General features: G+C 42.7%; 2 protein-coding genes, 1 long non-coding RNA gene, 1 other non-coding gene and 2 pseudogenes across 13 annotated transcripts; 4 read left to right on the forward strand and 2 right to left on the reverse strand.

The window, feature by feature from the left end:
- Window positions 1–24,394: 24,394 nt before the first annotated feature.
- Mta3 (metastasis associated 1 family member 3) lies at window positions 24,395–189,802 on the forward strand. 6 transcript variants are annotated; one of them, XM_071601527.1, is made up of 20 exons: window positions 24,395–24,456; window positions 26,033–26,100; window positions 30,349–30,442; window positions 56,085–56,211; window positions 80,172–80,235; window positions 84,313–84,430; window positions 97,068–97,170; window positions 100,834–100,933; window positions 116,627–116,815; window positions 127,277–127,351; window positions 129,736–129,794; window positions 135,739–135,863; window positions 140,030–140,181; window positions 141,457–141,679; window positions 149,585–149,671; window positions 152,800–152,946; window positions 177,567–177,700; window positions 187,127–188,306; window positions 188,463–188,690; window positions 189,490–189,802. In XM_071601527.1, the coding sequence occupies exons 1-18, from the start codon at window positions 24,429–24,431 to the stop codon at window positions 187,175–187,177; spliced, it is 1,944 nt and encodes a 647-aa protein (XP_071457628.1). In that variant the 5' UTR covers window positions 24,395–24,428; the 3' UTR covers window positions 187,178–188,306; window positions 188,463–188,690; window positions 189,490–189,802. The 6 variants fall into 6 exon arrangements, with proteins under 6 accessions (XP_071457628.1, XP_071457630.1, XP_071457629.1 ...); XM_071601529.1 differs by having other exon boundaries at window positions 189,503–189,802; XM_071601528.1 differs by having other exon boundaries at window positions 189,509–189,802.
- Haao (3-hydroxyanthranilate 3,4-dioxygenase) lies at window positions 170,884–206,211 on the reverse strand. Of its 4 annotated transcripts, none has more exons than XM_071601532.1 (11): window positions 206,027–206,211; window positions 196,886–196,956; window positions 182,017–182,095; window positions 177,330–177,413; window positions 176,894–177,000; window positions 174,093–174,182; window positions 173,768–173,811; window positions 173,351–173,496; window positions 171,660–171,732; window positions 171,399–171,477; window positions 170,884–171,298 (listed from the first exon to the last, which is right to left on the reverse strand). In XM_071601532.1, the coding sequence occupies exons 1-11, from the start codon at window positions 206,120–206,122 to the stop codon at window positions 171,220–171,222; spliced, it is 948 nt and encodes a 315-aa protein (XP_071457633.1). In that variant the 5' UTR covers window positions 206,123–206,211; the 3' UTR covers window positions 170,884–171,219. The 4 variants fall into 4 exon arrangements, with proteins under 4 accessions (XP_071457633.1, XP_027790279.1, XP_027790281.1 ...); XM_027934478.2 differs by having other exon boundaries at window positions 171,399–171,481; window positions 171,664–171,732; window positions 206,027–206,208; XM_027934480.2 differs by lacking the exon at window positions 176,894–177,000 and having other exon boundaries at window positions 171,399–171,481; window positions 171,664–171,732; window positions 206,027–206,094.
- On the forward strand, window positions 190,175–216,904 carry LOC117794716 (uncharacterized). 2 transcript variants are annotated; one of them, XR_004618574.2, is made up of 2 exons: window positions 190,175–190,412; window positions 214,423–216,904. It is a non-coding gene; the product is annotated as an uncharacterized lncRNA (long non-coding RNA). The 2 variants fall into 2 exon arrangements; XR_011704334.1 differs by lacking the exon at window positions 190,175–190,412 and adding an exon at window positions 210,417–210,484.
- On the forward strand, window positions 205,795–205,887 carry Trnai-uau (transfer RNA isoleucine (anticodon UAU)). The gene is given in 2 exon segments: window positions 205,795–205,832; window positions 205,852–205,887. It is a non-coding gene; the product is annotated as a tRNA-Ile (tRNA).
- A 1,287-nt stretch (window positions 216,905–218,191) lies between the features above and the next one.
- LOC114092007 (large ribosomal subunit protein eL31-like) lies at window positions 218,192–218,616 on the forward strand (annotated as a pseudogene).
- A 24,433-nt stretch (window positions 218,617–243,049) lies between these two features.
- Window positions 243,050–248,346, reverse strand: LOC114092006 (transcription factor Dp-2-like; annotated as a pseudogene).
- Between the last annotated feature and the right edge of the window lie 40,012 nt (window positions 248,347–288,358).

Below are 288,358 nucleotides of genomic sequence, written 5' to 3' on the forward strand. Positions count from 1 at the left end.
AATGACAGACTCATCAGGACCTGTTCAGAACCCGGATTCTTTTATTTTGTATTTTTATTTTTTGGTACTGGAGAGTGAACCCAGCACAATAAGCATGTGCTCTACTACTGAGCTACACCTGCTTTCCCAGAATGGAAATTTTTTTTTTTTAAATTTGTACTGGGGTTTGTACTGGGGTTGAACCCAGAGGCACTCAACCACTGACCTACATTCCCACCCTATCCTCTATTTTTTTTTTTTTTAAGACACTAAATTGCCCAGGCTGGCCTTGAACTTGCAGTCCTCTTGACTCAGCCTCTTAAATCACTGGGACTGCACAGGCAAGCATCACCAACCACATCCAGCTCCAAACCAAGATTTTTTGGTAACCTACTTGACTCAGGTCTTCCCCTACTCTAGTCAGCTGTGGTCAGAGGAGCAGTGTCCTAAATAATAAATATGACCCAGGGCTCAACTCTGTGCAAGGGGTGAGAGTGTGGATGAGTTAGTTCTCCCACAGTGCAGGTCGTCAATTTATGTTGCATTAGAATCATCCAGAGGTCCAGAGATGGGGGCTGGGATTGTAGCTCTGTGGTAGTGCCTCACCTCGCATGTGTGAGGCACGGGGTTAGATCCTCAGCACGGGGTTAGATCCTCAGCACGAAAGAGAGAGAGAGAGAGAGAGAGAGAGAGAGAGAGAGGAAGAAGGAAGGAAGGAATTGTTTCCATCTACAACTAAAAATAAAATAAAAAATGAAAAAAAAAATCATCCAGAGATGCAAAGAATAGAGTTATACTGAGTACCAAGGAGTACTCTGCTCTTTTACTGCCTGGAAAACTAGGCAACAGCTGTCAGTTAATATCTCACCTTGAACAGTGCCTTCTTTGGTCAACATAATGGTTTGTTTAGGACTCCCAGAGAAGTAGGGCAGAAAACAGCTTGATCATGAGACCATCAAGATTTTGAACCCCGAAGAATCTTGTCCTCAAAGTGAAATCTCAAGTGGATGAACAAATGTCACTTGATGTGTGGATTTGTGACATTATAACAAGAAAGACAAACATGAAAAAAAAAAATGCAGGGCTAGGGTTGTGGCTTAGAGGTAGAGCACTTGCCTAGCATGTGTGAGGCACTGGGTTAGATCCCCAGCACCACATAAAAAGAAAATAAAAAGATAGTGTCCACTAAAAAACAAATATTAAAAAAAAAAAAAAAAAACTAAGTTCTTACCCCGCTCTACATGTTTTCCCTCAGTGATCCTCACCATGCCTGTGATTTAAACTGTCATCTCCATGGACAAGACTCATAAATTACATCACAGGCCTCCCCTCTCCATGCAGCCTCAGATATGTATTTCCAACCACACTGGGTACAGCCATGAACGTGCCAAACGCAGTAGAACCAAAACAAAAGTTACTATCTTCCCCTACAAATTTGCTCTTTCCACCTCACTAAGCAAGCCCTCCGTGACCTTTCCCTGCAATGACTGCCAAACACGCCAAAGCCTCCCTGCATCCTGGCTTCTTCCTTTCCATCTGTCCCCTTTCTCCAATCCCCAAACTGCTCTTTGGTTAAACATTCATATCCTGTGTGGATAGTTGCAATAGCCTCCTCACTAACTTCCCCACTTTTTATTTCCCTGTCTTCTGTTCATCTCCTGCACCAGGGCCAAATTATTTCATTAAAAACAGAAGCCCAGGCAGGGCTGGAATTGTGGCTCGGTGATAGAGTGCTTGCCTAGCATGTGTGAGGCATTGGGTTTAATCCTCAGCACTGCATATAAATAAATGAATAAAATAAAAGTTCATCAAGCTCTAAAAAAAATAAAATTAAAAAAAAAACAAAACAGAAGACTGTAGGCATATGCTCTGGAACACACCTGTAATCCCAGCAACACAGAAGGTTAAGACAGGAAGTTAGAAAATCGGAGGCCAGCCTCAGCAATTTAGCAAGACCCTAAACAACTTAGTGAGGTGTTGAGAGCCACAGTTTAGTCGGAATGACGCCTGGCATTTTGCTAGAGGGAATGGTTGAAAGGTGACCCTGCTCGGGAATAGGGCTGCTCTGGGATTAGGGCGGATCCGTCCGGTGCCCACTACTTTGGAGTTCCCATTGAGTTCTGGGAGAATTGGCGCGTGGAGCCTGGTGGAGGGAGTGTGTTCCCAGGAAGTGTGTGTAGAGTGCCGGTGAGAGTTCGGGAATAAAGAGTTGCTGTTTGAACCTACAAGGCTTTGTGGCGGCTCGATTATTTGTGCCCAGACAGACTGTGGCAGTGAGGCCCTGTCTCAAAACCAAACATAAAATTAAAATAAAAATGAAAGCAGAAGCCCAAGGTTGTACACAGTAGTGTACATCTGTAATCCCAGCAAGTTGGGAGGCTGAGGCAGGAGGATGTCAAAGTTAGAGCCCAGGGTCAGCAATTTAGTGAGATGCTGTCTCAAAATTAAAAATAAGGGCTCAGGATATAGGTCAGTTGGTAGAGTACTTGCCTTGCATGCACAAGGCCCTGGGTTCGATCCCCAGCAATCAATCAATGAATCAATCAATGGACTGGGGATTTTGCTCAGTGGTAAAGCACCCTGGATTCAATCCCTAGTACCAAAAAGGAAAACAAGGACAAACATAAAACGGAAGCCCAGGGGGTGGGGGTGTAGCTCAGTGGTAGAACACTTGCCTAGCATGTTCCAGGCCATGTATTGGACCCCTAGCATCAGAAAAAAATTAATAAATTAAATAAAGACCAGAAGCCCAGTGTTGCCCAGTGTTGCTCCCTGTTTAAAAGCCAGCTAATCACCTACAGAGTAAAATGCAAAGCTTCTGAGCCATTAAGGCTCTTAAGATTTTCCAGTGTTTGCTTGTCTGGCCTCATTTCCCATTATTTGCCAATCAGTGTGCCTCCCCTCCTTCTTACACCCTATTAATGTCAATTTCTCAAAGCATTTTCCTACCTAGGTGCCAGAATTTATATTCCAAGGCAAGCAACAAAAATGTAATGTGCTGTAATGTAGGAGTGCAGAAAGGCTATCGGCATCCAGCGGAGGGGAACCCATAGGTACCTCTAAGCCTTAGTAGGAATTGCCAGGAGAAGTAAAAGGGAGGGGACCTGCAGGCACAAGGGCTGGGAGAGACCAAAGGAGCATCCTTCAGTGGTTTGGTATCACTGTGTGCTTTAGCTGAGCCTGGGAGGAGGGAGGCTAAGGCGAGCCAGGCCAAGCAGTTGTTCCTGCCCAGATAAGCTACGGAGGAGGAGGAGGCAGGAGGAGGCCTTGGAGCAATTTAGAGGAATTGCCTCATAAGATTTGCAGGACAAAGAGTTCCTCAAGTGCAAAAAAAGAAGGAAGAAAGTTCAGGGTTGGGCCAAAAACTCAGAAGAGAGTTTTGGGCTAGAAGTGGGAAGGTGATCGCTATGCTTCAAGGGTGAAGGGCAGAGTTGGAGGTTCCCAGAGGGAATCCAAGAGTGGCAACAAGGAAAAAGTCCATCCATGTGTGTGTGTGTGTGTGTGTGTGTGTGTTTGTGTGTGTGTGTGTGTGAGAGAGAGAGAGAGAGAGAGAGGGAGAAGAGAGAAAGGAGTGAGGATGTATCACAGAGGATATCGGGTTTTTTACCTGTAAAATACAGGTATAATGCTTACCTCTTTAGATAAATGTGCAAGGCTTCCAGTTTAGCCTGGTGCATGGCACATTTTAAATTGACATGTATGTTCAGTAGATGGCACGGCATGATCCTCAGGAGGTTTCTTACGGATATCAACACCAAGACCCATGAGTTTCTGATTGAGAGTCCAGCTGAAAGTCAAAACAAGGCTTCCTTCTGCAGGTTATTTGTTGTTTGTTTTTCTTTTCCTCTCCCACCCCCCAGGCTTAGGAGGGAACCCAGGTCCTCAGGCATGCTAGGCAAATGCTCTATCACTGCTCTACCACTGAACAGCACCCTTTGCCCCAGACCAGGACTTCCCTCCTGAAACCTCCTTGCCTTCCACTGCACCATGCTGCAGCTGGGAGAAAGTGTAACTGGAAATTCTTAGCTGGGCGCAGTGGGTCAGGAGCTGTAATCCCAGCGGCTCAGGGGGCTGAGAAAGGAGTTCAAACCAGCCTCAGCAAAAGCCATGCATTAAGTAACTCAGTGAGACCCTGTCTCTAAATAAAATACAAAATAGGGCTGGGGATATGTCTCAATGACCTAGTACCCCTGAGTTCAATCCCCAGCACTCCCACCTCCAAAAAAAAAAAAAAAAAGCTGGAAATTCTCATTATGGATTTAGGTGGGAGGGTGCTGGGGATTGAACCCAGGGCCTGGGACACGCTAAGCACCAGCTGAATTGAGATTTGGATTTAGGATAAAGAGAGAGAAATACTGAATCTTAAAGGAAACACCCAGAAGCCATTGAGATGTAGAAAGCATAGTTGTAAATCTTGAGCAACACGCCCTTGGCCTGTGCCCTTGTAAAATGAGTGAAATACACCAGTGCCAGAAATAGTGGGCTCAAAATTGTGCAACTCCACCCTGGATCCACCTCCAACCTGGCCCCTGATATAGCCCTTCTATAAAAATTGGATCCGGATCCCCACCACCAGCCCAAGTCAGGGCTGCTTCTCACTCTCAAGACGGCCTGCATTCTCCCTTGAATGTGTATCTGCCTTCCTAAATAAACCTATGTCTTTGTCTGTCTCATGCTGAAATTCTTTTCCATCCCCTGTGCCAAGAACCTCACTAGTCCTGAGTGGAGATCCCTCTCTCCTCTGGGAATTCCTCGGACCCTTCTCTGGAGACATCTCTTCTTTCATGATAGAACCACTGAATTACACCCCCAACCTTGCTTGTTGAGAGCCACAGCCAAGTTGGGATGGTGCCTGGCATTTTGCCAAAAGTAGTGGTTGAGAGGTGATGCCAGCAGTTAAGTTATGTATAACTGCTGTGACTGGATGATGCTGGATTGTAACAGGCTGTGTATTCAGTTGTATATAGACCCCTGCTGTCCAGCAATAGGGCGGCTCCTGCTGCCTCAGGTGCCCGCTACTTTTGAGTTCTCACGGAGTTCCCTGTTGAGTTCCCCTTGAGTTCTGAGTTCTCTTGGAGCCCAGTAGAGAGCTGGGAGAGTTCCTGGGGAGTGCGGGTGGAGTGCCGGTGGAGTTCAGGCAATAAAGGAGTTCCTGTTTGAACCTACAAGTGGCTCGTGACCTCCCGATTTGGTGCCCAGCCAGACTGCGGCATTTGGTGGCCCGTTCGGGGAACACCTGAAGCTTGCGGGGAGAACAGCAGCCGATTTGGATTCCAGAGAGACTAACTAAAGCGATTTCTACAGACCAAAAAGAAGATGACTTGGCTCAAATCCATAACAGCTGATATTCAGAACTTCAATTTAGCTATCCTTACATCTGTGACAGTAGTTCTCCCACATCTGGAGGCTAATGAATAATGAACACCATTAAGGCCTATTTCAAATGTAAAAAACCTTGGGGCTTGCTTGTGGGAATGCCTTCAGACCCATATGTAAGTTACAGGAAGAAGGATGGGATATCAAAAGAAGAGTCAAACCCAGGTGGTAACCAGGATGCTTTTTTCAATATCTATTTTATTATTGCCCTTTCCCACATCATAAAGTTGTATTTTATTTTTTGAGCTCATACACACCTAGGTTAATATTTTTCTGATTAGTTCTATTTTTTTCTTTTTTTTAAAGAGAGAGAGAGAGAGAGAGAGAGAGTTTTAATATTTATTTTTTAGTTTTCAGCAGACACAGCATGTTTGTATGTGGTGCTGAGGATTGAACCCGGGCCGCACGCATGCCAGGCGAGCGCGTTACCACTTGAGCCACATCCCCAGCCCTGATTAGTTCTATTTTTTGACTGTGGAATTTTTAAACATTGCAATGGAGATTTCACCTGTGAAAAGCTACAAGGCCTTTACTATTATGTTATGTGTTGTATGTATTGTGTTATGTGTGCACACTTGTGTTTTGTGTTGTATGTCTGATGTGCATATGTCCATATATCACATATGAGGAGCGCTCATGAAAACATGGATCCAAATATTTTTTTTTATTATTCACATGATTTTAATGGTTTAATTTAAATTGGGTAAACAGCCGTTGAGGATTGTTTTAATATGTGAACAAAAAAAGAGGTTAACAGATCTGTTTGTTTACTTTCACCTTTCCTTTTCATTATATTTAATAATTCTGTTCAGGATAATGTAAATTGTTCAGAAAATTGTTTTCTTAGTGCCTGCTGGAATGCTACATAATTTTTTTTTTTAGCCATCATTGCCAGAATTCCTATCTTCATCCCAGTGCCAGTGAAGACAAAGATAAAACTAAACTACAGCTTCTGCGATAGCTATCACAACAAACTGTATAAACTGATGCATCAATGAATAATGTAACTCAACAAGTGATGCTCAATCAAGAAGTCGATTTGCTTTGGGAGGAAATGGACATATTGATGGATTCCTCTGCTTTGAACTGCTTGCAGAACTTGCCTGGACTATGTATCATTTGTATGCATTGTGAACTATCTGTTGGTGCAGTGACTTGTGGTAGTGCCGAGGTATTTTTGCTGATGGTGTCATCGGTGGTACAATTTTTCTAAAAGGAGCCGTCAATTGGCTTGGTGTCGTGGCATTTTGTATCCTCCTCCCTTCTGCTTGTGATGGTTGTTCAGCTAAAATTTGGGGGCCAACAGAGGTGAGGCAAAGAACCTCACCCCCCGACTGGTGCAAAGGCCTATCCACAAGTATGGCTGTATGCTGGGCCGGTAGTCAATGACGGGTAAGATCCAATTGCAGTGGTACCAACCTAAGACAGGAGTCTGACGCCTTGAGGTCAGCTCATCCAATGACAGGTAAGGACCATATGTAGTATTGGACAATCTAAGACAGGCACGGTCCCTAAGCCACATGCTTGTTGTTTAATTAAACAGAAGGGGGGAGATGTTGAGAGCCACAGCAGAGTTGGGATGGCACCTGGCATTTTGCCAGAAGGAGTGGTTGAGAGGTGACGCCAGGGAGCCATTAAGATGATGATAATTATGTTAAGCTGTGTATAATTGCTGTGACTGGATGGTGCTGGATTGTAACAGGCTGTGTATTCAGTTGTATATAGATCTCTGCTGTCTGGCAATAGGGAGGCTCCTGCTGCCTTGGCACCTGCTACTTTTGAGGTCTTGTGGAGTACCCATTGAGTTCTCGCCTCGTGGAGCCCAGTAGAGAGCTGGGAGAATTCTCGGGGAGTGCGCGTGGAGTTCGGGCAATAAAGGAGTTCCTGTTTGAACCTACAAGTGGCTCGTGACCTCCTGATTTGGTGCCCAGCCAGACTGCGGCACTTGCTTATTTATTTTTCTTCCCAGCCCTGGTTATTAAATTATTATTTTTTTTTTTGGTGCTGGGAATTGAACCTGGTTCTTAGAAAGCCAGCCCTTTACAAATGAGCTCCTTGAATTCCTTTTAAGAGTATTTGAACTTGCCTTCCCAGAAAAATACCAACAAGTGAAAGGATTCAGAATAATGCTAATCACCATGATAATGGTACTATTTAAAAGAAGCATCTCTCAGCCACTTTTGAAAGGGCCATTGGCTGATCCGGAAATTCACTTTTTAGATAACCTAGTGGGGGAGGTAAGGGCAGAAGGAAGCCCTCAGAGTTTTAATAAAAAGGCCATTAATTTCAGCTAAAAGCAAAAAGAAAGGAGACGCCTGGTGATTGCAGGCTCTTAAATTGTAAATGGAAAAACAGGAGGGTACCTTGGATTTCTCCATTGTCACATGCTAATGAAGTGGCCATTGGGGAAATTAGCCAAAGGTGTGGCCAGGCCCCAGGGTAAGAAAGAAGTCTGTGTGGGGAGTTGGCAGTTTGGGGTCCAGAATTAGGATGTCCTCTTCTGTCCTATCTGGCTTCATGACCCTGCTAATCCTTGGACTTGTTTCTTTCAGTAAAATGTGTATTAAGCAAATCCTGGCATGGCTATTATCCCGGGCCATCCAACCTAGCAACCAGATAACTGGTCATCTTTTTTCTTTTTAGTTGTTGATGGACCTTTATTTTATTTATTTGTATGTGGTGCTGAGAATCGAACCCAGTGCCTCATGCATTCTAGGCAAGCACGCTACCACTGAGCCACAACCCTAGCCCTGGTCATCTTTTTTCTTAGTCATGCCAAAAAAGAATGGGGGGGAAAAATTGCGTGTCTTTTCTGAAATGCACTCTATTTAGAGGTTTTTGCTGGTTGTCTTCCTTAGGCACTTACTTGCAAGTCTCCTCAAGGGTCCATGTTCACGGGGTCTGTGGTAGAACTGATAGGGTCTCTGCTCTTAACGCCTGGCATTGGGTCAGAGATAGGACATGTGGGCGGACAGGAGGCAGAGTGTGATTAGGGTGGGACAAATAACTTTACAGTGAAGCAAAATGAAATGCATGTCACAGGATCCCACAGAAAGTGTCCCTGTGCAGGGGTGGAAACAAAGGGACAGACCAGCACAGCCTCACAAAGATGTGGTCTTGGAGCTGCTGAAGTCCCCCCACCCCAACCCTCACTACTACCATAGTAATAGAGGAATTTTAGAAAATACAGATTCCCTGGTTTCTCCCCCCAGAGACAGATTCTGTAGGTGGGCCTGGGATTCTAGAAAAACAGCCAACCATGCTGCAGTTCTGTTGGTCAGCCAGGTTTGGAGCCGACCATTGGAACAAGCCCAGATAACCTGTGGTCATACAATAGAGTAGTGTGAAGGGGTGTCAGTGGTCTGGGAAGGAAGTGTTGTGTAAGCTGAGGGGTTTGCACACTGGAGTGGCAGGAGGCAGACCAGGTTGTAGAAATGTGGATGCCAAGGCCCAGAACCAGGAGAGCCCATGCCTTGATCAAGGGTGGCTCAGATTTGGTGAAGGATATTGGAGAGAAGGGTTGGGACATGAGACTGGGAAAGGGAACTCAGGGACAGGTTGAGAAGTGCTATTTTGTTGTTGTTGTTGTTTAATTTATTTTACTGTAGAATGCATTGGAATACAATGGAATACAACTTCTCATTCCTCTGGCTGCACATGGTCTAGCTTTGAATATTGTGCTTAGAATTTGGATTTGATGGCAGAAGTATTGGCTAACCAGCAAAGAGTTTTATTTTGTTTTGTTTTGCAGTGCTAGGCATGGAACCCAAGACCTTTGGGGTGCTAAGCATGTGAGCTACCACTGAGCTACATACCCAACAATGTAAGGATCCCGCGAAATGTCGGAGATAGAGACCACCAAGTGACCACTCATGCAATTGGCAGAAGGGAGATTTATTGAACCAGCATGCTGGGGCTCCGTGCCCACTCAAGAAGGGAAAGCAGCCCAGAGCCCCGAGCAGAGGCTGAGCACTGCTTAAGTACACTTTTTGGGGAGGGCGGAGGGCTTTGTATACATCAGAACAAATCATCATGAGGCGCGGGAAAATTGAATAACAACTCCTAAACATGATTGGTTCATTCATTGGCGGGAACAGGTCAGGCTGGAGTGATAGGTCATTCCTAAGGAGGGGGTTACATTTAAACTGATTGGTCCAGGCCCTGCAATGCCTACGTGCGACCACACAGAGCCCTTATTAAACAACCAATAGTCAGGGGAAATATTTACTGGGCAGTTCCAAGCATTGTCTCAACAGCTACAGAAATTTCAGGTTTTGCAGGTAGCATAGATACCTAACAATACCTAATCCTTTACATTTTAACTCAGACCTTGCAGCTTAGAAACTTTACAACACCCAGTCTTTTACCCTTTAACTTTTACGCTTTAACTTCAATTTCTTTTACCCTTACAACACTTTTTATTTTTTATTTGGAGACAGTGTCTTGCTAAGTTACTTAGAACCTCTTCAAGTTACCAAGGCTGTCCTTGAACTTGTGATCCTCCAGGCTCAGCCTCCTGAGTTGCTTGGGTTATAGGCAAGCACTGCTACGCCTGGCTCAGCCCTGTGTATTTCTTAAGTATCTTCTATCTGCCAGGTGTTATTTTGGGCTGTGAGAAGACAATAGAAAATAAAACAGATAGACATACCTATCTTCAAAAAAAAAATTACATTTTAGTGGAAGGAAAAGATAGAAAGTAAGTGAAATTTTATGTGCGTGTTAGATGGTGCTGTTATGGACAACAGTAAAACAGAGAGGCTGATATGGAGTTGAGAAGAAGTTATAATTTTTAATCAATCAAAGGGGCAGGGCTGGGCATGGTTGTATCTGCCTGTAATCTCACCTACTCTGGAGGCAGAGGCAGGAGGATCTCAAGTTCAAAGGCAGCCTGGGAAGCTTAGTGAAACCCTGTCTCAAAATAAAAAAGGAGCTGGGCACTGTGGTGCACATCTCTAATCCCAGTTGCTTGGAAGTCTGAGGCAGGAGGATTGTGAGTTCAAAGCCAGCCTCAGCAATTTAGCAAGGCCCTAAGCAACTTAGTGAGACCCTGTCTTTAATAAAAAATAAAAAGGGTTGGGGATGTGGCTCAGTGGCTAAGTATCCCTGGGGTCAATTCAATCCCCAGTACCAAAAAAAAAAAAAAAAAAAAAAAAAGAAAGAAAGAAAGGAAAGAGGGACTAAGGAAAAAAAAAAAAAGAATCAGGGGTGTAGCTCAATGGTAAAACATTGCTGGATTCAATCCCCAATGACACAAAACAAACCAACAAATAAATAGATAGATAGAAGGGGCAGGGAGGGCCACACTGAGGAGGTGATAATTGACTTATTAAGCAGGTAAGAGAGGGAATTTGGAATCTGTGCAGAATTGCAAAGACCCCTTGGGTTTGGAAATCCCAGCTATCTGTGAGGCCAAAGAAGGAGGATCCAAGTTCTAGGCCAGCCTGGACAATTTAGCAAGACCCTGTCTCAAAATTTAAAAAACAAAAACAAACAGGGGCTGGGGATGTGGCTCAAGCGGTAGCGTGCTCGCCTGGCATGCGTGCGGCCCGGGTTCGATCCTCAGCACCACATACCAACAAAGATGTTGTGTCCGCCGAGAATTGAAAAATAAATATTAAAAAAAAAAAAACAAACAAACAAAAAGAAAGGGCGGGTGATGTAGCACATCGGTAGTGTCTCTGGTTCATCCATAGTATAGCAAAAATAAATAAATAAAATTTAATAAAAAAAATGTCCAAAGTCCCTGAAGCTAGTGTGTATCTCTGTAAGCTCAGGGAATCACCTGAGCTGTAGTTAACTGGAGGGACAGAGATAGAAGACCATAGCTGAGAAGTGGGAATCAGATATGTCGGGTCTATACCCACTGAAGGAATCACTTATTTCTTCCTTTCTCATATAAATTGATGAATAAATAAGAATACTAGTGAATCTGACCAAATTTAGGACCCGATATGGAGGTGTTTTCCCAAGGCTTCTCTCACCTGGGTATCTGGGCTCCTTGCACCAGTCTAGCCTTGCCCTGGTTTGTCCTTGTTCTTGCTGCTTCTGTGTGATGTTTCTAAAATGCTGGTCACATACTTGCTTCAAACCCTTCAGTGACTCCCTGTTTCACTTTAGCATGCACAGGGTTCCTGATCTGGCATCTTAGCTACATTAGTTAGGAGCCTTGTTTGTGTATGTAAACGAAGTGAAGTTAATTTGAGGAAAAACAAAAAGGACACTTGTTATTAAGGAGAGAGGAGTGTTTCATGAACCCAGGGGCAGAATCAAGGGCACAGTGGAAAGCTGGAGAAGCTCTCTGCCTTCCCCTCTGCCTCAGAGTCCTCCTCCCTTTCTTCTTTCTGCTCAGGAGCAGACTTGTTGGCTCCTGGCAGACAGGGTTATGCAATAGGAAAGGAGGTGCAGGCGCCCAAGCGACGTGGCAATCTCTGGACTGACTAACTTAGCCTCAGAAAGTCCCACAAATTTCACATCTACATCTTTGGATTTTAAATTTTTCCTTAATTTAGAAAATGGAGGCGGGGTGGGGGGGTGCAGGCCGGGAGCAGCTGGGGATGGAGCTCAGTGGTAGAGCGCTTGCCTAGTATCTGCAAGGCCCTGGGTTCTAGGGGTTGGGGGGCAGTGGTATACATGTATAGTATTGCCCAGGGACTTGGCAGAATGAGGCAGGAGGATTCCAAGTTTGAGGCCAGCCTCAGCAACTTGTCAAGACCCTGTCTCAAAATAAAAATTTTTAAAAAGATTAGATTATACACCTGTAATCTCAGCAACTAGGGAGGCTGAGACAGGAGGACAATGAGTTAGGAGCCACCCAGTAATTCAGTGAGTCCCTAAGAACTCAGTGAGAGGCTGTCTCAAAATTAAAAATAAAGGGATTGGGGTTGTGGTTCAGGGATAGAGTGCTTGCCTCGCATGTGGGAGACACTGGGTTAGATTCTCAGCACCACATAAAAAAAATTTTAAAAATAAAGGCATTGTGTCCATCTACAACTAAAAAATAAAATAAGTAAGTAAGTAAGTAAATAGATAAATAAAAAAGTTCTGAGGATGTGGCTCAGTGATTAAGTACCCTGGTTTCAATAGGCAGTACGGAGGTGGGAGTGGAAGGGGAGGGGATTGAGGGTATAACTAAATGCTAAATGGGTAAATGCCCCTGGGTTCATTCATTTTGTACCACACACACACACAAAAAAAAAAAAAAGGGGGGGCGGCGCAGGAGGGTGGTGTTTTGCTGGGTGGGGTAGAGCACCTGTAATCCCAGCCACTTAGGAGTCTGAGGCAAGAGGATCACAAATTCCAGGCCAGGCTCAGCCATTTAGTGAGACCCTGTCTTAAAAATTTAAAAAATTTTTTTTTCCATACCAGGGATTGACTCAGGACCACTCTACCCCTGAGCTACATTCCTATCCCTTTTTATTTTTTGATACAAGGTCTTCCTAAATTACCCAGGCTAGCCTTATATTTGCAACTTGGCAACTTAGTGAGACCCTGTGTCTTGATAAATAAACAAATAAATAAATGTCTGGGGAAATAGGTCAGTGGTAGGGTGTCTCTGGGTTTTATCCTCAGTACCACATAAAGAAAATATACAATCAAGTACTTTTTTGTTTTTTTCTTTTAAAGAAAAGAAAAATAGACATTTGGTGGGCTTGGGCAGGTAGTTTAGTGCAATAGTGCTTGAATAGAATGCTTGAGGTCCTGGGTTCAATCTTTATCATTGGGGGGGAAATTTATTATTATTACTATTATTTTGATCAGTGCTTACCCAGCATTTCTTTAGTTACTTAAATATTGTGCATTTGATTGATTAGTTAATCTCTCCTCTGACACTTCAGTGGCCAGAATATTGAGTATGAAAAAGCCAAGGGCTGGGAGTGTAGCTCAGTGGTAGAGTGCTTTCCCAGCATGCAGGAGGTCCTGGGTTCAATCTCTGGTACTGCAAAAACAGTAACAACAAAAATCTCCTAAGCTTGGCTCTAGGAAAAGCCCCGTTTTCTCCTACCATCCTCTTAAGACACAGACCATCACCTTCTCTCACAGCATTTTCTGACTAGTGCTGCTATCCCTACTGTAGACCATATTAATTGCTCCCAATTCTGGGCTACAATATCCCTTATTTTATTAGATTATAATCAGTCATGCCTTTGTATCTGCTTCCTCATTGGACGGTGAGCATTACAAGTTTCAGAACTCTATACCATCTATCAAGGTATCCCCAGAGGACGGCACTGAACACAAGAATCTCCATTAATGTTGAACTGAAATGAACTTATGCACTTGTATTTTCTGCAATTATTTCCTTTTCTTTCCTAAGTTCTTATAAAAGTTAATTTAGAAAATGTCAGCCTGTCTCGGCTGTCCTTAGAGGAAAGGAGGAAAAGGGCATTTACTCCTACAGGGACTGAGGAAAAAGCACATCCCTGGGGGCCAGGAGAGTGACTGCTGTGGAAATGTGAGAGACCACACAGGGAGGGAAAAACCCAGACCAAATGAAAATGATTTCTTTCCACCTGGAAATTTCCTCTTCCGATCTGGTATTTCCTTGAATCTGGGGAATCTTTAAATTTTCTCAGTAGAAGGTTGGTTCCCTTGCATCCATCCTGGGTGAAGGGTCTACTCTTTTTTTTTTTTTTTTCCTCTCATTTTTTTTTCATTGGTGCATTATAGTTGTACACATCAATGGGATTTGTTGTTAGGTATTCGCACACGCACAGAGTATGACATAATTTGGCCCAAACCACTCCCCAGCTTCTCCTCCCTCCCTTCCCACCTCTCAGCTCTTGATCCCTTTCCTCTACTGATCTCTCTTCGATTTTTTAGGAGATTCACCTCAACCTTTGCTTTCCTTTTCCCGTCTCTAGCTTCAGCACATGAGAGAAAACATATGAGGATCCTTGACCTTCTAAGTGTGACTATTTGGCTTAACATGATGGTCTCTAGTTCCATCCATTTTCCTGAAAATGCCATAATTTCATTTTTCTTTATGGGTAAATAAAACTCCATTGGGTATATATATCTTTTTCTTTTGGTACCAGGGATAGAACCCAGGGGTGCCTAACCACTGAGCTCCATTCCTAGCCCTTTTTATTGTTTTATTTTGAGACAGGGTCTCGCTGAGTTGCTTAGTCCCTCACCCAGTTGCTGAGGCTGGCTTTGAACTTGTGATCCTTCTGCCTTAGCCTCCTGAATTGCGGGGATTATAGGTTTGTTCCATCTTACCCGATCCAAATCTGAAGTTCTACTTTTCTTTGTGTGCAGCGGGTAGAAGTCAGCTTCCTGATTGGGACCAAGCATCTTAGGTGGGATAGGAAGAATTAAGAGAAGAGGGTTTATGGGCTAGGGATATAGCTCAGTTGGTAGAGTGCTTCCCTTGCACGCACAAGGCCATGGGTTCAATCTCCAGTACCAAAAATAAACAAATAAATAAAAGAGAAGAGGATTTGTGAGTGGTGCCCAACATAAAATAAAATGCATTGTGTTTTTTTAATTCATTGGTACTGGGGATTGAACCCAGGAGTGCTATAACACTGAATTACATCCCCAGTCCTTTTTATTTTTATTTTGAGACAGGGTCTCACAAAGTTGCTTAGGGTCTTGCTTAGTTGCTGAGGCTGGCCTCAAACTTGAGATCTCCTGCCTCAGCCTCCTGAGTTGCTGTGATTACAGGTGTGCGCCACCATGCCTGACTTTTATTTTTTGAGACAGGATCTCACTAAATTGCTCAGGCTGGCCTGGAACTTGCAATCTTTCTGCTTCAGCCTCCTGAGTTGCTGGGATAACAGAACATGTTTTTGAGTCTCGAAGATGACTGATGGTCCTTGGAGAAAGAAAAAATAGCCAGAGACACCAATTCAGCCTGACTTTATTTTGGTATCTCCCAGTCTCAAACTCTCTAATTTTGAGGCTCTCAAACCTCTCCTCTGTTTCTGTTTTCCTCTTCCTTTCTCATCCTCCCCAGTCCCCTGAAAATCCCCTACTTCTCTTCTGCACAGGAGTCTGGGAACTGACAATTGCAGGACAGCCATGGACCAGGGGCCCCCAGCCTTCCCTTCTGATCTGGATGGTGTTTACCAAGTCTCCAGCCCCGGAGCCATTGTGGTGCTCTCTGCCTTACTGAAGAAAAATGGATTTTTCCTCAATTCCTGATTCCTGTTTAAATATTTAGTTTAATCAGCTCAGACCCAAGTGCCTTTTCCATTTCCCCTGGTGCCTGGGAGCCACGCTGACACCAGTGTCATAAATAATGCATCCGGTACCAGCAACATGCCACTGGCTGGGAGTTACTCAAGTCCCTGGGCCTGCTCTCTGCTGCAGATGCTTCAGGGAAGCTGGGCCATGATGCAGAAGTCAGCCATGAGCCTGAAGATCTGGGCCTCAGAGCTACTCCTGGAAGGAATTATTGTGACAAGCAAGCAAGCAGTCCCCACCCCAGCCCGGACCTGAGTGGCCTTTGAGGGAGGAGGAGGTGAGGGAGGAGTTCTTGGTGGGGGAAATGGGAATAGGGAGGAACTTGACCAAGGTCTTAATGTTCAAACCTGATGGGGAGATTCAGGGTCACTTAGAAAAGGCCTGATTTAGTCTCCTCGGGTGGGTGTGGGGCAGAGGAAGAGGACAGATTCAAGGACAGATTCAAGGAGGTTGCTGAGTTCAAAGGCAGAGGAAGCCAGGACTCTGTGAAATTTCTGGAATTTTCTCTCCATACCACCAGAATTGTAGACCCTAATATGGGCTCTACCCTTCATACTAAGAACACAGTCCAGATTTCACCCTGTTATCCTAACAGCTTTAGTGGGGAGAAAGTCAGGGCTTCCAGAGGAGGACGTGTTGTCTCTTACAGAAAGGAACAATGCTGGCATTTGGCTGGACAGGTCCTGGGCATCCTTTGCCAAAACCTCAGAAAGGTTAGGCTGCCTCCAGGCTCTTTGTCTTTGGAGCTGGCTCCTGGTTGCTCTGATCTGGGCAATTAAATGTGAAACATCACGTTAGTTACCACTAATGATATGGTCCTCCCCTGGCTTTGTAAAAACAGCCTCTTGGGGCAGCTCTGGAATCCCCCCCCCCTCCAAAACTTTGCAGAGATAAAAGGAAACAAACAATGATTTATTTATCTAGGAGTTCAAAGTTTAGCTTTGAGCTCTTCAACATTTTCGGTTCTTTTTGAAATCAAGAGTGCGAGTAAACTTTCCTCTTTCTCTTGTAGAAAGGGCAGCTGCTACAAACCTATAGATAAAGATAAAAAGAGCTGATGAAAGGAACAAATTTAGTCTCCATCCCTCAGTCTCGTGGAGGGCAGTGGGGTTACGGAGGATACATGAATCCCCTTCCTTGTCCTTAAGTCAGGGGACTCTACCAATTCATGTTAAACTGCCCAGGATCTGGAGAATTAAGAACCACAGAAATCCTTCTGTGGATGGCATTGCATCCCTATAATCCCCGCTACTCAGGAGGCTGAGGCAGAAAGATCATAAGTTTGAGGCCAACCTGGGCAAATTAGGGAGGCTCTGTCTCAAAAAGCAAAAAAGGGCTGGGGGTCACAGGGCAGACAGCTGGGGACACCAAAGAAAAGATGACAGGGGAATTGGTCTCTGGTAATACCACCTTAACAAATCCAGGGGTCCATTTTTCTTGTTTGTCACAGTAGGACCCCCTTCCCCTTTTTTCACTTGGCTCCTGGGACCTGGTCCTCTCTGGCTTTTTTCTCTACCCCTCCTTTTGGGCTCTCCTCTTCCTGATCATGACACGTAGAGTTCTTGGTCTTAGCTGCACATTAGAATCACCTGAGGATTTTTATTTTTCACCTAAAACTGAGGGCCACTCCACACTCATGAAATCAGGACGCTGGGGGGCAGAGCTTGGCATTGTCATATCAGTTCCCCTGCTGTAGCCAGGATACAGAATCAGCCTCTGCTCTCAGCGTTTGCTCACCGCAGAGCCCAGGCCTCTGCACTCCTTCCCACCTACACCCTCTCCAAGGAGCTCTCCCCAGGCCCTGGCTTCCTGCACCCGGTATGTAGCAATGGCTCCCAGATTATTGTCTCTACCTTAGGCCTCTCCGATGAGCTTCAGAGCCCAGATCCAGTGCCCATTGGCTGTATCTATTTAATACCCCCAAACAGATGTCTATGGCACCTGGAAGTGCTAACATGCATTTGTTTTGCCCTCTCATCCAATATATCCAGTCCTTTAGGAAAGGCCATTGGCTCTGCTTTAAAAATACATCTTGGAGCGGGGCATGGTGGCATACGCCTGTAATCCCAGCGGCTCAGGAGGCTGAGGCAGGAGGATCCTAGAGTTCAGAGCCAGCCTCAGTAAAGGCGAGGCACTAAGCAACTCAGTGAGACCCTGTCTCTAAATAAAATACACAATAGTGCTGGGGATGTGGCGTAGTGGTCAAGTGCCCCTGAGTTCAATCCCCATATATATATCACGGTGAAGCACAGTGGCACACACCTCAGGAGGCTGAGCCAGTCTGGGTAACTTAGCAAGACTCTGTCTTACAATAAAAGAAGAAAAAGGGTTAGGGATAGAGTGCCCCTGGGTTCAACCCACAAAAACAAAAGGAGAAAAAAAAATACACAAATCCTGAGCAACATCCCCAGCCTTTCATTTGGTTTTGATGTCCCTTAGTCTCTGTGGATAGTGCTCTCACTGTTTTCTGGATAAATCTGTTTACTTAAAATTGAGTGGTAGATACCATCTGTATTAGTTCCCCATAGCTGCTGTAACAAATTACCACAAACTGGGTAGCTTTAAACAACAGAAATGTATCCCCTCACAGTTCCACAGGCCAGAAGCCCGAAATCAAGGTGTGAGCAAGGTTGGGTCCCCCGGATCCCGTAGTTGCTGGCAATCCTTGTCATTCCCTGGTTCAGGTCGCGTAACTCCTGTGTCTACCCCTTCCTTCACAAGGCTTTCTCTTACTGGTGTCTATTTTTCTTCTGTGTTCTTGATAACATTTGCCATTGGATTTAGGACCCACCCTAACCCAAGATGAACTTATCTTGAGATCTTTAACTTAATTACATCAGCAAACACCCTTTTTCCAAATAAGGTCAAACTTAGTTTCCTGGCAGTGTAGCATTATGGGGGAAGGGCGTGACACCATTGGGCCCACTCTACCATCTCAGAGGGGAGAGCATGAGACAGAAATGAGTCACATTTGCATTTTAGGCCTTGTCCCCCTCCCTCCTTTCCCCTCCATAGCTACTTTTCAGGACTGGGGGGGAAGGATTCAGGGTTGAGGCAGAACTTAGTCAACACTTTCTAGAGTTTTCTTTGCTGGCCCCAGTGAGGTGGGTGGTCAGCCCTAGTGAGAGGGCATTCCTCTTTGGCCTCTCCCTCTCTCTGCCTTGGGCAGTGCTGTGTGGATCTGCCCTTGCCCTGCCTGATTGCACATTTGGACCTGGACTGAGATCCCCAACCTGTTAAACCTGTTTCTGTTCAAACCTAAGGACTCCGGAAACCTGCTTCTTGCCCTAGAGCAAGGGTTTGGCTCGATCTTCTGACCAGACAGGCTGGGCTGAGGGCTGAGGGTGACACAGAAGACAGTGTTTCGGGCTCAGACCTCTCTCCTGAGTTCCAGTCTTGTTCATCCAACTTTTTAAGAGAGCAAACATCTATGTGGATGTTTCCAAAGGCGCCTGAAACACCGTCTGTCCGACTATGAGCCTCATCTCTACCCACCTCCCGCAACTCACCACTCTCCAGTCTCTGCCTGGGTCTGTCCATCCAGTCGCACACCAGCCTATACACCGTGCTTCAGCTCCATGCTCTCCAAAGTCACCAATCCCAGACCTATTTATTTTTCTCACAGCCCATGGCCGCCACTCTTCTCCCCTCTCTCTGATTCATTCTCTGTTCTACACCCTGATTCATCTTTGGGATCATTCCCTGTGATTGCTCCTTAGGATTCGTTTTCTTGAACCCCCGCATCCTATACTGCACAGCCATCTTTCATTCAAAGCCACAATAGGCAAAAATAATTTTTAAAAATCTTTTAAAAAACCCCAACAAGTAGAGTGCTTGCTTTGCATGCACAAGGCCTTGGGTTCAATCCCCAGCACCACAAACAAACAAACATAAAACTCAACAAAATAAAATAATAAAAAGGAAACCCTCGCTGGGGGCAACGGCACATGCCTATAATGCCAGCAACTTGGAAGGCTGAGGCAGGAGGATCCCAAGTTCAAGGCCAGCCCAAACAACATAGTGAGAACCTGTCTCAAAATAAAAAGGGCTGGGGATGTGGCTCAGTGGTAAAGGACCTCAATACAAAAAGAAAACAAAACAAACAAAAAATGGGGGTGGGGTGAACACTAGGGTCAATTAGGCTGGCCATCAGGGGCTCTTCCTGGTCTCCATTGTAACTTGCAGTCCTTTTCCTGCTACATGGAAGGGGAAATAGCATTGTCATTAGAGAATGAATCTCCTTATGGATGTCATCAAATGGCTGAGTGAGTTCCTCTTTGAGGGCATGAGAACTAAGGTGTCCTAAAATATATACTTCCCCAAACCAAGACTTCCTGGGGTTAGTCCTGGATTTCATGTCTTTAGCCCAGGAGATCCAAGAAAGCAGAAGCTCCTCAACTAGAAAAGCTAGACAACACCCTACTCTGGGTTTTCTTTCCCTCTGGGGCTCTTTTGTTTGCTTCTTGCTGTCACATGCCTTCCTTTCTGCTAGGATTCATTTGTCTACCTTTAAAACCCAGGGCCTCCCTAGAATATCTGAGCAGACTGGCCTTCTCCAAAAAAAGTTTGCTAAGACATCAGTTAATGAGAGGGAGAAGAGAAACAAACTGCCCAGAAAACACAAACAACAAGATACAGTCCTGCATCCAAATATGGCCTCTGGCTTCAGATTAATTGCTTTCTAGTCTCCCAGGCTCCATTCTTAGGTTCAGGGTTACGAAACTCTCAGACTGTGGCCAGCACCCTCTTATTTATTTTGCATGTCTAAAAATCTTCATTGCTAAATGGAGAAGAAAACCAACTCTGTCTCCCCTATGACTTTCCTCAGCACCCACTGTTTACAGTTAAATGGTAGGATACTACAGACTGACAGAGGGGCTGTTTGGGGCCTTCAAATAATCTCTTCCACATGCTTCTCCCCACCCCTTGGAACTGGGGATCAGAACCAGGGATGCCCACTACTGAGCTACATCCAAGCCCGCCCCCCCCCTCATTTTTTTGTGGTGCTAGGGATTGAACCATGGGATTTGAGCATGCTAGACAAGTACTCTGCCACTGAAATCTCTAGCCCTAACTTTTTTATTTTTAATTTTTTTTAAGTTCTATATGACAGTGGAATGTATTTTGACATATTATACATAGATGGAGTATACTTTCCCATTTTTTGTGATTGTATGTGATGTGAAGTTACACTGGCCATTTATTCATACTTGAACCTAGGAAAGTAATCTCTGATTCATCTACTGTCTTTCCCATTCCCTCCCTTCCCTTCATTCCCCTTTGTCTAATCCAAAGTACTTGAATCCACCACCCACCCCCTGCTATTTTATGCTAGCATTCACAAATCAGAGAGAACATTTGGCTTTTGGATTTGGGGGACTGGCTTAGTTCACTTAGCACAATAGTCTCCAATTCCATTCATTTGCCGGCATATAACATAATTTCATTCTTCTTTATGGCTGTGTAATATTCCATTGCGTATATATACCACATTTTCTTTATCCATTCATCCTTTGAAGGACACCTAGGCTGGTTCCATAGTTTAGCTATTGTGAACTGAGCTGCTTTAAACATTGATGAGGATGCCTCAGTTATGCTGATTTTAAGTCCTTTGGGTATATATGGAAGAGTGGGATAACTGGGTCAAATGCTAGCCTTTTTGAGACAGGGTCTCACTGAATTACTCAGGCTGGCTTCAAACTTGTGATACTCCTACCCTAGTCTCTTGAATCTAGTCCCTGGGATTATAGGTGTGGGGCGCGGCTCCTGGCTCTCATGCTTATTTAATCCTAAGAGCACTTCAGGGAAATTTTACCCATAGGAGGGTTAGATTTTCCCTGAGACTTCTGGCATGGTCGGAGTGACAACTCTTCCTTGGTGGTGAATACGGATGGCTGGAATAGAGAGGAGGGACCTAACAAATATGAAGTTGTCAATATGTGACAAACACTTTAAGATTCACAAGCTTTTGAGGCAGCTATTCCTTACTAGTCATAATGTGCAGAGTTTAAGGCTCAGAGGGATTTAGTCATTTACATTTATTCTTTAAGATATTGAGCCTTACCGGCACAGTGGCACACACCTGTAAACCCAGGCAGAGGCAGGAGGACAGCAAATTCAAGGCCAGTTTGGCAATTTAGTGAAACCTTGTCTCAAGGTGTTAAAAAAGGGCTGGGAACACAGCTCAGTGGTAGTGTCCTTGGGGTTCAATCCCTAGTATTGTAATAAACAAAACCCTACAGAATCTAGGGGAAGAAGCAAAAGTATGTCCAGTCATGCCACCCACCATCATTCCCTTCTGTTCTCCCTGCAAGTTTCTGAAGCCTTTAATGGAGTATTTCTGGTATTTCTTTAACAGGGTATTAGGCTGTTCCTAAGGAAAAGGGTTGAATGTGGATGTGAGGAGTTTTCTTGGCACCTTTGACACATTTATTGTGGTTAGTATAGTGATCACAAACACCTGGCAAGGATTGCAAAGATGGGAAATTAGACAGGCAGGTGAAGAGCTAAGAAAAACAAAATATTTTGAGGACAAACTGCTTGTTTATTTAAAAAATAATGGGAAAGTTCCTATAGCTTTTTTGTTGTTGTTGTTGTATTTTATAGTTTCCAGGTAGCTTTTTCACTAGGGGAAAGACTTTGTGGTTGAGAGTATTCTAGGTCAGAGGGAAGGGCTGGACTATAAACTTAGGACTGCTTCGAGTTTAGTGTATAACTTCAGGTGAATCATTCAGCCTATGTGTGTGGCAACTCAGAAATGGAGTGATGTCAGATATGTCACAATATGTTTTTGCTGGGATCTCCAGTCAAAGAAGTATGGTGGCTGGGTGTGGCGGCATAGGCCTGCAATCCCAGTGACTCAGGAGGCCAGCCAGCCTCAGCAATTCAGTGAGACCCTGTACCCTGTCTCAAAATAAAAAATCAAACAGGTTGGGGGGTAAAGCTCAGTGGTAGAGTTTCCCTGGGTTCAATCTCCTGTACTTAAAAAAAAAAAAAAAAATGTATATATATATATATATATAATGATGAACAACAGCTATACAGTGTGCATAAGAGAATATTTCTTCTCTGGGTCAGAAGAGCTGACACAGGCTCTTGGACACATTGCATAAAACCCTTAGGAATCTGAGGCTTTCTGGGGTTAAAAAGAAAGCTACAAACACCTGCTATTTGCATAGTACTTTATGCTTTCTGACTTACAAAACATTTTCAGATATCATCACAACGGATTCCTAGCACACCTGTGAAGTGGAGTGAGTGTCCCAATTACAGATGAGGAAACAGGTCACAGTCCATGTAATTCAAGCAAAGGTGCTGCACTTTTTCTTATTTTCTTCACCTCAATACTTGTGGTAAGGGACCATCACGAGAGGCAACCAAAACACAATCTTCTCTTTTGGCCAAGTCTCTTACCCTGCTGTTTCAAACCCAGAGTCAGAAGCACAAGGCTATGTCACCAGACAATCCAAACAAATCACAACAGCCAGCCATCATCTTCATGTTTACTATGCATCCATGTCTGGGAATAGCCCCCCCTCCCCGCCTCCCTCCCCCCTACTGGGGATTGAACCCAGGGGTGCTTTACCACTGAGCTACATGTCAGTCAGCCCTTCTTTATTTTAAGAGAGGGTCTTGGCTAAATTGCTGAGGCTGGAGTCTACTTTGCATCCTCCTGCCTCAGCCTTCCTGGTTGCTGGGATTACAGGCATGTGCCACCACATCCAGGGGGGAATAACCAGGCAGAAAATAACCAGTTAAAAGCTTTAGGCATGGGGGCTGGGGATGTGGCTCAAGCGGTAGCGCGCTCGCCTGGCATGCGGCCCGGGTTGGATCCTCAGCACCACATACAAACAAAGATGTTGGGCCCGCCTATAACTAAAAATAAAAAAAAAAAAAAAAAAGCTTTAGGCACTTAACCAGCTAATTGTCCATCTAATAGCAAAATGATTGACAATATCTTCTCCTTTCGGGTGTGTGTGAAGGTGCACTGTAGGGCCAAGTTTCCCAGTAGACAAAGGAACCCCCCCCCCCCCCCCCCCCTTGCTACTGGAGGCCTAATTTCCCATCCAAGCACGTGCTGGCCTTGTTTGGAGGCAGGGCCTCAGGGTGTGGGGGAGTTGGTTCAGTGCAGCCCAGCATGGGGGGAACCCTGCAGTGCTCTGTTCAGCCCAGTGCACTCAGGGGTGTCCTTAGAAGGGAGTCGTTTTTTCTAGCCCTGTCCCCGTGTGGGTCTGACAGCGGAAAGCTGCAAGCACAGGGGTCTTCCTGGCCCAAAGCCTGCGGGCTGTAAGTCATCACAGAAACCTCACCACGAGGTAGGCGCCCTGCTGCTGCACTTATTTGCATCCAAGTGTTTGCACCTAGACTGGCGCTCAGGCGCTTGAGGTCTCACACAGTGGGGTTCCCCAGGGTCAGAGAAGGAGAACCTGTCTCGGGGTGGGCAGGTGGCCGAGTACTCAAAGTGGGCCAGAAGGCGCCCGGAGAGGCCGAGCTCAGGTCCCGTCGCCTTTCTCCAACAGCCCCCGGCCCGCGTCTGCGAGCGAGGCTTCTGCTTTGGCCAGCACCCCGGCCCGGGGGTCCTCCGCTTCCAGCCAGACCCCCAGCCTCCGCTGCCTCTCCCCACCCCAATTCCCGCGGGCCCCGCGGCGCTCGGGCCTCTCCGGCCTCCCCCGGCGCGGCCCACTAGGCTTCTGCGGCCCGGCGCTGGGGGCGGGCACCAGCCCCCACCCCTCGGCGTCCCCTCCCCTCACTTCCCCTCCCTCCCCTCCCCCCGCGGCGAGGCGGCGAGGAGGCGGCGGCGGCGGCGGTCGAGGCTGAGGCGGCGGCGGCGGCGGCGGCGGCGGCGGGCGGGGCTCTGCTCGGGCTCCGCGGGCGGGCGGGCGGACATGGCGGCCAACATGTACCGGGTCGGAGGTAGGAAGGCTCGGCCCGACCCGGCCCGTCTGGGAGCGGGCTGAGGGAGTGGGGGGTCCGGGCGAGCGCAGCTAACCTCCGGGAGCCTCGGGCGCCGGAGCGCGGGGCGCAGGGGCGGGGGGCGCCGGGGCCCTCAGGGGTCGGGGCTCCCCGCCCCCACCTCCCCTCCCCCCGGGGGCCGCACGGGCCGGGGCCCACCGGCCGCCCCAGCGCTGCCCGGGCCCCAAGGGCCGGGCCTCCACTTGGAGGCATGAATCGGACATCCCCCACCTCGGTGAAACCCCATGGGAGCAGGGCCCGTCGAGCCCCCTACCCAGGTGGCCTTTTCCCCGCCTGGCTTCTAGGCACTGGGGGCTGGGGAGCACGGGGACATCCCCTCCCCCACTACCCCCTTCTGTGGGAGTGGGGCTGGGCGCGAGGGGGGCCTTGCTAGGGCTTAGCTGGACAGGCCTGTCTGCAGGGCCAGGGCCCTGCACATCTGCCCCCCCACCTCGTTTCTTGACCAGACCCCCCAAGAGTGGGGTGTAGGGGGGCCAGGAAGCCTCAGGCAGAGAGGGGAGTTGAGCGCAGCCTGGACTTTTCCTCTGCTGCCTGCCTTCCCAGCCTTCTGCAGAAGAGAGAAATAAGGTCAAACAAACTTTCTCCCTGCTCACGACGCCCTCCTCCCTCTTTCCTGGTAAAATAATAATTCAGATAAGTGGCGTGCTTGTGTGTGAGACTTGCTCTTCTGTGCTCATTAGCCGAGCTCCTGATGGATGGTGGTGGGAATGGCCTGGCTAAATGAGGCCACTTTGCAGAGGAGAGACGGTAAGAGCCACTAAGGTAGACAGTAATAGTTCATTCCAGCCTCGAATAAACACACAGTGGGAAGTTTTCTGTGAGCCTACTAGATGAGAGGAGAAGCCACACTAGAAAATTTTTGTCCTCTTTGTTGAAAACCTGCAACGACTTCTTTATAATCCACAGTCTAAATGGATCTGAATTAAATATGGTAAAAGGATGAAAAGATTCCAATAGCATCCCCAAAAGGCTCTGCCTCTGCAAATGACCCTCTCCTCTCCTTGGTAATCTTCCCAAGTAGAGCTTTAGAAAAGTTTGTCAATGTGTTTCTTACCTGCTTCAGCTCAAGTGATTTTTTTTTTTTTTTCTTTCAAAGTTAGTGATTGAAATGTAGGTTGGGCTGTTAAGCTTTTTTTCCTTGCTCTGAATTTGTCTGAGGTCAACAATTTTATATGAGGAGCATACTCCAGAGCAAATTGGATTGGAGGGAAAAGATGTGGAAGCTGTGTACACAGGACATATTTGGCAAGCCCTCACTACTCAGTGATGAGGAGAGGTGTCTTAGTTTATTGGAGAAATGACACTGTAGGACAAAAGTCAGGAAGAACTTGCTGAAACATGAATTGAAATGAAAATGCCAGGAAAATAAGATATGTAGAGTGCACACAAGAGAGACTCTATTAAGGTTGCATTACCAGTGAATGGATTAAGTTCTTACTAACTTAATAAGTGGTACATTGCCAAATGTGAGCTTTATATTGAAAAGATTAAATTCTGTAACTTCTTTTAATTACAGATTATGTCTACTTTGAGAATTCTTCCAGCAACCCATACCTAATCAGAAGAATAGAAGAACTTAACAAGGTACAGACTGAATGTTCTTGATTCTAATATTAAAAACTATGTGTTTTCCACTGAATGGTAATTGGATAAAGGGCATAAGAGGTCCTAGACTCTCTTGAAGTAGAGATTTCAGATTAGAGAGTTATGCAGGATTCTTCTGTGATGCACGCCTGTAATCCCAGGTACTCTGCAGGCTGAGGCAGGAGGATCAAAAGTTCTGAGCTAGCCTGGGTAATTCTAGCCTGACCCTTGTCTCAAAATTAAAAAAAAAAAAAAGGATTAGGGATGTAGGTCAGTGGATCCAATCCCCAATACCACACAGACACAAAGTTGGCAGATTTCTTCCAATTGCTTAGAGCCTTGAAAAGCAAGTTGCTTCCATAACTCAGTCCCTTTTTATATTTAGAGTCATTTATTTCTCCCTTTTTAGTTAATTCATATTTCTCTCTTCCAACTTTAGAATGAGCAAGTTGGAAAATAGTGAAGGGAATGTGTAAAATCCTAGACTAGATTAGCAAGAATACAGTTTTGAAAATACGAAGTAGCTTTTACACTATGGCCCATGTAAAATAAAATTTTAAGGTTTGTCCCTGATTCCAGATGTTAAGAAGCATTGTGATTGTTTCAGTAGATGAGCTTTTGCAGTGGAGGCACTGGAAAGCAGTTCTAACTATGCAGAGAACAGATTTTCTATTGATTCTCTGGTTTTCTCCAGACTGTTTTGAGGCCCATTTGTGTGGCTTATGAGAATTCATAGTGTTAGAATCTTTTGGATTATTTGGCTAATACCTTTCTTCAAAAATGCCATCTGGAGGCTGGGAATGTAGCTCAGTGGTAAAGCACTTGCCCAGCCTGCACAAGGCCCTTGGGTTAGTCCCTAGTACTGAAAGACCAGGAGGGAAAAAGAAAAAAAAAAACCATCTGGAGACTGGTTTGGTTCTAAGTCCCAGGAAGACAGGTTTGGCCTAGTAGGTTATTACTTGTTTAAAGAACTTTAAGACCCCAGTTTGCTTCTGGGATATCCAAAGACTTTGTATTAAAAAAAAAAAAAAAAATTGTGTGATTTGGGACCACTATCAAATAAAGAGGATGACCTCAAGTTTAGACCAGTCTTTGAGAATTATTGGATGTGGTTGTGATGCGATTCCTTTTTATGGTATTGGTGTAAGAACTGAGGCAATTCTAAACTATTCACCAGCTGGGTATGGTGGTGCACACCTGTAATCTAGTGACTGAGGAAGTTGAGGATCTCAAGTTCAAGGCCAGCCTCAGCAATTCAGTAAGGCCTTGTCTCAAACTAGAAAGTACTGGGGATGTAGCTCAGTGGAAAAGCACCCCCTGGGTTCAAACCCTAGCACACATACACAGAAAAAAGATTCAGAGTTCAAGTAGGTGTCATTTACCATCTTCAAATATACTTAATTCAGGGCTAGGGATGTTCAGTGGAAGAGTGCTTATTTAGCTTGCCTGAGGCACTGGTTCAGTTTCTGGTAAACTTCCTCACCCCTAAATGTGTACACATACATGTCTATACACACTTGTCTTTATTTCCATTGCTTATCTTCCCAAACTAGAGTGTGTAGTGAATTTTAAGTGCCTTAGAATAATGGTTGGCACATACTTGAAGTCATTCACTAAATATTTGTTGAATTAGTGAATTTCTCAAATGTGTGATGTTAATACTTGTACATAGCTTTACTATTTGCAGAATACTTTGATTTCTTTGTATTTGTATGTGTGTACACGTGCATTAGGAATTGAACCCAGGGGACTTTACCACTGAGCCACATCCCAGCCCTTTTTATATTTATTTATTTATCCTTTTTTTTTTTTTTTTTTTAAATGGTGCTGGGGATTGAACCCAGGGCCTTGTGCATGCAATGCAAGCGTTCTTAACAACTGAGCTATATACCCATCCCTATATTTTTTATTTTTGAGACAGTATCCCACTACATTGCTGAGGGCCTTGCTAGGTTTCTGAGGCTGGCCTTGAACTCACAATCCTCCTGCCTCAGCCTCCTGAGTTGCATGCTCCACCGCTTCCCACCCCCTGTAATAGTTTTATTATACCCCCGTAACAGTTGTGGACTGACACTGGGCTGTGGTCCAGTATTCTAAATACTGAAGCTTCAGAAGAGAGCTCTAGGGGGTGTGTGTGTGTGTATGTGTATGTGTTTTGTAGAGGGGTAGAGGAGTATTATATTGTGTGTGCATGGTTCAGAAAAGAATTATTTATTTACCTTTTTTGGTGATTGAGCCTGGGGTCTCACACATGCTAAGCATGTATTCTGTCTACATCTTTAGTTCTGAGAATATTTATTGAACTATATCCCATCTTTCAAGCAGGTTTAGATAAAATTATCATTTTAGAATATCCCTGTTGGATGAAGTCACTAATGAGGAAAAAACTGATAAAAAGCTTATAGCCGAAGTCACAGATAGATTTTATTTACACGGCAATATTTGCTTGCTCATTTAGCAGATTGCTGGATCATTATTTCTGGAGGATGCATTTGATCACAATACTGTGAAATATAGAAACATTTTGGTTAGGAATTTAATACAATTTCAGTTTTAAGGGGCAGTATTTCTGCAGTACTATTTCTCTAAAACACTGCTGCTGAACTTCATAAAATTGGGACATTTACTGTGGCGCATAGATATTCTTATTTCTTTATATTTGAGTATGTATCTGTAAGCCCAGAGAAATTCAGAAAGCATGTTCTCAAATTTGTTAGAAATTGGAAATTACAATGGCAGTTTATTGTAATCTATGTATTTTTCCATGGAACTTTGTAATGAAGGATTAACCTTCTTTAAAGCTCTCAGAATTCATAGAGAATAAGAGTATAGGAGTCTGGGCCTCAGCTGCAGTAAATTACAGCCTAACCAAATATCGATTGTATCTTAGACTGTAGTCAAAAAGAAATAAGAGCTTCAGTGCTCATAATTCAAGGTTTTTATACTTTCATGTGTGAAGATAAACTAAGTAGTGCTGAGAATATTGACTGTGATGTACTTGTAGACTCCCTGGGGCTGGAAGGATGCATTTCCACGTCATGTAGTCCACTGTGATGATGATTACTCCCTCTTACAGAGCTTCACCACCAGTTCAGCATGAGCTTTTAGGGGAGGGCTTTTTGATTTTAGACTTGGCCTGTACTTTCTGGGAATCGGTTTGGAGAAGATAGGTTTACATGTTACAAATAAATTATGTGGTTTTAAAGTTTGGCGGGGATTAACTTCTTAAGGCTATTCAGAGTTAACAATGTCTTGCTTTAATCATTGAAGTAATTTAATCATATTAGTGGAATTGTTGCCGGTGAGGTATTTTATATTTGACATCATGGTTACATGGAGAACCTGAATGAGTATTATATTCCTCATCCTCATTTGATCACCCTCCCACACACACAGGGAGTTGAACCCTGGGCCTTGCACGTGGGAGACAAGCGCTCTACCACTGAGGCATCCCCTCTTGCCTTTTTATATTTTTATTTTGAGACAGGGTCTAGTTAATTTTCCTAGACTGGCCTTGAACTTGTGATCCTCCTGCTAGGCCTCCTGAGTAGCTGGGATTATAGGCATGTACCACCACATCTGACCTTTCTTTAAACTTTTTAGCTCCTTGGTTATCCTGTAGTTGTGTTTGGCATAGTGTTGATGAGAATGATCTTACAATTGTGCTGAATCTAGTTTAGTTTTATAAACTATTTGACAGTTTGGTAACTTTTTTGTTTTTTCAATCCTGGGAAACAAATCCAGGACCTTGTGAATTCTAAGCACATGGTTTTTTAAATTCTTTTTTTCCTGCTACTGGGGATTGAACCTGAGGCACTTACTACTAAGCTACATCCCCAACCCATTTTTCTAAAACAATTTTTGGTACCCAGGATTGAACACAGAGGCACTTAGCCACTGAGCTAATCCCCAGTGCTTAGAGTCTCACTGAGTTGCTTAGGGCCTCAGTAAGTTGCTGAAGCTGGCTTTGAACTTGTGATCATCTTGCCTCAGCTTCCCAAGCTGCTGGGATTACAGGCATGTGCCACTGTGCCCTGTTTATTCTGTATTTTGAGATATAGTCTTGCTAAATTGCTTAGAGCCTTGATAAATTGCTGAGGCTGGCCTTGAAATTGTGATCCTCCTGCCTGAGTCTCCTTAGTTGCTGGTATTGCATGTGTATACCACCACATCTGGCTGAGCACATGCCATATCACTGAAGTGTACCATCAACCCCCAGGTAACTTTTTAATTTTTCTTATTTCTTAGACTGCAAGTGGCAACGTGGAAGCAAAGGTAGTGTGCTTTTATAGACGACGAGATATATCCAACACTCTCATAATGCTTGCGGACAAGCATGCTAGTAAGTTAATTATCTTTTCTTAGGCTAAAAAACTGTTTAAGTCTTATGTGTTTTCGTGATATGCTTTCTGTTATCTGAAGCTTTTTACTTCTTTTGTTTTCCTCGTAGTTTCAACGGAAGTAATTTTTTGGGTGGCAGTGGTTTTAGTTTTTCTTTCCCTTTTTTTTTAGTTTTCAGTACTGGGGATGGAACTTGGGGCTTCTTAAATGCTGGGCAAGTTCTCTACCACTGAACTGTACTCCCAGTCTTTTTTCTTTTGAGACTGAATCTCGCTAAGTTGCTCAGGATGGCCTTAAACTTGAAATCCTCCTGTGTCATTCTCCCCAGTAGCCGAGATTACAGGTAGGGTCTTGTTACATTGCCCAGGCTGCCTTAAACTTGGCATATTCCTGTATTATCCTCCCGAGTTGCTGGGATTAATCATGGGCACCCTACACCTAGCCAATTTATTTTTGTTTTGTATACAAAATGTTGTGATATGAATTGTTCTTTATTTTCTCTCTCTCTTGCTATCTTGCCCAGGCTGATCTTGAATTCCTGGGTTCAAGTGATCCTCCCACCTCAGCCTTCTGAGTAACTGGTAGTACATGCTCACCTTACAATATTTGAAAACACAAACAAGGGGCTGGGGATGTGGCTCAAGCGGTAGCGCGCTCGCCTGGCATGCGTGCGGCCCGGGTTCGATCCTCAGCACCACATACAGACAAAGATGTTGTGTCCGCCAAATACTAAAAAATAAATATTAAAAAAAAAAAAAAATTCTTAAAAAAAAAAAAGAAAACACAAACAAAAAACATATACACACATATAAAACATATATGTGTTGATATCTATATGCTACTGGGGTTGGAACCCAGTAATTTGCTCATGCTAGGCAAGTACACTACCCCTGAGCTACATCCCAGTCTTCAAATTATTTATTGAACAATTTAGGTCATTCATATATAAGACCCAGATACTTTCTTTTCTTTTCTTTTTTTCAATACAGATTGAACTGAAGGGTGCTCTACTCTCTACTACTGAGCTCTATTCATAGCCCCTTTTTTTTTTTTTTAAATATTTATTTATTTTTAGTTATTGGCGGACACAACATCTTTGTTTGTATGTGGTGCTGAGGATCGAACCCAGGCCGCACGCATGCCAGGCAAGCGCGCTACTGCTTGAGCCACATCCCCAGCCCTCATAGCCCTTTTTTTAAAAAAAAATTTTTGTTGTTGTTGTTGATAGATCTTTTTTTTTTTTTTAATTTATTTATATCCGTGCTGAGAATTGAACCCAGTGGCTCACACATGCCAGGCAAGTGCACTACCACTGAGCCACAGCTCTAGCCCCTATTCCTAGCCCGTTTTGTTTTTTAATTTTTGAGACAGGGTCTTGCTAAATTGCTCATGCTGGCCTCCTTCCTCAGTCTTCCAGATAGCTTGTATTATAGGTGTGTTACCATGTCCTACTGGGAATTTATTTTGAGGTTCATGTCTGTGATTGAGAATTACTAGCTGGGCCAGGTGTGATGGTGTATTCTGTAATGCCAACTGCTCAGGAGGCTGAGGTAGGGTGACCACAAATTTGAAGCCAGCTTGGGCAACTGCAAAAAGTAAAATGCTGCATGGAGAGGCTGTGTGTCTGTGCCAGGGTTGATAGTCTTTACTGAGTCCAGGGCCAGAGGTGACTGAAGGAGTCACCAAGTAATTTGGCCCCAGCCTTGTGAGTCTTCCTCTTTAGGCCCCAGTCATTGTGGAACAAAGATAAGACTTGGGTGCTGTGCGCTGCCTGAATTCCTCACCCTGAACCTGTGAACCAAAAAAATTAGCTGTTGTTTTGTGCCACTGTGTTTTGGGGTAATTTGTAACTCAGCCATAATTAGCTGAAATAAGATCATAATAGTTTTCTTGTTTCTATTATTTTGGTGCTGGGGATAGAATCTAGGGGCACTTTAACATTGAGCTACATCCCCAGCCCTTTTTTATTCTTTATTTGAGACAGGGTCTTGGTAAGTTGCTGAGGCTGGTTTCAAACTTGTGATCCTCCTACCTCAGTCTCCCAGGTCACTGGAATTATAGGTGGGCACCCCTTGCCTAACTGTGTTTACATTTTTTCAATATCAGTTTTTTAAAAAATTTAAGCTTTTGACTGCCTATTAAAGTATTTAATAAGATATTACTAATTTTTTAAACTCATCTTTATTTTGACAGTAACTAAACTGATGAAATCTTGTGCTGTTGCTTCACTGAATATTTTCCTTATAAATGATTTTTGGCCACAGTGAGCCCATGTCAGGAAAAATACTCTCTTTAATAATGTGGAGTAAATTTCATTGGTAGTGTTCCACCTCCTTCCCCAGCACCACCAAAAAAACAAAAACAAAATTAAAAATCATTGATAGTAAAACTTTTATATGTAATATTATAAAGTCCTCAGATCTCAGTGTTATTCTCTAATAGAAATGCAAAAAAGCAAACAAAAATAGTAAAAGAATAGAATACTGTGTCCTACATTTCAATGTGTAAATTCAGGGGCATGACTAGTGGCGCATGTAATGAACTTATGCTTACATGTTTCATAAAATCACTAGCAGTACCGCAGTTCCGCAGTAGTGACCTCCCTTATCTGCAGGGAATGTGTTCTACAACTGTCACTGAATGCCTGAAACTACAGGTCCTATTGAATCCTATATATGCTGTTTTTTTCATGTGCATCCATACCCATGATAAAGTTTAATATATAAATTAGGCACAATAGGAGATTAATAACAATAATTAAAAATAACTTTAACAATATAATAAAAGTTATGTGGATGTGGTCTCAAGATATTTTATTATTTATTTTCTGAGACAAGAGTCTTTTTTCTTTAAAGATATTTATTTTTTAGCTGTAGTTGGACACAATACCTTGTTTTATTTATTTATTTTTATGTGGTGCTGAGGATTGAACCCAGGGCCTCGAACGTGCTAGGCAAGCACTTTACTGCACAGCCACAACCCCAGCCCCTATTTTCTGAGACAAGAGTCTTACTGTGTTGCCTAAGCTGGCCTTGAACTCTTGAGCTCAAGTGATCCTCCTGCCTTGACCTCCAAATGGCTGTGACTATAGGAACATGTCAGGACACCTAGCTATTAAAAATATTTTATTGTATCTTAGATCTTAGCAAATTTAGCATATGATTTTTTCCCCCCTACTCTTATGTCAAGAACTTAGACCTTTTCACTTGAAGGAAGCACTGTTGGTTTCTGGGGAAAACAAAACCTAAAATAAAATGGCCAGAAAGAATTCCAATATATCACCAATAAAAAATGTGATTGAATAAATTCTTATCCGTAACACTATTAATAGTTACTGGTAACGTTTGTTCATAAATGAAGCCCAAAGAAAACCTTAATAAACATCAAAAAGTAAGAACTGAACCAGGCATAGTGGCACAGTCCTGTAATCCTAGTGACTTGGGAGGCTGAGGCAGGAGCATCATAATTTCAAAGCCAAGCCTCAGCAACTTAGTGAGACCCCGTCTCAAAATAAAAAATAAAAAGGTCTGGCTCATTAGTTAAGCACCCCTAGGTTCAAGTTGTGGTTCAAAAAATAATAATAATAATAATAATATTGGGTGTGGGGATATACCTCAGTAGTAGAGAGCTTACCTAGCATACCCAAGGCCTTGGGTAAAATCCTAGTCTTGTAAAACAAAATCAGAAACCGGTTCTTGAAAAGATTGCTCAATATTATAAATTTCTGTGGCCAATAATGTCCACATTTGAGTTATCACCAAATCTATAAATTTTAACAAAGTCTTAATAGAAATTTATATGGGACTTGACAACTAGATTCTCTTATTCATAGGGAGATAACTTCCCCCACAAAAAAGGTCAGATTCATTTGTATCTTGTGTTTTCCAGTAAATACTTTTAAGGTTGCACATATTTGAGAGCCTTTGATCATCTACTTTAGGTTTTGCAATGTAATGCTTTGTCATTCATCAAAGAAAATGAAAAAAAAAATCACAATATTGTACATTATTTATCTTATACAAATGGTTTTATTTATTTATTTTTGATACTGAGGATTCAGCCCAGGGGCAATTTATCACTGAGGTAAATTCTAAGCTGTTTTTATTTTTATTTATTTATTTATTTTGATCCCAGGGATTGAACCTAGGGTTGCTTAACCACCAAGCTACATTTCTAGTCCTTTTTATATTTTATTTAGAGACAGTTTCTCTCCAAGTTGCTTTAAAGCCTCACTAAGTTGCTGAGGCTGGCTTTGCCTTTTATTTTTTATCTTAAGACGGGTCTCATTAAGTTGCTGAGAGCCTTGCTAAGTTGCTAAGGCTGGTCTCAAACTTGCAATCCTCCTGCTTCATCCTCCTGAGTTGCTAGGAATACAGGTGTGAGCCACTGCATCTGGTCAACATGTTTTGAAGTAACATGTTGTGTGGTATGGCTAAACGTAGTTTATTAAAAGTCAAACAGGGGCTGGGGTTGTGACTCAGCGGTAAAGCGCTTGCCTAGCACGTGTGAAGCACTGGGTTCAATATTGTGTCCAATTTCAAGTACAAAAAAAAAAAAAAGAGCCAAACAGGGTGGTGCAGGCCTATAATCTTAGCTACTGGAGAATTACAAATGGAGGCCAGCCTCAGTCACTTGGTGAGATTCTTTTTAATAAGTGAATGCTGATGCACAATGGGGATGGGGTGGGGTAGGACATGGGAAAAATGGAGGAGCCTTTGCTCATCTTTTAACCCTGAAACTGACATCCCTTCTTGGTCCTGTCTGGGCTGCTACTACTATGCAGTTGGTGTTGGCATAAAATCTATTTTCTATCACACTATTAACATAAAAAACTTTCTTTTGCTGGGCTAGGGTTGTGGCTCAGTGGTAGAGTGCTTGCCTATCATGCATGAAGCACTGGGTTCAATCCCTGGCACCACATAAAAATAATAAATAAAATAAAGTTATTGTGTCCATCTACAACACCTACAACTTATATATACCTTTCTTTTGTAAGTCCTTTTTTTCTTTTTTGGCACTGGGGATTGAACCCAGGGGCGCTTAACTACTGAGCCACATACTCAGCCCTATTTTGTATTTTATTTAGAGATAGAGTCTCACTGAGTTGCTTAACACCTCACTTTTGCTGAGTGTGGCTTTGAACTCGTGATCCTCCTGCCTCAACCTCCTGAGATGCTGGGATTATAGGTGTGCACCACCATGCTCAGTAGTTATTTCTTTCTTGGTACTTGGGGCTGGGGTTTCAAGCCTAGGCTATGTACATGCTAAGCTCATGTTCTGCCACTCAGCCCCAGCTGAGTCCTTGGCCCAGAGTTACCTGTGGGACTAGTGTCCTATCTTTTGATTTTTGCTTTGTATTTTTTTTTTTTTAATATTTTAGTTGTTGATAGATCTTTTTTAATTTATTTATACGTGGTGCTGAGAATTGAGCCCAGTGTCTCACACATGCCAGACAAGTGTGCTGCCACTGAGCCCCAGCCCCAGCCCCAGCTTTGTATGTTTTAATTTATCTCTTTAAAATTTATTTTGGAAGCTGATTAGCATACCTGTAATTGCAGCAATTCGGGAGGTCAAGGTAGGAGAATTGTACGTTTGAGGGCAGACTCAGGAATTTAATGAGACCCTGTCTCAAAAAATAAAAAGGGGCTGAGGATGCAACTCAGTGGTAGAGTGGCTCTGGGTTCAGTCCCTGATAACTCCCCAATAAATACATAAATGAATGAATGAACAATAAAAATTTATTTTGGAGAAGAGAAATGTTCCTGTACCTTCGTTTGTGTTTGTACAGTTTGGCACTGTGGGACAGATTTTTGGGCCTTAGTTTCTTTATGCTTACAAGGCACCCGCTAGTACTTTTTGCCTTATTACCCTCTCATCTTGAGAGTTGTCACAGGGATTAAATGATTAAAGGGCCTTTGGCAAATCCTAAGATATATAGAAAATGGTAGCTAATTTTAAATCAGTCAGAGTCAGTGAATGACATGGAAACCAATCGATTTAATTTATTACTAGAAATTAAGTGCTTATCAGATGATAGAAAGGTTGAAGGAATGGATCTAAATAGACTCCTAGAGGATTAGGAGAACCAACCCATACCCAAAGCCTGTTGCTCTGAAGCCCTACTCTGGACCTTCATTAAGGTCATGCTTTTTCAATAGTTTCTCACACCGAGGAAGTTGGAAAATGGTCACCTGGAATCTTGGTTCAAGGTTTTAGAAGTTAATCAGAATGATGCCACCCCTTGCCCATTCTTGACTCCTAGGAGCTTGGAGAATGAATGTCTCTGCACATTAGCCACACTTTTCCACTTTGCTTGGTTAGTGATAAGAATGAAGAGCCTCTGGAAGGTGGGCTCAGCCTCAGCCTCTCAGTACCCCTCATGCCAGGTGCTCTCCACAGCTCAGGGAGCATGGGAGGCTGGGAGCTAGTGTTAAGCTTCCCTGTCCCTCCAAATGGAAGGAAAATCCAGACATCCAGTGTGGTGGGAATATGCTTGGTGATGGTATGGTGCCACACAAGGATTATTATTGGTGTGTTTAACCTTGTTTATAATGGTATTTCAGGTGATTGACATTCTAGAACTGGAGCCTGGAAATCTCAAATCCAATTTTTTTATGGGTTGTATTCATCTCAACATCTTATTCCTTATTCTATTCAGTTTGCAATTTACTGAGCATCTCACCGTGTATGGCATGTGCCTGTACTGGATGCTGGGGATGTTAGCAGTGACCAAAATGCTGTCCCTGCCCTCAGAAAAACTGTGGGCATGGTACAGGCTGTGTTACTACAGTGTATGGTAAGTGCTGTGGTGGAGGTGAATAGTTGAAGTATACAGGAAGAGATGGGCTTGGTGTTGCCCACCTGTAACCCTAGCAGCTCAGAAGGCTGAGGCAGGAGGATAGCAAGTTCAAGGCCAGCCTTTGCAACTTGGTAAGCCCCTGTCTCAAAATAAAAAATATAAAAGACAAGGCATGTTGCTCATTGGTAGAGCACACTTCCTTGGGTTAAATTCCTAATACTAGGAAAAATCAAAACAAAAAACCCACACAGAAAGCATACCTGACTCTTGTCAGACTTGAAAATTAATAATAGGAAATGGTCATTCACAAGTATGACTGCCCAAATTGCTTGTGCATTTTATAAAAGTGAAAAGAATTGTTTCACGATAAATTTTGGTAAGAATAGGAATATGATAGCATAGATGGAAGATTTTTGTTTTGCTTTGTGGCTGTCTTGGGGATTGAATCCAGGGCTTCATACATGGTAAGTATGAGCTCTACCTCTGAGCGCTACCTCCAACCCCTATGAGAGACTCTTCTTACAGATAGAAATACAGAAAGTACTTTAAAAGGAGGAAAGGCCAGTCTTGTTGCCGAGGTGAGGTGAGACCTCAGGCATCTGTGGCATAAGCACAAATTCTGGGCCTTAGGGTTCAGGTGTCCTTTCCTTTTTTCTGGTTACTGTCCTTTTATGTGTCCAAGATGTAAAAGGGACATTCTTTCATTTTTTTCATGTGCAATGAACAAAATTTTGCTTTGTCCAAGAGGGCCTTGCTTGTTTGTTCATTTTTCCTGGCAGCCATTTAGAGGTCTTCAGTTGTATAGAATCATAGCTGTTCTGTGCTAGAGAATAGTTACAAATCTTTATTTTATAAAAGTTACTTACAAGTAGTATTCTGGAATGATTAATAAATGTGCATTTTGTAACAATACACCAACATTTCCTTTGGTTTTAGTTTTGTGCTATTAATTGAAATTCAATGTTTGCTGTGTATACTCTGGTCTTTCTTTTTTTTTTTTTTTTTTTTGAAACCTGTAGCTGACCCTTTAGGTTGGGGGATCAGATGCCAGTCAGCTGCAAGTTTTTTTTTTTTTATTTTATTTTTTAGAGAGAATTTCAATATTTATTTTTCAATTTTCAGCAGACACAACATCTTTGTATGTGGTGCTGAGGATCGAACCTGGGCCGCACACATGCCAGGCGAGCGCGCCATGGCTTGAGCCACATCCCCAGCCCTACTCTGGTCTTTCATTCATAGATTTTGCATTATGGTTCCTTGGGAATAGCTTATGTTGTATATCAAGATAGATTTTACTCTTGTTAGTCACCAATAGAATACCTTTTTTTTTTTTTACACAATTTTTTAAAAACTTTATTTATTTATTTATTTATTATTTGTATGTGGTGCTGAGGATTGAACCCAGGGCCTTGCACATGTGAGGCGAGTGCTCTACCGCTGAACCACAACCCTGGCCCCAATAGAATATCTCGAAGACGGAAAACTAACACTTAAACTCTTAGTGTTTTCCATGCACTCCATCAGCCACTCACACATTCTTCATTTTGTACTTTTAAATAATCTTTTTTTTTTTCGTACTGGGGATTGAACCCAGGAGTGCTTAACCACTGAGCCACATCCCCAGCCTTTTAAAATATTTTTATTTAGAGACAAAGTCTCACTAAGGTGTCTCGCTAAGTTGCTGAGGCTGGCTTTGAACTCACAGTCCTCTTGCCTCAGCCTCCTGAGCCACTGGGATCACAATCGTGCACCATTGCACCCGGCTATATTGGAAATCTTTAAACCTAGTACCCAGAACTGATGCTTAGAATGATCTTTCAAGAGCTCTGTGCCACACTCTTTTGAGGCTCTTTGTTGTTCTTGTGCATAACCTTATTTTTAATATTTTGTTGTTTTCTTTTTCATTTTTGTGGTACTGGGGATTGAATCCAGGGCTATTTCTCACCTGTTTTTAGTGAAAAGACTTTATTTTCCCCCTTCTGCTTTTGCCTTTTTCTTTGGGTATTGGGATTGAACCCACAGATGTTATGACTGAGCTATATCCCCAGCCCTTTTTCTACTTTATTTTTGAGACTGGGTCTCCCTTAAGTTGCTTAGGGCTGGCTTTTATGTGGTGCTAAAGATCGAACCCAGTGCCTCACACATTCTAGCAAGTGCTCTACCACTAAGCTACAGCCCCAGTTCCAACACCAGTCCATGTTTTATTTTGAGAAAAGATCTTGCTAAGTTGCCTGGGCTGCCCTTGACCTTGTGGTCCTCCTGCCTCAGCTTCCTTAGTCATTGGAATTCAGGCATGCGCCACCATGCCCAGCTTTCATGATTATATTTTGGAAATTTGTGAGTCTTTGTAGCAAAATTATAAAAATAGCTGACCAGCCAAAGTTGCTTTACATTTGAGAGTAGTGATGATTTGCTGGGTGTGATGGCATGCACCAGAGGCAGGAAGATCCCAGGGCTAGGCCAGCCTGGCTGGGCAGCTTATTTAAATCTCATCTCAAAAACAAAACAAAAACAAAAACAAAACAAAACAACAATGGTGATAATTCATGTGGTTGTAACTTTCTGATTCCTGACAGAAATTAATTTCATCCTGGTAGAAAAATTATTCAAGGTAACGTATTGGAAAGACAAACTTAGAGATAACAGAAAGTAAAAGATTTTATTTCCTGTTTTTGTATATTTTTTTGTCACTAAGGTTTAGTATGGTGACTGTTGGGTTTTCATAGTTTCAGCAGCAAATTCATATCTTCTTTTGTTTACGTGGTTTTCAGGTTACTTACTGCTCTGCACACAGTTGGGGATTTTTTTTTTTCTTCATGTTTTTCCTTATTTGAAAAGTTTTTTTTTTTTTTTTTTTTTTTTGGTAGAGTGGGGATGGGCAGGGGCTTGTTCTGGGGATCTAACCCAGGGCCTCATATCTGCTAATAAGCAAATGCTCTACCCATGAACTATACCTCCAGCCCTGAAAAGTTTCTTTTAAAAAAACTTGATAATTATTAAATTTCTTGTCATGTAAGTAACTCTAATCAGGACAGGAAAAGATGACAGGATTATGAGAAAATTTTTTTTTTTTTTTTTTTTTTGAGATTAAACCTAGGGCCTTGTGCATGCAAGGTGACACTACACCCACTGAGCTATGTCCTCAGCCTGTGGGAAGTTTTTAGAATGATGAAGCTTGTTAGTAAGAGATTCCCAGAAGGAAAGATACTGCAGCAAATGGCCGTAGGAAATGTAATGGTAATTCTGTACCCCACAGCTGACTCTTGTTTTCAGTGTTGTCCATGATAGACTTTAAATTTTTTGACCTTTGGTTTTCCAACTGGATAAAACTTGGAAAAAAGTTATATCCTATAATATGATGTTCTGTGTTTCTTATATTGATAATTTATTAAAACATTATTTACAAGTTTAAATAGAGTTTATCATTATAGAATTATTTTCGATTACTTAGTATTTGGACATAGGAAAAATATAAAATATTTATATTAAAATATATGTACTGCCATGTACCACCACACTGGCTGGCATGTAGAATTTTTAAAGATTTTTAATATGTGTTCCCAAAGAGCTTTCCAGAAACTATGTCAGTTTTACTTTCACATTCAGTTGTACTGGGGATTGAACCTAGGGGTGCTTAACCACTAAACCACATCCCAGACCTATTTTTTTATTAATTTTGAGACAGGGTCTTGCTAAGTTGCTTAGGACCTTGTTGGCTTTGATCCTTCTGTAATAGACTTCTTATTTGCTGGGATTATGGGTATATGCTACAGCAACTGGCAGCATTTAGTCTTTTCCTATAGTTTCTTGTAGAAGTTTTATAACTTAGATATAAGTTATTCATTTTTTAGTCAATTTTTATATGTGGTGTGTGCTACAAATCCATGTTCTGTTTTTGATTGCTTTTGTCTTTGTTAAATCAGCCGATCATATATGTGTTGGTTTATTCTGAATTTACTATTCTGTTCTAATGATCAAGTTGTCTTCCTTTGTCAACAACATGCTTTTGATTATTCTACCATTCTTTTTTTGTTTTTTATTTTTTGGTACTGGGATTGAACCTAGGGCCTTGGTGCGTGGTAGTCGTGCACTCTACCAGAGTTACACCCCCAGCCTAGATTACTGTAGTTTTAAAATTCTTCTTGAAATTAAATAACATCAGCTCTCCAACTTCTTCTTCTTCTCCTTCTTTTCTTTTGAGGTAAGGTCTTGCTATGTTGTCTGTGATGGCCTCAAACCCCTGGGCTTAAGCGATTCTCTTGCACCAGCCTCTCCAGTATCTGGGACTACCAGGGTATGCCACTGCTCCTGGCTGTGGATATTTTTGTATTCCTGTAAATCATCTTGAACTTTGTTCTGAGATGCAGTTAAATTACTTGGAAACCGCTTGATCTTTTGGTTGTTGCCTTTATGATTTGGTAAGTAGGTATGGAGCATTGCTCTGTCAAGGGCTTAATTATTATTCCCCATTACTAAGGCAAGGTCTTTCTGTGCACTGTACCCAGTATACCCTGAATGCACTGGGGTGTGACTGGGAACAAACAAACTCTATCGCCCTGTCTGAACAATGGGTACAGTTCCCTGGAACTCTTTCTAGTGATTCTTCCTGGCCTCTGATTGTTCACATGAGTGCACCCATGGGCACTGTGCTCCAGGAACCCTCTGCAGCTCTCCAGGTTTCTGCTCTGTTCAGCCTCTTCTCTGATACTTTGTCCTCTGAGCTCTAGTTGCTTTCATCTTCCAGGTCTCTCTCAACTCTGAGAGTAGTTTCTCTTCCCTGTGCTGTTGCTCGGAAACTCTCAAGAGTCAGCAGGGCCAGTTTTAGGGCATTTCTCATTTGTTTCCTGTCTTTCAAGGATTATTTTCCTTCATTGCTTAATACCTTAGTGGTCCATTGTTGAGAAAACTTATGTTTTATGTATTTTGTGTGCTCAGTAATTAATAATTTTGTTACCAATAGTAGGATAGATCTGGTCCCTGTTTAAAAGTTTTAAATACAGGCATAAAATACAGTGAATGGTTAAAGTGAGTAGATCAATAAATTTTCATGTATGTATACTCTTATATCACTACCACTCAGATCAAGATAGAGAAACTTAGCCAGGTGTTGTGGTGCACACCATAATTGCAGCAACTTGGGAGGTTGAAGCAGGAGGATTGCAAGTTCAAGGCCAGTCTTAGGAATTCAGTGAGGTCCTAAGCAACTTAGTGAGACCCTGTCTCAAAATAAAAAGGGCTTAAGTTGTGGCTCAGTGGTTAAGTGCCCCTGGGTTCAATCCCTGGTCGCCCTCCCATCCCTCCTCACTCCCCAACCAAAAAATAAACTTTCCAATACTCCCTTGGATTTCCTTGTGCCTCCTCCTGGTTGTTATCATCCTCACCTTCTGCAGGGTGGCTATGCCATTCACCTATTGATGAATAATTGGGTTATTTCCAGTTTTTGAATAAAGCTGCAAGGTTTTTGGTGTGCTTAGCTCTCATTTCTCTTGGGTAATACCTAGAGGTAAAATTGTTGGGTCAAATTGTGGGTAAAACTTTCTTTTATAGGTATTACCAAATTTTCCAAAGTACTTGAACTGATTTTTATTTCCTCTGTTCATGTATGAGAATTTCTAGGTGAGTTGTGTTTTTTAAGGAGACTTGGTGTTTTCAGTCTTTTGAATTTTAGCCATAATGGTACCACATAATAGGCCAAACTTGAGTAATATGAGGGCTGAGATGCCCAGCTGAACAGTTGCTTGAAACCACGGAGTTCTCTGGATAGGGACTTTCAGTTTTAAAACAAAAGATAGTCACCCTAAGGAAACTTTCAGCTGACGTGGTAGGCAGGATGTGGTGGTGGAAATAGGACATTCACACATGGGCCCAAGTTTGAGCTCTCCTCACTTGGAGATTTTCTTCTCCAGTTACAAAAAATAGGGACCCACACACCCCCTTTCCCTGCTAGATGTTGGCATAAATATGTGTCTTCAGAGAAGCTTCTGCTGGCTCCTCAAGCTCTGTCAGCCCTTGTTTTGGAGCACCCTTCCTCTCTTTATGGTATTTACTATGTTCAGAAGTGTATACCATCTTCTTACCTGGAACCCAGAGTGAACTGTAATCTTAATCAGGGAGGACTATTTATTTATTTAGGTACTAGAGATTGAACCCAGTTGTGCTTAGCCACTGAGCCACATCCCAAGTTGCCGCAGTCTGCCTGGGCACAAAATAACCGAGCTGCCACAAAGCCTTGTAGATTCAAACAGCAACTCTTTATTCCCAAACTCTCACCGGCACTCTATGCACACTTCCCTGGAACACACTCCCTCCACCGGCTCTACAGGACAATTCTCCTGGAACCCCGGGAGAACTCACTGGGAAAGTAGCAGGCACCCAAGGCAGCAGGATCCACCCTAATCCAGGAGCTGCCCTATTCCTAGCAGGATCCGCCCTAATCCCGGGAGCCGCCCTATTCCAGGGTTACCTTTCAACCATTCCCTCTAGCAAAATGCCAGGCATCATTCCAACTAAACTGTGGCTCTCAACACCAAGCCCTTTTTATTTATTTACTTATTATTTAGAGACAGGGTCTCCCTAAGTTGCTTAGGGCCTCAATAAGTTGCTGAGGCTGATTTTGAACTTGCAATCCTCTTGCCTCAGCCTCTTGAATTGCTGGGATTTCAGGTGGGCACCACTGTACCTGGCTCAGGGCAGGACTTTTATATCTTTCTGAAAAATGTCCTCAAACACATGGGGAGGCATATCAGTAAATTTTGTTTCTTTTTTTTAAAAAAAGTTTTTTTTTTTTTCAGTTGTTATGGACCTTTATTTATTAATTTATATGTGGTGGTGAGAATCGAACCTAGTGGCTCACCCATGCTAGGCAAGCACTATACCACTGAGCCACAACCTCAGCCCCAATTTTTCTTTTTGTTGTTTCCTGGGCATTGGGTAGGGAGACGATAGGATAGGAGTTCAGATAAAATGTATATGGCAGGGCAGATCCATAGGAGATTTATAACCAGGAAAATTTTTGTACGAGTGATGGTTGGAAGTTAGAGAAATGGGGAAGAAACTTGCAAGTTGTATGTTGGGAAGATGCTGGAGGCTGTGTTGTGATAAATTAGAGAGAATTATTTTCTGATGGTGGTGGATAATTTGGTTACTCCTAATTCTTTTATTTTGTTTCTTTGGTTTTACAACTTAGCAAGTGGAAAATTGCATGGTGGCATGTTAAGGCTGTATAACGTTCCAGATGGACTTTGAATTTATTATAAGATTTGACAGCCTTTGCCAGATGAGTTGTCTTATAATAAATGTAAAGCAGAAATAGCCTAAATTTCTTGTGGGATCCTGACTTGCTGTAGAACAATTTATGAGTCATTATATCTCACAATGTGAAGATAAAATTTCTGTGACAGGTTTCTTAAAGGCAGTACAGTAAAAAACTCCTGGTTTAGCCAGTTTTTTCTTTTCCGCTTAGTCTGTTAATGCTCCTGACCTCCTCCTCAAGGAGCCTGTGAGGTCAAAATTAAGATGACACTAAGCTGGCATTTAACTGTTTTGCCACTTCTATGTAAGTACATTCCAGAGACTGTGATGCTGATGACATCATCCCTCTCCCTGCTAATGGAATGTGCGCTTGGGATTTCTTGTATGTTAAAATTTCTACATTGATTTCTGAAACAGTAAATATTGGTAGATGTAACCCACACAAATGAAACTGAGGTCCTCAATAGGACTTAAGAGTGTAAGTGGTTCCTTAGACTAAAAAGCTTGAGAACTGCTGCTGGCGTAGGTGTTCTGCCAGAAAAAAAAGTGTTAAAAATTGTGTTATAAAACATTTAATAAGGACTCTTTATATTTGTTTTTGTTTATTATTATTATTATTTTGTGGATGGACATCAAACACAGCAGTGCTCTACCACTGAGCTACATCCGCAGACCTCTTATTCATTTTTAGCTGTTGAATAGCACTGTATTATGACTATTCTGAAATTCATCTTTTGTTGACCTTTTCCCCTTCATTTGCCTCTTTTGGATGGGTTTAACTTTTTTTAAAAATTGAGATATAATTCATCCCTTAAAAAATATGTACAATTCAGCTGGATGCAGTGGTGCATGCCTGTAATCCCAGTGGATTGGGAGACTGAGGCAGGAGAATCACAAGTTCAAAGCCAGCCTGAGCAACTGGGTGAGGCTTTAAGCAACTTAGCAAAACTCTGTCTCAAAATAAAAAATAAAAAGGGGTTGGGGATGTGGCTCAGTGGTTAAATGGCTGTGGATTCAATCCCTGATACCAAAAGAAGAAAAGAAAAAAGGTATAATTCAGTGCTTTTTAGAATATTCACAAGTTCATGTAGTCGTTACTGTTATTTAATTTCAGGACATTTTAATTAGCTCTAAAAGAAACTCTATCCATTAATAGTCCCCATTTCACCTTCCACTGGCAACTACTAATCTACTTTTTCTCTCTGGATTTGTATATTCTGAATATTTCATATAATGGGATCATTTTTGGTTTTAGTTGTATAGTATTATTTTGATTATAGCACTTCTGTTTTGTGTGAAATATAGTCAATTGTAGCATCGTGATGTTTCAGTCACAATGAACCAGACATAATAAATGTGATCCCATCAGACTGTAAGGGAGCTGAAAACTCCCTATTACTTAGTATTTTTTAATCTACTCCATGTTTAGATATGTCTAGACATACATACATATTGTTATAATTGCCTGTAGTATTTACTACTGTTTGGGACGTGCCATACAGTTTTATAGCCTGGGAGCAACAAATAGGCTTACCATATAGCCTCAGTGTGTAGTAGGTTACGTACACCACATGGTTTATGTGAGTACCCTCTCAAGTGACTCATGATTTTAATCTCGTTGTGGCTTTGATTTGTCTTTCCCTAGTGCTGTGACGAATAGAATTGAATAATTGGGGGGGAATATTGGGGATTGAACCCAGGGGTGCTCTATCACTGAGCTATATCCCCAGCCATTTTTTTTTTTTTAGTTGTAGATGGACACAATACCTTTATTTTATTTTATTTAATTTATTTTTATGTGGTGCTGAAGATTGAATCCAGTGCCTTCCACATGCTAGGCAAGCAGTCTACCACTGAGCCACAACACCAGCCCCACCCCAGCCATTTTTTATTTTGAGATGACATCTTGCAAAATTATTTAGGATATCACTAAGCTTCCCAGGTTGGCCTTAAAGTTGCTAACCTCCTGCTTCAGCCATCCAATCCCATCATTGGGATTACAGGCATATGCCACCATGCCCAGTTGGAATGTATTTTCACATGCTTTGCCCACTACTTAATTGGGTTGTCTTTTTTTGTTTGTTTGTTTTTTGAGATGGGGTCTCACTTTGTTGCCCAGGCTAGACTCAAACTTGAGATTAGCATCAGTTACCTCAGTAGCTGGGATTACATGTATGCACCTTTCACCCACTTGAGTTTTTAAAATTTTTGAATTGTAAGCATTGTTTATGTATTCTGGATACCAGACCCTTGATTTGCAGATGGCTTTTCCTCTGGTTGTCTTTTTGCACTTTTTTTTTTTTAAATTGAACAAACCCTTGTATGAAGGACTGACTTTCAGCCTATCACTGAAAGGATGAGGGAGCTGCTTTGCTGTATTCAAAACCTTGACTATCTAGAAGCAGGTCTTCTGTGACTGATTTAGGGCCTCATTTCCTATGAATATGTAATGATAGAGGATAGATCCTTTTCTGGCCACACCCTGTTTTCCAGTAAGAAAGAAGTCTGCTCCAGTTGTTGGTCCACTTGTCCTCATCCATGTGCACATGGAGGATGGGGTATGGGATTATGATGGTGGAACTGACTGAGGAGGCTTCTTTGGTACTGCTGTATCCTTTCAGTCTCCTTGCTGTTTTCTTTCTTTTTATCTCCTCTTTTTTTTTTTTTTCCTTCCTGAACCAGGGATTGAATGTGCGTGCCATCCAAGTGTACTACCATTTAACCACATCCCCTACTTTTTGTGTGTGTGTGGTGCTGGAGATTGAACTCAGGATGTTAGGCATGTTAAGCATGCGCTGCCACTGACCTATCTCACAGTACTGCCTTCTTAGAAATTTTTATTTTGAGACAGGATCTCACTAAGTTGCTCAGGCTGGCCCCAAATTTGTGATCCTCCTACCTCAGCCTCCTGAGTAATTTTTATTACAGGTGTGTTCCACCACACTTGGTTTCCTTGCTTTCTTGATCGTGTCTTTTTATGCACAAACATTTCAGTATTAAGTCCAACATACCTATTTTTTCTTAAGTTGTTTATGCATTTCAGTATTATAGCAAAGAAGCCTTTGCTTAGTGTGAGGTCTTGAAGATTTGTAACTACATTTTATTATAAGAATTTTAGCTCTTACATTTAGTTCTTTGATCAATTTGGAATTAATTTTTGTATATGGTGTGAAGTGTGGGAGTCTAGCTTTGTTCTTTTGCTTGTGGATATCCAATTGACTCAGCACCATTTGCTGAAAAGACTATTCACTATTCTTTCCCCCAGTGACGTGTCTTGGCATTTTAGTTTAAAATCAACTGACCATGCATGTGTGGGCTGATTTCTGTATTCAGTTATACTACATTGATCTGCATGTCTGTCCTCAAAGCCAGTACCATATAGATTCATTGTTATAATTTTGAAGTAAGTGTGGGTTGTCTTAGTTTGTTCTTATTTAAGATTATTTTGTGCCCCTTAGATGTCCATTTGAATTTTCAGATGAATGTCAATTTTTGTGAAAAGGGCAGTTGGAATTTTGTTAGAGGTGGCATTGAATCTGTTCATCAATTTGAGAAGTATTGTCATTTTTAACCATATAGCTGTTCCAAACTCTGAACATGGGTTGTCTTTCCATTTATTTGGGTCTTTAAAGATCTTTGGGCAGTGTTTTGCAACTTTTAGCATGCAAGTTTTATCTTTTGTTAAGTGTATTTGTAGGTATTTTATTCATGTTGGTGCCACTTTAAGTGGAATTTTTCCTTAATTTCAGTTTTAAATTGTTCACTGCTAGTGATAGGAGAGTAATTGCCTTTTATATATTATTTGCTTTTAAGCTGTGAAATTGTTTCTTTTATTTATTCATACAGTTCAAAATCTAATTTGTCAAAATCCTATAGCTAAATTTAATTTAAGAATATATAAAAAAGCCTTTTTGGATACTAGGCATCAAGCCCATGGGACACTTTACTACTGAGTTACATCCCCAGTCCTTTTAAATTTTTTTTAATTTTTATTTTGAGGCAGGGTCTCACTTAGTTGCTCAGCCTGGCCTTGAGCAGTTCTCTCGCCTCAGCCTCCCAATTTGGGATTTCAGGCATGTGCCACCATGCCTGGTTTACCAGACATTTTTCTTTTCTTTTTTTTTAATTTATTTTTTAGTTGTAGTTGAACACAATACCTTTATTATATTCATTTATTTTTATGTAGTGCTGAGCATCAAACCCAGGGTCTTGCACGTGCGAGGCGAGTGCTCTACCGCTGAGCCACAACCCCAGCCCAACCAGCCACTTTTCTATGTGGTTTATAATAGCTGTTATTTTATCGTTATGGGTACTCTCTTATTAAAATAGACATAAGGGTGCTTGAGAATAACTGTGGAAGACTGCTTTTCCCTGCTACCTGTACCCCCACCCCCCATCTCCCAAACTAATGTGTAGAAATTATAATTCTGACCTAACTAAAAATCACAGTTTCAGTTAAGTACCTAGAAATGGTAATGGCTTTCCTTCCCTGGGTTCTGTTCCCTTTTCCTCAGTTCCTCTGTGTCATAAGGCCAATCTCTAAAAGTTTGTCTGAGGCTCTGATTGTAGTCTGCTGCAGAGACTGATCTCTGAATCCCACAGCTCTGGTCCTCCAGAGCAGTTGGCTAGTAACATTTCTTTGAACCTTGCTTCCTGGACTTTGTGTTGCCCTCATCCCATCCCCTCTCAGTTTAGGGATGTAACTAGGCTTGCAGAGCTTTTGTGATGGTGGCTTCTTTCTCATCTTGCAGCCTAAAATTTTAAAATGTATAGGAACCTTGTTGAGTCTCGCGTTATATGGCCCATACAGCTAAAATAGAAGCTCTAAGTGTAGCAATGGCTACTGCTCTTTAAAAATCCAAGAAGCAGGGCCTGTACTCTGGTATGAAGGTGGTACACACCTATACTCCCAGCGGCTTAGGATCTGAAGCTGGAGGATCAAAAGTTCAAGGCCAGCCTGAGCAATGTAAGGAGGCCTTGTCCCAAAATACAATAGGCCTAGGGATTTGGTTAGTGGTAGAGTGCCCATGTATGGCAAAACAAAACAAAACAAAAACCCCAAGAAATACTTTTGTACAGTTTCCTTCTGTCTTCTTTCTCTTCTCCCTTTCCCCAGTGCCATATTACTAATAAGCCGTGTGCTGACACTTTTTCACCTACAAAGAAAATATAGTAAATAATAAGGTATTCAGTGCCTTCTGTTGCTTTGTAGTGGTTGTCTTCTACTTTAATAACTTTAATAAGATAACAAATATGGAATTCCATGAAACCTGGTAAAATGGTTTTAAAAATTACATAGATATTAGCATGTACATATGTATGTCTATGAATATATACATATATATATATATATATATATATATATATATATATATATACACACACACGTACACATTTGCCATGCTGGAAATCAGGCCCAGGATCTAATGCATGCCAGGCAAGCTCTCTACCACTAAGCCCCCCAGCCCACTGTACATAATTTTAGTTAGGGTAGTTGTATTTGCTCTTTCAAAATTTTTGTTGTCTAAATGCTAAATTTTGTCAGTGTTTTTAGGATGTTGGTGGCGTGAGAGTCATTCGTTCATTCCTACTTAAAAGTGGTGCAAATTTATAGAAATATATATAATATAAATGGAATTTCACTAGTAAATTTTTCTTTTTTTTTAGAGAGAGAGAGAATTTTTTAATATTTATTCTTTAGTTTTCGGTGGACACAACATCTTTATTTTTTATGTGGTGCTGAGGATCGAACCCAGCGTCCCGTGTATGCCAGGCGAGCGCACTACCGCTTGAGCCACATCCCCAGCCCCTCACTAGTAAAATTTTAAAAAGGGTTTCTTTAGTGAACTTCACAATGGAAAGATATTTTTGTGGTGATTTCTATTTTCAGTTAGATTGGACTTGAGAGCTTTTAGTTCTTTTTTTTCTTTCTAAAAATATTTTTAGTTATAAATGGACACAATACCTTGATTTTATTTATTTTTTATGTGGTGCTGAGGATTAAACCCAGTGCCTCATATGTAGGTAGGCACAGTGCTACCACTGAGCCCCAGCCCCAGCCCCACTTTCAGTTCTTGTTGTCTGTACTTCTGGGGTTGTATAAGAAAGTAAGATTTGATGCTGGAGGTGTAGCTCAGTGGTTGAGCACTTACTTAGCATGCTGAGGTCCTGGGTTCAATTCTTAGCACCATAGAAAAGAAGGAGGAAAAACAAAACAAAACAAAACTGCTGTTATTATTTGAGGTGCTTGTTGATGTTTTAGCTCTATTCGATATACATTTGTCACATCCTAATTAGGTAAAGTATAATTTTGTATGTGGTATTTGCTGGTGCTAATAGTGCCAATGTAGCAATAATGTTATTGATCTCCACTGGTGAAATGTTATTAGACCCGCAAGTAAATGGCTCCTTTAGTGCTGTATTTCTCTTTGAGTAGTTCATTAAAAAGAACATTTAAAGACTCTTCAATTGTCATGTTCTTTCTTTGAGCCTGGTGAGTCAAACCCTCCTGTCCCCCTTCCTCTCTCTCACCTTTCTTTCCTTTTTCTTTTTGGTGGTGCTAGGGATTGAACCCAGGGCTTTGTACCTGCTAGGCAAGAGCTCTACCACTGAGCTACTTCCCCATTCCCAGCCCTAGGTGAGTTTTGTTTGTTTGTTTGTTTGTTTTTTGATACTGGAGATAGGACCCAGGGGTACTTTGCCACTGAGCTACATCCCCAACTCTTTTTATTTTTTATCTTGAGACAGGATCTCAAGTTACTTTGGGCCTCCCTAAGTTACTTTGGGCCTCCCTAATTTGTTGAGGCTGGCTTTGAACTTGTGATCCTCATGCCTCAGCCGCCCGAGTTGCTGGGATTACAGGTGTGCACCACTGTGCTCAGCTAGGTGAGTCTTTTAAATCAAATTTTCAGATTCATTTTCAATTAATAGTTTTAAAAGTTTGAAAGTAGGACCAAGTGCCACAGTGCACACATGTAATCTTAGCTACTTGGGATACTGAGGTAGGAGGATCAGAAGTTCAAGGTCAGCCTCAGCAAATTTGTAAGGCCCTAAGCAACTTAGTGAGATCGTGTCTCAAAAAATAGAAGCCGGGTGCAGTGGTGCATGCCTGTAATCTCAGCGATTTGGGAGGCTGAGGTAGGAGGATCACAAGTTCAAAGCCAGCCTCAGGAACTTAGCGAGGCCCTAAGCAACTCAGTGAGACCCTGTCTCTAAATAAAATACAAAAAAATGGGGGGGGGGGTCCTGGGGATGTGGCTCAGCAGTTAAGTGTCCTTGGGTTCAATCTCTGGTACCAAAAACATAATAAACAAACAGACAAAAAGGCAGGGATGTAGCTTAGAGGTAGATTGCCTCTGGGTTCTATGCAGAGTACCTAGGGTGGTGGTAGGTGGGGTGGGAATAAAATTTTGGAAGCAGGAAAGATCTGACAGCCCACTACTTGCCTTTATGTAATTAAAAAAGAACTGCTACAATTTGGGGGATTCTATTTGACAAAAATCCCTTTTGTGGACTTGGTTCCTGAAATAATTGTAAGAAACAGAAATATCTTGCTGTGTGCATAGAATCCATTCTTGTCTGAACATCAAGGCTTCCAAAGGATATCCAGATGTTCTAGGTTGACCCTTGTGCTCTTCTTGCTGGTGAGGATCCAGCCCACCTACTTCCACTCTTGAGTTCTCTGTGCTTTTACTGTTTTTCCATACACAATCTGCTCCACGAGGGGTTGCAAAGACCTGTGAGGTATTCTGTTTTTAAAAAGTATGTAACTCGGGGCTGGAGTTTTGGCTCAGCTGTAGAGCGCTCGCCTAGCATGTGCGAGGCGCTGGGTTTGATCCTCAGCACCACATAAAAATAAAGAAATAAAATTTATTTATTTATTTGTGCTGAGGATCAAACCCAAGGCCTCACACCTGCCAGGCAAGTGCTCTACCACTTAGATACAGCCCCATTCCACTTTTTCTTTTCTTTTTAAACATCTACTTTCCATGTTCTTCCTTCCTTTTTTCATACCAGTGATTGAACCTAGGGTTGCTTACCCTTAAGCTACATCCCCAGACCTTTTTTATTTTTTATTTTGAGACAGCGGCACGCTAAATTACTGAGGTTGGCCTCAAACTTTTGATCCTTTTGCCTCAGCCTCCTGAGTTCCTGGAATTACAGGCATGTGCTACCACACCTGGCTCTCCATTTTTTTTTTCTTTTTCTTTTAGTCTAGGGATTGAACCTCTGAGCACTTTACCACTGCTACATTCCTATTGCTTAAATTTTATTTTGAAACAGGGTCATACTAAATTACTGAGCTGGCCTCAAACTTGTACTCCTCTTGCCTCAGCCTCCCAAGGGTCCATCTTCTTGTTTGGTCAAAATTCCTTTTTTTTTTTTTTCCCCTTGTATTGGAAATTGGACCCAAGGGCCATTTTTTTTTTACAACATTATTTTTATGCCTTTATATTACTTATTTTTATGTAGTGCCGAGGATTGAACCCAGTGCTTCGCACATGCTAGTGGTAGCACTTGCTCTACCACTGAGCCACAACCCCAGCCCACTAAGGGTGATTTTATCATTAAGCTACATCCCCAGTTATTTTTGTTTTTTCCACATTTTTAATTTGTATATTATAGTTGTACATATTGGTGGGATTTATTAGTACATAATTGTACATGCACACAATATAACAACATAATTTGGCCAATATTACTCTCTAGCATTTGTCTCCTCCCTCTCTACCTTCCATCCCTTGTTCCCTTTCCTTTACTTATCACCCTTTTGATTCCCCCCATTTCCTTTTTCTCTTTCATATATGACCCTTGATCTTCGTGTTTGACTTATTTTGCTTAACATAATGTTCTCAAGTTCCATATATTTTCCTGCAAATGACATAATTTCATTTTTCTTTAAAGCTGAATAAAACTCCATTGTGTGTATATACCATGTTTTCTTTATCTATTCATTCATTGATGGATGCCTAGGCTGGTTCCATAGTTTGGCTGTTGTGAACTGTGCTACTATAAACATGGGTATACATGTATCACTGTAGTATGATGACTTTAATTCTTTAGAATAAATACTGAGGAGTGTTATAGCTGGGTCATATGGTGGTTCCCTGTCTACTCTTTTGAGGAACCTCCATGCTGATTTCCACAGTGGTTGTACTAATTTATAATCGCACCAACAGTGTAAAAATGTTCATTTTCCTCCACATACTTGCCAACATTTATTATTTTTTCGACTTTTTTATTGATGCATTATAGTTGTACATAATGATGACATTTGTTGTTACCTGTTCATACATGCACACAGTATAACAGTATAATTTGATCAGTATCACATTCCTCAGCACTTCCCTCCTCCCTCTCTGCCTCCCACCCCCTGGTCACTTCCAGCATTTATTATTGATTGTATTCTTGAGAACTATTCTGACTGGAGTGCAGTGAAATCTCAGTGTAGTTTTGATTTGCATTTCCCTAATTGCTAATGATGTTGAACCTTTTTAAAATATATTTGTTGGCCATTTGTGTTTATTCTTTTGAAAAGTGTCTGTTTAATTCATTCACCCATTTATTAAAATTGGGTTTTTTTGTCATTAAGTTTTTTGAGTTTTTTTAATATATTCTAGATGTTACTCCTCAGTCAAAAGAGTAGCTAGCAAAATTTTTCTCTCATTCTGTAGGTTCTTTACATTCTTAATTGTTTCCTTTGCTATGTGGAAGCTTTTTAATTTGATGCTGTCCCATTTATTAGCTCTTGGTATTATTTCCTGAGCTTTAGGGGTCCTATCGGGAAAGTCATTGCCTAAAACCAATTTGTTGGAGTGTTGATCCTACATTTTCAACTAGGAGTTGCATAGTTTCTGGTCTAATTCTGAGGTCTTAGATCCATTTTGAGTTGATTTTTGTGCAGGGTGAGAGATAACGGTCTAGTCTCATTCTTCTACATATGGATAACCAGTTTTCCCAGCACTATTTGTTTAAAAGGCTGTCATTTCTCATATATATATATATATATATATTTGACACTGTTGTTAATGATCAGATGACCATATATGTGTGGGTTTGTCTCTATGTCTTCTATTTTATACCATCAGTGTATATGTCTGTTTTTCTGCCAATACCATGACATTTTTGTTACTAAGCTCTGTAGTATAATTTGAAGTCAGGCATTGGGATGCCTCTAGCATTGCTCTTTTGGCTTAGAATTGCTTGGTCTATTCTGGGTTTTCTATTCTTCCAAATGAATTTTAGGACTTCTTTTTTTTTTTTTTAAATATTTTTAGTTGTAGATGGACACAATACCTTTATTTTATTTATTTATTTTTATTGGTGCTGAGGATCGAATCCAGTGCCTCCCACGTGCTAGGCAAGTGCTCTACAACTGAGCTATAACCCCAGCCCAGGACTATTGTTTTCCTAGTTCTGTGAAGAATGTCATTGGTATTCTGACGACTGCATCAGATCTGTATACTGCTTTTGTTAGTATGGCCACTTTAACAATATTAATTCTGCCTATCCATGAACATGGGAGGTCTTTGCATCTTCTGAGGTTTTTAAAAATATTCTATAATTTTCATTGTAGAGGTCTTTCATCTCCTTGGTCAAAATTATTCCTCGGCATTTTATTTTTTTGAAGCTATTGTGAATGCAGTTGTCTCCCTGATTTCTTTCTCAGCACATTTATTACTGCTATATAGGAAAGCTATTGATTTTTGTATGTTGATTTTGATTTTGTAATCTGTTACTTTGCTGAATTTGTTTATTAGTTCTAAAAGTCTTTTGGTGTAGTTTTTTGGATCTTCTAAGTATAGGATCATGTCATCATATTCTTATCAGGCAAGAGAAAGATTGCGTTAGGGATATTGGTCTGTATTTTTCTTTTTTAAAAAATAATACCTTATTTTCATTTTTATTTTTTCTATATATTTATTTATTTTTATGTGGTGCAAGGCAGGCGCTCTACCACTGAGCTGTAGCCCTAGCCCCCTCCTTATCTGGTTTTGAGTGTGATACTGACTTCATAGGATGGATTTGGAAGTGTTCTATCCCTTTGTGTTTCATAGTTTTTAAAACATTTTTATTTGAGGCAAAATTTTTATTTTGACTGAAGGCCTTGCTAAATCTGTGGTTGCTGGGATTACAGGTTGTGGGCCATTGTTCCTGGCTTGGTCAAAATTTTTTTCTCTACTCAGTGTTTATTTTCATAGAAATATTAATACATTTTGTCACCTTGGTGTAGTTTTATTGGATGAAGAGAATATGAATGCTTGTGTTCCTTCTGCCATTTTACACTTTTATTTATTTAATTATTTTTTATTGTGCTAAAAATTGAACCCCACGGCTCATGTATGCTAGACACCCACTCTACCACTGAGCTGCACCCCAGTCTGGCTGTTGTTTTTAAATTGGATTTTCTCTTCTTCCTTTGAGGCCCAAAGAAAATATATTGTTATAATTGAAGTGACAAATTTAATATATAAATTTAAAATTGATTAGTTTGAAGAGAATATTGAATAAATGTTGATTCAACCTATCTTTTTAATTCTATGTTAATACTCAAAAAGGTGATAGTAATCAATTCTTCAAATTTTATTTGTAGAAGAAATTGAAGAAGAATCTGAAACAACAGTTGAGGCAGACTTGACTGATAAACAGAAACATCAGTTGAAACATAGGGAACTCTTTTTGTCACGCCAATATGAATCTCTCCCTGCAACACATATCAGGTAAGAACTTTTTAGAAGTTAATCTAATGTACCCAGTAACATTATGACCAAAATCAAAGACTTCTTTGAAGCATTTTCCAGACTCTCCTCAGGATCTTGCTTAACTTAGTTTACTAAAGGCTTCATAATGGAATTTTATCTTGAAATTAAAAGGGTATGTTGGCATATTAAAGTTCTGCAGTAATGTAACCATTTTAACTTTATTTCATTTCTGACTTTGACAGTTTACTTAAGCATCTGTGACTCTCAGGCATAGTAGTGTCCAGCACACATCATTTTGGGAAATGCAGATCTTCTCTAGAGTCCCAACAAAGTATATGTGTAGTAATTAGAACCCAAAGGCTGGAACCCAAGATTGAGTTGTAGCAGGTGACTCTTGGCCTTTAGGATATATGGCTTTTTACTTTCTTTTGAGGATCTCTGAAGTGAAAATGTTATTATTATTTTTTATTAACTCATTTTTTGGCATTTGCTCTGTGCATTGATAGGCTACAAAAGTGATGAAAATCTCAGTCTGTAGTTTATAGTTTAAAGATTGTGCTGGAATAGTGATGGACTTTCATGATCTACTTCTGGTGACAAAATTTAAGCATAGAGAGTTATTTTTCAATGCAATCTGGAATAAGTGCATCTTGGAGATATAACAAAATGTTTGAACTCAAAAGGCAGGAAGATTTGACCCTCAGGGTCAGGAAAGCTTCAGGTAGAGTGTTTACTCACCTTTCATGAGAATGTGGGATGCACATCAGGTAGAGGGAAGAGGTGAGCGTGGGATGTGTGTGTAGGGAACAGCCAGGTTCAGGGTGAAACATGGGAGGGAATGTCATGTTTCAAGTAGGTTAAAAAAATTCCTTCAGGGGCTGGAGTTGTGGCTCAGTGGTAGAGTGCTCACCTAGCACATGTGAGGCACTGAGTTCGGTCCTCAACGCCACATAAAAATGAAATAAAGATATTGTGTGTCCACCTACAACTAAGAAAATAAATATTAAAAAAGATAAAAATGTTCCTGCAAAAACATATATTTAAAAATAAATTCCTTCAGGCAGTCATGGTGGCACATGCTGTAATCCCAGTAATTCTGGAGGCTGAGGCAGGAGGATCACAACTTTGATGCCGGCCTCAGCAACTTAGTGAAGTCCTCAGCATCTTAGACCCTGTGTCAAAAGAAAAAAGAAAAAAGGGCTAGGAATTTACCTAGGTTGTAAAATACTCCTGGGTTTAATCCTCAGTACTAGGGAGAAAAAAAATTCCTTCCAATTTAGTTTATAGTTTCTTATCCTTTTTTCCAGCTATAGCTGGTCATGATGATCATAAAAAGTGTTTATAAATGAAAAGAAAATGTACCAGTTATTTTAATAATTGTTCCTCCTTCTTTACTCCTATTGTTGGAATTTAACCTAAGTCTGCATTTTGGTTTCAGACAGGTTTGCAGTCTTTTTTTTTTTTTTTAATATCTTTTTAGTTGTAGATGGATACAATATCTTTATTTGTTCATTTTTATGTGGTGCTGAGGATGGAACCCAGTGCCTCACACACGCTTGAGGCAGGTGTTCTACCACTGAGCTATGGCCCCAGCCCAGGTTTGCAGTCTTCTAAAGCCATAATTTGGTTTTGTACCTACACACACACACACACACACACCCCCCAACCAAACTCCAAACACCTTCGTGTATAACTTTCTTTAGAAGTGGACACGTATCTTTCATAATAGGAAGGGTAGGACAAAGATTGTTCTTCCTTTTTCTTAAATTTTTAAAAAATATTTTTGTAGTTGTTGATAGATCTTTATTTTATTTATTTACATGCAGTGCTGAGAATCGAACCCAGTACCTCACATGTGCCACGCAAGTGCCCTACTGCTGAGCCCCAGCCCCCTTTTTTCTGAAATCTTTTTGGAAATAACTCGATTGCCCTCTTATCATGAACATCATGTCATGGCTTTATTTAGATTTTTTAAAAGGGGCCACTGTGGTTGGATTGGCTAGAGTTAGTATTTTCTGTGTCATTTATATCCTTTCCTGGAAAATATAATCATACCAGGTAATGTGAGGAGTCTTTTTGCTTTTCACTAGTAAGGCTATTTTTTATTTTTTGGTACGGGGGATTGAACTCTGGGGCACTCTATCACTGAGTCACACCCCCAGCTCTATTTTGTATTTTATTTAGAAACAGGGTCTTACTGAGTTGCTTAGCCCCTAGCTGTTGCTGAGGCTGGCTCTGAACTTGTGATCCTCCTATCTCATTCTCCCTAGCCACTAGGATTAATTGTAGACATGCACCACTGTGATCGGCTTGAGATTTTTCTTAAAAATGTGTATAAGTAATATGCTAAAGATCCACATATATTTGTTACTTAATTGGAATGAGCTATTTGAACATAAAGATTCATTTTAATCTTGAAATTATGTGGCTAATTGTAAGAATCTTGCTAGAACAACAATCTGACAAATGGTTTAAAGAATGTATCCCAAACACACAAGTATATTTTTAATTTACCCTTCTGATAGCTTGGAATCTGTTTACAAGTAATGTTGGTTTCCTTTAACAGATTGCCTGGAATGGAAAAACTAGTGATGTGTTTTTTATCTTCCATAAGGGCTGGGAGAATATATTGAAATATAATTATCCAGACATTCCGGTGTGGAATATATAATTTACCTGGTATACATGATCCTTCGGTCAGTTCTTTTTATTTCTTCTTCTTTTGTGGTGCTGGGGATCAACCCAGGACCTTACTCATGCTAGGCAAGTGCTATACCACTGAGATATATCCCTAGTCCTCTTCAGTCGCTATTGAACACATTTCCTGAGAATCTTTTAGGTTGAGGAGCTTCTAAATGCTTAAAAGGTAAGGACCCGAGGCTGTAGATTCATGGAGTTTTCCAAGTGATAATTCCTTTGAATTATAGAGAGACATAGACATTTACAGCATTTTCCCTACAGCTGAGTGGAGAGGGAGTGGTGCAGAGCTGCACCTTTTCATCTGTTGCTCTCATTTTCTTTCTTTCTTTTTTTTCAGTCAAGCACTCATTTATTTTACGAAAGAATATTGTTTTCTGCATAATTCTTTTTTGTGTGTGTGGTGCTGGGGATTGAACGCAGGCAGGGCCTTGTGCATGTGAGGCAAGCACTCTACCATCTGCATAATAAAAAAAAACTTAAAGGTGAAAGTATGTTTTTAAGTTTGTTTTGTTATAAATTTGTTATACATGACAGTAGAATGCACTTTGATGCCTCATACATAGATGAAGTATAATTTCTCATTCTTCTGGTTGTACCTGATGTGGAATTCCACTGGTCGCATAGTTATATATGTACATAGGGTAATGTCTGATTCATTCTCTTGTCCTTCATACCCCTATACCTCTCCCTTCCCTTCACTCCCCTCTACCTATCTAAAGTAACTCTATTATTCCCTAGCCACACCCCCAGCCTTGTGACTTAGCATATGCATATCCAGAGACAACTGTGGCTCTCATTTTCAAACAACAGAATGGAGTAGGGGCAGGCTCTGGCCAAGGCATTGGGCTGTACTAGCCAGCCCACATGCAGATGCAGAACAAGTGTACATTGGAGTGGTCTTGATAATTTGCTAATGTTGAAGTCATGCCCTATTTCGGTTTTAAAAGGAGAAAATTACTGAAGTCCCATTGTTCTTTGGCAGCAAAGAGGGGTAATTTGGTGAATACTGATTTTTTGTTCTCAGGGACATTATCAAGTGCCTAGAATTTTCTTGGTGCCACATGGAACGTAGGAGAAAACCTGACAGGCATGCTTGAGGTCTTTTGTACTCCATGAACTATAATACTCAGTGGATGCTGCACCCTTCCTAATATGGCAGAAAGCAAGCTTTGTTCCTTCTGATTCCACTGGAAATTCGAGAGAATGAATAAGACCTAGGTCTCTTCTGGGTAGAGTTAGTGATTCATTTCATTCCTGTCTGTGAGATTGTGCTTGAGCTGTGAGAATTCCTTTAAGGGCATTTTTTGGGGTTGGGGAGTACACTTCATTCATGCAAGTGCTTTAGGTCACGTAGTAATAGATTATATGCTGTACATTTTGTAAAGCTCTGTAAAATGTATTGTTATGCCAGCTGCTAGACCTGTTGTCAGTCTCTTTTTCTGTGTTTAGTCTTTGTGTTTGGGGGTGTACGACTAATACTTTACTATTAGACTTTCTTACACAGAGCAACAATTCTTTCAGTTACCATCTGATTTACAAATATACCTGCTTTCTTTATTCTTCCATAAGTAGGTGAATATTTGTAAATTTGAGGAAGGCTGCTTACAGTCGGAGAAAGTTGATGTGCTGATTATTTAGCAGCTGCCTCCTTTCCTGTTTCTCAACATTGTCTGCTTTGTGATTTTGAGGCTCCTATATTTAGTCTTGTATATAGCCCAAGCTTTATATAGCTCATATATATTGAATTTGGCCTTAAATAATTGTAGCATTTATTGAACATTTATTTTTCTTTTTTGTGGTACCAGAGATTGAACCCAGGGTCTTGCATGTGCTAGGTGAGCCTGAGCTACATCTTCAGTCCTTTTTGTTTTTTTATTTTGGACAGGGCCTTGCTAAATTCCTAGGTAATTTACCCTGCCTCCTGCCTCAGCCTCTGGATTAGCCAAAAATACAGCTGTGTGCCACCATGCCTGGCTCAGGCTCATCTATGGAATTTTTTATGATAAAATGGTGCTGCTTGCTTTGAGGTCCCCCCCCCCAAGTTTTTTTTTTTGGTGGTATTGTAGGTTGAACACAGGACATTCTAACTACTGAGTTATATTCCTATCCCTTTTAAAAAGTTTTTTATTTTGAGACTGGATCTCACTAAGTTATCCAGGTTGGCCTTGAATTTAGAATTCTCTTGCCTTCAGCATTCCAGTTTACTGGGATTATAGGTGTGTGCCACTGTTCCCAGCAGCAATTCTTTTTTTTTTTTTTTTTTAAATATTGGGGTTTGAATCCGGGGCACTTAACCACTGAGAAACATCCCTAGCCCTTTTTATTTTTTATTTTGTGACAAGGTCTTGCTAAGTTGCTGAGGCTGGCCTTGAACCTGCAATCCTTCTGCCTCAGCTTCCTGAATCACTGGGCTCACTGGGTATGTACTACCACATCTGGCTTTTTGTTTTTTTTTGAATGGGGTTACTATTTATTTAGAGAGAAGTCTGGGTCATGTCCAAGTCCAAGGAGAATGTCAGGACTTTCAGATTGGGTCTTATTTTTTATCTGTTTACCAAGGCATTCAAGTAAGAATATCTTCTAGACAGTTTTAAATATGATTCTTTGTGGAGGTAAAATCTGAAGTAGATCCCATTGTTAAGAATGAAGGTCAGAGTGGGGCTGGGGATGTGTTTCAAGTGGTAGCACGCTCTCCTGACATGCTCGGGGAACTGGGTTCGATCCTCAGCACCATATAAAAATAAAAAATAAAAGATGTTGTGTCCATCGAAAACTGAAAAATAAATATTAAAAAATTTTCTCTCTCTCTCTTAAAAAAAAAATGAAGGTCACAGTTTAACTGGGCACAGTGGTGCACACCTGTAATCCCAGCTTCCTAGGAGGAAGAGGCAGGAGGATCACTAGTTTGAGGTCAGCCTCGGCAAGTTAGCAAGGCCCTCAGCAACTTAGTGAGATCTTGTCTCAAAGTAAAAAATAAATTAAAACGACTGAGGATGTGGCTCAGGGGTAAAGTGCCGCTGGATTCAATCCCTAGTACCTCCCTCGACTAAAAAATTAAGGTCTTACAAGTGAATCAAATCATGTAGAGTTTACAGAAAGAAAAGAGGAGGGGAGGGAGAGAGCCCCAGCAATTTTTTGAATTTCTGTTTCATATAATTAATTCTTCTATATAGATCCTCAGTTCAAATAGAACTAAATTTAAAACCTATGTAAGCATGAAAACTTTACTGTTATACTCCAAGATAATGTTATAATGATAATTGTATAGTCGAAACTAGGAAATACATTTTTTTAAAAATTTTGAAACAGGATCTCAGTAAGCTGTTTAGGGACTCACTAATTTACTGAGGCTGGCTTTGAACTTTCGATCCTCCTGCCTCAGCCTTCCAAGCTGCTGGGATTACAGGCATGTGCCCAGCCTTTTTAGTTTATTTTCATTAGAGCATTATAGTTATACATAGTAGTTTGGTTTATTATTACAAAATTGTACATGCATGGAGTTTGACTTCAGTCCCCATTACCCCTGCCTTTCCATTTCCTTCTCCCTTTCCCTATTTTTCTTTCTCTACTGGTCTTTTTTTTCACTTGTTTATTTCATTATTATTATTGTTCTTATTATTATTGGGATGTAGGTCAGTGGTGAAGCACCCTTGGATTATATCCCTAGTGCCAATAATAATAATAATAATAATAATAATAATAATAATAATAGTTTTTAAAAAATTTGTTCTTTTTAGTATAATTATTATTTTTAAAAACATAAACATTGGACCAGGGCTGGGGATGTGGCTCAAGTGGTAGCGCGCTCGCCTGGCATGCGTGCGGCCCGGGTTCGATCCTCAGCACCACATACAAAACAAACATGTTGTATCCGCCGATAACTAAAAAATAAATATTAAAATATTCTCTCTCTCTCTCTCTCTCTCTCTCTCTCTCTCTCTCTCTCTCCCCCCACTCTCTCTTTAAAAAAAAAAAAAAAAACATTGGACCATGCAAAGCGTACATTCATGAGCTCTGAAAGCAATCACCTAATCAAGAAGATTTTTACCATGTTGGGGCTGTAGCTCAGTGGGAAAGCACTGGTATTATTTTGGTACTGTAGATTGATCCAGGGGGTTTACCACTGAGCTACATTATCAGTTCTTTAAAAAACTTTTTTTTTTTTTTTTTTTTTTTGAGTCAGCTAGGGTCTAAGTTACTGAGATTGGCCTTGAACTTTCAATCCTCCTGCCTTGTGGCTGGCTGGTTTATTTATTTAAATTTTTTTTTTTTTTAGATGTTGATTGACCTTTATTTTATACATTTATTTATATGTGGTGCTGAGAATCGAATCCAGTGCCTCACATATGCTAGGCAAGTACTCTATCACTGAGCCACAACTCCAGCCCTTTGTTTATTTATTTATGGCTTTATTTTATTTTATGTGGTACTGAGAATCGATCCTAGTGCCTCATGCATTCTAGGTGAGCACTGTAACCTCTGAACCACAACTCCAGCCCTATTTATTTATTTTTGATTGGCGCTTTCTACAGATACATAAAGGTGAAATTTCCTATGGTATATTCATATATGCATATAATGTGCTTTTGTTAAGTTCATTCCATATTTCCTCCCCTTTCTTGTCCCTCTTCCCTCCCTCTCGATCTCCTTCCACTCCAGTAATCTTCCCTGTATTTTTGTGATATCTGGCTTATTTTATTGAGCATGATGTACTCCACTTCCATTCATTTATCAGCAAATGCCATAATTTCATTGTCTTTTATGGCTGAGTAAAATCCCATTGTGTATATATACCACATTTTTTGGATCCATTTATTTATTGATGGGCATCTGGACTGATTCCATAATTTGGCTTTTGTGAATTGTGCTGCGGTAAACATTGAAATGACTGTATTGCTATAGTATGCTGGTTTTAGTTTTTTTGAAAAATACCAAGGAGTGGGAAAGCCAGATGGTGGCTCCACTCCTGGTCTTTTGAGGAATCTCCATACTGCTTTCCAATGTGATAGTATTAATTTGCAGTCCCATTGACAGTGTATGAATGGACCTTTTCCCCCACATCCTCTCCAGCATTCATTATTATTTGTGTTCCTGATAATTACCATTCTGACTGGAGTGAGATGGAATCTTACTGTTTTTTTGATATGCATTTCCCTGATTGCTAGAGATGTTAAACATTTGTTATATATGTATTGGCCATTTGTTTCTTCTTTTGAGAAATGGCTGATCAGCTTTTTGCTCATTTATTGATTAGGTTATTTGTTTTTTTGGTGTTAAGTTTTTTGAGTTCTATATATATTCTGGATATTCATCCCCTGTCAGAGCACCTGACAAAGATTTTCTCCTGTTCTGTAGGCTCTCTCTTCATGCTTTTAATCATTTTCTTTGCTGCGCAGCAGCTTTTTAATTTGATGGCATCCCACTGATTGATTCTTGGTTTTATTTCTTGGATTTTAGGGGTCTTGTTGAAGGTTGGTGCATGCACCTATTTGATGGAGTGTTGTCACTGTGTTTTCTTGTAGCAGTTGCAAGATTTTCTGGTCTAATTTTCTAAGTCTTTGATCATTTTGACTTTTGTGCAAGGTGAGACAGATCTAATTTCATTTTTCCATATATGGATATCCTGTTGGTAAATATCTTATTTAAAAAAATTTGTTTGGGCAGTTGTAGATGGACAGAATACCTTTATTTTATTTGTTTATTTTTATGTGGTGCTAAGGATTGAACCCAGTGCCTCACACATGTGAGGCAAACATTTTGCCACGGAGCTACAGTCCCAGCTTGGTAAATATTTCTTGATTAGGTGGTTACTTCCTGAGTTTATGGATGTAATCTTTGTAAGGTCCAATGTTTATGTTTTTAAAAATAGCAATTATACTTAAAAGAACAAATTAAAAACAGAACACAATAATTATTATTATTGGCACTGGGGCTTTAACCCAGGGGTACTTTACCACTAAGCTACATACCAAGTATTTTTTATTTATTTTTTTACTTTGAGATAGGGCCTTGCTAAATTGCTGAGGTTCGCTTCAAACTTCTCTTACCTCACCCTCAAAAGTTGCAGGGATTACAGGAGTGTGTCACTACTCCCAGCCTAATGTTATTTTTTATGTATCTTGAATGCACAAAACTTGACTTTTTAATAGCTGCTAATTACAGCATAGGTACCTGCAATGATCAATGCCTCTCTTCAGCCTCTGGTACAACAGTTAGTCATATTTAAAATGAGCCAATTCTTTCCTACTTGCAAACCTTGGAGATCTGGCCCACAACCTTTGAAGTTAGTCTTTAGTGTATTTTAAAAACATTTCCTTAGGTACCTGATGGTTATTGATCTCAGTTTGTACTACAATAAGGGGTTTTGGACCTCATTATTTGTTCTTCAAGTTTATCTTGTTTCAAGAAGTGAGTGGTGGAGAAACCCATTATATCCAGGTTGGTGGACCTGGCCTTTGTTCAGAACATCACTGTGGGGACCCTGTCTATCTCATTATTTAACCTTCAAAATACTGTTAAAATTTTATTTTTTTAATTAGTTTTTTTTTTTTGTTGTTGTTGTTGTTTTTGGCACTGGGGATTGAACCTCTGGGCTACATTCCTAGCCCTTAATTTTCAGGGTCTTGCTAAGTTGCTTAGGGTCTTGCTAAGTTGCTGAGGCTGTCCTTGAATTTATAGTTCTTCTGCCTCAGCCTCCTGAGTCACTGGGATTACTAGCCACTGGGCCCAGCTTGGCAGTATTTTTTTTGGTAAGTGCTAAGGATAGAATCCAGGGCCTTGGCACATGCTAGGCCAGAGTATCCAGCCTGAGTATTGTTTTTGAAAAAAGGTCTGAGAAGCTCTTCCAGAACCAGCATTTGGTGTCAGTGGTAGGGTAGATCTTAAAGACATAGGTATGTGCTGGGGTTGTGGCTCAGAGGTAGAGCGCTCTCCTAGCATGCATGAAGCACTGGGGTTCAATCCTCAGCACCGCATAAAAATAAAATGAAGATATAATGTTCACCTATAACTAAAAAATAAATATTATAAAAAAAACATAGGTACATAGTCTCTTAATGACAGGGTTGTGCAGAGAAATCCTTACATTCTTTCCTTTTAAACAATTGTTTTATTAGGATCCTAGAATACAGACCTAACCAGCATCATCTTCACTATCACTACTGCTGTGTAGAAAAACAGCTATAGCCACAACTTGTAGTGATTTTTTTCTTAATTTAAAGGTTGCCATATTGCTTGTACATAGTGTTCTTGCCTTTAAAATGAGAAGCTCCCTTAATTTAGGCTTTTTTTTTTTTTTTTAATATGTATTGGAAGTTGAACATGGGACCTCACACATACTAGGCAAACACTGGGCTACATCCTCAGCTTCTTTTGTTTTATTTTGAGATAGGAATTTTTAAAGTTGCCAAGACTTACCTCAAATTTGTGATCCTCCTACTTCCGCCTCCTGAGTAGCTAGAATTACAGGTGTGCACCAGCAAACCCTGTCTTAATTTAGTTTTGAAAATCTCTAAAGCATCTGGTGAGAATGTGAAATTTACATAAATTGTTCCATTCAAACTTCATCTTAGATTGTAAAATTCTTGAGAGTCACTAACTTAGTTCATCTTTTTCCTATCTTCTATGGAACACTATACACAATAGTCATTCAGAATTTGAAAATTACAGAGTTTTCACTTAATTTAATTTTTGTTCTTTAAGGAAGTTAAAATTTTTACAAGAACAGTTTCTTCTTAAATGAAATTTTAGATTGTAATTTAAAATTGTAATTAAATTTCATTTAATTCTCATTAGAATTAGAATGAAAGTTTAGCTATATGGAATACAAGTTGCTGTGTAGGAAATCTGGTTTGTATACATACTATTTGTCACCAAACAAAAATCAATTGATGGGGCTGGATCGTGACTCAGTGGTAGAGCACTTGCCTGGCATGCATGAGGCACTGGATTCAATCCTTAGCACCACATAAAATAAATAAATACGGGTATTGTGTCTACCTACAACTAAAAAAAAATATTTAAAAATCAGTTGATGAAAGTTTTATAATATCTATGAGAAAAGAAAAGGAGAAATGGAAATGTTTTCAGCCAACATGAGTTATTTAGGAGAGAAAATATTATTGACCAGAGTAGGGACATAACCTGTTCTTCTGTGTTTTTAGAGTGTTAATATAATCAGAAAAATCAGTCAAATTGTAAAATATATGTCCTTGATTCTGTAGTTCTCCTTTTAGGACTTTATTGTTCAGAAGTTCTCATACAAGTTTGTAGAAATTTGTGTGTGTGTGTGTGGGGGGGTGTGTGTGTGTGTATCTGAGAGCTCAAAATCTTGGACTGTTGCGGTATTGCTTAAAAGTCCAAGTCCGAAGTTTTCTCTGAGTTTCAAGGCAAACCCATTGTGAGCCCCTGTTTAAGTCAGTAAGAAATTATATACATCCAATATGAAATGACCCAGGGTAAATATACCTATTTCAAAAGAGAGGGAAAGGAAAACAGCAAGGAGGGGCCAGACCAAAGTAAGACTGAAATCTGTAGGGTAAACATCAAGCTTTCGCTTTTGGAATGTAGGCTCCCAAGGGTTTGGGCAGCCTTACTCTAATCTTTGCTGGTCACAGCCCACATGGCCACTTACTTCCTTGGGCTGGCTTACATGCTGCCTACAGCTTCCTCTGGTAGATGTTTCACATTCCTGGTATCTCTTTCCTCTTCTAGTCTTCACTGCAATTGTTTTTGGTTTGTTTGTTTGGGTACTAGGGTTTGATCTTAATAGGGTTCTTAAATTTTCACTATGTTGCTTAGGCCCTCGCTAAATTGCTGAGACTGGCTTTGAACTTGTGATCTTCTGCCTCACTGGGATTATAGGCGTGTGCAGGCTCCTTTGCAGTTTTGACTTTACTCTCACATAACTCTGTCAGGGGTTCCTTGTAGGGACTCTGATACTGCCGCACACTGCCTGGTCTCTCAAGGTTTCCTTTGAAATCTTCAGTGGTCACTTATATGGCCCCATTAAATCTTATATTTTGCATGCCTGCAAAACCAGCATCATGTGGAAGACACCAGGGTGTGCCACAGGTTTGGGCTGTACTTGGTCCATTTGAATCACTGCTGCAGTGGCTTCTGAGTGCCTTTCTGGCCTAAGGCAGTCTTGGGCAAGCTGAGAGTCTGGGGGCTTTCTCTGCTCTGCACATTTTTTAAACTAATTTACATTTCTACTACCCTGATCCTGTGATCAGTGAGGTCTTGCTACTTTCTAAGTTGCCTTTGAGGTTTATTTTTTATCCTGGTGCAAAACCCTTGTCTTCTTTTTTAACATTTCTGAGGGAGCGGGAATGTATACTGTACCCAGGACTTCATGCATGCTGACCAAACTAGTATACCATTGAGGTATACTCCTATTCCCCTTGGCTTCTTTTTAACATTTCTGAACTCTTAGGCAATTACACTTTTCTTAGCTGTGCCTTTAGACACACTCCTTTTCTGGCCAAATAGAATTTTCCAAATCTTTCAGTACTATACCTTTTTGCTCATGATCTCACAGTAAATTTGGCTAAAAGCAGCCAATAACAAACTTTGCTGCTTTAAAATTTTCTCAGCTAAACTGGTCCATCACTTTTAAACTCAGGCTCCCACAGCATATCATGGCATGGGCAAATCATAGCCATATTATTTGCCATAGTATAATACCAGTCGCTTCTAGTCCAGTTCCTTGGTAGATATTTTCTGAAACTTCACAGTCTGGCCTTCACTGTCTAGATTCCTGTCAACCTCTGGTCTCCTGAGCCCCCACCAGACTCATCCATTAAACTTCGTGTTTGGGGGCTGGGGATGTGGCTCAAGCGGTAGCGCGCTCACCTGGCACGCGTGCGGCCCGGGTTCGATCCTCAGCACCACATACAAACAAAGATGTTGTGTCCGCCGAGAACTAATAAATAAAATATTAAAAAATTCTTTCTCTCTCTCTCTCTCTCTCTCTCCCCCACTCTCTCTTTAAAAAAAAAAAAACTTCGTGTTTGGTATTCTAGGGTTTCTGTATTCCAAAGTCCTCCTGTGAACCAATTCCAAAGGCTTCGGAACCACACTGTTTTAGTCATGTTTTCACTGCTGTGCTCAAAAGAACTGACAAGAACAATTTTGGGGGAGGAAAAGTTTATTTATCGCTCACAGTTTCAGGGGCCTCAGTCCATAGCCAGCTGACTCCATTGCTCTAGCACAAGATGAGGCAGGACATCAAGGCAGAAGAATGTGGCAGAAAAAAGCAGCTCAGTACATGACAATCAAAGAGTAGAAAGACATTAAGCTCAGCTCACCAGGTACAAAATGTAAACCCCAAAGGCACACCCCTCACGACATCCCTCCTCTAGCCATAAACTACTTCCCTTCAGCCACCACTCAGTTAATCCCATCAGGGGACCAATCTACTGATTGGGTTAAGGTTCTCATAATCTAGTCATTTCACCTCTAAACCTTCTTGAATTGTCTTACATATGAGCTTTGGGGGGACACCTAATATCTTAACCATAACACACACTGTCAAGAATGCTCATAGGAGTAGCCCTATTTCTTTTCTTTCTTTTTTTAAAAAATATTTATTCTTAAGTTTTAGATGGACACAATATCTTTATTTTACATTTATGTGGTGCTAAGGATCGAACCCAGTGCCTCGTGCATACTAGGTGAGCGCTCTACCACTAAGCCGCAACCCCGGCCCCCCCATTTCTTGATACTAGTTTTCTTTGTTAGCTTTCCATTACTGAGATAAATACCTGAGATGAGCTTTGTAAGAGACAAGGTTTATTTTGGCTTGGGGTTTAAGAGTGTCACTGTCTGATCAGTTGGCCCTACTGCTTTGGGGCTTATATCTAAGCAGCATGTCTTGGCAGGGAGCATGGGGTAGGGCAAAGCCTGTTCACCTCATGGCTGGGACATGAAGAGAGTGTGAGACAGGGTACCATAGTCCCCTTTGTGGGCATGCCTCTAACCATCTAAAACCTCCCTCTGGGCCTCCCCTTAACAGTTCCACCACTTTCCAGTGGCGCCAAGCTGGGGATTAAGCATTCAACACAGGAGCCTTTGGTGGGTGGGGTGTTCAAGATCCATACTGTAGGAGTATCCGAGGATGTTCACTGTAGGATTGTGTTAATATCAGAAAGTACAAGCAACTTTCATCTGTACACTTTTTAGAGTTCCAATTTTCGTGAAACAAAAGCACAGATATATAATTAGAAAGGTATTATTTTAAAATCTGTGCACTTGGAAAAATGTCATTTTACATTCATTTCTGTCCCCTTCTTTGCCTGACAACATGGCTGATTCTGAGGAAGAGAGAATTTACTGAAAAGAAATTTACTGGTAAGTCTTCCCCACAACCCCCAAGTGGGAATTCAACCCAAGATTGATCTATCACTGAGCTATATCCCCAGCCCTTTTGTTTGTTTGTTTATTTTGTTTTGAGACAGGGTTAAGTTGCCCAGGCTGGCCTCAAACTTGCAATTATCCTGCCTCAGCCTCCTGAGTGGCTAGCGTTGTAGTGGCAAGATCTGTGCCACCTCACTCAGCTAAAAAGACCGCTTAATGCTTTCTTCTTCAGTATTAGTAGTGACATTAATTAACAATACGGTTTGATAGCAGACACTTTTCTAACTAACTCAAGGGTATATTTCAAACATTTTTGGTACAAAATGCTAAATTTCTTTGAAGAATTATTTTGTCACTTTATATTCCCAATATAGTATGTTATGAATATGTCCATTTTACTATTCCCTTAGCATTATAGAATATTAAAATTTTAATAATAAACTTAATATTTTTCTTATAAAAGCAATATAATTGTTGAAATGTGGAAAATACAGAAAAAAATATTCCCATACGTATCCATATGTTCCCTATCAAGAAGTAACTGGGTGCAGTGGTGAATGCCTGTAATCCCAGCTACTCTGGAGGCTAAGGCAGGAGGGGATCAGAAGTTTGAGGCCAGCTTCACCAATTTAGTGAGATCTTCAGCAACTTAGCAAGACCCTGTCTCAAAATGAAAAATAGAAAGGGCTAGGGATATAGTTTAGTTGTAATAGGCCCCTGGGTTTGATCCCAAGTACCAAAAAATAAAAGGAAGTACTACTAAAATTTTTGTTATTAATGCATTTATTCTTTTTGAATCCTAAGTATGCTTACTGCTGGGTATTGGCCATGGTGTTGCTGCAATTTAATTGAAGTGGCTGAGGGGCCACACCACAGTGTGTACCCACCTCTTGTTAAGTAGTGCTTGACTTCAATGTGCTGTTTTTATCTTTGCTTGTTCCAAGATTGGTTAATCTCTTTGTTTTTAACTTGTATTTTTTGCTGCTAGGGATTAAACCAGGGCCTCATGCACACTAGGCAAATTCTCTACCAGTGAGCTGTATCCTCAGCCCTGGTGAGTAGGGGAGATAGATGCTTGCAGAATGAATGAAGTGAAAGCAGGAAGAAAGAAAAGTTAAATGAAATCTGGGAAAATTCCATTCCTTAGAAGTTAACAAACCTGCCTCTGTTAAGTTTGATATAGTTGAAGGACCAAGTGAAACTTGAATAAGAATAGTTTGTTACTCAGAAGGAGCACTTAGTCAAAAACTAATCCAAGTGGCACTGTCTTGGAGTAGACAGATTGAAGATTGTAAATATACTCGCGTTTTCTTCTAGAATTCTTACTGTTCCATCTTCTGTATCTGTTTATACACATGTGAAGAGGGGTCTATTCGGAAACTAAATTAAAATTAAATTATAGCATCATCAAAAAACATCAAATGCCTAGGGATGAGTTTAAAGAAAATGTATAAAACTTCTACATAGAAGCTCCGCAGTGTTGCTGAAGGAATTAAAGAATAACTTCAATAAATGCAGGCTATATCACGACAGTATGTGTTTTCCCCAGATTGATATGAAGATTTAATGTAATTCCAAATAAAACCTTAGCAGGGTTTTGAGTGTGTGTGAATTTGTAAAAATTGAGACTTTTTAGAATTTTTACATCAAATTAAAGTTTTATGGAAATGGAAAGGACTAAGAACAATGAAGACAAGGAGTTTTCAGAGTATGGTTTGTTTAGCCCTGGCTGTCCCCAGAGACCTGTAAAGAAGTTTGAGAAATCAAGACACTTTCAAAACAACAGGAAGATGTTCCTCAGCTCTTCCCTTGTGTGGATTTTGCACTTATAGCACAAAATAATGGTGGGTAAAACTGCTGGTACCATGGCACAGGTCAGGCCTATGCACCAATCTCTGCTAGTGGTCGTGCATTCTGTAATTCCACATGTTGAGGTCCCCCCCGCCTTAAAGCAAGTTCCATTTAAGAATGGTCTTAGCAAGGTAATACAATTTATTAATTTTAATACATTTTGAATCTTTTAAAAAATTTAGGCAAAATTTACATAATATCAGGTTAACCCTTAACCACTGTATGGTGTCCATCGTGTAGCAGCATTCAGTGCATTGACAGTGTTGTTTGACTATCACTTCCACCTTTTTTTTTGGCGAGATCACTTATGTTTTGCATAATGAAATGGGAAATTACCATAAATTCACTTCTACTGCTTCTGGAGCTGTGATGGTTGTCTTGAAGTAAAGTCATAGGCTTGTTTGAATTATGAGCTGAAGTAACTGCCTTCTTCATGAAACACCATTTTTGAAACAACTTTTGAAAGGTAAACCAGGGTTGTTTAGTAGACTTTTTGAAAGTGAAGAATTTTTTTTACATAAAACTATAATTATTAGTCATTTCACAATGTATATGTATTTAGTCCGCGCCCAGCGCAGACCATGTCAAGGTTCGGCTATGTGGGAAATCCTAAGGGAGTTTAAATTAAAGACACAGACTCTAGTTACCTTTAAAACCAGCTCCAGGACAGCTCCTCGAACCCCCAGCCTCAAGCTACCCAAGAAGTAGCGAGGTTTACTGAAGAGGTGTGTGAGAGAGAGATAGATAGAGATAGATATATATATAGAGAGAGATAGATAGATAGATAGATAGATAGATGTGTGTGTGTGTGTGTGTGTGTGTGTGTGTGTGCTGGGGGGGGGGGAGAACACGCCAGGGAAAGGACTTTTATTGGGGAACAAAAATTCTGGGGAAAATCTCATCCAATGAATGTTAAGTGGGGCAGTGTTCGAAGGTCAGATGAGACGATTGGATCTTCGAGGGCTGTGGTCAGGCACGCCTTCACATGGACAAGCCCTAGGACCCAAGAAGGGTCGGGAAAGCTCTAACACAAAGAAAAGTGTCTGAGCGCCTTTCACCCAGCCAGGGAGGTAACTCAATCACGTGCAGGGATGGCCTCCCACATGTGTATATCAAAAGACTATATTATACACCATTAATATACAATTTTTGCCTTATATGCCTCAATAAAAGTGAGGGGAACTCTAGTTGTCCATTAAGATAGAAGTTGGATACTGGGTGTGGTGGAGCACGCTTATAATTCTAGCAGCTCAGGAAACTTAGGCAGGAGGATCACAAGTTCAAAGCCAGCCTCAGCAACTCAGTGAGACTCTGTCTCTAAATAAAATATAAAAAGGGCTTGGGATATGGCTCAATGGTGAAGCACCCCTGGATTCAATCTCTGGTACCAAAAAAAAAAAAAAAAAAAAAAGAGAGAGAGAAATTGATTGAAGAGATTTGCAAAAACATGAAATACTACCTCTCACTGTTCATTAAAATTTTTTTTTTCAAAAATATATTAAGGGATTGGGGCTGTGCCTCACTAAGTTGCTGAGGCTGGCTTTGAATTTACAGTCCTGCCTCTGGGATTACAGGTATATGCCACTGAGCCTCTGGGATTACAGGTATATGCCACTGTGTCTGGCTAGAGCAATTAATTTTTGAAGGTAGACTTTTTCCATAGATGATCAAAATGTTTATCTGTAAACAGAACGTTTTCTGTGTAAACAAAGAATGTTCCAAATACTCTGCAAAGCTATTTGTAGTAGATGGGAGTAGATTGTCAGAAGTTTATTTATTGATTGGTACTGGGGATTGAGCCCCAGAGGTTCTCTACAACTGAGCTACTTTCCAAGTCCTACCTCAACTCCTTTTTTTTTGGTGGTTTGAGACAGGGTCATTCTATGTTGCTGAGGGCCTCACTAAATTACTGAGGCTGGTCTCAAATTTGCCATCCTCCTGCCTTAGCCTCTTGTGTTGCTGGGATTACAGGCATGTTGCCACTGTCCCAGCTGCCAGAGTTTATATATTAAATTAATTTAAACTAGGTAGTTTCTACCTAGTTTGGATGAATGCTTAGTGTACCCTGGAACCAAAAGCAATGGATGGTAGTTGGGGACATTGCTCAGTGGGAGAGCTCTTGTCTGATATGCACAAGGCTCTGGGTTTGGGCACAGGCAACCCTCCCCAACCAAAAGCAGTGAATGATGGAGCAGTCCTTTCATTTTCAGGATCACGGAAAACTGTTCAGAATCCCGTCCTTTTAGAAATTGAAACTTTTTTTTAAAAAGCATTCCATGTATATATGAGCAATGAGGCCTGTGTCTATAAGTAAATTATGATGCTGCTGCTATGTTGCTTTTTTTTTTTTTTTGGTGGGGGTGTACTAGGGATTGAACTCACTGAGCCACATCCCTAGCCCTGTTTTTATTTTATTTAGAGACAGGGTCTCACTGAGTTGCTTAGAGCCTCACTTTTGCTGAGGCTGACTTTGAACTTGGCAATTTTCCTGCTTCAGCCTCCTGAGCTGCTGGGATTATAGGTGTGCACCACCGCATCCCGCTATGTTGTGGGTTTTAAGTAAAGTTTGGGGATAGCTCCTTATTGGATCTTGGATCATGAATATCTTGCCTCATTCTTTTTTTTTTTTTTGGCTCAATGCTGGGGGATCAAAACAGCGTTTCATACCTCAAACATGCTAAACAGGTGTTCTACCACTGAGCTCTGTCCTCAGTCTTGCCTTATTCTTACTTATGACTGTTGTATATTGCTCATTAATTTAATCCCAGCTAATGGATATTTGGTCTTTTGCTGCTAAAAATGATATTGCAAAGAATAAATTTTTGTATGGGTGATTTGACATTTTTGATTGTGAGTATACCTGTCAAAGTAAAATTGCTGACAGTGTCTTAATACAGTGTTCTGTATTTGGTGTATGTATTTTCATATAAGTAATAACATAGTACTCCCCTGTGGATTAGCATCTGTCTTCGGTTTATCTATTAATGTTTTAGAAGCTTATTTGAAATCTTTTAAAAAATATTTTTAGTTGTTGATGGACCTTTGTTTTATTCATTTATTTATATGCGGTACTGAGAATTGAACCAGTGCCTCACACATGCTAGGCAAACACTCTACATTGAGCCACAACCCCAGCTCCTGGAATCTTTTTTTTAAAAGGCGCTAATGAAGGTAGTTTTCTTTTTTCACATTTTATTATGCTGATATTTTTATTTTAAGAAGCTAGATTTTGCCAGCCATGGTGGCACATACCTGTAATCCCAGAAACTCAGGAGGCTGAGGCAGGAAGATTGCAAGTTCAAGGATAGCCTCAGCAACTTAGCAAGACCCTATTTTAAAATAAAAAGGGTGGGGATATAGATCAGTGGTGGAGTTAAATTCCCAGTAACAACAACAAAAAAGTTAAAAAGTTAAATTTTGTAATTTATTTTTTGTAATCTGTAAACAAAATTCGAATTAGCCAATCTGGTACCCATTGGTGAATATACATAGTGCTACTCAAGAAATGAATTCAACATGAGGAAGTTATTTAGTATGCCTATTAGGATCTTAGGATTGTTAGTAGAAGGAAGAGTGAAGGGAAAATATAGTAAGTAAAGAAAACTCATGTCACAGTTCAAAAAAGAAAAGAAAAGAAAATTAAAGTCTACTAGTTTACTAGTTAAGCACACACACATTTTTTTTTTAAGCAGCAGTACCAAAGATCCAACCTAGGGCCTTGTGCATGCTAGGCAAGATCTCTACTGGCTGAGCTTTGTCCCCAGCTCTTAGCATGCTTTTTTTTGAATATTGTGTTTTTCTACATAATCTTTCGTTTGACATCTTAGTGGCTTGTGGATTGAAGTGTTTCTTATTCGCATCACAGTGCAGAGGAGGACTGGGTTGCATGCAAAGCGTATCCAATATATTGTCATCAGTATTGGTGTTCCACGTGTTGTGGGACTAAGATTTTTCCCCTGTCAGAACAATATCTTGGGCTGGGGATATAGCTCAGTAGAGTGCTTGTTTCTCATGCACAAGGACCTGGGGTTTAATCCCCAGCACCACAAAAACAAAAAACAAACAAAACAAAGAACAGTGTCTTTGTTACTCTGTTCTGGAGATGAGAATTTATCTTCCTACTTCTATTGGTATCTCTGGAACATTCCACTTCTTCTTATAAGATGGTTCTTCTTCTTTTGAATTTTTTTTTTTTTTTTTGTAGTTATAGATGGACAGAATGCCTTTATTTTATTTGTTCATTTTTTTTTATGTGATGCTAAGGTTGGAACCCAGTGCCTCACATGAGCTAGGCAAGCGCTCTGCCACTTAGCTACAGCTCCAGCCCCAGGATAGTCTTATTGAAAGGGAAGGGTAGCATCAAGAGAAGGTCTTTATCCTCTTGTTTCCTCTTTGACAGTTTCTTTCATATTTGTTATCAAGTCAGTATTTTCCATGTTACGGACAGAATGGGCTTCCTAAAACACTGCTTATTATTCCTTTTTCTTCAGAAAACCACAGACCTGTTATATTAATTGAGACTTCTCTTTTTTGGCTTTTCATTCTCCACTTTACCTATTTACAAGAGCCAGTTGCCTCATTTTCGTTTCTATTCATTAACAAGTATGAAAACGGGGTGTGAAGGTATGACTGTCATCTAGTAGAGAAAGGCCAGGGATGCACAACCCTGGCTGTAGTGCTAGGATCCAAGAAGGCCTGATGTAGAGTCATCATTGTCAGCTGTCCTTGGTCCCTTGGTATAGTATTCATACAGTTCTATGCACTTTATCTAGTTAAGATCCCCCTTTCATTTTAAATTTAATTTTATTATCTAAAAAAATTAAATATATAATTGTCTAATAATATACAAGATGGTTCCCACTCTGTAATCATTTCCCACTCTTCTGTATTTATCAATCTAATTGCTACTATTAATTTTTCAGTCTTAGAAATTTCACTTCTTTTTCCTATTTCCTTTCCCTGTGTTTCCAGAATTTCCATGACTTTTTTTTTTTAACTTAACCAATTTTTATGTTATGAACATGTAAATATTCTTACATATTCTTTCTTGTATAACCTTTTCTTTTCTTTGGAGTTATCATTGTTTTGCCTTTTCCTTTTGATTTTCCAACATATAAAACTTTTTACTGCTTGCATATCTGAATGTGTATGTATTTCACCCTTGGCTCAGGATTTGTTTAGATACAGAGTTCTGGTTTGGAAATCATTTTCCTCATTTCCCCTTTAGTCCATTTTAAAGTGTTTCTGTTGTGATGTCTAATTTTCTGAAAGCATTTTTGATCTTTGAACTTTGTCATTTTTTTGTTTGGTTGTTCATTGTATTCAGGGGACTAAATGCTGGATGAAACTGTCTATTCTTTAAATGTCCAATCGCAGTATGTAGTATTTTGAGATTTTTCTTTATATGAAAAATGTTCAGAATCCAGAGTTTCTGGCAAATTTAAAACTCAGAGCCAATGTAAAAATGGCTTTTTTAAAAAATGAAGAAATAATGGCTTTTGTTGAACATGGAGAATTTAAAGTCTGTTTCTACATCTACAGGAGTTATTTTTTATTGTTTTTGTGGTACTAGGGATTGAATCCAGGGCCTTGCATATGCCAGGCATGTAAATTTCACTCTCAGCCAGAAGTTGGTTTTTAAGTTTGGCCACGTAGGGATCACTTATTAATTGTGTAGGTTCCTGGACCCATCTCCAAGAGAATGGGATTCAGTAAGTCTGGTATGGCACAAAGAAAAAGTTAAAAAAATTTTTTTTGATACTGGAGCTAGAACCCACTGAACGACATCCCTAGTCCTTTTTATTTTTTTTATTTTTGAGACAGGATCCTGAGGGGCTTGCTTGCTATGTTGCTGAGGCTGGCCTTGGACTTGGCAGTCCTCCGCAGCCTTCCAAGTTGCTGGGATTAAGGAGTACACCACCATATCCAAACATGATTCAGTATTAAATGTTACTTAATGAAATTAATGTTAAAAATATTGCTTTGTCAGTATAGCAAAAAAAAAGTATTTCAGACTCTTTTCAGAAATTCCACTTATTGCCTCAGCATGCTGCATGTGTAAGCGCATGGAAGTTCTCTGTTGATGTGCTGATGTACCAGAGTAATGTCTCTGTATGTGGTTCTGTCCCTTGTAAGGGAATGTCAGGTGTGTGTTGACTTGGAGTGTTATATGTGTTGAAGGAATAATGCTAATTTTTATGCATTCACTAATAATGTGTGAATAAAATATATTAGGTAAATAGAAATCTTTATAGCTCTTCCAGGAACCAAAAAAGAGATTAACTAGTATAATGTGTAATGTTATATATCCTCAGAGTAATATTTCTAAGTTATATTAACCTAGGATGATTGTCTGAGAAAGATGTTTTTATGATAAGTAAAAAAAATGAGTATAGAGTTGGAGAATTCTTAGAAAATGTACCTTTTAATCAGTATGTTAGTTTAATTTTGGTATTTTGCTTTGCTCTCAGTAGTTTTACTTTTTTTTATATTTATTGTTTAGTTGTAGTTGGACACAATATCTTTATTTTATTTATTTTTATGTGGTGCTGAGGATCAAACCTAGGGCCTCACACATGGTAGGTGAGCGCTTTACCGCTGAGCCATAATCCCAGCCCACTAGTTGTTTTACTTTGAATTGTACTTTTGTAATCCAAAAGCATCTGTTCTTCTTTCCTGCTTAATGTATATGTGGTGTATTTGTGTGTGTGTGTGTGTGTGTGTGTGTGTTGCTGGAGATTGAAGCCAGGGCCTTGTGCATGTAAGGCAAGTACTCTACCAGTTAAGCTATATGAGCTATATCTCCAGCCCCGGAGTATTTGTTTTTGCATGTTGGTTTTTGAAGCTGTTGTAACTTCTTTCTTTCTTTTTTTTTTTAGAAAAATCAAATGATATCATGACATTTTTTTAGTGTTTTTTTTTTTTTGTGTGTGTGTGTGAGTGTGTGTTTTTAATTTTGTGGTACTTGGGATCAAACTCAGGTCATTGCTTGTGAGGCAAGCTCTCTACCCTGAACTATATCGACAGTCTGATGTTATGACATTTAAAGATATTTTTTGCCAGCCCCCACCCAAAGATACTTTGTAAACCCTAATCATTGCTTCTAACATGAATAATTCGTCAGAATTTCCCAGCAGATCGGGAGATAGAGTAAAATTTTGAAGCTGGTGAGAATAATTTTTATAAGTGGTTGTAATAATACTTCTACCTAGATAATCTTAGTTTTTCTTGAAGTGTTGGCAAGCCTTTTTAAAATAGATTTTCATATCTGAAGTCAGGTCCAGGCCTCTGATCAAAGGTAAGTGCCAGAGCTAGGGTGTATCAGGCATAAGGCCTGAGTTCAATTCTCAGCGTGCGTACACATACACACACACACCCCAAAAAGAAAGAAAAATAATGCTTCCAGACCTCAAGGTTTGTGAATTTATGGATCTTTATGTTGTCTCTTATTCTATTGGAAGTTTCTTGTGTTTAAATTTTAACTAGTCTGTAGAGCAGTTTCAATAAAGGTAAATTAGTTATATCCTTATATGAAGGTATATTATTTTTTGGCTCTTATATGGAGTGACTACTTAAGAAATCTGAATATTATTTTAGTCACTGGTTTGTATAGTGCTGTTTTTGTCTGAAGATCTCTTATATAAACTTACCTTATAATATCTATTTATAGATTATACAGTCTGAGGTCTTTGTATCCACTTCCCTCCATTATTAATTAGGAAATAAAATGTTCCAAGTTGTTAGTATTTATCACTCATACAGTTTCTGTCATGGCCTGATCTCTCTAAATACCTACAAAGTCAGCCCTTTTTTTGTATGTTACCCAGCACTAGCGTTGAAAAGCAGGTATAAGTGGTCTAAATATATGCATTTAAATATACTCCTAACTGCCATCTAGTTTCTTTCTTTCTTTTTTTTTTTTATTAAATTCAATTTTTCAAGGAGAACTTCAAAACTGCCACCTAGTTTTAATCCTACTCCTGCCTTTTAGTCTTCCTGGCTTTGCATGTGCCATCACTGTGAAGGTAACTGATGACAGACTGACACTTATTCATGTTTTTATCTTCCAACAGGGGAAAATGCAGTGTTGCTCTTCTGAACGAGACAGAATCAGTATTGTCATATCTTGAGAAAGAGGTAATTCATAGTCATTCCTGTTCTGTGTGTTTTTCCCTCTTTATTTCATGTGAAGCCCATATCTTTGTTTTTATTTCCTTTTGTACCAAATCATTATTACACCATTATAGTGTTACAGTAAAGGTGTAATGACTAGAATGTGTTTGTGTAATTTCATTTCCCTGGTTAATTGAGGTAAGAGCAAAAACTCTGCCTTGTTTTTTTAGTCACCAGTGAAAGGCTTTCACAAGTTAGATAAATACTTTTGGTTTAAATAAATAGATACTTTAGTGTACTTGTTTGGTATACTTATTTCCTATATTTTGGCTTTAACAAATGAATACTTCAGTATACTCTGTTACTTTTGTTTTTTAAATAAATGGCTTTTCTTTTAGATTCTTTCCAGATGAGATTTTGCCATTGTTGGTTTGTTTCCTTTTCTGGAATCCTAATAAAGTTTGTCAATTAATAATATTTCTTTCTCTGAACCTCAACAAGAAACATTTAACAGATTGAATTAGATAGAACATGTACTTCATTGGAAGGAGGAAGCTCTTATAAACAGAATGTTCTATTGTATACATAAGATTAGATAACATTTAAAATAATATCATTAGTATTATGGGAATATATTTTACTATTATTAATGTTTTAGTGTTTAATCTCTCTTTTTTTAATACTCCCCACCCCATTCTCTCCTTCCTTCCTTCCTTCCTTCCAACCCAGGGTACTGTACCACTTAGCTATACCTCAACCCTTTTTATTTGAGACAAAGTCTAACTAGATTGCCCAAATTGGCTACAAATTTATGATCTTCCTGCCTCAGTCTCCTAAAGAAGCACCACTGTTTCGCCCTTCCCCATTCTTTTTTTTTAATATATTTTTTATTGTCAATGGATCTTTATTTTTTAATATGTAGTGCTAAGAATCGAACCCAGTGCTTCACACGTTAAGTAAGCATTCTACCACTGAGCTACAACCTCATCACCCCTATTCTTTATTACATAACTGTATTTTTAAAAAAGAATTAGAGACATATTTTCTTTTAAAAAGTATTTCTTCTATACTCAAAAGCATTGTTCCTATCTCAGAAGAAGAAAATATAACATAAAAACTTTAATATAAACAAGGGAGCTATTGTTCACTAGAAAATCTATTTTAAAAAACTAGAAAAGAAAAAAAACACATACCACAAGAAAACACACAAAAAAACTTTCAAAGTGGATAAAATGTAACAGCCTTTATAACTTATGCTTGTGAAATTTAAAAAAGATGGTAGATTTTTGTCATTAGTCTGTACAAAATGATGGAATAATAATAATGCTCAGGGATTGTGGCTCAGTGGTAGAGCGTTCGCCTAACATGTGTGAGGCTCTGGGTTTGGTCCTCAGCACCACATAAAAATAAATAAATAAAGGTATGTGTCCAACTATAACTAAACAATAAATGTTAAAAAAATAATGCTCAGAAATTAACATTAGTTCAGAGAAGAAGAAATAAAATGGCAAGACATTCAGTATGTTTCAGTGTATTTTATTGGTGTATTTGGATAAGAGGAATTTTTTAATTGATTTTTCCCCCCTTCTCATTTATTGTATTTGCTTAAGGACTTTAGTTGATGAAACTTAGAAAAGATCTTTATCATCTTACCTGATACCTGATTTGATTTTTCACCACTTGCTCCATTTCAATCTTTGGGCTAGGAAGAATTAATCTCTCTCTCTCTTTGCAGGAGGAAAAAATTAGGAAAATAATACTGCTTTTTTTGTGTGTGTGTGATTTAGACTTGCTCTCTTGTCTATTACAAGATCATCCTTGAAAGATCTGTTTTGGTTTTTTAGTCATTTAATAACACTGAGGGGCTGGGATTGTAGCTCAGTGGTAGAGCGCTTGCCTCGCAAGCATGAGGTACTGGGTTCAATCCTTAGCACCACATAAAAAAATAAACAAAAATAAAGATATTGTGTGCATTTACCACTAAAAAAATAAAATACTGAGCCTGGACATCGTCATATGTCTGTAATCCTCGTTACTCAGGAGGCTGAGGCAGGAGGATTACAAATTCAAAGCCAGCCTGAACAATGTAGGATACCCTGTCTCAAAAAAAAAAAAAAAGAGGGGTTGGGGATGTAGCTCAGTGGTAGAGTGCTCTGGGTTCAATTCCCCAGTGCCACTAAATAAATAAATAGTGCATAAAATATTGAGATTGACATATTTGAAGTTGTTAACTCAAAGAACAGCTTTGTAATCATTATCCTTTACTTTTAACTGTTCATGAAATTGGCTGACCTAAATGTTCTTAAAACTTTTTTTTATAATATAGTCTAAACATATTTCAAATATTTTCCTGTATCAGTACACACAGATCTAAGGATTTTAAACAACTGTTTGACTCTAAGTATACTCATTTCTTTGTGTGTGTGTGTGTGTTGTCGAGGACTGAACACATGCTAGGCAAGTACTCTACCTCTGGGCTCAACCCTTGTGCCTAAAATCCTTTTTTAAAAAAAATATTTATTTTTAGTCAGACACAATACCTTTTATTTATTTATTTTCATTTGGTGCTGAGGCTCGAACCCAGGGCCTCACACATGCTAGGCAAGCGCTGTACCTCTGAGCCACAACCCCAGTCCCCTAAAATTCTTTTTTATTGGATCACCATGTTAATGAGTTTTACAGATTAAAAGGGACCTTAGGTATCTCTGGTTTTAAATCTCATGGTGAGCCATTAGCAGTGTTTTCAGATACTGAGTAATATGCTTTATTGTTTTTGTCTAGAAAGCAAAACAAAGAACCCTGAGTACATAGTGATCATCCCCTCTTACTCTGTTAAGGAGGATGGTTTTTTATGTTTTCTTACAGATTTTACTTCTTAGATAACATTTAAAATATGCACAAATATCACATATTAGTGTCACTTTTTAGCACTTGTTTAATCTTTTCTCCTGACAGTGATCCATGGTTAAAATATCATGTGGAATTTCTCAGTGAATGGAATAACTTTATTTTTTCCCCTTTGTCCTTACTATAGTATGTAAGAGCCCTAAAAGGAGTCACTTCACGGTCTGGTAGTTATCTCTTATTTGCAGCTTGCTTGGCTGATCTCGGTAACATGCTGATGGTAGGGATAAGCCCTTCTAGCATAGAATGCAGAGAATTTTACAATACATGATCTCTTGATCCTGATGGGAAGCAGAGGATAGGACTTTGCTGGTTTAGACTCCAGTGGCTCTTCAGAATTTAGTACAGTACTGGTGGCCAGGTCATTTTCTCCATTAAGCCCCGTAACTCTAGGCATTTGAGCTTCTTAAGGGACCATTGGAGTGTTTATGTGTTCTATTGGTGGGTGGTGTGTTTAGTTATGTTTGTATGCCTGTCTGTACACATACCTGTATTTCAGAATTTAAAAGAGAACTGCAGAATTATAATTAGTAAGTATTCAATTAAATTTCTACTGTAATATTCATAAACTACATGTAAATTCAACTCTTACACAGTGTAGTCAATGTGAGATGTGTGTGTCTTTTAATATTTTGAATAAAATGTAGTATGGACACTTAAACAATTAGAGTGCCTGTGTCCATGAAGACAGCCTGCTACTTGGTGCAGACATTGGAGGTTAGAAGATACTTGATTTTAGGTGTCTGACCTTTGAGTTTTGGTTTAACTTTGCTAGCTTTCCAAAACTCTGTTTTAGAGCAGTTAATTTTTTCTCTTTCAAACTATAACAAATAGGGCTGGGCTTGTGGCTCAGTGGTAGCACACTTGTCTGGCATGTGTGAGGCACTGGGTTTGATCCTCAGCACCACATAAAAATAGATAAAATAAAGGTATTAAAAAAAAAACTAAAACAAATAATAAAACCTTATAATCTACTTTAGTTAAAGCTATTTCTTTTGCTTTTTAAAATTCTGCACTATTATACATGATGACAATAACACTGTACTCTCCTTAAAGACTTATGAATTTGTTCACATGAAGGAAATTTTATATATTCTCTGAAGTTTTATGCTTTTATTATTGCGACATTGATTTTATTGCTCTACAAACAGTAAAAGGAATTAAGTTTACCTAGGTATTTTCTGTCATTTTTTTCAGGATACCTTTTTCTACTCCTTGGTCTATGACCCCTCAGTGAAAACACTATTAGCTGACAAAGGTGAAATCAGAGTGGGTCCTAGATACCAAGCAGACATTCCAGAAATGCTCTTAGAAGGTACGTTTTCTTTTGGGTTTCAAGTCCTATGAAAACCTGTATTTTGAAATTCAAGTATTCTCATCCTCATGTGCAAGAAGCAACTTTAAGAGTAGAGTTATGAGCCCTTCCAGCCCTAGAAGCATAACAAATAGCAGTGGGAAATGATTTCTCTCATCAGTTATTCATTTGTGACTTCAGAGATTTTGAGTTTTACGGCTATATCTGTCTGTAAGTATAGCTTTAAGATCGTTAGTGGTTTTGAACTTGTGTTTTAATGTGGTATGCTTATTCCTTGAGATTGTTGAATCCCTTTGAAGTCATCTAGCCCAGGTGGCCACGGAGTCTAGCAAACAGCTACATTTTGGTAGTTTCTTTTAAAGCTGATCTGGGTACTTTATGTACCAGAAGAATTCAAAGCTTTGCATTTTTAAAAACAGATCGTTCCTAGCAAGACTTAGTTTTCTTTCTCCTGTCACAACTGTACACTAAGATCTATTTTCTAAAATAAAGTAAAATATTTTTACTGTTAAAAAACGAAATGCCACAGGCATAGTGGCACATGCCTGCAGTCCTAGCTACTTGGGAGGCTGAGGCAGGAGGATTTTAAGTTTGAGGCCAGCTTGGGCAATTTACCTAACCCTGCCTTAAAATAAAAATTAAAGCTGGGAGTGGTGGCACATGCCTGTAATTGCAGTGACTCACAAGGCTTCAAAGTTCAAAGCTAGCCTCAGCAACTTAGCGATGCCCTAAGGAATTTAGTGAGAATCTTCTCTCAAAATAATAACTGAAATGGGCTGGGGATGTGACTCAATGATAGAGAACCTTAGGTTCTACCCCCAGTACCACCACCCAAATACCTCCTGGCCAAAAAAAAAAAAAAAATTAGACTGTGTAATGTAGACAATGAATGCCGCCTCTTCTCCTTCATTCTATATGCATACTGTAACTGTTCAGGGCATTTCTTTTGTTCATACCTGGCTTGCAAGGTTCAGGAACACTTCTCATGCAGTGGCACACTGCACATGTTATTTTGTAACCACTTCTTTCTCAACAGTATATGACTGGCATTTTTACATAAATAGAGTGAATTCATTCTGTTTTGTGACATTATTGTTCTTTTCTTTCCATGGATGTATAATTTCTTTTTTTAAACTTTATTCTAATTTGTTATATATGACAGCAGAATGCATTTCAATTCATATTACATATATAGCCATATATACATATTTTTCATATCTCTGGTTGTACAATGTAGAGTCACACCATTTGTGTCTTCATACATGTACTCTTCATACATGTACTTAAAGTAATGATGTCCATCTCATTCCTGCCCCCACTCCCTCTCTCTTCCCCTCCCTCCACTTTGCCCTATCTGAGTTTATCCATTCTTCCCATGGTCCCCCCTCCATCCCCAATATGAATCAGCATCCTTCTATCAGAGAAAACATTCGGCCTTTGTTTTTTGATATTGGCTAACTTCACTTAGCATTATATTCTCCAACTTCATACATTTACCTGCAAATGCCATGATATTATTGTCTTTTAATGCTGAGTAGTATTCCATTGTGTATATATGCCATATTTTCTTTATCAATTCATCTACTGAAGGGCATCTAGGTTGGTTTCACAGTTTAGCTATTGTGAATTGTGTTACTATAAACATTGATGTGGCAGTGTCCCTGTAGTATGCTGTTTTTAAGTCCTTTGGTTGTAGACATAGGAGAGGGATAGCTGGATCAAATGGTGGTTTCATTCCCTTTCCAAGAAATCTTCATACTGCTTTCCATATTGGCTGCACCAATTTGCAGCCCCACCAGCAATGTATGAGTGTCTTTTCCCCCAGATGGATGTATAATTTCCTTTTCCAGTCTCCTAATGATAGATTTTTAGGTATTGCCATTTTTTTTGGCATTACAAAAGATGCTGACAGAAAATCTGCACATATATTATGTTTTTAAAGTCACAACTCCCTTGAAATGAAATGGTATATAAAATTTTTTGTTGTAATGCTGGGGTTTGAACCTAGGACCTTGCAAATGCCAGGCAAGTGCTCTTCTGCTGAGCTAATCCATTCACCCCTTTATTTACTTTTTAGATACTAAAAATCCTTTGCCCTGCATTTTTATGTATGAGGGACAGATTCTCCCACCAATACTTGTCATTAGGACTCTTGCCTGCCTTTGTTTTTACTTTTTCTTCTAGATAAATTCATATATCATTGTTTTTTTTTATTTGAGCATTTATTTTTAAAAATTATAATTATGGGCTGGGGTTGTGGCTCAGAGGTAGAGCGCTTGCTTATTAGCATGTGTGAGGCACTGGGTTTGATCCTCAGCACCACATTAAAAAAAAAGGTATTGTGTCAACCTACAACTAAAAAATAAATGTTTAAAAAATTATAATTATGCTTGCCATGGTTACTTTTAGCTCTTCTGTGAATTTCTTATGCATTTTTTTTTTTTTGGTTTCATTTTGTTTTTTTGTACTGGGGATTGAACTCTTGACCACTGAGCCACATCCCCAGCCTTAATTTGTATTTTATTTAGAGACAGGGTCTCACTGAGTTGGTTAGCACCTCACGTTTTTGCTGAGGCAGCTTCCTGAGCTGCTGGGATTACTAGCATGTGCTATTGTGCCTGGTTCCTTATGCATTTTAAAATCTGGTTTCTTATTTTTTATTATTTGTTGATAAGAACTTTTTTAAACAATATTTTAAAAGTTGTAGATGGACACAATACCTTTATTTTATTTGTTTATTTTTATGTGGTGCCAGGGATAGAACCCAGTGCCTTACACATGCTGGGCAAGCGCTCTATCACTGAGCCACAACCCCCGCCCTTGATAAGAACTTCTTGAATATTAAAGGTATTTATCCTTTGTCCATAAGTATTTCCACTTTTGTCATTTGATTTAAAAGAGTTTTTTAAGAATATTTTGGGTTCTTTTTCGTTGTAGTTGGACACAATACCTTTATTTATTTATTTTTATGTGGGCCGAGGATGGAACCCAGCACCTCACACATGCTGGGCAAGTGCTCTACCACTGAGCCACAACCCCAGCCCCTAAAGAATCTTTTAAAAATATTTTTTTAATTGTAGGTGGACACAATACCTTTATTTTATTTTATGTGGTGCTGAGGATTGAACGAACCCAGGGTTTCACACATGGGAGACGAGCGCTGTACCGCTGAGCCACAACCCCTGATTTAAAATAATTTTAATAGTGACTTTTAAATTTGTTTAATAGAGAAGTGTAGAATTTACTGGGGCTGGGATTGTGGCTCAGCGGTAGAGCGTTTGCTTCGCACATGCGAGGCCCTGCGTTTGATCGTCAGCACCACATAAAAATAGATAAATAAAATAAAGATATTGTGTTCAACTACAACTAAAAAATAAATATAAAAAAAAAGAAGTGTAGAATTTATTAGTCTTTCCTTGAAGGTCTTTGCGATTTGCACAAAAAGCCCTCTACTTTTGTTTGGCTTCCATCTGGTTATTAAAATGAATATGCTCTTCCATGGGTTCTTCTCTCTCTTTGCATGTTTTTACTTCTAGAAACCAAACTCAAAAGTTAAGTCAACAGATAACACACAAGAGTTAGATCACAGGATACATGGGTGTCCGTGGTGGGTAAATGGAGTGGTTATGAAACATATCAAGCCTCAGACTTCAAAATTCTTACAAATTCAAATACCTGGAGGATAAGTCAGTAATGCTGGGAGAGCAAAATGCCAAGTCTCTATTGACTGTTTTGGCAGTTTTTTTGAGTGGATTGTTTGTAGTGAGTGAGTTTATTACAGGTTGAGACATTGTTTATAACCTTTTTTGTTGCAGTGCTAGGGTTTGAACCTCTGGCCTACTACATGTCAGGCAAGGGCTTTACTACTGAATTTATAGCCCCATCCCTTTTTAAGTTTTATTATAAGACAAGGTCTTAAAGTTGCACAAGCTGGCCTTGAACTGGGTAATCTTCCTATCTTAGTCTCCAATGCAGCTGGAATTACAGGTGTGAGCCACCACATTCAATTGCTTGTGACCTTCATGTTTGTGCAAATCACCTTGTCTCACAGAAATCAGTTTTGGATGTTTAGAGTCCTTAGTGTTTGGTATTAGACTTACAACATTGTACTTAAGTAATTAATTAGTAAACATTATTTCACTAAAAAATTTTGGTTTTTAATTTTATAACTAGTGCTACAATGAGTATCCTCTTTTATAATGTATACTGCATGCTCTATAGATATAACTGGAAAATGTGTTTCAAGATGTGAAATTGCTAAATCATTGGGCACGTGTGTTTAAAATTTTGTAGAAGCCGCCAAACTGTCTTCCAAGTTGTCATTTGTATGAGGGTATTTTCTTATTTTAATTAACTTAGAATTTATATGCAGTAAACCGCACCCTTTTTAGTGTACAATTCTGTGAGTTTTTGACAAATGTATGTTCTTCTAGTAAAACAGTTCTGCAAGTCCATCTGTGTACTCATTGCACAGGTCCCCCCGCTTGGTTCTGCATTCCCAAGCAGCCTTCCATTATTCTTCCCTAAATGTGGTCTCTCACTTCTGTTGGCTCTGTAGATCAGGTCATTCACATAATCTTTTATACTGTTTTTATTATTCGACTTTTATAAGTGTGGTCTTTCAGGGATGTTTATTCTGTGGCTCTCCTTTGAGCATCGTGTGTAAGCCTAGACATATAGTAAAGTTTCATATTTTTGCTTATTAGTGATATGAATAAGTGCTGAACCAAATACAGGTAGGAATGCTTCAAATAACAATGGGGGGAAAAAAAACCCCAAACCAAAAACAACAACAAAACAAAAACCAGATCATACTGTCTCATAAGCTCTTATTTATTTGAAAAACCATTTGAATATAGTATTGGCCCCCGAAAAGCATAAAGGGTGGGATATAATTTGGAAAACATATATACCTAGCTGGGAATTTAAAAAAAATTATTTTAGGAAACAATAGATAAAGTACAATATTTATTCTTTCAGTTCTCAGAAAAAAACACGTGGTTCTTAGGTTTGTATTTTCCAGGTGAGAGCAATGATTCTTAACAGGTTGTAAGTTATGCCTGCTATCTAACAAAGGATCCTTCATATTAGCAAAATGGGAATGAATATTTATTGATGGTATATCTTATAGTTCATGAACAAGTGTTAATTGATTTATGTGGGTCTGTGTGTTAGTTGACTTTTAACACAATGTTTCTCCTAGTTTTTCTGTGGGTGAGTGGTTTTTTCAGAAATATTACACAATACAACCTTAAATAAGAAAATCTGATTGTTATGGACAGAGTGGGAAGCATATCCTCATTGAGCTTCTTGAGGTACCCTGGTGAGCCATTGGGCTCAGGGGTTTACCATTTGAGCTACTGGTGAGTACTGCATACCTGGTACAAAATCTTCAGGAAACTGTGTAGTAAAAGTACTTATGTTGGGCTGGGGCTGTGGCTCAACAGTAGTGCACTTGCCTGGCATGTGTGAGGCTCCGGGTTCAGTTCTCAGCACCACGTATAAATAAATAAATAAAGATCTATCAACAACTAAGAAAAAATTTTAAAAAATAAAGTACTTATGTTGAGTCTACTTCCATTTGTAACCTAGCAAAACCAAGGGACTCCACTGTATTCTCTGTCTTTTTCCATTTTTCTATCTTAAAGTTTATTTTATTGCAAATAACACAAAATGTCGGAAATGCAGTTATACTAAAAATAAAAGTATCTCTGAGGGTATCTCTTCTTAATTGCTGTCACTGAGTTTTATTCATTTAACATGTTCCTCCAGGCTGCTTGTTATATACATATGAAATTACATACTGTATTCCATAGTGCGGTTGTTATGGGGCTTATTTATTTATCATTTACATGTTTTACGATATGGAAAGTTTTCTCTCTCTCTTTTTAAATTTTTTAAAATGTGATTCTAGGTAGGCAAGCATTCCACCACAGAATGGTTCCAACCCTCTTCCCTCATTTCCTGGGAGTGGGATGTAGGTCTTTATGGATTTTTTTTTTCCTTACTGCTGAAGTTTGTCTTTAATTTGTTGATTTCTTCCGTTCGGATTTTGTTAGAATTCTAATTTGGTTGGGATATATTGATTGTTTTTATAATATTGAGCATTGTATGGGTCTGTTTCTGAGTTTGTGTTCTGATCCATTTGTCTCTCTGTGCTCTTGTGCCTCTCTGCTTAATTACAGAGAATTGGTAATATGTGGTAGGGCCTGAGAATAGTCCCAGTCCTAGCTCTTATCTTTCAGTGTTTTCTTACCTTTTGCTACATTCTTATTTTTCCTAATGAACTTTTATCATCAGCTTGGCGAACACCTGAAAAGACCCCTCCTCCTATTAAGTTCTCTAGAGAGAATAGACGTTTTGATGATGTTTAAGTGTCTTAACCAGAGATGAGTTTTCCTTTTTTCAAGGCTACTTTTAAATATTATGGGAGTAGGGTCCCCCCCCATACAGTTTTAGTCATATAGGTTTTATTACATTTTTAAGTTTATTTTTAAGTTTATAACTTGTTAGTTATTTATACATTCATCTTTAATAAGGAACATCACATTTGTAGATTTTATAGAAATGCCCCCCACCTTTTTCTTTGTAGTTCCTGGGAATTGAATGCAGGGCTACCACTTCTTATTTTTTATTGTGAAACAGTGTCTTGCTAGGTTGCTTAGGTTACCCTTTTGTGATCCTCCTACCTCACCCTCCTCAACTGCTGGGATTAGAGGAATGCTCTACTGTACCTGACCCAATTTTTTATAAAATCATAAATGAAGAAGTTATTTTGGATTCTTATTGCAACCTCAAGCTTTAAGCTTATCCAGAATTTTTCTGTTCACTTGCAATCAGGTGACCAACTAGATACAATGTTTAAAGAACCCCTCTTCCCTTTTCTTCCTAATGAATATGTTTTAGAGGGGGAGGGAGTAGGGACACCAATAGATATGCGAACAATTAAACCACACTTGAAAAACACAGACATTGCCATCAATGAAAAAACTATGTATAGCCAGGATCTGATTGCAGAGAAATTAAATAGTAGAAAATATAATATTCATAAATAGATAGTTCGGATTTAGCTTTAATAGATGCACACTAACCTTTTGATACTCTTGTGGGCACATTTTTGTTGGTTTAGTTTTTTTTTTTTTAAATGTGCTGAGGATTGACCCAGGGCCTCACCTACGCTAGGCAAGAGCTCTTCCACTGAGCTACACCCCCAACCTCCCGAGTGGGTACATTTTGACCAGTGGCCAGATTCCCATTTGCATTGGCATGAAATGTAGAACTAGAATTAATATCCTGGGTAGGTGGCAGGAGCAGTACCATGCCAGAATATGTTTCAGGCTTGCTTTCTTGGAGAACATATCTTGATGGATTCTAAAAGATTGTTGTGTCATTTTCTTGCTAGTGAATAAAAGTGTTTTTGTGGCTTTGGAATTTTAAAATTCACTGTGGCTACCTACCACCTAACAAACTCTGGAGGTCTAGAATGATGAGAATGTAATTTGCAAATGAAGGTAAAGTTTTTTTTCAGATTTTAAATCTTACATTAAGTTTAAATAAGCCACTTACACATTTTCCATAGAAAAAGATATCATGTGGGAAATTTGGAATTTTTATTTAAATATGTTGGAATATTAGAATTTTAAGAAAAAAATTATTTTACATGTTAATTAAAATTTCTGTTTAAATATTATAATAACATTAAATGATTAAACTAGAATTTATTCTGGGTTCACAAATTTGGGTAAAACTTGGCTGATGTGTTTTAATTGGATAAACTTGGGAAATGATTCAATCCCTGTAACTTCCTCTTTATGGAGTGTATCAAAGCACTGTGGCTGGTGAGTAAAGGAAATAATTCTCATGGAGTGTTTAGCACAGGGCTCAACACTCTGTAGCTGTTACTGGTACTTCTTTCCTGTCCAACTCTGTCTATTGCTGTTACTTAAACACTTGTCAGTGATTAGGAATTTCAGGAGCTATCTCTCTTTGAGAGTTACAGAATTAATTAGTGCATCTTTTACTACAATAATGCATGTTTCTAAAACTAGAATGAGCTCATCTGTAATCAGTAAATAGGAAAATGGCAGTAGACAAAGTAGAAATTATATTAGTACATGGGAGGCTTTCTCCAGTTAGGGAAAAATAAGAATTCATTCTCACAGTTGAGAATTTATGGAGGAAAAAAAAAAGAAGAAAAGGTATTCGGTTATGGTGCCTTACACCTTTAATCCCAGCTACTCGGGAGATGGGGCAGGAGAATCACAAGGGTTTTTTGTTGTTGTTATTGTTGTTGGATACAATACCTTTATTTATTTATTTATTTTATGGACAAAAGATCTTTATTTATTCATTTTTATGTTGTGCTGATTGGACCCAGTGCCTCATATGTGCTAGGCAAGCACTCTACCACTAAGCCAAACTTCCAACCTGAGGAGAATCACACAAGTTTAAGGCAAGCCTCAGCAATTTTGTGAGAGCCTGCCTCAAAAATAAAGTTAAAAAAAAATGTTGGGGATGTACCTAAGTGGTAGAGCTCTTGCCAACTATGTGTAAGGTTCTGGATTCCATCCCCAGTACCACAGAAGATAAAAAGGAAGAGATTCTATAGAAGTGCCTTCCTCTAGTGCAAGCACCAGCCAAATTAGTGGCCTCAAAATCTGTGGCATTTTCTACTATGTTAAAACCACATTGGGATGCTTTGAGTTATAGATGAAGAAGCTGTGAAAACATTTCTCTAGTGTTTGAAAAGGAGGGGTTGACCCTGCATCTTGGATTCTGTTTTTAATTTCACTGACCCTATACATATGGGCCTACATATACTCAGTGGAGAAAGCATGAGTTCACGGTTTTTATTTCAAGACAAATTATTGTCGAGTTGCTGATGCTGGCCTTGAACTTGTGATCTTCCTGCCTCAGCATCCTGAGTTGCTGGGATTGCAGGTGTGTGCCACCATGCCCAACGTATTTCTGCACTTTAATCAACACTTTTTTTGGAAGGGGCCAGTGGGACTTGAACCCAGGGCCTGGGCAAGCTTTCAACCACAGAGCTTCACCGCTAGCCCAACTCGTTTTGATTACTGTTGCTGTATTTTATAACACCATTCAGTTTGGTTAATCCTTTCCCTTCTTATTTTAATAAAAAAGTATTTGATTTGTAGAAATCATTAAAACTATTTTATATACTCCTGAAACTAAATTTTTATACATTTAATCTAGTGAGAGATACTTTTGTAAAATGATACTGTATATTTTTATTTTCACAGCAAATGTCATTTTTGAAACATTTTCTTTGTTTGAAATGTCACCAAGTTTTTTATATTTGTTTTTTTGATGTCCTTCTAGTAACTCACTATTCATTATTTCATATCTTTATACTTTGGCTTGAACTTTCAGAACAATATTTAACAAAAATGGTAATAAATGGCATCCTTATCTTATGTATTTCTGAATTAAATGTAACATAAGAGCACAGTGCTGTGTTAACTGGTACAAAGAAAATGAGTTGTAGTTTGAACAAAGAAAGTTTCCTGTTGTTGAGGAAAGGGCCTCTTGAATGAAAATGTGATGCAGCCTTAGTTCTTCTGAGTATGTGAACACCATTAGGTGCTCTTAAAGGAAGCACTCTGTCTCTTCTAGAAATTTTAAAATATAGTTGGAGGTATAACACAAACATTTAAAATCATCTCTCTATCTGCATTTCTTCAAAATTATATGAAGCAAAAATAGGAAGTTGCACACAGTGATGTAGTTGATTGTCAGGTACATTTGTAGGAGTTCAGTGTTTGTCTGAATTATCATAAATGCAGGAGGGAAGTGAGACTATTACAGTGGCTAAGAATGCACATGACCAAATCATGAAATTCATCACTGTTATAGACCATTCGGATATTGCTGCTAGGTTAGATGAAATCTAGTAATACAAATTATAGGTTCATTCAAGAGCTTTTCCCAGTGAAAAGATAGTCAAACTGTTATATGAATATAGTTATTTGGTTAATCAAAAATGAGGCTTTCATTTTATCCACATTGTTTGATATAGAGCATTTCTTTATTTAGTTTTTTGCTGTTTTTTTTTTTTTTTTTTTTTTAGTTGTAGATGGACACAACATCTTTATTTTATTTTTATGTAGTGCTGAGGATTGAACTCAGTGCTTCCCACATAAGAGGTGAACACTCTATCACTGAGCCACAACCCCAGCCCTTGTTGCTGTTTTTTGTTCTCTGGCATTGTGTATATGTTTGGTGTTAGTCTGAGTGCATCCAGGAGTGTATTTTTATTGCTTGCAATTCATTTTAGAATTCTTATAATAAATTCTGATATATACTGTAGATTCATGGATGTAGTTGAAATTTATCAATTTAACTAACTCAAATTTCAGTAGTAAATATCAGTCTTACCCTTACATTCTGCAGAATATAACAGAAGGGGCTGAATACTGAATAGTACCACTTCAGCTCATTCCTGTATTTCATTTTTGCCATAATAATTCTTACTTTTTTTTTTTTAAGATACAGGGAAGTTTATTGGTCTCCATTCTCAAGTTTCATATTTTGCAGCTTTTTTGTTTTTAACTGGTCTTTAAAAGTGAACCTGTATTGTAGATTAAAAGAAGGGTGGGAAGAGAAATAGGCAAAAGAAAAAAAGGGGAAATGTTGGTTTTTGTAAACAAAAGCTATGAAAAATGAAAACTTCAAATTTTTTTAGATCTCTGTGGCTAAGCACTTGCTCTGCTCTGCTCTGCTCTGCTCCTACTTTGTGCTGGGAGTGGCAGTTGGTCCCTTAGTTACTTACCTTTTACTATCTCTATCCTGACAGCAGTGGGCTGATTGAGACTGCAGGTTGAGTGGCACCTCGTCTGTCCTCTCCTGTTCCATTGATATCCACTTGCTCCTGTGCTAGGAGTCGGTCATCAGGGACTCTTCGGTTTCATGATATGATGTCACTGAGTATAAGGCATGCTGCCTGATTACACATGGCAGTGATCAAAATTAAAACAAAGCCAAACTCAGTCTCTGTCAGCAAAGAGCTCTTACTTAATCCAATAGAATTCATAGTCATAAAGAAAAATTCCAGTTGACTCTTATGATTTTACTTCTTTTCTTCTCTCTCTCTCTCTCTCTGGACTGAATATTGAACTCAGGGACACTTTATCCCTGAGCTACATCTGCAGTACTTTTAATTTTGAGATAGGGTCTTGCTAAGTTGCTGGGGCTGGCCTTGAACTTGCTCCCCTTCCTGCCTCAGCCTCAGCCTCCCAAGTCACTAGGATTACAGGCGTGCACTATCACCTTTGGCCTATTTCCTTTTACCATCTTTTGTTCTGCATCAAGTCCTGCCCAATGGTTGTATCTCCCTGTAAGATGTTAAAGCATCTTGTACCATAGTGAGTCCTTGGCCTTCACCTCCTATTTGTGTTCCTTCTTTCTGCCAATGCCAGCACTATCCATACAGCCCATAAGACTTGAAATCTAACCTCTACCTCCATGTGTCACTGGCATCCTGAATCTTCTCTTCACTCTCTGTTGCTATTCTAGCACCATGTTTCAGCTGCTTATTCATTAACTGCAGGTGGAACTCAAAGGAATTGGATAACATATTTTTGACCTCATCAGTTACCTTTGCAGAGTAAATCACGTACCATTGCTAACTAGGACAATTGAAGTTTGGTTCTGGTTTTGTCCTTCCCTTACTCAAAAAACAAAGGCTTAGCCAGGTGCAGTGGTACATGCCTGTAATTCCAGTGACGAGGAAGGCTGAGGCAGGAGGATTTTAAGTTTGAGATCAGCCTGGGAAACTTTGTAAGACCCTCTCTGGAAATAAAGTAAAATGTGTTAGGGATATAGCTCAGTGGTAGAGCACTTGCCTAGCATGTGTGAGCCTCTGGGTTCAATCACCAGTCCCCCTTCATCCCCGGCCCCTGCCATGTACATGCACAGGCAATAGCTTCCCATTACCTCCAAATAAAATCTGTTCAGAAAATCTGTGTAGAATCTCCAGTAATGTGTTCATAACCCCCCTTCTGTTGACTATCTTTTCTCATTCCCCTTAATGTTCTCCAGGCAAAAAGAGCTATTTTTCTATCACATTTTAATACCCCATGACTTTGTTCCTGTTCTCATAGTTTTTTAAAGTCCTCTTCCTCTGCCAGGGTTTCATAACCTTTCAGTTCTTAGCAGAAATGCCGCTCCCTTCGTGACATTGTTTCCTAGCTAGTCTGACATGATTTCTCTAGTCTTTGGATTCTTTCAGCCATATTAATATGTCTCTTATGACATCTATTTCTTTTATTTGTATCAAAGGCATTTATGCACATGTTTTATCATAGTTGAAGTATCTTATGGCAGGGATGATTTCTCTTTCATCTTTATATTCCTTAGCATGGGACTCAGTGCCTCACGCCTACAGGTGCTCAGGAAATGAATGCTACTGCTGATACCAGATGGTTGGTTTGGTTTTATTATCCTCATTGTTCACTTTATCAGGTTTTGTTCATCTGCTGTCTGAAAGAATGTATTAAAACTGTGAACATTTACCTTACATTGGAGCATTTCTAATGCTGTTGTGAGCGTAGTTACCCGCCACGTGTGTCAGTGTGCTTTGTGAGTAACCCAGACTCTTTCCTTTGTTCTTGGGCAGGAGAATCAGATGAGAGAGAACAGTCAAAATTGGAAATGAAAGTTTGGGATCCAAATAGCCCACTTACAGACCGACAGATTGACCAGTTCTTAGTTGTAGCTCGGTAAGTATGACATCTTTGAGTAAAGAAATTTCTTTTTCTTTTTCTTTTCTTTTATTTTTTTAAAGAGGAGAGAGAGAGAGAGAATTTTTTAATATTTAATTTTTCACTTTTCGGTGGACACAACATCTTTATTTTATTTTATGTGGTGCTGAGGATTGAACCCAGCGCCCCGCGCATTCCAGGCAAGCGCGTTACCACTTTAGCCACATCCCCAGCCCCAAGAAATTTCATTTTATAAAAGAAGTTATAGATGTGTGTATTTTTTTCTATGTGCTTACTTTTCCCCATTAGTTGTATTAATCTTTTTCTAGTTATGTAAGGAAGCTTTATGTGTGTCACACTGCCTCCTGAGTAATATGATTTACTATCATTTATTTCAGTTTAAAAATAGATTTATTAATTTTCATTGCTTAAGAGAACAGAAACGTATAAAGAAGAAATTCATCACCTGAAATCCCATACCTTTAATGAAAGCAATGATTTCTTTTGCTCTGAACATGGCTTTACTCTAGAATGGATTGTTCCGGTTCCGTTAAAATGTGCAACATGTACTCTGCATCCTTGCATGAGTAAGGTGTCCTGCTAAGCACAGGGCTTTGCTTTGAGAGCTTTCAGTCTTGCCAACTTTCTTCTTACCCTTCCTCTTTTCTTGAAAAAGTGAATGGAACAGAATTTTATTTTTATTTTTTCAGTTATAGAAGTAAATGATGCTCATGGGGAAAATTGCAACAAAGCAAAAAGTAAATGAGATTTTCGAAGCATCATAATGGTGGCTAAATTGGAGGAAAAAACTAAAAGTACATCAGCAAGCAGTAGATGAATGAATTGAGGTATACTCATAGAATGGAATACTACTTTACAACAATTAAAATGAATGAATTAGAGCTCTACATAGTAGCTAAGAGATAAATCTCAAAAGTAATGTCTAATGAAGGTATATGCAGTATGATCATTTATTAATACATGCATACAGTGTGGTCATTTATTAAAAGTTATAGAATGTGCAAAACAGTGCTTTAGTTCATTAATGGGATGTATATTATATATAGATGGGCATAAATATACATATTTGGTTTGGGAGTATATTGAGAGTGCTCTAATCAGGCTTATAATATTTATTTCCTTAAAACATGAATCAGACATTGCAAAATATTAGAATTAGTTAGATCTAGACAGTGGGGGCAAAGGTCTTCATTATTCTATTCTCTTGATTTTCTGTGTTTGTGTTTTCATCATACAAAGGAGAAAATAGGCTTAGCAGGCTTAGCCAGAGTTGTTCTTAGAGGTATTGGTTGTAGAAGTGCACACTATACTACTGGCTGGCATTCAGATCCACTGCCCACAAGCCTGGCCACTGAATGATTAGATTAAAACACTTGTATATTGTTGGGGAGGAGCCAGTGTGTGGAGTAGAGAAAACTGAAGTTCAAAGAATAGAAATGATATCAATAGTGGAACCCCTGATCTAGAGGCTCCAGAAAGTTGTCTAAATTGTTTAGGAGACATTGCAGGTGACAAATTTGACTTGCATTATTGTCCCCACACCCCTTTTTCTGATCCCCAAAGGCTGTATGTTCTTTTCCCTTGAATCAGAATGAGGGTTGCTAAGGAGTTTACAAAATTTCTTTAATATTTGTTCTATAATACCTAATGTTGGTGATTGATAAAGTAGAGGTGGGGTAAGGAAATCAAAAGAATGCTCTATAACAAGGAAAATAAATTCATATAGCTCCACCTGTCAATGTGGACAATTGTACAAACAGCATTTTAAGCAAAAGAAGCCAGACATTTACATAAATGTATCCGTACTGGGTGATTCTGTGTGAGCAAAGCTCACCACAGGGTGAGCTACGTACCCAGCCTTTTTTATTTGACAGGGTCTCCCTAAGTTGCTTAGGATGGTCTTGAACTTGTGATCCTCCTACTTCAGGCTCCCATTACCTTCTATTTCTTGACCTGGATACTGGTGAACTGTGTATGTTCGCTTTGTGATAACTAAATAGTTGTATATTGTGGTAGTTTTTCACATATGTTCTATTTTAATTGTTTTTTTTTTTTAAGGCCTCCTCAGTTACCATGTTTAAACTACAAGCAAGAAGTAGTGAATATCGTCTTCTTTAAAAAAAAAAACATTTTTGGTTATATGTGGACACGATATTTTATTTATTTTTATGTGGTGCTGAGGATCAAACCCAGTGCCTCACACGTGCAAAGCAAGCGCTCTACTGCTGTGCTACAACCCCCGCCCCGAATATCCTGTTCTTTTCGTGCTGCACCTTTTGAGATTAAGGTTCCTCACCTATAGGAAGGCCTTTTCATCAGTGAATACCAGTGTGGTGGAAATTTGTTTTTCTTAATGGGATTCAGTAGAAATCTATTATATATACAAGAAATGCTTTAGTTAATTATAGCTAAAGGAAAAAAATGTTACTGGGATTTCACAATTTGGGCAAAAAAAGTGGTCAGAACTCTGCAGGTAATTACATTTCTTGAACAAATATGAACACAAAATGGTTTACTCCATGTTATTTTCTAATAGTTCTTCTCTTTCCTTCTTCATGCCCATATTGGCTCTGCTCTTCTCATTTCTTTTCTTTTCCCTCTCCCTTACTTTTTTTTTTTTTTTTTTTGTGTGTGTGTGTGTGCTGGGATTGAACCCAGGGACATTTTACCACTGAGCTACCCCCCCAGTCCTTTTTAATTTTTTATTTTGACAACAAGATCTTGCTTAGTTGCTGAGGCTGGCCTTGAGCTTGCAGTTCTTCTGCCTCAGATTACTGAGTTGCTGGGATTATAGGCAGGTGCCACTAAGCCCAGCAATTTTTTCTTGATTTTAGAATTTTTTAAATGTTGGAATATTTGCAAATATATAATGAAGTGTCTTGTGTGTGGGTTCCAAGTCCAAACACAAAATTTATTTATATTTCAGATACACCTTATATATGTTGGTGAAGGTAATTTTATGCAATATTTTAAATAATTTTGTGCATGGAACAAAGTGTCGTGGCATAGGATTTTCCACTTGGATTATGTTAGCTCTCAAAGTTTTGGGTTTTGGAACATTTTTGGAACATTCAACCTGTATTAAATCATTTTTTTTTTCTTCTTTTTGTGTTCCTGGGGATTTAACCCAGTGCCTTGTTGCATGCAACTGAGCTGTATCCCCAGCCCCCTGTATTAAATTTTACAAAAGAAAATTCTCAGTGGCATGCTCCAGTATTCCCAGTTACTTGGGAGGCTGAGGTAGGAGGATCACTTGAGCCCAGGAGTTCAAGACCAGAAAAACAAACAACAATAACAACAAAAGAGAAACAAATGAAACCATTTCCTGGGATAATTGATTCTTAAACATGCAACAATGTGTTTTGCCTTTCTTTTAGAATTTTTCATTCATCATGCAGTGTGGTTTTATCTGTCTGTCTATCTATCTATCTATCTATCTATCTATCTATCTATCTGTCTATCTATCTATTATTTGCCCAATTTACTTCACCTAGGAGAGGCTTCCTTTCTCCTGACTTAAGAGGAGAATTGCTAATAGGTACTAAATAGTTATAAGTACAAAAATTCTATATTTACAGTGAACCATGACACATTGTGTTTTTTAAAATATAAAAAATAATAAAGGCTTTACTCTTTCCTGTTTGTGATTGGTTTATTCAGGGCTGTTGGGACATTTGCTAGAGCCCTGGACTGTAGCAGTTCTGTGAGGCAGCCTAGCTTGCACATGAGCGCCGCTGCAGCTTCCCGAGACATCACGTTGGTAAGATGCACTTTGAAATTTTGGGGTTATCCTTTTGTTACCTTTTTTTTTTCTTTTTTAATATGGTGCTGAGGAATTAACCCAGGGCCTTGTGCATGTGAGGCAAGTACTCTACCAACTGAGCTGTATCCCCAGCCTTTGTTATATGTTTGATTATGAAAACGTTACAGACTTGAGTGCTTTCTGGTTCTTAGCAGTTCCTACTACTTGGTTGACTTGGGCTGGGCTGGGCTGGGTTACTACCTGGGTTATCTCTCTTTTTTTTTGGTGAACTGAAACAAATAAGGAAGACTAATCTACAGAGTTGGTAGGAAATGATAAAAAAAAATATTTTGGTGAACATAATTCACCATTCTGACATAACTGTTTTACTGTTGTACTTGTTTTCTGTGTTCCATCTGTATACTTATATAGTTGTAGATCACACATGATTTTTTTTACTATTTATTTTTTAGTTGTAGCTGGACAAAATACCTTTATTTTATTTATTTATTTTTATATGGTGCTGAGGATCGAACCAGAGCCTCCCATGTGCTAGGCGAGCACAACCCCTGTCTGATCACACATAATTTTTTATATACAAGTGAATGAATCTGTTATTATAGGACTTATTCTCTTGTCATGCACCATCAACGTTTAAAGTATCAATATTTAAAATTTTTGTTTCTGTTTTATTTTATTCCACTGTGGTTTTGTCTTCTGAGTCTGTTTACTGTTTCCACTTGGGGATCAATTGAAACTTCCCTTATTCAGCTGACTTGTACAATTAATGCCATTGATGGATGAGCATTGGGCCTGGCACTTGTTTCTTTTTCTTCACCTTCTAAGCCCTGGAGGTTTTCCATCAGTTGAAGTTATTTACCATATTTGATCTTATAACATTTTATGAGAGTCCTAGTAGTTTCTCCTTGTATAGTTAAGATTACGGTTCGGTGAGATTAAGCTAGTTGAATAGTGTTCATTGTGTATGACAAAAGTTTCAGTTTTGTGATGGAATGGAATACAATGATAGATGTATTCATCATCATCATCTTGGTTCTGGGGATTGAACCCAGGAACACTTTACCACTGAGCTACATCCCCAGCCCTTCTAAGTTTTTAAATACAAAATAGGTCTGGGCATGTGGCTCAGTGCTTGAGTGCCCCTGAGTTCAATCCCCATACCAAAAAAAGAAAAGTAAACAAGACCTCGCTAAATTGCTGAAGCTGGTCTTGAATCTGTGATCCTCCTGCCTCAGCTTTCTGAGTCGCTGGCATTACAGGCGTGCATCATTGCACCTGATGGTTTTATTACTACCTGATCGTATACCAGTTTGAGATACTTTCCACACAATATTATTGTGATAATGAAAAACTCAACTGGAGTACCTATCAAATTTATTCCTTATATTTTCTGTGTATTTTTGTACAATTAGAGATTATAATGTAATCATTAGCAGTCAATAATGATCATGGAACCATTTTTTAAAAATTCTTTTGCAAAGACTAAAATGTTGCTTATAGGTGAAAGTTTTCTCTATTCGTATATTACTATTTTATGTACAAGTTTCAAAATGGGTTTGTGTTTTGGTTTTCTAGGATTTAGAGATTATTTTGTTATAGACTTAAGAGGGCAAATGTCATGTCTATGTGAACCTTCAAGGAGCAGGTACTTTTATGAACCAGGACTGTACTACATGGAATCTACTCACCACCTATGTTTTTTCCCTATTCAGAATTATTTTCCCCAGTTTTAAAATTAATGTATGCTTATTATGAAAAATTGAGAAATAGTACAGCAGCAGCTACAAAAAGCTTTGTTCTCATTACCAGGGTGGAACACTCTTACCATTTTATTATGCTTCCTCTCAGCCTCTTTTTCTTCATTATAAATAATAATAATAGCAAATTACAGTACAGAGGATACTGTAATAAAACTCCACGTAATGCCACTTCAAGCAAATGTTAATATTTTAGTTCTTCTGATTAATTTTTTTAATGATGTAGGTAATGTTGAATCCCTCAGTCTCTTTTTGAATCCTAATTGTCTTTCTCCATCTGTACTTCCTACCTTTGTCACCCCTGCCTCCTGTCATTAAGTAGCTTCTGTAACAAATCTATGTATACAGTCTGTGTTTTTTGTAGTTCTGTGTATTTCTATCTCCAAAGACATTGTTTTTAAATTTACTGTTTAACATTCTGTCCTTTGCCTCTTTCTGAGATCTAGCCATGTTAATACACATATACCTAGCTCATTCATTTTAGCTGCTTTGTAAATTTGTATTTTTAATATAATACTGTACCACATTATTATTTTTATTTAACTAGTTTTTGCAACACATGGGATTGAACCTAGGGGTGCTCTACCACTGAGCTGTGTCCCCAGCCATCTTATTTTTTAGTTTGGGACAGGGTCTAACTAAGTTACTGAGCCTGACCTCAAACTTGCCTCTTGACTCAGCCTCCTGCCTCAGCCTCCTGAGTTGCTGGGATTAAACACATGTACCACCATGCCTGGCATATTTTTATTTTTAAGGGACAGGCTTAGGCTGGCCCTGAACTTCTGGGTTTAAATGATCCTCCTGTCTCAGTCTCCGGAGTAGCTGGGAGTATAGTTATGCACTGTCATAGCTAGACCACATTAGTTATATATTCTGTTATTACTGAGCATCAGGAGTGCTTTATAAACATTTTTATTTTGCTCTTATTAATTTTTTTTTTGGGGGGGAGTTGAACACAGGGGTGCTTAACCACCAAACTGCATCCCCAGCCCTATTTTGTATTTTATTTAGAGACAGAGTCTCACTGAGTTGCTTAGCACCTCACAGTTGCTGAGGCTAGCATTGAATTTAGCTTCCTCCTGCCTCAGCCACCTGAGTTGCTGGGATTACAGGCATGTGCTACCGTGACCGGCTGCTATTATTCATAACGCTGTGTTGAAAATTCCAACATATCCCTGTGTGAGCATGTATAAAAAAAAGTACTCTAGGCTATAACTAAATGGAATGCTGATTCTATTCACTGAACTACAACCCCACATCTTTTTAAATTTTATTTTTGAGACAGGCTGTCATGAAGTTGCTGAGGCTGGCCTTAAACTTGTGATTCTCCTGCCTCATTTTCCCAAGTAGCTGGGATTAAAGGCATGAACCACCACACCCAAATACCTCCAACCCCCTCCAAATTCTCAACTGTGAAAATATTTTTCTCTGAATGCTGGAGAAAGCCTCCCATGTACCAACAATTTCTTTGTCAACTGCCATTTTCCTATTTTCTGTTTACAGACGAGCTAATTCTAGTTTTAAAAACATTCATTTATTGTAGTAAAAATTGCACTAGTTAGTTCTGTAACTCTCGAAAGGAGATAACCTCCTGAAATTTCCAATTACTGATAAGTGTTACTTAATTAACAGCAATGGACAGGAGAGAAGTAACAGTAACCACCATAGGGTAGTGTTCATATAAAATTTGAGGACACGTAGCCACATTATATCATGGTAGAATTTTATCATTCAGCAAATCATCTTGAGTTACTTGTGGGAATTACTAAGTGATCTGCAGTCTCTCTTTTTTTCTTTTTCTGTGCTGGGAGTCAAACCTAGTGCCTTATATATGCTAAATGTGTGCTCTGTCAGTGAGGCGTACCCCAGCCCTGTGCTCTGCATTCTTTATCCATTTCCTTATATGATTATCAGCACTTGATGTTCTCAGATTTTTAATGTTTACTAACCTGATGCTTCCTCGTTTTTATTTTATTCTCTTGATTATTTAATGGGATTAAGCATATTGGCTCTTTTAGGTTTTTCTTCTTTGTGTTTTAGATTCATAGCCTTTGTCCATTGTTTACTTAAAATTTTCTTTTTAAAATTATTCTTTTTGTTGTCATTTTTTTTTTAAACCTTAAACAGCAGAAATCTATGGACTCAGGATTCTGGAGGCCAAAAGTCTAAATTCAGGGCAGCATTAGGGCCATGCTCACTCTGAAGCCTATAGGGAATAACCTTTCTTGCCTCCCCTGGCTTCTGATAGGTCACTGGCAGCCTTCATCTGTAACTGCATAATCCTGTCCCTGCTTCAGTGGTTACATGGTGTTGGTCCTGTGTCCTGTTAAGGTTCTGAATACACTTAGGTCTGCATCTGGTCTTCTTTTTTTTGTTTTTGTAATGTGTGTGTGTGTTTTTTCTTTTAGTTGTAGATCAACACAGTATCTTTATTTATTATTTATTTTATGTGGTGCTGAGGATCGAACCCAGTGCCTCACGCATTCGAGGCGAGCGCTCTACCACTGAACCACAACCCCAGCCCCTGGACTTCTTGTCTTTTGTTTTATTGATGTGTTTGCTGGTGACCATACTATAGTTATGTTTCGATAACCGATAAAACAAGAATAGTGTGGAATTTGTTTTTTACACATAGTTGAATTCATCTAAAACCATGGAATTTTGTGTTCCCCCTATCCCTAGCCTCCCATGTTTCTGCTAGCCACATAACATAAATGGTTCTTTTTTTTTTTTTTTTTTAAGTGGGGGGCATGGGATGAGGTTGGGAATTGAATTGAGGGTCTTATATATTCTAAGCATGCACTCTGCCATTGAGCTATGGCCTCAGCTATCAGACACTTTTTGTTATTTTAAAACAACTGAGAATTTTTTATCTAATGTTGCCTTGTATAGATTCCCTGTTATATATGTAACCAGTCTCTTGTAGTTTAACACTATTGTTATAATATAATGCTTCTCAGATTAAAACTGGGCATGCGGCCCCTGCTACAGTATGGCACATTTCTTCTACCCAGTTTGAGGAGCAAGAATGAACAAACCTGTTCTTGAGATTCTCCAGGGCTCTTGTGGCAGCTGACCTTTGGGAGGATTTGCCCTGAGGGGGCCTGTGTGAGGGCTCTTTGGTGTGCAGCTGCAGTGACTCTCTGCTTCCCACTGCTGGCGAATGTGTAGGATGGCAAATGGATTTCTTTGGTAATGGGCTGAATTTTCAAGACTCAGTATTTGTTTCTGCCAATGAAGACTGTACACACACACACACACACACACACACACTTAATTTCTTTGAACTGTGGTCTTGCTATGTTGTCCAGGTTGGTATTGAACTCCTAGAGTCAAGCAGTCATCCTCCTTCAGCCTCTCTAGTAGCTGGGACTACAGGTATGTGGCACTGCATCTGGTTGAAGGCTATTCTTCAGTGATTTGAAGAGGATACTGTGGATTTGCCTTAGTTATAGTTTGAGTGTCATTTTGTGTGTTTTTTGTTATACTTGTCTAGTGTGTTCCTTCCTATTCTCCAGTGTTTTCATCTTTTCTGTCTTTGGTATTTAGTAATTTAGAGGTAACTTTGTATAACATACATTATCTTAAATAATAATAATTGCTATTATTATTTTAAGCAGAAGTAAGCTGAGAGGTTCAGAAAATTTTGTCTTTTTTTTTTTTGAGGGGGGACAACTGGGGATTTGTCTATGCGAAGCAAGCCTTTGCCACTGAGCTACATCCCTGCTGCAAAGGGGCAGAGGCCATGAGAATTGTGTTATGTCCTTTTTGTTGTGTTAATATCACAGTGTGCTTACACAAACTGAGGTATCATTAGGCAACATAATCTATGGGACCACTCTTCTGTATGCAGACTTTGTTGATCAAAACTGAATTGAGTTTATACAGGTATAGCCTGTGTGCCCAGTTAGGTGGTTTTTGGCTAGAAAAGGTCTGGAGCCTTGTGTCTTGAAGAACAAATATCCTGAATATCATCAGTGAGCTGCTTTCAGAGAATAGCCTCCGTACTGGAGAAGTACAGGGACTGGCATTTCTCTTTTGCCTGGAATCTGAGGGTGAAATCATTTTTGGGATAGAATCAAAGAAAAAGAGGTTTGGGGGTTGTTTGGAACCTTAGAAATATAGGATAGAGTATTTTACAGATGAGGAGTCCAAGGCACAAGACAGGCAAAAAAAATTTTTTTAAAAGATGGACATAACATCTTTATTTGTTTTATTTATTTTTTATGTGGTGCTGAGGATCAAACCCAGTACCTCACAAGTACAAGGCAAGCGCTCTACCGCTGAGCTATAACCCCAGCCCCAAGACTGGCAAAATTTTTAAGAACTCACTTAGGGGGTACCGGGGATTGAAACTCATGGGCACTCAACCACTGAGGCACATCCCCAGCCCTATTTTGTGTTTTATTTAGAGACAAGGTCTCATTGAGTTGCTTAGTGCCTTACTGTTGCTGCGGCTGGCTTTGAATTCGTGATCCTTCTTCATCAGCCACCCGAACTGCTGGGATTACAAGCATGTACCACTGTGCCCTGCAAAAACTCACTTTTAATTAGTATCAGAAGTTAGAACTATAAACCTAGCTTTCCTAATGACAGGCCCGTACTGAGAAAGGTCAGGCTTTGTTGATTTGGTAGGGTGCAAATCACATCCTGGAACATCTCTAATTCTTATATTGTATCTGATCTTTTAAAAATATAATTGATTTTGCTGTTTTATTTATCATAAATACAATGAGAAGTCATTAAAAAGATATAAGGTAGGTAACCTTATATCTTTTTAATGACTTCTCATTGTATTTATGATAAAAATTCAGATTGTTATTATAGTCAAGTAGGTCTAGAGGGTTTTGCCTGGTCTCTCCAGCCTCTCTGCTCCCACACTGTGTCCTCTGAACTTAGCTGAGCCTTCTTACTCCTTCATGGTCTATATCCTGCCATAGGACCTTTGCATGTTCAGTTTCTTTGCCTGTTGTTCTCATAGCCCCATCTAGTCAACTCTTATTATTACTTTTTTTTTTGTAAATTGTGACTGTCCATCAATCTAGGGCAGGTCACTTTGTGATATGCTCACATAGAGAACTAATAAGAGCTCTGAACTCATATGAAATTCAAAACACTTTGAAAGTTCAAATCATTTTAGATACTTGGTCTGAATCACCAGAGCTTTATATACATAGACTGAAGACTATGGATTGTAAAAAAAATTTAAGCAAAGGATGCACTTTCAAAAAAAATTGTGGTAAACTATCTTTTTAACCATTTTTAGTATAGTTTCTTGGCATTAAGTAGATTCACATTGTTGTGTAGTCACCACCAACATGCATCTCTAAACTTCATCTTCCCAAGCTGGAACATGTACCCATTAAACTTCAACTCTGCGCTCCCCTTCCCCAGTCCCACATTGGCACCTAGCCCTGGCAATTGTCATTCTACTTCCCAATGAATACAACTACTCTTGTACCTCATGTAAATGGAACCATGTAATATTTGTCCTTTAGTCACTGGATTCTTTTACTTACTGTGTCTTCAGGTCTCTTCTGTGTTGTACATATGTTAGAATTTCCTTCTTGCCTTTTTAATGCTAACTAATGATCCATTGTATGTATTTGCCATATTCTGTTCATCCATCAGGGGACACTTGAGTTGCCTCTTTGGCTGTTGTTTATAATGCTACTATGGACAATGATATGCAAATGGGTACAATTTTTATTCCATGGTTTTCTCCCCTTGGATCTATAGCTTAGGATTCATGTAGCTATATGCAAGTTATGCAACCTACCTATGTCTGAGTTTCCTCATCTATAATGGTAATAATACTAAAACTCACTTATTTTGCTTTAGGAGGGTTAAGGATGGGCAAGAAGAGGGTACACAGATATGCTTTATACATTGCTGATATACATGTATCAGGATTTAATGGAACTGCAGTGATTTCCCAGAGTAGGGGCTGTGTGTACATAGCTTGGGGCTGTTTTCCCTGGGCTGCTGTGTTTTCTCACAGGCAGAGAACTCTCTACCATTGGCTGCTTACTGGAAACAGGTTGATTTATTCAGCAGTTTTTGCATCTTCATTTAATGTAATGTTCACAAGCATTGGTTTCTCTTGGCTCTTGAGGCCCCACTCTGGGAGAGAAAGCAGGCAGTACCCCAGAGTCCCCAGCAAGACCTCTAGCATCAGCTTTCCAGCCTCTGCACAAGTCTGCCTCTGAGCTCCCATGTGGTATCAGCTTGGGGATCAAATTGCTTAATACTCATGAAGCATTTAGAGTAACATCTGGTGCAGTGTCAGTAAATATTAGTTGCTATTGTTGAGAAGACACTGATGACAATGAAATACTTGTCCTTTTTCCACTTCATGTGTGCTGAGTCTCTCTCACTTTGATTTTACAGCTTTATTGATTGTCTGAAAGCAATTTTTTCTTGGGGTGGGGGGCAGTACCAGAGATTGAACTCCAGGGTACTCGACTACTGAGCCACATCCCCAGCCCTATTTTGTATTTTGTTTAGAGACAGGGTCTCACTGAGTTGTTTGCGCTCATTTTTGCTGAAGCTGGCTTTGAAATCGCAATCCTCTTGCCTCAGCTTCCCTGCCTGAGCCGTTGGGATTACAGGCATGCGCCACCGTGCCAGGCCCTGAAAGTAGTTTTATCATACCATACTGACTGTTATTATCAGAGATTCTCAAGTTTGAACATAGTCATTAGGTTATAATTAACCATGCTTTTTAATGTAATTGTTACAAAGAAGTCTCTGTGAGATTTAAAGTGATTGAACAAAGGATGTTTTCTTTACAAAGGTAATATTTCTCTCAAAGCAAGTCATACTTTTTATAATACATTTTTTCCATACAGAATAACTTATTAAAAACAAAGTATTTTCCTAAGGGAGCAGTGACTTAACAAGAATTTTATTCTTTAGATATCAGTGCTTTGTAGAGATGCTATTAATCTTGTACTTCGTTCCCTTTATTTGTAATCCTGTTCAAAGCACACATTTCATTTAGGTCCTTGGCGTACTGGGAATTTGAGGATAGTTGAAAAGCCACAGCAGAATATATAAATCTCTTGATTAACATTTTAAATATCAACTTAAATTAGAAATCTAGCCTTAAATGAACATAAAATAGGTAAAACGAGAATTCCTATAACTTTAAAAAACTTCTTTTAATTTATGATGATTACTATTCATGTTTCCAAACTACAAAATTAGAATTAGTATTCATGGATGACTACTTCAGTAAGAAATGTGAAACATGAAATTATTCGTGCTGATAGATACATCTTAAAGGCAATAATATTCTGAATTAGGTGCGCTTCTTTTTCTCTGGTTACCCCTCACAGGTGAGCATGGAAGCCCTGCAGTCTGCCCTAAGATAATTGTTTCTGTATGTTGTGGTCATTTGTCCATCTTTTTCCTAAATTTAAGTGTAAACAAATATCTTTTGGAGTGTTAATGCTGGCTTTTACTTTGTTTTTCTCCCATGAATGAAACCTCAGAAAGTCACTGTAGATTTGAGTTGGGGAAAATATAATGAAAATTGCTCTACCAACTGTGTCTAAGGTTATTGGTTAAAAAAAAAAAAAATTGGATTTATAAATGTGAGTTAATGACAGCTTGTGATTTTAATTTCTTAAAAATTTACCTTTGTATTCTGAAGTAATACAAAAATAACCTTTGTATTCTGAAGTAATACAAAAATAACACAAAGATTTGCTGGTTCCCTTTAGCTAGATTCCCCAGTTGTTAGTTTTTACCACATTTGCCTTGTTATCCTTTCCTTCTATTGTCCAGAGACAAAAAAGTCAAAATTATAATGAGTATAAAGCTATGGCTGGCTTTTATTTACACTACTAGAATCAGACAGCACCTTCTATAAAATAGAATGAGTGATCCAGTAAGCTGAGCAGAGGAGGGTTGCTTTACAGAAAAGGGGTGAAGAAAGAAAGCCAGAACGGGCTCTAAGAAGCAGATTGGTAGTCAGGTGCTCGCCTGTAATTCCAGTGGCTTGGGAGGCTGAGGCAGGAGGATCTCAAGTTCAAAGCCAGCCTCAGCTAAAGCGAGGTGCCAGGCGGCTCAGTGAGACCCTGTCTCTAAATAAAATACACAGTAGGACTGGGGATGTGGCTCAGTGGTTGAGTGTCCCTGAGTTCAATCCCGAGTACCAAAGAAAAGAAAAAAAGAAAAAGAAGCAGCAGCAGCAGCAGCAGATTGGTCATTTTATTTCAAAGTCATGCTCTTTATAGGAGTGAAAAAGAGGGGACTGCCTTAATGTACTGGCTCAGGTAAATGGGTTTCTTCTGATTGGTTGCTGTGAACTTTTAATTTATTTTGATTAAGAGGCACTTAGCAGAAGTGACTCCATTCTGGTTTGGTCTGATTTTGGCAAGAGTCTAAACCTCTCATAAACTTTAACACTATATTATTATTATTTTTTTTTTTCTGAGTAGTTTTACAGCAAATTTCAGAATGAATGTTCCTTTACTAGTAAATATTTGAGGGAATATTTCCTATAATTGAGAATATTTTTATTAACATAATATAGTTGTCACAGAAGAAATTATCATTGTTATAATAGTATTATCTAATTTTGAGGCTTTATTCAGGTTTGGTAGTTATCCCAATAATATCCTTTAGAGCAAATGAAAAAGAAATTTTTTTCTATCTCCTTGCAGATAACTTAGGATGTTTACTTGTCATCTCTGTTGTCTCCAGTCTTTTTTTTTTTAATAGTTTAAAAAAAATTGTTCTAATTAGTTATACATGATAGCAGAATGCATTTTGATTCATTGTACACAAAAGGTGCACAACTTTTCATTTCTCTAGTTGTACACAATGTAGAGTTGCACCAAGTGTGCAGTCATACATGTACCTAAGGTAAAGACATTCATCTCATTCCTCCTCCTTTCCTTCTCCCTTAGCCTCCAGTTTTGAAGAGTTCCTCGGTCTTTTGTGACCATGGCATTTTATGCATGTCATTTCCCATTTCTTTCTTTCTTTTTTTTTTTTTTTTGATAGCTTTGCCAGAGGTTTCTTTTTTCATTAGTTGTTTAAAAGAATGAGATTTTAGTTTTCTTTATTGTGTGTTTCCTATTTAACTTATTTTTGCTCTTTATTGTTTCTTTTCATCTGCTTTTAGGTATACTACAGAGCTCTTTTCCAATTTTTTTTGGTAGTTGTAGATGGACAGAATGCCTTTATTTTATTTGTTTATTTTTATGTGGTGCTAAGGATTGAACCCAGTGCCTTACATATGCTTCGCAAGTGCTCTGCCACTGAGCTACAGCCCCAGCACTTTAATTTCTTATGACAGTTTTTAAGCCAATTAATTTTCATTTGCCTTCTTTTCCATTATAAACATTTAAGATTGTAGATATTCCTTTAACTCATGTATTTTGAACTGTGAGTTAATTTTCAAGGAAATGAGGTCATAAAGTTTTGTGGGGGTTGAGCTGGGGATCGAGCCCAGGGCCTCACGCTTGATGCTCAGTCACTGATCTGTACCCCAACTTGGGATCAAAAGATTATGCTGTTTGCCTTGGGAGTGGTTTGTGGTCCCAATCCTTCTAATGTATTGCAGTTTCTTTTAGGATGTGCAATATGATTCTCACACTATTTTGCTCCTTTTGAAGCAAAAATTGAAAGGGAATGCATGCTTTTTATATATAATTTTTGTGCCTTGATCATAATGTGAGATTTACTCATAAGAGTTTCTATTCACCTTCTGCTTGAAAAATCTTTATGTTCAGTAATTTTTAGATAGACATGATATGGGAGTTTTTTGTTTTTTTGCTGTGCAGAGACTGACACCTGGGCCTCATCATGCTAGGCAAGTGCTTCACCACTGAGCTATATCCCCCCATTCCCTTGGTACAATGTTTTGAATGTTGTAATTTGTACTAGAGTTATAGCTTTATTTTTATTTTTTTGTTTTTGAGACAGAGTCTCACTTTGTTGCCTAGCCTGGCCTCAAACTCCAGAGCTCAGTCTCCTGCCTCAGCCTCCTGAGTGGCTGCAACTGTAGGTGGTGGTACTATATCCAGCTTGTGCTGGAGTTATCAATTTAAAGTTTCACTAAAATTGTTCCTGAGCAAATCAATAATTAGTATTGAATACACATACACACGCCCCCCACACACACATACACATATCAGCTATTAGTTTAATAATGCTACATATAACAGGTTGGTTTCCCTGGGGAACAGAGTCTAATGATGATCTTCATTCAAAAAAATTATTAGCAAGTTCTTTTGGGATCAACACCTGTGGAAGAGAAAGGATGGAGCAGGATTGTATAGTGGGGGAAGATGGTTCGATGTTGTCTGAATGACAGACTCAGCTGGACTGAGACTCATGGGGTGTGCCGGGAGTTGTCTCTCCTCAGAGCCCTTCAACCCCTGCATCATTTAAGTCCAGACTCTTCCATGAAGTAACCTTGGGCAGTGATGAATCAACCTGAAATTGAGACAGTTCCATAGGAGACCAAGCATTAATTTCATCCACACACATCAGCAGATTGTCTAGGATTCTGGTGAACAGAATGGGCTGATGTAGGTGCCAAGCTCCAAGTTGGGTCCATATCTGTCCCATGTATTTCTCATCCTGTGTGGACAAAAGCCAGTAGCACAAGAAGGCAAGGCCAAATGCACAAATCCATGTCAAAGCTCTGTTACATCATGTATCTTAACATCCTACTGGCTGAGCAAGTCACATGGCCAAGCCCATGGAGGGTGGAGTGGAAGAATAGTCTCTTATGGCGGTCCAGGGAGGGGGTGACTATTTGCTGAACAACAATCCAATTTACCATAGTGTGATTCTGCTTAATGAACAAAAGATGAGAATTGTGCTGCCAAATTTCCTTGTCAGTCTCTCTCCTAAAATACTTCTATTTGTCATCTCCATCTGTTATGAATGAGATGAAATGTGACAACACCTTCACTGCTTTTTGGCAGAGAGAACAGCTTGTGCTGGGTTATGATTTTTAAAATTTAGATTTGAATGGATCTTGCAATGTGTATATGTATCTCGATTGAAAAAAATGGTATCATTGCAGATTATCTGGAGGGAAGACTTTTAGGATTTTTCTAATGCTTAGTTTTAAAATTTTTTTATTATTTAAATTGAGGCAATTCTATAGGAGACCCATATACAATAGTATGTTTAGATGGTCCCACGTTTTGTTGCACAGCTTATAAATTTTTATATGTGATACATTAATGTATCTACCACCCAAATAAATCTACCAGTATGCCAAAGTTTTCCTTCATGCCCCTCCCCAATCAGTTGCCTGACTTTGCTCACCATCTATTACTCCTTATCTCAAATTTATCTGATTCTTCAAACTTATATTATCTTTGTGATGAACCTTAAGTCATTGGCTATATATTAGACTACATGTCCTTTCATCATCTCTTTCCTTCATTTAGCTTTGTTTCCTTTACTGGATGTCATCTCTTCTGTTGTAGATACTATATTCATGTTTTACATGAAGCTTTTAAGAGTAGAGTTAGGCTGTATAAAAGTCCATTCAAAAGAAAATTCTGTGTGTATTGAAAAGATGGGGTTGATAGGGACTTCTAGTGATAAATGTAATCATTAGTTTCAACAGAATTGTCCCCTAGGAGTTCCACTATGCACAAGCCTGGTGGAATATTTACTTTCTACCCATACTGACAGGTATTGTACTCTTGTCTGGGCTGTGGTTTAAATATGGGCTTTGGAGGTTTCAGTGGTTGGTGTAATATCAGCTGAGACAAACATTTAATTCTGTGACTTTTGCTTTCTGAGCACCTGTTAATTATAAAAATTACTCTTTATCTCTTGAAGAATTTTAGCATCACAGTTAATTTGTATAATTATTGACTTTAATACTATTTAATCTTTTCATTTTGTTTTCAGTTGTAAATTTTGGAAATTATAAGTAAACATTTATGGGAATATATTTCTAAATGAAGGGATCTCTAAATGCTGTTGATTTTTTCATTTTTATAGGTCAGCTACTCAGAAACAATAATTAGCTTCAGAGATGATATAAAAGTGTACAAACAGGGACTGGGGTTGTGGCTCACTGGTAGAGTGCTTGCCTAGCAAGTGTGAGGCACTTGGTTCAATCCTCAGCACCACATAAAAATAAACAAAATATAGATGTTGTGTCCATCTACAACTAAAAACATAAAAATAAAAAAGTGTACAAATATATATACTATAGCTAAGCAGTCTATTTAGTGAGGTTAGCTAGAAAATCAGAATTTAATTGATTCTGAAATTTGCAGAGCACAAACGAAGGAATCAAGGTCATTTCTAACATTTTTCCATTCCTGTGCTGCTGAAGGGTGAGAAAAGTCCACTTGGAACTTTTTATTTTATGGTTGTGACACCTACAAAAACAAAAATTACACATGATTGGTGTCCTTAGCTGTGATTACAACTGGGGCATTGATAATTAAATCTCTTCTTGGCTTTCGTTTTGTGGGATTCAGATATTTGAGTTTACTTTATGCTCTTGTACCAGTAGGGGACTTAACACAATCCCTTACAATATATTTAGGAATCACTTAAAATAGGGGCTGGGGTTACTTAAAAAGTAAAATTTGAGAGGCTTATTATTATGTAGAAGTGAAACCATCCCTATTTGAAACTATCCCCAGTCAGATTTTGATAAATAGCAGAGCATTTGTACATGTTACATGAAAGAATCTCTTTTTCTGTAGTAGAAAGCCCACAGAAGGTTTTTCAAAATCTGAAGTTATGGAACTGAGTTTATTCATTGCATTAATTGGAGAGAAATGCTTTTTAAAGTAAACTAGACAAGGTACTTTTACAGAAAGCTGCTTGTATGTCCTAATCTAATGTTTCTCCTTTCAAATCACTCTTTCTTGAAATATATACACCAGCCTAGCTATTCTAAGCAGGCCTGGTCATCTGTTCATGGTCTTTCAAAATCTTAAGCAATTCACCCGTCTGTATTAGTCAGCTTTTCATCCCTGCCCCCAGCATACCTGAGGAAGTTAACTGAAAGGAGGAGAGATTAATTTTGTTTGGCTCCTGGTTTTAAGAGGTTTGAGCCCATGGTCAGCCTACTCCAGTGTTCTTAGGCCTGTGGTGAGGCAGAACCTCATCGGGGAAGGCTGTGGAGGAGCAAAGCTGCTCACTTCGTGGCAGGTCGAAGCCAAAAGAGGGAGGGAACACAGGGTCAGGGACAGAATATAAAATTAAACTGCATGCCCCCAGTGACTTACTTCCTCCAAGTAGACCCACCTTCTAAGGGCCACATCACCTCCCAGTAGTGCCACAAACTGGCATCCAGAACTCGTAGCGCATAGGTTTTGAGAGGGCATTTCAGACCCAAACCATAGCACTGTACTATCATGGGTTTGTAGTTTTGTTCTGTCTGTTTAACATGAATATGTAATTTTGATTTGTCTTAACCATTATGCGCATTCCACTGTTTTCTTTCCATCTCTTGTTCTTAGTACATTACTCTCTTAATCCAACCTAAGAATGTTTTTTCTTACATTCTGATGTATAGTCCTTTTTACCCTGGTCAAGAAATGCTATACCAACCTTACTCAATATGACTGAAATGATTTTAGCATTTTGAACCAAAAGGGTGAGGAAATTTTCTGGGTTCCCAATTTAATACCTTGAATATCCTGGATCTTCATGGTTAGGTTGCCATAACAAATGGACGTGTTTTTGAAAATACACACCTTAAAAAAGTGAGTCAACATTTATTTCATGCAACAAATGATATTTTGAATAATTATTCAGTAATCTGCTATTGTAATTGTTTAATATTGTTATTAAAAATAGTTATTGCCTTGGTATATTATTAATTAAGCATTATCATGCATTTTAGTGTTTGGATTCCTAGATAATCTAGGAAATGTGCATATCTTGTTGACATTTCCTGTTTTATTTTCTTTCTTTCCTCAAGTTTCATGCTATGGATACGTTGTATAGACACAGCTATGACTTGAGCAGTGCAATTAGTGTCTTAGTACCACTTGGAGGACCTGTTTTATGCAGAGATGAAATGGAAGAATGGTCGGCCTCTGAAGCTAGCTTATTTGAAGAGGCACTAGAAAAATATGGCAAGGACTTCAATGACATACGTCAAGACTTTGTAAGTAGAAAATTGTGAATAAAATAAAATGTCAGAATGGGAATATTTTGTGTTTTAGAAATTTGGTTTAATTTAGCAGCCTTTGACATGGTCAAGTTTTTGTTGGTGTTGGGGATTGAACCCTGGGCTTTAAGCATGCTAAGCATGCGATCTATCACTGAGCTATATGCTCAATCTCTACATAGTGATTTTTATTTGCTCAAAATAGAACTAAAGCTAGTTTAGTGAGAAGCTGACATTTGTTCTGGGCAGTAATTGTGAGTAAGATTCAGTGGCAGGAGTTCCTGAGTTCTTGGTGTAAACCTTGGTGGCATGAATTTACCTCCAGTAACTCTTGGAGTTCCAGGTTAAAATATGGACAGTTCTGGCTATTTGTAGTAAACATTTCTGATCTCTGTGTTTAGACTTACTGCTCTTCTTTAATTCTTCTGTATTTTTCTAGTTGTCTTGATAATTGTTGATCCTGAGTTTTATATAGACTTTTAACATAGAAGTGACCTCCACCAAGCAGAGTAGCAGAATTTGCCTTATGGTTTTCAATCTTTGACTCTTCTTAATGATATACAGGATCCTATTTGAATTTTTTATTGTTTTAAAAAAAAACTTGTTCCTGTGTGTGTGTGTGTATGTGTGGTGGGGGGAGTGCTGGGTATTGAACCCAGGGCCTTGTGCATATTAGGCGAACACTGTACCAAGTGAACTATATGCCCAGCCCCCAAAACTTGTTCTTTTAATAAGCCCCCTCCCCTTTTTTTGGTACTGCGGGTTTAACCCCGGGGGTACTCTACTACTGTGCTACATCCCCAGCCCTTTTTGTTTCTGATTTTTAGACAGGGTCTCCCTGAGTTACCAAGGCTGGCCTTGAGCTTGTCTTCCTCTTGCCTTAGTCTCCTGAGTTGCTGGGATTACAGGCATGCACCACCATGGCTTACCTTTTCTTTTTTTGGCTTTATTGAGATGCAGTTGAAAAAATTGTGTACATTCCAGGCATATAATGTGATTATTTTATGTACATTCATTGTAAAGTGATTATTACTACAATTAAATTAACATATCCAAGGGCTGGAGATGTAGCTCATTAATATAGTGCCTGCCTAGCATATTGCAAAGCCTTGGGTTTGATTCCTAGTACAATCCCCACCTACCTTGTACCCCCTCCCCCCCAAACTAGCTCATCTACTTTCATACTTAGTGACCATTTGTGTGTGTGTTGAGGACACCTGAGATCTGTTCTCTTTACTTTACACTTTAAATGCTTTATAATCTTATCTGTTCTATTATGTATTTCCTTTTTCCTTTGTATTTATGGGCTTACTGTCTGTAATTAAATCTCTTTGAGAGATTCTTATTTCAGGAGTTTATAAATAGCTTTCTGTGGAAGCCTCTTGTATTTTAAATGATGAAAATAGAATCTTTATAGACTATTCACATATTTGATGTGAGCCAATATTCTGCCTTTTGTTGTTGCATCTCTCCTGAATTGTACTGAAGCAAAATTATTACTTATTAATATGGGTTCATATTTTAAATTCCAAACACAATTATTGGATCTGTTAGTGTCACTGACATTTGTTGTGAAAATTCAGCCTCACTCATACCCTACCCAAATTGTTATAATACTGTCATTTAAATTTGTAGCACGTGCAGCTGAGAACTTAAAATGCATTAGTGGTATTTAGCTTCAGATGATCAGGATAACAACAGTGCAGTGTTATTAATATAGGAGTTATTGATATAATAGAGCTATATCACTACATAGAAATTTTAAAAACAAGTTCTCCTAAAGAAGAACAAAATCTGTAGGTCTGATAAGGGAGAAGATGAGAACTGCTGTAAAGGAAAGTTACTTTTCCCTGCTCTGGGTATAATACTCTCATTTTACAGTATAGCGTTCACTCTGTTCACTCTAACTCACTTTGAACACCTGTATAATGCCAGGCTCTGGGTAGGCACTAAACTTGTAACAGAAATTTAATGTGTTTTTGCTAGTGCAGTAATCCCAGCAGCCCAGGAGGCTGAGGCAGGAGTGCAAGTTCAAAGCCAGCCTCAGCAACTTAGTGAGGCCCTGAGCAACTTAGCAAGAACCTGTCTCAAAATGAAAAATAAAAATGGGCTGGGATGTAGCTCAGTGGTTAAGCACTCCTGGGTTCAATCCCCAATACCTGCCCCCTGCCCCCCCAAAAAAAATTAGTGTGGGGGAATTAGTTTATAACATCAAGAGATTGAAAAATATATACCCAACTCCAATGTAAAATTCCTATCAGTGGATGAGCAAGTATTCTGGGAGTAGAGGGCAGGATTAGTTTAAATAGTCAAGTTATGAAAGGCTTAAAGGAGTTATCTGGCCTTTTAGCTGGATGTCTCAAGACAAAGGGAGAAATAAGCAGATGCAAAGTCAAAACTGAACTATGAGATTTACAGCTGGCATTCTCAGGCATTTATAACACAGGACTAGGAGAGAACTCTGGGACAACATGTTCTTCCAATATTCTTGAATATAGCAAGACTGAAATTGGTATGAGATAAAAATTACTGTATGAAAATAAGTATAACTGTTAAATTTTTTTGTTAACTTTCATGATCTAAGAAAATTCCTTTAAATTTGTAGCATGTTATATATTAGTTTTGCTTTTGTTCTATTCTAATTTGTTTGAATGGAAAGCTTATTGAAACATTAAGTACTTTCAGCTATTCAGGAAGCAGAGGCAGGAGGATCTGAGTTTGAGGCCAGCTTGGGAAGCATAGTAAGACCTTGTCTCAAGAAAAAAAAAGAAAGAAATATTAAGTACTAGAAAAAGTGAAAAGACAGACTTGAGATTGGCCTTCTGGGAATGACTCTGAACGTCTTTATTTCAGTATGGACCAACTGGGGATGCTGCTGTCAGTGTTATGGTCAGAAACCTAATCACCCAGTTGCAGAGCTACCTCTCTACCTGCCTCTGTTGTGATCCCTATCAGCAGGGTACTTTTAGTAACAAACTTCCTGTCTGTCTTGCCCATGCATCTATGGTGCAACCCAGATTATATCCAGACTCTTAGATGCAAGAGGGTCTGGGAAATGCAGATTTTAACTCTGCAGGTGTTTCCCTAAAATGTGGTTAACTCTCGTGTTGATGAGCTGATCCACTTTAGATCTGTTATATTTTGGAGACTGGAATTGGCCACCAGGGTCAAAAATCTCAGTGTGAACAAAATAGAATGTCAGAAATTAAACTACTCAAAGAGTTTTGTGTTTTCTGTAGTACTGTTTTTAGGCTTATTATAAAAATAGCATATAAACCTAGTAGAAATCATAATACACACATTCTCTCTCATTACCTATATTACCATTACATGTACCTGATGTTGTTGGGGCACTGTATTGATCAGAAATACTATGACATGAATTTTTTAATAAGTATTCTTGTAGAAATTAACAGGTAGCGTATGTAAAATAAATTCTCTTGGGTTTTTCTCCCCTCAGTACTTGAGCTTTATCAGCGCACTGGGCAACACCATCATAATGGTCATTTTTAAACTTGTTTCATCCTACTTCTCAGAAATAATCATTTTTATTTTCTACTTTGAATTCCATGTGAATTTATGGTGTGTTATATATTTAAAAACGAGTTGGGGGTATAGATTAGTAGTAGAGTGCTCGCCTAGCATGCATGAGGCCCTGGGTTCCATCTCCTGTACATAACAAATTCAAGTAGGATATTGAATTTCAGATATTCAGATACAGGGCTTTTTAGGAGGAATGAGGTGGTGAGTGTTGAACCCAGGACCTTGTACATGCTAAGCACACGTTTTACCACTGAACTACATCCCTAGCCCAATATTTTCATACTTAGTGATTAGTTTAATGTAATTTATTTTTAAATTTGCACACAGTAAAATATATTCTTTCTAGCATAAGGTTATGCATACTTTTGTAGCCTCAGTCAAGACAGTACGGTTCATTAAACCTACCGTTGATCTCCCATTTTATAGGCAGTTCTCTTCAAACCCTAACCCCTGATTTCATCTCCATCCCTAAAGTTAATTTTTGCCCCCCACCTTTGTTTTTTTTGGGGGAGCACTTTACCACTGAGATATATCCCCACCCTACTCCACCCTTTTGAGACAAGTTCTCACTAAGTTGCTGAGGCTGGCCTTGAACTTGCAATCCTCCTGCCTCAACCTCCCAAGTTGCTGGGATTATAGGTGTGCACACTGTGCCCTGCAATTTGCCTTTTTCTAAATACTCCATGAGTGGAATCATACAGTAGATAGCCTTACAATTTTGGCTTCTTTTACTTGGTATTCATCAGTCTTGTTGTGTGTATCAGTAGTTCATTTCATTAGTATTATTCCATTGTATGAATTTACTGCAATTTGTTTATTTGTTTAGCTGTTGAAGGACATTTGAGTTGTTTCTGGCAATTATGGATAAAGTTGCCATAAACATCGTATTTTGATTTTAGTGTGAATCTAATTTTCCTTTCTCATGTAAACACTAGCAACAGGTTAATTGGGTTTTAATGGTAATTATATGTTTAACTTCAGAAGAAACTGTGATGACTTTGATGTCTATCAGTATAGCTAGGTGCAGTAGTGCACTCCTGTAATCAGGAGACCCTGTCATTCATTCATAAATAAATAAATTTTTAAAAAGGCTGGGGAGGTTGCTCAGTGGTTAAGCACCTTTGGGTCTGTTCACCAGTGCCTCCCGCCCCCCCCCCCCAAAAAAAAAGGAAAGAAAGAAGAAGAAATATATCAGTGTAGTTAAGCTGAACTACAGTTTCCAGAATTTCCTTCCCAGTATGTTTCCCATTATGGTAGTCATAGGGAGATTCTCTTGCAGGGTTGGAGAGCAGATTTGAGGCAGCAGCAGTTTTTGTATGTAGCTCATATGTGCTGCCATGGGATCTGGCTCATGTTGGCATGAAGCAGTGATAGGACTGCAATCACTTCGTCTTCCCTAGGGTCCTCCAAGCTTTTCTTACTTCCAGGACAAGAGGTTTGTGTGTTTGTGAGCTCCATGAAGAATAGCCTTGGCTTCTGCAGAACACCATGTGATCAGGTTCAAAGGCAGTGATTATTGACAAGGTTCCTTCTGGTTGTCAAGGCTCCAGCTCATGTTTGTGGGTTTCAGCTTGTTCTTCTTCTCTGCAGCTTTGCATCATCTTCTCCCAACTGCTTGTCCTGTATACCCCAAGGCTGAGCTTCAGATGCAAACACAACCACCTTGCAGAGGCAGTTCAATTAGCTTCTGTAATTGCATGAGGCTAAATCATTATAACAAATACTTAAGGGGCTGGGGTTGTGACTCAATAGTAGAGCACTTGCCTTGCATGCATGAGGAACTGGGATCGATTCTCAGCACCACATAAAAATAAATAAATAAAGATATTGTGTCTATCTACAACTAAAAAAATATTAAAAATAAATAAATGAATAAATAAAGATTAAGGGTCTGGGGTTGTGAGTCAGTAGTAGAGTGCTTGCCTAACATGTGTGAGGCACTGGGTTCGATTCTCAACAATGTATATAAATAAATGAATAAAATCCATCAACATCTAAAAAATATTAAAAAAATAAAATAAAGATTAAAATATAGTAAATAAGGTAAATCTGTTTTTTTGGCCCTGGTTCTTTAATTGAATCCTGACAAACAAGTATTTTCAGTAGGACTGTAACATTTTGCATTACAGCTAGCAAAATGTAACAGTTTCATTTGCTTTACATCCTCACTGGTACTTGTTAGCATCATTTTAAAAGCCATAGCTCTGTAGTAGCATCTCTTTGTGGTGTGTGTTTTGTTTTGTTGTGGTACTGGGGATTGAGCCTAGGGTGCCTCACGTGCCAGGCAAGTGCTCTGTCACTGAGCTGCATCTTCAGCCCCTATTTTGTTTTGCTTTTTATGGTGCTGAGGTCATTGTGGATTTAATTTGCATTTTTACAAACACTAATGATGTTTAGCATCTTTACATGGTTTTGTTGGTATAGTAAGTGTTTGATGTGAAAAGTTTGTTCATGCTTAATTTTTCCCACTTTGGTTATCTTAGTATTGATTTTGAGAATTCTTTATATATTGGCTTAGTGTTTTTTATCACATTTTCTCTAGCCTTATTAATCTCAGGCAGTACTTAAGTAGGTTTTTTGATAAATCCTTTGAGACTTTCTACATAGACAGATTTCTGCAGATAGAGTCTTGTTTTTTATTTCTGATATGTGTGACTGTTACTTCTTTATCCTGCCTTTAGTACTTGCTGGAATCTCTAGTACACCTTTTTTTGTTTTTTTCTTTTTTAATGAGACAGAGTCTCACTAAATTGCGCAGGCTGGCTTCAAACATGCGATTCTCCTGCCTTTACCTCCTAAGTAGCTGGAATTCCAGGTGTACACCATCACATCCTGCTTTTCTGAGTTTTTACCATGAAGGGATTCTGAATTTTGTAAGATGTGATTTATGAAGAAGTTGTGATTATAGGTAGGGTTATCCTCTTTTGTTTCTTGATACAGTGGATTACTTTTTATTTTCTTGGAAATTGAACCCAGGGCTTCACACATACTAATAAGCAAGTATTCTGTCACTGAGCAACATCCTTAGGCCCTCTCAAATTATTTTTTTAAGGTCTGTGGGCTAGATCTCTAGTTATGTCTACTCACTTATTCCTGATACTCAAAACTTGTGTCTCTCCTCCCTACCCCACCTCACCCCCTTTTTATTCCTGATCAATCTGGCTAGGAGTTATATCAATTTTATTGAACTTTGCAAAGACCAGCTTTTAGGTTGTTTGATTTTTTTAAAATTTTCTGTTTTATTAATTTCTGCTTCTACCTTCCTGTTTTCTCATTGCTTAGGACTTTGCTGCATTTCCTTCTAGTATCTTCTTAAAGTTGAAGTTCAGATAATTTATTTGAAAGTTTTCTTCCAGTATAAACAGTTATTGTTAGTATAGGTTTAGTCAACAATGCACCTTTGTTTGATGAATCTTTTACTGTCCCCTTTAGAAAGATATTTAATTCTTTATAGGATTTACTTTTTTTCCCCCTCTTTTAATACTCTGAAGATGTCCCTTTGTCTGGTGGATATAGTTTCTGATGAAAAGTTCCTATTGCACAATGTTTCTTTTTCTTCATCAGTATTTTCTTATTACTTTTGATTTTTAGCATTTACTTCTACAATATGCCTCCAAGTTTTTTTTTTTTGTAATAACTGTAGTCCTTTGAGCTTCCTAGAACTGTCATTTGAATGTTCTATATTTTAGATAATTCTTAGTCATTTTCTTTTTGAAGATTTTTCATTTACTTGTAGAACTCCAGTTATACATTACTAGATCATTTAGTATTGTCCACCAGTTCATGGTGCTTTTTTTTTCCCATTGATTATTCTGCTTTTGTTTTAGTTTATATAATCTTTTAGTACAGATAATTCTTGCTGTGTCCAGTATACTGATAAACTTCTTACAGAATTCTTCAAGTGTGATAGCATGTTTTTCTTCCTGACTTCATAGTTTGTCTTATGCTTTTGATCTCTGTTGAAGTTCCTAATCAATTGACATGTTATCCATCCTTTTAATTAGCTCCTTCAGTATATTAATTATAGGGGCTGTGGTTGTAGCTTAGTATGCATAAGGCCCCCTGGTTGATCCCTAACACCCCTCCCCCCACCAAAATACAGTATTTTAATTATAGTTAAAATTTCTAATTTGACAGTTTTCAACATTTGGGGCCATCTTGAGGTCCAGATTTGTCTGTTGATTACTTTATTCAATGAGATATTCAATTATTCCATGTGAATTCAATTATTCAATATATAGTCAATTATTCAAAAATTAAATTTTTGAATTTATACAATGATACATGTATTCTCTAGTGTTTTTGCATGTCTGATTTTTTTTAATTAAATATAGAATATCTTGTATTAACAATAACAGCAGCTGGGTGTGGTAGCACATGCCTGTAATCCCAGCAGCTTGGGAAGCTGAGGCAGGAGTATTGCAGGTTCACAGTTAACCTCAGCAATGGCAAGGTGCTAAACAACTCAGTGAGACCCTGTCTCTAAATAAAATACAGAATGTGGCTCAGTGGTTAAGTGCCCCTGAGTTCAAGCTCCAGTACCCCCACCCTAAACAAACAAACAAACAAACAAACAAATAAATAAATAAATAATAAGCAGGACTGAGTTCAATGGTGTTTATTTTCTGAAATAAACATGAGCATGTCTTGTTTCTATTCAAGCCATCAGTGTCAGGGGTTGAGTCTGTCTAGTCACTGAGTGGTTCCAGGCTTGGGCTTCATTGTTCTGGTCATCTTAAGTGCACTAGTACAGGGAAAGCCTAAAATTCCATGTGCTGCCTTAACATCTTTGAGCCTCCAAAGCTTAACTTGAATTCTCTTGCCTTTGCCAGATGTTCCCCACGTCTGTGCTATAGGAATGTCTCCCTACCTGGCTATTTCGCCTAGTAGCCACTTGCTCCCCTCACCCCCACCCCCCAGTCTTCAGCCTGATGGGTTTCATTACCCTGCCAGCTTGAAGAATTGTTCACACGAGTCTGTCACATCCTCTTACAGAAACCTTCTGCAGTAACCAGGAACATCTTAACCTCTTGCTAGTACTGAGCCTCACTTCCACGGCTCCTACTGCTTCACCTTATTCTCACTTGCAATTCCTGTGTAACCCCACATGGTGTGCAGTGTTCTTTCCCCTGGGCTGTGAGTACATGTGACTAATAAGCTGCTGTCAGTCTCATCCATTTGGTCTTGGTTGCCATGTTCTATGTTGTATATTCAGTCATTTGTACTGTTTGGGGCAGTGGAGAATAGGCGATGATCAGAACAACCACAGTCTTACCTTTGCTTAATATAGGGCCTGGAATGCTGAAGGATATTCCCCCCTCAATTCCCAATGTTCCTGTGCCACAGAGAACCTGCCTCAGAGCTGTTGGCTTCAAGAACTACTGGGCTCCCAGCTCTGTTCTAGCAAAATAGATGCCTGTTATACCATCCTTGCTACCCCTGGGAAAGATAATGCACAAGCCATAAGTGGAGACAGCAGAATCCATTTAACTGAACTAGTTTAGCAGAATGAAATACATTACTTGGTGTCTGAAGGCTCACAGAACCTCCTAGAGAGCCAGTAGTCCAAGTTTAGATGCTTCCCAGCTAGAAGCAGTGGCACAAAGAGTGCAGCCTAACATTGTAATGCTGAGTGGTGCTGGGCACAGCCAGTCAGGACTCAGAGGACTGGATAAAATAAAGCTGATGCAGCTGTGTTTACATGGTCAATTGGCTTCCTTTCCTGGTTACTTGGTTTCCAGGTAAATTAAAATTAAGGCCTTTTTCTCAGAAGAATAATAAATGATAAGAGTTCTGACGTTACTTAAAAAGCCGTGGGGATTATACCATGACTATCCTATGAGGTCTTGCTTGAGGCTCCTTCACCATCTTCCACACTTTCAATTCTATTAGATGAACACATTGAATTAAAATAAAACTATTTGCTTTAGCTATGGTTCACAGCTTAGTGGCTGGGCTGATTGATCCTGTAAAGAGATCACATTTGTAACTGCTATTGGTGTTGCCACCCAAATAAGCTTAAAATAATTTCTCTAAAATCCATCTGTTTTGAGGTCTAACAGGTGAGTTAAATGGAGAGGTGATAGGAATGGCATGGATGTTGTCCAGGTTTCATAAGCAGATCCCAGGTATAAAGTCCAGGAAGTAGTTTTAACTTTCCAATTCTTATAATATGGTAGGGAAGTCAGAGGGCTGAGTCACCCTTATAAAATCTGCTGCCATAATTCAAGATTGTTTTATCAGCCATTCATATCATCATGAAAGTATGATCTGTCCTCATTTGCATCTTGGATAACTAACAGATTCCCTTCTACAGAAAGACATGTTAAATATATTCTTTGGTTGTAGGCTTCATGATTAAGATTTTTATTTGGCCATTTTTGAATATTTATCAAAAACAGCTCAGGCTAGCTTGCTCTACTAATAAGAAGCACACTCAGCTGTGTTTTTTTTTTCTTTTCCTTCAGAGAATTAGCTTTTTTTTTTTTTTAAATAGAGTGGTTTTGAAAAGAATGGAAATATTATGTTCAGAGACCAAAAGATACTTAGTTGTAGCTGGCATCTTTGAAAAAGTAACTCAGGCTAAAGTTATTTAAATGTTATTTCTAAACTTGTTCTATATTTCCACATGTAGCCTGAGATCTTTCCTGAGTAAGTCGTGAAATATTGATAGTCATAATGTTTATAATTTTTAATGAATTAGGCAATAAATGGAATGTGTTATATTGGGAATTTCTTTGCTGAATGTGACATGTGGGGCAATTTTTGCTAAAATTAACTTCAGGGCTTTTTTTTTTTTTTCTAGAATGAATCTTCCAAATGAATATTTACTCCATTATTTTTTAAAGAGGTGGTTTTAAAGAAAAGCACTTTATACAGTAGGTGGTTTTTATTATCATGTTGAATGTTTTTCAGCTCCCTTGGAAGTCATTGACTAGCATCATTGAGTATTATTACATGTGGAAAACTACTGACAGATATGTGCAGCAGGTAACTTATTAATATTGCTACCACCATGAGTGCATTAAAATGAACTGTTTATATTTTAATATTTCTTAGCAATTTGCTAATTTCACAATTGTTTGCTTTATCTTTCCCATACTAATTTTAACTCCATGATTTCATGTCTTTAAGTTATTATATTTAACATTTTCATGTTAGATTTCCTTGACCTCATCAATCATGGTGATAAATATTTTAGAAAGATGACAGAGCAGGATATCACTAGAAAGGCATTATTTTCCTTGCATGTGACTGGTGCTTCGTCTGTTTGCGAGTATAGTTGATGGGAAATATCAGAGATGTGGCATTGCCACAGACCTCTTGAACAAGTTATTTTTATGAAGATTTGAAAGTTGAGACCAATGCCATCAACCTTACAATTAGAGATATTTTCAAATATCTCCTGAATTGTCCTTATGTGTGTATCTTGCCTGTTTTTTACTTTAATTTTAGTAGTCTTACTAGTTTGATGTTTTAGTGCTATACATGATATTTACATTTGATCTTAGCCAAAAGGCCGAGAAGTGATCCAAAATTATTTAAAAGTAGGGAATTTTTAATTTTTGACATTTCTCAAATGTCTCAATTCATATAACATCTTCAGATATTTATTTTGAATCATGTTACCTTTGTTTTCCTGAAACAAGCTCAGTCAATATTTGTTTTATATTCTTGAAGTCACATGTCAGAACTTGTAAATAAAGACACAAATATTTAATGTAGATTCCCCCCCCCCCACCAAGATGGAGGTTACACAGTGGCAAGGTTGGGATGCAGTACAAATACATTTAAGAATCACTTTAAAAAGTATCACAAAGGGTTATTGAGGTCATGAACAGTGAATAGATATCCAAGGCCTGTTGAACAATTTCCTCTGTGAACATCATATATTATTCAAAAGGTGCTTATTTGAACATGAGTAGAAATGAAGGCAGTGGGTCTGAAAGGCTGTGCATTCTGATCAGAAAGGGTCCCTAAAGATAATAGAGACTGTGGCATCAAGGACAGTCGAAAATGTTTGAATAAAATTATTCCTAAAAATTAAACTCTGTTCTAAAAGTTTCAGGTTGTCCCCTCACCATTTTTTTTTTCCTCTTACTGGGAAAGTGGAGGATCACCTTGTGTTCTAGCTGGTCTCATTTTTGAACATTGACCATATATTATTTTCCTTCCCTGTTTGCCGTCATTATTGTGTTGATCAGTGTCTGGATTTTATTATCTAATTTACTTCCCATTTCTTTCCCTGCACTTGGCTACTAATTGATGTCAGTACAGTCTTATGGTGAGCTCAGCCAAGCTTTAAAGTTTTACTGCATGTTGCCAGGCACAGTGGTGCACGCCTGTAATACCAGCAACTCGGGAGGCTGAAACAGGAGGATCCAAGTTCAAAACTAATCTCAGCAACTTATTGAGGCCCTAAGAACTTAGTGAGGCCCTGTCTCAAAATGAAAATAAAAAGGGCTAGGGATGTGGCTAAGTGGTCAGGTGCCACTGGGTTCAATCACCAGTACCAAAGAAAAAAAAAGTTACTTCATATCTCCCAATATTTGAGGGTAAAGGTTTATTTAATTTTACTTAGAATAGTGACAGTCTCTTTCTCTTTGATGGATTTTGGAAACTAATCATCTCTGAATATTTTTCTAAAAGCAAGTATTGTGTGTGTGTGTGTGTGTGTGTGTTGTTCCTTCCAGATAAACAAGTAAGAAAGTAAAAACAGTTTGTAAAAGTAAAAAATGTTTATATTTATTCATTTATTTTATTTATTTATTTGGCACTAGGGTTTGAATCCAGGGGTGCTATACCATTGAGCCACATCTCCCATTCTTTTTACTTGCTCTGTTGTCCAGGCTGGCCTCAAAGTTGCAATCCTCCTGCCCCAGCCTTCCTAGTGACTGGAATTATGGGCATGTACCTCTTCACCATGCTAATATAGGTCCTTTTGGGGACTAGAGGTATGTTTTAATGGTAGAGTGAGTATTTAGCATGCACAAGACCCTGGGTTCAATCCCTAGCACCTAAAAAATAAAAAAAAAATGGAATGGAGCTGTTCGTTGCTTTACTTTAAAAATTTATATCTAGGGCTGGGGATGTGGCTCAAGGGTAGAGTGCTTTCCTGGTATGTGTGAGGCTTTGGGTTCCATCTCTCGCACTGAAGAAAAAAAAAAGTACTATAGTTCTGTAACTCAGAATCTAGTGACTTTTCTTATAAGCTACTACAATTGAAGAATATGCATATGAAAGAAAAGCTTGTCTTAAAAAGAGTAAATTTTAATTTATAGCCTGATACTTTATTTTCTTCTTTTTTAAGACAGTGAAGTGGTAATAACTAATAGGCATTGTGTGTAAAATATTTTATCCATCTTTTGAATTAGAAACGTCTAAAAGCAGCAGAAGCTGAGAGTAAACTGAAACAAGTTTATATCCCAACTTAGTAAGTAATGAAATTTTTTAAAAATATTTGTCCTGCTCTTAATTGTATCATTACAAACCATGTTATTTTGTTCACTTTCAGAGAAGTTTGAATTTCTTTGTGTATCTTACTTTCTTCCTCTACAAAGCATGACACTTGCCTTCTATTGTTATTTTTAGACAAAAAAAAATTTTTAAAAAAAGGAGGTAAGAGAAACCACATATAGACTAACCTAAGGACTAGGAAAAGAGAGCGTGTTTTGTGTTTCCAGCAAAACTGTAGACAAAGTGTCCAAAACTAACCCATGGAACTAACTCTGTATTAGTGCAAGCAAATGTGTTTCACAAAGCTAGAAACTTGAACTTGTTTGGGTGATGTTCATTGCCTCTTTGAGGTATGTCCTTTGCATTATTTGGTTGAGGATTTTGCATTGTTTTCTTTGTTCAAATGGTAATTAGAACTGTTCAATAAGTAATGGCAGGTTTCATTTGTTTTAGGTGTCTGGCATTCTTTTTAGTCCTTTGGGTTTACAGGTCATTGCCATGTCAAAACGAATGCCAGTTTTCTTTTCATTTGTTGTATTTTAGATGAATTACACAATTTTATTGAGTTCTTCAAAGTTTGATTATTCATTTGTTAAGGAAAAATTAGTTTTTTGAACACTATGTATATAGTACTGTCCTAGATTCCTTGGGAATTAAAGTGAAATTTATTATAAATTTCTGTGTGCTGTTCCAAGATTTTTCTCATTCTTAGAGCTTAAATACAGTCATTTTATACTTTACCTTTAGTTGCAGAATTTTAATATATTGCATGATAGATGTTTTTTACATATAGAATGCCTCAAGGGCAGTGAATTATGATCTTTTGTATTCATCTTTTATCTCTAAGCACGTAACTGTTATAATTTTAAAAACATGGAATTTATAGGTCCCTTATGATTATATCTCTTCTGCAGAGTGATTTTTTTTGTTCCTTTTCACTTACATATTGTATTTGACTGATTTATAAAAATACCACTTCCCAAAGAGGATACTGTTGCAACTCACATGTATTTGATTTTCATAAAGTAAGTATATCAACTTCCTTGTACTTCAGTGTTGCCAACATCACAGGGCTGGTATCTTTAACCATTTCTGACCAACTAACACAGATAGTTGGGTTTTTTTGGTTTGCTTTTGCAGTACTAAGGATTGAACCCAGGGGTGCTCTACCAATGAGTCATACCCCGAGCCCTTTTTCTTTTTTGTTTTTGAGACAGAGTCTCCTTAAATTGCCCAGGTTGGCCTTGGATTTGGGATCTTTCTGCCTCAACCCCCTGAGTAGCTGGGATAATAGGTATTTGTCCCTGCACACAGCCGGATAATTGTTGTTGTTTCCTGCTTTACATTGACTTTGGTGTCTTGATCTAAGCCATGGATCAGCAAGCTATAGTACGTGGGCCAAATCTGATCTATCTTTTTTTGGTAAATAGTTTAATTGAAACACACACATACTCATTCATTTATGTATTGCCTGCTTTCAGACTACAGTGGCAGAATTCAGTGGGTGCAAATGAAATTGCTTAAAATGCATAACTATCTGGCCCTTTACAAAAAAGGATTTTATATTGTTTTCTTCGTTCTAGTGGTAATTAGAATCCTACTTTGTAAATGTTCAATTAGTAATGGATAGGTTTCAGTTGTTTTAGTTGTCTAGCATCCTGTTATTATCCTTTGGGTTTAAAATCATTGTCATGTCAAGACAGTGCCTATTTCTCAAACCCTGCTCTAAGTGAATGGTTTTTATAAATCAAGACAGTTTCTAATCATACTTAAAAAACATATATTTAAAACATATCCAGTGTTCAAAAATATGCAACTGAATTACTGAGTTTAATAAGATTGTGAGTCTTTCCATAAATTTCCAAATTAACTCTGAAATGGGTTGTTTTAAAACATAATAGATTGGGCTGGGGTTGTGGCTCAGTGGTAGAGCGCTCGCCTAGAACATGGGAGGCTCTAGGTTCAATCCTCAACACCACATACACATAAATAAGTAAAATAAAGATGTTGTGTTCAACTACAGCTAAAAATAAATTTAAAAAAAAGTTTTTTTTTAAAAAAGGTAATAGATTAAGAACTGGGTTGTGGCTCAGTGGTAGGGCGCTTGCCTCACATACGTGAAGCACTGGGTTCGATCCCCAGCACCACATAAAAATAAAAACAAATAAAGGTATTGTGTCCACCTACAACTAAAATAAATAAGTAATAGATTAAATTTGTTTTCTTCTGTCATGTTTTGAGCATGGCAGTCTCTCATATTCAAAACATCCTGCTCAGTGCTAGAGGTAACAAGGTTGAGAAGACAGACTGGCCTCTAGAAGGGGCAGGTAAGGGGAACAAGACAGTAAAGATGCGGCATGGGGAGTGCTGTTAGGCGAGTTTATCCTTGGGGCCCCGGTTTAGTTGATGCTCCCAAGAAAGCCTTCAGGAAAGTGAGTTTGCATGTACTTTGAGGAGAGATTGAGCAATAATGGAGGAACTCCAGGCCAGTGGGATCCTTAGATGGGAAGAGGCAGAGCACAGTTGAAGAGCAGAAAGGTAGTGTGGCTGGTGTGGAAAAGGTGTGATGAGCCATGGAAGGCTGGTGTGATAGACAGTGGAAATGAATTTTTTTTTTTAAGAGAGAGAGAATTTTTAATATTTATTTTTTAGTTTTCAACGGACACAACATCTTTGTTTGTATGTGGTGCTAAGGATCGAACCCGGGCCACACACATGCCAGGCGAGCGCGCTACTGCTTGAGCCACATCCCCAGCCCAGTGGAAATGAATTTTGAATAGAGAAGTATCATGGTCAGATTTGCACTTGAAGATCACTGTTTAGAAAATGGTCTGGGGAAGGAAAGTAAGAGTAAGATGTACAGAGACCACTCCGGAGAGGAGAGGCAACACTGGCTTGACTAGAGCCCTGGAAATGGTGTGATATTTGGAAGTGATTGGCTTTTGCTTGTCAAGATTGAGTTCCAAATTTCTGGTCAGCACAGTTAGGTGGACTGTCCTGCTGTTCACCAAGCTCAGAAACCATGGCACAAAATCAGGTGAGGTCATTTTGAGTTGGCTCTATTCAAAAGAAGTGTTGGATATGCTATCAACATGTTATATTGGTCTAAACTTGGGAGAAGTCTTGAGCTAGACATAGAAACACAGCTAAATCAGCACACAGTTATTATGTTTGAACCATAGACAAGATTTCCGAGGGAGAGCTGCAAGAAAAGGGCTTTGGATCAAGTCTTGAATAAATTCAACATTTACAGATCAAATAGTGTATGATAGCTAAAAATGGATAGCCAGGTCATATGGTTTTACAGAAGCCAAGAGAGGAGTGTGTTTTAAGGAGGGAAAGAGATTTGTCAGATGTGAAAAAGAGCAGTTTAGCACTAAAGAGGTTATGGTGATCTTCATGGGAGTGGTGGAGACTGCATATGAGCCACAGAAATGTGGGCAGTAGAGAGAGAGGGCTGGAGAGTGTCTTAAATGGGAGAAATGTGTGTAACCGGTAGTAAGAGGAAAGGTCAGGGAAGAGAACCAACTGTACAGAGTTCTCATGAGGGCTGACACCGTGGAACCCAGAGCACAGAGGAGGAGGGTATGATCTGGGAGCTAGATAAAAGGAAGGGAAATTTCTTTCTTTCTTTTATTTTTTTAATATTTATTTTTTAGTTGTAGTTCAACACAATACCTTTATTTTATTTATTTTTATGTAGTTCTGAGGATCAAACTCAGGGCCTTGCATATGCTAGGTGAGCACTCTAATGCATATGTGGCTCAGCATGCTGAGCCACAACCCCAGTCCCCAAATTATTTCTACTTATTTCTTTTTGTGGTGCTGGGAATTGAACCCAAGGCCTTGTGCATGATAGGCAAGGTCTCTACCATTGAGCTATATCCCCAGCCTGGGCAATTTCATATAATGTGTCTTTTAAAAAATTTTTTATGTGTGTCTTAACAGTCACAAATTGTCACAATGATATCACTTGTCTCCTGAGATTTGATCTTTAAGTACCTGGTTTTATAGAAGATATTTTAAGTGATTCACGTGTGTGTAGTCTTGGCACACTTATTTTCCTTGTGTTTATGATAATTAAGAACAGTCATTTATTCAATCAAATAACATTCTCACTTGAGCAACTAAGTAAATTTGTGCTTCCTGTTATTCTTTTTTCAGGCAGCTCAACTGTAAATTTGTATTATCTCTTTTTCATCACATATTTTACATGTCCGAAATTTTCATTTCTGGGAATCTTCTGGCCAGTCATTTGACTTAGAGGAGCAATCATTTCTGTACATTTATTATTTTTTTAAATTGGTATTATATGACCTTGGAACCCTTATTCATTTTATTTTTTTTTAATATTTATTTTTTAGTTTTTAGCGGACACAACATCTTTGTATGTGGTGCTGAGGATCGAACCCGGGCCGCACGCATGCCAGGCGAGCGCGCTACCACTTGAGCCACATCCCCAGCCCCTCTCTTATTCATTTTAAACTACTACTTTTCATTCCATACTGAAAACTGTTTCAACTGAAAACTACAAGAGAAGCACCCTCTGTCTGATTTAACATGTTTTTAAAACCAGTTTGTTAGGGGCTGGGGATGTAGTTCAGTGATAGAACGCTTACTTAACGTGCACAAAATCCAGGGTTCAGTATCCAGTACTGCAGAAAAATAAAACCAATTTGTCTTAAATACTTTGGTGACACAGGTTAGAGGTATAAATAATAACCCTGTTTTTACAAACTGGGACCTTAGTGCACATAGAGGTTAAATGATTTCTTCTGGTGGTGGTTGCAAGGATGTCAGTGAGAGTTGCATTAATAATGTAGAAAGAAATCTTAAGTAGGGTCTTTGCTCTCAGGCAGACCAAGTCTTATACAGTAGACTTTGACTGTTAAATGGAATTGTGGGTAAGAGGAAATCCCTGAGCCAACTTGTTGAGATTCCAAGTGTATTGGTAGTTGTGACATCTCATTGCTTCAGGAGCCATGGGGAAGCAGTGTGGTCTCCATAACAGAATAGTCTCCATTCATTCATTCAGCATTGATTTCTAAACTTGCTTATTTTCTGTCTACCAAATAGGAAAGTTCATCTAGAATGAAAGCTCCTCAGTGTAGGAGATTTACTAGGCTCTGAATTGTATGCAAAATGAGTCATGCCTGTCGTGTGCACCTGTGCAGTACTCTTGTGCATGCTTCTAAACACGGGACTTAGCCTGTTGTAGATGGGGACAAGTTAGCCATGTTTGCACAGGAAGTAGTAAGAGATGTCTGGACTGCCCATTTCTAGTGAAATGTGTAGTGGCTCTGTTGACTTAGTCTCTAGGAAATGTACATGTCTCCTTTTTCCTCCTAAAAATTATTTTCTTAAAAAGAAATAACTTGAAGCTCAAAGTTATTGGTTTTTCTAATTTTAAATGCTATTTAGGAATAGGGCAGGTACTTAGAGGCTCCTGAAGTGCTCGCTCACTGTCAGTGCTTGTGATACCCCCTCTAAAGCTGGGGTGCAGTCAGGTACTTTCTCAGCAGCAGCAGAGGACAGTGCTTTCCCTACTCACACAGTGCTGCCTTAAACCTGATTTATTTTACCCCAAAATGATTCTGTTTGCTTAGAAGAATTTATGATAAGTGATAAAAGCCTGATAGCTTGTATCTTTCAAAAGTATCTGATGATATTCCAATGAAATTGCATTTGGACCGACAGAGATACAGTATTTACTTTGTTGAATATAAGGCACAAGAGATTTGTTGTTACATATCCTTGTTTTATAAATGTGAGTGGTTAATATCTTGCTTTTACCAGTTTCTTTCTTTTTCACTGAATCTTTTAAGGTTTATTTAGTTGGAGTAAATTAGTAAGGAGATGTGATGCTTCTTGCCTTGTTATACAAATCATTTTTATCACCTCACTTTACATCTCACTGAAAGCAGCAAACCAAATCCCAACCAAATATCCACCAGCAATGGCAAGCCTGGCGCTGTGAATGGAGCTGTGGGGACCACGTTCCAGCCCCAGAACCCCCTATTAGGGCGAGCCTGTGAGAGCTGCTACGGTAAGTTTGCTCCAGCTGGGCTTTGTTTTCCTGTTGGAGAGACCTGCCTTCTGTTTGTTCAGGGAACAGCCCTGCACTGTGGGGTGGGATTGGTGAGCATCGTGGGGTCAGTGCATTGTAGAGGCAGGGCATTGTCTCCTCATAGTGAACAGGGACCTGTCCTTGCCTTCTGCAGGGAATGAAGGGGCCGATCATTGGGTACTTATTCTGTGCCATACATCAAAGGTAGATATTGAGTTTCCTTTGCTTTGGAAGAGCTCTATTGTGTGTACAATGGCAATGTTTGCTCAACTGTGCAAGGTTGGATTAGTTTTGGCCAAGCCATGGTCTCATGATACATACCAAATTTCCTTTTGGAGTTTTTTAGTATTATTTGACAAATTAAAGGTGCCTGGTAATTCTGTAGGAAAGGTTTATCTGGGGATAAACTGCTATTTCAGGGCACCAGTTTGGGAGATGTTGTTCTGTGACATTTGCTTTTGGCCTTAGGTCCCTGCTGTTATTTATCTATGCTGGCAGTATTTTCTGTGCCCTGGGTGTTAAATGGGGATGGTGAGATGAACTGATAGGTTGTTGTTTACTTAAATTTCAAGCAACAATAGAATGACCCCCCCCACACACACCTCTTTTGGTACTAGGGATTGAACCCAGTTGCACACTACCACTGAGCTACATCCCTGTCTCTTTTTAAAAAGTCTTTTGAGCCATGCATAGTGGCACACCCCTAAAATCCCAGTGGCTCGGAAGGTGAGTTCAAAGCCAGCCTCAGCAATTTAGCAACTCATTGAGACCATGTCTCTAACTGAAATACAGAAAGGGCTGGGGATATGGCTCAGGGATTAAGTGCCCCTGGGTTCAATCCCCAGTATCAAAAAAAAAAAAAGAGAGAGAGAGAGAGAGAGAGAGAGAGAGAGAGAGAAATTTTTGAGACAGGATATTGCTTAGTTGCCTTCAGACTCCTCCTGCCTCAGCCTCCTGAATAGCTGACTTGTAGTCTGAGCACCTGGCTAGTATAATCTCTTAATGGGGCATTGATGACATCATCTGTTTTCTTCCAATGAAGGTAGCCTGGGGTGGGAGAGGAAAGGAAGCACATGTTTATTGAAAGTCTACCTGTACCCAGTGTTTGGCTCTCGGCAGTTCTTTGTGGGGATAGATGAACCTACTCACTGCCTAGGGACATGGGAGAGGGACTTTAAGACTCAGTCTGCTCTATATCCCACATTAAGTGTCAGCATTAGAAAAGACTTTTAAAATCAAATCATATAATTATTTCTCTTGACTCTAAGGAAGACTTGAGCCACACCAAGTACTGACTTTCTAGAAATGAGACATGAACATGTGTCTAACCATTCTGTGTACCATCAGAGCACAAAGGAAATCAGTTTGCGAAAAAATAGATTCTTTTGGTCAAGATTTCATATGGATAGCATTGATAGTGCCTCTGAATTGGAAGTTCTTGGATTTTGAAATTCATTATATTTATGTGGAAATAAAAAGAACCATGCATACAAGTGGTAGTGACTTAGTTGTTTTTTAAGATGGGATCTCACTATGGTCCCAGTCAAACTCCTAGGATCAAATTATACTCCTGCCTCAGCCTCTTGATTAGCTGGTGCTATAGGTGCTCCCTACTGCACCTGGCAATCTGTCTTCTTTTTTAACTTTCAGACCTTTTCTTTCTTTTTTGGCACTGGGTATTGAACCCAGGTGTGCTTTACTACTGAGAATATCCCTAGCCCTTTTTGGTTTTTTTATTTTGAGACAAGATCTCATGAAGTTGCTGAGGGTCTAAGTTGCTAAGGCTGGCCTCAAATTTATGATCCTCCTGCCTCAGCCTCTCGAATTCCTGAGATTGCAGGCACATGCCACTGTGCCCAGCTTTCAAATCTCTTTCACATTCATGTGTGAAATACTGATTTAAATACTTAATTGTCATTTTTATGTGTGTCTGACATACAAGTGATTTTAATTTTATATTTTTGATCAACATATTGTTAATATCTATCATAAAATGTATCTTAATATACATAAAAGATTTATACTAGAGCCAGATGCAGTGGTATATGCCCATAATACCAGCAGATTGGGAGGCTGAGACAGGAGGATCATGAGTTCAAAGCCAGCCCCAGCAACCTAGCAAGGTCCTAAGCAACTCAGGCAGACCCTGTCTGTAAATAAAATACAAAAAAGGGTTGGGGATGTGGCTTAGTGGTTAAGCACCTGTGAGTTCAATCCCTGGTACCCAAATAAATAAATAAGATTTATGCTTACAGAATGATAGAATTTGGTGTTTTCTATTTGTCAAGTGATATTTACTTCTTTTTTTTCTTTTTCTTTTGGTACCAAGGATTGAGCCTAGGTGTGCTGTATCCTCAGCCCTTTTCTTATTTTGAAACAAGGTTTTGCTAAATTGTCCAGGTTGGCCTCAAACTTGGAATCCACCTGTCTCAGGCTCCTGGAATATAAGTGTGTGTCACTGTGCCCAGCTGATATTTGCTCTTTAATTGAATTCAAGTTAATTATACATCAAATTTTATATTCAGAATCCAACACAGAGCCATGACTTGATGCTGTTGATTCTTAAAATTTGTGTTTAAAAAATAAACCATGGGCTGGGGATGTGGCTCAAGCGGTAGCGCGCTCGCCTGGCATGCGTGCGGCCCGGGTTCGATCCTCAGCACCACATACAAACAAAGATGTTGTGTCCGCCGAAAACTAAAAAAATAAATAAATATTAAAAAAATAAAAATAAAAAAAATAAACCTGGTAGACACAATGGCACACACATGTAACCCTAGCTGCTTGGGAAGCTGAGGCAGAAGGATCACAGATTCAAAACCAGCCTGGACAATTTAGCAAGCCCTAACTTAAAAGGGTTGGGAGTAGGGGGCAGTGGTGCCCACCTGTAACTCCAGCGCCTCGAAAGGCAGAGGCCAGAGTTTGAGCCTCAGCAATGTAGTGAGACCCTGTCTCAAAATAAGAAAAAGGGCTGGAGGTGTGGGTTGGTGGTGAAGAGCCTCTGGGTTCAATAATAATAGTGAAACATAAATAAATATAAAAACTTATTATTTGTTTCGAATTATAAAAGGGAAGGTTTTTAAAAAGGCTTATATTTGCAAGGAATCCTCTAGAAATAAGAAGTACATATGTTACCAATAATCTACAAGGCAGTAAATGTAATAGTCACTATATTTTCTCATTCTCTTTCTTTTGGAGGGACGGGCTAGTGCTGCTGATTGAACCCAGACACATGCTAAGCCTGAGCTCTGCCATTGAACCTCACCCTTAGGGCATATTTTGTCGTGGTTGACATTGGTTTGTAAAGTGTTGACACCTTTAATGTACTATCAGAACATTTTGATCTGATGAAGGTAACTTACAGATCAGAATAAGATTTTTCCAAAGAAAAGTTAGAGTTTTTAGGTACTTAGTTCACTTAATGTTTCAACATCAGTGTTTTCAGACCTAGACTTGGATCCAAAAAAATCATGGGTGTGCTTTTAATATTACATCGCACCAATTTAAACTGCAAAGATTGCTTCATACCACCTCACAGTGTTCAGTCAAGGAATGAATCTGCTGCAGTTTAGGTCTTTGGTTTATTGTGATGGTAATGGCATGTGCTCACTTGATAGGGATTGATAGTCTAAAAAGTAATTCTGGTTTTAAAGGAAGAAATCCTAAAGTAAGTATTTGTTGACTAAAATAAAGGAATGGCAAAGAGATTCCTGTTTCCATTAGATTCCTGGCTTTATCAATGGGACATCTCTGAGTGCCTTAAACCCCTGGAGTGGTTTCTGAATCTGGGTTTAGATTTTAAATACTGTAATAATTCCTCTTCTTCCTTCTCCTGAAAACTTTTTTCCAGAAATGTACATAATAAGAGTATTTTTAATTAACACAAACTCCCTAACAGCATAATGCCTACTATAGGAGACTCCACCTAACAGCCTCTTAATAGGTGCCACAGACACTGGATATATATAGTAGAAATAAATATTTGGTTTATTGAATCCTGAGTATTGAGAAATATGTGCATATATTATGTTTGGCTTTTAAGCTAGGGAAAGAAAAATAACATTGTAAACTAAAGGTGACTTTGGGATATTTGAATTGATGTTATAAATTTCCTTGCATTCTTTTTCTTCTTCCTCCATCTGCAGCTACACAGTCTCACCAGTGGTATTCTTGGGGCCCACCCAATATGCAGTGTAGATTATGTGCAACTTGTTGGCTGTATTGGAAAAAATATGGAGGCCTGAAAATGCCCACCCAGTCAGAAGAAGAAAAGTTATCTCCCAGTCCAACTACAGAGGTATGTGAGCTGTAGGCTTTTAGTACTGAAGTGTGTCATTCATAATTTTCAGTAGTGAGCTCATTCCTTGGGAATTTAAATTATCCTATACTGTACTAGCAATATAATGGAAACACAGTATAGGATAATTTAAAGATGAGTAAAGCTGTTTTTATAGCTAAACATAGCACCAAGGTATTCAGAGTGGGTGTGGAGAGAGGAGCAGGGAAAAATCAAATGTTTTCAGGTATTCAAAATATTAGTCTTGTGAGATACTCAGAAAAAAGAATAATGTGTGTGGGAGGTGTTGACATAAATAGAGAGCTTACAAACTGTTTGTTTTAATTGCTTTTTAAAAATAGTTTGTAACCTTTGACTACTTTTGAAAATGTCTTATTAGACTAAATAATAAACACAAATTAAACATTTTCTGTGCCCCTAGCTGTTGTGGAGGGACAAGAAGTTCTTGGACGCAATCTTGAAGGAAATAGTAATTGAATATGATTTTGATAAAATCCTCAGAAATTAATGATGTCAGGCACCTATGTCTGCCAGAGGGAAACTGTTCTTTTTCATTGCTGATGGGATATCAAGACTCCATATTAAAAAATCCAGTGATCTCATTGACAATCTCCTTACTATTATGTATGCAATTTGGGATTGTTTGTATTATACTCTCCACCCTTCTATATCATAAGATTTATGTTTTCTATCAAAGTTAAACCTGTAACACAAAACAGACGTGTTTACTGTAACTTAAATGTCACATGTATAGTGGAGCCATCTTAAGTTAGGAAACCATGTGGTCAGAATGGAGCCATTTTTAAATTCCCCTAAAAGGTATCCAGTCACAACTGTAGCACTTTTCTATGCCCTTGCCAATTTTAAGTTGGCTAATCTTGTAGATTGTACCCTTGAACTCTTCCTATCAGAGCAAAAGAGAGAGAGCTTCGTTAGGGATAAAAACTGGCCAGCTGCCCTTCCAGGTATGGTCTGCTGGCCAGGTTCCCTCTGGGGGTGCACCCTTCTGCGCAAGTACAGTTCTCGCCTTGCTGACCCACTTCTAAGCATTCGTTTGATTTCTTGCAGTTCCTCAGTATTTCTAATCTGTACTTCCTGCCTTCTTCTCCAGAATGCTCGATTTTTAAAGTCTTTCTTTTAGGGGCAGGGTCCTAAGTTATAGATGCATCAGAGGATGATTTGAATTTCAGGCTTTTCTTTGAGCATGGTGCAGGTGGTAATGTGTTTTTGACAAGTTCTATTCCTTTAAATGTTCATTGGTTTCTGATTTTGCAGGACCCCCGAGTTAGAAGTCACCTGTCCCGGCAGGCTATGCAAGGGATGCCTGTCCGAAACACTGGGAGTCCAAAGTCTGCAGTGAAGACCCGCCAAGCTTTCTTCCTTCATACTACATATTTCACAAAGTTTGCTCGTCAGGTCTGCAAAAATACCCTACGGTTGCGGCAGGCAGCAAGACGGCCGTTTGTTGCTATTAATTATGCTGCCATTAGGGCAGAATGTAAGACGTTTTTAAATTCTTAACCTTATATGTTGTGCTTTTCTGACCATTTTCTCTTCCTTTCTCTCTCCCTCTCCCTCTCCCTCCCTCCCTCTCTCTCTCTCTCTCCCTCCCTTTCTTTTGTTTGCAATAAACATAAGTTCTGTGTACAGCCTTTTATTTGTTTTTTTGTTTTTGTTTTTTTTTTTTTTAAACATTGTTTTTGTCTGCTGCCATTTGTATCATGCCAACCCAGGGGGAAAATCTCTGTAAATCTTTTATCAGAGTAGCGCTCAGCAGAAGATTGGGAGATGACCCTATCCAGTGGGGTTTTGTGATGGAATTGCTGAAAGAGCCCTTATTGAAGCACTTTTACCTCTTAGGTAGTACTGCAACATAACCCCTGAGGATGGTGTTATAATGAAGCTCCCTATTTGAGACAGCACAGTCCTGTCTTATGTGGATTCATTAGGCTTAAATAAAATTAATTTATAATCATTAGAAATTGTATGTCTTTGTAAATCTCTCATTTTCCCAAGAAGCTTTTGCAAATCATACAATGTTATTGAAATTTATAGTGCTTCATAACAAACGCTGTATTTATTAGAAGGTTTAGCAAATTATAAATAAATTATAAAATCATTTTTGGGTGAATTTTCTGAAAGTGCACATTTAGTTTTTACAATGTATGTAGCCTCTAAATTTGTGGTTGAGCAGTCTTATTTGTCTGATTTGGTTTCCATTTCATAATCATATCATATTACCACATAACATTTACATGATTCATTGCTCATTTTCAACATATTCAGTCTTGCTTATGTTTCATTTTTTTTGTTAGAACCAAAGTCCTATGTATCAGTGAACTGTGGATCGTTCTGCTACTATCATGTATCTGAAAACATGTACATAATTTGTGTGTTAGCTCTGTGGTCACACTCCTCCTGGAGTAGTTTTTTTTTCCCTAAGGGATGAGAAAACCCTTGTCTGGATTAACAGAAAGTCTTAAGACGTTCAAATGCTTTATATGTGAAATAAGAAATCTCATTATAAGATGTTCCACTTTAAGGAGGATGTCCGTGACAGGAATGATGACCGAAAAAAATATTTTTTGTTTCTAACAATAATGTTCAGTAGAAACTTGGAAGTTGAAAGGCTTTAAACTTAAAGATAAAAGCTCTGTAAGATGAAGAAAAGTGCTTTGTAAAGAAGGGAAGTTGGCTGCAGTGTCAGTGTTGCCCTAACATGTCGGAGTTCATGGACTCATGTTATCACTTTCTTCCCCATTTTAAGGAACTGGAGAATAAATATATTTGTCCAAACTGTTCAGTTAATTTAAAGCAGATATATTTATATATAATTTCTTAAATAAAAAGAATAATTCAAACCTTTGGAAAAAAATGAATGAAATTCTTCCATTAAAATTGGCTGGGATTCTATATCATCTTTGTTCCTATGAATGGAAAAGAAACCATCACCAACTAAATTGGCTGCTCAGAAAGCTGCTTTTCCCCCTGGCTCTTTGTTAATTTTCAGTTAATTTACACATTGTCTTTATTCTGATTATTCTGGAATCAAGTCTGCTTTTCTGTCACCCCATTCTGTTTTTTTTCTCTTTGATTAAAGGACCATGCTGCTAAAAAAGGATCACAATTAAGTTACCTGCATATCATTTCTACAGAAAAAATAGTAAAAGAAAAATCATTTGTTTTGGTGAGATTTAAAGAAAAAGAAACTTTTGCAAATCGAATTTCTTTTTAAAGAACATATACTATTTTGTATTTAGCTTAGTCACTCTTAACATAATCAGTTTTACCTTAAGATTTAAAATTAGTGTTTCAGCAGCCATCAGTTATTTTCTTTTCAGACAAGCAACTAATGAATTATTTTCCTTGCATCTAATTGATTCTTAAATTATCTTTTACCTTCTTATACTACATGATTATAAGCTCTTCACCAGATCCCTTGATCTTGGTTTGTTAGAAGATTAGATGTTAATAACCTGATGTCTACCAGCAACCAAGTCTGTGGTCCCCTGAAATGAATAGTCTTCCCCCCCAGTAAACTTTTCCCCAGAAAGGTTAAGGATCACTGAGATGCAGTATAAATGTACTTTGAGTTCGAGTGGGAGTTGGTAATTCTGAAAATATTGATCGGGAGTTCTAATTAATACATTTTAGAATGATTGATCATCATGTTGAAAAAAGAATAGTTTGTGAACTTGAGACTCCTTATTTATAAGCACAGTAGAAATTGATCCCTTTGATCTTTTCTTTCCTTGGGAGCAACATTATAACCAGTGTCATAGCCAGAGTCTATAGAGTGACAGCCTGTAAGAGTGAAGCAGCAAGCTAAGGAGAGAAACTCAAGTAGATCAGGGAGATCGGGGTCTCAATTATGACTTCTAAGGTCATTCCTGTTTGGGATCAAATTGGTACTAGGGATCAAACACAGGGGTGCTCTGCCTCAGCCTTCCAAGTTGTAGGGATTACAGGCATTCACCAACATGCCTGGCTTTAGAGGAAATTTTTTCAGTTGATTACAGGAACACTCTTTGGCTTCATTTTCATTAAGAAGCTTGTACTAAGGCATATAGTATGGTAAAAAGGGAATCAGCAAGAAGTAGCAATGTGTAAACTGGGTGTGGTGGCACACACCTTTTATCCCAGTGACTCAGGAGGCTGAGGCAGGAGGATCCAAGTTTCAGGCCAGCCTCAGCAACTTGGGCCATAAGCAACTTAACCCTTACTCAAAATAAAAAGGGTTGGGGTTGTAGCTCAGTAGTAAAGCACTCCTCTGTTCAATCCCCAGAACACAAAGGTAGTGTGATGTCTATGGGAAGGGAAACGAACACTAAGAAAAAGGGGTGGGAAACAGATTTACAGTGTTCTTCCTTTTAAATGCTTCCAATTGGTACTATAGAAATGTTTCCTACCAAAGAAATAACTTAGGAACTGAAGTATATGGTAAGATCAACAAATGTTTAAGATTAAACATGTGAGCTGGGCATGATGGTGCATGCCTGTGATCCCAATGACTTAGGAGGCCAAGGCAGGAGGATTGTAAGTCGAGGCCAGCCTAAGCAACTTAGTGAAACCCTGTCTCAAAATGAAAAATAAACAAACATGAAAAAATTATTTTTAAAACCGATTTTTCCAAATACATAAACATTTGTTTTAATAATATAATACACTTTCGTGTAGGAATATATGAGTTCATACCAAAGATTCTAGTATTAGTAAAATGCCTAAGTCAGGTCTACCATGCAGATAGTGCTTATTAAGGATGGATTAGGAGGCCAAGACCTAAAATAAAGTACCATGTCCTTGACAGGGTTTGCACCCAACCAGCACAGGTAGTAACACAATATCAAGTTTAGACATCCTGTCTCTTCCCCTTGCGATGCTCTTTCCCTCCATTTAAAAAAAAAAATGGTGTTTCTCCTTTGTTATTACCACTAAACTTTCCTTCAGAGTTACCAGGTGACTGTCTGTGATGCACAGTCTCTCAAACACCAGATGAGCACAGGATTATCATTCTTTGAGATTCAGGATCCTCACACTGACATTAAGTAGTAGGTGTGTTAGAATTCTGTCAATGAAACTAACATTGCTAGAAAAATAGGTCCTGATGATTTGCCGGTCACCTTGGCAGTTTGCATAGGTAATAAAGTGCTTCTGAATCAACACCAGCCTTTCATGGCAGCAATACTCCCCAGTGTCAAGTGATTTTTTGGAGTCACTGAGAGCCATTTTTCTGTTTGAAGACAGGAATACAACTTTGGAAAGTATCCCAAGACCCCATTTCATGAAAAATTAATTAGTTACTATTAGCAGTTATATAGAGAGACTTTTCTTAAATGTTAAGCTCTGGAACATCAGTAGAGAAGAGTTTTGGTTTACTTATTTTAGTACTTTACATTTTTTTTAAATGTACAAAAAGTGGTTATAAATCTAATCACCTCTGTCATTCCTGATTGACTCTCTTCAGAGGTAACGTTTATCATCATCTTGAGTATCCAGAGATATTCTATGCATCTGTAAGAATCCACATAGGTCTATTCTTTGTTTCTCTATAGTTTTACTGTACTGTGCCTTGCTTTCTTAATATATCATGAAGAGCTACTTCCTTTTTTTTTTTTTTTTTGCCTGGTGCTTGATTATTTTGTCATACTTCAATTTTACCAGCTCCCTGTTAAAAAATCATATTCCCAATATTTTATGGTATGATGTTGGAATCAGTGTCCTTATACAGATATGATTTCACATTGATGATTAAAATGGGCATGTGTTGAGACTGGGGTTGTAGGGTTGTAGCTTAGTGATAGAGCCCAATGTTTAGCATGCTCTTGAGGCCTTGGGTTCAATCCCTGGCAACAAACAAACAAAACGTGTTTATAGTGTTTTATGAGGTAGAATCCTTAATGAAAACCTGGATCATGGAACATGCACTTTTTAATTTTGATAGTTGTGACCCAAGTACCCTCAGAAAACCTTCAGTTTACATCCCATCTGGACAATGCCTGTTTCTCTAGAATCTTGCCAGCAATGTTGTCCATCTTCAAAACCTTAACTAATTGGTGGGTAAAGCATAACTGACATTAGATTACATTTTTCATTTTAAATGAGATAGAAATCATTATATTTATTTGAAATCTTGTGTTTTCTGTCAGCTGTTTTTATTCTGGTCTGTTTTCTGTTAGAAGCCTTCTAGACTTTTGGAAATTTTGTATCTAACAGCTCTTGGTCTGTGATATAAATACTTCCCTCATTTTTGTCTTTGACCCTGTTTATGTTGTATTTGCCAGCCATGCATGATGATGCCCACCTGTAATCCCAGCAAGGCCAGCCTCAGCAACTCAAGGAGGCCTTGTCTTAAAAAAAAGGGGGCGGGGGTGCTGGGGATATAGCTCAGTGTTAGAATGACCTGGTTCAAATCCCCAGAACCACATACACACACACACACTCAAAAATGTATTTGCTAGGGGCTGGGGATATAGCTCAGTTGGTAGAGTACTTGCTTCACATGCATGAGGCCCTGGGTTCAATCCCCAGTACCAAAAAAAAAAAAAAAAAAATGTATTTGCTAAATATTTTTTAAATATAGTTTATAAAAAACATTTATAGTACCTGTGTTGTGTCTTGTTAGAAATGCCTTTATAGTTCTATAAGCAGATCCTACTAATGATTTTCACAGAGATCTGGAAAGCTCATGCAGATGTTTTTGTGCATTTTAACTTAGTGTGTGGATTTTGCGTCTCATTGTCCCCCCCCCCCATATTTCCAAATCATTGCATGAATACAGCTGTAAGTTACAATAAAAGTGACTGTTATTCCACATTTATCTCAAGGAAATATAGATCATCTTGTAGGAGGTTAAAGAGATATACCCAGTCAAGTAACTTGAGTGAGATATGGATGCTCTCCCTGTCTGGGCAGATTTTGATTCCCTCAGGATTTTTTATTTGCTTGTTTTGGTACCTGGGATTGAATTCAAGGCACTGTACCACTGAACTATATCCCCACCCTTTTTATGGAAATTTTGAGACAGGATCTTTCGAAGTTGCTTAGGGCATCACTAAATTGCTGAGACTGGCCTTGAACTTGCATCCTCTTGCGTCAGCCTCTGGAGTTGCTGGGATTGCAGGCATGCACCACCATGCCTGGCTCCTCAGGGTTCTTTGGGCATTTCTCTGGTTGCTTTCTTTATGCACTTTTAATGCTTCTCTCTGATTAATTAGAGACAAGTGAGGAACTTGGGAGCAAGGACTGACTACCAAGTGGCACCAAATTTGGCCTCATCTTTGCCAGGATTCTACCAGTGTGGATCAGATACCTTTAGGTTTCTTTCCTGAGGGAGGTTCCTCACTATTAAATAGACTAGGTCATGTTAGCACCTTCTAGTTTCTGGGTAACTGAGACTGATAATTCTCTCCACCAACTACTTTCTTTAAAATATAGTGAAGATTAATGAAATGTGGATCCTTCTAAAGAGCTTTGGTCTCTATAAGAGTGATGCCCTGTAATATACATTTTCACTTGGAACATTACATAATCAGTCCTACTAATTAAATAAAAAGGTAGAAGCAAATTAGTATAGTACAAAATGAAATATCTTTGGTATTGTGTTGATGACCCCTTCAGTGGCTTTGTTGGTTCTTGCCAAGGTAATATCCATCAGTGACCATCAACTGCAGCCATGTGGCAGTTTTCCTTTGGGTCTTACAGACTGGAATAAAGAGCAAAGTTAATACTAGTTAATACAGTGATTGCCTTTGTCCAAGATATTGAACAAATAACTAAGATGATTCACTCAAGCTTTATTTTATTAATAGGGAAGAAAGAATATTTTCACCTTTTCCCTTTCCCAAATATAATTTTATGTGAGCCAATTGATATTAAGAATTGTGTAGTATTATGGCTCTGTGATTTGACAGTGTTTGATCCTTATAGAGTTTGAGTCGTTTCCTGATGTTTAAGTAGATTATACCTCTAAAATATGCTTATATTTCTGCCGATGTCTCCGTTATTATTCAACAACAGGTTCTTAGTGTATTGATTTATGTTTTTCCCAAAGGGAATCAACTGTGTAGGAGGAAAGGAAATTGGATCATTTATAGTTGTCTGTGGGTGCCTAATAATTAGCCAGTGCTTGGGGGCACAAGTTAGTTTCCTGGTGCTTAAGGCCCTCTGCAGTATGTGCTTTGTCTATTTTAATGTTTTTTTTTTTTCCAAATGTTATTTTCCCACCTTCTGTTTAACAGTTTTCAGAAGATTTTTCTTGGTGAAGAGGGGTTAGAGCTCATGACAAAGTTCATTTTCATTGTAAATTATTTGAGATTTCAGATTGAATTGTACATTTGTGTACCCTGTGGGTGTCAAAGAAAACTTCTGTATGTATGCCCAGAAACGTGGTCTCATTTTGCAAAAGGAAAAATTCTCCAGTAGAATCAGAAAGTCTGTAGGACAATTCTGTTAAATATGTGAAGGTGGGGAAAAGGCATGAACATAAAACAACACTGGCCAAAGCTACTCCAGCTTTATGATGACATCTGTGAGTTTAAAAAAGTCTCAGTACACATTTTCATTTTGTCCCTCAAAACTCTGTATCATCCCTTTGACATGGTGCAGCTGTGTTCCACATCTACTCTTCCATCTAATGACAGCTAATTAAAACTGCAGTGTTTGTGTTGTAAGCTTTATTTTTCTGGGTCTAAAATATCTTATGACATGGTTCAAGAAGAGTAGATGGAATCTTTTATGAGCTAATATCCACCCTCACAGTAGCTTACTGTTCTGACTATTGGATGAAAACTCTGCATACAGGTAACATTTTAGATCTCAGCACAAATGACATCATTCTAGGACATGAGGGATAGAGAACCAGTGATAAAGCCAAATGGCTTGTCATTTCCCTCGCCAGGATTTCATCCGATGACATTGAGTTTTTTCACATTAGGTTAAGACTCCTTTGTTGGGACCCACTCCATCTATGTCCAAGGGTGAGGAGTGCCTTTGTCAGTTGTCCTTGGCCCAAGCCAGGTTGATTCTATATAGGTCTGGTTCCGTCTTGTCCAATGGGGATTTTGTTACTATAATTCAGAAATGCCATGGCTACAATGAAAGCATATTTCCATTGCTTTTTAGGTGTGTGTGTGCACATGTGTAAGGTGTGTATTAACTGCACTTACATGAGGCTTTTTTTTTTTACATGAGGCTTTAAAGTGAGTGTTCTCCACATAAATCCTTGATTTAGTATTGGGATACAGAACTAGGAATGTTTTTTTCTCAAACCCAGAAGGAAATTATACAGGAATCGGATGGGTATTTTGCTCTGTTTTCCACTTGCACTTTTTATTTCTGCAGTGTGTGTGGTGTAGGTAGAGAAATCTGCCTCATTGGTTGTCTCCATGTTTCTTTCTTTCCTCAGATGCAGACAGACATGCCGAACTATCTGGGAGTCCACTGAAAAGCAAAAGCACTAGGAAACCTTTGGCATGTATCATCGGGTATTTAGGTGGGTATTTTCTGGCAGGAAAAACTCAAAAAACAATTTCTATATGTTAAAGATACTCGGCCATTCTCGATGTGTACCTAAACTCAACCCAAACCTTTCAAATAGGTGAAATTGGATACCTTCATATGTATAAATAAGTTTGGTTTAGAATCTTCAATTTGTATTACCAACCACACATACCTGGATATGTTTATTTTTTCAAAAAGAATCATTAAATATATAAGTGCATGGAGAGAAAAATAAAAAAATTATTCAGTTATTACTTAGAGGATGAAGACTATCTCTAATTCTTAGACTATCTCTAATCCTTTAAATAGAATTGATTTGTGTACTTTCCTTTTATTAAAAAAATCAAATTGATTTTTAACCTATATTAGAAAAAAATATATTTAAGGGTTGAATGTATAGCTGACTGATAGAGTCTTACCCAGCATGTGTGAAGCCCTGTGTTTAATCTCTAGCACCACCCGCCAAAAAATTAGTTTTTCAGTTTATTTATGGGGTCCTGGGATATAGCTCAGTGGTAGAGTACTTGCCTAGCAGGTGAGAGGGCCTGGCTTTGATCCCCAGCATGCATAAATAAAATAAGTTTTGAAGTGTCAATTAAGATTAATTTGAAAGGGAAACATTTTTATTGCTTTCTGATTTTTATCGTGCCATTTAACTCAGAAATCTCCAAAGATTATGATCCATTTACATGTTGAAATACACAAGAATACTTTTTTCCCTTTAATTTTTAAATTTTTTAAATGTTATTCTAATTTGTTTTACGTGACAGCACAAGAATACTTTTTAAAAATAACTATGCAAAAGCCCTTTTTTTGCAAATCTTTAAGAGAAATAACTTCTAAAATAATAATTTCACATATAGCAAGAATGGCATGTTTTGTGTTTCTAATATTTCTTTTTCATTTTCTCAGTAAAAGCGAAATGTATATACTCAGAATTGCATTGAACTTTATTGCTCTGTCCAGTCTTACAGTTAAGAAATGTTCAGATTTCAGATATCCAGTCTTTTAAAAATCAAAGTATAACCTTGAACTTGGTATGTTACCCGGTTCTCATTAGAGTGTCCTTAAACTCAGAAGTTCACAGTTCCACTTTTGATGTTATTGCACCACCTTATTTCTTGTTTTATATCTCAAGGGCTAGGAAATTGCTTTGATATTTCCCCAGAATATCATAATGGTTATTACAGGCATGGCCTGCGTAATGGTGACAGTACCTTGAAGGCTGCCATCTGTGTCTCTTTGCAGGACTGACTCCTGGATGCCCCTTCCCACCTTGTAAGGAGAAAGTTTCTGATTGTTCAAACAGTGACCACCAGAATGTAACATTGCCTAGTAGTCAGTTTTTCCAAGGGAAATTGTGTGTTTCTCCTGCGGGCATACTAGCTTCTGTTCCTATCAGATGAGCCCAAAACCCTTCTGTCCTTACTGAATTACAACCCTCCATGACATCTTACTGCATATTTTCTATGTTCCAGACTCCGTATTTTATAATTTGGGGAATAGCAAGAAGAATAAGACCTTTCCCTTAAAAATTTTACTCTAGAGGGGAAAGGACACAATAAAAACAACAGAACAAAGAATTAGATGCTATTAGGAAATTACAGGTTTTCATATGCATTACATTCTTGAAAGAAGGGTTGTCTTTTCTTTTTCTTTCTTTCTTTGTCTGTGTTTGGGGGGTGGGGAGTACTGGGAATCCAGCCTAGGGTTGAGCCAGGCAAGTGTTCTACCACTGAGCTAAATCCCCAGCCCTTCTTACTTTTTATTTTGAGATAGGGTCTTGCTAAGTTGCCCAGACTGGCTTTGAACTTGCAATCCTCCTGTCTCAGCCTCTGGAGTAGCTAGGGTTATAGATGTGTGCCACTGAACCCGGCTAGGAGTAGTTATTTCTGATGAGCATTAGGGCAGTGTACTTGAGGAAGTAGTCAGTCATAGCCTTGAAAGATGTAGTATTTGAATAGTTGGAAAAAAAAATAGGAAAAGGTATTATATTTCCTCATGAGGCCAAGAGAACCAGATAGATAAAGGCCTCAGTGGGTCCAAGGACCTGGAAAATTGAGGGAAGCAGATCGTCTGGTCTGGATGGAGCTTGGTGTAGAGAGGTTATAGTGAAGAATGAGGGTGGCAAACTTTCAATGCCATGTTGGGGGAAAAAATCATTGTTTTTTTCATAGTACTTAAATCATTTCTAAATTTGACAAGCGTAGGATTTTGACTAGACCAAGATCTAACAATCCAAATGGCTCTTGCTAAATTTCATTAAATAAGGCTGTCTTGGCCCTCCCCTTGTGTGGGAGGTGAGAAGATGGGTGCTTCTCACATAGTTGGCTTGCTGGGTGATAAACGTGAGGATCAGTAAACAGGTTCGGCTTTGGAGGAAGGTACTGGTATTAGTAATAGACTGAGGTCCTTAAATCTAATTCCTACAGTATTGCAATTTTCTGTCCATTTACAAAAAGTAAAAGTGATTTCGGGCTGTGTGGCTCCCAGTGGATTTCACTTAAACATGCATGTGCTGCATGCTTGTTAGAGGTTTGTGATCTGTTCTTGGTCAAAGGGTTTCATCTTATTTTTGACTATTGTATTTGGACTTTGGTTTTAGATTTTAGTCAATCACTGGGCTGGGAGTTATTGACCCTAGTCCTGTACTCCAGTTGCACAGTCAGAGGAATAATCTTGTTTTTCAGAAGGCTTACACACCACAGGGCCTGCATGTTCCTGGTTTGACAGAGCACAGGTGTTTTTTGGTTTTTTTTCCCCCGTGAGGCTACTTCTGCAGATAATTTTTGATTTTGAATACTTTGAAGAGTCAAGTGCTTTATTCCCACAGTAAATCTCATGTTGCAAGTGACCTTCTGAAGTGGCTTTTTTGTTTGTTTGTATTCACAACCTGAGGTTCAGAGCTCCAGCCAGCAGGGGAAGAAGCGGCTTACTTGATAAGCAAAGCCATGGCAACATCACTTGAAGCTGATTCCTTATGCAGGTCCACGGCTGGCTCATGAGGAGCCGACTCTCAGCTCATTAAGAAATGACATGTGTGCCCATTAGCCAGCCTAAGTGTTCACAGAGATTTTTAATACCATGTTCTGAGTTGAGAAACCTTTTCTCTCCTGTCAGAGATCCATCCTGCAAAGAAACCTAATGTTATTCGTTCCACACCAAGCCTGCAAACCCCAACTACCAAGCGGATGCTAACTACCCCGAATCACACATCTCTAAGCATTCTGGGGAAAAGAAACTACAGTCATCACAATGGCCTGGACGGTATGTAAGCCCCGGAACTCCAGGGGCTGTTCTGATGGACTGGGGCCCCTCTCCCATGGCCCACCTGGGTGTGTCTTCTATCAAGTCCCAGAATGTATCACAAATAGATTCTACTCCATGGTCGATCCAAACGCATGTGGTAGGAGATTAAGGGCGAAGACTGCCATGTGCTACTGTGCAGACAGCATGCCAGGTGAATTTCTCCATTTCCTCAGCAGGTACCTTTTGCTCACATCTGTTAGGAGCCTTGTTTGGAGAAGAAGTCTGTATTTAGCAGGTTACTTCTGCTGGGTAATAATGTTCTTGCTGTGATGCACACTCACTGTTCACTTTAAGTTTTTGTGAGCAGAAGGGATTATTTTGCCTTATGTTTGAGACAGCAGTGCTCTCTGGGGGTTCTTCAACATTCTGTGGATCATTTTGAATTTGGCATTCGTTTTCTACTTCTTTCACCTTATAATTTTTTTAATTGCTCAAGAGTGCTACAAGTCATGAAAGAAATTGCCTGGATGATGTCCTAAATACAGAAATAATAATTTGTTTGAAATGGAAAAACCAAGAAATACCATCTCTTATTCAAAGTACTACTTCTCTTAGGTTTGGCCATATAATGACTCTTCAAGCGGAATTGAATTATCTTAACACTTGGACTATAAACATAGCCAATAAATCATCTAGGCAGTATATATTGTTCATCTCAATAGTCCTGGAGTTTGAAGCTGTCTTTTTTATTTAAGCGTTGACATTTATTTGTGAATAAAACTCTCCATAGGCTTTTCATGCCTTATGGAACTCTAAATTCCTTCTATGACAGTAAATTACTTATAACAAGGCCCTAGAGCAAGAAGATGGAATGGAACTAATAATTTCTCATAGTTACTTTTCTTTAGTATGACTTTTGATGGTCATAATCATGTCAAAATGAGTAAAAAAATTGAGGGTGAAGAGTTTAATTTGCACTTAAAAGATATCAATGTGTTGTAGATATGTAGCATTTGGCCACACAACAGTCTTGCAGGAGCATTTCATACTAATGAGAACATTGGCCATCTTTGCCTGATATGCCTGATGTCTAGACAGAGGAAAAAAATATGTCAAAATGTAGAGTTTGGATTTCTTTCCAGCTTTTCCTTGCTCATGGCTCAGGGCCTTTGGATTCAGGCTTAAATAGAATCTGGAATCTTCCTTTTCCATCTATTAGCCACCCTGGTCTCTCTAGGTATATTGTCCTGCTGCAGAAAGCATAAAGTGTGGTGAAGAAAAAAATATATAAAAATCATATGTACATATTTTCCCTTCTAGAGTAAAAAGACTTGTTGTGTCTGCTGTTGGCGTGATAGCTTTCTAGTGTCTTCCTCTGCTCACCCCATGGCCATTCTGGACCCTAGTCCCAGGCTTGTGTTGCATTTCTGTTTCCCTTTCAGCATTGGAGCTCAGTATCTGGTGCCCAGTATCACAGGTACCTCTTTCCTTGGAATTTCTTTAAAATGCCATCTTGTGGGTTCCCTCTCTAGGGCCATCTGTCCCATTTCCCTCTGAATGAATGCTGCTGCAAGGTCGTTGCTTCTTTGCTCTGAACAGGGAGGATAGACAGAGCACCCATGAATCTCTGGTATTATATTGACTGAGACCTCCCCCTAATTGGGGCAAGATACCTTTCTCATTAGCTGAAGACCCATTTTCTTCAAGACCCATTGTCTTTGCTCTGCTGTCACAGTATGGAGAGGAAGGCTGATGACAACGTGCCCTACACTGTGCTAACTTTCTTACGTGCGTTATCTCATTTGACTCACACAACAAGAAGTTCTGGAAGGTCAAGGAATTTGTTTTGCATACCATTTTTCTGTGCCTAGTGCAGTGTCTGGCACTTAGTAGGTGCTCAACATATATTAATTGTACAAAGGAAAGTGATTAAGGAAAATGAGACCTAGAGAGGTGAATTAAAATTTCTAGAGTTAATGGGTACTACTCAGATGGTCTGGGGTTCTCACGTAAGCATGACTGATTTCAGAATCAACTCTATTTATTACTGCTATAGGTGAAGTAGTGATTCTCAAGGATGCCATTTTATGTTCTGTCAATCAGAGAAGGAGAAAATGCACAAGTTATTTTAATAATCAATTTAATACAAGAAATCAATGTGGAAGTTATTGGAGGACAAAACAGAGAACATGACAGGGCATAGGAAACAGCAACATTCTTAGGCTTGAGAACAGCAATGGAAGTGGAGGTTTTTACAGTTTAGAAGCTCATGGAGAGCCCTGGGCACCCATGAATCTCTGGTACCCAAGCCCTGAGAAGAAGGCACTGGGCCACCACTAGTGCGGGTGTCTCTCAGAAGTGTGATGAGGCTGGTTCAAGCACATGCTGCACACACTGCCATTGCTACTTTGGGGTGTAGTTGAGAGGAACAAGAAGGAGCCCCTCCCTCCTCTTCCAGACTTGCAGGCTCTCTCTAGCACAACCAGGAACCATGTGAATAGGAAGAAAATATTTTTCAGAATTCTGGTCCCAACCTCAGGAAGCTGGTCAGAAGACGGGGTACAGAGCTGGGGAAATACACATTTTAGAACATGCCTGCATTTGTGTATTCCTCAAGAACCATTTCCTTAGGAAATGAGTCTGCCTCTTATTTCCTCAGGATGTAGGATTCTATCTAACCTGAGTTTCCAGTATGAACTCAAAAGTACTGGAGGGGCTGGGGTTGTGGCTCAGTGGTAGAGTACTTGCCTAGCATTTGTGAGGCACTGGATTCCATCCTCAGCACCACATAAAAATAAATAAAATAAAAATAAAGATCCATCAACAACTAATAAAAATATTTTAAAATAAATAAATAAATAAAATAAAGTTATTGTGTCCATCTACAACCTGAAGAAATAAAATTTGAAAAAAACAGTACTAGAAAAATGTTTGGCTGGTAATGAGTTTTCACAGAATAGTTAATACCAGTATCTACTGAAATAGTTTGCACTCATGCAAAAGCCTTGCCCTTTGTGATGGAATAATGAAATCAGTTAGCACTGCTACTTAATTATCAGCATGTCAGACAGATGAGCATTCCAAACATGGTTCTGATAGACAGAACTAATTTACCTGGAAATGAAACCTGCTTCTACTGAATTATTTGGTCGCTCAATTATGGGACTTCCTATTTCCTTCTCAGTGGCTTGTGCCTTCCCCTCTTCCTGCCTCAGCTTCCCAAGTCGCTAGTATTACAGGAGTGCATCACTGCGCCAGGCTCAGATTCTTGATAATGGGAGCCTCTTGGTTTCTGCTAACAGAAAGATTTTTTTTTTGTACTGGGGTTGAACCCAGGGATGCTTTACCACTGAACTAGTTATATCCCCAGCTTTTTTTTTTTTTTTTTTTTTTTTTTTTTTGAGACAAGGTCTCATTAAGTTGCTTAAGGTCTTGCTAATTTGCTGAGGCTGGCCTCAAACTTGTGATCCTCCTGCCTTAGCCTCTCATCACTGGGATTACAGGCATGGGCCACTGCACCCAGCTGAAAGACAACTTCTTATTGCCTTTCTGGAAGTCACTTTTACCTGAACCTGGTAAAGGCCCTTCAAAGGCCCTGGTGTAGCCTGAATATGACCAGACTGATGTCATTCTCACATACCTTCTCAAGCCTACCCCTTACCAAGCTTCCTTTAAAAAAGGAGTCTAAAAACCCCCAAAACATCTCTCATTCTTGAGATGGCCTAGATTCTCCCTAAGAATTTGCTTTCCTAAGAAAGGAAAGTGCCTCTACTGATATGTGCTGAAATTCTTTTCCATCATGTATGCCAAGGGCCCAACTTGTCCTGAGTCAAGTTCCCCTGTTCTCTAGGAACTACTCAGGATCCTCTTCCTGTGGCAAAAGTGACTGTGAGTAGAGAAGGCCCTCTAGTCTTCAGGGATAGAAGAGCCATTAAGGGGAAATCTTTCCATGTCTGAGAGCCCAAAAGAGAGGGCATCAGGGGAAAAGGAATTCATCTGTGCCACAGGGGTAGGGCAGGCATCTGAGTATTTGGAGTCAGATGAGATTCATTGCTGACTTCTCTGATTACTTCCTGTGTGACCATAGGTGAACCACTTGGTTTCTTTGTACCTGTTTTCTCTGTAAAGTGCAGGTCTTATTTGCCTTACAGAGTTGTTCTAATGATGAAAAAAATTTGTGTGGACTTTATATCACTTCAATATCTAAACACTTTATGAAACAGGTGTTAAAATCTGCTTTTCTAACAAAAGCATCAAAATTCAGCAAGGTTAAGGGATTTGTCTACCATCATACTGTTAACAAGTAGCAGCAGTTTGGAATTTAAACTCCAAATCTAGTGTTTTTTCCTCCAGGTAAATAAAGACTCAAATCTGTGTGTTGAGTGCGGGCATATGTACATGGAAGATGTTTATGTTTTCCCTGTGTAAGAGATGGCTGTATATTTGCAAAGGTATTGAGAAATATAGAGGGTATTTTTCTTTGCTCAGACCATGAAGTGTAAGCCACCATTGCTGAACAAAAGCCCTTTTCTCCTTTCCTGCCTCTATAAAGCTCCTCTGCCTGTATCATATCTCTTGTATTGTTCTTTTTTCTAGAAGTTGGGGCCTAAGAGCTATATTAATGTTGGGAAGAAGGGAAAAAAGAAATAAGAAAAAATTCACAGAATCATCTAAAGGTGAAATGTGTTCAAATCAGATTCTATGCTATTCTCAGCATAGTCTCTGACTCATAGTAGATGTTCATTGAGTGTTCAAATTCTGACTCTACTTAAAAGATTAGCTGCTACTAAAGTTTTATTTGGGAATTTCTAAGGTATCAGAATTTTGTAGTCATATGGATTACATATAAATAAAATGTCAGTACCTTCCTCATAAATCATAATTATTTGTTCCTTGCCTGAAAGTATGATTCTCAAAAAATGGCTCGTGTGGCTGGGTTTAGGGGTACGCACCTGTAATCTCAGCTACTAGGGAGGCTGAGACAGGAGAATGAATTGAGCCCAGGAGTTCAAGGCCAGCTTGATACCTAGTGATACAATCAAAAAACAAAAACAAAACAAAAGCTCATGGATTTACTTGAAGGTAAATTGGGGAGGGGGTTGTTCCAGTGTGTATTTGCACATTTTAGGGGTCCAGTACCTATAAAGAGAAATTGCTCTTGATTAAATAATTCTGAGGAGCATTAAAGATAGGAAATTAGGTTTATAAGAGGAGTTGCTTTGCTGCCTCTAGGCTCCTACAGCAGAGGGATGGAGCATCATGATCTTGAGGCAGCAGAATATTTCTCAGAGTGAAAGCTGAATCAGAAAAAAATCCAGAGAACAGACAGTGAGATGGGCTGACCGTCTTGTCCTCTCCTGACCCCCTAAGGGGTTGCCCTTGGCTCCACCCAGTGTCAGCTGCTTGGGATTTTGCTAGGTCTGTGGCACTTCCATCCCCCTGCACAGGGACCAGGTAATTGCCCGCTGCCTCAGTCTTTAGAAATTGGGGACCTAGAGGAAGACTGACTTCTGCTTAAGGAGTGGTAGAGACCACATGAGCATCAGCCGTAGCTGTCTCAACCTTTGTCCAGGATGACTTGGCTCTTGTCCCAGGGGTAGTGAATCAAGACTCAGCCTGTCAGGGAAACCAAAGCAACAGGCTCCAAAGAGGTGAGTTTTCAGTGGGAGAGAGTCAGAAAAAGGTGATGAATTGTATAATAAAGCCCTTTGTAATCTACCCTCCTCTGCTTATTTCCCCTGGGACTGTGAGTACACTGTAGATTTTTCTTATTTATCTTTTGTACTAAGTAAGATCATTTCTCTAACTCTCCCATGAAGAGGGTGTCTTCTGCGGATGCCTCTGTAAGGACAATATTATGATCTAGGGTGTGAAGATTGTCCTTTTGGATGACTTGTTTCTGAAATCAGTAATTCAACAATCCAACTATTGGCATCCCAACCCTGGGAAATGGTGATGGCGAGGGCCATTGTACAGTGAGCGAGCTGCGGGAATGCATCTGCTGTCTTCACAATCCCAATAAAAATAGACTGCTGAGGACAGCTGATGGCACTCCCAAGCATGCCTGGGCCCAGGCTGCCTTCTGTCAACAATTTCATGCCATTTCAAAAGACTGCAGTATTTTCAAATGTTCTCAAACATTGTTTACGAAGAATATCAAGTGTCCCTAGATTAGCCTCTGGTCTCCTTGTCTCAAGTAGTCTCATAGCCTGGTTAAATATATTCTTAAAGTCGTTGAGGTTTTAAAAAATTATTTTGTAAAGAGCCATTATGGCTCTAGGATTTATTGAGTTGAAGCACTATAGCAGAGAACTTCAGGTATCCAGAGGGTTACAGGACATTCGAAGTAGTGTCTGGGCGCTGTGGATGCTCTCTCAGCCTGTGAGCCACAGGTACAGTCATAAAGGAAGGCAGACCCAAGTGCATGATTAGTCAGCAACTTGGTGTTCTGGAAGGATGCCAGATTGTCTACCCCGGACCATTCCTGGGTTTCTGATATTACAGTTTTTCCCAGAGAGCACTTGTGTCTTATCCCTGAGGGAATACTATTGTGCAAGTACCCAAGAGGTCTGAACTTGAGACCTTCTCAGCAATATGGAAGTCCTAGAAAAGTAATAAAAGTCCATGGTAGTTCCTCAAGTGCAGCTATGAGGGCCAGCACTGGCCTCCTCGATAAGAGTTGCTGATTACTTCAAGGGGCCATTATGGAGAGCCTTTTTAAACTGGCCTGCTGGTGTGTTCACCCATCTCACTGAAACAGAGGATGTCTCTGAAGGAGAGTGAACCGCTGCCTGAGAGCGTGGTCTCGAGATTTAGGGGGAAACTCTAGATGTTCAGAAAAGAGACAGGAGAGGGAGAGGATTGGGTCCCTGAGAAAAAGGTTTGACTTAGCCATCAAAGGCAGGCCCCCGTGTCTGAGAAAGCCATTGGGATAGCAGCGTGGGATCCTCTCTCTCTTTTTCTTTCTTTCTTTTTCTTTTTCCGTGCTGGAGATTGAACCCAGGGCCTCCCACGTGCTCCCACATGACTCCCCATGCCCAGTGAAGTAAAGACCAACCCCAGGAGCCATTCCTTGTAGGCAGCCTCCAGACAGTCTCCTGGGTTCCAGCAAAGAAATGAGGGGAAGCCTCCAGAATCTGCAGAGCCTCCAGGGCAATGGAGATGGGGTGTGTGTTTGTCACAGTCTAGTTGATTTGAAAACCCCCACTGGGCTCATTTTAAGCTTCTCAGCCCTCCTCATTATTATTTTCTTTCCCTGTTTCCTGTTTCCTGTTTTCCCTTCCAAATGACTGAGCATTCTTTAAGCTCAGAAAACATCTGAGTTATAATTTATGCATTTTATTAGCAACTATTTACATATAAATGAGTATGAAAAGTGATTAATGTAAACAGGAGGTGCAAACCAAAAGATTAACTTGGTTCCGATGGAGGTTGCAAAGGAGATAACTTGAGAAGACCCTTCCTATGCTCTAATGCAGCTTTCCTGTGAGTCCCTTCTGGGCAGTGGGTGAGCAGGAGACAGTGGGGAAAAATAGAGCCCCCCACACTGAGGGCATTTGGGGGGACACTCCACAGAAAAAAATGCGCAGAATATTGGGATATCAACTTCCTGGGCTGGCCCTCTACTGCCTTCTTTTTTCTTTGCAGTTTTCATATTGGTGTCTTTTTACTCTGCCCTCTGGGAGACTTTTTCAGCTTCGTTTTTCCAATCAGAGTTTTGTTTCTCCCATGAGTCTGTTGGGTTTTGCTTGGGGAGCGGGTGTGTGTCCACTCTAACTTGGTAGAACTTCAACTCCAAACTCCGCCCTCCGAGGGCTCCACACACGCTGGGGTCACTGCTGGGCTCTTGGAGCCTTGGGCTGATGATTCCCAGGGCTCCTCCGTCTCTCTCTATCCCTAGGTAGTTCAGAAATCAGCCAGTAATTTGGGGGGAACTGGCCTGGGCTCCCCTTGTCTGTTTTCTTTCCTTTCCAAGATCTCCTCCCTCAATTTCCAGCCACCAGCACTGGTGACCTTGACCTCTCCCCTCACTCCTCAGCCTGAGCTGTGGAAGTGCTCCAGTGGAAGCCGGTTCAAAGTGGTTCTCACCTACCTCATTTTGTTCTGGGGTCACAGCTTTCCGATTTTTGTCTTGTTTTGGCTGCTCTCCCATACTTCCAAATAGTTGGTTTCATGTTTTGTCCAGAGTTTGTTGGCTGCAGGGTTAGCCATGTATAAATCAGCCTACCATTATAGAAAGCAGAACTCCTCGGTTCTTCCATGAGCTTTGTTTGTTTTAGTTGTAGATGGACACAATACCCTCATTTTATTTATTTATGTGGTGCTGAGGACCGAACCCAGTGCCTCATTCGTGCCAGGCAAGCGCTCTACCACTCTTTTCTGAACATCTAGAGTTTCCCCCTAAAGCAGTTTATATAACCTACAGTAAGTTCAGTAAAGCCCTCCTTCTGTGAGCCCCTTGGTTCTCTCATTTGAATAAAATAAAATTAAATAAGTTACTGCTTATGTTTCGTGGGTACTTCTTTGAGGATATTGGTAGTGGTTTTTGTTCTTAGGTTTTCCTCTCCATGTATAGTCCAGTTTGCCTTCTTCCTGGCTCTTTTCTCAGAGTGTGGAGTTGGTCTGTATTCCGGGAGCTCTGTAGGAAGAGCGCTGCAGGCGCATCATTTAGTAGGCCTGCGTTCACTTCATCTCTCTGCCTCAAGTGGGCTTTGTGCCTTGCCTTGTGCCTGAGACCCTTAGTTTTGTCCTCTTCAGAGCATAAACATTCACACTGGAAGGAGGTCGGTCGACAGTGGCCCAGGGGTTAGAAGTCAGTTGAGCTCTGGGGCTGTTTCAGCCTCCCTCCCCCACTTCCAGAGCCCTTTGACGACTCTGGGGACAAACTCTGCTCTTGCCTTTCCATGCTCCAAGCCTCAAGTCTGGCTTTCTGGGCGCGCGGTCTGTGTCTTCTGCTTCCAGCCTCCGCAGTCCCAATGGCAGTTTCCTCCGCTTCTTAAAGGGAAGGAAGCCACCTCAGAAGCTCATGGCTAGAAGCCTTATGAGAGGTTGCTCTCTGTGCACGGACTGATTAGAATGCAGAAGCTCCAAGCCCCTGGACTTCAAGTCCTTTAAGTAGCCAAAGCAACAGAGAACATTTTCCAAAAAACAAAATAACTGCTTATTATGAGTCAGGATTAATACATACAAAAGTGGCAAATGTAAATGAATGCATTTGAGAATAAGCAAAAAAGGGAAATGATTTGGGCTACATCTGAGTCTAGGAAGGAAACCTGAGACTCATTAGACCTTTTCCTGGGGCCCTCTGCCAATGCTGCCATGCGGGGACCTCTGTATCTGGGGACTGCAGGTGGCTTTTGTTTCTTGCTTCAAGGAAACAAAGTGGGCTGGGGGAACTCTGAGCAGGGCATGGCGAGGTGGTCGCCTTACAATGGCAGGTGGGAAGCACTCCAGCTGGGATGCAGAGAGATGGCACATCTTGACTTAAAACCATGGCCAGTGTAGAGAAGGCGGGTGTTGAGCTTGGCTGCCAGACTCTGAGCTACTTAGCGGGGGAGAGGGTTACCTTTGAAACTGAAGCAGGTAAGTTTAGCACAAATTTACCATGGTGGAATTCAATACAAATGGCTCTTCTGGCACGTGGTTTACATTCTTCAGAGCTTTAGACAAATGGGTGACAGAGTCCTCCCCCCACCCCCGCCGTCTTTTCTGCAGAAAAGGGCTGGGCGGGGGGGACAAACTTCTGAGAGATACTGATGTGCATAGCCTTCAACTTAGACACTGAAAGGGGCAGCGAGTTCTTACTGGGCTGTTATCAGAATACTGGGCTGGAGGGATGATGTACTTTTTGGTATAGCAGGAAAAACTTGACTGAATTAAGAAGATCTGTATTCAGATCCTGACCCCTGGCCTTACTCACCTGTGTGACCCTGAACAAGTTCCTAACCTTTCTAATCCTCCCAAGGTTCTGGTGAAGGTTAAATAAAGCAGTTATATAACCTACAGTAAGTTCAGTAAAGCAAATGTTTATTGATCCCTAAACTGAATTTATCTGATTCTTTAATATATTTTTACTGAGCCCATATCAAATACCAGGCTGTGTACATGTGCCTTCCCTATTCTAGAAAGGCTCATGAAGTGAAGGCACAGCTCCACTCCATCCTGCAACCCTTCCTCAGCGTGGTACAAGGCTGTGAAGGTGAGCGTCCCTGGGTCCTTTCCTGGCTGCAGAGTGCATGATGGGAGAGATGTTGTCTGAGCAAAAACCCCCTCCCTCCCAGCCACTTTCCTAGTGACCAAGGAAAAGGTCTCACTGTTGCTGGGTCGCATGAGCTGGTGATGACCCAGCTCACAGGCCAGGTCTGCTCATATATGCATCTCTTTGCAAAGCCCTAGATGCTGAGCTTGGAGAAAGGAGAGTCGAAAGTTTGGGGAGAAGTAGAGGGGCATAGGAACAGGTTCTGACCCTGTGACACTGCTGGGGTCCGAACTTCACTCCCCTCTACAAAGAATGTGTCCACAGGGGATGTGGCTCAGTGGTAGAGTGCTTCCCTGGTGTGTGCAGAGCCCTGGGCTACATCTACACACACACACACACACACACACACACACACACACACACACAGGGTGGTCATCACCAGGGAGTGCCCACGTCATGATGATTAATTATGATTTCTGAAGATAGGATTGTGCCTCCTCCCTGCCAGCTGTGCTCCCTGTTCTTTTGTCTCAGGGAAGTTCCCCAAGGTCTGGTGATAGGTGTGGAAGGGCCTGCTGTGCTGGGCCACCTGGCTGTGTTCATTCTGTCTGCCCATCCAAAACCCACTTTCCAGATGCTTTAGCACATCGGATATCTTCTTAACTTACTAAACTTCCCCTCTGGTTCAGTCTTTTTTGGGGGGAGGTATTGGGGATTGAACTCAGGAGCACTCAATCACTGAGCCACATCCCCAGCCCTGTTTTGCATTTTATTTAGAGACAGGTTCTCACTGAGTTGCTTAGCGCCTCGCCATTGCTGAGGCTGGCTTTGAACTTGCAATCTTCCCGTCTCAGCCTCCCAAGCCACTGGGACTACAGGTGTGTGCCGCCATGGACGGCCTGTCCAGTCTTAAACTACATTGTGAGCATTTGTTGGTGCTGGGTTCCCTTCCCTGAAGGATGTCATGGTGGGAGGGCTAATCCCATGATCCCTCTTGTCTTGCTTCTCTCTTGCTCAACCTTGACCTATTTCTTCCCTTTTCCAGAACTCACTTGTTGTGTGTCAGACTGAGCGATCCCTGTTCCATCCTACAATCCAAGACTCGCTACTGTCCTGCTGATGTTCACAGCTGTGCCTGGGAAGGAGGCGGCTGGAGACCCCCGTGTGTACCCCACGGAGACCCGATGGGGAGGGAAGAAACTGTAGGAGTGCAGGTTCCAAATCTGCACCTCCACCTGTGAACCAGCAGCGCCTGGCTTCCTTCTCAGAGACCTCTTGTCCCCAGCAGACCTGCCTGAGAACCGAGGGGGGGCAGGAGCCACTCCTCCTCGCTTATTGGTGCCACACTCCCCAGGAATGGTGGCCTCGGGCGATGGAGGCTGCTGAGAGCTTGGAGCCCTGCTGCCCTGCATGTGTCTGTCCTGCTCTGTTTTATGCTGTATAGTTATGCACAGGAGGGATGTGGCAGCTTTCTGAGTGCATTTTTCTTAAGAAATGTGCTGGTGTTTACGCAGCTCATGGTATTTCCCCATCCTCGCTGTTCCTGTCACTTGGCATTTTCTCAATAGGCTGCTTTTTTTTTTTTTTTTTAACTGGGGAAATGTTAGTCTTGACCCCCGCATCCCGGACTCCATCCCACTCCCAGCCCCTGCTGCACAGTGATCCGAAGATGAGGCAAGCCCCGGGCTCTGCTGGGCATCTGGTTCGTTGCTGCGGGGAGGCTGGTGTTCTCTCTGGTTCTGTGTTCCCCTGGAGTCTCTATCGAGAGCAGGTGTTAAACATGCCAAGTGTGTGCATCACTGTGACAAGCCATTTGCTTATTGCCCTGTTCCCTTACCGCTGAATCAGCTGACAAGCTGTAGCCAGGTGGGTCCACAGCGGGTCCTCAATCACCCAGGTTTATTTGAGGCAGTCAGATTCTGCTGGGCCTAAGGAAAGTGGGGTGAAGGACTGTTTGCAGGTATGAGTCTGTAGGTGGCTGCATGGTCCCCACCTCTCTGGCCAGTGTTTCTGTAGGCATATATGCCTCAGCCCCAGGAGACCTGCCTGATTTACTGGCTTGGGCTCTACCTGCCTTCCCTGGGCACAGCCCTTGGTGGCATTCCAGCTGGCCACTCTGCCATCTGTGCACACAGCTGCGGGCATTGGAACCACTCAGTGCCATTAGCTTCTTGAGCAGCCCGAGCCCAGCGCTCCCCTACCCTCCATCAGCAGGGTGGGCCTCAAGGCTCTGTGGAAAAACAACTGGAGTCTGACCTCCCAGTTTCTTGGGGGCTGCAGTTGGGGAGGGGCAGGTGGATGGCATGTGAGGTGCCCCAAACAGGTTGTCGCAAGACAGAGTGGCAACAATTGACCTGACCTCCAGGAAGAGTGAGGTGTCACAGAAATGAGGATGACATTGGAAGTCTGTCCTCTGAGGCTGGCTTGGCTCTGAGGAAAACAAGATGTACGATGGCTGAGGAGATGCTCAATCTCCATCTGCCCGTCCCTGCCCAATCTTGGCTTCTCTGAGGAGTTGCTTCTCAGTGTAGGTGTCTGAGCCGGTGACCAGCCATGTTCCCACCACCGATGACCCTTGGGGCAGTCCTGGACTTAGGGGCCTCTGTGGGAGAGGGGCCTGTGTCACAGGGCTCCATGAGACAGGTGGTACAGATACCAGGCATTTCCCCAGGGTTCCCACAGAGACGTCCCTTCAGCAGAGACTCTGGGGGAAGAGGCAGCGGGCCTCTGAGGTTTCTTCTCTAAAGAAAAAGAAAACACACAAAACTATCTGTGCACCTGGCCTGGTTTGACTGTAACATGTGGATACAGGGGACAGGGGTGCTCACCCCTCACTTCCCGCACCTAACCCGCATCACGTGGACCACTGGTAGCAAACAATTGGCTGTGATTGGCTGAATCCATTGCTTTGGGTCTCAGGTAAGGCAGAACATCATGGTCAAAGGATACAGAGGAAGACTGCTCTATTCATGACAGCCAGGAAGCAGAGAGAGTTCTGCTCACCAGGGACAAAATATAGACCCCAAAGGCACACCCCCCAGTGACCGACTTCCTCCAGCCATTCTTTGCCTGCCTATAATCACCACCCAGTACAGTAGTCCTTTCAAATTATCAATCCACCTAGTGGATTAATCCACTGATGACCTTATAGATCACATAATCACAACGCCTCTGAACATTCTTGCATTCCTTCACACATGAGCTTTCACACTTCACAGCCAAACCATAACAAGCCCTTAGCACCACCGCGTTGCCCTCCTGTGTGGTTACGCCTGCCACCATTGTTCAGGAGTGTGTAAGTGGACGTGCTGAGACTATCTGCACAGCCCAGACGTCCGTGGTGCTGCTTCCTGGGCGAAGGCACGAACTCAGCAGGCAGCACCCCCCGAGTCGCTGCACCACCTCTGATGTCCTAACTGTGGGGAAGAGAGGACTGCAGGCTGTTGCTGGGACCTCTCACTGTTCTGCCTAGTCCACAGCCCAGTTTCTGTCACTCAGGGCCCATCTGGGAAAGCAGAAACCACACCCCGTATTTCAAACATAGGGGCTTATTTCAGATTTGTCACAGAAAAAAAAAAAAAAAAAAAAACAGAAAAAAGACCAGAGATGTGAATTGGGGAACAAGGAAGCGCCCACACCCTGAGTCCTTCAGGACAGCCAGGAAGCAGAGAGAGTTCTGCTCACCAGGGACAAAATATAGACCCCAAAGGCACACCTAGGGTCTATATATTTTGACAGTCCCTGTCAGAAAGGCTCCCTGTGGAGAGAAGGGGAGAAGGAGCTTAACCGCTCCCTTCTTGCCCTCCAGATTTCTGCGGTGCCTCATGTTAGCTAACCCCAGCCAGAAGCCAGCTTCCCTGGGAGCCGGGGACAGCAACCCGCAGGGTCAGCCCCCAGCGTGTGGTAGGGCAGAGCAGCTGGAGGACAGGCCAGGAGCAGGCCTGAGGGCCAGCAGCCTGGGTTTATGCCCTGCCTGCTCATGTCGTGTCCCATCCCAGTGTTCATGCTGCTGTTCTGGACCCTGGTGAAGGAGACAGAGCTGCCCCCTTGGGTCTTTGTGGATTCTTTATCCTCCACCTGGAGGAACAGTGCTTTGGGGAGGGAGGGAGCCTTCATTCTTCGCAGTTTTTCCTGGTTTCCTTTGGGGGATTTACTCATTTAGCAGCCCACCTCCCTACTCCCCTTAGGAAAGCCATGTCCCAGTTTTCTTTGTGCCCTCCTGTTCCTCTCCCCTGTGTCTCTGGTTCTCCAGACCAGAGACCCCTAACCCAGGGCATGCTTCCGTGCTCGTAAGTGCTTCCCCAGGATAATTCATTCCAGCGTAATGCCAGTGTGGACCGTCTGTCTAAGGAGATGCCATCTACTAATCAGTTTGTATTGTGTTTCCAATAAATTTCTGGAAATAACGCCTGGCTTTGTGCTCTCCTTGACTGGAACGGTGGCTCAGCTCTGAGGCTCTGGGCGCACACACCCCAGGACTCCATGTCAGGAGGTCCTTGTCTCAGGTAATGAGGCCAGGCCAGTTTGATTGTGTCCCCAGTCACACCAGACTCCCAGGAGCCTTTCTCTACTGAGGGACTGTGTTTTCTCATGTCACATCCTGACCCTGCACCCCCTAGGTCTTGGGGGTAGAAAGAACAGCAGGCAGACCTTTCCCTAGTAACTACCCCAAGGAGTCACAGTTGTACCAGTTCTGGGTACCCGTGCCAGGGAGCTTGGAATGGCACATTGAGGGGGCTTCTGTGGCTCAGCACAGGGCTTCCCTGTCCCACTGCCCTCTTTTAGTTTCTCTGTCAAGGTTACCACAGAGAAAGATGAGGTGACCCCTGTGTGTGACCCTTATTTGCTGGGTTTTATGAGAGGTGAAAGACAAAAAGCTGGCACTGAGTTTCTTCCAAGGGTTTCCATGGAGAAGTAGGACGTGTCCAGGTTCTTGGAGAGAGGAAAAGTTGAGATTAAGGCCATGTTGGTAGTGTGCAGGAGTTCTGGGATGGAGGGGTCAGTACCGCTGGATGATGGTCAGGGGAGATTTTGTGGAAGCAGAGAGAACCCTCAGGGAAGAACACAGAGGCCCCTCCCTAGTGGAATCCCTCAGGTGCTGCGCGGTTCTGGTGCGTCTACCCCAACTTGTACTGCCTCCCTCCTGGGAGGTCATCTGTCACTAGTGTTGCATGCCCTGCCTCTCCAGGAGGGCCACCCCTAATTCCAGGCCAGGGCCGCATTTTAATGCTCAGGCTTCCTGGGGAGCTGCTTCTCCTCTTCTGGATGAGTTGCCCTTGCTCTGAAGTGGTCCGGAGCTGCAGAGGTTCATGCAGAAACCCTGACAACTCCTCTAGAGCTGTGGCTGCTCAACTCTCCAGGCCTCTTTTGGCTTCTTGGTTTTCCAGTGCTGGGGATGGGACCCAGGGCCTAGCACATGCTAGGCAAGTGCTCTACTACTAGGTTACACCCCGGTCCATTTGCATTTTGTTCTGTTTGGTACTGGGGTTTGAACCCAGGGATGCTCTACCCCTGAGCTATACCCAGCTTTTTTTATTTTTTGAGACTGGTCCTTGGTAAGTTGCCCAGGCTGACCTGCAACTTGAGATCCTCCTGCCTCAGCCTCCCAAGTTGCTGGGATTGCAGGTGTGCACCACTGTGCCCTGCTGGCTCCTTGCTTAGTGACCCTTTTACAGGTTCTTTGGGAGATTGTTTTCTTATTCCCAGAATGAGCCACTTTAGTCCTGTGTCATCTCTAAGCCCTCTTCACACAGAGCCAAGCCTCCTAATAATCCTGTCAGCTTTCTTCCCCAAGACTCTGAAATAGTACCATTCTCCTCACCAGAGGAGGTGACCTGCTACCTCTCATAATCAGACCCTCCTGCTACCCATAGGTTGTATCCACCCACCCACTCCCTAGGGCCTTGCAGTAGAGTATCCTGACCCAGACCAGACTGGTACTTACTAGCAGTGTAGCATTGGGCAAGTCCCTCAACCTCTCTGGGTCTCAATGTTTTCATCTGTAATATGGGTAATAATAGTGTCTACCTTATAGGACTAAAGAAATTGGGATGTGTAAGGTGCTTAGAAGAGGGCCTGGCACTCATAGTATGAATTGCTTTATCATCTCATTCTTATCGTTCCTTTCTTCTCCTGCCACTATATTAAATCTCTCCATTCAGTCCAGGAAACAATAGAAATGTCAACCACCAAAACCTCTGTCCTCTACTTAGCTTCATCTCAGCCCCTTATTGGCAAATTTGTTGAAAGAGGAAGGAATTGTCTCCATGACTTCAAATCTCATGAATTCCTCAATTCCTTAAAGTGCTCTGTGGCTCCCCTTCTGCCCCTCCTGCAGCCTCTCCATCAAGTCACTAATGACCATCTGATTGTCAAGTCCAGTGCTCTTCTTAGAGGGTGACATCTTAGCCATCCTCTCTGAGCCTCTTGAGCACTGGAAGCTGTGGTCGCACATGACTTTCCAGTCTTCGTGCACTAACCCCTCTATTCTCAGAGCTACACCAACATTCCGAGATGACACAGATTTTTTTCAGGAAAACAATTTTGGACATAGTAGCAGTCACCTCTGCATCCCTTTCATTGTCTCCCTTCACTTTTTTATCACCCCAATACTTTCAGTGCATGCATACGACTCCATAACCAACATACAACAGTAGGGAACCCTGGATGTGCTACAGGGTCTTGCTAATTTGCCCAGGCTGGCCTTGAACTTGCAATTCTCCTGCCTCACGCTCCTGAGTAGGTGGGATTGCAGGAATGTACCATCTAACCCTGCTGCACTTTTTTTTTTCTTTCTTTTTTTTTGGTATGGGGGTCTGGGGACTTGTCTCCCAAACAGAACAACCTCAGTCCTTGAATCCCCTTGTCAACCCTCCCCCACCCAGCATTCACTGCAGAAAGGGATTGGCTTTGACCATAGTACAGTTCCTGTCTCCCGTGTCCAGTCCTGTGTGCAGGTGAGACCCCAGGCTCCTGAAAACCTGAGACAACAGGAGGCTGTGATTCCAGGTTCCAGGGCCTGACAGCTTCTGCCCTGTGCCTTGTGCTGCCACGTTGGACAGGCCTCTGGTTCCCAGGTATGGTGGCAACCACTCTCCCACAGATCCTCCAGGTCTCACCGCTGCCCTGTGCTCCAGTCTGGGCAAGCTGAGGGTAGACGGGCTGCAACCACAAAAGGGGCACGGTGGAGAGACCAGCCTGAGGTCCGAGTGCAGACAGGCCTGTTCAGGAAGCACCGTCTGATTCCCAAACTTCCCCGGGCCTCATCTGTACCATTTGGGCGCTGCCACCTTGTTGGAGAGCCATGAGGAGAAAATGAAATAATAATTTATGTAAAAACTGCCAGGGGATTCCCTGGCACAGAGCTAATGTTAAAAAACAAAAAAAGTAGAAGGGCTAATTTTCATCATTTCCTATCTGGGATCCCCACCTCATGTACCTGGACTAAGACCCTCTTTCAGCTGCTGTGCCCTGACCCATGTCCTGGGATATTCCCTATTCTCTTCTTGGCTCCTGCAGGAGCAGGAGTAGTATATGTAAAATATATGGGAACAGAGGAAGAGGGAGAGAGATGACCTCAACTGTGGTAGGGGTCACACACAGTGAGGAATGCCCATCCACCAGCTGGAATACCCAGTGACAGACTCTACCATGTCCCTCGTCACCTGGTGCCCTGACACTACAGATGTAACAAGTCACTGGGGAGCACGTAGGGTGGGCCACTCATGATGCCTGTGTGTGTGGAGACCCCCAGGTGCTTGTTCTCCAGGAAGCCTTTATTAAGGTCCTTCTCAGTGGTGGGCAGTGGATCCGTGGGGACAGAGGGATGGGATGGCACACCACATGTTCAACCACAGGGGCTGATGGCTTTAGAGGGGAAGGGAAGTTACAGGGACCCTAGGAGCCTGGCATTCTGGGCTGGGAATGGCAGGAGGGTGAATGATGGCAATGTCCAGGGCTCAGCAGGGGGCACACTGAGGTGCTCAGCCAATGTGCATGGAGAATCTGTGGAGGTTGGGAGAGTTGTTTGGCAGGGGTGGCTCTCGGGATAGCACTCAGGCACATGGTGACTGCTTTGGGCCCACAGCAAGACATCACCCCAGGCACTTCTTGCGGGAAGGGTCCTGAGTCACAGACAGGGCCACAGAGCTTTGCGCTCGCTCCCACACGTACCTGGGAGGGACAGATGGGCCGGGGTCAGGCAAAGCCAGACCCTGAGGATTCCAGGGAAAGGAAGGCAGACCCACAGTTTGGGATCCCCCCTTTTACTCACGAGGTCCCAGCTGGCACCAGGAGGCTGTCATCTGGGGCCAGGCCCAAGTGCTCTTCCCCCAGTGTCACCACTGAGGAGCCTTCCTATGAAAGAAGAGCAGGAGAATCCAATAGAGGACGTCGGGCCTCAACATCTGTCTGAAAGTCCCCAAGTCTGCCTTGAAAGGAGACCTGAGAGCAGGGCCCTCCATGGGAGCACGAGCCCAGTAACAGCCTGATCCCCATGGACAGGAGGTGGTGCCACCCTCTCCCTGGGCCCCACTTGCCAGCTGCCACAGCCACAGATCCACGTCCTGTTCCAGGCCTCTACTCCTGCCTTGCCCATGGACGATTACCTGGTGGGAGGTGAAACAGATTTTTCTGCTGCTTCCTACCCCACTTGAGAGATGGCCTTGAACCTGACCCCCAGACACCAGACCTAAGTGGGGCAGGGGTGGGGCCTATACTAGCCGCATCCTGTGTGCGGGGCAGAAACCAGAACGTGGAGAAGAAGACCTCCCTGCAGCCCATGTGTTCCTGGGCATCATGCAGGCCTGCCTCCACAAACGCATCCGAGGTTCCTCTCAAGTTGCTCACCTGAGCATGCGCCAGGGCACACTAGGGACACACACCTCAGCTTCCTACAGGGTGCCCACCTCCCTTCCTCTGTGGGGTGTTATGAGTCTGGCCGAAGTTTGAAGAGGGATGAGGAGAGCCAGGCTGAGGGCTTTCCACCTGTGCTGGCCTGAAAGCCTGCAGCCTCTGTGCTCAGTGACTATTTGTTGGTGTAAACAGGTGAGATCAGGGTGTGAAAGTGGCAGATGCAGGCCAGCAGGCGGGTGCAGGGCCAGACACCACTGCTGCATGAGGGGGTGGGACGGGATTCGGGGTCCACCTTCTACTCTCATAACTCTGCCTAAGCTCCGGGCAGCTGTAGTACCAAGAAGAAGCAGGCCAGACCTCTAAGGGCAGGCCTGTGCCCAGTGAGCATGGCTTCCTGGGGGCACTAATCCTGCCCAAATGGGATGTGCCAGGGCAAACTGCAACACAAGGGAACCACCAGCCTGCAGGCAGCTCACCCTGCTGCCCTCCTGATCAGTCCCCGCAAAGTACAGGGTGATCTTTTTGAAACACTACTCTGGTCTCCTGGTTCCTCTGCTTCAACGCTTGAAGCCCCATTGCCTCTAGGACAAGTTCTTCCACCTTGCCAGACCAGCAGACCCGCCGGGACTTGGGCCCTGCGTACTGCTTCACGGTCTACTGCCTGGCCCCCTGCCTCCCCTTCCCCACCCCAGCTCTCAACAACCTCAGCAGAGGTGCATGGTCAGCAACCAGGGCCAAAAAGGGCTTGTGCTCAGTGCTCCAGCCAAATCTGGAACTTGCTGTCCAGCTTGCAGTCCAGACTGGTTCAAGCCTTCATGCCTTTGCTTCTGTTTCTCTCTCATCTAGAACATCCTCTCCACCTCCCTTTCCAACCTTTGCAAATGCCTTTAAACCAGCTTTAAACTCAACTTGCCTATAACCTCCTCCAGGAAGCCTTTGTTGACTTCTCTCCCTATTGGAATTGTTCCTTTACCTCCTCTGGCTTCTTGTAGCTTCTCTATCAAATAATGTATCTCACTATTGTGGCAGTTGTGGATTAACTTGTCTGAGAACTTGGCTAGACCACACACTCTGTGAGGCAGTGACTCCATCCTGCTCTTCTGCCAAAGCCTGAGACAGAATAGGCACTCAATAAATGGTGAATGAAAGGTCAGCTGTGTTTGGCTCTTTCTCTGAGCATGTCTACCCAATCCTTATCCCAAACAGATCTCCAGCTTCCAGGATGTGACTGACCAAAAGCTCAGAATTCCTAGCAGGAGGTAAGCTGCAGATGCTCAGGAAGCTGAAAGCAAAGAGAGATTACTTGGGAGCATGAAGCCTCCAGCCATAGCAAAGCCCTTGCTCTTTGAGTGAGGGAGGAGGCAGCATTACCTGTGTCTCATAGGTGTCCCCAAACAGGTTGATGGATCTGCCTGCCTGCAGCTCCCTGCGGTGGCCATCCAGCCAAGCCTTCAGGGACACGGGCTCCATGATAGATCGTGTACTCAGAGGAAATGGTGGTTCCTTGAGCAGTTGGTCTGCATCCAAGGTGTGATTATGGTCAGTGTCCTCTGGGCTCAGCCTCCCCAGGCCCAGAGGCACAGATCCAGAGAGCCCAGCTCTCAATTGACCAGGCCCTGGATCCAACTCAATTACTAGTAGCCACGCAAGGGTACCATTCAGTGCCATCTCCCTCAGTACCTTGAGTACTGGGCAGAGTACCCAAAAAGAGACTCCTGGGATCTAGGGCCAAAACCCATCCTATTGTGGAAAGGGAGTGAGGGGGAAGATGGTTGCCAGTGGCCTCACCAGGGATGGGTTTTCCTGTTCTGCACTGCTCGGAGCGGAAGAACCTGCAGGGACAACAGGGAGGAGAAAGGAATGGCAGGTATTCCTGCTTGAGTAGCCGGGGAGACACACACGCCATACACTGTTGGGTGCAGGAGCCCACACACACTTGTGGGGCCCTCACACACTTTCCCTCCCAGCTCTGTGGAGCAGTCTCTCCAGTGGCTCCCTCCAGCCCCAACCCCCAGCAGGAGGGGAGACTTTCTCCCTAATTCCCAGGCATGGTGGCACCAGGCCAGCAGATGCTGATGTGCAGCCCCAGGACAGCGAGGGGCTGAGGGCTCACTCTTGGATGATGGGGGCCAACTGGGTGCCGAGATCCTTGCAGTAGAACCACTTCTCAAACAGGACATCCACGGTGTCCCCCACGTAGTACCTGCCAAAACAGAGGACAGGCAACCTGGCTCCCCATTTGGGCAGCCCCCGGGCATCCATGCTCAGGCCTGCTTCTGCCTGTGGGCTCTGGGCCTGGCCCTACAGAGCTGGGGGCTGCCTGTTTTCCTGGGTCAGCGCAGCCTGTGGGCAGTGCTTATATACCTACCCCTGACCCTTCAGAAGCATCAGTGTGCCCAACCTAGAAAGCAAATAGAACCCCGAGACGCAGGAAAGCTGAGCGACTTACAGTCAGACAGTTGACCTTAAATAAAAGCCAGGGACTTGACATTAAAATGCTACAAAAAAAAAAAAAAAAAAAAAAAAAAAAAGCCACTCCAAAGGCCTGAAAGGGCACTGAAGTTCCATTATGAAGCTTTTGGTGGCCAGCCCTATCCCAGGAGCTGGGTGGATGCAGCGTGTATCTGTGAACCATCTCCATGAGCAGGACCACCTAAGTCAGGCAGTCTTAAAAGCCTGGAGAGTATCTAATCCAGGTGTGTTTTTCCCAAAAAGGAAGCTGAGGCTGAGCCTGAATCCAGGGCTGGCTAGCTGCAGTGCTCAAGGTCAAGGTTCATAGAAACTTCAGTGTCTAGCATACAGAGATGTCCCCCAAATGAGGATTTCTTGTCTTCTCGGGGTCATGGCTGTCTTTGAGAACCACAGCAAATCTCTGAACCTCTTCTCCAGGGAAGGCGACATGCATGCATACACAGCCTTCAGTGGGTCCCTGCACCACCTCCCCCCACTCCCCTGCCCAGCTCATCTGTGCTAGGGGCTTCTGTCAATTGAATGCCCTAATCCCCAGGCCCAGTTCTTAGGCCAAGCCAGCTCTGCCTGCCCTTCAACTCCCACTGAAAAAAGAGAATCAGTCCTGCTGATGGAGGTGGTCTACAGACACGTGGCATCCACTCACCTGGCACCCTAAAACTCCTCTTGGGATGGAGCTGGGCACTAGAAAGCTTCATAATGGGACTACAGTGCCCTCCAGGAATTGCCTTCAGAATGACATTTTAATGTTGAGTCCCTGGCTTTTATTAAAGGTCAAAAGTAGCCAGATGAAATCCGATATTGAATTTGCTGTAAAATGTTATTGAGGACTCTGTCCTCTCCATCACTGAAGACTTCTTCTAAAAAGTCCCTTGGAGAATCTCCTTCTAGAATCTAAGGCCAGGTATCTGTCTGTCCAACATATTATACAGTAGATTATTATGAAGCTATTAATATTGTATTTTTTGAAAAGATTTAATAGAGAAATACTCATGAGTTTTTTTAAGTAAAAAAACCAAAATTCAAACCCACTCAGGCAAGAAGACTGCAATGTTGTCAGGTACAGATATGCACAGAAAAAAGGTGGAAATCTAAGTGCTTCTAGATTTAATTGGGGATGACAAACACTCCCCCTTCCCCTTTGCTTTTGTCTGTTTTGTTTTCTTGAGAAATAATTCATATACCATAACATTAATCCTTTTCCTGAGACGTAATTTTATTTTTCATTTTGCATTCCTGCACTTTTCCAGATTTTGAGTGAATGTGTATGACTTAGGTAATTTGAAGGGGAAAAAAAAGGAAGTATTTTTAAAAAGTACCCATTAAAAGAGCCAGGCTGGGTGGCAAACACCTGCAATCTCAGATACTCAGCCTGAGGTCAGCCAGGGCAACTTTGTGAAGCCTTGTCTCAAAATGAAAAATAAAAAGGCTGGGAGTGTATCTCAGTGGTGGAGTGCCCCTGGGTTCAATACCCAGTACCGAAAAAAAAAAAAAAAAGGCAATTTTAGCAATTATAGCAGAAGATGTGGGCCAAAATATCCTGACCCTAGTAACTTGATGAGAAAATTAGATTTTCTTAGTGAAAGGGCTGGGGTGTAGCTCAGTGGTAGAGCATGTACTTAGCATGTGTAAGACCTTAGGTTCCGTCTCTAGCACAAAGGGACAAACATTAATTTTAAAAAGTTTAACTTTTGGAAAAATCTTTGGTCCTCTTTGCTTCAGAGGCTTTCTCTTTTCAGAGGATAACAATTGGGCAACTGATTAGACCAAATGTGAATCACAGCTGTATAATCAGAGTACACAGCTGGGCCTGCATTCTTTCCTTGGTGTTGATCTTGGCCCTGCTTTCCTAGGGTCTAGAAGGTTAAGCTCTAGCAAGTTTCCCTTCCCTGTACCCAGTATGAAAGATAACAGTACCTACTCCCTAGAGTCATCTGGGGGACATTCAATGAATAAATACATACAAAGCTCCATCCCAGTGCCTGGCCCACAGCCGGGTGCTACCCAGCTATCTGTGCCTATTGTGGATTGGGCTGGCCCAGACTAGACCCTGGAAGCTGAGGTTGTGAGACGCAGCAGTGCTTGGGCTGCCCTGGGTAGAGGGTCCTCTTGGCTGTCCCCCACCTCCCTTTCTGCAGCGCCCCCCCCCCAGCTGACTCATGTAGGAAAACAGGTTCTGACTCCAGCCAGAGGGTCATCAGTCTGAATGGGCTCCTGGGTATGGGGCAGAGACAACATCCCCCATACCCATCACTGAACACCCTCACCCTCCCAGTTAGCCAGCAAATAAAGAACTCTATTGCATCTGGCAGCCAACCCCTCTACCCTCTTAGTGACCAGGAAGTGCTTTCTTGAGTCAACCTGGGATTCCTTCTGTGCAGTATTGAGCTGCACCCCTCTGCTACTAGCCTGCTGTTTGCCCCAGGCCCCAACAGGGGCATTTACCTGAGCCCATCTAGCTCGGTTTCCAGCCGTCTCCGCTCAATCACCAGCCCCATGGTGTTGGCAAACCTCTGCGGGGAGTGGGGCACCCCAGCAGGCAGGAGGAATATCTGTAGTGGTGGAGACCAGGTGCCCAGCAAGGCTGCCATCCCTCACGGAGACATCAGCTCCTGCAGCTTCCCAGGCATCCCAGCTCACCCGCAGGGCACAGGGGACATTGCCATCCATGCTAGGCCCTGCTCTCTGCTAGGTCTGCCCAGGGAACCAGGGTGGGGAATGTGCTAGCACTTGGTGGCCCAGAGGAGAGAGTGCCCAGGGACCAGGCAGGGGCAGGAAAGTGTGAGGAGGACAGAGCCTCAGCCAAGGCTAGGGCGAGTGGCCAGGGTGGGCTCCTGTTCTGGCGCCCTTTGCCACCCCATCTGCTGGGATCCAGCCTCACCTCTCCCTGCCGAATGACCACATCCCGGTGCTTTCCCCGCTCCAGGACTCGGAGAACCATGTCTCCTTCCAGCTGATAAAACACCTGTGGAACAGCAAAGAGCCTGGGACGCCCTGCTCCCTCCTCCAGGTCCTTGGTCACTGCCCAGGCCCGGAGTTCTGACTAGGAAACCCGAGAAACTTCCCAAAGACCTTAGGTTTATGAGCAACTCCATCACTTCTGTCTTCCCTGACTCAGGCCATTGGCAGCAGCAGGGGACACACATCTTACATCGCGAACTCGCAAGTGATGATCAAAATAACCCAGGATGCAACAGCCGGTGTCTCGCTGGGGGCAGGAGGCTGGGCAAGAGCCTCCTTGGAGACAGCCAGGTAAGAAGAACCACCCTTTCACAGGGGCCAGGGGTTGTGCCAAGCTCTTTCATGTACATTATCAGAAATCTTTACAACTTCCAAGGGCATTGTTAGCCTGTTCTGCAAAGGGGGAAAAAAGAAAGGAAGGAAAAAGAAAACTGAGGCTCAGAGCACAGAGCAACTTGCCCAAGGGCACACAGCTAGATAGTCCCGAAGCTGCCTTTGGGACTGGAGCCTGTGCACGGTGCTGGGCCTGGGCTGGTCCTTCCGGCCAGTGTGATGCTCAGGCATTGGGAGCTGTGGAGGTCAGCAGCCTAGGGCGGGGACTGTGCTCTTTCTGGGGGGCTCCTACCACATTTCCTTATTCTATCCTAAGACCCAATTAACATGCTTACTGAGATGGAAGCGAAGCGTGGAGGAGAAGGAGGAGGAGGAAGAGGAGGAGGAGGAGGAGGATTCGATCCCTCTCTACAGTTTATACATTGCTTGCACAGGTGTTAAAAGCCCCAACCCAATAGTTGAAGGACTTTTAATAATAATAATAATAATTAATAATAATAGTGGTAATTATCATGTAAGGAATTAATGGAGATAAAGGCTGCAGTCACAACATCTACTAAGAGAAACCCAGCTGAACAAATTAAGAAATGAAGAAGCTAGAGAAATGTGGCCCCTAAGCCTGCTGCAGGGTACATGTGGACACAAGGCCACCATGAAGGGCATCATGGCATAGGGCATGAAGAATCTTCACAGTCCACACTGGTATAGAACCTTCCATGCTAAAACTGGACATGTCCTAGGTCACACAGGTCACCTACATCTTTGCCCTGGAAATAGCATCTTAGAAATGTGGCCTCAGTAATCAACGGCCCTTAGTCTGCTAGGCCTCTGTGTGCTCTCAGTCAGTTCAGTTAACCTCTCTGTGCCTCTGTTTCCTCTTCTACAGCGTGAGTAGTATCTGCTCAGAAGGCTGCTGTAAAGCCTACACTCAACACAGGGTGAGCACTCAATATACCTCTAATTGTTAACATCAGCAGTTGTCGGAATTGCAAAAACAATGCCAATAATAATAGAAGAAATATAAGCGTTTGATGATATATTCAAAATATGGAACACTATGCAACCATTAAAAATAGGCTTTTGAATAAAAATAAAAATGGCAAAATGTGCTGGGCATGATGGTGCATGCCTGTGATCCCAGCAACTCTAGAGGATGAGGCAGGAGTATTAGAAGTGAAAGGCCAGCCTCAGTGACTTAGAAAGACCCTGTCCCTCCACCCCCCCCCCCAAAAAAAAAAAGTACTGGGTGTGTAGTTCAGTGGTAAAGCACCTTGGGTTCAATCCATAGTACAATTAAAAAAAGAGGGGAAATGTTAAATTTACATTTTTTTTTACACTGTTGAGGATTGAACCCCCCAGAAAACATATTTATTATGTCTTCTACAATAAACAATATTATGTTCATTATTTAAAATAACCCATAACATGTAATCCCAGAAACTCAGGAAGCTGAGGCAGGAGGTCATAAGTTCAAGGCCAGTCTGGGCAATTTAGAGAGGCCCTCAGCAATTTAGTAAGGCCCTGTCTCCAAATAAAAAAATAAAGGGCTCACCCACAGGGAACAGGGGACATTGCCATCCATGCTAGGCCTCAGTGATTAAAGGCCCTTGGGTTCAATTCCTGATACCAAAAATAAATAAATAAATAAATAAATAATAAACATTTTAAAAGGGGTGCTGGAGATGTAGCTCCGTGGCAGAGCTCCCTTGGGTTTAATCCCCAGTTCTGCAAAATAAATAAATAAATAAATAAATAAATAAATAAATAAATAAATAAATAAATAAAATAAGAACAAATAAATAAAACCACCTATAAACATTACCGAATACAAATGAGACAAAAACTACTTCTCGGGAGCAATTCAGCATGTCCCATCCCCTCCCCAAGCTGAGGCAAAACCCATGTATGCATATGTCTCAGGAAGGGAGGAGGGACCCTGGAGTTCTGAGGAGAGGGCCTAGTCTTCAGGTCCCCAAAACATCTGGAAAGGTGGGAGGAGAGTCTGGGGTGATGTCTGGGTCAGATCCAAACCATTTCCGGGCAGGCTGCAGGGCATTAGCCACCACTGAACAAAACAAGAAGGCAGTGGGGTTCTCCTCAGCCTTGTCCCCTACCCAGGGGCCTGTCCTGTGTTGGGGGCAGGTCTGGCCGGGAGCAGCAAGCCAATCACTGACAGCAGAAAATCTCAAATGGCTGTAGGCAGTCCCAAAGGAATTCTGCTGATTTGTAAGAAAATGATGTTGGGGAGGGAAGGGGCATGGAGTTAGCCGGAAGAGTGAGCCCCGCCGGCTCAGGAGACTTAGACAGAGCCTGGCTTCATGGCCTGGAAAGGCCTTACAAGGTGGCAGGACAGTGAGCAGGCGAGGTGAGGACCCAGCCTGTTAAGCTGGTGAATCCTTTCACCTTTGTCCCACATGCTGCACGGGAAGTCTCAGAGGACATGCGATGCACTTGTCCAAGATCACACAGTTATAAGAGGTTCTTCTTCCTTCTCGCACTTGCCTGCCCTAAGGAAAGGAGTGGGGAAGCGGAGCAGGAGTGCGGGGACATACTGGGGAGTTTGGGTTGCTGAAGGCAGCCCTGGCCACTTGGAGTACTGCAGAGGTCAGAACTCAGCAAGGAGGGAAATCTGGCTCAGTCAGTAAGAGACGTGATTTGAACCCAGGCCTGAATGATTCTTCCAGCTCTAGCTGGGTAAGGACAGGCAGGGATAGAGAGGACACGGATGCTCAGTCCCGAGGCCACCAGCAGCCTGTGGCAGATGCTGTACCTTGCCCTTCTACCAAAGTGTGTGGGGGGGGGCATGTCATCACAAACCCATCTCCAGTCAGACTCCTCCCTGACACTTGAATGTCCCTCCAGAGTAAGGACACATGTGCAGGCCGGCACTGCTCATCTCTCAGCGCCAGCTGGGTCAGGGCATGGCTGACCCAGGTCCTCAGTGGACACCCATGTGATGCTTGGAGAAACCATGAGATGGGTCTGGGGCATGGGTGGCAGAGGATAAAAAGGGAAGGAGGGAGACAGACCAGTAGACACAAGGGGTGGGCGCTGGTATCAGAGCTAACAGGTGAGTGGAAGCTGCTGTCCTTACCCATGAGACTGCTTCAGGCAGGCAGGACACCAGCCTTGCCTCCCCCGCCGTGGCCACTCCTGATCTATCCCCTCCTCCTCTCTGTAGGTTTGAATTTTCCTGTTGATTTTTTCCAAAGAGGAAAAGGGTCTCTGGGAGGTGTGTCTGTGAGAAGGGTGGGCCCAGAGAGGGCAAGGCCCTTGGAAATGTGAGGGATGGGCTGATTCTGCTCCGCCCTTGTGTACACACTAGGTGCTCACCGAATGTTTGCTGACTGAGCAATGCTCCAGGGCTCACTGGAGTCCTGGACTATAGGAAGACACGAGCAGTGGGGTGGAGGGCCGTGACCAAGCTAGACTTTGCATCTCAGACCCTAGAATCAGGCTTGCCTCCAGATTGCTGGAGGGCTCTACACGGATCCTTTCCCACTGGAGTCTCTGGTGGTTAGGATCCTGTCCGTGTCTCTCTCTCCTTATGAGGGCTTTCCCTCTCTGTTAATTTTACTTTTGTTTATGTACTTTGGGATAGGCAGCAGAGAAACAGTTAAAAAATCAAGGTACAAAGGGTATTTAGTGCAACCCCTGCCCCGGTCACATACCTCTTAACTGATGTGTCTTGCACTTTCTAAGTAAGGAGGGGCCACCCAGTCCCACCCATTCCTCAGCCCCCATCCTTGCCCTTCTTCCTTCAGTCCCCTCCCTATCTCCCTACCACCATCCACCACCCACCCCCAGCCCACTCCCACTTCATATAGCTAGATTTCCCCCCCTCGCTCTAGGAGAGGGAGAACCTGGCTCCAGGGATGGGAAGGGAAAACTAGGTTCCCTCCTGTGCTTGGGTCTCATTTTAGAGGCCAACTGTATATACTCAGGTTTGGGGCAGTGGACCGGGCATCCCACCTGGAGCATGGACAGCTAGTGTGTCAGGGACCGGATGCCCCACAGTGACAGCCTGTCCTACCCACAGGGCTGGGCTATTTCCTAGGGCTCTTCCTGCTGAGTCCCCCTTGGCTCCACCTCAAGGAGGGGGCTGCCCAAGGTGGCAACTTTGAGGTGGCAGGTTTCCCCTGCGATTTCAGAGTGTCCCTTAACAGTCATGCCTCCCCTCCTCAGTCCACAGCTCTGGCCCTGGTCAGGAAGTACCTGCTCCCCCAGGGGCTGATGTTCCTTGCCTGGACTGGGATGGGGCAGTCATAACCTACCTCCTCGCCCTCCTCGATGTGATAGTCCTTCCTGATGTTGGGGCCCCCGACGAACATGATTTTGAGCTGCTCCTGGTGCCTGCAAAGGAGTGGTGGGGGAGGTCGTGGACCAGGTCCTGGGAGGGAGGGGGCTGTGGTAGGGGGAAGGGGGCCTGGAACACTTAGGAAAAGGAACAGATCCTTGTTCCCACTCTCAGCTCAGCCTGTGTCCATGTGCATCTAAGTGCCTGTGTGTCTGTGATTGAGTGTGTCCCTCTGTGACACACACAGAGGGGCAGCATAGCAGTGGCTCTGTCGCTTCATCACCTAGCCTCCCGGGGCAGTGCTCAGGATCTCCAATCACAAGAGAGCACACTAGAGCCCCATGTCTGACTGTGGGACCCTCCGTTTCCCAATGGCTAGAGGCCTGACTCAGGAGACTGTGACATCTAGCAGGAGCTCAGACAGCACTGAGTCAGAATGACATGCGTTTAAAAACAGGAGCTGGAGCCAGCCTCTGGGCATCCAATGGCTCTACATGCACTCTTGGGCAATGCTACCTAACCTCTCTGGGCCTCAGATTTGTCATCTGTAAAATGGAGAGCTAGCTCTTGCATCAAGTTTCAATGGATTACACAAATTCATTTTTAGAAGTTCTCAGAACACAGTGCCTGCCATATAATAAGCACTATTTAAGTGTTTGATAAAATAAGCTAGTGTGACCAACTCATTTGATAGCTGACTGTTCAAACTTGCTAAAGCTCAGAGAGGGTCATGCAGCCAGGGAATGACAGAACCTGAGCTCAGACCTGGGCTCCCTGACTCCCAGGCTGGTGCCCTGACCCTGGTGTACACTGTCAGCTGTTTGGAACTTGACAGGATGCCCAAGCTCCTCATCCTATCTAATATTGGTGTGGTGTCACCTTTTATGGGACTCTGTACCTCCTGACAGCAACACACCCATCTTCCATTCTAGGGTTTACTCTGCAGAGATTAAAATAAGCAGTGGGCTGTGCATGGGTAGGGGCCCGGGGTCTTAAGTAGCCAAGCGACAGAGGGCTGGGGCAAGGGCTTTCCCTGGGAATGAGGAGGTGCGGAATCCAGGTGCAGGAACCATTTTTGCTACTTCAGATCTCTGCAGTAGAGGCTGACTGTAGCCACGATGAGGTTTGATGGCAGTGGAGGGGTTGGGGGCAGGTGAACCCCCAATACTAGACTGGAAGTCTTTGACTAGTGTCTTCTCCTGCAGATTGTTTTCCAGCCCACGAAGGGGGGGCTCCTTTATGGGAGGCAGGTATTAATAACCAAGAACATATATCCATCATGCCCCAAATGAAAAGATGGATGAGGTTACTGGGCAGGAGGAGGCTGGCACGGGGTAGTTCTGAGCTTAAAGAACTTAAAGCTGCTTGGAGGAGAGGAGAGAAGCGCTGAGGTGCCTAGAGAAGGGAGCAGTCAGCTGAGTACAGAGACCCAAGAAAGGAAGCGCTGGGGGTCTTGGTGGGTGTAGGTGGTCTTGGGGAGTGACTTGAGAAGGCTGGATCAGGAGGGGGTCTAGCTAAGGCAAGGCGTTTGGTGTTGGCTTAAGGATGCCGGGGAGCCTCAGAAAGTATTTTTTTAATCAACTTTATTGAGATATAATTTAGGTACACACTGAAAGTTCTTGAACAAATCCATTCCAGAACTGTTTCAACCCATTGATCAGAATGCAGATTACGTCCCTCCAGCAGCTTCTTGCCTTGCTGAGGGTGTTATAGGTTGAACTTGTCCCCCCTAAATTCATATGTTGAAGTCCTAACCTCCCAGGACCTAAGAATATGACCCTATTTGGAAATAAGGGCATTGCAGATGTTATAAGTTAAGATGAGGTTATACTGGGTAGGGTGGGTTAGAGTTGTTTGCAAACAGGAACTATGGACGTAGACACATGGGGAAAGTGCCTGTGAAGATGAAGGCAGAGATTGGGGTGATGCAGCACGAGCCAAGGGAGACCAGCAATGCCAGGAAAGCCGCAGAAGCTAGTGGGGAGGTGTGGCATAGACTCAATGCCAGCCCTAGCAAACTAAAACAGGGGGAAGGCACAGTCCTCACTCTGACCTTTGGCTACCGCCATCGGAATGTCAGCTCTACAAGGAAGGCACTTTTGTCAATGTGTTTCCTTCTGTATCCCCAGAGTCTAGGCCAGCCTGGCAGGTAGTAGGTGCTCAGTGAACATCTGATGAGTGAATAAAGAGAGGGAGTGTGTTTGTGATGATGGTTAGCACCAGGGCAGCGCTGGAGGATATTGGGGGAGGCCTTAGAGGCAGGGCAGCCAGTACTGCCCAGGGTGGAGGTGGCCAGGGAGAAATCAGAGCAATGTCTGGGCGGTAGTTGAGCAGATGGGTGTGAGATGCTTTGAGGGAGAAAAACTGGGGGACTGAGAATGAGAAACTGTGAATAGGGAGAAGTGGAGGAAAGGGACAGAGACGATAAAGATGTGGGTTGAGAGGACAATAGTGGCAGAAAAGAGTCGTGTTTGGGGAAATGCTGACTGTTAGCCATGGTGGTATTGCACACTGACCAAGAGAATATGTGCACTTTGGAGTCTGGGCTTGAGTCTGGACTCTGTCCAGCACTAGCTCTATGACATTAGGAAAGTTCTGTTAAATCCCACCTCATGGACTGTGTGAACTAAATGAGATGATGCCAGAATGCTTGGCATGGTCTCTGGCCTGTCACAACATCAGTGATTGTTGCCCTGTGGGTTGAAGTACCGTGCCAGAGGAGTTGTCTTGCAAGAACAGCAAATATGGGGAATGTGAGCCTGGTCTGGGGGTCACAGGAGGCCCAGCAATGGAACTGAAGGAAGGGGAGGGAGGTGATCACAGGGAGGGCCTGAGAGATCTGTGAGAGAAAGATGGCAGTGACCAGTTCAGCCCTGTTGGGTGCTGCAGGCAGAGGTGGCCTTGGGAGGGCCGTGTGTGTGTGTGTGTGTGTGTGTGTGTGTGTACACCTGCAAAGAGGGGCTCTGGAAAGAACAATAAGTCAAGATCTCTCCAAAGGGGCTGATCCTCTAACCTCCCCCTTTAGGGAGAGGTTAGCCTGTGTGTGTCACCTGTCCTCAGACCTAGGTTCTATTCTCATTCTGGGGCACTGAAAACCATTCTCCCCAAATTTCAAAGTTTCCCAAAGCCCACTGGAGTCCTTGGGGGAACTTGAGAGAATCCCTGGGGGCTGGAGAGCTCTTTGCCAGCTCTGGAAGGAGGAGCATCTTGTCATCTCATCCCCTACTGCCTCAGAAGCACCCTGGCCATAGGCAGAAGTCAAAGTCACAGCCCTTACTATGCAGTTACCAGAAAGAGGAACAGATAGAGGTGGTGGAACCCGGAACAGCAGGTCCTCACCCTCCCAGAAGGAGCCAAGAGAATGACAGACTCTTTCTGCAGGCTTCTGGGTCAAGGAACTGGACCTGGAAGGCGGTACCGGTCGGGGGTGGGCTGGTTAGATGGAGGAGATGGAGAGGACAGAGGGGGCGGATACAGGAGCTCAGACTCACATGAGCTTGTTGCAGACTGGGGGTTGGAAGGAGGCCCTGTTGTCCTCCACCCAAGTCTTCACTCTTACGCGGCGCTCCATGGCCACCGGGTCTGATCGCCTCCTCCCCGAGTGTCCTCTGGCCGGTGGGGCCGTCGGAGGGACGCGGCTCTCCCGGGCTCGTGGGTTGGCCGCCTAGTTAGTCAACATCCCCGAGGTCAAAGGGCGGAGCAACCCCCTACCTCCCCCCCCCTCCCGCGCTGCGGCGGGCGGACTTGGGTGTGAGCCCGCCTGCCCTGCGCACCGCCCCGTGCGCTTGCCCTTAGGTCTCGGTGCACGGGGTGGGGGAAGAAAGAGGGCGACCCTGCTTCTAGGCAGAATAGGGATCAGTCCCCGGACCCGAACCTCCCGACCAACCCAGCGTCCTGGGGGCGCCTGGCACACCCGCGCCAGAAATGGGAGCCTGCTGCCCGCCTAAGACGCAGGATCCAGACTCTTCCTGGCATTTGTCCCTAGATTTCCGTCTGATTCCTAGGAAGGCTCCAAAGATACTGTAGGGGGAGAGTTCGAAAATCCGAGAGTCAGCACGTGGTGTTGATACTGGATTTAAGACTCAGTTTTCTTATCTGGAAAATGGCAATGACTGCACAGCCACTGGAGCTGAGGTGCGCATAGAACGAAAAGATGCCCCGATTAACGCCAGTACCCTATGTCCTCACGAGGACAGAGCTTGGCCGAGGTCCCCAGATGTTCTATTGCATAGTAAAAGGCTGGCTCGACTGTGCCCTAGGCTCTGGGAGGCAAACCGAGGCAGACGCAAAGCGTCAGGAGCCCGGGTGGAGAGCAAGCGCCGCGAGGCTGTGGTCCTCTCCCTGCATCGCAGGTGGAGGCAGACCCGAGGGGGGACACTGTCCTCAGCGCCTGCGTCGTAGTGGGCACGGGCCAGGTGCCCTCCATCGTTTTGAGCTCTTTGCATATCTTAAGTCACAGGGTCCTGGGTGTCCTAGCCTTTCGATATCTCGGTATGGAGGTGGGGTGGGCAGCCAAGTCTGTGCTAACGATGACAGCGCCTGCCAGAGCCTCTGTCACGGTGGTCCTGGGACGGGAGACCTAGGCCTGGGTGTCGGGGTATGGAGTAGAGGACGGTGGCGAGGGGGTACGGAGGAGGGGAAAGGCAAATGCTACTACCTGCCTTCCTCTGTTTTCAGGACTCAGAATGCTCAGGAAAATCGGAGGAGGGTGGAGCACGGGGAAGTGATAGGTGGGGGACATGGAAAATGGCTCAGGCCTCTGACACCAAGAATGCAGATTGCAGAGTTGAAGTAATTTTAACTCCTCCAGCTCCAGCTCTGACACCCACCTTGGCCACTCCCTCCGCCTTCCCCAGGTGCCTGGCGGTGGCCAGTTTTTCTCAGCATTTCAGATGTAAAGTCAAATCCCAGATCGTTGTGAAGCAGGATTCCCACTCACCTGGCTGTGACTCTCCAATTCCCTCTCCTCCTTTCCCCCTCCTTCTCCTTTTTATTTATTTAGCACATTTTAGCTGAGCATTTCTTTCTAGACTATAGTGTGGTACTCAAATAACTCAAACCACCTTCTTTATTTTTCTCATCTACAGGTAATCAGAGACAATGCAAACAATGACAAAAGAAACGCCAAGGATCTATGATGTGTTGGGTTTGCTCTGGGTGTGTGTTTGTTAAATGGAAGGATGAGTGGGTGGGTAGATGAAGGCCTGAATGAATTTACATTAGGAGAAAAAAAAAACCTGCTTTCAGTTCAATGATGTACTGTTACATAGTACAAAGAAAAGAAAAAAGAATGATAGTCACCCTGTATTTTAGTTGATGTAGTCAAATAATGTGAATAATTGAGGCCCTAAGTAGAATTTTTAGGATATGAATTAGCTACATAAATCTTATTCACAGGCTAACCTCCTGCTGCATAATCACTGTCAGTTGTGCCCTCTGGTTTGTGGTGTATAGATAAACACCATGTTTAGTGTACTAAATTGGCAAACCTCTAAGCTTGGGTGTTGGTCTCCTTTTGACTTCAGTGTCAGAAAACAGACAGCCCTTCTTTAATCCAGATGTTCTAGTATTGTTCAGTTTGGAGTTCTTCTGGATATCTACCCTTGTGGACCTTACCTGCTCCCAGGAGCCAGCTTTCTCCTCTGCACAAAGAAGCTCACTTGTACCTGAGATCAGAAACAAAGAACATCTACCCTAGAGCTCATCAGAGCTATCCTGCTTACTCTGCTCTTGCTCTGTGTCCCCTCAATGGAGTGCCTGAGAGGTGGCTGAGACCATGTTCAGCAAAGATGTTTCTAGGCTTTACTGAACATGGCTGGTGATAACTGTCTGATCCTTCAATCCTTTTATAGGCTGAACTACTTGCTCCAGCTGATCCATTTCCCAGACTACCTTGGTCTGTCTCTGTCTCCACCTTCCCTCCCTTTCATATGAGTCAGCAATGTTAAAGTACAAACAACTTTATATGAATAAAAGGACAAGATCATGAACCATATGGGTGAACAAACCAAACTCAGTTTCTTCTACTCTACTCTCACAATGCAGATCACTTTTGTGATCCCAAAATGTGTAGGGATTTTTTTCCCACCAGCATGTAAACAATCTGTCGTGCAGTGGACACCTGATTCAGTCTGATCCCATCTACTGGGAGATGATGTCTGATTTCACAGGATGAGGTTTCAGTACCACAAGACTACCTCCACTTCAGACACAAGTCTGTCTCTTTTGTGATACTGGGGACTGAACCCAGGACCTCACACATGTTAGGTAAGTGGTCTGCACTCAGCAACACCCCCTACCCTCTTTATTTTTTAATTTTAATTGATTAATTAATGAACTTGGTACTGGGGATTGAACCCAATCCAGGGTGCTTTTCCACTGAGCTACATCTCCATCCCTTTTTAATATTTTATTTTGAGACAGGGTGTTGTTAAGTTGCTGAGGCTGGCCTGGAACTTGTGATCCTTCTGCCTAAGCCACCCATGTAGCTGGGATTACAGCCATGCACCACTGGGCCTGGCCATAAAGGCTAATTTAAAGGATACAATAAGCAGTCAGATGAAGAGATACACAGGGCAAGGTCTGGAAGGGTCCTGAATGCAGAAGCTTCTGTCCCCATGGAGTGGAGTGCACCACTCTCCTGGCTCATCAGTGAGTTCTTGCTCATCTTCCTGAAAGTTCCCAAGTGTTCTGCTTTTCAGAAGTTCTCTGAACCCTGTCCTTTGGGTTTTGTGGAAAGCTCAAGGCATAGGCATAATTGAAGCATACAAAGCCATATAAAAATAATGTCAGACAAAAACAGTTTGATCTAATGTCTTAGAAAGAACACGCCAGAAAGTCTGTTTGTTCAGATTCTTCTTGGCCTTTCTGTGCAGCATCCCTTCCTGGTATCTGGAGCAGGAGTCCTTCTGGATATTTTATATATATTCAGAAGTGATATATGTGTGTGTGTGTGTGTGTGTGTATATACACACACACATATACAATATCATGTCATATCAGAACTGGTTATTTGAAAATCTAAGTTCTGGTTTTGATGTCTCTTTACCTTGAGTTAGTAACAAGTCTGTCTGAAAACTTCTAGACATAATTTTTTTTGGGGGGTTTGACTATTACTGTGAAGACATTCTCTGCTTAAAATATAATACTAAATATTTCCATTAGATCAAGCTACTGTGTTAAAAAAAACAAAACAAGGATCAAGACTATTTGAGTAACTGCTTAATATTTTTATTTCTGAATGTTGTGTTAAAGTGCCCCACTATAATCCCTAGTCAATTTCTCCTTATACATTAACAGGCTTTGCTTGATATGTTTTGAATCTATGTTGTTAAATGAAAAAGGGCTCATGACTAGTTTATCTTCTGGTTATAGCCTGCCTGCCTTTTTTCCTTCCTTCCTTCCTTTGTAGAACTGGGCGCTAGGAAATTAAATTCTCTTTCTGTGACAGCCTTGTCTTTGAGTCCTAGGTCAATAGAAAATTACAGCAAGATAAAGCAGCACCTGCAAAAATGAAAGTAGGACACTGAGACCCCAGAAAGTAGAGAGCTCAAAAACCACATCCTGGCTGAGCTGTGGCAAGCGTTCTGCTGAAAGCATCCCTAGAGTCTGCAGAACATCCTGCTCCTCACAGCACCCACTGACCCCTCCCGATCCTTATAAACCCATAAAACCCCTTTTCCCTGAGAACTCAGGACTCACACATCTCTTGGAGTCTGGCCTCTCTCCTCTCTTGGAGAGTGAATAAAATATTTTACTGCTAATTGCTCTCTGCCTGCAAATCTCTGAACCGTGCAAGCACCATCTCTACTCCAGGCACCATAACACTGGGGATTGTAGGGCTTCACATATTAGGCAAGGACTAAGCCACATCCCCAGCCCTTTTTATTTTATTTTGAACACAGTCTCACTAAGTTGCCTAGGCCTAGAACTTTCAGTCCCTAGCCTCCAGAGTAGCTGGGATTACAGATGTGCACCACCAAACCAGCTTTGTAATGTTTCTTTTATTACTAAGAAATATTTCCTCTTAGTTTCTTTTCACCTTGACCTCAACTTTGGAAGATATTTATATTGCTACGCCTGTTTTCTGTGTTAGTATTTTCCATTTCCCCTTCTGCTGAATCGTGGCTGCCTTGGTGACATGCGGTAGAGCTGATACTTGTCACAGCTGAGGCTGGTCCTCAGAGGTCTTACAACTCAGAGCTCATCACCTGGTGTGCTGCTGCCCCCATGTGCAGAAGCCAGGGCTAGCCTCTGGGAGGACTTGGAGAGAAGGCGGCTGAGAGCAAGTGCCAACTGTATAAGGCCATCTTAGATGACTGCAGCCATGAGCGAACTCAGCGGAACCTGGCGGGCCTGCCCAGTGGAATGCAGGTAAATTACTGACCTGCAGATCATGAGCAGATGAAATCGTTGTTATTGTAAGTCTTTAAATTGGGGGTTGGTGGTTTAGCACCGTAATAGTTAACTGAAACAACAGGTATCTGTTTCCCTGTAACCTTTTTGTTTTTAGGTATACTTCTCATGAATGGCACATTGCTGGAGTGTTTAAAAAATCCAGTCTGATAAGGATGTGTTATTTAGGAGTTGGATTCAATCTTTTCATATTTAATTATCAAAATGCTTGTACCATTAAAAGAAAAAATTCCTGAGCTAGTAAAAGTGGTGCACACCTGTAATCCCAGCTACTTGGGAGGTTAAGACAGGAGGATCTGAAGTTTGTTGCTAGCTTGTGCAATTTAGCAAGACCCTGTCTCAAAATAAATTAAAAATGGCTGGGGATGTAGCTCAGTGATAAAGTGCCCCTGGGTTCAATCCCCCACAAAGTGGGTGGGACGATTCCTTAGGCCATTTATGTCAAATAGAGTTTATCTGAGCAAAAACAAAAGTAAAAACAAAATTAAATGACTCATGAATTAAGCAGCTCCAAGAACCAGAGTGGATTCTCAGAAGTCCAACAATGGCATCTGAGGGTCATTACAGAACAATGGAAGTGGTGCATAGAAAATAGTTGGCTATAGCTTAGTCAATCAGTAAGTCAATTGGTTAGCATTTAACCAACCAAAGCTCAGGTTCCACCATTAAACTCCACATTGACTTGGTCTGTTGGGCCCAGTGCAGGTATCCAGCCCAAATCCACAGCCTCCCACAAATTTTAGTTAATGGTGTTCATTCCGATATCTTGTGTTTTCTAGTTACCATGCTGTGTTCATTTTGGATCATTACTATAGTAAATTACCACAAATTTAATGGTTTAAAATAATACCAACTATTGTCTTACTGCTCCGGAAATCAGTAGTCTGAGTGGGTCTTGCAGGCTAAAATTTAGGTATGTTAGAGCTGCATTATTTCTGGAGGCTCTGGGGGGAAAAATAATCTGTTCCCTTGTCTTTTCTACCTTCTGGAAGTCACCTGCATTCCTTAGCTTGGGCCCTTCCTCTGCTTGCCTGCCCTTCTGCCTCCCTCTTTTCCTCATAGAATCCTGGAGGTTTCACTGAACCCACCCAGATAACTCAGACAACTTCTCCAGCTCCTTATTTTAATCACATTTGCAAAATTCCTCTTTGACACATGAGGGGACCTATTCACGGATTCTAGAGATTAGGAGATGGAGTTTTGGGTGGTTTTCCACCCACCCCTTCTTGTTTCTTCTTCTTTTCTCTCTTTCTTAATCTATCAAGATGCTCATAGCTGCAAGTAGCAGAGACGCCAGTAAAACAGCGGCTTAACTGACAGCGCACTGGAAGTCTCACATCCCTGGGCACCCAGAGGAAGAACAGGCTGGGGCTTAGCAGCAGCATCACACACCCTGGTACTTTCCAACCCTGCTGGCTGCTCTCTGCAGTATCAGCTTCATCCCAAGGTGGATACCACCAGTGATGGCTGTCCAAGTTGGAAACTTCCTATTCACACCCTCTGCAGGAGAGCAAGTCGGTTACCCACAGCTTATCCACATTTTGGGCTGGGTAATTCTTTGTTGTGGGGGTTGAATTGTGCATTGACCAGTGTTTAGCAGCCTCTCTGACCTCCTCCTACTAGATGCCAGCAGCTGCCTTAGGGTTGAGACAACCCAAAATGCCTCCAAGCTTTGCCAAATGTCCTTGGGGGTCAAAACTGCCACCAGATGAAAATCAGACATATTTACTGGCCTTAATAGGCTCAAAAGCCCATACTTGAAATAATTTTTGGGGAAAGGGAATGGGATACTGCTTGGATTAATCAAATTTGGGTTTAGACTTGAAGCTGAAGGTGGAATCAGCCTCCTGCAAAATCCCTGGCTGTAACTGGGCTTGGGGGTCAGCTACAGGTCCACAATACCTGGCTTTTCCCTCCTTTTAACTCCATATTCTATCTTATGTGTCTATTAGTTATTCTTTAAATAAATGCATGTATTTAAGTTTGTGAATTTCTAATAAGATATGTCGTTAATCAGAATCCATCTGAACAAGGCAAGAACCAAGGAGTCTGAGACAGCTTTAATTTCCATCTAGAATTTCCTACTGGCAACTTCTATGCCATACTATTTGGATTAATGTTGACTTTTTTTGGGGGGTGGGGGTGGGGGTGTTGTACCAGGGATTGAACTCAGGGGCAATTGGCCACTGAGCCACATCCCCAGCCTTCTTTTGTATTTTATTTAGAGGGTCTCACTGAGTTGTATAGTGCCTTACTTTTATTGAGGCTGGCTTTGAACTCTCAATCCTCCTGTCTCAGCCTCCCAAGGCGCTTGGATTACAGGCATGTGCCTCCATGCCCTGCTAATATTGACAATTTTTTGAGTGTGTGATGCTGGGGATTGAACCCAGGGCTTTGTGCATGCTAGGCCAGCACTCTACCAACTGTGCTATATTCCCAACCCTTAATGTTATTGCTTAATGTAATGAGCAATAATTAGATGTTTAGTATGCTTTACTGTCGCTTCTCACTGCTAACTTATTATCACTTCTCATATCCCATTATCTTTTCCTGGATATTCAGTGTGTGTGTGTGTGTCTGTCTTTGGAGCTGAGAAATTCCTTACTAGTTTTTCAAAGAAACATCATTTCTTATCTATTCTCTAGTAGCAACTTCTGGGATTCTTTTAATGAAAGTTGGGAATTCACTCTTCTTTCCTCCCCTTTCCCTTGTCCTACATTCTGGGAATATCCTTCAGCCTAATCTCCTGGTTTACTGTTTTTCATTTACTTGATGTATTCTCCTATTCATCTCATCTACTGAGTTTTGAATTTCCATGGGTTCTTATAGTTGGTTCCATTCCATACTAACTTTATATTTCATGGATGTGATATATTCCCTATATCTCTAAGGAAATGATTTATTTAAAGATGTGAACTTTATATTCATGAAGTTAACATTAGCTACTAAAAACCAATAAACTGCTCCAAAGGCAGTGGACCAACATGATAAAAAGGCTTCTCATTCCTGAAAAGACCAATGGAAAGGTAGTGTGCTTTGCACAGCCATGTAGGGACCTGATTGACAGAAAGTGACAGATGATCCTCTCTCTTTAACCATGTCACTTCTAGTATTGTCTGGATATCGGCATCCAGCAGATGGAAGCGGGGGTGGGGGCCTTTTACAGACCTACCTGGCTGGAGGGGTATGTACCATGTTTTGTATATTCTACTGGCTGGAACCCACTCAGGTGGTCTTACCTAACTCTTTGCCTATGGAGAAAGTCCTTGCTGGCTATTTCTGAGGAGAAAGCAAAGCAGGATTCCTAAACAGCTTGCTAGCTTTTGTGATAAAGTCTGTGATTTCTCCCAAGTATAATGTTCCATCTTTGGAAGATTTCCTTTTGATGGCCTTTTAAATTTTTTTTTTTTAGTTTTAGGTGGGCACAATATCTTTATTTTATATTTATGTGGTGCTGAGGATGGAACCCAGTGCCTCATGCATGCTAGGTGAGCACCACTGAGCCACAACCCCAGCCTGATGATGGGCTTGGTTTTTTCCCATGGTTTAGTGATCCTTGTGCAAAGTCATCTTTATGGTTGGCCTTCCTTGTTTGCAGAGCATGCTTGAGGGAAGAGGAAAGAATTATGTTCCCTGCTATTTTCAGAGGCAATGGGGGATAGGCAAGACCTGCTACCAGGTAGGCATCTTAGCAGTTGGGTTCTTGGGCTTAGGTTCTCTAGTTTCTCCTGGGTGGTCTCAGTCACCTCAGGTACTGCCCTGTGCCTCCCACATTCTTTGCTATGAGAACTGACAACCCCATCACTCTTGCTCAGGGTCACAATGGGGTGTCCATGGGGGACCATGTACTGCCTGCTGCTGCGTCAGTGCTCCAAGTAATTTCCCTAGCAGTCAACCCTAGATCCCTCCTACATCTCCACACACCCATTGGGTAGGAAGCACCCTTTGGCTGCTCCCACTGCCCTTAGCAGGACCCTGTTCTTGGCTCTCCTGTGCATCCCAGTCCACAATCTTTTTTTCAATCTAATCGTGCATTCTTTTCGGCATCCCTTGCAGGTTCCGTTCCTCAGATGCCTTGTAGTTCAAGGTCCAGTGAAATTCCCTCTTCTTGTGTTCTTGTATATTTATGTATTTACTTAGTTCATATTTCCATATTTCATTTATTGGGTTTAGTATTCAATATTTTGAAAAACTGCCAGTCTGAGCCAGGCGTAGTGGTGCATGCCCGTAATTCCAGCCGCTTGAGAGGCTGAGACAGGAGGACTGTGGGTTCAAAGCCAACCTCAGCAATGGCGAGGTGCTAAGCAACTCAGTGAGACCCTGCCTCTAAATAAAATACATAATAGGGCTGGGGATGTGGCTCAGTGGTCGAGTGCCCCTGAATTCAATCCCTAGTACCAAAACCAAGACAACCCAAAACTGCCAGTCTGCTTCCCAAAGTAGTGGCACCATTTTCCATTCCTTCCAGCCACGAGAGGCTTCTGATAGCCCCACATCCTGGCAGCATTTGCTGTTGACTGTCCTTTAGACCCCAGGATCTCACACTCTCAATTCCATACTCACTTCTCAGAACTCCACGGAAACTGTTGATATTTGGACCTGCTGCTCACCCTACAGTCCTCAGATAGCCCCCTCTTCAAGGAACCACAGAGGAACAATTTTGCCTGGGTTCAGTGTGTGATGTGAAGTCCGAGGGTTCACCAGTACAACAGCAATAACATCCTCTCTGGCTTCCACATTCAATCCCCATGAACTGAAACTGTAGTTCAGAATATTAACTAGTGCCCCCAAGGTTACCTGGCTGGTAAATAGAGGCACCAGGATGTAAATGAATCCATACCCAACTGCACATGTGTTTTTTCCATTGCTTGACTTTGGTGAATATTGTGGTGTTGAGGGTCTAAAGTTAGTGTGTCAAAGTGGTGTATAGTTAAAATCAAATTAGAGAGGGGCATGGTGGCACACGCCTGAGCTCCCAACTACTCAGGAGGTTGAGACAGGCAGATTGTAAGTTGGAGACCAACTTCAGCAACCTAGTGAGACCCTGTCTCAAAATAAAATTTAAAAAGGGCTGAGGATGTAACTTAGTGATAGAATACCCCTGGGCTCAATCCCCAGTATCACCAAAAACAAAAGAAGCAAACAATAAAAAAAAAAAATCGAATTAGAAAACTCTTAACCAACTATTATGCAGAACATGCAGCAATTCTTAGATACTAAGTTTGGGAGCCACTGTGCCAGACTCAGCAAAGGAAATATCAATAGAAAAGTCCATGTGATGAATGCTTGGCCATTTGGCCCATTGGCTTTTAAGATACTGCTCTCATTTCTGGGTGAGTGGAGGAGGGGTGGTGTATCCCTGAAGGTTCCTGTTTGCCTGCGGGGTCACTGTGTTGTGTATGTTAAGCCCTTGTGCCAGTTACTGTTTTTTCAGCTCTAAGCTCACTTGCTAGGCTCTGTGCTTTGCCAGTTGCCTCTGTGTTAGGCTCTGCCCAAAGGAGGGGAGAAAGGGATGCTGCTACTCAGGAGGCTGGGGCAGGAGGAGCACAAATTCAAGGCCTGTCTCAAAATAAAATTAAAAGGGCTGGGGATATAGCTCAGTGGCAGAGTGTTTGCTTAGCTTGTGCAAGGCCCTGGGTTCAACCCCCAGCAATGCACAACAAAAGTAGAAAAAATACAGAACAACAACAAAACCGCAAGCCGAGAGAGAGAGAGAGAGAGAGAGAGAGAGAGAGAGAGAGAGAGAGAATGAATATAAAGGTGGAAGAAGGGAGTGGTCCTTCCCTATTTTCTTCCTGTCTGTCATCTCTGCTGGCTCCATAAAAAGATTTGCTCATGACTGGAATTTGTGGTTCAGAGAGGGTCAGGTTCTAAGGTGGAGGCATCAGATAATAAAACTGCCTGGCCCTCCAAAACACTGCCTCATTAGTGTGATCAAAATTGGCTGCTGGCTGGGGGTGCAGCCTGCTACCCAGCTAAGACCCTGCTGGGCAGGGCAGGGCAGGACAGCCAAGAAGAGGCTCTTCCTGGACAGGTCAATGTTAGCTCTTAAAGACTCTTTGCAAATAGAACAGCAGGTTTATATCTCCCTCTTGCTTTACAGGCAGAAGTCCCTTTGGGAGACATTCACAGGCCAGCTCTGCCCTGAGCTTCAGCTTAGTTTATGTATCTGCTACATTTCCATTATTCTCTTGCTCCAGGGCCAAGGGGCTGTCCTCCCTCTTTCCTCCCATGGAGACATTCTACATCTGGTTGGTCCTCTTCCTCTCTTTGCCAGAGGTTATTGACTGCTACAAATTTGTCTGTGTTAGCCACTGCCCTCCCCAGTGTCCTGTGGCCTTTCCCTCATTCTTCCTGGCATGGATCCACATTATGAGTATTGTGAGTCTGGAAATGGGAGTGGGTGAGAGTGGACATGTGCTGGTTCTTACCAGTCCAGGAAGTGATCCAGGGGCACATTTTTTTGTAGCCCAAGTATTATGGAGAAATTCATATCTGTTACCTACAAATAAGAAAACAGAGGAAAATCATGACTTCATTCTATCACTTCTGCAACTTAATAAAAAAGACCAAAGCTCAAAAGCCAGAAACAAACCAAACCCCAAACAAACTCTAAGTAAACAACCATTTTATAAAGCTATGCAAATGACCAATAAGCTCATCAAAAAATGCTCAACATCATTAGTTGACAATGAGATATATTACATACCCATGGAACGGCTTAAAAAGAAAAAAAAAATGACACTGAGTGTTGACAAGGATGTAGAGCTACCAGAACTCTCCACAAGAGGGTAAAGGTAATTCAAAAATAGGAGAAAATGTTTGCAAATTATATATGTGATAAGGGGTTGATATTCAGAATATGAAAGAACTTTTAAAACTAGGCTACAAATGTCCCATAGAAAATAATGGAGCTCATCCAACCAGTTGTTGGCTGAAGAGTCATGAACATAAGTTTTTAGTGCAGTTGCTTGTCTTTCTTTGGCCCCACAAATTGGTCTGTCCTACTAACCTCCAAATTTTGATCAAGAGATCATTCTGAGTGTGACTGAGTTCTATGGCTGCTTCTGTTAAGACTCTTTCCTCCTCCTTCCAAAGGGAAGTCCCCATGATTATCAGTGCTGTAGACTCCAAGATCTGCCTTCTGTATCTGGCCCATTAGGTTTAGGTCCAAACATTGTTAGGCAGGAGGATCCCACTCTACCACTGAGCCCCAGCCCCAGCCCTTTTATTTTATTTTGAGACAGGGTCCCACTAAGTTGCACAGGTTGAACTCAAACTTGGGATCCTCCTGCCTCACCCTCCCAAACTGCTGGGATTACAGGTGTGGGCTTGCTGCACTCAACTAATCAAATCTTTTGCTCATTTAAAAAATTGGATTGTTGGGGCTGGGGATGTGGCTCAAGCGGTAGCATGCTCGCCTGGCATGCGCGGGGCGCCGGGTTAGATCCTCAGCACCACATAAAATAAAATAAAGATGTTGTGTCCACCGAAAACTAAAACTAAAAAATAAATATTAAAATATTCTCTTTCTATCTTTAAAAAAAATTGGATTGTTGGTAGTTTTTTGTTTTGTTTTTGTTATTGTTAGGACTCCTCACATTAGAGAATCTAGTCATTGGGAAGCCCCAGTATGCCTGGGCCCTAGTCTTCATCTCTCCTGTCTTCACCTCTAGCTGGTCTTTCCTATATTTCAAGGTAGGACCTTTTGGCCACCATCCCAAAGGGCTTCTCTGAGCCCTGGCTAGTGTCTCTTGAAGGTAACCCCTAAGGGGCACTTTCCTAATGGCAGGTATTCCAGGGTCTCCTCAGGTGGCAAAATGATCAGTCTGTTCTATGTAGTGTTAAGGCAGGACTCCTCAATCATACAGCTTTACAATGTACTCTTATAAATCATATAATGTCGCTACGCCTCAATTTCCTGATCTGTGAAAGGACTGATTATGCTGCTTACTTCATAGTTGTTGTGGTGAGGGCTGTCATGTAGATTAAATGATTTAATAAGGTGTAAAGTTCCTGGAGATGTCCCTGACACATAAGAAGCACAGTACAAGTGTTTTTTTTTTTTTTTTATCCCCCCCCCACTCCTATGTTCTCCATATTCTTTGAAGTATTTTGTTCTCGAATGACAAGTGAAAAGAGTTTGTGCATGTTATATCAGCCAGGATCCAATCCTGAGACAGGACACTGGGCCAGTTATGTGAACAGGGAAAATCTAATGTAAAGATTAATAACTTGTTAAGAATGGGGGTTAAGAATATAGGATTAGAACTGGGTATGGTGAAGCACACCTGTAATTTCAGTGACTTGGGAGGTTGAGGGCAGGAGGATGGCAAATTGAAGCCAGCCTGGGCAATTTGGTGAGACCATCTCAAAGTTAAAAAAAAAAAAAAGGAAGAAAAGAAAGAAAAAGAGAAGAAAAAAAAAGAAAAATGTTCAGTGGTAGAGTGCCCTTGGGTTCAATACCCAAACCCAAACCCAAACCCAAACCCAAACCCAAACAAACAGAAGCAAAAAAAAAAAAAAAAAAAAGTCCCAGGAATAACAGATAAAGGAGCAGCCACTAGCTCTAGGGCTGACACTTCCCACCGCTCCCCACCTAGGCTGAGAGCCAGAATTCTGGGGTGAGGGTGTGGCAGTGGCTCAGTGGGTGGCAGAGAAGTTGGCTGAGGCGCTGTAGGCAGGGCTGGCAAGCAGGAAACTGTCTGCTGGGTTCTGGGAAGCCGCCCACAGGCAGCTGTGCTATAAGAGCCAGAAGAAAAGTACTGGACCCAGGAAGAGAAGCCCCTTCAGTGTTTCTCCAGCACTTTTACTGGCAAAGCCTAATGATGGCACAGCTGCCAGAGGACCTTTGATTTTAGGGCCCAGTTACAGGATGACAGAGCATGTGAAAGAAGGGCACATTTGGAGCAAAGAAGCACTAAGTTGATTGAGTCCCCTTCCATCTGTGTTCTCATAATTTAAAACATTTTAAAGGGAATTTTCCCAAATCCTGTCTTATGTATTTATAGTACTGCAAAAGGGAGCTATGGGAGGGTGACCATATGCTCCAGATTGTGTGGGACAGTCACAATTCATACTTGTTGGTCAAATATTATTAATAGTGCCCCTTTTCATTCTCAGCAATGTCCCCTTTTGGAGGAGGTAACGTGATTACATTAGCTACGGATGTAGCAGCTTTTATCAAATCCTCCCACTGAAAGTAGTTAGAAAATCTGTAACTACTAATAATGACAACAGAACCCCCTGCCCAGGCCCCCACGACCTGTCCCCCAAACAAACAACAACAACAAAAATCAAAAAATGTTTAGAGGCAATAGTGAGCTTCCAAGCTCATCCAGGAGTTAAGGGACTGGGATTCCAAGGAGAAAAGAAGGTCCTTGTGGTGAGCTTGGTACCCTGAGTCACTTTCCTCTTGGAAGTGTTTGCTGGGTTGTAAGTGGGAGAAACCAAGAGACTGAAAAGCTCAGCAGAAAGCAGTAGCCCACAATAGTAATATATGATAAAAAATGTACATCTGAGTCCATCTAAAAGAGCTATTTTTATAAGTATAAAAATAAAAATTCTATGTGACACGAAAGTACTGTGTTAGTTAAAATGGTAGCATTTCCTCCCTTAATGATACATACAATAATGGTGTATTTTACAATGCAGGGCATCTTAGATTAGAGAAATATTTGTTCACAAGTGTGGATGTTTCTATGAAGGAGAATCCTATGGAATCTGCTGGATCAAAGGATATGTGCATTTCAAACTTTGATAGATTCTGCTAAACTGTCTTAAAAACCAAACCAAACTAAAGAGTCTCCATTTCCCCACACTCTCGTCAACACTGTATGTTACAAATCTTCTAAATTTTTCCCCATCTGACCTGCTCTCACCCTTTCTTCCTTTTGGCTTGGATCCAGAGTGAAGGGATCTGAGCTTCCTCAATTTACCACCATGCTACACTCTGTGTACTCTGCTTGAACTTTGGAGAACTTGGGCCTTGGGACCCACTCATCTGTCTCCTCTTATAAATAAATAAAGGGTGATTTCCCCACACAGTGTTAGTGAGACTCAAGGACTATCTGGACAGGAAGGACTTCAGGCATGGCCAAGTGCAGGGGTTCTGAAGAGGATTCAAGAGGGTCCACCCCATGAAAGATGGCAGTGGCATCTTTTAGATTTCTATTTAGAAAAGTAATTTAAACTAATTGGGCTGGGGATATATGCTTTGCATGCACAAAGCCCTGGGTTCAATCCCCAGCACCACCAAACAACAACAACAAAAAATAATTATTAAGACTCCCCGCAACACTTCAAATTGAATCAATCACTTTGGGAGCCTCTGGATGCATGTTGACCAGTACACACAGCACTCCCTGAATGCCAGATATCTGTCCATGTGGCAACTGCCCAGGTGGTTCCTCCTGTGGGTTTCAACTTCTCTAAAGCAATGTTTTTGTAGTCATGACTAAAACAAATTTTAAAAAATATATTTTACTGAAATAAAGCCAATGATGACCATAAAATATTCTGTAAATTTGAATCAAGATGATTTTCATTCATTAGATCCACAAATTTGATTCCACTAATCAGACTGTTTATATGCCTCATCAGGATATCTCTTGCATATCAGAAATTAGAGCCTTAAAGAAAAAAATACAATGACTGTTATATCCAGTTTGGTCTTCTATTATTAAGAAGAAAGATCAGCCATACTCACTTTGTTACTTGCAGAATGGTACTTGCATACAGCAATCTTTCTGTTTCATCATGTAGACATGAAAACATGAAAGTAATAAAAATATACCACTTTTTTTTTAAAGTGCAAAAGGCATAAATTTCAAACACTCACTTAGGAAAGCAGTTTTTGTCTATTTCTGATGTTATAATGAGTCATTAAGTTTCATACATTTTAATATATAGTACATTTGTTCCAATACCAAATATGACAAGTATTTTAAAAGTTTTTTTTGTTAACAAACATGCCTTCTTCTTATATAATTAAATTAAACATTTTGCATTACTTGGTAAATGGGACAGTGTTGATACTAGTCTTTTTATTCTATAGGCATTACTGTTTTAAAATTACACATGGATCTAAACTAAGTTTGATTGTATTAAAAAACCACTCCTTTAATATGTATCTTACACAATTTATTAAATGATTAAAATAATTTAATGGTGATGGTAAGAGTTACATGGTAAAAAGAATTTTCCAGTCAAATGGACTTATTTAGTCTAGGTTCTTCCATTTATTTATGATATCTATTTAGGCCTCTACAAAGACCCATATACTTATCAACTCAGTTACATATGAAATTCTTTACAAGTTTTACTTTCTTTTAAAACACTTTTATAAACCTAAATACCTTTTACAATTTACTCAAGCCTGTACTTAAGTTTTGTATTAAATCCCCTGTTTGAGATCAAGTAATCTTTACAACAACAACAACAACAAAAATCTATCTTTTGAACACAACTTTAAATAAGCTTAATTCCAGCCTACTTTGGAACCATCCTAACATGAAGGACAAGAGGCGGAGCTCAGGTGGGGCTGGCCTCTTGACAAATCTTGAAGTGTTTTATTTCTGAAGTTGATTTTTGCCTCTTTTTTAAGGAATCCTTCTACAAAGTACTTATATATTGTTTGCTGATCTATCTGAATATCAGTTAACACAAATTACCCCTGAAACATAAATCAAACAAAAAGGCCAAGAGACCTCTTAACTTTCTTTTTGTGGAAAAAGTGGCAAAATGTTTTCATATGGCACATTGTCAACCTTGAAACAAATCAGGCTTTCCTTATATATTCCTCAATTTAGAGATGAGGAAATGAGTCCCAGAGGGAATGAGAATTATTTAAGATCTCTTATGACCAAAGAAGATCACAACTAAGACTCCTAGCTCATTGCTCTTCAGAGGCAGTCTGGGTGCAGGTAAGTGATTTGGAGGTCTCAAGAGGCTTCTCCTTTTGTCTCAGACTCTGTTCCTTTTTCAATATTACCCTTTCTAGGTTCCTTCCTTAGGACCCTCAATTTCCTTGGGGCTAAGCTATTTAAGTTCCTTTTATGAGGTGCTGACTTCCCATCGCACACAGTCAGGATCCATCACTATCTTCTGAACTAGTAAAGGATTGGAACCATGAAAGGTGGGGCAGAAGAGAGGGAACTGGATTGCCAGTGGCCAACTCTGCTGCTCTTGGTTTACCAGGTGGGCTCTGCCCCAGAGACTCAGAAGGGAGGAAGGGCAGATTCTGCAAATGCTATTGGGATTTCAGAAGATGCAGAGAATGAGTCCACACCTTATTTTCTTGTTTACCAGGAAAATCAATCCCTTTCAATTTAGGGGGGGGGGGGAATTATCCCTACCCTGTAGCAAGACATATATTTGCCTTTTCAGCCTGTTCCAACTTTGGAGGAAGTAATGTATTTCAAGGGATCACTCTCAGCTGCCCTTGATTTACCCTGGATTTGTCCACACATTCTCAAAGGAGCCCTAACCCTGTCATGCTGTAAACAACTCTGCAGCCCACCACCTGCCTGGTGCCTTGCAGGGTATCAGCCACTCCCTTTCTGAGCTTCTCTTTTTTTGGGGGAGTACCAGGGATTGAACTCAGGGGCACTTGACTACTGAGCCATATCCCCAGCCCTATTTTGTATTTTACTTAGAAATAAGGTCTTGCTGAGTTGCTTAGGGCCTAGCTAAATTGCTGAGGCTGGCCTTGAATTTGCAATCCTCCAGTTTTAGCCTCAGTCATTGGGATTACAGCTGTGTGCCGTCACCATGCCCAGCTCACAAGGCTCCTTTCTTCTTAGGGTCTCACTGAGTTGCTAAGCCTCACTGTTGCTGAGGCTGCTTTGAACTCTTGATCCTTCTTGTTTTAGCCTCCCAAACCGCTGGGATTACAGGTGTAGGCTCCCTCACCAGGGACAAGGCTCCTTTCTCTAGGTGAATAATCCAGTCTGCACATGGCTCTGAGCTTTCTACAAAAAGATTCAGAAGGCCCCTGCTCTACACAGAATCTATTGCTGCCTCCTTGTCAACCTGACCACTTGTTATCTCTTCTGCTTGAATTTCAAGACCTTCTATACTCTAGTATCAAACTACTGCCTGCTATTTTTCACCCTAAAATAACCTGTTATTGTGGGCAAGTCACCATCAAGGTCACCATACCCATGACCTCAATTCTGCTCCTATGGCTTGTGCATGCTGGTTATTTTCACCAAGTGCCAAGATCATCCTGTTGTTTGCTTTTCTGGGAGGGCAGAGGTCACCAAAAAAGGTGACCAATATCCGGGCACAAACAAGATGAGTGCGTCAAGCCTGAAGGAATAAACAGAGGGGGCAGTGGCAGATTGTGGAGGTGCTGCCACTATAACCCCAGGAGGATGCAGATTCCCAGCGGAGTTATCAGTTAGGTAGTATGCAGAGTGCCTAGGGGCAACAAAAATGCTCAAATTTTAGTTTTTGAAAATGATTAGAAATAATGAACATATGTGAATAAAATAATATAAATCCAGCCTGGGTTTGTTAGGGGCAGGACAGGCTGAACTAAGTTGTCTGCAGGGCAGGCTGAATAGCTGCAGGATAACCCACACACTCAAACCCCCCTGTCTGTCCTTTATCACCTGTTTGCATCAAGTCTGAACACTCAACCCCACTCAAGGCTGAACACTCGACCCCCACTGTCTAGTGCAACGGAAACCCATATCTAGCCCCTGCCCCCTCTGCCTGAAGGCAGAAGATGACACTACTGTATGATCCAATCACTGTATGCCAACAAGGCAGTTTGCAGACCCAGAGACCCCATTAGATTTGGGCTATTAAAAATTCCCTCCTGCCATTCCCCTCTCTCTTGCTCTCTGTCTTCTCTTGCTTTCACTTTCCCTCTCACTCCTCTCCTCTTCTCTCTCTCTCTTTGTTCTCCCGGCCTCTTTCTTTCTCTCTTTTCTCCTCTTTTGCACTGCTGCAATAAAGATCTCTTGGTCGCTCTGAGTGTTGTGGTCACTGTCCTTTCAGGATTAATCTTTATGCCATCGTATTTTTAAAGTATACTTTTAAAAGAAGTTCTCTTTCCCTTTCCCTCTCTCCCCATTTTTTTTTTTTTTGGTATTGGGGATTGAATGCAGGTGCACTTTGCCACTGAATTACATCCCTAGACTTTTAAAATTAAAAAAATATATATATATATTTTCTAAGAGAGTCGCTAAATTGCAGAGGCTGACCAGAAATTTGCGATCCTCCTGTTTCAGCCTCCCAGTAATAGGGATCACAGTGGGGGGGGGGGCGGGGGGGGCATCGTGCCTGGCCGAAACATTATTGTTTAAAATGAAGGAAAGGGGTCCACAAGGACAAAAAGTATGGTCCAGAATAGTCATATTCACTGGGTACAGTGTTTAAACTTTTTTTTTTTAATGGATCTTTGGATATTTAAATTAGAGCTCCAGGTTTCAAATAATTTTAAAAGTTGGTTTTAAAGTTAGGAGAACAAAAATTAACATTCTGTGGCTCAATAAAACACGTAGGGTTGAGGGAGATGCTGAAACCTCTCCAAGATCAAGGGTGATGGACTGCAAGTGGCGCGACTCCTCTTCAGGGAACAAGCCTTCTGCCCGGAGTGCCCAAGCCCTCGCTAGGGTTGCAGGATGAGCCCTAGAACTCCTGGCGGGTGTGGCAAGGCCCCAGGGCTGGGGCCCTGCGGCGCCCCCAGCAGCCCAACCTTCCGGCCCCCGCGCCCGCCGCCGGCAGAGGCCGCCCTCGAGCAACTCGGACACAATCTTCCAAAGATTTCCGGGCTCCAGCAGGCCACCTGGCCGCCCGCACCCCGCGGGAAGTCGTTCGCGCCTTCCAGCGCACTTCTCGGCTGGGGTCGCCGCGCAGCGAGCGGTTGCCGCGGGATATCTCGAGTCTCCGAGCCCAGGCCCCGCGTCCCGGCCCCGCCCCTCGTCTCGCGTCATCACAGCCGCGAGGCCTGCCTGCCGGCTCCCAGTGCTGGGTCCTGCCCCTCGCAGCCCTCTCCTAGGAGTGAAGCCCCGCCGAGAACGCGGTGTTGGCTTGTGGCCGCAGGGATCAGGCCGCCTCTCCCACGGCGCTGCCCGGGACGCGGCCTGCGCCCTTTGCAAGGCCCCAGTTCGGCCATGTTAACCCGCCCTCCAGCCCCGAGGGGAATACTTGTAGGTTTTTCCAGCTTGCTGGCCTCGGAGTAGCCAGGCAGCATGTGTGTGCCCAGCCGGAAGTTGCAAACGACCGGGTCCGAGCTAGGAGCCGCGAGTGGCAGACGCGCATGCTCCGCGGAAGCCCGCACCCGGCCGAGTGAACCCTGATAGAGCTATCGCGAGGGCGGCTAAGCGGAGCTCCAGTGGCGCAATCGGTTAGCGCGCGGTACTTATACAGCAGTACATGCAGAGCAATGCCGAGGTTGTGAGTTCGAGCCTCACCTGGAGCACGGCCCCTTTTTTAGATATCCTGAAGATTCATTTTATCTCCTTGCCGAAAGGAGACTTCTCAGTTCCTGTCTCGTAACTACTCTGCCTCAAGTCGCGCTCGGCCACTAGCAGGAAGCACAGCGCAGTGGAATCTTATACCTGTTTCCCGATCGGTTTGCAACATCCAGCACTCGAACCCAGTCGTCCATCTATCTGCCCCCATCTAGTTATTCTTCGGCGGGTCTTTAATGTCATTCTGTCCGGGGGATGCGGCCCGAAGGTGCTTGAGCGCTACCCGGTGGCGGTCACGCTTTCGGGGCGAAGGGATCGGATGCCCCGGTGCTCCTCCCTGCAGGGTGAGCCCTACCTCCCGGCGCCGGGAATGAAGCCTGGGGTCTCAGCCGCGACGCTCGTCCTGGGGCGGGTGCAGCCAGGCCACACTCCTGGCGTGGCGGCCCGAGGCGCACAGGCGGAGCCGGGACGATCTGCTCCCCTGACTTTTAACTAGCAGTAACCACCTTCTTACTGCCCCATCCTTGGGTTCGCGCAGACCCCCGGCCTGCGGGCCCTCTTCCCCGTCGCAGGCGCCCCGCCCTCTCGCGGTAGCTTTGCAGTTTGAGAAAAGTGCCCGGGGCGTTTCCTCTCCCCCCGGCGCTGTCACTCTGAAATGGTGGCGCTAGCTAGTGGTCTAGAGAGGAGACGTTTTCTAGGGCTATTTGAGCGGCAGGCCCCCAATCCGGTTCAGGAGTTTTCTCCGGGGATAGACTCCCCGCGCCCGTGGCCAATTGGGGTTGGGGCCAGCTGGACACTCCTCAGGCTGCTGTGAGGCGCGGGGGCACTGTGTCGAGGGGTGGGTGAGGGCGCCCTGCGCGGGCGGTGTGGGCAGAGCGGGAACGTGTTCAGCTCGAGCGGGGCGGGAGCCTCGTGGACGGGAGCCTCGTGGACGTGTCCTCTCGAAAGGGCGGTTTTCAGCTGCTCTTACGAAGAGCGAGTCGTTAATTTCCGGGATGGATGTAATGTATAACCCAGAGTGGAGAAACGCAGGGTCCAGAAAGCTCTAAGAAGAGGATGGAGGGTGGCGCTCTCGTCGGCTTCCTCGGCGCCCATCCCAGCCGTCGGTGGCTCTCGCCCCCCCAGCCCCGGTTCCGGAGGCAGCCGCAGTGCCGCGAGCAAGTCCGCCCACCTCACCTCATCCTGGGGCGCAGGGCCTCCGCCTTCAGCTCGGGGACTCGTCCTCTGCAGGGTAGCGCGAGCCCCCCAGTAGAGATCCAGCTCAGGCTTGGAAATAAATAGAGTCTTTATCCATTAAAAAAGGTGCTCATTTTCTTCTTGAAAACTTTATTATAATATAAATCGCATATCATATAATTTACCCACTTAAAGCGTAGGACTCAATTACTTTTAGTATATTTATAGGTTTTTGCAACCAGCTCGCAGTCAGTTGTTGAGTAATTTCATCACTTCAGGAAGAAACCCTTTATCCCTTTAGCTGTACCCCTGCGGGTCACATAATCTCCCCACCTCACATCACGAATCTACTTCCTGACTCTATGGAGTTCCTACTTCTGAACTTCTATAGGAATGGAATCATCCAGCATGTGGCCTTTTGTGTTTTTTTTCCCCTTCCATTTTCCATAAGGTTTTCGAGATTCATCCATGTTGTACTACACATCACTACTTATTTTATTTTGTTTCACATTTTTTTTGAGAGGGGTCTCCTGTTGCCTAGGCTAGTCTGGAACTACTAAGATCAAGTGATCCTCCTGCCTCAGACTTCCAAGCAGCCGGGAATACTGAATGCTACTGGTATCACCCAACGGGCTCATTTCTTTTTATGACAGAATAATATTCCATGTATAGATTATTTTCATACAGGAGAGAAAAGGCTGGCATTTTCGCTGAAAACTTCTTTTCCAGAGGGAATTAATTTTAAAAAGTACAAAGCATAAGAGTGACCTACTGCACCTATCTGAATTTCAGAGGTTTCTCACTGACCGGGAGGAGCTGGTGGGTTCTGAGAGCTGAGCCCAGAGCAGATTCCCTAGAAGGGCAACCATAAATGAGTGAAAGATCATTATATTCAGCTTCCTGTCTATACAGGAACCCTTGTTCAAAACCCCAGCTGTTATTTGAAAATTTCTAGCTTCAGAATTTCCTTTCAAGACAATCCTTTCCATTTTCTGACAACTGTTCTGGTTAGAACCTTCTTCGTAAGTATTGTTTGTGTCCCTACTGATTACTGCCCAGATGGTGACTTTAGGGACTCTTTTTCTGGTGGGGTGGAAAGGAAGGAAACTAGTTGTTTAATCTAGAAATCCACACTAGGACATCATTGGTGGGCAACAAACAGACTTGGCAGATTTGTAGTCCAAAGTCAATTTCTTTTAGATACAGAAGTTCTGAACTTGGGTGCTCTACCATCGAGCTACTTCCTCAGTGATTTTAATTTTTATTTTTTATTTTGAGGCAGGGTCTGGCTAAATTGCTGAGACTGGCCTGGAACTTGTGATCCTTCTGCTTCTGCCTCCTGAGTTGCTGTGATTATAGGCATTGTGCTACTGCCCCTGGCTATAGCTCAAAGCCTTATAATAATGTTGATAGGACTTTTAGAAGGTTTCAGTGGGTAACAAAAATCAAATCAGAAAATTATGGGATAATAGTTTCTAAACTACAAAATACTATGTCATTACTATTGACAACAGACTACTGGATTCAGCCTGGGTATAATGTATGATGGCTTCAAGGAGGAAGATAGCTAACGATGAGGTACACAAACTGGAAAGGAAGGTTGACATGATATTTGGATAGCCTCAGATCCCCAGCAGGAGAGAAGCTTGATGTACTCCAGGCTGCTATCAGCTTTGTAGATGGAAAGACAGGCTCATCAAAGCTGTGGGCGAGACAAAGCCTGAAAGGAGTGAAGATACAGTAGAATTTGGAGGAAGAGTGGAGCCAATCCAGTGATAAATGTTTCTGACAAATGACAAGATGCAATTTAATACAGATCACTCTAAGTCTATGTTCCATTCAAAGTACAGTGTGTGGAGATGCCTGGCTTGACGGCTATTTGCATATAAAAAAAATTGGGGGATTTCAGACGTGTACAGCCTCAGTTGTGCCAGCATTGTGACCCAACTGCTGGGGAAGTCAAGCAATTATTAATGCATTATTGTATAATGTGTTACAGGGCGTGGTGTCAGGGATCACAAAACAACAGTCTGTGGCACAAATCTAGACTACAGACAGGTTTTGCTGGGTTTGCTAGCAAAACTGAACTGCAAAATGTTTCCATTAAAAAAAATCATTTGCATATTTAGCAATAATTCATGAAAATGGATTGAAGTGGCATCCCCCTTTCTCCACAGAAAAGCCCTCTTCACCATGGCTGATTTTAGGACTGTCAGCAAAACAGTCTCTGCGAAAGAATCCAATGTAGATAAACTTCCTATTTTCGTGTTGCCCTGTTTTACTTGGCCACTGGCCGGGAAGATACCAGCACTCCAGGTGCTGGACACCTCCTTACTAGTTTTTCACAAACGTATCCAGTATAGTACTTTGAAGAAATGTGCAAACAAGGCCTCTGGCCTTGAGCTGGGGCTTCACAGAGATGTCTACATTCTTAAGATAAGTAACAAATGGGCTCCATGGTAACAGCTGGCAGGGGGAGGAAAGGAAGGGGAGAAGAATCTACCCCCTTCTCAGGTGTTGTCCTTGAAGAGTTAACTTGCCCAGAACAGTGAAGGAAAAAGCTGCTTTTATGTGAACTTCTGCAGACTGTGAACTTCTGGGCCCCTCCCCTTACATGCTGGGTAGAAAACTCTGAAACTACCTGAACTTGGGGTTCAGGGATTAATTGATTACAGCAAAAGCTGTGCCCTCTGAACCTGGCTGCAGCCAAATAAAACTGTTTCCTGCTATCTTCGGTGCCTTGCCTTGTTTGTCCCTACAATAGGATAATTTCAGAGGACTGTCTATATTTCTAGTTCCTAATGAAAAAAAATATCAGAAGATGACTGCCTATCTGGGACTTTATTCCTCCCTGGCAACATTGGCTGCCCCCTCTTGGAGGTTTATGCCTTCTCTGGTTTGCCACTGTCCCTTGCCACCTTCCATTAATCTCCAGCAGAGAGGTGGGGGACAGCTGCCATGATTCACCCCGGACTCATCTCACTCATTTGCACCCTCCAGTCATTGAGTGTGGGGCTTATGCACTGATAAAGGGAGGGAGTACTCCTGTGGAATTTTCGGTTGGTCCAAACACAGCCAAAGGCCTGTGATCTGTATGAACAGGCCCATTTAAAATTCAACAAAATTAAAAAAAAATAAAACAAAACCAAAGTTCAATTCTCTATTGTAGAATATTTCAAACATATACAAAAGTAGAGAAATAGCACACATCCATCTCTTCATAAAGAATTGTTTCATCAACTCCCTCATGATATTCGCCTCTACCCCTGAAAATCCCAGAGAGAGTTTAATTTATTTTACTAAAACTGCATTAGGTTTGCCCGACAGGTAACCACAGTATGATTTCTGCAACTAACAAGAACAACAGTAATTGCTTAGCCTCATCTCATACCTAGTCTACGTTCAAGTTTCTACAACTGTCTCTGAAAGGTATGTTTAAATTAAGATCCAAACAAGATACATACTTTGAATTTGACCAATGTATTTTTAAAATTTCTTTTAATCTCTATTAATTCTCTTTCATCCCACAGTCTATTAAAACATTTATGTGACAAATCTGCCTAATTGCATATTGCCGGGGGCGGGGGGAGGGTACTGGGGATTGAACTCAGGGGCATTAAACCTCTGAGCCACATCCTCAGCCCTATTTTGTATTTTATTTTGAGACAGGTTTTCACGAGTTGCTTAGTGCCTCGCTTTTTTGCTGGGGCTGTCTTTGAACTCAAGATCTTCCTGTCTCAGCCTCCTGAGCTGCTAGGATTATAGGCATGCACCACAGCATCCAGCTCCTAAATTTTTTAGTTGTAGTTGGACACAGCATATTTATTTATTTATTTTTATAGTGCTGAGGATCAGACCCAGCACCTTGCACATGGTAGGCGAGTACTGTACTGCTGAGTCCAACCCTAGCGCCACTAATTGCATTCTTAAGATGTCCTTTAACATGTTCTTAAATCTCCTATGGCAGTTAGATCTATATAATATTCACATTTATTTATTTGAAAAATACCTATTCCAGGGGGTACTGTATACTATTGCACCACAACAAAGTACATAATGTATAGTTGTGTTTCATTTTGTGATGTTAGTTTTGATTGTTAATATTGGATTGTGATCAGCCTAATTTCCATTAGAGAATTCCACATTAGCTCTAACCTAATTATTTCAACAACCAATGTGTAGATCTACTATTTTTAATTGAGGATTATACAATGATAATTTTTTGTTCTATTATTCCTTCTATTCTTATGACTATGTTTCAAAAAAATCCTTTCTCTGTTTAGTTTTAAGTACTTAGTTCTTCTAAAACACAATTCACAGAGAAAAGACTGAATAAATAACTGCTTGATTCTCTTTTTCTATGTATCTTTATAATAATGAATTGATGCCCTAATAATCTCCAAAGGAAACCAGTTAGTTTTAAATTTTATAGCTGTTTTTGGAATTATGATTGATGTAAAATGAACTGCAGGGGTAATGTTGAATAGTTTTTCATGTGCTTATTAGACATTTATGTCTTTTTGGTGAAGTGTTTGTTCAAACATTTTGCCCATTTTTTAATGGAGCTGTTTAACTTTTTTATTATTGAGTTGAGAATTTTTTGGAATGTTTTAGATATAGTTCCTATGTTAGATATATAATTTGTAAATAATTCCTCCCAGTGTATTAGTCAGGGTTCTCTAGAGACACAAAACCAAGAGACCATTAGCAACCAGGTTACCATACACGTGAGGAATGTATTGCACTAGACATTATAACTGCTATAACATAATTAAATGATAAGACATTTTCAACTCCATTATAATCAGTGTTTTTTTTTTTTTGTATGTGTGTGTGTGTGTGTGTGTGTGTGTGTGTGTGTGTGTTACTGGGGGTTGAACCCAGGTCTTCATGGTAGCCAAGCACTGAGCTACATTCCCTGCTACATTTCTATTTTGAGACAGGGTTTCATTAAGTTACCCAGACTGGACTTGAACTTGTCATCCTCCCACCTCAATCTCCATAGTAGCTGGGATTACAGAAATATCCACTGTGCCTGACTTTCATTTAGTCTTATGGGATCACGGTTATATACATGGTCTGTCATTGACTAAAACATTGGTATGTAGCACATGGCTATAATTTTTCTCTTTTTTATATTTGGTTTTAATATGTTTCTCTTTTTTATAATTGGTTTCTTTCTTTCTCTCTTTTTTCCCCTCCCTCATTCCCTCCCTCCCTTCCTTTCTTTGGTACCAGGGATTGAACCCAGGGGTGCTTAATCGCTGAGCCACATCCCCAGCCCTTTTTATTTTTTATTTTGAGACAGGGTTTTACTAAGTTGCTTAGGGCCTTGCTAAGTTGCTGAGGTTGGCTTTGAACTCACGATCCTCCTGCCTCAGCCTCCCTAGTTTCTGAGATTACAGATGTGCACCACCATGCCCTGTTCTTTAAAGTTTTAAAGCAGAAGTAATTGATTTGACATTTCTCTTCTAGTACAGGCATTTTTAGTGCTATAAAATTTTTTCTTAAGTACTGCTTTAGCTGCCTCCCACAAATGTACCATGTTTTCATTTTTGTTTGATTCAAAATATGTTCATTTGATTTCCTTTCTAATCCATGGATTATTTAGAAATATGAACTTAGTTTTCAAACATTTGAGGATCTTCCAGATATCTTTCTGTTATTGATTCCCAGTTTAATTCCATTGTGATCAGAACTCCTTTGAATTCTTTAAAATTTCTGGGGCTTTTTTTTATAACCCAGAATATGGTTGTTAGTAAATGATAATGTGTTGTTATTGGGCAGAGTATTCTATCAATGTCAGTGTTATCAGATTGGTTAATAGGGTTGTACAAGTCTTCTATATCATTGATTTTCTACCTATTTGTTTTATCATTGAGAGAAGATTAACCATAATGGCTTTTTCTCTTTTTCCTTTTAGTTCTATTTCTTTCTGCTTTATATAGTTTGAAGCTCTGTCATGTGGCGTGAAATGTTAGGATTGATTAATTGACCCCATTATCATGATTGATTGGTTACTTCATTTGTTCCATTTGGCTAGCAAAAGTCATATCAGTTTGGCTCCTGGATATTTTTGACACAATTTCAAGTTTTTCATAGCCTCCTTGTTTCTGGCATTATAAGATATTCCAAAATAATTTGTGCATGTCCTTCTGCAAACCTGGAGTAAATCGTTTCTCCCAGAAGCGTAGCTCCTTTTGTTGGAAAATGTTACTTAGAGACTATAATCTGTGTGCTAGGGTTTCTTATAGGTATTCCATGGTAGCCATATTATCTAGGCTTTTTCAGTGGGCAGAGCTAGGAAATTCAGATTTTTTAAAATGAGAAAAAGAAATCCTAGTTTACAGTGACATTTCCAATTAAAAAAAAAATTTTTTTTTTTTTTGGTATCAGGGATTGAACCCAGGGACACTTACACTAAGCCACATCCCTAGCCCTTAAAAACTTTTTGTTACTTTGAGAGAGAGTTTTGTTAAGTTTCTTAGGGTCTTGCTAAATTGCTGAGGCTAGCTTTGAACTTGTGGTCCTCCTGCCTCAGTCTCCTGAGAGGCTGGGGTTACAGGCATGCACCATCATGCCTGACTTATTTTTGATCATTTAAAAATGACTGTTTGTCTTATTCTTTCATTGTTTATTTTTTTAAGTATAAAGAAATACACATTTGTATTCTACATCCTCCTCTTTTCATTCAAAATCCATTTCATTCTTTGTTGACTTCACTACTATGTTCTGAAGATCCTTTCAAAGTTGCAGCTAGATCTCTTCCTCACTCCTTATCACAGTTTCGCAGTACTTACTAACGTGGATGTACCACCAAGCGTCTACCAGTCCTCGGCTAGGGAACATTTGGATGGTTTCAGTGTTCTGGTGTGGGGTCACAGACAGTGCTGCAGGGAGAAGCTCTAGTCACATATTGTTTTGGATACTTTGCTTGTGTGTCTCTGGGATGGATTCTAGAAGAGGGAGGGCTGGAACTATCAATTTATCTATCCATCTATCTCTTATTTATCTATCTATATCTATATCTGTATCTGTATCTATACATATATCTATATCTGTATCTGTATCTGTATCTTTATCTATATCTATATCTAATCTATATCTGTATCTGTATCTGTATCTATATCTATATCTGCATCTGCATCTGTATCTGTATCTATATCTAATCTATATCTATATATCTATTCTTCCATCCATCCACCTATTACATGTTTCCAGATGTGCAACATCACTTTTAAGGATGTTACTGATACAATGATTGATGAACATGAGGCATCTAGAATCCACATTGTAAGAGCAGTGCTTTGAGGGCCTGGGTGGATTGATGCTAGAAAGTTCATGTAAATAATGTGCTTTAATTCCAGTGCGGCTTCACTGAATGTGTTTCCTGATTGCCATCAAAGGAAGCAGGACCTACTGAGGCTTGGACACAAGGCCTGACCAGTGGAGTTGCTCAGCCTGCAGGGGTGTCCTGCTCTAGGAGAGGCCCAGGAAACTCCTCATTCACCTGCAGCTTCTGGCTCCCTGGATTCTGTTCTTTTGCCTTTAGCTTAGTTTATTTCTGTTTTATTTTAATCTTATAACCTTTTAAATATTTTGAAAACCATCTTATTTAATTGATTATTATTTTCTTGTCTGAATGTTTCTTTCTTCTTAAACTTAAAAAATTTTTTTTCTCCTTTACTATTTCATTCTTTTAAAATATTTTGGTAATGAATACATTCTTTCCCTCTAAAATTTTGTTACATTTTTTTCCCTCTGATCTTAGTCTTTTCATTCATTTTCCTCTTAACTTTTCCTTACATCTATTTTTATCTTACATATTTCCTTTATTATTATTATTATTATTATTATTTGGTGGTGCTGGGGATCAATCCCAGGGCCTCAGTGCATGCAAGGCAAGCACTCTACCAACTAAGCTGTATCCCAGCCCTACTGTCTCCTTCTTTTTAACTTAAAAGTGTAAAACAGAACTCTCTTTAATTGTTTTTATTCTCTCTGCTGGTTGAATGGCCCCCAAGTAGTATAGCCAGGCATTTAGGACCACAAATGGACAGGGAAAGACACATTGGTTTATCCCCAGGCCATCCCCCAGGGGATGTGGATCTGGGAGGACAGAGGACTGGGAGAAAGAAGGCAACATTAGAGAGAGACAGGGGAAGAGAGAGATCTGACCACGTCTCCCTCTCTGATTCTTAAGTCTGGTCTCACCCATGCATTTTCTGAGGTTTGAGTGTGAGCCAAAAATATTGCCTTTTGGTATTAGCCAATTAGATTCAGGCGTTTGTCACTTGTAGGCAAAAGAAGTCTTGACCGATGGGGTGGTTGTGCAACATGGCATTTTACTTTGATGTTTCATCTTTCAAGTTTCTTAATGAGAATTTCTTTCATAAGGCAAAGCAACATTCTTTCTGACCAAGTAAAATTACAAAAATTACCGTAATCTTTCCATCTGTTAAACTGGGCTGGGTATACCAATGTGTCCTTCTCTGTTCCTTTGTACAAAGCCAGCACTCTCCAGCGACACACTTGACACCTCCACTCAGAGGACTCATAAACAGCCTAAACTGGACTCGTTCAAAACACCACTGTTTTTTCCTTTCCCAGCTCTGCCCTAGTCTTTTTCATTCTACAAAATGTGTTCTAATTCTACAAACGGAGAGGAAACTGTTGTTTCGTGAACACCTGCGTTGAGTTGAGCCGGTCTGCTGCCCTTGCCCTATTACCTAATGCATTCCTCAACCCTTTATGTCTCTCCCATTTTGGAGACTGCACACTGAGGCTCAATAGGTTAGATAATTGCCCAAGCTCCAATATCTGCGAAACAAAGGGGATGGGAGTGACAAAGTCCCCCTGAACCCAAAGCACAGGCTAGGTGTTTTGCTGCGGGGCTGCACAGCCAGCTTTATGCCGCACGGTGGCGCTGCGGCCATGTCCCGGAAGGTTCCTCTGCGCGCTGGAGGTGGGTAGGGGAGTCCCCAGCCTGCAGGGGCGCCTCTCTATGGCTTTAACAGCGGTCCAAGTTATCTCTCCTGGAAAAAGGAGTTGCTTCCCCAAGGTGGGCACCGGTGGGAGGGGCCGGGCAGAGCAGAGACCCTTTCTGTCCTACAGGCTGGCTGAGCCTGGGCTAGAAGAACCTGGAACCAGAGTTTGGAGTCCTGGGTGCCCCAGCAAGAGAAAAGAGGGTGACCACAGGACATCTTCGCTGAGGCCACAGGAAAAAACGGTCCCCGGGCACCAGACTGCATTTACTGTTTGGAAAAATGGCTCCTTTGGAAGCTGGCTGTTTCATCACCTGCTTTGTCTGTAAGGACTGATCCCTGGCCTCGCCCAGGGTGCAGCCTTTGGAGATTCTCATCAGAAGCAGCCTGGCCATCCACAAAGCGTTAAATCTTTTTACCAGTCCACACTGTGATGAGCTAGGCATCAGCTGTCTGACCATGGACTTGGCCTGCAGTAGCAGTATCAGAATATAAAACTGTGACTGAACTCTAGGACCATGGCTTTGCTCTGCTCTTCAGTGCTTCCTATAGTCAGGCCATTCTCAGCCCTTTATGGAGGAGTTCACTGAAGCCCCTCAGAGAGCAGGTGGTGATGGGGAAGAGGTAGATGAAGGAGACCACAGGGGGCTTTAGAAACAGGGGTGCTTGTCAGTGGGTCAGTGAAGCAAGAAGCAGAGGATGTGGGCTGCTGAGGACACTTAGTCAACTTGCAGTTCTGCCTTTTCCCTGTCTGTGAGCTGAGGGTTGTGGCAGAACTTTTTTTTTTTTTTTTTTCTGGTATTAAATTTTCATTCATTAACTGTCCACACAAAATCAATTAAACTATTTTGATTTATTTTTAAAATGTCATTTTAATTTTTTTATTCAATAGGCAACACAATTCAAAGGGTTCAAAATAAGTAGCCTTTTAACACACAAACAAATCAACAACTTAATATTCCTAACAGTAAAGCAGCAAGACATTAAAAGACAATTCATGGAAAAAAAAAGTGTGGTAAGAGTGTCACACTTGGTATTGCAAAACTCTTTTTCCCTTGAGTCCTGCTTGTCTTTAATGTTGGGATATTTTTGATGTACAGAAATTGCAACGTTTTGTTAAGCCATGCATTTCCCGGTATGATCTCAATGCAGCCTGGAGAGTCACTGCTCATCCTGAGATCTGAGAAATCGTCTTCTTCTGCAATTGGTTTTTCATGGCTTCATGGTTTGCTCTCTCATCGACCTCAGAGATGTTTTTATTAGTGATGTGATTGAGAGGCAGAGCAGAGGTGGTGTGGCTACTGAGAATGGCACTTTGGGAGTACAGTTGGCCTCAAGACAAGCAGGCTGAGAGGAGCTGGCCTCAGGAAGTGGGTCCCTCCTGCTGGGGAAGAGGGCCTGGGGGACTGACTTGGCCATTGGGACTCAGGGGTGGGGCAGACTCTGCCTACAGTCTGGTTGCCCTTGTCTTTTGGCTCAATGTGCAGGAGTCCCAGGGCTTGAGGTGAGTGTGGAAAAATCTGAGAGATTCTAGAGTTGGGGTTGCAAAAATCCAGACACTGGACATTGGGAATCTAGGGAGACTGTAAGAGTGAAAGCTCTGAATGGGAACCAAGGTGGGCCCAGTCCACCAGACCACCAAGGTGAGTCCTCCAGTATCAGCCACCCCTCCAGGCAGTTGAGGACTCCATTGATCAGGGAGGCTTTTCTCAGGATACACCTGGCAGCCAGCTGCATGTGCTGCGTTCCAGAAAGTGGCACCAAAGCAGCTGAAATGTCCCGTTTGTATTGCATGTAAATCCTTAGGAAAGGGAGTCAATGAACACATATGTCAGACCCTGAGGCAAGTCCAGGGTCATCACCACTGTTTCCAGCCTTGGTCCCAGCAGGAGGAGGGGCGTGTGCTTCTCACCCTCTTGCACTGCCTCCTTGGATGTTGAGGAGAGCCATGTGAACCTTATCCATAGGGGACACCTTTTCTGAGCAGCCATGGACACAGCTCTTGGCTGGGAGGCGGGAGATGAAGCATTACCTTCAAGCCACCCCCAGTTATGTGACTCAGGCTGCATGCTGCTCTTTCTTGGGTATAAGGGTCCTCGCCATAAAATGGGATGGTGTCTGTCCAACAGGGGCCAGGCAGAGGATAGCAGAGATGGCTTCCACAAAGGATAACGAGAAGCAGCAGGATCGTTCTGCCATCAACCAGGTAGTGATCTGAGAATGCATCACCAGCATTCACAAGTGCATCCTTGAAGTAAGCTTCAAGAAGAATGTCCCTCAAAGAGATCTGGAAATTTGCAGTGAAGGAGAAGGGGACTCCAGATGTATGTGGGGAAAGTTAGGCTCAACAAAGGTGTCAACAAAGAAATAAGGAATGTCCCATAGGGTCACCCTGTGCGCTTGTCCAGGAGACACAATGAGGACGAAGACAAGCTCTATACCTTGGTAATCCTTGTCCTTGTTACCACTTTCATTCATGTTGTGAATGAGAACCAACCACTGATTGTCCATTATAAAACCACCAAAAAACCGTGGGATAGTGGTCTTGCTCCAAACTGCATACAGTTAACCAAATAAGGAAATAGTGGAGAAGCTACTTTGGAAAAGGAAAAGTGAATCATTCAGGTGTAATCTACCCTTGGCACTCCTCCTCCCAAGGCTGATGGAACCTGGTTGCTGACCTGGGTTGTTTTTCCTGGCAGTGCCAGCAGGTGGCAGCATCCGCCCCTGTATGTGTTTGTCTCCACCAGGAGCTCCTCTGAGACACTAGTGTAGGACCCAGATTAGTTCTTCGTTGAATTCACAGCCCAGGTTCTCACCTCCCTGGACAGGAAGGGGCCGGGGAAGAAGGGATCCAAAATCCCCAGGACAAGGAAGGTTTGGAACCAGAACAAAAACTTTGTCTCTCTCCTCAAAAAAAGCACAGATCAGCCAGTAGAGAGGGAGTGGGGGGAATGACGTGAGCTCTTCTTTTTTTTTTGGTAGCAGCGATTGAACCCAGGGGCACTTAACCACTGAGCCACATTTCCAGCCCTTTTGTATATTTTATTTAGAGACAGAATCTCACTGTCTCTAGTTGCTCAGGGCTTCACCGAGTTGCTGAGACTGGCTTTGAACTTGAGATCCTCCTGCCTCAGCCTCCCGAGCCACTGGGATTACAGGCATGAGCCACTATGCCCCGCTGAAGGGTCACCTTGCTCTTTTTGGAAATCGTAGTGTCCCACCCTTCCTGGAAGAGGCAATTTGGGATCTAGAGTGTTAGGACTTCTCCTCTCTTGGGGTCATTGTCTTCAGTTAGAAAGGCCAGCTGACATTTCAGTGGGGTGGTGTCGAGTCCTTTATTTTTGATGTGTACAAGTTTGAAAATTTAATTCATGTTACAGTTCATTTGTTCAAGAAAAAGAAAAAAAAAAAGAAATTCTCTTATTTCTTTGTTGGTTTATAATGAATCTGGCCTCCTCCCCCCAAACGATGATTAGTGAGAAAAACAATGAAATGTTCAACTTGATTTCAACGTCATGGGACCAGAGTTAAGCCTGTCTTGTTAGGCAATCATAATTTCTCTTGCATAAAAGTGCTTATGTCTCAGATTACCTTCCCCAGCTTCTCCCACTAAAATGGTGTTAGGGTGTGTGGACAGACAAGGGCAGCTGTGTAACATCTGGTGGGAGGAAGGAGTTGGGATCCTGGGGTGTGGTGACCGCTGATTTCCCGGCAAGGGGTGCAAGGGCCACTGTCTCCCCTTGGCCACTGACTGCACTTGAAGCTGAGTTTATGTAACTCAAGGTCTACTCCCTCCTGAGATGGCCCAAGCCCCACTGAACCGGGCTCCCTCCCCTCCTGTGAGTTCCCTTGCTGTGCCACTGTGTCCCCTGCAGGCCTCCTAGCTCACAGCTCAGCAGCTAGGCCCCTGGGGGATCTGAAGCTGGCTTGAGACAAGTGGATTTCTGAGGCTCTTCTGCCTCCCAGAGCCCTGTTGTCACAGGCAGAGGCTGGGTGGGTTTGGAGTAGTGTTGGATGCCACTTCTTCCCAGAGTTCCAAGGGGAGGCTGGGACAAAGGCCCCTCTCTCCTGGGAGGGATGAGTGAGCCAGATGCAATCACGTGGTTCCCCTGGCTGGGCTTTCCTCTTAGACCCAATCCCACCACCCCCAGGCAGGAAGAAGAGGACTAAAAGTCTTGCTTCTCCGGCCTGGCCATCCATTACATAAAATTTCATGGCCACACAGGTCACACCTGAGGAGAAAGATACAGGAATCCAAAGAGAGGGATCCATTTTCTGGAGAGAAGAGCCCAGCTTAGCTGCTTTTGCCTTGCAGCATAATCTTATTTTGCAAGTCAGATGCCAAATATGACTGCCTTTTTCCTACCTCTATCAAAGCTGTGTCTCTCTTTAAGCAGAGGATGCTTCAGGCCAATGAAGATGGAGTTATGGGGTCCTCCTCAAGGCAAAAGAGAGAAGCACATCCATAAACTTTCACCTATCACCCTCTGTGCTCCAGATGTTTCCAACACACCGAATAACGGAACCACAGGAAACCAACCTACCAGGAACAACGTGAAGGCTCTGTTCACAAGGGGAATCCATCCTCTAGCTGGTTTGGACTCTGTCCTTCCCAGGGAGGGTGCAGTGAATCAGATGCCACTCAGAAGAAAACAAAACAAACAGACAACGACATCAAAACAACAAAGACATACTGTGAAAAGATGGCCTAGCCCAGCAGGATGCTCTCTGAGCCCACAGAATCTGCAGAGGAGGCGCTTAGCTCAGGGCCAATGTGGGACCAAGCCTTTGACGGGATATGAGGGAGGTGACTGGTGGGCTCCAGTCTAGGCTCCTCATGTGCCCTCTCCTATTGGAGGAAAGATGTTGCAGGTAGTTCAAGGCAGCAGAGGACGCAGAAGGCCTGGGTGATGGGTATAATTCACTGTCTTTCTCAGTGCTGTGGGACACGCAGTCCATGGTGTGAGTCCTCATCTCTCACACAGTTTACCCAGGAGGGAGTCACTTGGGGCAGAGGTGAGGCAGATGATCACACTCATGGGGACTCACTGTCACTTGTGTCTGGACGTCAGTCATTCAGATCTCTGTGTGTGTCCTTGCAAATGCATGTACAACTCTAAGAGTATTGCCTGATGCAATAAGCATATCATAAATTCCAGCAGTTCGTATTATCCTGGAGACACACACATAGGAACATAGACACCCAACGTGTTCATCCTCATAATCAAAGACTTAAAGGTACTTGTGTATCTTTTTATCCATGCACTTGAATCTATACTTGCAGATGTGGATATACCCAGTCATACATAATAATTATAATTAACATTTATTGAAAATTTACTATACCATAAGCTTTGTATAACACTAAGATTAACTCATTTAATTCTGACAGTAATCTCATGAGGTAGGTATTATTACTTACCCCACTTAGTAGCTGGGTGAATGGAGTCACATAGAGGTTAACCCAAAGTCACAAAGCTAGTAATTGGTAAACTTGGGATTCAAGTCCAGGTGGCCTGGCCTCAGTACGTTGTAACCAGCGGCTCTTCTGCCATCTTGCTCATAGACACCTACCATCTGGGACACAGGCTCCATTACAGATTTCCACACAGGTGTGTGCTCTTTGGAGATTTTGGAGAGGAGACTAGACATGTCTTCAGGTATCTTCAGGTAAATGGAGTTTTGACCTTGTCTGAGGACCTCCAGACCCAGCCCTGTTCCCCACCTTGTCCTCTGTGAGTACTCCATGCTGCCCACAGGAGATTGTGTTGATTTCTTGGTACTTTCCTATTCTAGCTCTCGTTGCTCACTTTCATTTCAGGACCAGGTGTCCTCCCTGGAGGCTTTGAGGTGGGTCCAATTGAGAAGTCCCTTGGGCTTCCTGGGGGCTGGAGGGAAGGTCTCTGCATGAAAGGGAGGGCCAGGAGGCCCAGCAAGCCTTGTAGCCCCAGGCGCCTCTGTGACACCTTACCGTGGCTCCTGGCTGAGTGGACATGGGGCTGGATGTGGGCTCTGATCTGGGGCCAGTCGTGTGCAGAGGTGGGGGAGAAAGTCATGGTTCGGGAAAGTTCACATGAGCTGGAGACTTTGAGATCCTCTCATTCAGCCTCCCCATTTTATAACTGAGAAACTGAGTCTTCGAGGTGGGAAAGGATGTGCCCAGGTCACTCTGCAGTCCTCAGCCTGGAGTCTCAACTCTGAGCCCAGATTTCAGCATGTCGTGAAGGAGGATGGTGGGGGATGGGGACAGACAAAAGCTTCCTAAGATATTCAGGACAACTAAAGACAGGGACATCCAAAGTCACAGTGCTTCCTTTGTGTGCTGAGAAAACTTTAACGCAGACCAGAGACCTATTGGAAAGAACCGTGACGGTGCTCGGTGCTCGGTGCTCGGTGAATGAAGAACTCACCCTCGGCCTAGAGCCCCAGAAGCCTCTGGCTCAGGAGGGCTGAGGATTCCTGAACGCCTTTGCATTTCAGTGACCAACTACCCTGGGCATGGCTGCATGTGACCCCACCTGCCTCCTGGCAGTCCTCTCTGTGGGCAAACGTTGACATCGGCCCTTCCCGGGGCCAGCCTCTGTCCTTCACCCCTTACCTGGTGTTTCTCACTGTACTCTCCCAGCAGCCAGCCTGGCAGCACTATCATCCCCTTCACCTTCACCTTCCTCCTCCTCATCCTCATTTATCCATTAGGAAATTGAGGTTCAAAGGGATTAAGGAGCTCACCTGAGGCCCGGGGTTAGCTGTGAGCCTGGTCCTTGACCCAAGGCTCAGCCCTTGCCCAGCTGCTTGCCTCGGATTCAGAGAGTCTCACCCTCAGTGGCTCTAAAGACTGGAAGGAGGGAACCTATCTTAGGGTCCAGATCATCTACCAGCACACACCTGCGGGGCTGGGGCACACATGTCCCCCTGGTCATGCATGCGTCCTGGCTTTCCTGGCCTTCAAGAAGCTGTGGCTGCTGTCAACTCCTCAGCTCAACCTCCCCACCTTCCTTTCTGTCCTCTCTTTTGATTAAAGCACATTTTTACCTTAATATTCCCAAGAAAAGATTAGGGTGTTTTTTTTGTTTCGGTGGTACTGGGGATTGAGCCCAGGGATACTCTATCATCTACAGCCCCTTTCATTTTATTTTGAGACAAAGTCTCACTAAATTGCCCAGGCTGGCCTCTAATTTGTGATCCTCCTGTCTCAGCCTCCTGAATAGCTGTGATTACCTGTGGGTGTCACCATGCCTGGCAAGAAATAATTCTTAGAAGGAGGCTACAGGAGAAAGGAAATGCATTTCAGACTGTGAGAAAAAGATGCACGTGGGAGCATAATCTTGGATGCTTATGAACAGCAAATCTCAGCTGGGGCAGCTGTGCATGGCTCCCAGCCTAGCACCAGGCCCTAGCTCCACACGTGGGGGCTTTGGAAAGATCTGGTGTTCTCTAGCACAAGTCAGGCTCTAGGTGACACTGGGGTTGGGTCTCACTTGGTTGTTTTGGGTTCACTCTGTTGTGTTGGGTTTCATTCCTGGTCCTCTGCATGCCCAGGCCACTCAGAACTGGCCAGTAGAGCAGTGGCTGGCTCCAAGAGGGGCAGGTGGCTTCTCATCACCCTGCTCCAGTTCCATGCCCCTCTCTGGTCTGTTTTGGTTGCCTGGGGTCTCCTGCGGGACTTGAAGAGGGCCTGACTTCTTTTCTGGCTGCCGTGCATAGTTCTTCAGATGGCCATTTCATTACTTCTAGTGATATCCAACCCTGGAGAAGAGTATGAAGGGAGACTCCCCAGACTGTATATTCCAATACTTAAAAGTTATAAATCAAGTGAATAAATTTGAATATAATATTCTCTGTTCTTCATCCTTGAAAAGTTTACCTTCAAAATTATAAAATTGAAAACATGCAATGTTACGATTTTTAGGTGCACCATATGCAAATTACTGAAGGCAACTGCATCTCATTATCATCAAGTGTACCAGGGTTTCTGTTGATGGGCTGGTGATGTTTGGATGAGTAATAAAACAAAGGCATTTATAATTCATATATATGTACACATTCTTTAAACTAAATTTTCTTGCCTTGATTTCAGCAAAATTAATAATCATGAGTTTATAATAGAGCGATGGTAGTGCTCTAAAGGATTAAAAAACAAAATACAACTGTATTCAGGGTTGTTTGAGTCATTTATTGCTCCATAGCAATAGATGCCCCCAAACTAAGTGGTTTGAAACAACCTCCATTTTGTTATCTCCCAGGGTTCCGTGGGTTGACTGGGCTTGGCCGCCACCTCTTCAGGGCGCCTGCCTGGGAATCCTCTTGAGACTATGGCTGGGTGGAGAGTGGGGCTGGAATCATGAGGAGGCTCCACTGGGGTGAGGGGAGAGCTGGCCCTTTCTCTGGAGTGTAGCAGCTGGTCTTTTCAGTGGGGTTTCTCACAAGGTGCTCAGGTCTCCCAGAAGTGAGTTTTTCAGAAGGGGTAAAGAGGAAGCTGCCAGTTATCTTGAAGAGCACATTCAAAACTTCCACGGCACTGCATTTGATAGCAGGAGTCACAGGCCAGCCCAGATTCCCTGTGGAAGGAACCACACAGGCTTAAATACCGGGAGATCCTGTTCACTGGGGCCTTGTTGGAAGGCCAGTTCCACTGTGTTAGAAGGGTGTGTTATTGTAAGAAACCCCGAAGGCCTGTGGTGTTTGCTCTGGGACAGTTGGAGGAAAGATGCTGAGGAGCTTTGAGGACAATGTGGCTAATGTCCTGAAAGACAGTGAAGAAAATGATTGGATTCTGGAGAAAAGAAGAAGTGAGACAATCATTGGCAATGGGATTAAGTGAGACCTTCATCTGCCATGATGTGTGACACAAAGGGCCCCAGACCTTTGTGGTTCTGGCTAAGGTGATTTCCAAGCAGAATATTGAAAGTGCCCATCAGCTTGTTCCAGCTGACTCTGATAAGATAGGAAAATACAAATGAACTAAAGAAGGAATTGTTCATTGTTGGAGAAGAATTTAGGAAACTTAAGGAACCCAGTACTGTTTTTCCAGCAAAAGATTCCTCAGTGTAAGAAATGGCTTCAGGGCAAAGGTAAAATCCAGGTGTTGCCAGTAAATTTCAGTCTCAGGTAAAGATGAAGCCAAGGGTGTGTCTGTAAAACCATTTGTTAATACCTCAGAAAAAAATTAAGATCATGTTTTGTAGATACTTTGGGTAAACAATAGGGCTTCTGAGAACCTAAGGGGTGTACCTCTTAGATCCTCTCTGCTAGACAACAGGGCCAGCTTAAAGTAGATCAGGGCCTTATTAGGAATAAATGGAGCTGTGACTTTTTCTAATGGAGTAAGTTATAATTTGATATATAAGAAACCCACAGCAGTTTTGAAATAATTGTACCAAGTTGGATTGAGAGAGATATAGAGGGTCAAAATAAAAATTTCCTTTCTATGAATAGGAAGCCATTGAGAGAAGGCAGGTATTTGACTGCAAACACTATGATTTTTTTTAATGGAAAAGGAGAGATAATTAAGAGTAATTAACTAGGGACATCCCCTTCTAGAGAGCAGGACCAAGTCCTAATGAAGGACCTGGTGACATGTGCTTGGCTTGATTTTGCTCTGTGCAAGTGTCTCCTTATTTTAGAATGGGGGCACTGATTGCAGTTATCCTGTGCTGGCTTTGTTGTTGTGTTTTGGGTACAGGAGAAGATAACTTGTCTCTAGGGTCACAGATCTTTAGATCAAGAGGAACTAGCTTCAAGGAACCTCACCTAAGGGGCCTCATCTGTACTTGGACTTGATTTAACAAGCCAATTTGAATTTGGAGCTTGAACCTGGTGACATAATAATAGCTGAGACCTGGGGGTCTTGGAAGATGAATTTATAGCACATGTTAGAGATACGTGATTCATTGGGAGCCAGAAGTAAACTGTGGCAGATGGTTTCCAAAAATAACCTTCAGGGAATCATACTTCCTGATATTTGCCACCTTAAATCTGGGTTGTCTCTGTGACTTGCTTTTGACCCATGGAAGCATTGACAGTGATGCTTCATGACTTCTGAGGACAGGTCATAGGAAACGTTTTGGCTTTACCTGGGTCTCTTAGGATGCTCTCTCTGGGGGTAAGCCAGACATCATGTTAAAAGTTTAACTTCTCTGAGACTGTCAAGCTAACCATCAGAAAGGCCACATACAGAAAACAATATACTCAGCCTGAGTCCACTTGTTCCGCCATCCCATATATGGATGAAGATGCCGCCATCTTGGATAGAACAGTATAATTGAGCCTGCATTAGGCTCTAAACCCTGTGCCATTTACTTGCAACTGCATGAGAGATCTGCCCCCCCACCAAGCAAACCCGGTCAACCCCCAGAACTGTGAGAGATAAAAATAATTTAAGTTACTGAGTTTTGGGATTTGTTAGGTAGCAGTGGATAACCAAAACAGCCTCAAACAGCCCCCAAATGGCACTCATTTTAATAAGAAAATGAAAATTAAACTGTAAACAACAAAAGTTTAAAATTAATTCTCATGTAAGTTTTAAAAATGTTATTTTTCTTTAAGATAAATTTCATCTTATATATAGATAGCATATTTTCTATAAATATATTTTCTTTTTTTTAAGAGAGAGAGAGAATTTTTTAATATCTATTTTTTAGTTTTTGGTGAACACATCATCTTTATTTTATTTTTATGTGGTGCTGAGGATCGAACCCAGCATCCTGCGCATGCCAAGCGAGGGCACTACCCAGCTTGAGCCACATCCCCAGGTCCTATAAATATATTTTCTAAACAAAATTTTTAAGTAATCTGGGCATGGTGGCATACTCCTATAATCCCAGTGACTCAGGAGGCTGAGGCAAGGGGATTGCAAGTTAAATGTCAGCCTTAGCAACTTTGAGAAATCCTGTCTAAATAAAATAAAATATAATATAATATAATAAAATAAAATAAAATAAAAGGATTGGGATGCAGCTCACAGGTAAAGCACCCATGGGTTCAACACTTGATACTGGTGGGGGAAGATGTTTAAGTAAAGCTGAATTTTAATTCAAATCTTGAACATTTAATAAAATCTTAGTTAATTTTTTTAAAAAAATAAAATCATTTGCAGTTGTAGCGTTGTTCCACATCCATTTAGTTGCCAGTGTAAAGATTCAGTATCATGCTTTATGCATGCTACATCTTGACATACATCTGTGAAAATGTAGGAGAATTATGAATTATTTATGCTGGAAAAATGTCCTCAGCTTCCATGTGTAAGTGTAGCAAACTCTGTGTGAATTTGTGAGTACCTCTGGAACCATGAAGAGAAGCATGAATATGTGCCCTTGTCACCACTGGGAAATTCTATTACTATTGCATTCTTCCTTTTGTGAGAAAGAATGCCTTAATGAACCTATCTTTTCTCTTACCTGCAAGCTTCCATCATTAAATCCTCCTTACACTCCAGAGAAGTGTCCATCCCTGATGAAACACATAATCCACAGGTTTGTACAGTCTCCTTTTTTAAAAGTATTTTTTTAGTTGTTGATGGATCTTTATTTTATTTATTTATATGTGGTGCTGAGAATTGAAGCCAGTGCTTCACACATGCTAGGCAAGTGGTCTACCACTGAGCCACAACCTTAGCCCCATTGTCTTCTCTTATTTATTTTTAAAAATTTTAAAGTATATTTATTTATTTATTGTTATGTGGTGCTGAGGATCGAACCCAGTTCCTCACATGTGCAAGGCAGGCTCTCTACCACTGAGCTACAGCCCCAGGCCCCACAGTCTTCTTTTAATTCAAGAACATAACATGAAAGATGTGAGGCATTTCCCTGAGGCCTGAGCAGTGTATGTTGCTCATGGGAGCCTGTGTTTAGGGATATAGATCATCCCAGTTTGTGCTGAATGCTGGGTACCAAAGGACAGCAGTATCCCTATGTTCTTTGAATTTTTTTGTGTGTACATGTACATGTGTGTGTGCATGCCTATGTCTGTGTGGGGTTGTGTGTTTGAAATGTGGACCGTGGGCTGAGCAGGGACTTCTTTTGCCTACATCTAAGGATACTATTGCTTCCAGCCATTCTGTGCAGGTCTCTTTGCTTCTCTGCTAGAGGTGTGTGGGTCTCTATCCTTGGAAGATTAATTCCAAGCACACTTCTTAGTTGTTAGCCTGGTATATTAGTTAGAACATTTTTAGCTGTAAGTAACAGACGACCAATTTAAACGGGCTTAAGCAAAAAGGAAATGTATTGGTTTCCATAACTGGCAAGTCTGAAAGCTGAAATCCAGGACTTAAATTGATTTTCAGGGCTGGGGGTTAGGGAGATCTGTGACTGACTGTGGACTGACCAGGAGTCTTAGAGTGGGGGATGCTGTTCCCTTAAGGAAGGCAGGCCGTCAGAAGACAACAGGCCCTCCATATCTGATGATTACATTTCCTGAAATATAGCTCCTCAGGCTAGTTATGAGGCACCTGGGCCAGATTTCTCAAACAGCTCAGGTGGTGGGCACTATCATGCCACCTGAAGCAGATTCCTCACCCACTCCTGTTTCAAAGCTTTCCATCCCTCACTGAGCCACCAGTGTGACATCTCTCTGCCAGGGCAGAAGTGGTTGGCATGTCTGAGCCTGATTGGAGTGGGAGACTAGCTGGGCACAGATTACCCTTTCCTGGGGTAATCAGAACACTCAAGCATCTCCTAAGCATGGCTCCCCAGAATCTTACCTCTGCAATAACACAATATAGAAATGTCTGTACAATAAAAACCAAAGGAGCCACTTCTGCAGAGCAACCAGGAGGGTCACCCTTCCCGCAGAGGTCTCCCTGCAAGCCCTGTGGATGAAGGCTCCTGAGGACAGCCTGTCCCAGACATTTCACTCACATAGCAGCTCCTCCACATGGAATCCCTGGAAGTGAGTTCTGCTTCCCAGTTGTCCCTCCCTCCATTCACTCTCCACTGACCCTCCTGGCTGCTCCTTCCTCCCCTCTCCCCATTAGCCAGAAGTCCCCAGTGTGTCTCGACACACACTCCCACAGCTTTTTTGAGTCTGCTGAAAACTAATCCCTAGAGGAAAGACAGGAGGGCTGCTAAGGCATGTCTTCAAGGCCGCCTGCCCAGGCTCCATTAGGCCCGCTGCCTACGGGCACTGAGGCCGGCCTCCGCCCTGCGCTGTTGGAATCTGTGGACTTGTGTGTGGGCCACACCTTGTGGGCCAAGGCACATCTGATGGGCTGGGTCCTCTCTTCTGGAGCTCAACCCCCAGCTCTGTCCTGGGCAATGCTTCCTCCACCCTTCTCTGTCCCTCCCTCTTTCCTTTTCCCTTTTGTGTCCCTCCATATTTCTTTCCCAATCTCTGTCCTTCAGAAATCTCTTTCTCCTAGTCCCAAGTGAGGTTGGTTAAACAAACCAACCAGACCCTCAACACCATAGGTCCAATCAAGCCTGTAAGGATGTTTGCTGACATGAAGCTCATCGTGACACAGTATGGAGGGGAGACAGCAGTTCTGGGGACAGGAGAGGCTGGAGGAGCTCCATTTTCTAACTACTCCAGTTCCTGCTCCCAGCAACAGTCAACGCAGATCCCACAGCACAGAGTCATATAGCTAACCCCAGAGTGTCCCCTTCCTTTCAACTATGCCCTCTGGGGTCTAGGCCTAAGTCTCTGGATCAAGACCCTTTGAAGACCCAAGGAATGACAGATCCAGCCAGAGCCAGGAATGCATTTCAAAGGCTGGCTTGTCCCTCCTTCCCCTGGCCCACCATGGTGTTTGTCACTTCTTACCCCTGGGAGTATCCGGAGGGCCTGACCATGGGGAAAGATGAAGGCAGAATTGTTGGATCAAAGTCCATACATACAATAAAGGCTTCTCCCAGCCCCACCTAAGGACATGATAATGCTCCCTTACTCACAGACAGAGCAGCAGGCGGGCCAACCATAAACCATCTCTTATTACAAAGCCAGAATCTTTTCCATCTGTGTTTAAGCTGCAGCCTATGAAATGATGTCTATAAAAATAAGGCTGGAAGTGAAAATATTGAATGCAATAAGTGATGGCGGCATTGTGTTCTCTCCTGAGGGATGCCCTGGCCAGAGAGCCTTCAATATTCCTCTCTAGGACTCGGCTTTGTTTTTCCTCATAAAGTGTTGTTCCATTTGTTAATGGGGAAAACGGGCCGGACGGGGGAGGTTTATTCAGTAGAGCTGTGGTACTGGGTGTTTGTACCTGCCTGGCATCTTAATTTCTCTTCCAAAGTGGAGTTGTTCAGCTGCAAAATGAAAGCCAAAAGCAAAGTTGCCCAGGGGAGGATTCATGGGCCAATTTCCAGCACACGGCCATCTTTCTTCTCACAAGACCAACACCACATCCCACCACTATTTTTTTAAAAAAATATTTTTAGTTGTAATTGGATGTAACGATTTTATTTTACTCATTTATTTTTCTAGGTGATGCTGAGAATTGAAGCCAGTGCCTCGCACATGCTAGGCAAGCTCTCTACCACTGAGCCACGACCCCAGCCCACATCCTACAAGGATTGTGACTGTGAATCAGACACCATCCCTGTTGTCCTTCTCGGATTCGATAGAAGTGTGTATGTGGAGGGTGTCAGGGAGGGGAAAGGGGATCCTCAAAGAGTAATTTGAGGCAGATCTGAGAGTATAAACTCTGGAGGGGGATATAGGCAGATACACAAATAATAGAACCAGAAGGAAAGTTGAGATCAAGGAACTGAACTGTTCTCCCTGAGTTCAGAGGGAGAGACGAGGCTTGGGAGTGGATGGCTTTTGAGTGGAGTCTGGAAGGATGGGTTGGATGGGGAACCTGGCCTCCAGGAAGAAAAAGTTCTCAGAAGAGGGAAGGACAAAGGGATAGCCTAAAACTGTAACTCATGGACGAGGACTGAATTCAGTTTGGCTGGACCCCACGGTGCGTGAGGGGCAGCAGGGGACATCGGGTTGAAGGAAGGATGGGACTAGATCAAGGAGTATAATAAACCAAAGAAAGAGACGTTTGGATTTAGGATTTTGGCTTTTTATAGGGTAGAAAATGGAGGAATATTGAAAGTTATGGAGCTGCGGGAGGGTGAGTTGGTATTGGAGCCAGTCGTTGTGGTGGGAGGTCTTCGGGCCTGTGAACACTCTTTCTCCCCATACTATCTGCCCTAAAAAAAAGCCCAAATCTCCATGAGTTAGGCCCAGGTTCCATCTCCAGCATTGAAAAAAAAAAAAAAAAAAACAAAGGAGAGAGAGAGAGAGAGAGAGAGAGAGAGAGAAAGGAAAGCCAATGGGAGAAAGCACAGGCACCCCCGTGACTTGGGATCAGACGAGGCTGATGCCACCTTCTCTGGCCTTCAGCCTTGGAGCCCAGGGGGGGATACTGGCCTCGTCGGACTTTCCCAGTGATTCTGATGGGAACCAGTGGAGCTGTACCGAGGAGGCGTTCCAAGCTCCTGGCCAGTTCCTCACTTGGCTTCAGTTAGGAGGCCAGCCGCCCCAGTACAATGACATGCCCTATTCTCCCCTTTCTGGGCCAGTAAATGTGAGCTCTGTAGAGGGGGGAAAATGGATCAGTTGTTCCACTGGGGTTGGGCACTGACCCTCTTTCTCTGCCAGACTTAGGATTTAGAACTTGGATCTCAGGAGGAGGGGAGAGAAAGGGGGAAACACTGGGGAGCCGTATTAACCAAAAGATAGGTTATATCATGTGCAAATATGAATGTGTGACAACGAACCCCACTGTTATGTTAATTATAATACACAATAAAAAATATGGGAAGGGAAATGAAAAAGAATTTGGATCTCTTTTTCTTTGCTGCAGAGAGCAGTGTGCGGTGAGTCCAAGGAGTTGGGAACTCTGGGAGGAAAGGGGCTTGTGGCCCTTCCCCGCCTCCTGGCCTCATCGTTATTCTCTGAGGACCGGCAGAAAGAGCTCTTCCAAGCCCCCCTGGCAGCCGGGCCGCCTTGTGGTAGGCGGTGTTTATGTGAACGCACAAATGTTTATGTGAGATTGCCAACCGGTTATTTATGAGTCTCTCAGCCCTCCCCCAATAAAAGCTGTTCCCTCGATGTTCTGACAGGCCCTGCATCTGTAACTAATGTGTCACTCGCTCAGCTAATGCAGTCCACTTGTGTTTATTTTTGCACAAAAGCAATTTATCCAGCCGCTCTGGGGGAAAAAAAAAATGGCCCTGTCAGAACCTTCTTGGGAGCAGAGTGTTTTTCCTCAAAAGAAGCTCCAAATAGCTCGCAGTGCAGGGTGGGCTGCTGGGGCGACTCCTGAGCGCCCCAAGTGTGATGGCGGCGTGTGTGAGGCTGGGCCCTCTGGTCGCCTCTGAGCTTGGGGATGGGTGTCTTTGTGAGTCCGTCAGTCTGTCTGGGACTGCATGGATTTGAGTGTTTGCCTCGGAATCTGAGAGTTCTGCCAGGTGTGCTGGATGATTTTTAAAAAAGGTGTTGGGGATGGGGCTGGCTCTAACTTCGCATTCCCTCTGGCTGGGATAAATCAAAGTTGGGAAAGTGGGTTGCTGGCAGTTAAAGTGCCTGGAGGAGGAAGCCGGAGGGAGGAAGAGGCTGAGGGTGAAGTTAAAAGGGAGGATCCTTGGCGTCAGGGTAAGGGAGCACTAGCTCTGGCGGGCCAAGGACCTTAACTATCAAACTCTGGAAGCAGATGGCCTCCACGCCACTCCCTTCCGCGTTGGTTAATTTGATCATCTCCACTTTGTTTTCCCTCCGTGTTGGCAGTCAACCTTTGTAGGGAAAAGCATGCTCTGTGGGGCTAGTTTGGGGCAATAAGAAAGGAGAAGTCATTTCCTGTGGCAGGACCAGACTTCAGGGAAGAGGAACCAAGAAGTGGGGGAGAGGAAGGGTGTGGAGTGACAGGGGTCAGGAGTCTGGCTGAGTTCTTGGGGTCAGCCAGAAGGATAGAGATGCACCCCACGGGCCCGGGAAGGGCCTGGTGACCTCTGGGGTCCTCAACCCCCTCCTGTCGACTGTTCCTCTGACCCCGGCCAGTCAGGGAACCAAGCTAGGCTGGGCAGGAGAGGCAGCAGTCTCCATGCAGAGGCCTCCTGCTTAAAAAACTCCTGGGACCTGTGGCCAACCGGCTCTGAGGGACCAGCCCTAATGACAGATTCTTTCTTATCACCCCTAAAAGGCCCAGTGGTAGTAATGGGATATTAGGACAGTGGTTCCGAAGACCCGTGCCGGAGGGAACTTGGTGCTCATTTACTGAGACAAGATGTCTTCTCTCAGCTCACACCAAATTGTGGCTGCCGCATCCCGATTGCAGGACAATATCACGTTCACAGAACTGTCTCCATCTTATGTTTTTCTCCAGTGAGATTTCGTTAAGTCTTAGGTGGCTGCCAAATGATGAGCAAGTAGAAATTGTGTAAACACAGAGAAGTAGACGATCACGCTTTGCCAGAGTGGGCGTGTGGCAGGGAGCAAGGCTCTCAGCCCCATCTGTCTTAGAAGTCTTTGGGGCCAGCCCAGGCCCTGGTGAGGGTGGGAAGTCCCAGCCATTCCTTCCCTGTCCCGTGACCACTGTATACAGGGAGAAGGGGGAAGAAGAACGAGGAAGAGTGCCCTTTCCCTATTCTTGGGTTTTCACTTCCAGGCTTGACTACTGCAGGCCGGAGAAAACCTGATCTCTGCACAGAAAGTACATAGCACAGAGTCACATTTTCCACTAGCACCACCATTCCCAGATCCTAAAATGAGGATTCACATGGGGGCTGGGGAGATAGTTCACTAAGAAGAGAGGCCGCACCAATGAAAGACAATAATTGGCCCTTGGTCTCTGGGTTGGGGAGCATTGGGGAGTGCTGGGGACTGAGGCACCTCCCTTTTTGGTGGAAGAGTTATGTTGGGAAAATGTGGCCCAGGGAACCAGTCTTCTATTTTCAAATCTGGATCATCATCATTATCATTATCATCATCATTGATGATACCAGGGATTGAACCCAGGGGTGCCCCACCATTGAATTACTTCCTCAGCCCTTCATAATTTTTATTTTGAGATAGGGTCTCAAAATAAAAGGCTGGCCTTGAAATTGTGATCCTCCAGGCTTTTCCTTCTGAGTAGCTTGGATTACAGGCATGCACCACCCTGCCTGGCTTTAAATCTGGAATTTTCTGTGTACTCTTCTCGTGTTACATGTTGGCAACAGATTCTAATGTCAACCATGCTGTGAGCCAAGCAAAACACGTCCCTGGCTGGTCGTGGCTGGTTTGTCCCTCTGCTGCTATGAAATGTGGCAGAGCTGTCCCTCTTGACATTTGGAGATGTGCATGGTGACTTGGGGCCTCAGCCCTGCACTAATTTAGGAATTCCTGGCTAGGTGCTCTGAAGGCTTGCACCTAGGCTAAGAGGTTGAAAAAGGTAGTCTGTTTCCTGAGAGACAGGTGGCAGGCCTATACTCTGCTGCCTTTTTTCTAGACCTCTGTTCTTTCACTGAGCAGGTTCTATGGAGCCCTGCTCTGGGCCTGGCCTCTGGGAGCCAGGGCAGGGAGGGCAGATGTGGTTGTCCTAGTTTGGGATCCCAATCTCAGGCATTTGATGGGACTGAATGTGGGGTGAGGAAGAGGGAATGTCAAACACCAGGGCTCTGGTGTTTGCAAGTGGAGGGCATGTTGCCTCTGCCAGGTGGGGGACTAGGAAGTCACTGAGTCTTGTGGCGATACTGAATTCTCTGGATTTTACCTCATTTTCTCAGGTTGGAGGAAAGGAAGTACAATGTTTGGTCTGAGATGTGGCTTTGTGACTGCAACCTCAGCTCCCCCTGTCAATGTGCAGCCTCCAGGTGGAGGGGACATGGGATCCAGAGCCCCAGCTTCGCCACCAGAAGTGGTTCTGAGGCTCTTCTAGCTCTCCAAGGCCAGCCTTGCAGTGACCACCAAGTCCTCACCATGATCCCAGATCCCTGAGGTCATCTAGTGGCATGGAAAGAGCTCAGAAGCCTGGCTCTGCACTTCGTTAGCATGTGACCTTGAGCATGATGTCACCCCTGGGCATTGTTTCCCGCATGTGTAGAAGGTCTAGCTAGCTGATCTCTATCCTGAATTCAGCCTCCCAGTTCTGCCAGTAACTGTGGCTGCTGCCACCATAACTCAGTAACTTGATTTGATGCATCTTTCAGTGCAAAGACTGGACTGTTTCTTCACTGCTGTATCCCCTGTGCCCAGCAAGCATAAGGCACATTGTAGGCACTTAATATATGTTTGTTGATTGAATGGAAAGGACCAGATCCCGGCACTGGAGAACTAGCCATATGTCCAGAGAATAGGTGGCTAGTAAACTTGGGCAGATCCCTGGGCTTGGGAGCCCTCTAGCTCTGCCTTCATCCTATTTCTTGGAGGAGCTGCAGTGGAAGCAGAGGTTGTCTGTATTTGGTGACTATGGAGTATGTGGCTACAGCAATGGCCCAGGCCTGGCTGCTGGGCCCCATGTTCCTGCAGGGTCCCCTGGTTTTTCTGTGAGTTGGTGGGGGAGAGGAGTTGAGGGCATGTGAGTGTTGGGTGGTCGGGGAGAATAGGGTTGCAGGGATATATAGTAGGTTCCTGGAGCTCGGGCACAGGGAACACTTCCCAGTTGCTTGCTGTCATCTCTACTGAGAGTGGGGTCCCTCTGGGGCAGCCAGAGTTCTCTTCTGATTGCCTTGCTGCCCTTCTGCACTCGTCCCTGATGCAACAGGAGTGAAGTGGGTCTCAGGCCAGGCAGGGGTGCCTTCTCTCCCATGGGTATTGCTCCTAGAGCCACTGAGCCAGGAAGTTCCTTGGGGACTTTGGATCTGGGGAGCACAGGAGACAATTGTGAAGCTGGGACACTTTCTTCATCCTGTACCCTTCAGGTCTTATTCTCCAGTAATCCTGCCCTGCCATCAGTCAGATATACCAAGGCCAAAAAATTTAAGGAAAACAAAGACAAAAATTAAAAAATAAATAAGAACTAAATATAAAAGTCAATAAAGAAAAGTACAGATATACCAAAACAAATAGTCATGTCATGAACACCCTTGGAGCCACAAACCAGTTTCAGAAATAACATGACAAGTTCAGTTGGAGCCCTCCTTGTGCACTCCTGGACATACTTCCCCTCTGTTGCACCCCATCCCAAAGAAATAACCACCATTTTCTATTGGGGATTTTTCATTTTCACTAATTACTCCTTTAACAAAAATATATGCAAGTTTCCTTAAAGTATTTGCAGGGTTACATTGCCTGCTTTGAAGTTCTGTATAAATTGTGTCATTTTAAAATGTGTGTGTTCTGCAAAGAGCTGTTTTTTCTCTCAACATGTGGGTGAGATTCGTGCCTGTTGACATGCGACTCTGGTTCATTTATTTTCAATGCTGCATAGAATTCCATTGCATGAATATATTATTTCTCCAGGGAGTGTTGCTCCTGGCCCCCCAGAGGGGTGGCTGGGGAAGCAGCCCACCAGAGAGTGGCTTGGTCACCTGGCATATTGCCCTCTGTGGAGACAGCTCCAGCTGCGTGGATGTGCCCACTGAGACAGGGACCACCATTGGACATAGGGCACATGCACTTCTGGGCCTTGGCTCATGGCTTCACAGGCAGGCACCAGAAGGCTTGGTGTGTGCCACCCACAACCAGTGTCAGCTTTGCTTTGCTGAGGTCAGGGTGCCCTTAATATGTTCTTTTGAACAGCTGCAGTAGCTAATCTTTGGCACAGACAGGACACAGCTTGAGCTGAGTGCCAGCTGACATTGCCACCCCTGCAAGTAACCTGTATAAACGAGCTCCCTTCTCTAGTCAGAGAGCAGGCCTGACGTCTTTTTTTCTTGCCAGAGCTGTGTTTCTCTTCCTAAATGGAAGCCCCAAGTGAAAGCCTTGGCTGATGTTTGCTCTCCTGATGCGATTTCATTTCCATCATTATCCAGTGGAAAGATCCCAGCATCCGGCACCAGCACCTTCCTTTCCCCCACCCCTTTGGGATGCCAGCGCCTGCCTCTCCCTCCCAGAACCATTGCTTCACTGAGGAGGAATTCAAGCAGATTTCAGGCAACCTTGTGTTTCCCATAAATCAATGTTGAAAGTGAAACCCTAGCACGAGGGGCCGCAATTGCAACCAGCTGAGCGCAGACAGGCAGGCTAATTGGAACCTGGCCTGCATGGCACGATTTGTATGCCCTGAATGGATGCGGGTTTCTGCAAGGAGGTGCTGCCAAGCCCTTCTCTAGCACAAAGGGGAGACACTTGGCTCAGCGCCAGCCTCTGACCCAGCCCCTGTGCTGACCTTGGCTGAAGGACCACCCTCCTTTTGGCTCTGACCCCTCTTGCTTTACCCAGTGGTCTCCAGGCTGAGTTTTGCCACATGCATGCAAGGTAGCTACCAGCTTTGGGGGACCTGCTGGAGGACTTACATCTTAGCCCTCTGAGAAGGAGAGCCTCAGCCCCAGCATCAGAGTTCTAGGGGTCCCCCGTGGCTCTCCTGGGCCTAGTGATGATGCTTGCCTTTACAGAACGAACCAACCTCCTTTAAAAACTAAAAAATTATGCTTTATGACCATGTTGGTATAATGGTGAGTATAATACAGGCTAGACTCCTTATTAGGTATTCATTGTTATACTATTTGTTTTTGTTTTCTCTTGTGTTTTTAAAATTAGAACATTTTCATCTCAAAGAATCATGGGCCCTAGATACTGTGCTCGCTGGGACTAATGGAGAAGGCAGCCCTGACTGCTCCCACAGAACCTCAGATACTCTCCCTTTAGGAAAACTGCAAGGCCTCTCTGCTTCCAGACCTCTTCCCTCCTGGAATGGATAAGAGAAAGGATGTGGCTTCCCCAGGTATCCTGTTCTATTGTGGGGTGGTGGGCTGGAGTTGGGATGTCATGTGAGCAGAGGGCTGGGCCCAAGTTGACCCATATAGGCCCTTCTGAGAGCCAGGAGTAGCAACTGTGTGTGGGGTCTTGTGCACTGTTGGGTGGGGGGATAAACTGTCCCTAGGAGGGCCTGTTTTGAAGTTAGAGGGCTGTATTGTGCAGATGGTAAACTTTACCCTAGTATTTGTCCAAGTTGAAGATTTGATACTTCTGTATACAGGGCAAGGACCTTGTTGGTCTGCATTTTCAGGGCCAGATGATGGTTCTCTGACCCTAGCATTTTATTTTGAGGGAGGCCTTTGGTCTGAGTTGGGGATGGGGAGAATGGGACTATTGCAGTCACAAGGGGAGAAGTGGTATTGGTGGCTTAAATTACAAAAATTGTGTTTTCTCACAGTTCAGGAGACTGAAAGTCTGGGATCAAGGGGCTGGCAGGGTTGGGTTCCTCTGAGTAAGGCCTCTCTCCTTGGCTTCAGGTGGCCATTCCCTTGCTGCTGCTGCCCACCATCGGCCCTCTCTGCACATGGACTTGTTCTCTCTGTGTGTCCTAATTGTTCCTCCTCATAAGGACACCATTTAATTTAATAATTAAATTAAACAATCCCATTTTAATTTACTTACCTTTTTCATGGTTCTATCTTTAAATAGGATCACATTGTGAGGTGCTGGGTGTTAGAACTTTGTTTGGGGGGATGTGGGGATCTTGGAGGCCACATGCAAGTTGGTTATGGGATTGTGCAAGGGCATCACAGCTAAGGGGACACTGTTCATATTGTAGAAACTTTAATCATTTGGAAATCTTCCATTTTAATGTAATTTCATTGACTTCAAAGGTGGGCAATTTGTCGATTCCTTATGGCAGATTTCCTGCAGAGGGCAGTAAAGTGCTTACTCTACCATTATTAGTGTATTATGATAATTTTCTGATCAATAGAAATAAAATATCTGAAAAAGCGGTATCTTTTCTTATGCAGGTGCTATGTTTTTGGACTGGCAGTGGCTGGAGCATCTGGCTGGCCAGGGCCCTGGACATGCTTGGAGTAGGACTTGTTAGCGAAACTGACTGAATCTATGCAGGATCATGCAAATGTTAGTTTCATGGACCATGTCAAAGGAAAAGGTTGACTCCAACAGCTGCTAGACTGGGCTGGTCATGGAACCATAGATTCTCTGATCCTTGTACTGAGCACATTCCTTTGACCACTGACAGAATTTATTTTCAAAACCTGTTCAGTCAACAGAGAAAATATGGAGGGTGGTCTCGAATCATCCCAGTCCAACGATCCAGGAATAATCTGGAAGCCCCATGGCCAAAGCTGGCATGGCAACTGCCCCAGGTGCTTTCAGGGACCCACCAACCTCTGCTAAAAATCACCCTCGACTGCCCATCTCATTGCCCCATGGGCAGGATCATCTGGGTCCCTGAGATCCCCACATTTAGGGTCTGCCTAGTGCAAGGGAGGTTGGGAGAAGAGAAAAAGGACAGGGAAGAGTCAGTAAAGTAAGCAGGGTCACAGGGGGTGCCGTTGCAAGTTACACATTGGGCACACTTTGGGGGGTGCCTGTTCAGAAGCCCAGAGGTATGTGGTGGCCCAGCCTTGGTCTCATGTCCTCTCTCCCTCCCTGTGATGCTCAGTTGTTTCTCTCACTGCGTGTGGCCACAGGTTGGGGATAATGTGATTGGAACGCTTTCATTTTTGTCTTTGCTAAAAGGTATTCTGTCTCTTGGGCTGAGGTTGTTTGAAAGTGAGCTGTGAAAAATGATCTTGCCGTGCATTCAATCAATTTTGCCCCCTCCCCAACATGTCTGGAAAGAAGGGTGAGCTTTTTGCCAGAGACTCAGCCCCATCAGGGGGCTAAGCCACAAGCCCACCTCTGGGTCAGTCAGGAGCAGTAGTAGGGCATGCGTTTGCCTGTGTGTGCTTGTGTATGTATGTATGTGTGTCTTTTGTATGTGTTTTGGTGCATACATTTTAACGTGTTTGTGTTTTTCTTTGTGTATTTACATGTGTATCTTGTGTGCGTGCATGCATACACACCTCTGTGTGGTTATGTCCGTGCGTGTGTGTTTACACGGGAATCTGTGTGCATGTGTATGCTCATTTTTGTGTATTTGCTTGGATGTGTGTTTGTGCCCGTGCAAGTATGTTCAAGTATGTCAGATGTATGGACAGATGAACACGAGGCAGGAGGTGGCCCAAGGCAGTCTTAGGCCTTGACCCAGGTTTCCAATGACCACAGATGTGACCTCTCACCCTACCCTGTGGCTGTTGAGGTCATTGCCCCCAGAGACCAAAGAACTTTCCTCTGGAACTAAGTGGGCCTCACTGCCTGGGGAGGATGAAAAGCTGCTTCCAAAAGCAAACCGGATGATCCTCATCCTGGGGAGCCTGGAGCCAGCAGGACCTTGTTTAATTCTGAAAGAATGTGTGCGGTTCCCGCCCAGCAGAGCAGGCCCCAGCCTGACTGAAGGCCTCAGAGCCACCCGGCCAGCACCCGCTGCCTCAGAACAGGAAGTGTGGGGGGGTCTTGGGTTGGCTGCAGACACCATTCCAGGGAGAGACAACCACACAGACTCGTGTGGTTGGAGTGGGCTGGGGTGAGAGAGGCCTGCAGAACCTTCTTCAGAGGGTCCTACCAGTGTGCTCTGTGCTCTGTGCCAGGGAGGAGGAGACAGCCCAGTCCCAACCCCGTGGGGGGGGAAACTGGGAAACTGGCCTGGAGAGCAAATTCCCCAGCAGGGGTTGGTGTACCATGAAGGAAAGCAGATAGTGCAGAGGGGAGGCAGAGAGGAGCCCTGCTGGAGGGCTGTGAGCCTCAGGGAAGGCTTCCTAGCTGGGCCCTGTTGGCTGGGGAAGATTTGGAGGGAGAGGACCTTTCAGGAGGAAGAGGTGAGGCAGCGGGGAGAGGAGGAGAAGGGAGAAGCAGGAGGGGAGGGAGGGGGAGAGGAGATTTTTGAGAAAGATGAAAGCTGCAGAGATGGAAAAGGACAAGGCTTTATTGAGTGAGTGTGCACAGCGGTTCCAAAGCAGGGAGTCTGGGAAGGGAAATCTGGAGGTGAGGCAGAAATGCCAGCTTCTCGGGAGGGCTTTGAATGTCAGCTAGAGTTCATCCTTGGGCAATGGGGAGCTACTGCAGATTCTCAAGAGGAGGAGGTGACCCCATGAAAGTGGGTTTTAGGAAGGCAGACTGGCTGCATGGCCTGGCCATTTGGTGGGTGAACAGGGGTTGTTTGAGGCAAAGAAGCTTGGGCTATGAGTGGGTCCATGGCTGAAGCCTGGGCACGAAGGTGGCAGGACTGAACCCAAGCTGCCTTTGGGCCTTCCTTGGGGCTTGTTTCTGTGTTTGGAGTCCCCTGACCTCTGAGTACTGTGTCAGCCTGAGACAGCGCCTCACCCACAGGCCAATCGCACCAGATGGGCCTGAAGACAGAGGCCATGCCCTAAGCCATTCCAGCTACCAGACCCTCCTTTATTACCTGCCCCTGCCGTGGGCCTCTGGGCAGTTCATCTACTGTCACCAAAAGATGACATCTGTCACTGGGGGTGGATGTCACCCTAGTGGGCAGAGGCAGAAACCATAGTAGCCCTTGAACATGAACATAGCCTTGTATAAGTAAGTGTGTGAATGTCAATGTGGCCCAGCAAGCCATAGCCATGAGCGTGAGTCCCATCTAGTCCTCACGTCAGGGTGGGGGACACTGCCTGATTTGGATTGTGTACAATGTGGGTGTACCCAGACCTGGCACATAGTTGGGGGGAGGGTGTCTATGTTTGTTGAGTGAATAAAGGCATCAGTCCTATGGAGTAGACAGAACTCCTGATGGCAGCGCAGCCCATGGAAACTGTCCTTTCCAAAGACTCGCACTGACTGAGGTAGGACTGCCTGGGCCTCCTCGATGGGTGGATACTGATTCAACCTTCCCACAACCACAGGCATGTGCTCGCACACGCAGAGAGCAGATTGGAGGGTGCATCCCTGGGCCTGAGGTTGTGATTCCATCCTGCCCCTCCCCACTGTCCCCCTGGCCTTTGAGGGCCGGAGACACACCTCCTCACACTCATCCTGAGCTCAGTGCTTCCTAAGTTCCGAGGAAAGGCAGTGAGAACCTCCTAGGAAATGGCCTTGGCTTGGAGCTGGGGGAGAGGAAGATCCTGGAGAAAGGAGGCAGCTAGTCTCTTCTGTGGCCTGACTGAGCAGCCACAGGCTTCCCTTTGGGAGAAGAAGCTGATTCCAGAGTCTTGGGGGGCAGAGTCATGTGTTGGTGTGACTCTGTCTGGCGGGGAAGGGAGACCCTCCTTGTGGGTACGTTGCTAGAGTCCTGGGCAGTTGAGCAAGTGTGAGCTTGTACCATGCAGGCCAGGAACCCAGCAGCTCCTGCACACTGGGTCCCTTGACCAGGGTCCCCTGTACTGATGGCTGCTCCACCTCTAATGCTCCCCTCCACTGTGAAGGGTTTCCAGAGCCAGGTGTCCTTTGCTGACACATCCCAGTGGCCTGGGGGTGGATGGGGGGGTGGAGGTTCCATTGGCATCTGACATGAGCACTCATCGGGCCAACCAGCGTGCCCGAGCAGGCCCGGCAGCTGAGGCAGCTGCAGGGAAGAAAGGCCACTGCTGCCCCTGCCCTCGCCCCGCCTCCTAACTCCCTGCCCCCCCCAGCCCCTCTGTCCTCCCTCTGCATTCCTCGCGACCCCGCTACACCTCTCACCCCCAGGTGCCATGAAAGCTGGAGTATCCAGCCCTTGACTGGCCACATGGCTGAAGTTCTTCCTGGTCCTAGCTGCTTTGGGGGCTGTGTTATGGTTGGGCTAATGAAGGACCCTCAGCTGTCCCCGAGGTGCCTCTGCATGGAGGGCCTGGTGCACACTCTCAAGCCAGCCCTGATGGAAGTCAACATCCTGCTGGTCACGGAGGACTCTTCAGCCCTTGTCAGCTGCCCACGGTGCGCTCCTGAATCTTCTGCTACGGCTCAGGGGCACCTTGCCTTGTTCCAGCCTGAGACGAAGGGGAGCATCTGTCATACAGATCTTGTCTTTATGTAAAATTTTGATATTTCATTCAATGAGGATATTTTGCTTTATTTTTGATTTTTAAAGATATGGCTTCAACTGTTGGTCTTGCCTGCTGAGGACTTTTTGCATTCCCTCACAGTTTGCACCTGAGGCAAGTGTCTCGCGGGCCTCTTAGTGTGGCCCTCGGTCCATGACGAGGGTCAGGGACACAAAGAAAGAATTTCCTTGGTCTGGCCTAAGAACAGAGACGTTCAGGAGTAGAAGCAGACTGTGAATCCTCCCTTTCAAAGGAGCCTTGCAGAGTCTGGTGTGGGAGGCTTGCGGGGTGAGGAGGAAGAGAAACTTCCAGGATTTTGTAGTTTCTGATACTATTTCGTTGGCACTGAGGGGCAGGGCCTGGGGATGAGGGCGCAGCGCCTGGTTTAGCTGAGTGCATTACAGAGGGTTTTTCTTTTTCCAATTAATTTTTTATTGGTGCACTATCATTACACATAATAGTGGGATTCATCGTGATGGATTTGTGAATGAACATAACACAATTGGCCCAGTGCATCCCCTGGTGCCTCCCTTCCCCTCCCTTCCTCCCTCCCCGGGCCCCTCTCCTTTACTCTATGGGTCTCCCTTCTAATTTCATGAGCTCCCTCTCCGTTTTTCCTTTTCTCTCTCTCTAGCTTCCACATATGAGAGAAAACACATGACCCTTGACTCGGTGAGTCTGGTTTATTTCACTTAACAATGCTCTCAAGTTCCATTCACGTTCCTGAAAATGACATACTTTTGTTCTTTTAAAGAGTCTTTGGAAGTGGAAAGAGAAGCAGGAAGCAGAAATGGGGTGGAGGGGAAAAGAGTCTGTGAGGGAAATGGAGAAGAATTCGTTCCTACGGAGGGGGGACTGAGGGAGGCCACGGGAGGAAAGTTGGGAACAACAGCAGAGGCCGTAGAGCCTCGTCACCCCCTTGGGCGAGGCCAGCTCTACATGCTCGCCTCATGTGGGTGTGAGTGGCACCTTGGGTGGGGGTGAGGGAAGGAGTGGGTGGCTTCCAGACTGTGAACATGGGCCAGGGGTGCCATCAGTCCACTGGAACAATTCAGTAGAATTCAGGGTGTAAGCATTGGGACTTGGGCCAGGTCTTCTAGAGGCTCAGAGGATAGGGGCCCCTGCCTCTGAATTTCTGCTTACTTTCTGAGGTCTTTGGACAATTTCTTCCTCATCACTTCCTTCTCCAGGGTGAGTGCGGTAAGTGGTTGAGTGGCCAGGAGACAGGGTGCCGTACCCGGTCTTGGATGGGCCTGTGCTACTCAGAAGCAGTCACTGCTGCCCTCCTGGAACTGGGTCTGCTGGGCCCAGTCTGTGCCCTCAGCTCATAGCCCTGCTTGGTCTGTACCAGGAGCATGTGCATGAAGAAGCATCGAGAATTCCTGTGCTCCGTCCTCATCTCCCTCTTGGCTTGTCATTCCTGGTTCTATCTTCCATCCTTGGAAGAGGGTAAGATCTCTCTTTGGAGAGAGTCCACCTGGGCACAGTAGCACATGCCTGTAATCCTAGCTACTTGAGAGGCTGAGGCAGGAGGATGGCAAGATCAAGACCAATATGGGCAGCTTAGTGAGACCCTCTTCAAAATATAAAGGTAAAAAGGGCTGGGGAATGCAGCTCAGTGATAGAGTGCCCCCGGGTTCAATCTTCAGTACCACCAAAACCAAAACCCCAAACAAACAAAGAAAAAAACCCCACAAAACGAAACAAAACAACCCTCAAAGTATTTGGAGAGGGTCCAGTTTTGAAGTCCTCTGCATGAAGCATACCATTCTGCTGTGCCCTTTGATGACTGAAGGTCAGGACAGCATCACCTTGTGTCGGTGGTGGAGAATGGTGGGGCCTGACTCCTGTTCCTCTGGCTGGGGTCTGCGGCTACATTCACCCAAGTCATGAACCCCACCCTTTACTCTCAGCTCCACCCCTCTCCTGTATTAGGGGGAATCCTTCCAGGCTTGCATGTGGTAGGGGAGAACCTTCCTTCTCCCTGTACTCCACAACTGCCCTGCCTCTTCAGATGTGGTCAGGGGGCCTTATCTCCTATAGGATGCAAGTTTAGACGTGTGGTTGATATCTGGATTGCAAACTTCCCATCTTTTCTTTATTCTGTTTCCCCACCCACCCCTCAATTGCTAAATCTTACTGCCAGGCTGGCTTGAGCTTCACCCACCTCCCTTGGGGCCAAAGCAGTGTGGGTTGGGGGTGGGCGGGGAAGGGACAGAGCCGACTTCAACGGTGTGCCTCCTGGAAACCACATCAAATGGTGCAGCTAGGAATTAATAAATAAATTTGGGAGACAAGTCAGTTACCCTTCCCTTGTGCCCCTGTCCCCAGGGGCAAACAGCAGCATGTGGTTCCCAGCCTCAGCACGCCTTCCTGGGGGCAGGCCCAGCACTGCAGCTGGCTTCTGTCAGATTAAGCAGGCAAGATGCGACAGGCCTCTGTCCTCTGGGGAAATGGCTCCCTTCCTGGGAGGTGGTGAGGACATTCCGAGGTTGCTCTGTTCCTGCCTTCTCCCTGTACCCCTCCCAGTCTTACTGGATTCAGGGTATCCCAGTCACTGCCACTCCCCACTCCTGATGGCCTGACATTGTGCATCTGAGCAGGGAAGGTGCTAAGCCTTTGGAACATGCCTGTTAAATGCATGTACCACAGTGACCTCCTTTAGGATGGGTACAGATGATGATTATTTAAAAACATCAGACCACTTTTTGGAAAACGCTTCTTTGTTCAGCAAATACTTAACAATGCCCAATTTGGGACAGAGGTTTTGCTGGGTTTTAGAGTTACAGAGACAAGACACAGCTCTGTGCTAGAAGAGATCACAGTTCTGTGGGGGAAGTCAGGCACTATGATTACAATATGAGGCACTTCAGGGGAAAAGGGGGGCACTGAGCTCAGCCTAGAGGGCTCTGCAGAGGGCTTCCCAAGCAGTTGATGCCTGGTCTGCATTCTGAGGGACAAGTTATTACGGGGCGGGGTAGGGTAGAAGGGAGAGACAGGAAGTGCTGTTTCAAAAGGAGGGGACAGTTGCAGAGTTGCAGCAGCAGGGAGTGAGGTGAAGAGGGAGGGCAGGGAAGATTTGCACTAGCTGGGTCCAGGCTGTGAAGGGAGCAGAGGCCTGCTGAGTATGGGAGCTCCGTGCACAGCTAACAGGGTTGCATCCAAGAGGGGTGTGGGTGGCCTGGGGTGGTGGCTGCAGACTTCTTTCTTCCCTTAAGTGTTTTAAAAGGGATTGTGGATTCTTTTCAGTTTTCTATGTATTGGGGGTGGATGTTTTTAATTTTTTCCTATCTAGAAACAACAACACTGTTCCATAGAATCCAGAAGACTAGGGCAACAGTCTTCCAAATCTCAAAGCAGCATTAGGGGAAAATGAGTCCTTAGACATTTGCTGCCACTGAATTTTCTGTGCTTGCATTATGTTGGCATATCTTTTAACCAAAGATTCTCAAGTTTTAGTGTGCATAAAGATCACTTAGGATGTTTATTAAAAATGTGCATGTTTGAGGTCTGCCCTAGAGATTATGATTCTGTAGGGTCCAGTAAAGCTCATTTTCTAAACAAACCTCCTAGATCAGATGTGGTCAGAGAACACGCTTGGAAAAACATTCCTGCAGTCTGATTATTTCCTCTAGGGGAATTTGCTTGCAATTCAGAGGTCAGTCACAAGATGGCAGTAGTGCTTTGTGATGATTTAATTAAAGCGTCCTCTGGGGTTAGTTGCTCCAGAGACAGTTCTTTTATTGCAAGAATGTGTAGAGATGACTATCTTAGGTAATGTCTAAAATAGTATGGTTATGAAATCTTAAATTTCAAAGCTCAACTTTAAATTTAACTTTCAAATATTAGATACTGACCGTTTCAATGTGATGACCACTAGCCACATGGAGCTTTCAACACCCAAAATGTGGGTAATCAGAATTGAGATGTACTGAAGGTGCATTGGATTTTAATGATAATGAATATGATATGATGATGATGATGAGTTTCCTCCTGCCTTTATTCTGGGGTGGAGAATCCTCCTCGTCATCTTCCCTGTGTTCATCATCATGAACAAGGTGTCAGGGAGGAGGAGGTCTCACTTCTGACTCAGAGCAGGGAGAGGCCATACTGTCAGATTGTGGCTGGGACAAGGAACTGCCCAGCCACTAAGGCCACTTCAGCATCCAAGCTTAACTGTTGGTCTACACTTTTTCTTGGGGTAAGATGGCACTGTGGTCTGGTATAAATTTGAAACTGGGGAGAGTTCAAAAGTAGTTTCTGATTTAACCAAGAAGATGCTGTGAAGAGGTCTGTGGGATAAATTTCAAAAGCACTTAGTCTCAGTGATTTAGCAAGTTTCAGATCCCACAGAGAGCATTTGCCTCACACTAGTCCAAAGGAGATTCCATCCACTGTGTGACTGTGGATTTCAAGGGTGTTGTCAAAATTAAAAAGAGCTGGGGGCGATGAAACAGGCCTGTAATCCTAGCGGCTTGGGAGGCTGAGGCAGGAGGATCGTGAGTTCAAAGCCAGCCTCAGCAATTTAGCAAGGCACTAAGCAACTCAGTGAGACCCTGTCTCGAAATAAAATACAAAATAGGGCTGGGGATGTGGCTCAGTGGTCGAGTGCCCCTGAGTTCAATCCCTGGTACCCGCTCCCTCTGCCCCCCAAATTAAAAAGATATTCAGACTTGTCACCAGAGATGCCACAATCTATGACTACTTTTCTGCTTGTATGGATGATTATAAATGGCAGCAGTGGAGTTCAGAGCTGGAGGGGCCTTGTTCTGCCGTTTGTGTGGCTGATTTCTCTGAACCCATGTGCTGTAGGAGACCTTCCTGCAGCTGTGTCTGTTTCTACTTTATTTATTCTACCCACCTCTGCTTCTCTGGCACCAGGTTTTGACATTTCTAAGTAGAATTGGTAGGCAGGCCAACTCATTTGGTTTCTTTCTTTCTTTTCTTTTTTTTATGTTCCTTGTCATTAGTACATTTAAGGCATCAGAAACTCTTTGCCTAATGTTCTTCAATCATTAAGCTGAGTCAGTGACCAAATAGTTGTTTGAGTTGGTGACCTGTGACACCAGCTCATTAGCTACTGTTAGGTGTTGTGCTTGTCCACTGAACTTTCTCACACACTTTTGTTGAAAAACAGCTCAAGCTTTTTCTATTTTTATCTCCCTTTTTTTTTTTTGCTTCACTTACTTCCTGACAAATCAAGTTCATAAATTCTTTGGCCCATTTTCTACCCCCATGGTCCTGGCCAGTAGCTTCTGCTGTGTATCCACATAACCATGGCTGGGATGGGGGTCTCTGGACTCCCAAAGTGCGCTTCCTGAGCTGTTGAATCTCCACATTGTACTTAGAGTCATTTGGGGTCTAATGTTCATGTTTATTGGTCCTAGGGGTTTTTCGGTAAAATCTTTCTAGGTGAGTTGGTGCTGGAAATTGGAAATACAATGAATAAAATTTTACCTGGTTTAAGGAAGCATGCCTCTCACTAAGAACTTAGGCTGAAAAAAAAATATTCCCCCCTCTTTATTTTTGGGAGGTGGGGTGGTTAGGGTCTCACTCGGGACCTTGTACATGCTTGGCAGGTATTCTATTACTGAGCTACATCTCTAGTCCTAAAATCTCTTAATATTTTTTATCATGAATCAGAAGACATAGCTTAATGATAGAGCATTTTCCTAGCAAGTGCAAGGCACTGGGTTTGAAAACCAGAACCAAAAAACAAAACAAAACAAAACAAAAAAACCCCACCAAAAACCAACCAAACAAAAACAAAAATGAACAAACTTGATTTACATTTTGAAACTATAGTTTTGAATTAAGTAAAATTCTATTACTAAAATTAATTCCACCTGTTTATTTTTACTTTTTCAATATGACTGCTAGATAAACGTGCCTCACATTCTATTTCTCACAGTGCTGCGTTTGAAATCATGGAAATTAATTTCTTCATTTCGAAAGCGAGGGAATCAAGGCCCAATGTGATGGCAAGTGTGCTAGCCCTGCATTGAAGTTCAAGTTCAAACTCACATCACATGCCTTTGGGCAAGTGTTGTGCCTTCTCTTAGCCTTCATCTCATCATCTGTTAAAAAGGGATAATTACAGCCCCCCTCTTTAAAAGGCTTACTTAAAACAAGAGAGATAATGGGTATGAAGGGACCCGTGCAAACTAGGAAGCATCGCAAAGATCTGAAGTGACTATTGTTGTGGCTACTGATAGTAACTAGATCGCAGACCAAACAAACAGACTGGGGAAGGCCCCTGGGTTTGGCCCTTCTAGACTCGTGGAATTTCACCATTGTGTTCTGGAGTTACTAGACCTGCTCATGACATGTAAAATGATCACATGATGAAAATATTCAAGGAAGAAATGGGAAACATCCCAAGACATATATGGCTCATAGTTACTGCTTTTTCTTTTTACAATAAGCCTTTACTGATCTGCAACCATAGAATTGGAAGGTTGGGGCAGAAGAACAAGGAATAACAAAAATGATTGACATGTTTCTGTTTGCCAAGGGGTTTGTCACCTGAGCAGGGAACAAAGGCAGATGCAAATGATGAAGGGAGCTGCCAGCCAGAGACTTCCAGTGGGAACATTGGAGCTAGGGACGCGGGCAGGCTGCCAATTCCCCACCCGTTCTCCATTCTCTTCTTCTTCTTGGCCATGTAGAATCTTGACCATGTTAGGGTTTGGCAATTGGCTCACCTTCAGCACTTCATTTTCTGGCCTGGTTTTGGAAGCTAGGAGTAGCCAAACTATGCAGTTCTGGATACCGAGAGGTAAGCAGAAGTTGTGGGGTTGGGCCTCCAGGAAAGCTCCTTAAAAGGGGAGGACATTTGGCTGGTGACATACCACAGCCTTCACTTTCCCTCTTGCCTGGATCATGGCCATGATGCCAATGACTCCAACAAACACCTGGAAAGCATGAGTTTGAAAGTCAACCCTACCGCGACAGAGGAGAAAGCTAGGAACTGGAAAGCTAGGAAAGTAAGCCTGGGAACTGCAGAACATGAGATGCTGGATTGCCCGAAATTTTCATCCTTTGGTTTTCTCATTGCATAAGAGAGAAACGAATCCCTATTTTGTTTAAGCCACTGTTATTTGAGTCTCCTATTCTCTGTAGTCATTCCAACTCCTGAATGCCATTAGACATGCTAATGCATGTGTCCAAATCCCATGTGTCTGTGGCAGGGAGAGGGTTAGAGAATTTTATTAGGGCCTGGGGATGGATGGACACATGAAAAGGGGAAGGCCACTCTTGAGCCCTTTCCCAGCAGGCGGGGTGGGAAGCACCCTCTCCTCCTTTGGAAGATGTATCCAGTACTTGCTTTAAGAATCTCAGAGGAGATAAGAGAAGGGAAGAACATAAGACAAGTGAACAATTAAGTATGGACCTGCACCAGGGCACCCTACTACACAACTCCCTGCAAATGCTGATGTAAGGGGGGAATTAATTGGCAATAATATATTTATTTTGAACTGATTTCTTTTGTAAACATTTTGGTTAACAATTTTAAAAAAATTAAAAAATTAAAAATTAGGAAACATAACCAAGTTTACCATCTTAACTCTGAACAGAGTTTTTTTTCTTATTTGCCATGCTGGGGATTGAACTCAGGGTGTTCTCCCTCTGAGCGAATCCCTTAGCTCTTTAAAATTTTTTATTTTGAGTCAGGTGTCTCGCTGAGTTCCCAGGCTGGCCTTGAACTTATTTATGCTCCTCCTGCCTCAGCTTCCTGAGTGACTGGGATTCAGGTATGTGCCACTCTGCCTGGCTGAACAGATTTCTTTTTAGTATCATCCTTTAAAACAAGTTTTCTTTTAGCTTCTATGCAGACGATGAGCCTTAAGACTTTCTTCTAGGGAAAAGAGAAGGAAGGTAGTGCCTTTGGGCTCCAAGTTGACATTGCCACCTCATTATTGAGATTGTGGCGTGGAAACCTGACTTTGTGAAGAGTTGGACTGGGCCAGGCCTGGAGGATTAGAGAATAGAATTCACGACTCGGTAGCTGGGGAGGAAGTGTGGGGCTCCCCTTCCAAGCCCAGGGCTGCAGGGAAGCCTGGTCAGAGCACAGGTCAATGTCTCCTCCCTAGGCCTAACCCTGGTAAAGGAGCTGTGCTGCTCTGGTTCAGGGAATTGCTTCAACTTGTGATAGTTGGAGGAAGTCCCCTTGAGGTCGTCCCTGCCCCTGCTTGTGGGGCCCCTCAGGTTGAAGGTAGGGGGGCCTTGGGTTAGGCCAAGGGAGTGCCTGCACTTAGTTTTCCCCATCTCCCTGGCTGTCAGCCTGTGTCTGGCGTCTAGAATGTCTTGTAAGCCCAGGGGAGGCTGGAAGTTTGCAGAGACTAGCTGAGACATTTCCCAGGGAGGTAGCAGCAGTGGGGGTCACAGGGCAGACAGCCCGTCCTGGGCATCAGATGTGGTTACACAACTGGCCCTGAGGGTGTGTGTGGGGAAGGTGAGGCTGTCACACAAGACAAAGAAGAGAGCAGAAATCTCTGATCATGGACTACACGCAAGTGGACAAGAGACACGGTTCTGGAGACTGGAGGAGTGGGAGAAGGACAAGGCCCTGCCTCAGTCAGTGTGTGCTGGGTAAGGCTGCAGTAACAAATGTGTCTTTGCCTTAAAACAGAGGTTTAGCTCTCAGTCATGTGCAGGCTGGGCTTTGTCCTCCTGTTTTCTCAGTCTGGGACCCATACCACAGGAGCTTCCTTGTCTGGGCCATGCCCTTCTCAGGGCAGGAGAAACGAGTAAGAAACGTGGTGGAAAATAAACACTCCACTGGCTCTTTCATATGCCATTGGCCACAGACAATCACAGTGGCTGTATCAACAAGTCAGAGAAGGTGATATCCCCCCTAGGAGCCATTCCAGCTCCCAGGGCTGTGAGCAGGGATGGGTAACCTTCTTGTAGAAAGGAGAGGGAGCTCCTGGGAATGAGAATAGCAGCTGCCTTAGGGCTGGCCACTTCTCCTCCAATGTGGGTTCACAGCAGTGACCCCTGCCTCCCTCAAATCCCCAGTCATCTGGAAAAGCGAGGAGGTAAAGACAGGCAGGATGTGTGGGCTCTGCCTGAAGAAAGCGCTGCTTCAGACCAGATGGTGAAGAGAGCAGCTGGTCTCCTCTTCACCAGGGAGGTGGCCTGAACACTCCTGGCCACAGTGGGAAGGTACAGGACTAATGGCATCCCACAGCTTCCCTCCTGCCCAGGGCCTCTGTCTGCCCTGTGATACTCTCTGCCTCCTGGGGACATCCTGGGCTTGATGAGGAGTTCACCCCAAGCTGATAGAATCAACTGTTCAGCTCAAAGTCACTTTCAAAGGATTTGCAGTTTCTTTTTTCTCTAATTGCACAACACTTTGATAACATACTTTGGAGAGAGGAACCATAACTGAGCAAAAACAGTTATTAAAAAGCTATAAAGGGTCTCCTCACACTTGCCCTCTTCTATTTTTTCCTGGTTCAAATGTGCCATGCTGGGCTGGAGCTGTGGTGGGTGAACTGTCTGCAGCAAGACTCAGGAGGGTGTCACTTAGCGAGTTAGTGTGGGGCCACCTGATCATGTGTCCAGTGTGGGCATCTTCTCCCTCATGCAGCGGGGCTGGGACTCACCCCCAATCCCTGTGGATGAATTCTCCGGCAACCACATCTTGTTAATTTATAGGCTGCAGAGCTCCCAGAGTTCTCAGGCCCTGTGACTGTCTGCAGCAAGTGCAAGTGGCCAACAAACTCAGAAGGACACGGGGAGAGTGGGAAGGCCTCTCTTCCTGTCACTTCAGCCCATATCATCCCCACCCTCTCTGGGAGTCTAACATCCTCCATTGGAAAATTGTCTTTGGTCCTGGCATTGGAGCCTGTGCCCTGGCTTCTCCTGGGAATCCCCCCATGAAAACCTTGGTAGAGTGAGTCTCTTGTAACCCCCCAGAGTCAGGGAGAGCATCTCAGATGTGGGAAGGGGGAAAGAAAGGGGCGAGGGCAATGGCTCAGGAGGGGATTATATCGCCTGTGGCTACTTTGTTTCCAGCTGGCTTGGCCACCCTCCTTCTCCAGCTGCAGCCAGAGAGGGTGAGGTCCAGAGTGGGCACATAGGTCGATCAATTTGGTTTGTGTTTGCCACGAGGTGGGAGGGCAGACCTGGGACATGCAGGGGATGAGTGGTGTCTTCTTCCCATCCAGGCCCCTGCGAAGGTGGGGTCCAAGGGGTCACATACTGCCCGGCCATAAGGTGAGCTTGCTGTGGCGGGGAGGTCAGGGAGAAAGGCCGTGGTCCCAAGGACACTTCCTGCCCTGGCTGAGGCCTGGCACCTCGGCGAGGGTGCTATGGAGCAGTATTGCTCTTCCCTCTTCTCAGCTGGCCCCATTCTCAGAGCTCAGATCTGAAAGGGAAGCTCCCAGGGCCTGGACACACCATCTTCTGTGTGACAGTCACATGGTTTTTATCAAGGCCTGCTCTCAGACACCCTGTGCTGTAGCTCTCCCCGCTCTGATGCCTTCCTGAGCCCTGGGTGGCCGATAAACTCATTTACTCTGCAGAGTTCATAAGTGATATTGTTTATCATCACTTATGTACCCCAGTGCAGGAGGCTCTTCCCTTTAATAAAGAGAAGTGACTCACCAGGAGTGGAATTGACAATGGCTGGGAGGAAAGGGAGATGATTCGAGGAGGTGACCCTTTCTACCCACCCTCTTCGTGAAGATACAATATGGTGGCTCCACATTGTAAAGCATGTTAGAATCTGCAAAGGCAAATTGGTCCCTCATTTGACTCTTCCATTCATTGACAGAGGGAGCCAGGTAAGGACTGTTAACACTACTAGTACCTGAAGAAGCTTCCAGAGAGAACGTGGGATGTGTCTGAACCCACACAGCCAGCCAGGTGTTGGCAGAGCTGACACAGGGTCTGGAGTCTTGTCACTCTAAGTCTTTTTTGTGAACTACAGAGACCCAGCTGGGGCACAAGCATGCAGAAAAGGCAGAGCCCAGAGAAGCCCTTGGAGACAGTGGGTAGAGCTGGAGATTTGGAATCAGAGGCCTACCGTAGGGTCCTTTCCTTACTGGTCTCTCATAATGAATGAATACCTCAAAGCCTCAGTTTCCTTACTAGTAAAGTGGAGTAATAAGCCCTACTATGGACTGAAGGTTTGTGTTCCCACAAAATCCAAAGGATGAGATGCTAACTGTCACTGGGGTGGTGTTAGAAGGTGGACCTTTGGGAGATAATTAAGTCATAAGGGTGGAGCCCTCATGAATGGGATTAGTGCCCTTGTGAAAAGACACAGAGAGCGTCAGCAGTGTGGGCATGCAATGAGAAGTCGGCAGTCTGCCCCCTGGAGGAGGGAGGGCACCCCCATCTCAGACTCCAAGCTCCAGAACTGCAGAAACCAACGTCTGCGGTCTATGGTCTTTTTGTTTTAGCAGTCCGAACTAAGACAAATCCCTTTCCGCCTCACCTCACAGTGTTATTGTGAAGATCAAAAATGAGATAATGGGATTGAAAAAGAGTTGTGAACTGCAGAGGCCGTCGGGGAACTCCATTCCAGGAAGCGAGGGCAGGGCTCTCTGTGCTCCGCTCACTCCCTTCCTTTGGGGAGGCAGCAGGCTCAGAAATAGCCTTCAGCTCTCTCCTCCCTGCCTCCCCTGGGATCAGGGCTGAGTATTTTCTTCTGCAGAAACAAAAAATCAAAGCAGTTGCAGAAAAACCCACAGCCCATTCCTGCTTCCCCTCAGCTGCCCTTCTGCTCCGCCAGGCCAAGAGGGGATGGGACTGGAGGCGGGGTTCAACAGGGGCTGGCCAGAATCCTCATGGCTTGCATGGGCCACCAGGAGAGGCCTGGATGATGGCCTCTGTCATCTGTTCAGTTGGCTGCAGAGAGCAGAGGTCATGGCTGGCCATCCTCTGAGGGCTGGGAACCCTGATTTTCCTTGGCGGGTGGGGTAGAAAGGAGAGGAGCTCTGCTATATCAGGCCAGGCCACTGTCACCTGGGAGCTCTGAGGAACCACCCCAGACATGCTCGGAGGATATATCCTGTCCTTTGCCAGAAATAGCTGTTTATTCCCATTGACATCTTTCTGGCTGTTGGCAAAACAGAGTTCAGAATCCTCTGAGTCTCTTTCTTCTCTAATGATCAGAAGATGAGTTTTCATGGTGTGTTTATCTTTGTCTAGAAACAGGGAGAGATAGTTTGGGAGAGAAAACAACCCACAGTGAGAGTCTCATGTGGCACACCCAGGCCACTCCCCAAAGGAGACAGATCCCATTCTGTCCCTGACCAGCAGGGTTGAGACCATGGACCCTGGGTCTTCACTTAAGATATGTTGGCCCTCAGCTCGTCTGTGTCTCCTCAGCTATGCTTGAGGGGGTCTTTGTACTATGAACTTGATAATGGCAGAAAAAGGGATCCATTGACTAGAAAGTGACCTACCTGTAGTTCTCTAGACAGGTAGGCACAGATATATCCATACAAATCTCAGCCAAAATGAGATGTGTGTCTGGGGTTAATATTCAGTCCCTCCTTATCAGGGGATTGAGGATGGAATGTTCTTATCCATGTTCTGCTCCAGCTTTCTGGCCATGTCCGGGCTCTGCCCATTCTTCCGACCCTGTTGAGTCCCACGTGGTCCCACAGGCCAGCTGTGCCTTTTCTTCTTGGGGCACTGGGCCTAGGAACTCTTGGTTTCTCTGTTGGCCATTTCCCGAGACGAGACTTTCAACACAGAGTGCAGCAGGCAGGTCTTCACAGCTCTGTTTCTTTGCTGCTTGCTACACCCCAGGCTTGGCTGAGCCTGGAAACACAGTGGGTGGGGCGCTCAGCCAGTGTACATCCTGCTCAATAAGCCTACTGTGCCAAGAGCCTTCCTCCTGCCATGAGTGGTAAGTGCAGTAATACTGGCAGCTTCAGACTTTGATAGGGAAAAGCACAACTTCCAGGGTGAATATTTCATCCAAGAGTTTTCCTCTATTCTACAATAAAAACATTCTCCGAGGCAATTACTGTATGGTTATTTGGTCCTGGTGTACATGCCTACCTGTTATTGCAGCATTCTCAAATGAAGCCTAGGTGTGAGGTAAAACCAGGGGCCCCAGACTTCTCCGTTAGTATTGTTGAAAGGGCTTCAGGAGGGTCCCCAGGAGGATGAGGAAGGCTGACCATGTAGTTGAAGATCTTATCCCAGGGGCTTGGGTATTTATCTGGGGTCAAGAAATCACTTGCCTGATAAGATAGGGAAGGAATCCACTGAGACAGAACCCAGGATTCATTCTATTCCATTAATTTGATAAACATTTATTGAGATTTGCTACATGCCTGACACTCTTCTAGGGGCAAGGGACTCAGGAGTGAACATAACAGACAAAGAACACTGCCCTTGTGGCACGGACGTTTTAGTGCTATATTGTGACTCCACTCATTTGGCTGTGAGATTTAGGTTTCCAGATCCAGACTATACCACTGTGCCTGGATGTAAATGGCACAGGTGGGATCTCCTCCACTCCCCTCTTTCCATCTCACTGTATCCAAACCTGGAGTTATTATATTGCTTTTCAGTAGTCAGGCCCAAGATCTTCCTTGGGAAAGATCTCAAGTTCTGGTGGCCACCACCCTAGGGCTCCCAGGCATATGGTGGTCATCTTTCAGGGGTTTCTCTGACCTTCATGAAGAAGAGAACTTTGGGTGTGATATCACAGAAGTATCCCTACCCCCTTACATCCTGTATTCCTTACCTCCTGTATTTCTTCTCACCTCTTCCAGGGATATTGATTACACATTGCAAAGGAAACACAAAGATAACCTCATTTTTTTGATACCAGGGATTGAACCCATGGGTGCTTAACCACTGAGCCACATCCCCAGCCCTTTTTTTGTGTTTTATTTAGAGACAGGGTCTCTCTGAGTTGCCAAGTATCTCACTAAGTTGCTGAGGCTGGCTTTGAACTCTCAATCCTCCTGACTCAGCTTCCGGAGTTGCTGGGATTAGAGGCGTGCATCACTGTGCCAAGCCAAAGATAACCTCTTAAAAGTAGGCAGAAAGAAAAGATGCAATAGATGGACAGCTAACTTCTCAAGTAAGACAATGGAAGCCAGAGGATAATAAAATGATGTGTCTCAAAGTCCTGAGAGTGAGTACCAGCTAGAATTCTGTAGAAGCAAAGATATCCTTAAAAATAAAAGAAGAAGAAGAAGAAGACGACGACGACGAAGAAGAAAAGACACTTTTAGAAAAACAAAGTCAAATCTCATCACCAGGTGACCTGCAGCAAAAGAAATACTAATGGGTGTTCTTTAGGCAGAGGGAACACGAATTCAGTGTGATCCTGGAGATGCAGGGAGGAATGAGAAAAGGTAAATACCTGGGGCTGGGGTTATGGCTCAGTGGTAGAGCGCTCGCCTAGCACGTGTGAGGCCCTGGGTTCGATCCTCAGCATCACACACAAAAAAATAAAAACAAAGGTATTGTGTCCAAGTACAACTAAAAAAAAAAAAAAAAAAACAACAACAATAAAAATACATTAAAAAAAAGAAAAGGTAAATGCATGTAAACCCAAAAGAATATTGAGTGCATACACAAGAAAATTAATCTTGTGGGATTTAAAATGTATAGAGGATTTATATGTCTGAAAAGAGCAGCATACATTGGAGGATGGTGGTAAGTCAATCCAAGGTCCTTGTAGTACTCAGGGAGTGATAAGAAGGACTTATTTCTAACAGGTTTTGATAAGTCAAAGATAAGTATTGTGACCACTAAAACCAGCAAAAACACCAAAGTGTATTACTCTAAAAAGATGGGTCAAATGGCACTATAAAAATATTAAATCAGCCCAAACGGAGGCAAGAAAGGGTCATAAAATGGACAGAACATATGTAAAGGAAAAAGTAGATTAAAATCCAACATGATGGTAATTACAATACATACAGAAGCATTATTGCTCTATTTAAAATACATTATTGTCTCCCAGTGTGGTGGTGTACACCTATAATCCCAGTGGCTCAGGGAGCTGAGATAGGAGGATTGTGAGCTCAAAGCCAGCTTCAGCAATTTAGTGAGGCCCTAAGCAGCTCAGTGAGACCCTGTCTCTAAATAAAATATGAAAAGTGCTGGGGGTGTGGATCAGTGGCTAAGCGCCCCTGGGTTCAATCCCTGGTACAAAAAAAAAAAAAAAAAAAGATTGTCAGAGCAAATAACAAAATCAAAACTAGCTATATTCTGCTTCATTGAGGAATATAAACCAATTTGAAAGCTGTATGAACCAAATAATATTGCCTCGAAATAAATAAAGCAAAAATGACAGGATTGAAAGGGGAAATTAAAGAGGGGAAATGGAAAATCTACAATTATATATGTGTACGTTTATACACCTCTCTCAATTACTGATAGATAAGCAGAAAACAAAAACAAAAACAGGATCCAGAAGAGATTTAAAACAGCATGGTTAAACCTTATATATATGCTTTATTTTATACATATAGTTCTTGCCATATATCTGTATATGTTATATATGCATGCTTTATTTTGTGTATACATAGTTCATACCATATATATGTACATGCCATATAAACACACACCTTATATATACAGAACATAGTTTTTGACAACCTCAAATATATATTTTTTGCAAGTACAGATGGAACATTTACAAGAACTGACCCTAGAAGAGGTCATAAATCTAGTCTAAACAGACTTGAAGGGACTGAAATCCAATATGATGTGTTCATTGACTTTGTTGGAACTAAGTGTGAAATCAGTTGCAAACAGACAATTGGAAAATCCTCAAATGTTTGGAAGTTAAGCAATATTTTTCTAAATAACTCATGGTAAAAAAAAATAAATCACAATTGAAATTAGAAACTATTTTGAATTGAATGATGATAAAAATACTATATTGCATAGCATTTAGGACACTGTTGAAACATTACTTTGAAGAACATTATTGACTTAAATGTTTTTGCTAGGAAAAAAGTCTAAAAATCAATGATTTAAATATCTAACTCAAGAAGCTAGAAAAATAATAGCAAACTAAATCCAAGAAAGTTGGGGGATGGAGTTGGGTGCAGTGGTACTCGCCTACAATCCCTGTGACTTGGGTCGCAAGTTCAAGGTCAGCATGAGCAACTTAGCAAAACTCTGTCTCAAAAGAAAGAAAGAAAAAAGGAAGGGTGGCCGGGGATGTGGTTCAGTGGTAGAGCATCCCTGGGTTCAATTTCTAGTACTGCAACAACAAAAATCCAAAGCCCAAAAACAACCCACGAGGAGGAAGAAGAGGAAGAGGAAGAGGAGGAAGAAGAGGAAGAGGAGGAAGAGGAGGACGAGAAATAATAAGAAGTGAGCATACATTAATGAAACATAAAGGGTTAACATAAAATATGAAAAGGCCAGAAAAATTAACAAGTCCTGGTGAATTTAATTAGGAAAAAACAAGAGAGAGAGAGAGAGAGAGACCTTATAAGAATGTCACAGGAAGAAAAATGACAGGTCAGTTTCTCTCATGAGGAATGTCCTACTTGTGCAAAATTCTCTAATTAAATGTCAGCATATCAAATCCAAAGATATACAAAAGTCTTATTAAGTTATTACCAAATTGGGTTTATTACAGAAAGGCAAGTTTGTTTTAGCATTTGGAAACCAATTAATTTAGTTCATTACATATGTGGAATCAAAGGAAAAAAAAATCATGAGATCATCCTAACTGGTGCAGGAACATTCTATGATAAAATTTAGCATATGTTAATTGAAAGAACAAACTGAGAAAAAAAATTTTTTGATCTGATAAACAGAATTATTTGTTGTTTGTTTGTTTGGGTACCAGGCATTGAACCCAGGACCTCTTAATCACTGAGCCACATCCCTGGCCCTTTTTTAATTTTTATTTTGAGACAGGGTCTTGCTAAGTTGCTTAGGGTCTCATTAAATTTCTGAAGCTAGCTTTTGACTTGAGATCCTCTTGCCTCAGCCTCCCAAATCTGATAAAGATTATTGGAGTTCTCCAGAGACATGAAAACAATAGAATGGATATTTGGCATACGCACGCACACACACACACACACACATATGTATGAATTATATTTATATATATATATGTCTGTCTGTATGTAGGTTCATGCAGCTATGGAAAAGTCAAGTCCAAAATCTATGCAGGGTGGGCTGCCAGACTGGAGACCCTGATTGGTGCATGTGACTGGTGATGCCATTTTTGGCAAGGATGTGATGCCACTAGAACCCTCAAACATTGCTGGTGGGACTGTAAGTTGAAGACTATTTGAACACATGCATGCATGAACCATATAGGACCCCAAACCAGAACAAGCCCTAATGTCCATCATGAATAGAATGGCTAAACAATTGTTTATAACCTACAAAGGCATACTATTCAGCAATGAGAATTAGTAAATTTAGCTACACTACCTCACACACACACACACACACACACACACACACAGGATATATATAGGAATCATATATATGTTTGTATGCTGGTGAGAATAGTCCATTAAGAGGGGAGAATTGGCAGGAGGGAGTGGCGAGGACTGCTGGCACAATGTCCTGAGTAGTGAAGGAGTAGGACACGGTGCAGGAATGGAGGGCAGGCCCTAGAGGACAGCCCCATGCCCTGGGGGCTTGGCGGAGCGGATGGGAAGGGAGGTGTGAGGGGTTCCCCCAGGTGCTCTGTGGCTCAGGCCTTGTCCAGTGAGCACGGGTCACCCTATGCATATGCTTTCATTCCTAGTCTAGGCCAGAGGTTCAGTGGGTTCTCTGCTTCCTGAAAGGTAGACAGGGTCAGGAAGGTGGGAGGTAGTGGCCAGGCCTGTGGCCTTTGGGCAAGGCTGGAGAAGCATATGTCCAGGCAGAAGGCACAGGACCCTGCCTCAGGTGGGTTTGGGGGAGCAGGGGGATGGTGTTTTGGTGGATCAGGAGCTCCTGTCCTGGTAAGTCAGAGGACAGCCAGCAGCACCAGTTCCTGACCCCTCCCTGTCCAACTTTGGGGGTCCACTCGACACTCCTGTGGGACCCCAGGCCTCTCCCTGGGAGCAGAGGGAGGGACTCTCAACCTCAGGAAGGGCTGGAAGCCAGCTTTAAAAAGCACATTCCTTGGCAGGTTAAAAATATGTCTTTTTAAGTGTAAAGACTTAACCTTTGGTAGGAAATGGTTGTGGTATTTTTCTTTAAATGAAAAGAGACCATTGTGATCTGACTTTGGAAAATACACAACATCCTGGTTGCTCTCCAGGGCCTGCCTCTTCTGAGGGCCTCGCTGGGCCGCTCCGGCCTTTCCTCCAGATGGTCTCTCCTCGCTTTGCTGAAGGGGGCAAAGGGCTGCTCTGGTCCCTGCAGAGTCAGCCTTAGAATGCTCAGCCCTTCCCCAGGAGGGAACTGAGCAGGAAGGGCTTATTGTTGCCTGCCATGTCTCCACTTAGGACTGGGTCCAGAGTTTGTGGGGCCCCATTTAAAATAAAAATGCCAGCCTATGGTTCCAAAAGTGCTGAGAATTTCAAGGTGGCAACACAGAACACTAAACCAAGTATAGAACCCTCCTGAACATGCACCCTGCTAGGTGAGGGACCCTGTGTGATGCCTCAGGTGGCACACCAGGACGGTGACCTGGCCTTCAATGGCTCACTCTCATTCTTCTGGCCAACCTTGAATGTTGGAAGCGTCTCTCCTAGATAATGCTCCAGGCCTAGATACAGAGCCCAGATGACCCAGGGCAGGACTCAGGGCTTCCTTCTGAGGTCCCACCCCAACCCGGCTCCCACGTACCACAGCTGGCAACGATTTCCTAGCCTGGCTCTTTGCTTAGACTTTCCCCCCTCGCATTTCGTCCACAGTGCTCCCCGGTGGTGCAAACATTCTGGGTTTAATCTGTGCTTGCTTGTAACCTGAGGGTCTGGGGTAATCGGGGAACACGACACAGCTGTGTGGGGTGCTGGGCCACTTGGCACTCCTTGAGCTGTTTACAGGCCTCCTCCTAGGGCCTACTGTAAATAGGAAAGTACAAACACATGCCAGTTTTGTGCAGATGAAAACCAGCCGCTGCTTTCCCTCAACCTTACACACAGTGGCTTGTGTTTATGTGGCATTTATTTCCTTGTGTGCTACTTATGGACTTGCGTAGTGTCTGCTCAGTGAGGCCTAAGCACTTGGACTTTCCAGGTCTGGGAGATAGATGGTGCTGAGAATCCTAAAGTCTTGTTCTCTGGGTCAGCCTGAGCTTACGTGCCCAGACCAGAGCTGGGCTGTGTAATACGGGGGCCACCAGTCACTGTGGCTCTCGAGCACATGAAATTGTCTAGTCTGAGCTGAGATGTGTTGTTCACATACAATATACATCAGACTTTTATAGACTTCATACAAGAAGGATGTCAGATAGCTTATTAATTATTTATATTGATGACATGTTGAAATAACACTTCTTATATAGTAGAGCAAATAAATGATATGATTAAAGTTAATTTCACTTTTTAATGTAGCTACTAGAAGCTGGGTGTAGTGGCACATGCCTTAATCCCAACCATTTGGTGAGACTGAAGCAGGACAATCACAGTTTTCAGATCAGCCTGAGCAACTTAGCAAGAACTCATCTTAACATAAAATAAAACGGTCTGGGATTGTAGCTCAGTAGTAGAGCACTTCCTTGGCATGAGGGAGGCCCTGGGCTTAAACTCTAACACCATAAATGTAGCTACCAGGAAATTTAAAATTATATATATATATTTATACACATATTTATATATATATAAAATTATATATGTGTGTATATATTCATATATAATATATATATATATATATGTGTATATATTCATATATAATATATATATATATATATATATATATATATATATATATATATATGGCTTGCATTTTGGCTTACATCTTATTTCTACAGGATAACTCTGCTTTAAAGCCTTTCCTTGGGCTGGGGTGCAACTCAGTGGGAGAGCACTTGCCTGAAATGTACAGGCCTGGGTTTGATCCCCAGCAGCACTAAATAAATAAAGCATTTCTTTATTGTATTTTCACGTCCAGGCCTATGTGGATTTCAAACACACACACACACACACACACACACACACACACACACACACACACGTGCTCCTGAACAACCAATAGAACCTTGTAAAAGAAACCACACTTAGTGAGATCATGTGACTTGACCCCAATGCCACCCTTTCCAGGGAGCTTCCTCAGAATATCCCCAGGCCACCTAGCACTGTCAACCCAACCCTTTGTTTGGCCACTGGTAATCTGTCTGCCTTGCTTTTTCATCCATCACACATTTATTGAGCATGCTATGTGGCAGAGTGACTTCAGAGCTCAGGTTCTTGGGTCTGTATGACCTGGATTGCTGAGAGCCATAGCCGAGTAGGAATGACGCATGGCATTTTTGGTTGAAAGGTGATGGTGACGCCAGCAAGCCATTGAGATGATAATGATTATGTTAAGATGTGCATTCAATTGGATATTAGACCCCTGCTGTCCACCTCGGCCTGCTACTTTGGAGCTCTCGAGGGACTCCTGGAGAGTTCCCATTGGTTGGGGAAGTGTGGTAGGAGGGAATTCCGGAGGAGGGATTTCCGGTTGGTGTGGTATGTCCGGGGAGAAGGCATTCGCGGGAGTTTTGGAAATAAAGTTTGTTCCTGCTTGAGTGGCTCATGATTTTGTGCCCAGCCAGACTGCAGCACTGGATTCTGGGCCTGGTCCTACCACTTATGAGTTTGGACCCCCTGAGCAAATGACATGTCCTCTCCATGCCTTGGTCTTCTCATTTGTAAAGTCGGATTCATCACACCCCGCTGCAAATCAGGTGGTCACATGTCTGTCTCATGGGTTCGCTGTGAGGATGGACAGGGATGAGGATAAAATAAAAATGTCAGCCTGTGGTTCCAAAAGTGCTGAGAAGACCCTCAGCATTGAAGGCACCAGCCCACCATGAGCAGCCCTGGGCCTGCTCTTGCCTTTGGCCTTTCACAGGGCCCAACAGTCTCTGAGGAAGGGAAGGAAAGAGTAGGAGCTGTGATCTTGGGAGCTCTGAGGCAGAGCAGACAGGCCCCTACTATCCCGGACATGATGCCAACAGTTGGAATTCAGAAAGATGTCCTGTTAAGTTGTCACACTAGGAGTGCCTGTGAAGGTGGGGCTGGAGGAGGGTTGGAATTAATCATAGCTAAGAATGAGATGCGTGACCATGGACAGTTCTGCTCTTAGTGATTTGAACTAGAACCATTCTCTGACTGGGGCCAACCCAAAAAGCAAAGCTGAGGAAGGGGGCCCAACCACATTTCAAGCCTAGAGCCAGGTCAGTGGATCTGAAGGGTGGGCCCATTTTCTCCTTGCCCCTGTAAAGCAACTGTGTCACGGCAGTACATGTTGGTAAAACAATAAATCCCAACATTTCAGTGGCTGAGCCCAATAGAGGCTAACCCTTGCTCATGTAACTGTCCATGTGGGTGTTGCTGCCAGCAGGAGGTCGCCCATGGGGTGACTCAGACTAGACAATTTCAAGTGCTCTGTGCCTAATGGCTCTGCCCTCTTTTATGGCCAGAGTTCTCTGCCTCCAGTAGGCAGACAGGAGAGAGTGAATGGAGAAGACATTTGTCACTTTGGTTTATGTTTCATCTGTGGGACTAGCTTCCTGGCTCAACCTAGATGCAAAAGTGGCTGGGAACCTGCAGCTCCATACAGCAGATGGGGAGAGCTGCCCTCTGCCAGCTCCCACTCCAAGGGAGAGCTGAGTCAGCAGCCCGGCCTCCTTTCTGCCCGCAGGTCTCTTAACTCTTCTTCAAGCCGCTTGCTGGTCACCATACCCCCGTGAGGCACCGAGAGGCTCTCCCAGAGGAACTAAGGATAGAAATGTGGACACTTGTAGGAAACATGGGTGACACAGGTAGACACACTCAAGGAGATGGTGCGTATGCCATAGTCTCAGTGCTTCAGGTGTCCCTGATGTCTGATGTCCGGTGCTTCCCAGGGCCTCCTCATTCTCAGAGCCTCTCCAACCACATCGGAGGCCTGGCCTTCAGGTGCACAGAACTCAGTGAGCAAGGCCAGACCTGCATTTTGGATCCAAGGGGGATGTGGACAGATGAAGGCAAGACCAGCAAATATTCTTGGAACTCCCCTTGTGCAGGCCAAAGGCAGATAAGAAGGATCTCAAAGGGTCCTCCTCAGGTCCTCTGGGCTGCTCCCCCATTTGCCCCAGCTACTATGTTGGCCAAAACCCAAGTCCCCATCAGTCAGGACTGGATCCAAGGGGAGAGGAGGGCATGGGATTGAGGGCACCTCATGACACCATGAAGCCAGGGTTTCTCACATAAATGCTTGTAGCTGGGGAGAACACAAAGAATAACAAGGTCACCAGACCTCAAGGTGCTCATGATTCTGTTGGAAAAGATGATCAGACATCAGTGACCTCTGTCTGGTTCACTGCATGCGTCAAGCCCCTTGCAGAGGAGTAAACTGTGAATGGCAGAGGGGCTCTGCTGAGCACGAGCCAAGCTCTCCTTCCCTTTGGGATAATCAGAGAAGGCTTCCTGGAGGCAGAGGCTTAAAAGGATGGGGAGGGAAGTGTCTCTTTGGAATTCCCAATAGTATTCCTAGGTGTGTGACACTTTATGGACCCAAAGCCAGAGAGGGAGGCAAGGGCCTTTCGCAGGGAGGCTTAGCTTCTTGTTCAAGGTTGCACAGGAGTTTGCAAGAATGCATCCAGCCTACTGATGCTCGGGGTCTTTGTATAAGCTTGAAAGGCACGTCTCTCCCTCCAGGCCGGTCAGGGCAGGTCCCCAGGTGGGGTGGGAAACTCCCATACAGGGAGCAGGTCCTCCCTGGGGGCTTCTTGGGGCTGGGTGCTCAGCCTCCCCTGAAGAACATGTGTTTCCTGTTTTCCTTCTTCTTCTGGCTCAGGACAGAGAACAAGGTTTTCCTGAGCGGAAGAGCCTCAAAGACCTGGCCCAGTCCCAGCTAGCTCTGGTGGGTCTGCCTGCTCATGGCTGTGGTTACTCAGGAGGATGAGCCCTTCACCCACCCAGAGAGGCCAGTGGCCATATTTTCCCCCAACTCCTTTAAATCCAGAGCCTTAATTTCCACTCAACTCTCCATCTTTGAACACCCTTTGCCAATTGGTCAAATCTGAGGTTTGTGCTGCCCTAGAGACACCAGGTCTGAGAGGCGGGTCTCACTAGAGCCTGAGAGGCAGGCTGGGACTTTGGCCAACCCTGCCGACACTGGAGGTTCACAGCCCCTACACCTCCCCCTGCATCCCCACTGTCTCCTGATCACCTTGGGTTGGAGGCTGGCGTCACTGATGACACTACCTCAGCCTTTCAGTCAGTATCATGTGGGGCCAGCACCATCCAGGCTCAGTCTATAACTGCTCTGAACCAGAGCCCTTGGATACTGATTTCCTACTATCTGCTTTGGGGTTTTTCTTTTTCCCTTCTTTTCTTCTTCTTCTTCGTCCTCCTCCTCCTCCTCCTCCTCCTCCTCCTCCTCCTCCTCCTCCTCCTCCTCTTCTTCTTCTTCTTCTTCTTCTTTTATGACTGGGGATTGAACCCAGGGGTGCCTTACCATGTGAACGATATCTCTAGCCCTTTTATTTTTATTTTGGGAAAGGGTCTCACTAAGTTGCCCAGGCTAGCATTGATCCTCTTTCCTCAATCTCCTAAGTAGCTTGGATCAGAGGTATGCACCACTGTGTCCTGATGGTTCAGGGTTTTCTACTTGGATTGAATGTCTTAGTCAATTTTATGTTGCCATCATTAAATATCTGAGTGGGGGTGAGTTAAAAAGAAAAGAGGTTTATTTAGCTTGCAGTTTTGGAGGCTGAAACTCCAAGATCAGGCAGCTCCATCTGTTTGGCTTCAGGTAAGGGTCTTCTGCTAAATCACAACATGGTAGATGGCACCTCATGGTGGAAACATGAGCAGAGATGGTGAGTGGGGCACATGGAAGAGGCCAAACATAATTCATCTGGTCTCATGGGACATAACCTACTTCCTTGGTGGGCATTAATCTTTTCTGAGGGTGGTGCCCCCATGACCTAATTATCTCCCACTAGGACCCACCTCTTAAATGTACCTTTCAATACTGTTACACTGGGGACCAAGCCTCTAGCACATGAACCTTTGGGAGACAACCTATATCAAACTCTATCCTAACCATAGAAGAAGTGCTATATGGATCGAAGGCAGAGGGATATAGGATAGGCTTCCCAAGTCTGCAGAAACTGTGTGAGTGTGAAGAAGAAAGGCAGTGGCTGGCTCCCTGGCCATGGCCCCCAACCGGTGCACGAGGAATAGGAGGCAATGATCTTCTCCATGTCTCGGCCTTCCCCACAAAAGGGGATCTTTCCCTGCTCAGACCTGTTGAAGGCCCTGGTTCTGCTTCTTGGAATTGCTATTCTGGGTGTGCACGCACGTGCATGTGTGTTCATATCCAGCCAGGGTGCTGTATATGAAGGGCTTGGGGGTGGGGAAATTTGTCTGTGTGTGAATCAGTGTTGTGTTCCTGCGTGAGCCAGGTCCTGGGGCTTTGTGAGAGGTAAGGTTTAGGCCCTGCCTTGGCCTGCAGCCCATGCACAGGCCTGGCCCAGAGGGGAGATCAGCACCTCTGATGACCCGGCCTTGGGCTTTGAAGTCCTCCTTCTTAGCGAGGGCTCCAGGCGCGAGCAGCCTGGGTTTATTATGTACACGTTTATCTGGGGCTCATTTAACTTGTTAAGGTAATTGTGCCAGAGGCTGCAGCTCTGAGGTCCCCGCCTTAGTAATTACCCTTCTCCTGGTCTCTTTAATCTCTGGACTGTGCCCCTTTGCAGAGCTTTGCTGCGCCCCGCACCTGCTCCTCCCAAGAACTCAGGAGAAGCCTGGCAATGCTTTCACATGGTCTCATGTTTTTGTAAAATTTGCAAAAGCACGTTTTTCCAACCACAGTCACTGATGGCTGCTGTTTCTTTTCACCCTGACTTCCCCTGTGTCACTTTTTCCCTCCTGTCAGGTGGTGCTGGAATAACTGTAGGCATTTTTTTTGGATTCCGCTTACTGAAAGTTAAGTCAAGGATGGATTTAGTGTGGGCAAATAGGATCTATTTATGTGGGATGCGATATATGTATATAATATTTCATGAATGTGGCTCTTGGTCACCTCTGTGTATGTTACAGTTACTGGGGGAGGAATGGTTTCCAGGAAAACTCCTACCTCCTATGGTGTTGACTCACCTGGGGTGAGGCAGTGTGTGTGCTATGGCTCTCAGAACAGGAAGCATGTGGGAAGTGGCAGAGCAACAAGATTTGAAATGTACAGTGCCAGAAGCTCATCTGTGGAAAATTCTTTTAGTCTTATAGCTCACATATGAAACCTGTTAGACGTTTAGCCCTAATGGACGACTGTGAGGGTGACTTTTACGTGTCGGTTTGCTTGGGCTGAATGATGCCCAGTTGGTAAACCATTATTTTAGGTGTATCATGAGGGTGTTTATAGGAGCCATTAACATTTGAACTGTTAGATTAAGGAGATTGCCCTCACTGTCTCTATTGGAGGAGAGACGTTCCTCTTCTCTGCTCCTGGACATTGTGCTCTCAAGACGTTGGACTTGGGCTGAAATATGCCACCTGCTTTCCTGCTTCTCCAGTTTGCAGATGGCAGAGCAGGGATTTCTGAGCCTTCATAATTTCATGAGCCAATTCCTGTAATAAGTATCTGTCATCTATCTATCATCTCCTGTTGGTTTTATTTTCTCTGGAAAACTCTGACTAATCCAGATTTGGGTACTGAAAGTAGTTCTAGAGGAGCACAATTTCAAAGATGAGTTTTCTGAATTGGTTCTGGGGTTTTCTGGAATTGGCTCTCTGATCTCATTAGATTTAGAGACCCTGGTTGTGTTTCTTGGAATTGCTGTTTGGGGCATGTTTATGTGCACATGTGTGCGTGTTCTGTTAGCCGAGGCATGAAGGGCTTTGGGGTGGGCCAAGATTGTCTGCGTGTATGAATCAGTGTGGGTGTTCCTGTGTGCGCTAACACTCTAATCTGATTAGATTGGATTTAAAGATGCTAATGACTTTGTTGTCAGTAGTAAAGAGTGTGCAAGGGTGAGCTGTTTATAGAGAAAAGCAAAATATCTGCATTGGCTACTCCTAATCAACCACTTAAAAGAAGCTAAGTAACTCTGTAGACAGTTGCAAACATTTTTGGAAAATTAAGACTATAATAACATTGATTGTTCACTCCTAATATCCCTGGGAAAATGTGGCATAAGAAAAAAATGAGCCCAGGGGTTCAAACTCCCAGCTTAAAGTCTGCATAAATCACCTTACAGTTGTGCCCCGAAGAAGAGCCTTACCTGCTAGGTCCATGGAGATGAAATCTCTCAACCTATGATTGGCTCATTAACAACTCAAGTTGATCTCCCAGCTTCACACAGTATCTACTCTTGAAGGGAGGGCTTTGACTGGGAAAGAATGCTGCCCCTTATTTTGGGGTGGAGATCTGTGGGAAGTCCCTGATGAAGTTGGGGACATTGAGCCCCTAACTTTTTTTTGAATCCCCAAATTCTTTGCCAGTAGAAGAGGCCTCCCTGTGCCTAGTATCCTCCCTATCCCCAGCAGAAGTGACTTCCATACCCCCATAATGGTGGGGATAGATCCTAGGGTCCTGAAGAAATGGTAATGGCCTTTCCTGAAGCAGTTGCTATAAGATTATGCTGATTCTTCTCTGGGTCCACCCCTCTTTGCCCACCTCTCTAGACCTGTAACTAGACTCCAGTCCCAATAGCTAAAGGTAAGGTGCACAGGGTGACCATGGAGCTGCCGCATCCTCCAGAAGAACTATTTAAGTTTTCTCATCTATATGAAGAGAAATCTGAGGAACATGACCATGAGTGGACATTAAGGGTATGAGTTAATGCTGGAAGGCACGTAGAGTTGGAGGAGAACTGAATTCACTGATATGGTCTCACCAAGCAGAGATTCTGCATTTAAGTTGCAGCTTGGGGAATTAATAGAGTCCTAGCAGTTTGGTTAGTTCACTGAAACACGGGTCAAAAGATGGGCCACCATGAGAGAATTGGAAATGCCCAACTTCCTTCAGCTTAATGTAGAGAAGGGGATCTAGAGGCTTAAGGAGATTGGAATGTTAGAAGGAATTTGTCATTTAAGACCAATTCACCCACACTGGAAGGGTCCAAAAGGCAAAGATTTCATCAATACTCTAAGAAGTAGATTTGTGAGGGAAGCCCCAGCTTCCTGGAAGAGCTCCAGGACCACTCTTCTCTGTAGGCCTAACCTTATAGTGGGAGCCTCAGCCACTTAACTGGAAACCTAAACCCAATGGGATCCATTGAATCCTGGAGGCAGGGGCCAAGTGTCGACGCTCAACTGCTGGGAGCAAGGTAGGCATGGTCACCAGAATGGAACCCGTATACGTACCCAGAAATCATGGTTACCAGCTCTCTGGATATCCCTAAGCCAGCAGACTTGACACAAAATTAACCATAGCAAGGTCACTCCTTGTCAACTTGGCATGAATATGCAACTTCTTAAGCCATACTTAATCTCCAAATGAAGGCAATAACGAGGTCACAATTCCATGTAACACGATACGACTACCCCTGTACAACCAAAAAGGCAATGGTTCCTTCTCCAAAAGAGGTGGTAAAATCCCTGGGTGATGTCTACTCTTCTGATTTTCCACAACTTAAATACTGTGATATGAAGTAACGGTACTTAAATACGGCTGTCAGGTCAGTACATCTTGTGTTATACGTATGTGTCTGTGAGGATTGTTTGTGGCAAAGATGAGCATTTGAATCAGCAGCCTGAGTAAAGATCTGCCCTTACCAATGTGGTTAGACATCAGCTAATATGCTGAGAGCCAAAAAGAACAAAAAAGCAAAGGAAGGGTGTGCGTGCTTTCTCTGAATTGGGACATCCATTTTCTGTCCTTGGACATTGACCTTCCAACCTCAATTTCAGACCTTCAGACTGAATCTCTCTCTCTCTCTCTCTCTCTCTCTCTCTCTCTCTCACACACACACACACACACACACACACATTATATTACTTTGGTTTCTCTGGAGAATACTAAGACAACCACCATCCAAAAATTCCACACAGCATTCATTACAAAGCTGAAATAAACTTTTTCTTCAATGTCTTCTCCCCTACTAGACTATGAGCACCATGAAGAGGATCCTGTTTGTCTCACTTACCCCAGAATCCCATGACCTAGCAGGGCCTGGCAAAGTGCTGAACTTAATAAAGCTTCATCAGAATGAGTGGAATAAATACAGGTGGCACTGCCCTCCCGCCTTTATGTGTGCTTATAGGGAGGTGAGAGAGAGGGGGGACAGGCTCCGGGCTTCTTCCACACTGGCTCCAAGTACCCCTGCTTGCTTTGGCTGGTTTTCTACGACTTAGTTCCCCTCAGTAAAGTCCTGAGAGGGGAGCTGATTGGGAAACCACTGATTTAGAATAAGACAGTACCGAGCCAGTTTTTATCAGTCTATGTGTAACTTAATTTTTAAAAAGTTTATTTTGAGATGGGGATCTTGCCGCATTGCCCAGGCTGGCCCCAAACTATTGGACTCAAGTGAGGCCGCCTTAGCTTTCCAACTAGCTGGGACTATATACATGCCACTGTGTTTGTGTGTGTGTGTGTGTGTGTGTGTGTGTGTTTTCCAGTACTGTAGATTGAACCCATGGTGCTCTATCACTGAGACACATTCCCACTCCCTTTTAAATTTTGAGACAGGGTCTCACTAAGTTGCTTAGGCTGGCCTTGAATCTTCCTTGTAATCCTCCTGCCTCCTCAGCCCCACTCCTGAGTGCCTGGGATTATAGGCGTACACCACGATGCTGGGTTCTGTGTGTGTGTTTTTAAATGATCACACATCAATTGTTTTTTATTGTAATACTATTAGTTCATATTTTAAAAATTATGAATTCAGTGTGATTTATGTCTTGAAACCACCAAGAGGCTTATATGCTACATTAAAATTCCAAATAGAACAAAGAGATGCCCATTACTCATTTCGAAAGCTTTTCTTTAAAAAAAAAATTTCCATAATTCTCAAGAAGAGAAAGAAAATGCTAATCACTGCAGCCAAGTTTCCTGACGCTCTAATTCTGGTTCAAAGAACATGGGAGCATCTTGGTGTATACGACCGGTGGTGTGGGCGTCCCCATTCAAACCTGAGAAGATTGAAGAAGGCCTGTATCAAGACAAAATGATGCTCACTTCCAGTGACAAGTCCATCTCCACCCATCCAGCTAGGGAACATCTCAAGAAACTTCTCTCAAAGTTGTTAGACAAGAGGGAGATTTCCCCCCCACATGATGGTGTCCAAAGAACATTCATATGCCAGGTGCAGTGGCACAGGCCTGTAATGCCTGCAGTTTGGGAGGCTGAGGCAGGAGGATTACAAGTTCAAGACCAGCCACAGCAACTTACTAAAGAGTAAAAGGGCAGGGGATGTGGCTCAGTGGTTAAGTACCCCTGTGTTCAGTCCCCAGTACCAAATAAATAAAAATAAAAGAAGACATTCATATATTGAAGATAAGGCAGAAGATTGCAAGTTTAAGGTGAGCCTGGACAATTTAGCAAGAGCCTATCTTAAAAAAAAAGGACATTCAGGGTTGGTTTATAACCCTCCCGTTGCTATTCCCTGAATGATGTGGAATCATAACGAGCTTTGATTGCAGTGGGGACCATTTGTGCACAATATGTACTTGACCTAACAATGCCACCTTTAAGTTTTTTAGTGGGAGAGGAATTATTCTTAAAAAGACCAGACGGTTAATTTTTTTATTTTACAGTTAGTTGTATTTTCTAATCTTTAGAATTATTTCTTTTTAAGATTATTGTCCCTTAATGATTTGTTCTTATATATAATGTCTGATGTTTATGTGCTTCTCTAAATGTTTGTTTTACTTATGCTTTATTTGTTCATTAATTTTTTTTGGGGGGGGATACTAGGGAGTGAACCCAGTGCACTCTACCACTGACCTACATCCCCAACCCTTTTTATTTGATCTTATTTTGAGACAGGTTCTCAGTAAATTGCCAACTGGTCTCAAACTTGTGATCCTCCTGCCTTAGGCTCCTGAATCCCTGGGATTACAGGCGTGTACCACCTTGTCTTTAAGATTACGGTTTTTCAGAAATAATTCTTAGAAAGAGGCTATGGCGGCAAGAAACACATTCTAGTCTGTATAAACAGGTGTGTATGGGAGGCATCCATCTCAAGTGGTTACCAATAACAGATCCAGGTTGTGTTGACTGAGTGGCATGGTCAACTAGCACTGAGCCCTGGCTCCAGACCTGGGGGCTTGGCGGGATCCAGTGTTCTCCAGCACTGTGCCTAATTTTTGAAGTTAAAATAAGTTGTTTAGTTTCACTGATTTTAAAAAGTATTGATAATTTTAGCTCTGAATTTTGGCGTTAGGTACTGCCTGCGGGGCGACGGCAATCCAGAAGAAAACCCTCCTCACATAGAGGACAAAGTCACTGCTCAGGGGAGGGGAGGGCCTTATTCCAAGGTCACATGGCTGTTTGGTGAGTGGCAGAGGATGGCACGTGGATGCAGCTCTTGAGTCTCTAACATGTGCCCCACACCACACTATGCCTGGCCCTTCTGACTCAGAACCTCAACAAGGCTGTCACACCCCTGTTGAAACTCCAGTCCTAGTGATTGACCTCAAGGTCGGGTTCCACTGCTCTTAGGGATGGTGAGAGTACAGAGCTCAGGGCTCACTCTCTTTCTAACCCATCAGCTCCCAGGGACCCAAAAGGCTACATGGAGGGATGCAGGGACCTGAGAAGAAGGGGATCTGAGAGCTGCAGAGTCCTGCTTCTGGGGTGGGGCCAGATACACAGCTGGGTGTCTTCAGCTGCTTGTCTGCCCACCATGGTGCTGTGTTTCATGGTGTCACATGTTGCTAGGCATTGACTAGGTGCTGTGTTTTTGCTGCTGGGTCATGTGTTGCAGGGAATAGAGCCACACTGGGTATTCAGTCCCTGGGTGACATCAAGAATCACATGTGTCATGTGAAGGCCCAGTTTAGAGTACTTTCCCAGAGTGACTCCAGAGCTGGTCCTGGTGACCCTGGTATATTCCGTAGCTTTGCTCTGGGTCTGACTCACAAACATCTCCACCCTCAAGCCCCAGTTCACAAGCAGAGGGCCCCATTCCTGGGCAGGCCCAGCTGCTGGCTGTTCAACTAATTAATGACTGCTGATTGGCCCAAGAGCCACACTCATTATGCCCAGTGGAGATCAAAGCCAGGCCCAATAATCTGCTAAATGAGTTGTCAGATTAGGGCATTCTTCTGTGCTATTAGAAAGATTTGTCTCCCTGTGTAAAGGCCTGTCAGGGCATATGACCCCGTCACCCATCGTGAGCTGAGCCACAGGGAATTCTGCAGCCTTTCTGCCTCTCTTACTTTGAATGTGGCCATTCAATGGGACAGTCCCACCACAGGGGCCCAGGCATGATCCCTGGGGAGGCCACAAAGTGGAGAGGGCCTCTGCCCCGGGAAAGTCATGCTGGGGCAGAGTGTCTCTACCTCTTTATCTTTGGGGCTGCTGGGCAATTAGAGGGAACTGTAGACTTCCCTGGGTCCCTGTGCCTTCAACTTCATTTTAGACATACTGCCTCAGTTTACCCCTTCAGGCTGGGGAATCAAGTTTTATGTTGACTCCGTTCTCTCCTTTAGGACCTAGGCCCCAGACTGACATTCATTTCAAACTGGGAGTTCCAGCCCAATTTTCTTGCTCCCGGGCTGCAGACAGGTCCAGTTTTCAGTGCTAATAGCTATTCATGGCTATCATCAAGCAAATGCAGAGTGTGTCAGGCAGTGTACCAAGTGACTAAAAGCTGATTTTACTTATACTGTCTGAAAATATTATAAATTAGATATTATTAACATCTTCTCAAGGTTGTTAATCATCCTCATAAGGAGAATGAGGCTCAGTAATTTGTTCAAGTCATACTTGAAGGTTCTGATTACTGGAAGTCAACCCGTATGTTGACCAAATGTTGGCTAATGAGAGAGCACAAATTGCAAACCTACAAGGGAGGCAGTGAGAAAGGAGCTCTGTTTCTCCTTGGATGGGGTGGGAGGAAATTGGACTGGCCAAAGCCATTTTTCTCTCACTAGAAAAGAATCTGGAGCTTTTGAGAGAGGAGTAGTGTGGGTCCAACATTGTGGATCTTTAAAACCATGGTTTGAGCAGTTGGATTAGACTGAACTAGATGAGCAACTACGTCGCCTTTTAGTTTTCTGAGCTTCAAATGAAAGACTAACACACAAACCAGAGACCTCGGCTCCTGTCCCTGAGGTGCCAGATCTGCCCAGTAATAGTTTTGGTCCTTAGAGATAGCCTTAGGGAGGTCCACCTGGAAAGCCAGGAGACTTGGCAGTCTACCACTTACTCTGTGGTCACTACTTGCTCTGCTGGTCACTGTCCCAGATACCACCTCTGCCTGGCCTGGCTATGGCCTCACCTGTCACCTCTGCTTCTCAAGTGTAACCACTTCACCTGATCACCCATGGTGCACTTGATCTCCTGGTCACCATCTCCCACCATCCTTCATCCTGCCCGAACTAGTCTGGATGCCTGCACCGAGTCCCGGCCTGGCCTAGCCCTCTGGGTTGTTTAGAATTTGGTTGACTGCAACAAACAGAAGCCCAAGCAACAGTTACTTGAACAAGCAAATCTTCCCCACGTAGCAGTTCTGAAGATGAGGGACCAGGGCTGGTGCAGCAACTTAGCTGCACAAATTGTCATTTGTACCTTCATTCCTTTCACATACATCACCTTTGCCAGAGATTTTTCTACTTTGTAAGTCTTTTCGAGAACAGCATTTAGTTTTGCTGATGCTCCCTAGGCCCATTTTCTATTTTACTAATCTCTGTCTTCATCTTTGTTTTTTCTTTTCTTCTGCTTTATTTGGATTTACTTTTTAAAAATTTCTAATTTGTACATAGTCCATGGCCAGTTTTTACAAATAATCTAACAAAAAAATATGAGTAATACAATGACATCTTCCTGATGAATTTCCTTTTATCTTTTGTTTTGGCCTTCTTTATCCCAAATAATACCTTTTGTCTGGAAGTATATTTACCTGATATTGTTACCACTATGCCAGCTTTTCCTTCAGTTATCATCTCATCTGACATATCTAATTTTACACTTTTACTTCACCTTGCTTGGATACATATATTTTTTTGAGTTTTATGAAAAAGTATTATAAAAATATTTATAATATTTTTTGGAAAAATTTTTTATATCTGTCTTGTAAACAGCATATAACTAGATTTAGAACATCCAGTTTCAGGGTTGAGATATAGCTCAGTTGGTAGAGTGCTTGCCTTGCATGCATAAGGCCCTGGGTTCAAACCCCCCCGTCCCCCAAAAAAGAACATCCAATTTTAGCTGTGCATGGTGGCATATGCCAGCTACTTGGGAAGCTGGGACAAGGAGGGTCACACAAGATTGAAGCAAGCTTTGGTCCCTTAGCAAGACCTTGTCTCAAAAAAAAAAAAAAAAAAAAAGGTGGGGGAATAGCTGTAGCTCAGTGACTCAGTGATAGAGCACCCCTGAGTTCAATCCCCAGTGCTGAGAGAGAGAGGCCAAAAAACCTAAAACTGAAGGAGGAGGAAGAGGAGAAGAAGAAAGGGAAGAAGGAGAAAAGAATTTGAGAATCTCTGAGCTAGATTGGCTCATTTGCATTATTATAATAAGTTAAATCTGATTATCTGGAAAGGTCTTGATTTAATCTTCATTTTTAAATGATAGTCTTGCTGGTTATAGAATTCTTGGTTGATAATCCATTGTGCATGATGATTTGTTTTTCTTTTGTTGCTTTCAAGATTGTCTTTCAACAGTTAGTCCGTGATGTCTCTAGGTGTAGATAACTCTATGTGGCATCTCTGGAAATCAGATGCTCCTCTCCCTGAAGGGTTAGCTGTTGCTGTTCTTTGTTTGTATATTGACTTCACTGAGCTAGTTTTATAAACTCTGTATTCCCTGTGGTGCACAGCCATGTTTGCTTGTCCTAGTGATTAGCCAGAGACTTCCTTAAATACTTTGAATCAGTAAGTCTTCTCCCTCTTTGCTGAGGAGCCGTGTGCATATGTTGGGTCGCCCTTTCACTGTGTGGGCGGTTGTCCACTGCTCTGCCTTAGCTTTCACCTCCTCCTACTACAGGGTCTCAAGCTTGGCCAGTCAGAGGTGAAAGATGGGGGCTCTTTCAGGTTTCCTTGGGCGTGTATACAAGCTTGCACATGCATGTGGCCTAATACAGCCTCTGAATGTGTCAGGCTTTTCAAAGTCCCCTATGGATATCTCATTCCCTGGTCATCTTTTATAGTTTTCACTAGTCTCTTGTTTGTCCCATCTGTTATCACCATCTTAGGGGCAGTAATGTTGAACAATTGCTGCTTAGTGTTTTCCACAAAAGCCTGGAGAATAGGGTTTCTTTCTTCCTCCCTCTCTTCTTTCCTTCCTTCCTTTCTTCCTCCTCCTCTCCTCTTCCTTCTCTCTCTCTCTCTCTCTCTCTCTCTCTTTCTGAAACTAGATTAAAACCAGTATTTATCTGGTAATACTTTATGTATTATCTCTAGAGGAATGAAAGACCTCATTTTCTTAATAAATTTATTTTGGACTTACAGAAAAAATAAAGAATAAAGAATGATGGCTAAGCATTGTGATTCTACCTGGAATCTCAGCTACTTGGGAGCCTGGGATTTCCAGGCTTAGCAACCTAGCAGACACTGTCTTTAAAAAAATAATAATAATAAAGCCAGGGATGTAGCTGATAACCTTAGCTGAATTGAAATGCTCCAGGGAGACTAGAGAAGCTCCTTGGTGGAACCCAACCTGAGACAGGTATTGAAAGTATGACTCATTCAGTTCAGTAGATATTTACTCAATGACTACCATGAGCCTGATTCTAAAAGGGCTGCTTCAATGAACAAATTATGGTGTGTGTTCTCCAGGAAAATTGAATCTCATGGTTTTGAATCTTGCAAATACCCTTGGATTCAGTCCCTAGTACCATAAAAACGAAATTTAAAAAAATAACAAAAGTCCATATATTCAAACCTTAGTTTTTAAAAATGTTTATATTTAATCAGATTTAATTTTAAAATTTAGAAGAAAGTGAAATACTAAAGGTACAATTGAGGCCCCTCTATGCCTTTTCCTCCTCTCATATGTCTCTCTCTGTCCCTAAAGATAATGTTCTAATATCAGTAAATATCATTCTTGCCCATATCCTGATTCATTTTTGACATAAAAATGGGTTGTTTTATTTGTTTTTAAATGTCCGGAAGTGGTATTATTGTAAATATCCTTCTGCAATTTTTATTTTTTGATCAAAATGGCTCTCTAGATTTTCCTATGTAGATACATTAAGCTCTAGCATATTCACTTCAATCTGTGTGTAGTTGTATTAATTAGTCTGTCTTTTGTTACTATAACAAAATGCCTGAGGCTGAGAAGAAATTTATTTAGCTTACAGATCTGGACGTTCAAGGGCTTGGTACCAGCATCAGCTCAGCCCTGGGAAGTGTCTCTTAGAGGATGGCATCACAGTGTCAGGAGAGGGAGAGATTACATTGCTATACCAGAAGCCGGAGCAAGGGGGAGGCGCTGGATCACCTTTTTTTTATAATACACTTCTCATGAGAATTAAGGGTCTCAGGAGATTTACCTTAATATCTTCTGAGAACAGCACCACAAAGACCTAATCAATGGCATTAGGACCCACCCCTTAGAGTTCCCACCACCTCTCACATCACTGTTCTGGGACCAAGCTTTCAACACAAGAGCCTTTGAGGAACAAACCACATCCAAACACAGCAATGACACTTCATGATAAGAATATACCCCATTTATTCATTTTTCACTCATTTGAAGAGCTTTTGGTCATTTCTAATGTTTTTGACATTATGTAGAAAGCTGCACTGAACATGTTTGGCTTGTTTCTGTGAGCTCATGACAGTTTCCTATCACACACCTCCGGAAGTGTAACTGCTGGGTGTAGGACACACAGCTTCAACCCGAGGAGATCTTCAGACAGCCTCTTGTGCATCTCCGACTGGAAGGAACCTGTAGTGTAAGCTTCACGTTGCCTTGTACCATTGTTAGTAGACACGTCCTCTCTCACGATTCCAAGCCTGAGATTCTATCTTCATGGAGGACACACACCATGATGTGTTCATCAAAGCATCCCTCGTAGAATCAGGCTCATGGTAGTCACTGGGTACGTACCCACTGAGTTGGATGAGTTGTACTTTCCATACCTGTCTCAGGTTGGGTTCCTCCAGACAGCCTTCAGCTTTCTCTGTTCTCCTGCAGCATTTCAACTCAGGTAAGTTCAAGCATATTTGAGGACCCGAGTCTGGAGACGAGTACTTCAAGGTGAGTGAGGGCTGGGGTCAAGGTCGTCTCCATGTGGAAATTGTGGCTCCACCCCTCTTCCTGCTGTGAAACGCAGGCTTCCCCAGAGGCTGTCCACTTAGGGAAGTGGTCATTTGAGGTTTCTAGTAATTTGGACATGGTTGGGGGAAAGTGAGTCTTTGCTCATCCTTCCATTCCTCTGAGGAAGTACAAAAAAGACATTGAGAATGTGATGCTTAGAGACATTCAAACGATGGAAGCACATGCCTTTGTGGAAGAAAAGCCGCTTTGCACGTGACAACTCATTCTTAGCAGTTTGCCAAGAGCTCTCCTGGCCACACCTGGTGCCCATTACTGTATCTCTTTGAAAGTAGTGAAGCTGTCTTTCTTCAAAGCACTGTGAAGCACAGTAGTTCACTCTGACCTGTTCCTAGTTGTCCAGGTCAGCTTGTTGGACAGTGTCATGTGATCACAGTTACCCGCTGCCCTTCATGCTACCTGGTACATTCCACCCAGACAGAAACAGCCCCTGGGCTTACCAGTTTCACATGCCAACAGGATTCGGTGCAGAACTTCCTGGGCATACACATCTGACTGGCCAATCATTGGCAGCCCTGTGTCCTTCACCATCACCTGAAAACAGATACATTCATGTTGGGTACAAATGAAACTGTCCGTTGTCATCCACATACCTGGATGGACGCTTACCTCCTGGTCAGAATAAGAGGACTGGGAGAGCTGGGAGCTTGGGTGTTTGGGGAAGAGTATAATCTTCCCCTTCCAATGGACAGGGGAGGGGAATCCTTTCTCTTCCATGGAGTCAAAGGAGGGGCGCAGCAAAAGACTCATTCTTTTTTTTTTTTTTTTTGGTACCAGGGATTGAACCCAGGGGCACTCTACCCTGAACCCCAACCCCAGTCCTTTGTGTGTTTTATTTTGAGACAGGGTCTCTAAGTTGCTTGGGGCCTTGCTAAGTTGCTGAGGCTGGTCTCAAACTTGCAATCCTTCTGCCTCAGCCTCCTGAGTTACTAGGATTACAGGCATGAGTCACGATACCCAGATTAGAGAGAGACCCTCTTAAAGGTCCCATTATCCTGGGTCAAAAATCACTTGCCCCCATTTATTTAAATCTCTTTTTGGAAATTTGTGTTTAGAAGGTGATTGCAAAATGTTTTTTTGTGTGTTTTAAAGATGCCTAAAAGTGGGAGAATGGGATTTTCCATCTGCCTCAGTGTGACCTGAGCAGGAGAGAGGAAAGGTAGGGAAGGTCAGCAGAGGGGAGGACACCAGGATCTTTCTCACTTTTGGCAAGATCAGGGCTCTTGTCTTAGATCAGGTTGCTATAACAATACACCATACACTGGTGGCTTAGAAACCACAGAAATTTATTTCTCACAGTTCTGGAGGCTGATAGTCCAAGATTAAGGTACCAGCAGATTTGGTGACAGCCCGCTTCCTGGTACACAGATGGCTATCTTCTGTGTCCTCAAATGCTAGAAGCGGCAAGGAAGCCCTCTGGGGTCCCTTTTATAAGGGCATTAATCCCATTAGTGAGGATGTCACCCTCATGACCCTATCATCTACCAAAGGCCTCACCTCCGAGTACTGTCACACAGGGGGTTAGGAGCTGAATTTGCAAATTGGGGCAGGGACACAGATGTCCAGACTGCAGCAGTTCCTGGGCTTCTTGGGCCCTGACTTTCCCTCACTCTCTGCCCCCCACCCTATTCCTTTCTCCTTCGTGGGCTGCCCATTGAATGAGAAGCACCAGCTGCAAAAGGTCTTTGTAGGGCCTCTGGAAGACACAGGTGCCACTGGACAGCAGCCTACAGATGCCTGCCCCACGGAGAGCACCAGAGGTTGTTGGGCTTTATCAGATAATTAACAGGAGCAATCAGCCTGGGAAGACTTGTCTTGACAAAATTAGAAGATAGGTGTCTTTCTCCCTGTTCTTTGTCCCAAGACACCCAGTGAGCTGACCTAGGAGAAGGTGGGCCCAAGTGTGCGCAAATCCCATCAGATCCTTTTCCATCTCAGGATGCTGGGCCTTGGTGCTGGGCCCTCCTGGGGGAAGGAAGAGAAGAAAGAGAAGAAGCTAATGGACAGAACTGAGGTTTTTTTTTTTGAATACTGGACCTTCAACCCAGAGATGCTCTACCACTGAGCCACATCTCAAGCCTTTAAAAAAAAATTAAATTATTTATTTATTCTAATTTGTTATACACAATGGCAGAATGCAGTTCATTTTGTATTACACATATATAGCACAATTTTTCAAGTTACTGATTGTACACAAAGTATTTTCATACCATTTTTGTCTTCACACATGTACTTAGGGTAATGATGTCTAACTCATTCCACAGTCATTCCTACCCCCTTGCCCCCTGCCCTCCCCTCCCTCCCTTTTCCCTATCTAAAGTTCCTCCATTCCTCCCATGTCCCCTCCCATCGACACTGAGTCAGCATCCTCATATCAAAGAAAACATTTGGCCTTTGTTTTTTTGGGATTGGTTAACTCTATTCTCCAACTCCATCTATGTACCTGCAAATGCCATGATTTTATTCTCTTTTAATGCTGAGTGATGTTCCATTGTGTATGTATATTACATTTTCTTTATCCATTCATCCACTGAAGGGCATCTAGTTTGGTTCCACAGTTTAGCTATTGTGAATTGTGCTGCTACAAACATTGATGTGGCTGTGTCCCTGTAGTATGTTGTTTTTAAGCCGAGGAGAGGGATAACTGGGTCAAATGGTGGTTCCATTCCAAGTTTTCCAAGGAATCTCCATACTGCTTTCCAGATTGGCTGCACTAATTTGCAGTCCACCAGCAATGTATGAGTGCATCTTTTTCCCCACATCCTCGCCAATACTTGTTGTTTATATTCTTGATAGCTGCCATTCTGACTGGAGTGAGATGAAATCTTAGTGTAGTTTTGATTTACATTTCTCTATTTGCTAGAGATGTTGAACATTTTTTCATATGTTTGTTGATTGATTGTGTATCCTCTTCTAAGAAGTGTCTGTTCAGTTCTTTGGCCTATTTATTGTTTGTTTGTTCGTTTTTTTTTGGGTTTTTTTTGGTGTTAAGGTTTTTGAGTGCTTTATATATCCTAGATTAGTGCTCTATCTGATGTGCTTGTGGTAAAGATTTGCTCCCATTCTGTAGGCTTCCTATTCACCTCACTGATTGTTTCTTTTGCTGAGAAGAAGCTTTTTTGTTTGAATCCAGCACAAGAATTAAAACCAAGAATCAATAAATGGGATAGATTCAAACTAAAAAGCTTCTTCTCCACCCTTTTTATTTTGAGACAAGGTCTTGCCAAGTTGCTTAGGGCCTCGCTAAATTGCTATGGCTGGCTTTGAACTTGAGATCTTCCTGCCTCAACCTCCTGAGCTGCTGGGACTATAGGCATGCACCACAATGCCTACCTAGAACTAAATCTTAATAACCAGAATCAAACTGTCCTAGAAACTCAAGAAAATTGAAAATCATGAGTTGAACCAAGTTATAGTGAAGGGAGCCTTTAACTAATGAGAAAAGAGTATAGATTTCTTTAGTGTAGATGGGGGAACATAGAGGGAATGGAACCATTTCCTGTTTTTTCCTTACTGGGCTGAGACTCCTCAATCTACCAGTCACTCTTGAAGTCGCAGAACACAGTGTCATTGTCATGGTCAGCCCTAGACCAGGTCACAAACCATGAAGGTGAGACTGCAAAGGAAGAATCCAGAGCAGTAATGCTGGAGCTTGGAAGAATAAAAAGAAGCTTCCCCAAGGAGAAATGCTGGGCCAGGGACACAGGAATACCACGAGATGGTCAGCTGTGCAATTGTCGCTGTTCTAAAAAAGGGCCAAAGAGGTGTTGCAGTGGTCACAGCAGGCCACGTGCAGGCAGAGTTATAAAGGGACAGAAATCAAGAGCGGGCAGAGCAAGTGGAGGGTTATAAAGAGGAGAAAGTAAAAGAAAGAAAGGCAAAGATTCTGTGAGCAAGAGCCAGGCCTCTGCTTAACCTCAGTGCTGAGTCTCTTCCTTGCCACATGCACCCCCCCCCTTTTTTTTTCCAATATTTTTTTAGTTGTTGATGTAACTTTCCTTTTTTTTCCCCCTCTGGTATTGGGAATTGAACCCATGGCCTTGTGCATGGGAGGAAAGCACTCAGCCAACTGAGCTCTATCCCCAGCCCTCAGGGTATGAGGCTTAATCCTCTCCCCTGATAAAGTACCTCAAAGCTACCTCCAGTGCTAACTCGGGGCCTCTCTGATCTTCCTCTCCTTCCTCCTTTGCTTCCAATTCTGCATTTCAAAGTTGCAAAGAGCCATCTTGCAGGGCAGGGCTCTCTTGGTGGGGGGCTAGGGCTGGGGGTAGGGACCAAAAGGAAGGAGCGGGCCAGCCAGAGTTCCCCTCAGAGAAAGAGAGCAGAGAGGCTCCGAGCAGTCTTGATTAGTGACTTTTAGTCCATCAAGCAATGAGTGTGCAGGTTCTTTGCAGCTCAGTGACTTTGACAAGGACACCGCAGTCAGTTATTTGGCCTCTAGAACTCTAGGTTGTTATATTTCACTGTGTGCCGATTCCTGTCTCATGGGTAGCCTGGAGGGTTGATGTGTGGCCTGTGTGATGTGCAGGGTCCTCTTGAGACCAGTGGCTCTGTGGACACACAGAAGTTTGGAAGTGCAGCTGCCATAGCCCAAGGGACACGGCTCTTTTTGCAGCCCTCAGGACAGGAGGGCTTTTGCTCAGCTCCCAAATCCAGCTCCTCTGGGGTCAGAGTCCTTCTCTGTGCTACTCTGGGCTCTCTCTGGGTCCCTGCCGCTGTGTATTGGTGGCTGTGGCAGTCTTCTGTTCCTGCTGTGCCTTGTGTGTGCTCTTCAGCATGCCCCAGGGTGGCTGTGTGTTCCCTTAGGAGAGTCCAGGGGAGGAAGGCTGCCTGTCCATGTGCTTCCTTGGCCGGCCTGGTGAACCAGGGCCAGAGACAGTGTTGCTCACCAGGGCGTGGGCTGCTCTGAGCACACAGGGCTTGGATTCCCCTGGCGGCCTGGCCTGTAACGGGCAGGACTAGTGTCAACAGCTGGCTGCGGGACTGGGAGGCCGTCTAACCCACTTAGCAAATCTGCTGCTTAGAAACACAAACAAATAACGAGTGTGCTAATTACTAGTGATAACAAGGTTTACCGTTTTCAACACGTATCAGCCTACCCAGTCTGCATCTCCCCATAGCCTGTGAGATAGGACAAGTGTTCTTCCTGCCCGAATCTGTGGAGGAGGTAAGCGAGAGCCAGAGGGGTTAGGACACTCGTCCACAGTCACACAGCTATGTTCAGATTTAAACTCAGGGCTGCGTCATCTCCTGCTGGGTTGGGTGGTATTTGCACACCATCTTGTCCACTCACTCCAGGGGGGCCCTTGACCAGTGAGAAAGCAGTTGGGAGTATGCCATGTCCCTCCAGTGATAGAAAGGTGAGGGGTGAGCACCCCAGGGTGAGCCTTGCTGTGGGCTGCCCTCAGGTCTTAGAAGTTTCCTCTGGTTGGGCCTTGACAGGCTCCAAGGTCCTGGGAGGCATTCTGCTGGTGACCTGGGGACAGGGACGGGGGCAAAGACCTCAGAGTAAGATGGTCCTGTGATTCCAAGCCCAGGCACTTACAAACTCACTCCAGGTGAGACCCCTTCTGTGCCAGAGGCGTGATTCCTTCAGCTGGGGTCGAGAGAGGGCTGTGGCATAATAATCCCCGTTTCTATACTTGCTCTGAGTCAGTGCTTCATAAGTGTTCTTTCATCTTGTGGCCACCCAGGAAGAGGCTGTGTGGGGTAGGGGGAGGCAGCAAGAGGGAGGCCGAGGCTGAAGGGGGAATAACTTCTAGAGTCGTTCCCAGCCAGAGACTCCTTGCAGCTGTGCGAAGACCTTTGCCGTTTGGGGAGTGCTTTATATAGGGGACCCAGGATGGCTCTCAGCCCATTTTACAGTTGAGGACACACAGGCCTAGAGGAGTAAAGAATGCTAATGAGTTCCAACCCGTGCCCAGCCTGCTCAGGCACCCTTACAGGGACCCTAGGCGGTAGGAGCTGTTATTCCCATTTATCCCAGTTCCTGGATGGTGGAGAGAGGATGGACATGTGGACTACAAAGTGTCATGGGTGATCAACGCTCTTATTTCCGTGATCCAGGAGGGCGGGTGGAGAAGTGGGGGTGAAAGGGTTAACTTAATTTTGGCTGTCATTCCTTTTTGGCATCTGCGAGTAAACTTAATAGGATCTCGGCTTTCCTGTTGCCTCACCAGCGAAACAGAAACCAGACCACGAGGGGGTCTGGAGATGGTTAACTGGCGATGCCTCTTGGTGGGCAGGCAGCAGGGCCTCCTCAGAGACAGCACCAGGAAATAACTTTTGCTGGAAACTGCCACTCTGGGTTCTCCTGGCACCAGGGTGAGGGCAGGGCCGGGGAACTGGGGTCTCCTGACAGTCTGGCTCCAGGCAGAGGGGAAGATGGCGGGTGCAGGGTCCGTGGACTGGTGCCAGGATCCTGGCTCTCCCTCCTTTTCACCTTTGAGGCTTAGCCTGCCGGGGATCTTGCCTCTCCGGGTTCAGTGTAATAAAGTGCTAAGCCCGGGACAGAGCGGGCCCAGCTCGATGCCTGCTAACTCTACCCAACTTCTGGTTTTTCTTTCTCCTCCTCCCCTACTCCTCATTTTGATCTCAGCTTGAATGTCACTGCCTCCAGGAAGCCCTCTGCTACTGGACTGGTGATGCTCCTTGGGGCCCAGTTATAGGCCCCATGGTGCCCCCTTGCTCCCCTGCCCTCACCCCCTCATACTTCTCTGGTCTCTCCTAGGGTGGGAGTTGAGTGTGGCTCTTTCACCTTGACCTTGGCAGAGGGTCCTGCCCCATTCACAACCTTATAAGGGAAGGGGACTGGGTGTGTGTCGGGGGGCAGGTCATCAGGTCACCAGGTGCCCGCTGGGAGCCCTGAGCCGGGGGATTTAGGCAATCCCCAGGTTGGGACTCTCCTGCCAGGACCACTTTTCTCTCTGCGGTGGTTTTCATTATTTTACATTCCCAGACTATTTTGGAAGCTGGCTGCCATGGGAACCGAGTCTCTGGAAAGCCCCAGCCTCTTTTTTTCCCCTCCTGCCCCCACCCCTTTCCATCTCCATTCCCTCTTAATTGGTTTTTAGTTCCCTGGCTTTCAGGCCAGTCTGTTTATTTTGATTGCAACTCAACAGAACAAACCTTTAATGAACCAGCTTGTGGAGAGAGCCATTAGCAGCCGCCTGCCTCGGGGAGTGGGGGAGGCATCGGCCTGGGCTGCAGCCCCCCGGGGGGAGGTTTTGGCCAGGCTTCGGTGGCAGCCAGCTCTTGGGCCCAGTCTTCCTTCAGGTACAGTCTAGAAAGCTTGGCCTCCCCAAGCTGTCTGCAGCCTCAGCTGGGATGACCTCCCAGCCTTTGAAAAGACGAGGTGGCTTCACAGAGCTCCCCGGTCTCCCAGGGCCCAAGAGGGGCACACCAGCTCTACCCCACTGTGCAGACATGGGGGTGAGGCTCACTGGAACCCAGAGACCCGAGTCTCGGCCAGCAAACTGTCCCTTGGTAAACCGGGACCAGAGCCCTTGTCCTTCCCCCTGAGGAAGGCACCGATGGTTTCCCAGGAGTGTCACTTGTCCTCTGGCCAAAGCCACAGTGACAGTCCAGGCCAGGCTCCACCAGAAAGGTCCTGGCTTTCTGGAGCAGGATCTTCTGTTTTGCCCCTTCTCTAACACAGAGCCAGCTGGACCCCCACTATTTATAGGGCTTCTTCGTGGACTGAGTGGAATCACATGTTCCCGGAGCCTTGCAGACAGGAACCTGCGGATCCCAGGGTGCTGTTGTGAGCGCAGAGCTCAGAACCATCCGGGCAGCTTCCTTGCCTTCAGCCAGCCCAGGCTCCGGGCTGACCTGAATGGACGTGGCTGGTTTGCCCTTCCATACTGACCTTGTTTGCCAGAGCTGTTGACCTCGAAGTGGAGGCCCTGGAGCAGAGAGCTGCCTTAGGGTTCAAGACAGCGGCTTTCAAGCTTCTGTAGCCAGGGCCTGAGGAACATGGGTGGGCCGGCCTCTCCCCATCTCTACCTTTGGTCTGGGGGGCTCGGCTTTCATGGCTCCCTAGCGTGGGGAGGTTTTTATTCAGAACAGAAACCTCCGTCTCTGACCCAGTCCCTCCCTCGGTGAGGACCTGCGATCACTCAGGTGGGCTGAGCTCCCTTTCCTCTAGGTGACTGGGTGAAGGAGGAGGCTCTTCTGGCCAGTGGAGGTCAGAGGAAGTCGCTTGGGGTCTCGGGGAAGTTTTCTTGTTCCTAATGGGAACAAAAGATAAAAGATGAGTTTTCTTCTTCTTTGTCTATAGGTGACCTGGTACCATGGTAGCCATCCTGTGTCCCTGAAGGAAGCCAGGATGAGGACAAAGCCATCCCTGGAGGTCTGCAGAGTGCCAGGTGACACTGGAGAGCAGTAAACCATCCCATCCCTAGGGTGGGCCTGTCTTTGAACTTCTGGACTCTCCATGCGATACATTTCCGTATTATTTAAACTGGTTTAAAGTATTATGCTAACTTTGTTTCTTATATTATTATTATTATTATTATTATTATTATTTTAGCTGTGTATTTTTGTCTGCCTGCTTTTATTTTTATAGCCACACCAGGTTGTGGGCTCAAAGATAGAAGACACAGACATTCAGAGTTGCCATGTATATCAATTAGGAATTACTTTTGGCTGCTTAAACCCTAAACAACTAAGTGAATACTTTTCTCACTTAATGGGGAGCCTGGAGAAGGCGATCCAGCTGAGCTCAGCTGTTGAAGGGAGTCATTAAGAATCAAGGTTCTTGCTATTTCCCTGTTCTTGCCATCCTTGATTTAATTTTCTTCACATGGTCATCAATGGCTGCATCACTTCCAGCCATCACATCTGAGTTCCATGCTGGGGATGAAGGATGTAGAAAAGGAAGTTTGTGCCATCTGAATCTGTGTTTTTTTGTCAAGAAAACAATACCTCTCCAGAATCCTTACCCTAAAATTCTTTATATC

The sequence above is a fragment of the Marmota flaviventris genome, chromosome 14 (assembly GCF_047511675.1).
Source record: "Marmota flaviventris isolate mMarFla1 chromosome 14, mMarFla1.hap1, whole genome shotgun sequence".
NCBI classification, from domain to species: Eukaryota; Metazoa; Chordata; class Mammalia; order Rodentia; family Sciuridae; genus Marmota; species Marmota flaviventris.

Bases quoted from the DNA above. Each gene is read 5' to 3' on its own strand.
- Mta3 (XM_071601527.1), top strand. From the start codon at position 24,429: ATGGCGGCCAACATGTACCGGGTCGGAG. The intron at 84,431-97,067 runs GTACGTTTTCTT...GTTCTTGGGCAG, and splicing joins TCCAGAAATGCTCTTAGAAG to GAGAATCAGATGAGAGAGAA. The intron at 135,864-140,029 runs GTAAGTTTGCTC...CTCCATCTGCAG, and splicing joins AGCCTGTGAGAGCTGCTACG to CTACACAGTCTCACCAGTGG.
- Haao (XM_071601532.1), bottom strand. From the start codon at position 206,122: ATGACATTAAAGACCCGCCGAAGAATAACTAGATGGGGGCAGATAGAT. The intron at 174,183-176,893 runs GTAAATGCCCCT...CTGTTTTGGCAG, and splicing joins ACCGAGCTAGATGGGCTCAG to GTACTACGTGGGGGACACCG. The intron at 171,478-171,659 runs GTGGGGCCCAGG...TTTCATAGGAAG, and splicing joins GTGGCTGTGGCAGCTGGCAA to GCTCCTCAGTGGTGACACTG.